Raw genomic sequence first — 288,358 nt, 5'->3', positions numbered from 1 at the left:
TATAGACCAATTTTTGTGTGATTGGGGATCGATTCATCTGAGGGCTATATATAACTACAGACCGATATGGACCTAGTTAAGCATGGTTGATAACGGCCATATACTAGCACAATGTACCAAATTTCAACTCGGATGAAATTTGCTCTTCCAAGAGGCTCCAAAACCAAATCTCGGGATCGGTTTATATGGGGGCTATATATGATTATGGACTGATATGGACCACTTTTGGCATGGTTGTTAAATATCATATACTACCACCACGTACCAAATTTCAACCAGATCGGATGAAGTTTGCTTCTCCAAAAGGCACAGGAGGTCAAATCTGGGGATCGGTTTATATGGGTGCTATATATAATTATATACTAACATCACGTACCAAATTTCAACCGTATCGGATGAACTTTGCTCTTCCAAGGGGCGCCGGAAGTCAAATCTGGGGATCGGTTTATATGGGGGCTATATATAATTATGGACCGATGTGGACCAATTTTTGCATGTTCATTAGAGACCATATACTAACACCATATACCAAATTTCAGACGGATCGGATGAAATTTGATTCTCTTAGAGGCTCCGGAAGCCAAATCGGGGGATCGGTTTATATGGGGGCTATATATAATTATGGACCGATGTGGACCAATTTTTGCATGTTTATTAGAGACCATATACTAGGTTAGGTTAGGTTAAAGTGGCAGCCCGATTAAGATTCAGGCTCACTTAGACTGTTCAGTCCATTGTGATACCACATTAACTAAAAGTACCTATTACATATGGGCACTTCTAGTTTTAACCGCTGAACCTTCTTGATTATTTTTCTTTGTTGAACCAACCAGATTGTTCCAAAAATATTAGCAGACTGCTTAAGTTAACGTTTTCCAGATCCGCCAGTAATCTGAAGCTATATGCTCCTAAAAGTTGCTTGCGCTTTACACAAAATGCAGGACACTCACACAAGAGGTGTTTAATTGATTCTTTTTCCTCCGCATCATGACAGCTCATACAATAGTCATTATACTTCGCGCCAATAGTTTTTGCAAAATCTCCTATCAGGCAGCGACCCGTTATAGCAGATATCAGGAGTGATACCTGACGTCTCGAGAACATTAGCATATCTAGTGTGCGGTTTAAGTTGAAATGGGGCCATATTTGCTTGGTGTCGTTACAACCCTTGCAATTCTCCCATCGAACATTTGCCATCATAACAGCCTTCTCACGCAGCATGAGCTTGCAGGTAGCTAGGGGCATACCAACAAATTCTAGTTCCCCTGGAATATGTAAGGTAGTCCCTAGCCTTGCCAACTCATCCGCTTCGCAGTTCCCCGGAATGTTCCTATGGCCAGGCACCCATTTTAGGTGAATATTGTACTGCTCAGCCATCTCATTGAGAGATTTGCGGCAATCGATGGCCGTTTTCGAGTTGAGGAACACAGAGTCCAAGGATTTTATTGCAGGTTGACTGTCTGAGTATATATTAATGCCCACATTTTTTGGAACATTACTTCTCAGCCAATTCGCCACCTCTCTTATTGCTAATATTTCAGCCTGAAAAACACTACAGTGATTAGGTAATCTTTTCGCTATTTGAAGTTCCAGATCATTAGAATATACTCCGAACCCCACTTGTCCATCCAATTTGGAGCCATCAGTGTAGAAATCTATATATTCTTTATTCCCCGGGGTCTGTGTGCACCACGCCTCACTGTTGGGGATTAGAGTCTCAAACTTTTTGTCGAAAAGTGGACTCGCCAAAGTATAATCCACTACGTTAGGCACATCTGGCATTATTTTGAGGACAGAACTGTGACCGTAACCTTTTTCCGACCACAGCGATAGCTCGCGCAACCGCACAGCTGTTGTTGCAGCTGACTGTTTGGCCAAAATGTCTAAAGGCAATAGATGCAGCATGACATTAAGGGAGTTTGTTCCTGTCTTGCTGAATGCACCTGAGATACACAAGCACGCCATACGCTGAACTTTGTCTAAACTTGTCGGCTGGTGAAGTGCCGGCCACCAGACTACAACACCATATAGCATTATAGGTCTAACCACTGTCGTGTATAGCCAACGCACAATTTTTGGTTTTAGTCCCCACTTTTTTCCTATTGCCTTTTTGCACGAGTACAAAGCTACAGTTGCCTTTCTCGCCCTTTCTTCAATATTAAGCTTAAAGTTCAGCTTCCTGTCCAAAATAACGCCAAGGTATTTTGCACAATCACCAAAGGGAATTTCAATACCCCCTATGGAAATAGGCCTAACCGTGGGAGTTTTGCGATCTTTGCAGTACATGACTAATTCTGTCTTTGCAGGATTTACCCCAAGACCATTGTCTTTCGCCCATTTCTCAGTCATCCGGAGGGCCCTCTGAATAATATCTCTGATTGTGGATGGGAATTTTCCCCTGACTGCCAGAGCCACATCATCTGCGTATGCCACCACTTTTATCCTTTCTTTTTCTAGAGTAACCAGAAGGCTATTTATAGCAACATTCCAAAGAAGAGGTGATAGAACTCCTCCTTGGGGAGTGCCTCTGTTCACATACCTTTGTATGTTTGCTTGTCCTAGTGTGGCTGAAATACGTCTCTTCATTAGCAGTTCGTCTAACAGCCTGAGTATACATGGATCAACATTCAGAGTTGTCAGTCCATTTAATATCGAGCTCGGATGGACATTATTGAACGCCCCTTCGATGTCTAGAAACGCCACGATTGTGTATTCTTTGACAGATAGTGAGCTTTCAGTAAAGCTGACTAGTTCATGTAGTGCGGTCTCAGTAGACCTGCCCTTCGAGTATGCATGCTGTCGTTTCGGGAACAAACTTGAATCGATGCTAGTTCTAAGATAGATATCTATCATCCTCTCCAGAGTCTTAAGTAGGAATGAGGATAAGCTGATTGGTCGGAAATCCTTCGCACTCGAGTGAGAGGCTTTTCCCGCTTTAGGTATGAAAACGACTTTTGTTTCCCTCCACTTTCCTGGGATATATGATAAGTTGATACATCCTTTATATATCACCGACGACCAGGGGATAATTTTGTCAGTTACAGCTTGTAACTCCGCCGGAGTAATTCCATCAGGTCCGGGGGATTTGAATGGTCCAAAGCTATTTAGCGCCCATCTTATTCTAGTTTCCGATACAATTTCCTCGACAGGAAACGAACGCTGAGCAACTGTGGCACCGCCAGTACATGGTTCAACCGTCTGATTTCCAGGAAAATGTGTGTCCAATAGTACCTCCAGCGTCTCCTCACTGGACGTTGTCCCATTGCCCTCCGATGTTTTAATGAAACCTGGAGCGGAGTTGGTGGATGCTAGAACCTTCCGTAGTCTGGAAGCCTCGGACGTATTCTCAATACTGCTGCAGTAATCATTCCAAGAGTTATGCTGAGCTTTTCTCAGTTCTCGCTTGTATCCTCTCAGATTCTTCTTGTAAGCGTCCCAGTCCTCAGGGGCTCTGGTGGACTTTGCCTTGTTAAAGAGCTTCCTGCAGGATTTCCTCATATTACTTAATTCCGTAGACCACCATGGTGGTCGATGTTTCCCCCTTGGCTTTCCTCTAGGGCATGCAGCTTTCAGTGAGATGTTGAAGGCCTTAGTAATCCGCTTACACCATATACCAAATTTCAGACGGATCGGATGAAATTTGCTTCTCTTAGAGGCTTCGGAAGCCAAATCGGGGGATCGGTTTATATGGGGGCTATATATAATTATGAACCGATGTGGACCAATTTTAGCATGGTTGTTAGAGACCATATGCTAACACCATGTACCAAATTTCAGCCGGATCGGATGAAATTTGCTTCTCTTAGAGGCTCTGCACGCCAAATCGGGGGATCGGTTTATATGGGGGCTATATGTAATTATGGACCGATGTGGACCAATTTTTGCATGGTTATTAGAGACCATATACTAACACCATGTACCAAATTTCAGCCGGATCGGATGAAATTTGCTTCTCTTAGAGCAATCGCAAGCCAAATTTGGGGGTCCGTTTATATGGGGGCTATACGTAAAAGTGGACCGATATGGCCCATTTGCAATACCATCTGACCTACATCAATAACAACTATTTGTGCCAAGTTTCAAGTCGATAGCTTGTTTCGTTCGGAAGTTAGCGTGATTTCAACAGACGGACGGACGGACATGCTCAGATCGACTCAGAATTTCACCACGACCCAGAATATATATACTTTATGGGGTCTTAGAACAATATTTCGATGTGTTACAAACGGAATGACAAAGTTAATATAAAAATGTTGTGTCCCAAACATAAAATGTTCTAACATCTACTTTATGGTAGTTTATCAAAATTATATGCTTGCACTTAAATATAATGTGTTAAAAATTTGAGTTCCAAACATATACGTAATGTTTACACCGAAATATATGAAAAACAGTCTTTCATATGGCTCATACAGATTTCGAAAAATTGTGTACTCCATATTAACTGTTCATCATCCCTCTACTTTATCTGAATATTTCAAGTAAATAAAATATGTTTACTTTTTTCACTATACTTCAATAAAGCTTCTGGCAATGTGGAGGTCTCCTCCCTGACTTAATATCGATAAAAATCGGTAGCGGGGTTTTGTTTAGAGACCACCCTCAATCTTCACCGAGTAGGAAATCAACCATCGTAATCATTCTCTATGTTATTTCTCTCGAAAATTCCCAGTGAATCAGTTCAGCCGTTTCCGAGCTTCTATAGAAATAAAATTTTGACAAAATTTTCTATAGAAATAAAATTTTGACAAAATTTTCTATAGAAATAAAATTTTGAGAAACTTTTCTATAGAAATAAAATTTTGACAAAATTTTCTATAGAAATAAAATTTTGACAAAATTTTCTATAGAATTAACATTTTGACAATGTTTTCTATAAAAATAAAATTTTTGTAGATTATTTTTGGCTCAAGTGGCTACCATGATTATGAACCGAGATGGACCAATTTTAGTGTGATTGGGGATCGGCTATATATAACTATAGACCGATATGAACCAATTATGGCATACACCCTCAAAAAAACCGCTTCTTTAACATATGTTCCAAACATATTTTGCAGGAAGCACATATATTATTGGATACTGCCGAAACATTAATATGTTTGTTTTATGTGAACATATTATATGTTTGGAAGGATTTTGAGCCCAAAAATGTTATATGCTTGGAAGAATTTTTCCCAAAGACGATTGTGCTCATTGCCTAACATACTCGTAATTTTCACTTTCACGAAATATTTTAGTTCTTGGGAAGAAATTATTCACTTTTATAAATTTTTTAAATTTTACCTTTCGCCTGCACGGAGAATCGAACCGAGGACCATACAGTTTGTAAGCCAACACACTATCCACTGGACTACGTAGCTGTTATAGTCACCAGTACATAATTATCGTTATAAGTTACATTTATATAGCATAGTTTGCAGCGCCCACGAGCCCATGCAAACATAACATTATTTAACAGAAACATATATTTGTTTGCCACGTGGAGCAGTGGTTAGCATGTCTGCCTTGCATGCAAAGGGTCGTGGGTTCAATCCCTGCTCCGATCGAACACTTTTTTTTAATTTACACATTTATATTTATACTATATTAAATTTTTATAATGAAACTTCGAAATGTGGGTTATTAAAGATTTATAGTCAGTAACAGTGCTTGATATAAACGAAATTGACTGATTTTTGAATAAAATATTATTTTTTCATTGCAAAAATAACAATTTTGTAACAAAAAACTGTTTTTGGTACAAAACTTTAAAATTTGGAAGGGATTCAAAAACTCTAACAAAAGAAGAACGTGGAGTCGAGTATAAACATACATAAAAAATTTTATAATAATAACATAAATTTATTTAGGCGTGAACAGTTTTTTACTAGCATTTAACACCATCGCTCTAAAATGACTTTTATTTTTCTTTAATAATTCATTTTAAAGAAAATAAACTTTTTAAATTGTTTTAGCTGCAAAACTCGAACTTAATGCCCGCTTTTATATTTGAAGGTGTCCGTCAACTCCTCGTGGACTACACGCACAGAAAATCCATGTTTGGACATGGTTGCCGCATCCATTTAATGCTTATCTAGAGCATGTAATTGCCGCGAAAACCATGTATTTTGTCTTTGTAAAAATAGTTTTCGAGCGGAGAAAAATATATGGTGGCAATAAGCATTTGAATGGTTATCAAATACCGCAAACATGTTCTATCATTTAAATGATAGAATTTGAGACCATTAAATGGTCGGGTGCGCGTCAGTCGTGTGTTGATTGTTTCTTGGAATGGACGGAGAATACGGATTTACTGGGTTTTGTGTTAATTTATTTATTCATAAGTGGCACGTGGGTTTATGTGAACACAAAAAAGGAAAGTGTAATTATACCCTGCTCCACACTGTGGAACAGGGTATTATAAGTTAGTGCATATGTTTGCAACACCCAGAAGGAGACGAGATAGACACATGGTGTCTTTGGCAAAAATGCTCAGGGTGGGCTCCTGAGTCGATATAGCGATGTCCGTTTGTCCGTGAACACATTTTTGTAGTCAAAGTCTAGGTCGCAGTTTTAGTCCAATCGACTTCAAATTCGGCACAAGTATGTGTTTTGGCTCAGAATAGATCCCTATTGATTTTGGAAGAAATCGGTTCAGATTTAGATATAGCTCCCATATATATATATTTCGCCCGATATGGACTTATATGGCCCCAGAAGCCAGAGTTTTACCCTAATTTGCTTAAAATTTTGCACAAGAAACAATTAGCACTATAGTCAAGTGTGCCAAATTTTATTGAAATCGGTTCAGATTTAGATATAGATCCCATATATATCTTTCGCCCGATATGGACTAATACGGTCCCAGAAGCCAGAGTTTTACCCCAATTTGGTTGAAATTTTGCACAGGGAGTAGAATTAGCATTGTGGCTATGCGTGCCAAATTTGGTTGAAATCGGTTCAGATTTAGATATAGCTCCCATATATAGCTTTCGCCCGATTTACACTCATATGACCACAGAGGCCAATTTTTTGCTCCGATTTAGTTGAAATTTTGCACAGGGAGTAGAATTAGCATTGTAGCTATTCGTGCCAAATTTGGTTGAAATCGGTTCAGATTTAGATATATAGCTTTCGGCCAATTTACACTCATATGACCACAGAGGCCAATTTTTTGCTCCGATTTAGTTGAAATTTTGCTATGCGTGCCAAATTTGGTTGAAATCGGTTCAGATTTAGATATAGCTCCCATATATAGCTTTCGCACGATTTACACTCATACAACCACAGAGGCAAATTTTTAACTCCGATTTAGTTGAAATTTTGCACAGGGAGTAGAATTAAAATTGCTTCAGATTTAAATGTTTCCCATATTTTTTTTACTAACATTGTGTTCCACCCTAGTGCATTAGCCGACTTAAATTTTGAGTCTAAAGATTTTGTAGAAGTCTATAAAATTCTTCCAGATCGAGTGATATTTAAATGTATGTATTTGGGACAAACTTTTATATATAGCCCCCAACACATTTGACGGATGTGATATGGTATCGAAAATTTAGATCTACAAAGTGGTGCAGGGTATAATATAGTCGGCCCCGCCCGACTTTAGACTTTCCTTACTTGTTTTTTACTAACATTGTGTTCCACCCTAGTGCATTAGCCGACTTAAATTTTGACTCTAAAGATTTTGTAGAAGTCTATAAAATTCTTCCAGATCGAGTGATATTTAAATGTATGTATTTGGGACAAACTTTTATATATAGCCCCCAACACATTTGACGGATGTGATATGGAATCGAAAATTTAGATCTACAAAGTGGTGCAGGGTATAATATAGTCGGCCCCGCCCGACTTTAGACTTTCCTTACTTGGTTTTTACTAACATTGTGTTCCACCCTAGTGCATTAGCCGACTTAAATTTTGAGTCTATAGATTTTGTAGAAGTCTATTAAATTCTGTCCAAATCGAGTGATATTTAAATGTATGTATTTGGGACAAACCTTTATATATAGCATCCAACACATTTGACGGATGTGATATGGTATCGAAAATTTAGATCTACTAAGTGGTGCAGGGTATAATATAGTCGGCCCCGCCCGACTTTAGACTTTCCTTACTTGTTTTTTGTTCTGCATTTTGCTATATGGATCATTTATTTTTATTTGCAGTTACATGATGTCTGCGTTTGTGCATTTGATGGGCACACGATGTAAATATGGAATGATTACTTATTGTTGAAATTGAAATAAAATAGTGTGTGTAAAAATATGTGATGTTTGCTTGCACGACATTATAAATACAAACAAACAATGAATTAGTTTATAAATAAATAAAAACAAATAAATAAAGTTAATTTTGTGTTTTCTTTTCTCAAGTGGCGTCCTTTTTTCAACGATGAAAAAAGTTTTTTCATAAAGATCAAAACATTTTAGGTTGTGACCATGTTCTTTTAACTAGAAGAAAAACATTTTGAATGAATACCATAACATTTTAAATCGTGACCATTGTCTTTTCATTCAAACAAAATTCTTTTTATCAATATAATAACATTTTAGATGAGGACAATTATATTTTTTTTAGAACCATGTTCACTGATCCAACATGGTTGCAGGTTAAAATGTTACATGGTCGCCGCAAATATAGCTCTTATCATATTATTTTGCTCTTCGAATATGATTGTGACAATCATGTTTTTTCTCTGCGTGTACTTATTAATAAAGAGGAACTAAACTTTGTTTTTATACATTTTACTGTGTAATTTTTCACTATTTCCTCTTTATTTCATTTTACTGTCCCAACTCTAAAAAGAGTATATTGCCCTTTCGTTATTTTTATGAAGACCCCTGATTTCTTTTAACGAACCAAGAAATAAATTGTGCCCATAATGCCAAAATGATAAACAAAACACATGTCCACACATACATAAAATGCTGCTCTCAAGGCGAAAACATATGCTGTTTGTTTTTCTTGGTCCCGAATGTCTATTCTCTTTATTCAAATTAAATAATATTTAGACTTAAGCATATCAAATTTATGGCCTTATCATAAAACAGTTTTCCGAAACAACATACAAGCGGTTTCATAGAAATTGTTCTCTTTTGATTCTTTCGCTGTGTTATGTTGATATCTTTCGTCAACTCTCCCGGTTTCCATCTCTATTTCTTTCTCTATACTCTCTCTGTCGTTTTGAATAAAATATCACACATATGTATGTTTAGTCGAAATTTGTAAATTTATATATGTTTGCATTCACACATATGATTTTTATGAAACATTCATGCCACAAACATAATATATTCTAACATATTACATAGATGTCCCAAACAGTTAGTGTTCGTTTAGGAACATTACATGTTTGCACTTAAATATATTGTGTTTTAAAATTATGCCCGAAACACATTTTGTTTATATCGGAACATATGAAAAACATATTTTTCTAACAGTGTAGTTATAAGCGGCCTTATACTAACACCACGTTGCAAATTTCAACCGGATCGGATGAATTTTGCTCCTCCAAGAGGATCCGGAGGAGAAATCTGGGGATCAATTTATATGAGGGCTATATATAATTATGGACCGATATGGACCAATTCTTGCATGGTTGTTAGAGACCATATACTTACACCACGTACCAAATTTCAACCGGATCGGATGAATTTTGCTCCTCTAAGAGGTCCCGGAGGTCAAATCTGGGGATCGGCTTATATGAGGGCCATATATAATTATGGACCGATATGGACCACTTTTGGCATGGTTGTTAGAGATAATATACTAACACCACGTACCAAATTTCAATCGGATCGGATGACTTTTGCTCCTCTAAGAGGCTCCGGAGGTCAAATCTGGGGATCGGTTTATATGGGGGCTATATATAATTATGGGCCGATGTGGGCAAATTTTTGCACGGTCATTAGAGATCATATACCAACACCATGTACCAAATTTCAGCCCGATCGGATGAAATTTGGTTCTCTTAGAGGCTCCGCAAGCCAAATCGGGGGATCGGTTTATATGGGGGCTATATGTAATTATGAACCGATATGGACCAATTTTTGCATGGTTGTTAAATACCATATACTTACACCATGTACCCAATTTCAGCCGGATCGGATGAAATTTGGTTCTCTTAGAGGCTTCGCAAGCCAAATTTGGGGGTCCGTTTATATGGGGGCTATACGTAAAAGTAGACCGATATGGACCATTTGCAATACCGTCCGACCTACATCAATAACAATTACTTGTGCCAAGTTTCAAGTCGATAGCTTGTTTCATTCGTAAGTTAGCGTGATTTCAACAGACGGACGGACGGACATGCTCAGATCGACTCAGAATTTCACCACGACCCAGAATATATATACTTTATGGGGTCTTGGAGCAATATTTCGATGTGTTACAAACGGAATGACAAAGTTAATATACCCCCATCCTATGGTGGAGGGTATAATTAAATGGTCACGAAAACAATGTACATTGTCTTTATGGCCATGTCATGGTTCTAGACATGTCTATACGTAATCTATAAAAATACGTTTTTCCCTGTCGAAAAATTTAAAGGTCAGGTAAATGATTCTCCCGACCATGTAATGGTCTCCAATTCTATCATTTAAATAAAAGAACATGTTTGCGGCATTTGAGAACCATTTAAATGCTTATTGCCAACACATATTTTTCTCCGCTCGAACATTATTTTTACAAAGACAAAATACATGGTTTCGCGACAATTACATACTATAGATAAGCATTAATTGGCAACCATGTCCAAGCAGGGGTTTTCTGTGCGTGCGTGTGTCTGTCTATCCGTCTGTTCATGTATTTTTGTGTGCAAAGTACAGCTCACAGTTTAAGTCCTATCAGTCTCAAATTTGGCATGAGGTCTTACTTTAGCTCAAAAACGATCCGTATTCAGATTTAGATATAACCGCCATATACATTTATAACCGATTTGGCCATAAATGACTTTTTTATAAGTCCCGCAAAATTTCATCTAAATCAGTTCAGATTTAAATGTAGCACCCATATATATCTTTCGCCACATATGCACTTATATGGACCCAAAGGCCAGAATTTCATATTTAGTTGCTTCAAATATTGCACAAGAAGTACATTTCATACCATCTGCAAGTGTGCCAAATTGAGTTGAAATCGATTCAGACTTGGATAAAACTCCTATATATCTTTCGCCAAATTTACACTCTTACGACCACAGAGGCCAAAGTTGTACTCAGATTTTCGTGACATTTTTCACAACTAGGAGATTTAACATTTTAAATATGCATGCCAAATTTGGCCAAAATCGGTTTGGATTTAGACATAGCACCCATGTATATCTTTCGCCCGATATGGATCTATATGTGCCCAGAGGCCAAAGTTTCACCTTGATTTGCTTCAAATTTTGTACAAAAACTACAACAGATAGTATCATCAAGTGTGCCAGGTAGGGTTGCCAGATGATGGTTGCCGAAATCCGGGACTTTGCGGCGTGCATTCCGGGATTTGTCGGGACAAACAAACAGTCACATTTGAGTTTCACTTGCATATAAAATTTTGTTTTACAGTTATACACTAGAAATTTGGATAGCCAAATTTTTTGTTTAGGTCCGACGTTGCTAAGATTTTACCACATTCATTTTACTAGTATTAGCCATCCACGCAACTATAACCGAAAAATAAGAAACCCGTAATATCAGATATATTTTCGAATTTATTAAAAAACTCATTAAGCACGAATTCATATAATGTGCAGGTAATGTGGTACAACATATATCGCAATTGCATATATTTTATACTTATTTACACAGAAAAAAAAGTGTATCGTAAATTTAAGAAGATTTTTACAATAATTTATTACAAGAATTTTTCAGAATTTTAGTTCATTTTTGGTATCTTCAACGAAAATTAACTACTCGAAAGGAAATTTTACAAATTCTAAGTAGCAATCGTTTAGTTCATGGCCTACAAAATACGATGGAAATTTCCTTAAAAAATTTCTTAACTGGTAGTTAAAAATTCGTTTGTCATGCTATAAAACTACTTGTGAAATGTAAAGTATTTTCTAAATAATAAGTGCAATTTACAATAAGATTTTTTTGTATGAGAAAATATTTTTTTACGAAAAATGAACTTGAAAGTGGATAGCAATTTCTTACTGACAATTCCTAAAGTTAATAATTGTTGGTAAAAAATTACCCAATGAAATATTTTTAGTTCACATGTAATTAAATTTATAGACATTTTCGTCAAAAATGGTAGATAACATTTCATGAAAATTTTGCAAATTTTAAGTTAAACGTTTCATCGTTCATAAACTGGTGTGCCTTTACGAATATTATTCTTGGAATAAATTGTCAGCAGATGCGATGAACTAATGCATAGTATAGAGATCTTTATCGGCATAGTGGAATGTGATTAATGTAAAGATGATGTTACTTGAGTTTTGTTGTGTATACATGAGCGTGGGATTGTTTTTATTTTTGTTCATTTAGTGGTTTGTGTGTGTGTGTGTTTGTTATTCGTGGATGGTTTATTTGGCTGGATGAGGTGTTGTTTTCAATAAAGGCACATGTGTTTTTGTTGTTGTAGGGATGTTTTGGCTTTGCTTGGTTTTGTATGGCATGCTTCAGTTGTATAGTTGGCGTTGGCGTGGGTTGTTGCATCTTTTAAGCAGGTATGCAACAAGGGAATATAAAGGCATGGAATATTTTGGATTTTTGAGACATATAGTGGTGTTTGTTTATTAAACCTTTTAAATGAAAGTTATTAATATTTTATCGGTAGTTTAGAAAAAAGTTATTAAGAATATTTAGTAAAATATGTTGAAATTGAAAGTGTATTGAAATTTTCATTTCATTAAAAAATTAATATTCAATACCAGATGAATTTGGAAAATTTTTTTTATATATCACCGTATAGTTTAGTCATAAATTGGTAAGTATTTTTATACCCTTCACCACTACTGTGGTACAGGGTATAATAAGTTTGTGCATTTGTATGTAACGCCAAGAAGGAGTAATCATAGACCAATCTTTTAGTATACGGATCGGCTTAGAAGTAAATTCTGAGTCGATTTAGCGATGTCCGTCTGTCTGTCTGTCCGTCTGTCTGTCCGTCTGTCTGTCTGTCTGTCTGTTGATGTATTTTTGTGTGCAAAGTACAGCTCGCAGTTTTAGTCCGATTGTCCTAAAATTTGGTATAGGGTCCTGTTTCGGCTCAAAGACGATCCCTATTGATTTTGGAAAAAATCGGTTCAGATTTAGATATAGCTGCCATATATATTTTTCACCGATCTGGTCATAATTGGCGTGTATATCAACCGATCTTCCTCAAATTCCGTACATCCGAATATTTTATGAGTCTCGAAAAACGTGCAAAATATCAGCAAAATCGGTTCAGATTTAGATATAGCTCCCATATATAGCTTTCGCCCGATTTACACTCATATGACCACAGAGGCCAATTTTTAACTCCGATTTAGTTGAAATTTTGCACAGGGAGTAGAATTAGCATTGTAGGCATGCGTGCCAAATTTGGTTGAAATCGGTTCAGATTTAGATATATCTCCCATATATACCTTTCGCCCGATTTACACTCATATGAACACAGAGGCCAATTTTTAACTCAGATTTAGTTGAAATTTTGCACAGGGAGTAGAATTAGCATTGTTACTATGCGTGCCAAATTTGGTTGAAATAGGTTCAGATTTGGATATATCTCCCATATATAGCTTTCGCCCGATTTACACTCATATGACCACAGAGGCCAATTTTTAACTCCGATTTAGTTGACATTTTGCACAGGGAGTAGAATTAGCATTGTAGCTATGCGTACCAAATTTGGTTGAAATCGGTTCAGATTTAGATATATCTCCCATATATAGCTCTCACCCGATTTACACTCATATGTCCACAGAGGCCAATTTTTAACTCCGATTTAGTTGAAATTTTGTACAGGGAGTAGAATTAGCATTGTTGCTATTCGTGCCAAATTTGGTTGAAATCGGTTCAGATTTAGATATATCTCCCTTATATAGCTTTCGCCCGATTTACACTCATATGTCCACAGAGGCCAATTTTTAACTCCGATTTATTTGAAATTTTGCACAGGGAGGAGAATAAGCATTGTTGCTATGCGTGCCAAATTTGGTTGAAATCGGTTCAGATTTAGATATAGCTCCCATATATATGTTTTTCTGATTTCGACAAAAATGGTCAAAATACCAACATTTTCCTTGTAAAATCGCCACTGCTTAGTCGAAAGGTTGTAAAAATGACTCTAATTTTCCTAAACTTCTAATACATATATATCGAGCGATAAATCATAAATAAACTTTTTTGAAGTTTCCTTAAAATTGCTTCAGATTTAAACGTTTCCCATATTTTTTTACTAACATTGTATTCCACCCTAATGCATTAGCTGACTTAAATTTTGAGTCTATAGATTTTGTAGAATTCTATCAAATTCTTCCAGATCGAGTGATATTTAAATTTATGTATTTGGGACAAACCTTTATATATAGCCCCCAACACATTTGACGGATGGGATATGGTATCGAAAATTTAGATCTACAAAGTGGTGCAGGGTATAATATAGTCGGCCCCGCCCGACTTTAGACTTTCCTTACTGGTTTTAATATGGCTTTCTTTTAAAAATAATATTTTTATGTATATTATTATTTGTTAATTAATTTTTTGAAAACCAGTTTAATGTTTTTCTTTGTTGTAAAAGCAATATTTAATTTCAGAGCAACTCCTGATGGATTCAAACAAATTTAAAAAATAGAGAAAAATAGAGTTTTCTTTTAAAAATTGGCTTCCTTTCAACTAGAATATTTACGTTTTTATCATCAAAATTACAGGTTTTTAATACTTTATTTTAGTATTTCTTTAATAAAATTTTTTAGAAACCAATGTAATATTTTTAATGTAAAAACAAATATTTAATTTCAGAATAACCCCTTAAAATTTTTTTACAAATTTTTAGTACTACTTTGCTGCAATTTAATAGTGAATTGGTAAGGATTCTTTAACTTTCTTTTAGCCCTGGACAGTCATCCTTATTTTTTGTACATTAACGTCATCCTTCGTCATTTTGACTACGGCTCATTTCAAGACGCTATAATTTTCATCGTGAGCGAAAAAGTGAACCAATCTTGAGTTTATTTTCTTATTCAATTTGGTTTTAAGTAGTATAAAACAAAAATTCATAAGACGGTCGAATTAGTATAACTTAAATTTACCATTTCCCAATAGACTAAAATGCATTTTAAATCGAAAATGAAATTACACGCAAAAAAATAATTCTTTCCTCCCAAACGAAATTTTAGACAAACAAAGTTCGTTTCTTATTTGCTTTTCGCTGTAAGGAAGTGTATTTGGAAGAAAAGTATATACTTTTTGTGATAAACATTTATTCTTTTCCAGGATGTAACAACAATTTCATAAAGACTAACTAAAAAAAAAATTTTCTTGCTAATTGCATTTTCCCTCACATCTTTCTCACATCCACAAGTTTTTTTAGTTCTTAACACCTTTTCCTGTAATACCAACAATGTAGAAGAAATTATACGAATTTATAAATTTTTAAAATTTTTTTACCTTTCGCCTGGACGGAGAATCGAACCGCGGACCATGCACTTTGTAAGCCAACACACTAACCACTGAGCTATGTACCTGTTATGGTCATCAATAGATAAATATCCATATAAGTTATATTTATGTAGCATAGCTTGCGGCGCCCACGAACCGAATAAACAAAGTTTATTTAACAGAAACAAACATTTAGTTTGGCACCGTGGAGCAGTGGTTGCTACGTCTGACTCTCATGCCAAGGGTCGTGGGTTCGATCCCTGCTTCGACCAATGTTTTTTTTTTGTTTTGTTTTTTTTTTTTTTTTACATACATTCTACATATGTTCGGAAGATTTCGAAAAAATGTTCAACATTACATTGTACTATATTAAATTTTGAACTGTAAAATGTGTTTTATTAAAGACCAAAAGTCAGAAAAGAACAGTGTTTGATATAAACGAAATGGGCTCTGTTGTTGTTTCAAAAATAACTTTTTTTTATTGAAAAAAATAAAAACTTTGTAACAAACGAATTTTTTTGGTGATAAAAGTTTAAAATTTTCGAAGTAATTCAAAAAACTCTAACAAAAGAAAAACGTTTTCGGTACACGTTTTCCAAACGTTTTTTTTCTTTGCGTGTACGTGTCGTCATTTTGACGAATGATGACTGTCTAGGGTTATCAAGAATATTTGATTTTTATGTATATTATTATTTTTTTCATTAGATTTTTTGAAAACCTATTTAATAATTTTAATTAATGTAAAAAATAAATATTTAATTTCAGAGTAACCCAAATAAATTTGGACAACTTTTTATATTTCCCCTCAGCGCACAATTTAATAGAAATTGTCTTTCTTTCAACAAGAATATTTATTTTATTATATCCTTCACATCGATAACAACACAGTTTTATGAGTTTATATAGAATACTTCATTATTTCTCTAATTGTTTCAGGTACAAATTTTATGAGATACGTTTTCCAAAGAAAAGTTGAATTCCTTACACCATTTGATAAAATGCCCCTAAATATGGTAAGTTACAAGATAAAATGAAGAATTAAAAAATTATATTTCATTACATGTTGTTAATTTTGAACAATTTTCATTATTGCTTCCATTTTTTTCCAGCAAGATATGTGAAAAAATTACCTACGATGAATAAAAAAAGGATAAGTCAAAATGTCCAAACAGCGAGTTCAAATGAACTACTCTCTGTTCCACGCGGCCATAATTTTTATTCGCAAAAAAAACAGTGTATTAAGAACTTTCATCATAAGTTTTTAGAATAAAGTACTTTTGCTTAAAGAAAGTTTAATTTTAATGTATGAACATTTTCATAATAGTAAAACTATTTGTTGTTCCTTTAATTACTTAATTTCTCTGTACTGTGGAAGGATGGATTTAAAAATAGTTTAGTTGTCGACATTTTAAAGAGACTGTTAGCCAATTTTTATTATCGGGTTTCCCACAAAATAAGCAAGTAAACCAAAATAATATTGACTTTTTAACTTGGTAGGGGTATATAAATCTTATGGTGTTGTAAAAATGAACTAAAATACAATGTTATAGATGAACTAAAATTTAAGAGAATTATAAACTAGACAAGTTGAAAAAAATCTTAAGGGCTAAATCATGGTCAATATTACTACAGTTTAGTTCATTTGGCAATGGAAAAGGGTTCATTGTTTTTTCAGTGTAGTACTCGTGATTTTTTCAACTGACTCAAAGAACATTCTCTGACAGGCACAATCTGTTCAGCTTGGTTTAGTTATTCGTATGTTTTTAGATAGGGAAAAAAGCTACTATACCACATTTCCAGCCTGTACCAAATTTGCTGAACTGACTCTAATAGAAAACAAGTACGTAAAGTAGAAAGTCGGGCGGGGCCGACTATATCATACCCTAAACCACCATTACAGAATTAGTAATCATAAGCATTTGTGGGGTAACATATAGGTCTGGGAGATAAACCGCAGTTGCATATTTAAGAAAATTAAGGGGTACATGTCTATTTTTTTTACCCTACAAGGACAAAAAAAGTTCCCTACTTTCCTATACATTCCCAAACAATTTTCCCTACTATATTTTTCGTTAAATTTAAAAAATTTTACAAAACAAAAATGGTTCTAAGTACTTTATGATCTTAAAACATGAATATGCAACGTATATAACTTAGAATATAAATTTGTATTACCACCACGTTTGCCACAGTTGATAGAATTCTACCAAAATTAGTAATCTTTTTTGTTAAATCTTTATAAAAATAAAATTTGGGCAAAAGTTTCTATAAACAAATTTTTGTGAGAAACTTTTCTATAGAAATAAAATTTTTACAATAAATTCTATAGAAATAAAGTTTTGAGAAAAAATTCCACAGAAATAAAATTTTGAGAAATTTTTTATAGAAATAATATTTTGAAAAAAATTTCTATAGAAATACAATTTTGACAAAATGTTCTATAGAAATAAAATGTTGACAAAATTTTCTACAGGAATAAGGTTTACCACACATTGTTAAAGATCAAGCCTTGCCGGCTTCTAATTTCCTCCTCTAGAGCCACCAAAATGTAAAATTTATTACAAATTGTGTTGAGTGAAAATGTCCTACATTGTGGCCCTACGTCCCTACAAGACGCTAAATATTAGAAAAATCCTACATATAGGTAATTTCCCCTACTTCTAGCAACACTGGCTGTGTTGATATTGCAACTACGGAGTTAGTATGCCTCTAATATTGAGCCCATTATTAAACAAGTAAGGAAAGTCTAAAGTCGGGCGGGGCCGACTATATGATACCCTGCACCACTTTGTAGATCCAAATTTTCGATACGATCCGTCAAATGTGTTGGGGGCTATATATAAAGGTTTGTCCCAAATACATACATTTAAATATCACTTGATCTGGACAGAATTATATTATATTATACCCTGCACCACTTTGGAGATCTAAATTTTCGATACCATATCACATCCGTCAAATGTGTTGGGGGCTATATATAAAGGTTTGTCCCAAATACATACATTTAAATATCACTCGATCTGGAAGAATTTTATAGACTTCTACAAAATCTTTAGACTCAAAATTTAAGTCGGCTAATGCACTGGGGTGGAACACAATGTTAGTAAAAAAAATATGGGAAACATTTAAATCTGAAGCAATTTTAATGAAACTTCGCAAAAGTTTATTTATGATTTATCGCTCGATATATATGTATTAGAAGTTTAGGAAAATTAGAGTCATTTTTACAACTTTTCGACTAAGCAGTGGCGATTTTACAAGGAAAATGTTGGTATTTTGACCATTTTTGTCGAAATCAGAAAATATATATATATATATATATATATATATGGGAGCTATATCTAAATCTGAAACGATTTCAACCAAATTTGGCACGCATAGCTATAATGCTAATTCTACTCCCTGTGCAAAATTTCAACTAAATCGGAGTTAAAGATTGGGATCTGTGGTCATATGAGTGTAAATCGGGCGAAAGCTTTATATGGGAGATATATCTAAATCTGAACCGATTTCTTCCAAAATCAATAGGGATCTATTCTGAGCCAAAACAAATACGTATGCCAAATTTGAAGTCGATTGGACTAAAACTGCGACCTAGACTTTGATTACAAAAATGTGTTCACGGACAGACGGACATCGCTATATCGACTCAAGAATCCACCCTGAGCATTTTTGCCAAAGACACCATGTGTCTAACTCGTCTCCTTCTGGGTGTTGCAAACATATGCACTAACTTATAATACCCTGTTCCACAGTGTGGAGCAGGGTATAAAAAAGAGAAAATGGTTAAATTAGTGTAGGTAATAAATACAAATTTGTAAAAATCGAGCAATATTCTTATGTAAGAGCTACAAGTACGTATAAGTGCGATCGACTTGTACATCAAAATTTGAAATTTGAGTAACATTGGTTAATAAATAAGAGTACTATGGCCAAATTTGGGAAAATCGAGAGATGCATATATATGGAAGCTATATCTAAATCTGAACCAATTTGCATAATATTTTGCGGGTTTGATTAATACCACAAAAGGTTACTTTGTGCAAGATTTGAATAAGATCAGTTAAGAAATGAGTCCTGTATGGTCAAACATAAGGTTATTAGGGGCAAAATTCTTAAAATCGGGTGATACATATATGGGAGCTATATCTACATCTGAACCGATTTCGATGAAATTTTGCACATATAGTTAGTACTATAGAGGACTGGATCTAGCCAACTTTTCGTAAGATCGGTTAATAAATAAGGGTTTTATGGCCAAATTTGGGAAAATCGGGCTATAAATATATATGGGAGCTATATCTAAATCTGAACCGATTTCGATGATTTTTGGCACATGTAGTTAGTGCTATAGAAGACTACATTTAGCCAAATTTGGGTAAGATCGGTTGATAAATAAGGGTTTTATGGCCAAATTTAGAAAAATCGGGCGGTACATATATATGGGAGCTATAGCTAAATCTGAACCGATTTCGATGATTTTTTGCACATATAGTTAGTGCTATAGATGATTATATTTAGCCAAGTTTGAGTATGATCGGTTGATAAATAAGGGTTTTACGGCCAAATTTGGGAAAATCGGGCGATACATATATATGAGAGCTATATCTAAATCTGAACCGATTTGGATGAAATTTTGCAGACTTGAATGGCGATGGAAAGATTACCTTTAGCCAAATTTGGTGACGATCCGTTTGAAAAAACGCGCAACGTGACCCCATTTGTCGAAATCGGACGATACATATATATGGGAGCTATATCTAAATTTGATCCGATTTCTTCCAAATTCAATAGCGTTCCTCCTTGTGCCCAAAAAACTCCCTGTACCAAATCTCATCAAAATCGGTTAATAATTGCGACCGGAATCCTGTGAACAACAAATACATGGACAGACGGACGGACGGACGGACACCAAGCGCTAGATCGACTCAGGAGGTGATTCTGAGTCGATAGGTATATATTTTATGGGGTCTAAAATCAATATTTCTGGTAGGCACATTTTTTGGCCGATCAAACTTATTATATCCTGACCACTATGTGGTTAAGGGTATAAAAATGGGTTCCACAATTGTAAACGGACGGTGACAAAATGAAACGGAAACATTCACAAAAAATCGAAACGGAATCTTCACGATTTCCTCCACGGGCGTTCAGGATTTCATGAACGGCATTCTTTTTTCTTTGGCTATGAGTCTTAAAATAATCGCTAGACGTTGTTATAAAAACTCCGTCGGTGGTGCAATGTGCTAAGGCGATTGTTAAATGGTATGGTGCAGACAACACAGATTCGGAAATCTTTTTTTTTTATTTTGTTTATAAATTGGTAACTATTACGTTTTCAGAACGCTGATTGTTGTTTTGACAACGCATGGTGTCATTTTTACGTTGTCAGATTGACCGCGTCCGTTCTCAGTTTGTCAACACATGTGTATTGATTCACTTTCATGAACGGATCGTTATGACTCATGATTTTTTCTATGGGTGTGAAGTCCGCCTTTGCCTACAGACTGGGAAATTCCCAAATATCTTGGAGCCTCTTTCTCCTATGATTCCAGCGATGAAGCGATGAAGCTCATATTCACTGACATTTAGATCCATTTCACTTGGCAATCCAGGCTATTGTACACTGAAAAAAATTTTGTCGTGTCCTTAAAATACCAATGCGAATTTGGCTTAGCATAGCCGACGTATTTCTCAGATGTAAAGTTTTTTTCTTTGTTAAAAATTCGATAAACTTTTCAATACCCACAAATGGGTATCTTAACACGAAAATTTTGTTTGACGAAGGTCAACGAGGCTTTAATAAAAATTCATCCAAATTAATGAAAACGTCTTTAAATTTGTGCTTTTGTGTTCTGATTACAAAGCAAAAACATAGAATAATTCTAAAAGTCGAGTCTGAATCAGGAAATTTAAGTTATCGTTAATGAACTTTGAAAAAAAGGAAAAAATAAATTAAAATATGTGTCCTAGGATCATGTACGCAAAATTCAAATTTAAAAGAGAATTGAGTCTTCTTTGGTTCGGAATCAATACCACAATTATTAGAGTAAACACTGAAAAAGCAGTAAACCCACCAGGAAGGAAAATTTTTGTTAATTTTAGAAAATTTATATCATTTTCCGAAAATTTTAACTAAACACTATTACAAAAGCTGACATCACGCAGGTATAACAAAAATAAGTAAATATTTTTCGACAAATTCAAGAAAATGTATTAGACATAATTAAATTTTTTTGTTTGGAAAAAAAAATGAGTTTAAAAGTGCAAGAATGTCTTCAGTGCCATACGAAGTTCAAGATGGGCGCATTTGTAGTAAAATTATAATTTAGTAAATCTTTTTTTTTTTTGTATAATCTTTTCCTGTTTTTCAATTCATTTAACTAACGTACCCCAAAAATTGTTAGAGTAAAGAAAACATTCTCCAAACACAATAATCCCATGAAGTATTTATGGCAACAAACATTGGTTCTGCGGTAGCACTTACCGTGAACTGATTATTGTAATTTCTAAAAATACACACAAAAATATTTTTTTGTCTTCAATCAATTAAATTTTAATTGAAATTTCTTCAATCACAGAGATGATAGTACCATTTAAAAAATTAATTGATACTGTTAATTTTTGTAATTGATTTTTTGTTTCAATTAAAACATTTTTAATTAAATATTTTTTAAAACCCAATTAAATTAAGACTTTAATTGGAAAAACTTTCGTGTAATGTTTTTCTGTGTACATTTCACAGAAAAACGTGAATTTCAAATCAAATTAGATATTTTGGTATATGTGCTTTTATGTTTACTGCTCAAGTGAGTGACGGTATATTGTTATGTTTCTTTTTGTGATGATGAACAAAATCTGATCAAATCATATCTTTTCTACAAAATCGGAAACTTGAAATATATGCGTTGTGTAATTGAAATTCCGGGATTTTTGACAAATTTTGTGAAAGATTCGGGACACTTCCTGGAGACCAAATTCCGGGACAATCCAGGCGAATCCCGGCCAACTGGCAAGCCTAGTGCCAAGTATGATTGAAATCGATTCAGATGTTGATATATCTCCCATATATCTTATGTCCGATTTCGATTCATATGTCCACCGCAGGCCCAAGTTTCATTCCGATTTACTTGGAATTTTGCACTGAGAGTAGATTTAATACTTTACTAAACGCAAAAAAAAATTATTCTTTCCTCCCAAAAGAAATTTTAATCAAACTAAGATTGTTTTTCGCTGTAAGGGAGTATATTTGGAAGAAAAGTATATACGTTTCGTGATAAGCTTTTCTTCTTTTCTAGGATGTAACAACAATTTCATAAAGACTAACTCAAAAAAAAACAATTGGCTAATTATATTCTCTCTGACATCTTTCTCACTTCCTCGAGGTTTTTCGCACCTTTTTCTGTAATGCAAAAATGTAAAGGGTGATACGGTCAAAATTTGGTCAATATAAACTTGACGTATTTCTTTCAATTTTGCATTTAAAAAACCTGAACACCCCTCATTTTGAAGATCTGTGTGTATGTAGAATGTTGCTCCTATTTTTATTTTGGAATTCACTCTTCAGTTGTCAAAATGCCATTCAGCAAGAAGAGCAGCGTATCAAAATTTTGCTCGCGCATCGCGAAAATCAGAGCTACTCGCACGCAAAGCTGGCAAAATCGCTAAAAGTTGCCAAATCAACCGTTACAAATGTAATTAAAGTGTTTGGGGAACGTTTGTCGACAACCAGGAAGTCTGGATCGGGGGGAAATCGAAAACCGGAAGCCGCTGAGACGACAAAGAGAGTTGCCGGTAGTTTCAAGCGAAACCCTAATCTCTCTCTCCGAGATGCCGCAAATAAACTGGGTGTATCGTCTACAACCGTGCATCGAGCCAAAAAAACGAACCGGACTATCGACTTACAAGAAGGTAGTGACTCCAAATCGCGATGATAAACAAAATACGACGGCCAAAGCGCGATCCCGGAGGCTGTACACGACGATGCTGACGAAGTTTGACTGCGGTAATGGACGACAAAACCTACGTCAAAGCCGACTACAAGCAGCTTCCGGGACAGGAGTTTTATACGGCAAAAGGAAGGGGAAACGTAGCAGATATTTTCAAGCACATAAAACTGTCAAAGTTCGCAAACAAATATCTGGTTTGGCAAGCCATCTGTACCTGTGGCTTGAGAAGCAGCATTTTCATAGCTTCCGGGACTGTCAACCAAGAAATTTACATGAAAGAGTGTTTGAATAAACGTCTGCTGCCTTTCCTGAAGAAACACGGTTGTCCCGTACTGTTTTGGCCGGATTTGGCATCTTGCCATTACGGCAAAAAGGCGATGGAGTGGTACGCCGCCAACAACGTGCAGGTGGTTCCCAAGGACAAGAACCCTCCCAACACGCCAGAGCTCCGCCCAATTGAGATATACTGGGCTATTGTCAAGCGGAACCTAAAGAAGACCAAACAACCTGCTAAGGACGAACAGCAGTTCAAGGCAAACTGGCTTTCTGCGGCGAAGAAGGTGGACAAGGTGGCTGTACAAAATCTGATATATGACAATCATAAATTAGGAAGAGCAACCTTCTTTTTAACAATTGGGAGCCCGTTAGAATCTGGTCTAGAACCTACGACTATGTATGTCCCACAATTCTACTACTACTACTACTTGGTATCATAGTCATTCACATTATACTTCCAAAAACCACTTTAACTAGATTTCAACTGTCATTACAGAAGCGATTTTTTAGGGTGTGTTCAGGGGGTGGATCTCTCCCATACCCATATTTTTTATAACTTTCTTAAATTCCCAAAGGATGTGGGAAAAAGTTATGAATTAATATTGAGTGCCCAGGAAGCCTTTTAGGAAATTTAACTTCTCGGATTTTCTTGCTTTTTCCCAGCTCTTTAGAGACTTAACCAAAACTGGACTTATGTTCTTCGATTTGCTTTAAATTCGTAAGGGATGGTAAACCCACGTTTTTCCTTCGTGTCTGATCTTGAGTGAAATTTCAATTACGCTCCCATCTCTCACTGAAACACTGGTCTATATGAGAGACATACTTCAATATAACTCGATGTGACTATCGTGTGCAAGATTGAAATCTAGGATTTTTTATAGTGTATATAAAAACGCGTGTGTATGTGTGTGTATTCACACACCCTGTGGAAACTGGTTGGATTGACTATCATCATTTCCAGCTGAATATGGCTGTGAAAAAAAGTATGAAACATTTTGAAGAGGTAATAAAAATATATCCGGGGGCTTGTGCATTGATGTGTGGGAACGTTTCGTTGAAATGTGTTAGTTTGAAGTGGCCGTGTGAGTCCTGTAATCTATCTAAACCCCACTACATCACACATACTCACGCATAAATGAATGCTGGGCTAGAGCATATTTCGAAGTGGTCGTCATAATATGGTCAAGTATTTTTCACAGATTTTATGGTCAATGGCTTCGAGGAGCACGTAAATAACATCATTCGTAGGGCGTTTGGAATATATGTACACGGGAAGCACTGTATGAGATGAGACGTGGCACTCAACACGAGTATTATTGTAATAACCACTGGCATCAGAAGGAGAATGCCCCATATCGACTTATTGAACCCTAAACACAAACCAGAAAAAAATGAGTTGGTTGGATAACGTGCTTCTTTCATCCAGTCGATTAATTCTATGCAAAGCCTTAATCACTAGGGATGCTAAAGTCGAAAGTCAACTGTTCGGAAAGTCGATGTCAAAGAGTTAAAAGTCGACCCAATTGGACCAACCATAGTTTCGTGGTGGTCTTTAAAGCCGTCTTATTAACTTTTGATATTCCTCAAAGTTGAATAATCGACCTTTCATGTTAGTTCACAATTAATCGACTTTTAACTCTTTAACCATATACACTAAAATATACACGAACAAAAGTCCGTTGTTAAATTGAGCCTAAAATTAAGTTATATTAAGTGCAAAAATATATATGTTGTTTAGTTTATTTATTTCAAGTACACTAATAGAAAAAATTACGTTCCATAGTCGTGAACGGACGGTGACAAAATGAAACGGAAGCGTTCACAAAAAATCAAAACGGAATGTTCACAATTTCGTCCACGGGCGTTCACGATTTCATGAACGGCATTCGTTTTTCTTTGGTTATGAAAAGTCTTAAAATAATCGTTAGACGTTATTATGACAACTCCCTCGGTGGTGCAATGTGCTAACATAAGGCGACTGTCAATACGTATGGCGCAGAAAACACAGGTTCGAGACACGCTAGCGGAAATCTTTTTATACCCTCCACCATAGGATGGGGGTATATTAACTTTGTAATTCCGTTTGTAACACATCGAAATATTGCTTTAAGACCGTGTTGAACGCATGGTTCAACCTGACGTGAATATACCTATTATTCTTTCTATTCATTTTTTTGACATTTCATTTTTTATATATGATTTCATTTACTTTATATATTTTTCCTACTTTCACAATTTCATAACTTGAATTCATATACAGACATCCTTGTCTCACTATTGTACTAGTATTAGTTTTGAATTAATAGCCGCTTGAAGCGGGAATTTTTATGTATTTTTTAGTTAGTTACTACGTAACCGCTAATAAAGCAGGATCTTTTGGCCTTGAATTCCACGAATTCGATTTGTTTGTTTTTCTTTCGAAAGGCCAACCGAGGAGCTTCACGAGCTTGAGATTCTCTTTTAAAACCCTACATTTCCATATTCCACTTTCACGAAGAGGAATATTCATTGGTCCTTCGAAAAAATCCTACGGATTAGGATAGGAAAGAACTAGAAAATAGTGAGAAACTTTTCTTCCTGAAAAACTGATTTAAAAATTGCATACGTTTTTTGTGAAAACGGTCATAGTCTGTGCATCAGAACATTTAAAACAAGTAAAGCAGTAATCTGCAACAACATCAACGACGGCATCGATCATCAAGTACATGAAATCGACGATTTCATCAGCATAACAGCAAAAAAGTCATCGACAGTCATCATACAGCATAGTCATTGTGGTATAAGTAAGAGAATAAAGCAAGGTAGGTACGGTGATACATTGCAATTTTTATGAAAAAGTGATCAAATCGGTTAAAAAGTGAAAAAAACATTAAAAACAACATAAAATAATTTTGTGAAAGTTTGTTAATCCGTGACCAAACATAACCTAAAACTATATTAAAAAACATATTAACATTGAAAATACATATTTACAACAGTATTACGTATGTACATGCAAAAATAATAACAACAAAAAAGCGTTTGAAAATATAAAGACAATTAGTACGATAAGTAGTACTACCTTGTATATCGATTAAAAGTGTACGGGTAGTGCTAATGAGTAATCGATATCATTGAGGAATGAAGTTGGCAACTCGATACTCATTACTGTTAATCGATAGATAACCACTATAAAGTATATTGATACACACACACATACCAAACAAACCAAAAGCTACAAGTGATCGGACAGTGCGGTTTAGTAATACGAATATTAAAATTACAAGAAATAAAAATTGTGGTTTCCTCAAGAAATACTAAAAATAATTGTTTAAAAAACAAAAAGTGGCCCTCCTGGCATTATAATAAACTGGAACAATAATAAAAATAAGTGCAACAAGAACATTTTTGGTCATCAAAATTTCAATTCAATTCAGTGGTGGTGAATTTATAATATCAACGGTGTAACAATAAAAGGCAAACCAAAGGGTGAGTGTTTATGGTTCTTTGTTGTCGTCTTTGTATAAATAAAAAAGAACGTTTGAAGATAAAAATTAAATTTATTTAACAAAAGTTAGCTTACAAAATTCGGATAACGGTATTCGCGCCAATTAGAACATTCCCGAGTGGGTGAAAAAGAAAACGAAAAATTACAACAACAACAGTGAACAATATTATTGGTGGTGTGAGTGACATTCAAAGTGTACGGTAAAAAATTCTTTTGATTATTTGCTATTTTTGTGACAACGTAAATCAAATAAAAAGCAGAAATAAAAAATGGATAATGGATATTCGTGAAATTAATTTATTTTTTAATGAAAATAGAAGCTAATTTATGCGAAACAAATTCTGAAGTACTGCGAAAATATTAAAAGATTTGTGATTTTTCTTTACAAAATTTAAAGAAAAGACACAGTTGTCCACCTGATAAAAGAAATAATATATCTACAAAAATTAAAAAGGCAAATTACAAATAAAAATCCATTATTGAAGAAACGCATCGACATTTGGCAGAACACTGGTAAGCGAAAAATACAAAATAAATTTCAAAAAATTGTTACGGTGCATTACAACAACAATTTTCAGTGAACGCTTTGTTTTTATTCTGGCACATACACCCCTTCAACAATACTTGTTTATAGAGTTGCCAGATCAACGAAAATATTTTTTCCCGGGCGGGATTCAATAAAATACCACGAATTTTTTATAGAATCAAACGGAATCGACTTTATTCAAGGTATTTTTCAAGTTTAATGTACACTTTGATATTTTAAACAAAAATACATTCACAAAAATATTTATATTTTGGATTTGGCGAGGAAAAAAATCAATTTCAATTTCGACGTCAATTTTTTACATCTTCCTGATACAGTGTAGAGTACACACACTCACGTAAAAATGTCTATACGTAGAAAGTTATTATTCGATGCTGAACAAGTTATATCATTCTGTAAGGATTTTAAGTTGGCAGATGAATGCAGAATTGCAGTAGCCAAAGTTGAAGAAACAGAATTAGACAGGAGGTGGGAGAAATTTGTTGAGAAGTATGAGGAAATTCAGACGAGTGATGAAACGGCGGAAGACATTGAACTTCAGAAGATATCGGTCAATAAATATAAAGAGGCGTATAAGAGGTACAAAGAGGTCAAGGCTAGGCTTATAGAATTTATATCGGAGAAACATGCATCGAAAGCAGATGAAAGTATTCGACATGATATGACCATTTCACAGCACAGTTCCTCAACGTTGAAGTTGCCACCGTGTGATACACCTCCATTTGAGGGTGGTTATTCAAAATGGCCTGCTTTTCGCGACATATTCTGGGCAGTTTTTGGCGCTCATCCAGATTTGTCACCAGCGCAAAAGCTCTTCCACCTGAGAGGAAAAACAAGAGGCGAAGCCTACCAAATTGTAAGCAAGTTTGATTTGGTTGATGAAAACTTTCAGTTGGCTTGGGATGCTCTCAAGCATCGTTATGAAAATACTCGTATATTAGTCCACCAACAAATGAAAACTCTTTTTGGAATTCAAGTTGCTCAATGTGAGACACCAAAATCCATTAGAGTAATTCAACGTGGAATAAATGATAGTTTATCAATTTTTCGATCATATAAAATTAATACTGAAAATTGGGACCCAATTTTGGTTCATCATTGTTCCACCAAGCTTCCAGAAGAGACTTTAAGAGCGTGGGAAGATTCACTTACAGACCACAAACGACTTCCTACCTGGAAACAAATGGACGAGTTTCTGTCTACAAGAATACAGATAATTGAAACTATTTCAGATCTGCGGAAACCAAATTCGAGAGAAAATCAGAGTCACAGCAACAAATCACAAACTTTTCAATCGCGCATAGATTCTACGAATCAAAATAGATGCAAGAAATGTAAAAAGAATCACCATTTACGGTTTTGCGAAGAATTTAGAGCACTATCAGTGAAGGATCGTATGAAATTTGTTTATGCAAATAAAATGTGTGCAAATTGTTTTTCAACATCGCATTTTAGAACCAGCTGCACCAGTAGCCAATCCTGTAGAGAATGTAATAAGAAGCACCATACCTTGTTGCACCTTCACACTAAGAAGAATAAGAACACTACTCGTGGTAATTCTCCACCAGATTTTGAAAACGCACATGCAAGTTCGAGTAATGAGTCTCAACCTGAGGACAATAATACAGCAGAAAGCTCTATAGAAGCTGTTCAAGCTCATTTTGCTCAAAATGAAGGAACCACAATTCTGCCGACGGCACTTATTGATATTGAAAATTGTGGTGAGCGTTTTACGATTCGGGCCTTGTTAGATGCAGGCTCCGAGAAGAGTTTCATATCGAAGAAAATTCAACAAACTTTATCTTTGCCAGTTATCAAACACCATTCTCAAATCTCCGGTTTAGGTGGTACAGTAGTTGGAAGTTCCAGTGGTCGTTGTTTCATAAACTTAAAATCAAGATCAAAACAGTTTTCGATCAAGATTAAAGCAATTGTTGTTCCAAAAATATCTCACTTTTTGCCATCTAGAAGAGTGAGTATTGGAAATCTTCCTGAGATTCAGGGATTAAAGATGGCTGATCCAAACTTTTATAAACCAGCTCCTATTGACATGATAATAGGTAGCGATTATTTGCCGTCGATTAATTTAAATGGAGTTACATGTTTTCCCAATGGACTAGAAGCCAGAGAGAGTCAATTTGGGTGGTATTTATCAGGTCCTTTATCAACAGATGAAGTTCAAACTTTTTCCACCACCGTGTACGACTCTGAAGACGTTATCCTAACAGATTTGGTTAAAAGATTTTGGGAGATTGAAGAATTACCAGATACAATATCTGCATCAGAGGATGATGACTATTGTGAGAAATTTTACAAAGCTACAACTAGCCGTCAACCTGATGGGCGATATGTAGTTCGTCTACCATTTCGAAGAGAGTTTCCAGAGACACTATATCTTGGACCTTCTCAAAAAATGGCTTTAGCTCAATATAGGAGATTAGAAGCTACTCTTTGCAAGGCTCCTGAGTTGAAAAGTGAATATGAAAGAGTCCTCAAAGAATATATCGAGTTAGACCACATGGAGTGTGTGAATCATTTTGAAAGTTCAACAGAGAGACATTTCTCCTTCTTTTTACCTCACCATGCAGTTGTAAAGCCAGAGAGCAAAAGTACTAAGGTGAGAGTTGTTTTTAATGGTTCAAAGAAAACCAATAGCGGTTCGTCTTTAAATGATGTACTATATCCTGGTCCTACATTACAGGCAGATATTATTCAAATAATGTTGAACTGGCGTTACTATCGTTTCGTTTTTACTGGAGATATACAGAAAATGTATCGCCAGATACTACTTCACCCTGAGGATCGTCCATTTCAGCGGATTGCTTTTCGAGAGAATCCAACAGATTCTATAAAGTCTTATGAATTAAAGACTGTAACCTTCGGGGTTAATTGTGCGCCCTTCCTGGCAATTAGAACCCTTCAGCAGCTAAGTTATGACTGTAATATAGACAGTCCTCTATCTTCAAAGATTTTGAGAGAAGAAGTTTATGTTGATGATATATTATCTGGAGGACATACTTTGCAAGAGGCAAAAAATAAGCAAATTGAGCTAATTTCAACGTTGAAATCAGCAGCTTTCCCCCTGAAAAAGATAGCAGCAAATGCGAAATTTCTTCTTGAAAATATAGCCCGGGAGGATCTTCTAGACGAAGAGTTTTTAAATTTTGATGATTCAAGCTCGGCTAAAACACTTGGGGTACGATGGAATGCTATGTCCGATAGCTTTTATTATGTTGTGAGTACACTTGAAGCTACACCAACAGCTACCAAACGGCAGATATTATCCGTAATAGCCAGACTTTATGATCCACTTGGTTGGCTAGGACCCATTGTCATCCTGGCAAAAGTATTAATGCAACAGTTGTGGGAAGAGAAGGCGAACTGGGACGAACCTGTTCCTGATCATCTGATGGTGAAATGGTCTTCTTTTCGAGATAAATTGGCAGATATACATGCTTTGCGTATACCTAGATGGATTGAGTTTTCACCAGAAGCTAACCTCCAATTTCACTGCTTTTCAGACGCTTCTGAAAAGGCCTATTGTGGAGTTGTATATGTTCGGATTGTCTCGTCAGATAAAATATGCAGTCATTTGCTAGTCGCCAAGACAAGGGTCGCTCCAATAAAACGATTAACAATACCTAAGCTGGAGTTGTGCGGAGCACTTTTGTTAGCAAAATTAGTAAAAATCGCTACTGAAAACTTGAATTTCCAACCTGAGATATATTTTTGGACTGATTCTTCAATCGTCCTTGGGTGGTTACAGAAGGACCCCCAAACTCTAAAAACATTTGTTGCGAATCGAGTTACAGAAATTACCGAGCTTTCGAAAAATGTTGCCATACACCATATTCGCACAGAAGAAAATCCTGCAGATTTAGGATCACGTGGTTGCACCCCACAAGAATTGATTCGTAAAAGGCTTTGGTGGCATGGCCCCACCTGGCTTCAGATACCCCAAAGAGACTGGCCGAAGCCATGTACGTTTGGTCCCACAAATTTAGAAGCAAAGAAGTCTGCGACTTTTCATTTGCTCATCACCGATGATATGATATCAAGATTTTCATCGTTAAATCGTGCCTTTAGAGTTATGTGTTGGGTATTTCGTTTTATAACTCGCTGTCAGAAAAAGAAAGTTGACTTTGCACCCGATATAACAGCAGATGAAATATCTGAGACAAAACGAAGACTTTTTATAGCCGCTCAAATTCAGTTCTACCCAGCAGAATATGCTAGTTTAACCCGCAAAGAACCAATAAGCGGAAAGAGTAATATTTTAACCCTAGCTCCTTTCAGAGGGAAGGATGGACTATTACGTGTTGGAGGTCGTCTTGAAAACACAGTTTTTAGTTATGACGAAAGACATCCTATAATCGTTCCTGATAAGTCACATTTAGCTGATTTGCTTGTGAGATACACTCATCAGATATTGCTTCATGCTGAATATAACCTTATGCTTCGTGCTCTGAGACAAAGTTTTTATATACCCAGATTGAAAAATTTAATTCGCAAATGTATCAGGTCTTGTAAGGCATGCACTCTTTATAAACGTAAATTTCAAAATCAATTTATGGCTGCTCTTCCTCCTGAACGAGTCACTTTTTCCCTGCCGTTTACCTACGCAGGAGTTGATTTTGCTGGCCCGTTTAATGTGAAAACCTCAACATTAAGAAATGCCAAATTGACAAAAGGTTATGCTGCAGTTTTTGTCTGTTTTCCTACGCGTGCTGTACATCTGGAAGTTTGCTCTGATTTAACCACAGATGGTTTTCTTGCTGCGTTTATGCGCTTTGTCGGACGCCGTGGCCTTCCGAAAACTATGTTCTCAGATAATGGACGTAACTTCGTTGGAGCAAGTGCCAAGCTTTTGCAGGAACATAATCGTTTTCTCCAAGCTGCCGAAAAGTGTATTGCTGATAAATATAGCCTTCATGGTTTCTCGTGGTCTTTTATACCGCCTTATGCCCCCCACATGGGAGGATTATGGGAATCAGCGGTTAAAAGTATGAAGTCCCATTTGAAAAAGATCGCAGGAAATTTGAATTTCACGTATGAAGAGTTTAGCACACTACTAATCAGAGTAGAGTCGGTTTTAAATTCTTGACCACTCTCTCCTATGTCACAAAATCCCTCCGAACTTTTGCCTCTAACGCCTGGACATTTTTTGCGAGGATCACCATTAACCGCTCCTCCTGAGTCTACTTCAAACATACAGAAAGAGAACTTGTCTTTTTTAAACCGTTGGAGACGACTAAAATCCATTCATCATATCTTCAGTCAGCGATGGAAATCAGAGTATGTAACAGAGCTTCAACGACGTTACAAATGGAAGACTACTTGTAACAATGTTAAGGAAAATGATTTTGTGGTCGTCAAAGATGACTCATTACCCCCAACTGAGTGGCGCCTCGGTCGTATTACGAAAGTTATAAGAGGAACTGATAATAATGTTCGTGTTGCCGAAGTGAACACGCAAAATGGTATTATCGTTCGACCAATCGTAAAATTGTGCGTATTGCCTACATCGTCAAATTAAAATTCGAAAATTAAACGCGAACACAAATCGAAGAATTCATAACTAACCATTTGATCATATCATAAGAAATGCTAATTTATTGTCGTACCTCTCTTTCTTTGTTTTTCTTCCTTTTCTTCAACAGAATAGACATGGTTAACCAATGCGTTGTTTGCGGCCGAAGCCATCCCCTGAAGTATTGCTTCAAGTTCCGTAGAATGTTTTTTAGAGAACGCTACGATGTTGTTTTATCCAGTGGACTCTGCCTGAATTGTTTTCATACTTCCCATAAGAGAGCTGATTGTCCATCTCCAAATAGATGTGAAGTTTGTGGGAACCGTCATCACTCAATGATTCATAATCGTGATGATATCTTTTTTGAGCCCGAAGAACCAACTAAGACCCTCCGGTTTGGTGAAGTGCGGGAAATCGCTGAGAAATGTGGTTTGCTAAGTCTTTGTGATATATCAAAATTCGATCCCGCGGACTTGGATGACTCTGATGACAATGACGCCCCCTTGGCCACAAAAGCAGATGATACGCCTGAACTGATTGAAAGCGCTCAAGATAGGGCCCCCCTGGCAGCTCAATCGATTTCTGAATTTTTGAAAATTGAAAGCGCTCGAACTAGCGCCCACCTGGCAGAACCTCAACAAAATCGACGTTCTCTAGCAGCAAAGGTAGAAATTGAAGACCCTATCGCACCCAAGCCGACGGCAGCTCCTTCTGTCTCCACCAGAGTGAAGACTCCAGAGCGACCACCGTATCCTGATTCATATGCTCGTTGGGCCGTCACTGACCCAAAAATAAGACATCCGGAGCATTTTGGAGCATGTTATGTAGCTCCTGTGGTATTATGTGACTTGTGCGTCGGAAAGATCAAGTCGGTTACCCTTTTGATCAATCCGAATGTTCCAAAATAGCACCTTCTTTACGATAAAGTCAGTTGTCTCCCATATGTGACAAAATTCCAAAAGAATACTGCCAACGGCCATTTCAAAGTTCGGACTCGTATTGGAGAAGTTTTGGATCATTGGTTTATAATTGTTGATAGACTACAGAAGTACCCACCGCCAGCTAGAGACGTTAATATCACTACTTGGATAAGCGATAAATCAACATTGGCCCATCCTACACCACATCTGTACAAGCCTATTGCTGGAGTAATTGGGAATGACTTGTGGGCTACCGTTCAACGAGGTCCACCGCGGTGCTTTTATAGATGTCCTTCCATGACAGCCCAAGAATCATCTTTTGGTATCACGCTTAAAGGCAACTTCTTTCGATACATTGGCCCTCTACCTGAACCTGTTTTTTTGTGAGCTATTCACCCATGCTGGCCCGGGAGGATGTTGAACGCATGGTTCAACCTGACGTGAATATACCTATTATTCTTTCTATTCATTTTTTTGACATTTCATTTTTTATATATGATTTCATTTACTTTATATATTTTTCCTACTTTCACAATTTCATAACTTGAATTCATATACAGACATCCTTGTCTCACTATTGTACTAGTATTAGTTTTGAATTAATAGCCGCTTGAAGCGGGAATTTTTATGTATTTTTTAGTTAGTTACTACGTAACCGCTAATAAAGCAGGATCTTTTGGCCTTGAATTCCACGAATTCGATTTGTTTGTTTTTCTTTCGAAAGGCCAACCGAGGAGCTTCACGAGCTTGAGATTCTCTTTTAAAACCCTACATTTCCATATTCCACTTTCACGAAGAGGAATATTCAGACCGCATAAAGTATATATATTCTGCGTCGTGGTGAAATTCTGGGTCGATCTGAGCATATCCGTCCGTCTGTTGAAATCACGCTAACTTCCGAACGAAACAAGCTATCGATTTGAAGCTTGGCACAAGTAGTTATTGATGTAGGTCGGATGGCATTGCAAATGGGCCATATCGGTCCACTTTTACGTATTGCCCCCAGATAAACGGACCCCCAAATTTGGCTTGCAGACCCTCTAAGAAAAGCAAATTTCATCTGATCCGGCTGAAATTTGGTACATGATGTTAGTATATGGTATCTAACAACCATACAAAAATTTGTCCACATCGGTCCATAATTATATATAGCCCCCATATAAACGGATCCACCGATTTGGCTTTCGGATTCTCTAAGAGAAGCAAATTTCATCCGATCCGGCTGAAATTTGGTACATTGTGTTAGTGTTATATAGTCTTTAACAACCATGCAAAAATTGGTCTACATAGGTCCATAATTATATATAGCCCCCATATAAACCGATCCCCAGATTTGGCTTGCGGAGCCTCTAAGAGAAGAAAATTTCATCCGATCCTGCTGAAATTTGGTACATGGTGTTAGTATATGGGCTCTAACAACTAGGCGAAAATTGGTCTACATAAGTCAATAATTATATATAGCCCCCATATAAACCGATCCCAAAATTTGGCTTGCGGAGCCTCTAAGAGAAGCAAATTTCATCCGATCCGGCTGAAATTTGGTACATGGTGTTAGTATATGGTCTCTATTGACCATGCAAAAATTGGTCCACATCGGTGCAAAATTATACATAGGTCCATAATTATATATAGCCCCCATATAAACCGATCCCCAGATTTGACCTTCGGAGCCTCTTGGAAGACCAAAATTCATATGATTCAGTTGATATTTGGTACGTGGTGTTAATATATGGCCTCAAACACCCATGCAAAAATTGGTCGAAATCGGACCATAATTATGTATAGCGCCCATATAGACCGATCCCCAGATTTGACCTCAGGAGCCCCTTGAAAGAGCAAAATTCATCGGATTCGGTTGAAATTTGGTACGTGATGTTAGTATATGGTATCCAACAACCATGCATGAATTTGTTCATATCAGTCCATAATTTTATATATAGCCCTCATATAAACCGATCCCCAGATTTGACCCCCGGTGCCTTGTGGAGAAGCAAAATTCATCCGGTCTGGTTGAAATTTGGTACGTGGTGGTAGTATATGATATTTAACAACCATGCCAAAAGTGGTCCATATTAGTCCATAATCATATATAGCCCCCATATAAGCCGATCCCGAGATTTGGTTTTGGAGCCTCTTGGAGGAGTAAATTTCCTCCGAGTCAGTTGAAATTTGGTACATTGTGCTAGTATACGGCCGTTAACAACCATGCCTAACTAGGTCCATATCGGTCAGATAAATCGATCCCCAACCACACAAAAATTGGTCCATATCAAGTTCATAATTGTATATAGCCCCCATATAAGCGACCCCCATATTTCAATTCTGGCTCCCTACGTACCGTGCAAAAGTCCATATCGATTCGTAATTATTTGTAGACTTACCTACGCAACCTTTTTTGTCTAATATATACCACGAATGGACTAACTCACAATTTAGAAAACGATTTAAGATACCACAACCCAAGTAATTCGATTGTGGATGACAGTCTTTCGTAGAAGTTTTTACGCAAACCATGGTGGAGGGTACATAAGATTCGGCCTGGCCGAACTTACGGCCGTTTATACTTGTTTTAATTTTGTTTATGTAGTCGTAACCATAACGTTTTCAGTTCATGAACGCTGGTTGTTGGTTTGACAACGCATGGTGTCATTTTATCGTTGTCAGATTGACACCGCCGGTTCACAGTTTGACACCACATGTGTGTTGATTCACTTTCATGAACGAATCGCTTTGAAATGAGCACGACGTGCATGGTTTTTTTCTATGAGTGTATGTCTCAAACATTTTATAAAATACAAGCCAGTAGAATTTCAATGACCATAAAAATAAGTTCAATGCTCACTGATGCAGTAGAAGTTGCAACGTTCGAAATTGAAATTAAATTGAAATGTTGATCGGGGAAGGGGAAGTTAATTTGTAAAAGAATAGAGCAAAATCCAAACTTCTCCGATTTACTTGAAATTTACAGGGGCGTGGGAAAATGTGATTTAATTAATACTGTGTACCTGATTTTTCGATATTTGCTCGGGGAAAATGAACTCGCCTTTGGAATAGTGAAAAATCTAACGTCTTCGATTCATAGGAAACGTGGGGAGTAGTGAAATGAATATATCATAATTCCATATCTGGCCGAGGAGGAGCACCTCTCCCTTTGTCGATTTTTTGAAAATAGTTTTCCGATCTTCTTGAAATTTTTAGTGAAGCCCCCTAAATGAGCACCAAATACATAATTGATAACAATGAGGTGAGACTCCTTTTGGTCAGACTTTTTAAGTAAAAAATTCAATAAACAGGCATCAGAGGCGGTGCTTTATTTTCCATGTTCGGCAAAGACGTTTTCTCTTTGCGCGACATTTTCCAAAAATGGGAGTACTCCCCTTTACCGGACCTTTTTCTAAGCACACTAAAAACAAAAATAACTTATAACGATAATTGTCTATTGATGACAATAACAGCTACGTACACAGAGAATACAGATTGGTTGGGACGATCGAATTTATTGCCAACCTCCTTTTGGCAGTTGCAGCCAAAGATTATAAACTTGAGGAAGATAGGAAATTGGCTTGCGTCATACCAAATGTTGCATTTACCATATTAGTTCAATACATGTTTGTAATCTTTTAGTTGTTTTTCGTTTTTATATTGAAATAAAAAATTTTATTTTCTTAATGAAGCAATGTTAAATTTTAGGCAACAACAAAAAAATTACATTTTCCCCTTTATGGAAATTTATTTCGTGCACTTAATTTCTTTTTATTTGCATTTTACTGCTATGTCAATACTTGTCGCATACGCGTTTGGTTCGAGTATTAAACTAATCTGGTAAATGGTTCGATCTCCTCAGTAGCTAATTTCATATCTTCCTACAATTTATAACCTTTGGTTGCATGTACTATCAGATAGCAGTTGTGTCGCCCAAAAAATTCGGTCATGCCAATCGAACGATGGTAAGGAGAACTTACATGACATGCAGAGTTGATTTTGTCAACCAATAAATTCTACAGTAAGTACCACCATTTGGTTGTGTCGATCAACTCTCGGAGTACATATAACCGAATTACGAAAAAAGTGGTCCCGCTATCTAAATAACGGTACCCACACCCAATTTGAAATTTACCAATATTTAAATGAAAGAAGTGCAGTTTGTATATCTACAAATAGTTTATTTTATTTTATTTTATTTTATTTTATTTTATTTTATTTTATTTTGATAAATAGTGTCATACATGTAATAAAAGCTAAATTATAACTTACACAGAAAAAAATGTGTCTGGTAAATTTAAGCAGATTTTTACAATAATTTATTACAAGAATTTTCCAGAATTTTAGTTCATTTTTCGTATCTTTAACGAAAATTAACTACTCGAAAGGAAATTTTACAAAATTTTAAGTAACAATCTTTTAGTTCATACCCTACAAAATACGACGGAAATTTCCTTAAAAATTGTCTTAACTGGTAGTTAAAAATTCTTTCGTCATACTATAAAACTACTTATGAAATACAAAATACTTTTTAAATAATAAGTGTAATTTACTATAAAGAGTTTTTGTATGAGAAAATATTTTTTTTACGAAAATTGAACTTGAAAGCGGATAGCAATTTCTTACTGGCAATTCCTATAGTTAATAATAGTTGGTACAACATTTCTCAATGAAATATTTTTAGTTCACATGTAATTACATTTATAGACATTTTCGTCAAAAATGGGTAGGTATCATTTCATGAGGTTTTTGCTAATTTTATGTTAAACGTTTCATCGTTCTTATACTGATATGCATATAAGAGTATTGTTTTTAGAGTAAATTGTGGGCAGATGCGATGAACCAGTGCTGCCGCTAGTGGAAAATTGAGTGAAGTAGATTTTAGAAAAAAGTGGAGTAGATTGAATAAAATTGAAGTAGCATACATTTCTGAAAACAAAACAATATAATTCATTTTATTATACCCTCCACCATAGGATGGGGGTATATTAACTTTGTCATTCCGTTTGTAACGCATCGAAATATTGCTCTAAGACCCCATAAAGTATATATATTCTGGGTCGTGGTGAAATTCTGAGTCGATCTGATGTCCGTCCGTCTTTTGAAATCACGCTAACTTCCGAACGAAGGAAGTTATCGACTTGAAACTTCGCACAAGTAGTTGTTAATGATGTAGGTCGGATGGTGTTACAAATAGGCCATATCGGTCCACTTTTACGTATAGCCCCCATATAAACGGACCCCCAAATTTGGCTTGCGGGGACTCTAAGAGAAGCAAATTTCATCTGATCCAGCTGAAATTTGGTACATGGTTTCAGCATATGATCTCTAACAACCATGCAAAAATTGGTCCACATCGGTCCATAATTATATATAGCCCCCATATAAACTGACCCCGCCCCCAATTTGGCTTGCGGAACCTCTAAGAGAACCAAATTTCATCCGATCCGGCTGAAATTTGGAGCAGAACAAAAAGTGAAGCAGATTTTTGGAAGAAGGAGTGACGAAGTAAATTTTGTGAAAATGAAGCAAAATACTTCGATTGAAGTAGTAGCGGCAGCACTGCGATGAACTAATGCATAGTACAGAGATCTTTCTCGTCAAAGTGGAATATGTTTAATGTAAAGATGATGTTACTTGAAATTTTTTTGAGAGTGAGAGCGTGCAATGCAATAATGAGAAATGGTAGCGAGTGATGGGGATGTTGTGTATATCTGAGCGTGGGGTTGTTTTTATTTTTGTTCTTCCAGTGGTTTGTGTGTGTGTGTGTTTATTATTCGCGAATGCTTTATTTGTCTGGATGAGGTGTTGTTTTCAATGAAGGCACATGTTTTATACCCTAAACCACATAGTGGTCAGTGTATAATAAGTTTGATCGGCCAAAAAATGTGCCTACCAGAAATATTGATTTTAGATCCCATAAAATATATACCGATCGACTCAGAATCACCTCCTGAGTCGATCTAGCGCTTGGTGTCCGTCCGTCTGTCTGTCCATGTATTTGTTGTTCACAGGATTCCGGTCGCAATTATTAACCGATTTTAATGAAATTTGGTACAGGAAGTTTTTGGGCACAAGGACGAACGCTATTGAATTTGGAAGAAAGCGGATCAAATTTAGATATAGCTCCCATATATATGTATCGCCCGATTTCGACAAATGGGGTCACGTTGCGCGTTTTTTCAAATTTGGCAAAAGGTAATATTTTCCATCGCCATTCAAGTCTGCAAAATTTCATCCAAATCGGTTCAGATTTAGATATAGCTCTCATATATATGTATCGCCCGATTTTCCCAAATTTGGCCACAAAACCTTTATTTATCAACCGATCTTACTCAAAGTTGGCTAAATATAATCTTCTATAGCACTAACTATATGTGCAAAAAATCATCGAAATCGGTTCAGAATTAGCTATAGCTCCCATATATATGTACCGCCCGATTTTTCTAAATTTGGCCATAAAACCCTTATTTATCAACCGATCTTACCCAAATTTGGCTAAATGTAGTCTTCTATAGCTCTAACTATATGTGCAAAAAATCATTGAAATCGGTTCAGATTTAGATACAGCTCCCATATATATGTATAGCCCGATTTTCCCAAATTTGGCCATAGAACCCCTATTTATTAACCGATCTTACTAAAAGTTGGCTAGATCCAGTCCTCTATAGTACTAACTATATGTGCAAAATTTCATCGAAATCGGTTCAGATGTAGATATAGCTCCCATATATGTACCACCCGATTTTGAAAAATTCACCCCTAATAACCCTATGTTTGACCATACAGGCCTCATTTCTTAACTGATCTTACTCAAATCTTGCACAAGGTAACCTTTTGTGGTATTAATCAAAATATTATGCAAATTGGTTCAGATTTAGATATAGCTTCCAAATATATGTATCGCTCGATTTTCCCAAATTTGGCTCTTATTTATTAACCAATGTTACTCAAATTTCAAATTTTGATGTACTAGCCGATCGTACTTATACGTACTTGTAGCTTTACACAAGAATATTGCTCGATTTTTACAAATTTGTATTTATTACACACACTAATTTAACGATTTTCTCTTTTTTAATAATGGGCTCAATATTAGTGGCATACTAACCCCGTAGGCGCAATATCAACACAGCCAGTGTTGCTAGAAGTAGGGGAAATTCCCTATATGTAAGGTTTTTCTAATATTTAGCATCTTGTAGGGACGTAGAGCCACAATGTAGGACATTTTCACTCAACACAATTTGTAATAATTTTTACATTTTGGTGGCTCTAGAGGAGGAAATTAGAAGCCGGCAAGGCTTGATCTTTAACGATGTATGGTAAACTTTATTCCTATAGAGAATTTTGTCAACATTTTATTTCTATAGAACATTTTGTCAAAATTGTATTTCTATAGAAATTTTTTTCAAAATATTATTTCTATAAAAAATTTTCTCAAAATTTTATTTCTGTGGAATTTTTTCTCAAAATGTTATTTCTATAGAATTTATTGTCAAAATTTTATTTCTATAGAAAAATTTCTCACAAAAATTTATTTATAGAAACTTTTTCCAAAATTTTATTTTTATAGAGATTTAACAAAAAAGATTACTAATTTGGGTAGAATTCTACCAACTGTGGCAACCGGGGTGGTAATACAAATTTATATTCTAAGTTATATACGTTGCATATTCATGTTTTAAGATAATAAAGTACTTAGAACCATTTTTGTTTTGTAAAATTTTTTAAATTTAACGAAAAATATGGTAGGGAAAATTGTTTGGGAATGTATAGGAAAGTAGGGAACTTTTTTTGTCCTTGTAGGGTAAACCGAACATTTTCCGTGGCAACATTGACTATGAGCTATGGTCAGATTGACACAAAGCACCCATAGACATGTACCCCTTAATTTTCTTAAATATGCAACTGCGGTTTATCTCCCAGACCTATATGTTACCCCACAAATGCTTATGATTACTAATTCTGTAATGGTGGTTTAGGGTATGATATAGTCGGCCCCGCCCGACTTTCTACTTTACTTACTTGTTTTTTATTTCAACTTGTCCGCGGTTTCAATTTTTACAAACATTAGATCATACAGGGCCCAAACTGAACCACAAACTTCAGGGAATTATTAATGGACTTATTTTTAGGTCTCTAAACATTTAAAGGGTGATACGGTCAAAATTTGGTCAAGGGAAAACGCGTGTAAATCGGCGAAATCGTTTATTTAAAAAATCAAATTAAATTTCTTTTTCAAGTTCAATTAGTATAAAATTCAGGAAAAATATTCAGTTAGGCTTTCGCTTTTCCAAATCCGAATTGCCGGGCCTCACGCTTGACACCTGCCATCAAATTTTGTACAGCCACCTTGTCCATCTTCTTCGCCGCAGAAAACCAGTTTGCCTTGAACTGCTGCTCGTCCTTAGCAGTTTTTTTGGTCTTCTTTAGGTTCCGCTTGACAATAGCCCAGTATTTCTCAATTGGGCGGAGCTCTGGCGTGTTGGGAGGGTTCTTGTCCTTGGGAACCACCCGCACGTTGTTGGCGGCGTACCACTCCATGGCCTTTTTACCGTATTGGCAAACACTCTTTCACGTAAATTTCTTGGTTGACAGTTCCGGAAGCTATGAAAATGCTGCTTTTAAAGCCACAGGTACAGATGGCTTGCCAAACCAGATATTTCTTTGCGAACTTTGACAGTTTTATGTGCTTGAAAATATCTGCTACCTTTCCCCTTCCTTTTGCCGTATAAAACTCCTGTCCCGGAAGCTGCTTGTAGTCGGCTTTGACGTAGGTTTCGTCGTCCATTACCACGCAGTCAAACTTCGTCAGCATCGTCGTGTACAGCCTCCGGGATCGCGCTTTGGCCGCCGTATTTTGTTTATCATCGCGATTTGGAGTCACTACCTTCTTGTAAGTCGATAGTCCGGCTCGTTTTTTGGCTCGATGCACGGTTGTAGACGATACACCCAGCTTATTTGCGGCATCTCGGAGAGAACGGTTAGGGTTTCGCTTGAAACTACCGGCAACTCTCTTTGTCGTCTCAGCGGCTTCCGGTTTTCAATTTCCCCCCGATCCAGACTTCCTGGCTGTCGACAAACCTTCCCAAACACTTTAATTACATTTGTAACGGTTCATTTGGCAACTTTTAGCGATTTTGCCAGCTTTGCGTGCGAGTAGCTCGGATTTTCGCGATGCGCGAGAAAAAATTTTGATACGCTGCTCTTCTTGCTTGGACGGCATTTTGACAACTGAAGAGTGAAATCCAAAATCAAAATAGGAGCAACATTCTACACACACACACCTTCAAAATGAGGGGTGTTCAGGTTTTTAAATGCAAAATTGAAAGAAATATGTCAAGTTTATATTGACCAAATTTTGACCGTATCACCCTTTATTCCCAATACAAACCTTTGTTTTGATTTTTTTGTCCTCTGGAAACATCTTCTTCTTTGATCCTTCATGCTGTGTGTCGATCCCGTCCATTGTAAAGAGCAGATACGATTCCATATTTTTGTCACACTTTCACATTTTGTTTGCTTTGTCATCTTTTGTTCTCAATACAATACATTTGTCTTCTACAATAAATTTTCATTTATAAAATGTCATTTAACAAATATTTGAAATGACATTCGGCTGTGAATACCATATGAAAATTGTGACTACTAAATGATAGCTTAGAAATCTCTTTACAGTTGGTCGTATCTACCAATTTGAACCAAAAATTTTCAAAGGAGGTAGATTTGGTTGTCACAACCATTTATCTTGTGGCACGACAGAAAACCTGTTGAAAATCTCACCAAATGGTTGCCAGTATGAATAAATATATGTAAAAACAGAAAATTGGTATAAACAACTTATATTCATTTCTAAAGGTTGAATTACACACCATGCGATAATCCGTGCGTTGATGGAAGGGTTGATTTTTTTCTGTTTGCGGCAGACTATTCGAGCTTTTGATTTCGAAGAGAAATTTCAACTCTTCAATCATCGGACGCATTGAACGCACGGTATGTAATTCTACCTTAAATGTAGAATGTTCATAAGTACAACCGAATTCCAACCAATCTCTTCTCTGTGTGTAGCCCAGTGGATAGTGTGTTGGCTTACAAATGAATGGTCCGCGGTTCGATTCTCCGTCCAGGCGAAGGGTTAAATTTAAAAAAAATTTATAAAATCGAATAATTTCTTCTATATTGTTTGTATTACGGAAAAAGGTGCTAAGAACTAAAAACCTCAGGGAAGTAAGAAATATGTAAAAGAAAATTCAATTGGACAGAACAAATGTTTTTAGAGTTAGTCTTTATGAAATTGTTTTTACATCGTGGAAAAGAACAAAGTTTATCGCAAAAAGTATATACTTTTCTTCCAAATAAACTTCCTTACAGCGAAAAGCAAATGAGAAACGATCTTTGTTTGTCTAAAATTTCGTTTGGGGGGGAAAGAATTATTTTTTTACGTGTACACATTAAGCCGAGTTATTCTTTTCAATGCAAGTGAAAAGACAATAAACTCTAGGAAGACAGGAAATTGGCTTGCGTCATACCAAATGTTGCATTTACCATGTTAGTTCCATACATGTTTGTAATTTTTATACCCTCCATCATAGGATGGCGGTATATTAACTTTGTCATTCCGTTTGTAACACATCGAAATATTGCTCTAAGACCCCATAAAGTATATATATTCTAGGTCGTGGTGAAATTCTGAGTCGATCTAAGCATGTCCGTCCGCCCGTCCGTCCGTCTGTTGAAATCACGCTAACTTCCGAACGAAACAAGCTATCGATTTGAAACTTGGTACAAGCAGTTGTTATCGATGTAGGTCTCATGGTATTGAAAATGGGTCATACCGGTCCACTTTTACGTATAGCCCTCATATCGGTTCGGTTTCCCCATGCATCAATTGGTCATGCAAAAATTGGTCCACATCGGTCCATAATTATATATAGCCCCCCATATAAACCGATCCCCAGATTTGGCTTGCGGAGCCTCAAAGAGAAGCAAATTTCATCCAATCCGGCTGAAATTTGGTACATGATGTTGGTATATGGTCTCTAACAACCATGCAAAAAATGGTCCACATCGGTTCACAATTATATATAGACCCCATATAAACCGATCTCCAGATTTGGCTTGCGAAGCCTCAAAGGAAAGCAAATTGCATCCGATCCGGCTGAAATTTGGTACATGGTATTGGTATATGGTCTCTAACAACCGTGCAAAAATTGGTCCACATCGGTCCATAATTATATATAGCGCCCATATAAACCGATCTCCAGATTTGGGTTGCGGAGCCTCAAAGAGAAGCAAATTTCATCCGATCCGCCTGAAATTTGGTACATGGTATTGGTATATGGTCTCTAACAACCGTGCAAAAATTGGTCCACATCGGTCCATAATTATATATAGCGCCCATATAAACCGATCTCCAGATTTGGCTTGCGTAGTCTCCAAGAGAAGCAAATTTCATCCAATCTGGTTGTAATTTGGAACATGGTGTTAGTATATGATCTTTAACAACCGTGCCAGAATTGGTCCATATCGGTTCATAATTATAAATAGCCCCCATATAAAAAGATTTGACCTCCGGAGCCTCTTGGAGGAGCAAAATTCATCCGATCCGGCTCAAATTAGGAACGTGGTGTTAGTATATGGTCGCTAAGAACCATACTAAAATTGGTCCAATCACACAAAAATTGGTCCATGTCGGTTCATAATCATGGTTGCCACTACCAAAAATAAGCTACCAAAATTTTATTTCTATAGAAAATTTTGTCAAAATTTTATTTCTATAGAAAATTTTGTCAAAATTTTATTTCTATAGAAAATTTTGTCAAAATTTTATTTCTAGGGAAATTTTTTTTAAAATTCATAATAAAAAAATTCATAATAAAATTTTCATCATTGTCAAAATATTATTTCTATAGAAAATTTTGTCAAAATTTTATTTCTATAGAAAATTTTGTTCAAATTTTATTCGGTTCATAATCATGGTTGCCACTCGAGCCAAAAAAAATCTACCAAAATTTTATTTCTATAGAAAATTTTGTCAAAAGTTTATTTCTATAGAAAATTTTGTTAAAATTTTATTTCTGTAGAAATTTTTGTCAAAATTTTCTTTCTATAGAAAATTTTGTCAAAATTTTTATTTCTATAGAAAATTTTGTAAAAATTTTATTTCTATAGAAAATGTTGTTAAAATTTAATTTCTGTAGAAAATTTTGTCAAAATTGTATGTCTACTTTGTCAAACTGAATTATATACGTATTGGATCGATCTTTTTTGATTTAATATATACCACGTATGGACTTACATACAATTTAGAAGATGGTGTTAGGAGGTTTTAAGATACCTTGCCATCGCCAAGCGTTACCGCAACTTAAGTAATTCGATTGTGGATGGCAGTGTTTAGAAGAAGTTTCTACGCAATACATGACGGAGGGTACACAAGCTTCGGCCTGGCCGAACTTACGGCCGTATATACTTGTTTTTATTTGTTATACCCTGCTCCACACTGTGGAACAGGGTATTATAAGTTAGTGCATATGTTTGCAACACCCAGAAGGAGACGAGTTAGACACATGGTGTCTTTGGCAAAAATGCTCAGGGTGGACTCCTGAGTCGATATAGCGATGTCCGTCTGTCCGTCTGTCCGTGAACACATTTTTGTAATCAAAGTCTAGGTCGCAGTTTTAGTCCAATCGACTTCAAATTTGGCATAAGTATGTGTTTTGGCTCAGAATGGATCCCTATTGATTTTGGAAGAAATCGGTACAGATTTAGATATAGCTCCCATATATAGCTTTCGCCCGATTTACACTCGTATGACCAAGAGACCAATTTTTTGCTCCGATTTAGTTGAAACTTTGCACAGGGAGTAGAATTAGCATTGTTGCTATGCGTGCCAAATTTGGTTGAAATCCGTTCAGATTTATATATATCTCCCATATATAGCTTTCGCCCGATTTACACTCATATGACCGTAGAGGCCAATTTTTAACTCCGATTTAGTTGAAATTTTACACAGGGAGTAGAATTAGCATTGTAGCTATGCGTGCCAAATTTGGTTGAAATCGGTTCAGATTTAGATATAGCTCCCATATATATGTTTTTCTGATTTCGACAAAAATGGTCAAAATACCAACATTTTCCTTGTAAAAATGACTCTAATTTTCCTAAACTTCTAATGCATATATATATCGAGCGATAAATCATAAATAAACTTTTGCGAAGTTTTCTTAAAATTGCTCCAGATTTAAATGTTTCCCATATTTTTTTACTAACATTGTGTTCCACCCTAGTGCATTAGCCGACTTAAATTTTGAGTCTATAGATTTTGTAGAAGTCTATCAAATTCTGTCCAGATCGAGTGATAGTTAAATGTATGTATTTGGGACAAACCTTTATATATAGCCCCAACACATTTGACGGATGTGATATGGTATCGAAAATTGGTGCAGGGTATAATATAGTCGGCCCCGCCCGACTTTAGACTTTCCTTACTTGTTTTTTACTAACATTGTGTTTCATCCCAGGGTGTTAGCCGATTTAATTTTTAATTCTAGCGATTTTGTAGAAGTACAAAAAATTTTCTCCAAATCGTTTCAGATATAAATATTTGTATATGGGAATATAAACCTTGATTATAACTCCCAACAAATTTGAAGCAGTTGAGATGGTAACGCAAATTTGGGCCTACATAATGGTGAAGGGTATAATATAGTCGGCCCCGCCCGACTTTACTTACTTGTTTGTAATGCAAATTGACTAATTTATAGGTTATTCTCGTTTTCCAAAAAGAAATTGAGTCACTTGACTGCGCAATTGAGTGGAATGACTGCTCATTGCAAATAACCCTGCCAACATTTTTTTTGAATTTTCTGAGAAAACCCACCACGTCGAAAACAATCGTATACGACATCTAAAACTCGTTGGAAAAGCGCTGTCACTATTGAGAAGTTGTACCACGCCAAGTTACTACAAAAAAGTATCGCATGAGTGCATATACTAGGTGCCTTTTTTTTATACCCTCCACCATAGGATGGGGGTATATTAACTTTGTCATTCCGTTTGTAACACATCGAAATATTGCTCTAAGACCCCATAAAGTATATATATTCTGGGTCGTGGTGAAATTCTGAATCGATCTAAGCATGTCCGTCCGTCTGTCCGTCTGTCCGGCTGTCCGTCCGTCTGTGGAAATCACGCTAACTTCTGAACGAAACTAGCTATCGACTTGAAACTTGGCACAAGTAGTTGTTATTGATGTAGGTCGGATGTTATTGAAAATGGGCCATATCGGCCCACGTTTACGTATAGCCCCCATATAAACCGATCCCCAAATTTGGCTTGCGGAGCCTTCCGGAGCAGCAAAATTCATCCGATCCGGTTGAAATGTGGTACGTGGTGTAAGTATATGGTCTCTAACAACCATGCAAAAATTGGTCCATATCGGTCCATAATTATATATAGCCCCCATATAAACCGATCCCCAGATTTGACCTCCGGAGCCTCTTGGAGGAGCAAACTTCATCCTACCCGATTGAAATTTGGTACGTGGTGTTAGTATATGGTCTCTAACAACCATGGAAAAACTGGTCCATATCGGTCCATAATTATATATAGCTCCCATATAAACCGATCCCCAGATTTGACCTCCGGAGCCTCTTGGAGGGGCAAAATTCATCCGATCCGTTTGAAATTGGGTACCTGATGTTAGTATACGGTCTCTAACAAGCATGCAAAAATCGGTCCATATCGGTCCATAATTATATATAGCTCCCACATAAACCGATCCCCAGATTTGAACTCTGGAGCCTCTTGGATGAGCAAAATTCATCCGATCCAATTGAAACTTAGTACGTGGTGTTAGTATATGGTCTCTAACAACCATGCAAAAATTGGTCCATATCGGTCCATAATTATATATAGCTCCCATATAAACCGGTCCCCAGATTTGACCTCCGGAGCCTCTTGGAGGAGCAAAAGTCTTCCGATGCGGTTGAAATTTGGTACATTTCAATAGTAAAGGGTGATTCTTTTGAGGTTAGGATTTTCATGCATTAGTATTTGACAGATCACGTGGGATTTCAGACATGGTGTCAAAGAGAAAGATGCTCAGTATGCTTTGACATTTCATCATGAATAGACTTATTAACGAGCAACGCTTGCAAATCATTGAATTTTATTACCAAAATCAGTGGCAGAAAATCCGCTTTTTTATCGACAAATTTTGTTCAGCGATGAGGCTCATTTCTGGTTGAATGGCTACGTAAATAGGCAAAATTGCCGCATTTGGAGTGAAGAGCAACCAGAAGCCGTTCAAGAACTGCCCATGCATCCCGAAAAATGCACTGTTTGGTGTGGTTTGTACGCTGGTGGAATCATTGGACCGTATTTTTTCAAAGATGCTGTTGGACGCAACGTTACGGTGAATGGCGATCGCTATCGTTCGATGCTAACAAACTTTTTGTTGCCAAAAATGGAAGAACTGAACTTGGTTGACATGTGGTTTCAACAAGATGGCGCTACATGCCACACAGCTCGCGATTCTATGGCCATTTTGAGGGAAAACTTCGGAGAACAATTCATCTCAAGAAATGGACCGGTAAGTTGGCCACCAAGATCATGCGATTTGACGCCTTTAGACTATTTTTTGTGGGGCTACGTCAAGTCTAAAGTCTACAGAAATAAGCCAGCAACTATTCCAGCTTTGGAAGACAACATTTCCGAAGAAATTCGGGCTATTCCGGCCGAAATGCTCGAAAAAGTTGCCCAAAATTGGACTTTCCGAATGGACCACCTAAGACGCAGCCGCGGTCAACATTTAAATGAAATTATCTTCAAAAAGTAAATGTCATGGACCAATCTAACGTTTCAAATAAAGAACCGATGAGATTTTGCAAATTTTATGCGTTTTTTTTTTTTAAAAGTTATCAAGCTCTTAACAAATCACCCTTTAGTACAATATTTTTTGCCAAACATTTTTGCAGCTCTAATTGAGTTTAAGAATAATACCTACACTTACATTACCTCTTCCTCACTTGTTTATATCCTCATTGTGCGGCATTGGATTATATCACATCAATCATACTTACCTCTCTTAACAAATATATATTAAATAATAATTTTTTTTTGTAATATTTCATTCTCGTACATTTTCTTATTTTTTTGTTGGTATTTCTGCACAACAGTCATTTACTTAATTACATACTTACACACGTACAAGTAAAATAATTTTATGTTCTCATAGAGTGGGGATGTGTATATGTACAATAAATATATGCCATAATCTTTGGATAATTAATAAATATTTATAGTTTAACAATTACATAATGAACATACATACACACATATGTATTAACAATAGGACTAAAGAAAAAATTGATATTTTAATTAAATATTTTGTTTTCATTGTCTTCTTTTTGCTTTCATGAGAATAAATGTGGAAAACATTAACTTAAATCGATAAACTTATAAAGGTTGAATGGGATAAAAACTTTAATATGAAGTTAATCTGACTGCACAATTTATATTGTACGTAATTAATTACAATTGAATTATGTTAAATTTTACACAACGACAAAATATTTTCACCCGGAACGAAAATTTAGACAAAAGAAATTCCCGTTTGTAATCAAGCATTTGCTTGATAAAAAAAAACATGAGAATTCATGACAAGTGATTCAACGATTCTTTCCATTCATGTTTATTTCCTTGTAAAAATAGTTTACGTCAAAAAACTTCGTTTGTCTAATATATCGTTCTTCAGAAAAGAAACCCTTTCTTCCAGTTTACCCTCCGCAAGCGACTAAACTCTAATAGAAAAATTGTTAACAGACGGTAACAAAATGGTAAAGAAGCTTTCACGAAAAATTCAAGCAGTACACTCAAAAAAGGATTTAGTTGAATTCTAAATTTTCGACCTTCTCTTAAGGATTTTGGTATCGATTCCGAGCGAAAGATGCTGCTTCTTTAAGGACACATTTTAGGGAGCTGTCTAGCTTTAAATTTGGGCTTTACCAAAAAAAATTCAAAATTAGTATAAGCCTATTTTTGAAGCTTTTTTTTCCTTTAATCCAAAGATTCATTATCTCAGTTAATATAAAGTTTATTTATTTAAAACAAAAATGGTTTTCTTTACTATAAGGAAAATAGGCTTTACTTCCAAAACATAAAATTTTAACGAGAATTACCTAAATTAAAAAAAAACAGTTCTTAAAGCAAAAATTAAGAACTTTCTTTTAATTCAAAAAAAACCTTCTTTCTTTAAAAAGAAATCAAATCAAACAAGTATATACGTCCGTAAGTTCGGCCAGGCCGAAGCTTATGTACCCTCCACCATGGATTCCGTAGAAACTTCTACTGAAGACTGTCATCCACAATCGAATTACTTGGGTTGCGGTAACACTTGCCGATGGCAAGGTATGTTCAAACTTCCTAACACCGTCTTCTAAATTACAAGGAAGTCCATACGTAGTATATATTAAACTAAAAAAGGCCGATTAAATACGTATATAATTAAGTTTAAAGTTTCTATAGAAATAAAATTTTGACAAAATAAAATTTTGACATTTTCTATAGACGTAAAATTTGGAAAAAATTTTCTATAGAAATAAAATTTGGAAAAAATTTTCTATAGAAATAAAATTTGGAAAAATTTTCTATAGAAATAAAATTTTGACAAAATTTTCTATAGAAATAAAATTTTGACAAAATTTTCTATAGAAATAAAATGTTGACAAAATTTTCTATAGAAATAAAATTTTGACAAAATTTTCTATAGAAATAAAATTTTCACAATGATGAAAATTATATTATGAACCGAATAAAATTTTAACAAAATTTTCTCTAGAAATAAAATTTTGACAAAATTTTCCATAAAAATAAAATTTTGGTAGATTATTTTTGGCTCGAGTGGCAACCATGAATATGAACCGATGTGGACCAATTTTTGTGTGATTGGGGATCGGGTATATATAACTATAGACCGATATAGACCAATCTTGGCATGGATATTAGCGGCCCTATACTAACACCACGTTGCAAATTTCAAGCGGATCGGATGAATTTTGCTCCTCCAAGAGGCTCCGGAGATCAAATTTGGGGAACGGTTTATATGGGAGCTATATATAATTATGGACCGATATGGAACAATTCTTGCGTGTTTGTTAGAGACAACATTCTAACACCAGGTTCCAAATTTCAACCGGATCGGATTGCTCCTCCAAGATGCTCCTGAGGACAAATCTGGGAATCGATTTATATGGGGGCTATATATAATTATGGACCGATATGGACCAATGCATGGTCATTAGAGAACATATACCAACACCATGTACCAAATTTCAGCCGGATCGGATGACATTTTCGTTTCTTAGTGGCTCCGCAAGCCAAATTTGGGGATCGGTTTATATGGGGGCTATATGTAATTATGGACCGATATGGACCAATTTTTGCACGGTTGTTAGAGACCATATACCAACACCATATACCAAATTTCAGCCGGATCGGATGAAATTTGCTTCTCTTAGAGCAATCGCAAGCCAAATTTGGGGGTCCGCTTATATGGGGGCTATACGTAAAAGTGGACCGATATGGCCCATTTGCAATACCATCCGACCTACATCAATAACAACTACTTGTGCCAAGTTTCAAGTCGATAGCTTGTTTCGTTCGGAAGTTAGCGTGACAGACGGACGGACAGACGGACATGCTCAGATCGACTCAGAATTTCACCACGACCCAGAATATATATACTTTATGGGGTCTTAGAGCAATATTTCGATGTGTTACAAACGGAATGACAAAGTTAGTATACCCCCATCCTATGGTGGAGGGTATAATAACAAATAATTTAGGTTGCATAATCATTCATATTAGATCAATATTTTTTTCATTGTTTGTTCACGGGATCGTCCACGGATGTGCATGAGTTTAACCCGTGTGGAGCAGGTTACCATACCCACTTACTGAAATAAAATTATCAGTATCTACTTGAAGTCAAATATGAATTTGGAAATTTAAGTTGCCTTTAATGCGTAAAGGATATGAATAAAGAAGCAGAAAAACTGAATAAATTCAAATTTGTTTCCTAGTATAAAGTACGCTAAACTCACATTAAAAAATGTATTCTAAAAGTATCAAGCTTTTTTCGGTATGGTGTAATTCGAACTCTCAAAATTAAATAGGTTTCTAAGGTTCCACGTCCTTTGGAATAAGTCTAGGTTGTATACATTTACCCATTCAATGACTAACCCATGTTAAAGTAAACGGTTCCAATTTTGATACGATTTGGAAATGGTCCATACATTCCAGGGACTAGTCCTCCACCGGTTCTGGATTTATCGTAGAGCACTTAGAGAAGTTGTGAAACACTCAGAAATGTCACTTTTTGGTGCTTGGTCAACCCTTAATCCTTTGTATGCAGGGAGGGAACGAGAACCATTGCACGGCGGTGGATCCCCAATGGCTTATAAAGTTTAGCATTTTCGTTTGTAGCGAATTAAAATATTGATTTGAGACTCTATAAATAACAAATATTCTTGAAGTTGATCAAATATCCGCTTAAAAACTTTCAGTGAGGTTTCCTATAGCAATGGGTTTATCAAAATATTCCTACAGAAATATTGGTCAGATTCACTTCCTCGATCGATCTAGCCTTACGTATTATTACCCACCTACAAAGAAATTGGATGGTGATCTCCAAACATTCTCTGTCCATGTTTTTCCACATCTCATGAAGTTGTTTTGGACAAGTCTTAGAAAATTTACATTTTGGCCGTGTTTTACATCCCATAAAATAGTATATAGGGGTCTAGCGATGTCCGTCCGTCCGGCTATTCCAGTCAAAATAAGCTATCGGTTTGAAACTTAGCACAAGTAGTTCCTATTGATGGAGATCGGATGGTATTGCAGATGGGTCATATCGGAGCACTTCTAGTTACAGTCTCCATATAAGCCGATCGGCAAATTTGATTTAAACCAAAACTAAACGTGCTGCCATTATATGTCTTCTAAAGTTGGTCCAAATCGTATATATAGCCTCCATGTAAACCGATCCACAGATTGGATTTCTTAAGACTTCTGGAGCAGCAAATTTCGTTCGATTCGCTTGGTATGCGATATCACCCAGCAAAAAAGTTTGGAAGTTCTTCCGCAGGCACAACTTTAATTTTAAATTACCACATTTTAATGGGTAATTTAAGATTGGTTTGTTTCAAATAGGTTAAAAAAGAGTAAGAATTCATATGTTAAAATAGTACAAATTATTTAAATTATGTCTAAAAAATGCTAAATCCAATCTGAAAAAATTTTCAATTTTTGACAAGCAATTTCAGACAAGCATTAGAATCCCTTAAAAATTATAAAAATTATTTATTCGACAAAATATAATAGAATTTTTTAATTTACATCCAAAACATTGAATTCGGATCACACCTAAAAAAGTGAAGCAAATTCAGTGCAACACTGTTGAAATTGAGGACTTCCGTCCTATGACAAGGTCATGTTAAATTCATCACTTCTGAGTCAATTTTGCGCCACTTCCAGGCAATTTGGATAAAAACTACGGTTTCTATAAGCCGAAGAAGTAAAATCGAGAGATCGGTCTATATGGGGGCTATACCAAAAAGTGGATCGATACTCATTATTTTTGGCACACCTCTTTATGGTCCTAAAATACCGCTAGATTTCAAATTTTAGGCAAATTGGGTTTTAATAAGCCCAAGACCCCAAATCTGGAGGTCGGTTTATATGAGGACTATATTAAAACCTGGACCGATATAGCCCATCTTCGAACTTGACCTGCCTACAGACAAAAGACGAGCTTGTGCAAAATTTCAGCTCGATTGCTTCATTATTGAAGACTGTAGCGTGATTACAACAGACTGATTACATACAGACAGCCAGACAAACAGACAGACGGACATGCTTATATCGTCTTAGAATTTCTCCCTGATCAAAAATATATATACTTTTTATAGTCGGAAATCGATATTTCGATGTGTTACAAACGGAATGACAAACTTATTATACCCCCGTCACCGTCACCATTCTATGGTGGTGGGTATAAAAATCAATATTTATGGTGGGAACATTTTCTTGCAGATGAAAACAAATACGCCCTAACCACACACTTCGTTAAGGTTGGTATTAAGTTCGAGTTTAGCCGCTAAAATCGCCATTTTTTAACGATTACTTTTCTCTAATAATCCGTTTTAAAGAATATAAAATTAGTGAATAGTTGCTTTGGGGTATTCCCCATTAATGTTGTTTTACTCAAAGAGGTGTAATTTTAAACTCTTTTTACTGATTTCTCTTCTTGTTTATATCAACATATTTCTCCCATTTCTGAATTTAAAATTATTCTTTTTTTTAATACCTAATAAATTATTATTAACAATAATTTTGAGAGTATTTTCAAGAGATGTTTCTTAGAACTAAATCCATTAAAAAAATACAACAACAATTCAAATTAATTATAACAATAATTTTACATATGTACAGAAGCTTATTTTACACCTTAAAAAAAAAGAAAACAAACAAAACAGGGAAGCAAAACATTTACAATTAATTTTAGAATTTACTTAAAAAGTTTGGAACCATTTATCTATATCTATGATATCATTTAAAGCTATTTAGTTAAATAATCTTATTCTAGTTTTGAGTGTATGGATGTGTGAGTGGATTGTTTTACAAATATATAGTTTATCTACATATGTATGTGTGTGTGTGTAAAGGATGCTGCTATGTATCTTCTGCTTCAGACTGACATTCAGACATAATGCTTGCAATGCACAGTGTGTAGATTTAGGCACTCGTAGTCATATCTATCTGCCAGATTATAAATCGTGCACAGTGGATCTCAGAAACCGGAAGTCATCTGGCCACCATTCTTGGATTCCATCCAATCACAACCTAGGGGCGAATTATTATTCGACATTATCACCGGAGAGGTGCGTTGCACCTCACGCGCCGGAAAATAGACAACGGGTCCTGGCGAAGGAGCACGACCCCTTTTGATTTTCACCACACCCGGTGAACTGGCACTTTTCATGAGGCGACCATTATTGAGGGTATTATTGGCTGAGGTCGTCACCAAATAGGTGGTCGTACTACGCTGGGTACCATGCCGCGAGAACCGTCCCGAAGATCGGTGGTTCAAAGTGCCATCACCATTGTTGGATATTGAACTCTCGTAGTGTATAAGATCGGGTTGGTCGCGGCTCAGGCGGCGCTTGAAAAAAATCAACAGGAATATTCGCTTGAATTTCTCGCCAAAAATCACATAGATGAGGAAATTGCAACTACTATTAATGGTCACCAGTAGATTGTTCGTCTTTGTCAGTGAGTTATCGATGAAATTGTAGAAGGCCTCCGATATGTTCACCACCAGGGCCAAAAAATTAAAGGCAAAGAACACCACCACCACACACAGCAGCATAGTGGCCAATCCGATTTCTCGTTTCTCCGAACGTGATAACCTTTGGCGTTCTCGATTCGCTCGCTTCACCTGTCGATATATAAGGCAATTCAGTATGGCCAGTGTCAGGAAGGGTATGATGTAGTTGACTATCAGATAACACCAATGGATGTACAGATTGATGTACATGAGATTTTGCCTCAGGGCCGAAGGCCTAACACAATGTAGAACATCTGGAAGATTGTCGACCTTAGTGCTTGCCGTGACTACTTCCCAGAATCGCGGCAAATTGTAGATTGTGGCAAAAAGCACACAGACTACAAAATAGAGTTTCGCCCTGCCATATGTACACAGGGCCCTGGCCTTTAGGGGATGACAAACGGCCACATAGCGTTCCAGAGTCACCGTGAACGTCATATAAATACTGGCCGTCTGCGATATCATACCTATGGGAAATACCACCGGCGATATATACGGGAAAATGTAATTGTAGTAGAGGAAAAGGTTGCCTGTATATGGATATATGGACGGTATGCCGAAGAGCAACATGGAGGTTATAATGAGGACAGTATCACAGCATGCTAAGCCAATGAGCAGGTAATTGATGCTAGAACGCATTTGAGGACGGGACAGTATAATCATGGACACTACATTGCCAATGATACCCAAAATGCCGACGACATTCAGGCATACACCGCACACCCAAAACTCCACCAGGGCTTCTTCATCGTCGGGGCTATAGACGGAAGTACAGGGTTGATATGAGTAATTTGACAGATGTGACAAGGTGACATTTGATTCGTATGCTGGCAAAAAAGTGCTTGGACTACCATTGAAGTTACTGTACACCATGGAGCTATCGGTGACAGTGATGTATGGAGTACTGGAGAATTGGTTGTTGGCTTCACTGACACTCTTGATGAATTCGCCCGAATCAATAGGCCCCGTATCGGCATCACCAATGTAATAGGTTTCTGGTGTCTGAGAGTATAGCTCCTGCTGATGCACACCATCATTGGTTGTTGTTATAAACGGATAGAAACTATCCGTAGCATTGGTAACCAACATTTGCTTTGGGGATCGTGGTCTTTCAAGAGGATGTGGAAAAATTCTCTGCGGCCAAATGCGGTGGGCGAAATTGGAACTCTTATGTCTTTTTGTTGTATCTTAAGTCTTATGGTGGGAAAGGATATTCTTCTTTTTCTTGCCTTCTTATAGCTATCTTAGAAACGACATTTGCTATGGCTTAATTCTTACATTTCTATATCACAAACATTGGCGCCAGCTATTATCCAGATTAATTTTTAGAGGCTATGTAATTCTTCTTGGCTTTGTCTTTTGGGTTTATTTACAAATGTCCTCCTTTTGCAGAATCCTTTGCAGGGTCATATTCATTGCCCTCGTCTCTTTGTTTTCTTGTTAAAATAAAATATTCAAGTTTTTTCTGCTTGTTGGATATCCCTTCGGCAGGCTTTGGAGGCAAATCAATAGACTATGTCTCTTTGGGAGATTTCATAGTCCTGTGGGATCTTTGGTTGATTTATTACACGTGTTATGTGTTTCAATTTCAAACTGACCTTTATGTGGAAGTTCAGTAAAGATTTTCTCACTCCAATCGGATGCTAAAGACTTTGAAGTAAGCGTCTTATTTGGGTTCTAGAGGCGGCACTGTTCAACTGTTGCTGGGCCCTATTTTGTAGTCTCTCATGTTAACTATTAAAATTTTCACCTATTAATCTGCTGTTTGCTAACCTTATACTGGTGACTGTGGGCGTTAATTCTCTTCCCTTGGGTGTCTTAGTTGCTTGCCAAATGACCACTTGGTTAATTTTATGTAGGCCCACAGTATAAAAGGACGATGTTGTGCAATCTTCCAATGTCCTTAATTTAGTCATATGCTCACCTCTGACTTTTGTTACCGTTATTGGTGTTCAGATGCAGGCATGAGATTTCCATGTCGTAGAGAGATACAACAGACAGACACCCACACCTATTGTTGACTAGGTGACCTGGTACAGACAGGACATAAACATTTAACAAACAGTTAGAAGGGGTGGGAGACCGAGTTCGAGTGTATTTGTCGTAGTTTACCAAGTACTTAGTCCTTTATATTGAGAGTCTTTAGGTTTGCTGGTATCGTAGGCATGCATCTAGCCGATGCAATTGCAAGTCCTTATTCTATGCCAATGGTTTTGCATTCCGATTTGTCACCTCGTAATCTGTAACACCTAAACATCTTTGGCAGACGTTATCCTTATTTAGTGTGGCATTTTCGCATTTCTCTGGCCAAATTGATGTATAGTCAGTGTTGTTTTAATGATTCAGCCCTTATGCAAGCATCTAAAAGAAGACAGTGGATGAAGAAGAAGAAGCATCATTGAAACAGCTGTCATTAGGACCTTGGCAATGTTGCTGGAGCTGTAATCCACAAATACCTACCCACTGTTTTACTGTTAGAGGTTTAGAGTTTGCTTTTCTATACCAAAGGAAATGTTAGACGTTTTCTCGCTTTCCCTTTACTGTAATTCAGTGCACTTGGTCATGTGCTCTGTGCTTTCAGCCACGGGTGTTCGTTTGGCAACCTGTAATGAAGCGGAAAGACAGAAATGTAGTTAAAGGAATATTTATGTGAAAATGCAAAGGTTTGCTCCAAAGCCAGGATGTGTTTAATGCTCGTTAGGTCAGTTGACATGGAATTTATAATGGCTTTATCTGGGTATGTGTGTGTGTGCGTGTATGAGTGTTTTTGGAAATATCGAAATGTAAAATCTGCATCTTAAATCATGATGTCTTTAGTGAGTTCCAATTGTCATATGCACAGACAAAAATATTGTCTTGCCCTCAAACTACACTAAAAAACGTGTTTACTTGGATTCAAAGATTTTGACCTTCCATTATGGGTTTTTGCAATATGTAGTCCTGAATTGGGAGCCACCGTGGTGCAATGGTTAGCATGCCCGCCTTGCATACACAAGGTCGTGGGTTCGATTCCTGGTACGACCGAACACCAAAAAGTTTTTCGGCGGTGGATTATCCCACCTCAGTAATGCTGGTGACATTTCTGAGGGTTTCAAAGCTTCTCTAAGTGGTTTCACTGGAATGTGGAACGCCGTTCGGACTCGGCTATAAAAAGGAGGTCCCTTGTCATTGAGCTTAACATGGAATCGGGCAGCACTGTGGTATCACAATGGACTGAATAGTCTAAGTGAGCCTGATACATCGGGCTGCCACATAACCTAACCTAACCTAGTCCTGAATTGATTATTAATCAATGAATTGAAATTCAGGTATATGTGTTTTTTTTAGATGCCCAACGTCTAAATGTCTCCTATGTCGTAAAATAGTTTAGCTGCCACGGACAGCGTTACCGTGAAGTATCTCTAAATACTGGTAGAAATAATTGTCATAAGCATTGACAAGTGGCACGAAAATTGAAAAATACGAATACGAAATGTATTTGTATCAATTTTGTATATATGTTAAATGTGAAATCTATTTTTATACCCTCCACCATAGGATGGGGGTATATTAGGTTAGGTTAAAGTGGCAGCCCGATTAAGATTCAGGCTCACTTAGACTATTCAGTCCATTGTGATACCACATTAACTAAAAGTACCTATTACATATGGGCACTTCTAGTTTTAACCGCTGAACCTTCTCGATCATCTGTTGAACCAACCAGATTATTCCAAAAACATTAGCAGACTGCTTAAGTTAACGTTTTCGAGGTCCGCCAGTAATCTTAAGCTATATGCCCCTAAACTTTGCTTACGCCTTACACAAAATGCAGGACACTCACACAAGAGGTGTTTTATTGATTCCTTTTCCTCCGCATCATGACAGCTCATACAATAGTCATTATAAAGGGTGATTTGTTAAGAGCTTGATAACTTTTTTTTTTAAAAAAACGCATAAAATTTGCAAAATCTCATCGGTTCTTTATTTGAAACGTTAGATTGGTCCATGACATTTACTTTTTGAAGATAATTTCATTTAAATGTTGACCGCGGCTGCGTCTTAGGTGGTCCATTCGGAAAGTCCAATTTTGGGCAACTTTTTCGAGCATTTCGGCCGGAATAGCCCGAATTTCTTCGGAAATGTTGTCTTCCAAAGCTGGAATAGTTGCTGGCTTATTTCTGTAGACTTTAGACTTGACGTAGCCCCACAAAAAATAGTCTAAAGGCGTCAAATCGCATGATCTTGGTGGCCAACTTACCGGTCCATTTCTTGAGATGAATTGTTCTCCGAAGTTTTCCCTCGAAATGGCCATAGAATCGCGAGCTGTGTGGCATGTAGCGCCATCTTGTTGAAACCACATGTCAACCAAGTTCAGTTCTTCCATTTTTGGCAACAAAAAGTTTGTTAGCATCGAACGATAGCGATCGCCATTCACCGTAACGTTGCGTCCAACAGCATCTTTGAAAAAATACGGTCCAATGATTCCACCAGCGTACAAACCACACCAAACAGTGCATTTTTCGGGATGCATGGGCAGTTCTTGAACGGCTTCTGGTTGCTCTTCACTCCAAATGCGGCAATTTTGCTTATTTACGTAGCCATTCAACCAGAAATGAGCCTCATCGCTGAACAAAATTTGTCGATAAAAAAGCGGATTTTCTGCCACTGATTTTGGTAATAAAATTCAATGATTTGCAAGCGTTGCTCGTTAGTAAGTCTATTCATGATGAAATGTCAAAGCATACTGAGCATCTTTCTCTTTGACACCATGTCTGAAATCCCACGTGATCTGTCAAATACTAATGCATGAAAATCCTAACCTCAAAAGAATCACCCTTTACTTCGCACCAATAGTTTTTGCAAAATCGCCTATCAGGCAGCGACCCGTTATAGCAGATATCGAATGGGGGTATATTAACTTTGTCATTCCGTTTGTAACACATCGAAATATTCCTCTAAGACCCCATAAAGAATATATATTCTGGGTCGTGGTGAAATTCTGAGTCGATCTGAGCATGTCCGTCCGTCCGTCTGTTGAAATCACGCTAACTTCCGAACGAAACAAGCTATGGACTTGAAACTTGGCACAGCTAGTTGTTATTGATGTAGGTCTGATGGTATTGCAAATGGGCCATATCGGTCCACTTTTAACATACGTATAGCCCCCATATAAACGGACCCCCACATTTGGCTTGAAGATCCTCTAAGCGAAGCAAATTTCATCCGATCCGGCCGAAATTTGGTACGTGGTGTTAGTATATGGTCTCTAACAACCATGCAAAAATTGGTCCGCATCGATTCATAATTATATATAGCCCCCATATAAACCGATTCCCCGATTTGGCTTTCGGAGCCTATAAGAGAAGCAAGTTTCATCCGATCCGGCTGAAATTTGGTACATGGTGTTAGTATATGGTCTTGGTCCACATCGGTCTATAATTATATATATCCCCCATATAAACCGATCACCAGATTTGGCTTGCGGAGCCTCTAAGAGAAGAAAATTTCATCTGATCCGTTTGAAATTTGGTACATGGTGTTGGTATATGGTCTCTAATGACCATGCAAAAAGTGGTCCACATCGGTGCATAATTATATATAGCCCTCATATAAACCGATCCCCAGATTTGACCTCCGGTGCCTTTTGGAGAAGCAAAATTCATCCGATCTGGTTGAAATTTGGTACGTGGTGGAAGTATATGATATTTAACAACCATGCCAAAAGTGGTCCATATTAGTCCATAATCATATATAGCCCCCATATAAACCGGTCCCGAGATTTGGTTTTGGAGCCTCTTGGAGGAGCAAATTTCATCCGAGTCAGTTGAAATTTGGTACATTGTGCTAGTATATGGCCGTTAACAACCATGCCTAACTAGGTCCATATCGGTCTATAGTTATATATAGCCCTCAGATAAATCGATCCCCAATCACACAAAAATTGGTCCATATCAAGTTCATAATTGTATATAGCCCCCATATAAGCGACCCCCATATATCAATTCTGGCTCCCTACGTACCGTGCAAAAGTCCATATAGATTCGTAATTATTTGTAGACTTACATACCTTTTCGTCTAATATATACCACGTGTGGACTAACTCATAATTTAGAAAACGATTTAAGATACCACAGCCCAAGTAATTCGATTGTGTATAACAGTCTTTCGTAGAAGTTTCTACGCAATCCATGGTGGAGGGTACATAAGATTCGGCCTGACCGAACTTACGGCCGTTTATACTTGTTGGTTTTAGTCCCCACGTTTTCCCTATTGCCTTTTTGCACGAGTACAAAGCTACCGTTGCTTTTCTCGCCCTTTCTTCACTATTAAGCTTAAAGTTCAGCTTCCTGTCCAAAATAACGCCAAGGTATTTTGCACACTCACCAAAGGGAATTTCAATCCCCCTAAGGAAATGGGCCTAACCGTGGGAGTTTTGCGATCTTTGCAGTAAATTACTAGTTCTGTCTTTGCAGGATTTACCCCCAGGCCATTGTCTTTCGCCCATTTCTTAGTCAACCGGAGGGCCCTCTGAATAATATCTCTGATTGTGGATGGGAATTTTCCCCTGACTGCTAGCGCCACATCATCTGCGTATGCCACCACTTTTATCCTTTCTTTTTCTAGGGTAACCAGAAGGTTATTTATAGCAACATTCCAAAGGAGAGGTGATAGAACTCCTCCTTGGGGAGTGCCTCTGTTTACATACCTTTGTATGTTTGCTTTTCCTAGTGTGTCTGAAATACGTCTCTTCATTAGAAGTTCGTCTAATAGCCTAAGTATACATGGATCAACATTCAGAGTCGTCAGTCCATTTAATATCGAGCTCGGATGGACATTATTGAACGCCCCTTCGATGTCTAGAAACGCCACGATTGTGTATTCTTTGACAGATAGTGAGCTTTCAATAAAGCTGACTAGTTCGATCTCAGTAGACCTGCCCTTCGAGTATGCATGCTATTGTTTCGAGAACAAACTTCAATCGACACTAGTTCTAAGATAAATATCTATCATCCTCTCCAGAGTCTTAAGTAGGAATGAGGATAAGCTGATTGGTCGGAAATCCTTCGCCCTCGAGTGAGAGGCTTTTCCCGCTTTTGGTATGAAAACGACTTTTGTTTCCCTCCACTTTCCTGGGATATATGATAAGTTGATACATCCTTTATATATCGCCGACAACCAGGGGATAATTTCGTCAGTCACTGCTTGTAACTCCGCCGGAGTAATTCCATCAGGTCCGGGGGATTTGAATGGTCCAAAGCTATTTAACGCCCATCTTATTCTAGATTCCGAAACAATTTCCTCGATAGGAAACGACCGCTGAGCCACTGTGGCACCGCCAGAACCTGGTTCAACCGTCTGATTTCCAGGAAAATGTGTGTCCAATAGTACCTCCAGCGTCACCTCACTGGACGTTGTCCAATTGCCCTCCGATGTTTTAATGAAACCTGGAGCGGAGTTGGTGGATGCTAGAACCTTCCGTAGTCTGGAAGCCTCGGACGTATTCTCAATACTGCTGCAGTAATCATTCCAAGAGTTATGCTGAGCATTTCTCAGCTCTCGCTTGTATCCTCACAGATTCTTCTTGTAAGCGTCCCAATCCTCAGGGGCTCTAGTGGACTTTGCCTTGTTAAAGAGCTTCCTGCAGGATTTCCTCATATTACTTAATTCCGTAGACCACCATGGTGGTCGATTTTCCCCTTGGCTTCCCTCTAGTTCATGCAGCTTTCAGTGAGATGGTGAAGGCCATAGTAATCCGCTCCACTGCGTGTTCGATATCTTGCACAATTCTCATATTTGTCTCTGTTATTTCCGGTATTATCATATACGTAGGAGCTATATTTAAATTTCACCCGATTTAGCTGATAATTCTCAGGTTCTACGAGACTCACAAACCATTCAGATATCCGAAATTTACAGGAGATCTGTTCATAAATACGTCAGTTATGACCAAATCGACTGCTATGTCTAAATCTGAACCGATCTATAGGGATTGTCTTTGAGCCGAAAAAAGACCCTTTGCCAAATTTGGGAACGATCGGACTTAAACTGCGAGCGTTAAGTCTGCTGACATACGTATCATCTTAAAAGAAAATTTAAAAAGAGACTAATTTAAATAAAAAGAATGTTTCGAAATTTTTGGCGGTGGCTTAATGCCCATGGATCGATTCAGTCCATCTTCTAGTCTAACCTTCTAGAAAACATAGTATAATTTCCATCAATGAAATTTGCAGTTATACCGTTTATCTATTGAATCTAATTTGCGTAAATATTTATTTAGTTATGAAAATAGGAAAAACAATGAAGTGTTTTTAAAATTATGGTTTAGTCGCAGTAGGAGTCGAGCTAAATTTTTACGACTCCGACTCCACAGCCCTGGAATGAACTACTGCATGGTTAAAATGGTGACATTTCTGAGTGTTTTAAAGCTTCTTGAAGTGGTTTCAACGCAATATGGAATGCCGTTGGGACTCGGCTATAAAAAGTAGCTCCCTCGTCATTGAGCTAAACATAGAATTGGGCAGCACTCAGTGATAAAAGAGAAGTTTTCTTATATTAACAACGCATTGCGCAAATTAGAGGTGTGCATGTGAGTAATATTTTACTCACGCACACTCACGACGGAAAAATCTTACTCGCGCACACTCATGTACGATATTGTTTGGTACGGCTCACGCACACTCACGAAAAGAAAATTTGTACTCACGCACGAAATGTCGTGACTCACGAAAAATACCGTGACTCAAGAAAAATGTCGTGACTCACGAAAAATTGTATGACTAATTTACCTTAGAGACGTGTTTGAAAACATGAGCATGATTAAAATTGAGAGCGTTATTAAACTCTTAACGTCCAAGGTGTCACTAAAATTGTAAGCGTTTTATGTCCGTGGGCGGTATTTTTTTCGTGAGATTATTTTTCCGAATTTCGTTACTCACGCACACTCACGAAGAAATTATTTTCGTGACTCACGCACGACTTTTGGTATGATAATCACGCTCACGCACACTCACGCCGTTGCCATCAGCATGACTCACGACACACGCGTTAGTCACGAAATTTTTCATGATTCACGACAATTTCGTGTCACGTGCACAGCTCTAGTGCAAATATCACAAAGAAGAGTACAAATTAGTTCAATTTTCGCACGAGGTAGTTCATTTTTCCCAAACAACAGTTTACTTTGTTTTCTGGGGACAATGAAAAAAATATTGTCGTGAGGTCAAGGATTTCATGTCTTTAAAATATGAATGCAAATTTTGCTTAGCATAGAAGAAGCATTTCTCTAATATAAAGTTTTTTCCTTGTCCAAAAGACGATAAACTTTTCAATAAAGTTGTATTGTCCTTATAATTAAGCGATTTAACTTAAAAATTGGTATAATAACTGAAAGAAAAAATGTTTGGGCTAAGGTCAACTTGACTTTAATAATTCAGAAAAATTCTTTAAATTTAATGAAATTGTCTTTAAGTTTGTTTTCTTTTTGCATCTTGGCTACAAAGCAAAAAATCGTTCAAATATAGGACATGTTTTTAACACTTTATTTTAAAGAGGTTTTTTACTTGAAACATAGCATAATTTCTACTGGAAGTCGAGTCTCAATTTAAAAAATAAAATTGTCGTTAACTCGTTTTTAAAGGACTTTGATCGCATATGAAGAAGAAAAGCTGAAAAACGAAAAATTAAAATTTGTTTCCTAGAAGCAAGTACACAAAACCAAAATTTAAAAGAGAATTGCGTCTTACAAGTATCCTTATTTGTATTCTCCGCTTCTTTGGCTCGGAATTAATACCAAAATGTTTAAAGTAAAGACAAAATCTTTGGAACCGGGCATGACTTTTTTTCAGTGTAGATAATATTCATATTCATTAATTTTCATTTTATTTAAGCTCTATTAAATTTACTACACATATAGCGTTTATTTCATTAAATTGGAAGTTCTTTTAATAAAAATTCCTAGCGTCACTTTTGTTTTTATTCGAACACTTTCTCTATAGTGCATATCTCTTTAATGGGGTTTCATCCTTAAATCCTATACCGTATATTATCCTCCAATTTACAGTTCAATTTCCTTTCGTATTGTTTGCGTATGACAACTATGAGTTTTTGAATCACGGCCATCAAAACAGAAAAGTCTACATGTCAACATGAATTTATGGTAGACTCAAAAAAATCCCTTTCACATTTCTTGAATCCACAACACAACACAAAAGCGAACATTGGGTTTTCTCCCCCTTAGATAATGACGCAAAAAGGGTGTACTACCGCCTCCTCAATCCATTCCAAAACATGTAAACCTCAATGTACACAATGCCACAGGCACAGTGCCGTCTGTCGGCCAGCCAAAAATGAGGTCGAGATTGTTACAAAACAATGAGATATGGTTGTAGCAGTTGTCGATATTCCATCACAGGTAAACAGGGTGAAGCATCATGAGAGAATGGCCATCAAAGTTATTCGCCATGAGCTAAGAGTCTTTACTACTGAGTTGAAATCTTAGACATTTAATGGTCCTGCAATCCATATTGAAATAAATTTCACTCTCAGCAAAAGAGCATTAAACACTGAAAAAAATATTGTCGTGAGGCCAAACATTTCTTGTCCTTAAAATACGAATGCACCGAAAAAAAAGTTTACTATTTTTTATGAAAAATGAACTAACCCGTAGTAAGAATGACCATGATTTAGCGCCAAAGATTTTTTTCATCGATATAAGTTCATGATTTTCTTATAAATTAGTTCATGTGTTGCATCGTATTTTAGTTCATTATTACTATGCTGTGGGAAGAATATTATTAAACTCATTCAAAATATTCCTGCTATCCCGAAAAATGAACAATTTTTTGGGAAACCTGTATTAAGAAATTGGTTTGAAATAAACTGTTTGTCGGTATGATTTTCAAAAAAGTAGAGAAATTGAGGAATCAAAGGTACAACAAGCCTGTATACAACTAAGAAATTTTTCGTACAAAACAAGTAAATTTTCTATACTCACCAGTATTATATTTCAAAAAATTATTATTATATTACACAAAATTATGGGTTATGATATACAATAAAGGAAATATTTTTATTAGTACGTTGGATGCAGTTACTTGTCGGTAGTTAGTAATTGCTTCTTCAAAAGAGTAATATTCTATGTTATTGGGACTAAACTAATTAATTTACATTTCCATGTTTTCTATTCATATGAAAGATATATGTGGCATAAGTTGCTATATTCAATTGAATTGTCCAATTTCATCGATTTTGGCTAACTTTTGTTGGGCGGATTTGTCTTATAAGCATCTGAAATTGCAAAGTTATACAAAATATAAGAAAAATATTATCAAATTCTATCGTTCATATTGATTTTTAACTTACGGTTTTCAAGAGTATTTCCTAGAGCCAATAAGGATATCAGCTTAATTAGCATTAAACAATAAGAATATTAAAAAAAAATTACCATTACAAGACCTGTCTACCTGCAAGTGAAAATAATTATTTTTAATAAATTGAAAGTTTGGTTTTATTAAAAACGGACAAAATACCGTTTATAGAAAAACTTACCATATTGAAAAATTCATCCAGAAGTTACATTATTGGAATCATATCCATGGACTAATGGGACGTTTTTGAAATTATTCTCTGAATATATTTGAAATAAAAAATATTATAAAATTAGACATAATTTCCACTTGTCAGTATAGCATTTAGTGTTTAAGGTGGATATTAAGTTCGAGTTTAGAGGCTAAAATCGCAATTTCTCTTTAATAATCCATTATAAAAAAATAATCTTTATAAAAAACTTGGTTTGGCCAATTCTCCGTCAAGTTATATTTAAATTTGTATCGAATACGTATAATTTTATACTTTTCTTAGTGATTTATTTTTAATTTTAGCGGCTAAACTCGAACTTAGTACTCACCTGTAGGAATTGCTGTAACATAAAAAATATAGATTAAAAAAAAATGGCTGCATCTCCAACTTGTGATCCAGATGTATAATAAATATAGATCATCCCATTACCACTCATGTTGTATATTTTTTATGTAAATCAATTAAAAATCCGCACTACTTTTAAACTATTAACAGAAATGTACAGTTCCTTAATCTGTTATTTGTTTTTTAATCAATAAAAAGCGTGTTTGATTACTCTAACATCACATCATTCACTTCTCAGTTTCTAAAATATATTTTCATTAATAAACACCAATACCGCACGTACAATTTTGCAAAATTAAATCTACGTGTGCACTTCATAAATGCATCAACAGAACTGAATGCAGCAATAAAACTCAAAGACACAAATAGTCATAAAGGATACATACCGTAAAGAAAAACAACTCCACACACACACACGATCCCTTTCTGATCTCGCTATTGCAAGAAAACAACTCTCACCACAATAGATACAAACAACACACAAGGAACATTCCATTGTCTCTAGAATCAAAACAACCAACAACAGCATAAATGACGCAATAACAAACACAAACAATCATACGAGATATAAACAAAATGTCTCTAAAATAACCCTCACATGATGCACTCACATTTTCTAGTAGCACGTTTATTGATTATTTGGAATTCTATCTATAAGTTAAGGTAAAATATATACCAAATCTATGAGGAATCTATAAAAAATTATATACACCCGTCAAGGATTATATAAACTACTTTTTATTCTACTTTATCTAAAATTTTCAATGTGAGTAAAAACACTCCAACATATAATAAAAAGGGTAATAATCTGTAGGTAGCCATCGTACGAATCGGTAATGTCGTTAAGTTAATTTTTACTACAAAAATTTTTTTCCATACAAAATTTTTTCTTAGTAAATTGTCCACATTTCGTAGTAAGATTTTTATATTGCCCATGTATTTTTATAATAGAATCAACGATGCATTAACTACTGTGTTGGAAATTTATTTAAGGAAAAATCCTTCTCATTTCGGAGTTAGTGAACTAAAAAACATTTACTGAATTTTTATAAGTTTTCCTTTAGCTAAGTTAATTTTCGTTGTGGTTACGAAAAATGAACAATATTACAGTAAATTTGTTGAACTATGTGAAAGTTAAAATGGTCCTTAAATTTACAAGACACTTTTTTTCTGTGTGCGTTTTTTGCTGAGCATAGAAGACACATTTCTCTGACATAAAGACGACAAAGTCGGTTGGTGCTTATAATTAAATAATTCGTCTTAAAAATGCGTATCTTAAAATGGGAGAAAATTTTGTTTGACTACTTGTCATTAATAAATGTGAAAAATTCTCCAAAAATTAATAAAATTTTCCTTGATTTTTTTTGTCTTTTTGCATCTTGACAACAAGGCAAAAAAGCATTCAAAAATATGAGATGTCTTTTAATAGCATAATTTCTACTTGAAGTCGTGTTTGAATTCGGAAAGTTAAGTAGCCGTTAACACAGTTTTAAAAGGACTTTGATAGCACATGAAGAAACAAGCTGAACAAACGAAAAAATTAAATTTTGCTCTCTAGTTCCAAATACACAAAACTCAAATTTAAAGGAAAATTGTATCTTAAAGGTGCACTCAAAAAAAAGTTTACTTGGATCCAAAGATTTTGACCTTCCCTTAAGGATTTTGGTATTGATTCCGAGCCAAAGATGAGGCTTCATTAAAATAAAGAATTTTTTAGCGACCTATCTGGCTTTAAATCTAGGACCAATAAAATTAAAATTAGGATACAGATCTCATTTATCAAATTTTCATTCTCTTTCCGCGTTTTATTAATAAAGGTACAAAATGCCAGTTTAAAAATCCAAATTATAACGGATACTTCAAATTAAACAAATTTATCTTAATTCCAAAAAAGCTTTAAACAAAATATGCTAAATTCTCAAAATAAGTCTTCGCCTATATTTGAAGCGTTTTTATCTTAAATCTAAAGTTTCAATATTTCAGTTAATTTAAGACAATTTCTTTAAATCAAAAATGCGTTTCTTTACTTTAAGGAAAATTAGCCTTAGTACAAAGACATGCGACTTTAACGGAGGGACGCAAATTTACAAAATTTGTGTCCTAAATTTAATGAAAAAAAGTTTTGAAACAAAGATTATAAACTTTATTTTAATTAAAATTTAATTATTAAAAACAATTTGTCCTTAATATTTTGTAAATTTCGCATCCTTAAATTTAGGTTGCATAATCTTTAATATCACGTAAATATTTTTTTGAGTGTGTCCTTACTTTAATTCTCTGCTTTTTTGGCTCGGAATCAATACCAAAATCATTAGCATAATGGCAAAATCGTTGGAGCCAGGCATGCTTGTTTTCAGTGTAGCATCATGATACATTGCTTGAGTTCACCATCATAAATAGTGATATAGTAGAGAATTTTGTATACATATCAAGCTTACTAATACATAAATGGTTTGATAAAAATTTTGCCAATGCATTTTGTGGTTCACGTGACGTTTTTAGGGCTTTTTCCAATTCCGCGTGAAATCCGCCATGTCTTTGGATTTTTGGATTAAAAATTTTCTGAATTATCGGTGGCGATTTTACAAGGAAATGGGCTAAACCTCGCCAAGATAGGTAGTCAATTGTAGGCTTTAAGCCCATATTTGGCTAAATCGGGCGACATTTACAGAAGTCAGAGCCTTCCTTATCAAAATTTTAACCGTTTTGTGGAAAGTCTGTCAATATAAAGGGTGATTTGATAAGAGCTTGATAACTTTTTTTTTTAAAAAAAACGCATAAAATTTGCAAAATCTCATCGGTTCTTTATTTGAAACGTTAGATTGGTCCATGACATTTACTTTTTGAAGATAATTTCATTTAAATGTTGACCGCGGCTGCGTCTTAGGTGGTCCATTCGGAAAGTCCAATTTTGGGCAACTTTTTCGAGCATTTCGGCCGGAATAGCCCGAATTTCTTCGGAAATGTTGTCTTCCAAAGCTCGAATAGTTGCTGGCTTATTTCTGTAGACTTTAGACTTGACGTAGCCCCACAAAAAATAGTCTAAAGGCGTCAAATCGCATGATCTTGGTGGCCAACTTACCGGTCCATTTCTTGAGATGAATTGTTCTCCGAAGTTTTCCCTCAAAATGGCCATAGAATCGCGAGCTGTGTGGCATGTAGCGCCATCTTGTTGAAACCACATGTCAACCAAGTTCAGTTCTTCCATTTTTGGCAACAAAAAGTTTGTTAGCATCGAACGATAGCGATCGCCATTCACCGTAACGTTGCGTCCAACAGCATCTTTGAAAAAATACGGTCCAATGATTCCACCAGCGTACAAACCACACCAAACAGTGCATTTTTCGGGATGCATGGGCAGTTCTTGAACGGCTTCTGGTTGCTCTTCACTCCAAATGCGGCAATTTTGCTTATTTACGTAGCCATTCAACCAGAAATGAGCCTCATCGCTGAACAAAATTTGTCGATAAAAAAGCGGATTTTCTGCCAACTTTTCTAGGGCCCATTCACTGAAAATTCGACGTTGTGGCTCGTTAGTAAGTCTATTCATGATGAAATGTCAAAGCATACTGAGCAACTTTCTCTTTGACACCATGTCTGAAATCCCAAGTGATCTGTCAAATACTAATGCATGAAAATCCTAACCTCAAAAGAATCACCCTTTATGACTACAATATGGGGAAAACATCGCATAATTTTGTGTCAAATCTGCACGCACAGAAAAAACATGTTTGGACATGGTTGTCGCATTCATTTAATGCTTATCAAGAGCATGTAATTGCCGCGACAACCATGTATTTTGTCTTTGTAAAAATAGTTTTCGAGCGGAGAAAAATGTATGGTGGCAATAATCATTTGAATGGTTCTCAAACACCACAAACATGTTCTATCATTTAAATGATAGAATTTGAGACCATTAAATTGTCGGCAAAATCATGTACCTGACCATTCAATTTTTTGACTTTTTTACAGGGAAAAAAGTATTTTTATAGGTTAAGTATAGACATATCTACACGCAGAGAAGGAATATGATCACCTCAAACATGTTTCAAGAGCAAAATGTTATTTTTGTATAGTGACCATGTAACATGTTTGTCACTAAAATGTTATTTTCTCGTCAAATATAACCTGCTTGCCGAAATCAGATACATGATACATGAGAAAATAACATTGTTGCGAAAACCATGTTACATGGACACCACCCAAAAATAACATTTTGCTCTTAAAACATATTTGAGGTGATCATATTCCTTCTCTGGGTGTAGAACCTTTACATGGCCATAAAGACAATGTACATTATTTTCGTGACCATTTAATTTTTTGCAGCAAAAATAATTTTATAAAAACATTGAGCAGGTACACACGATTTTCATTTTGCGCGTCAGTCGTGTGTTGATTGTTTCTTGGAATGGGCGGAGAATACGGAATTATTGTGTTTTGTGTTAATTTATTTATTCAGAAGTGGCACGTGGTTTTATGTGAACACAAAAAAGGAAAGTGTAAGTGAAAAAATGTACCCGTTTTTATACCCTGCGCCACACTGTGGAACAGGGTATTATAAGTTAGTGCATATATTTGTAACACCCAGAAGGAGACGAGATATACACATGGTGTCTTTGGCAATAATGCTCAGGGTGGGTCCCTGAGTCGATATAACCATGTCCGTCTGTCCGTCCGTCCGTCTGTCTGTGAACACATTTTTGTGATCGAAGTCTAGGTCGCAATTTAAGTCCAATCGCCTTCAAATTTGGCACATGTTCCTAATTTGGGTCAGAATATAACCCTATTGATTTTGGAAGAAATCGGTTTTTATTTATTTATAAACTAAGTCATTGTTTATTTGTATTTATAATGACGTTCAAGCAAACATCATATATTTTTACACACTCTATTTTATTTCAATTTCAACAATAAGCAATTATTCCATATTTACATCGTGCCCATCAAATGTACAAACGCAGACATCATGTAACTGCAAATAAAAATTAATGATTCATATAGCAAAATGCAGAACAAATAAGGAAAGTCTAAAGTCGGGCGGGGCTGACTATATTATACCCTGCACCACTTTGCAGATCTAAATTTTCGATACCATATCACATCCGTCAAATGTGTTGGGGGCTATATATAAAGTTTTGTCCCAAATACATACATTTAACGCTTCTGTGCGTGATGTGGTCCCGCTGGACTTTTTTGATTTTTATTCCTACATAACTTTATCTTTTGCATGATTTGCAGCGTGATGGTTTATGACTTCTTGTATAAAAGTGTTTTAAGTTGAAAACTGTAAATTTTTATGTGATTGAATCATTAAATCAGTTTTTATAGGTATTTTAAAAAGTTTTGTGCGATTCTGCGTGATGGGGTCCATTGGGACCTACCACTAACTGCATCAGTGGTTTTAGCGCAGTTTAAAAAGTTGCATAAAGATAATGCGATTTTTGTATTTGGAACAACTAATAACAATAACATCCTTTCAGAAAATTCCGTTATTTAGAAGAACTTGTCATTTTTGAAGTTTCCATTGGTTTCATTGCTTCATAGTACATAATTTTATGTGTTCCGAGGATATATCCACTATAGCGAAACTACAAGGGGAAAAAAAGTTATTTGAACTTCATAGAAATCATGGTCGATCTAAGTTTTTATATTTCTATACATATTCCAGACCCATAGGCTCCTGGAATTTGGCAAAATGTTCCTCAATTTTGACCAAGTTTGAAGCAACCACTGCACATAATACTGCGAACAAAACGAACGTCACTACAAAAAATCGTTTTGTTTTTCCTTCAAAAATCCAGTTTGTTCAGGACATTCAACTTCTAAAACAATATATTGTTGCTTGGTACGTATAAGGATACTTATAGGTACCACGCCTTTGACAAACATCAGGGCCTCTAGAATACTAATAAAAAATTTAAACATTATCTGTATTCTATTAAAAATTAAAAAAAAACTCTATATTTACTAACGAATATCTATATATGCAATTTGTGAGTCATAGAAGACTCCACCCATAGTAAAAATCGAAAAATATCGTAGGGATAACCTCTCTACCATTCGTTTTTTATTATAGGTCCCACGGGACCTTATCACGCTGGTATCGCATCCGGTGTTATCACATACACAAGGGTTAAATATCACTCGATTTGGACAGAATTTGATAGACTTTTACAAAATCTATAGGCTCAAAATTTAAGATGGCTAATGCACTAGGGTGGAACACAATTTTAGTAAAAAACAAGTAAGGAAAGACTAAAGTCGGGCGGGGCCGACTATATTATACCCTGCACCACATTGTAGATCTAAATTTTCGATACCATACCACATCCGTCAATTGTGTTGGGTGCTATATATAAAAGGTTTGTCCCAAATATATACATTTTAATATCTCTCGATCTGGACAGAATTTGATAGACTTCTACAAATTCTATAGACTCAAAATTTAAGTCGGCTAATGCACTAGGGTGAAACGCAATGTTAGTAAAAAACAAGTAAGTAAAGTCTAAAGTCGGGCGGGGCCGACTATATTATACCCTTCACCCGTATGTAGGCCAAAATTTGTTTTACCATCTCAACTACTTCACATTTGCTGGAAGCTATAAATAGGAGATAATTTTTTTACTTCTACAAAATCTCTAGAATTAAAATTTAAATCGGCTAACGCTATCCAGTTAATTGGAGGAAACTTCCATTGAAAGTGGGTCTAAAATGTGTAACAGTCTAACATATTTCCCCAACTCTGGTGTACATATATATGGGAGCTATATATAATCTGAACCGTTTTTGACTAAATTTGACATGTATAGTAAGAGTAATAATTCTGCTATCTATGCGAAATTTCACGTAAATGGGAGTATAACTTTGGCCCCCCTGGTCATATGAGTGCAAATCGGATGGAAAATATATATGGGAGCCATATCTAAATCTGAACCGATTTCAACCAAATTTGGCACAATTACCGATACTACTAAACGTACCCCTTGTGCGAAATTTGTGCGGCAAAACCCTGGATTTTGAGGCCATATAAGTTCAAATCGGACGAAAGATATATATAGAAGCTATATCTAAATCTGAATCGATTTTGACCATATTTGGCACATACAATAGTATCGATAAAAGTACCGCTTGTGCAAAATTTGAAGTAAGTCAGGGCAAAACTCTGGCTTTTGAGATCATAAAAGTCCAAATCGGGAGAAAGATATATATGTGAGCTATATCTAAATCTGTACCGATTTTAACAAAATTTGACACACTTAACGATACTATTAAACGTACCCCTTGTGCAAAATTTGAAGCAAAACACGGCAAAACTCTGGCTTTTGTGGCCATATAAGTTCAAATCGGACGAAAGATATATATGGGAGCTATATCTAAATTTGAACCGATTTCAATCAAATTTACCAAGCATTGGTAGAATGTCAATTCTACCCTCTGTGCAAAATTTCACGAAGGTCGGTAGTAAACTTTGGCCTCTGTGGTCATATGAGTCTAAATCGGACGAAAGATATATATGGGAGCTATATCTAAATCTGAACCGATTTGGTTGGTATTTAGCAAGATTTTCGAGATTCATAAAATATTTGGATGTACGGTATTTCAAGAAAATCGGTTGATAAATACGCTAACTATGACCAAATCGGGGATAAATATATATGGCAGCTATATCTAAATCTGAACCGATTTTTTCCAAAACCAATAGCGATTGTCTCTGTCCCAAGAAACGGCCCTATGCCAAATTTGAGGACGATCGGACTTAAATTGCGAGCTGTACTTTGTGCATAAAATTACATATACAGACAGACGGACGGACAGACAGACAGACCGACAGACGGACATCGCTAAATCGACTCAGAATTTAATTCTAAGCCGATCGGTATACTAAAAGATGGGTCTATGACCACTATTTCTTGCCGTTACATACAAATGCACAAACTTATTATACCCTGTACCACAGTATGGGTGAAGGGTATAAATATGGGAAAGATTTAAATCTGAATCAATTTTAAGGAAACTTCACAAAAGTTTATTTATGATTTATCGCACGATATATATATATATATATATATATATATATATATATATATATATATATATATATATATATATATATATATATATATATATATATATATATATATATATATATATATATATATATATATATATATATATATATATATAGATATATATATATATATATATATATATATATATATATATATATATATATATATATATATATATATATATATATATATATATATATATATATATATGTATTTGAAGTAAAGGAAAATTACAGTCAGTTTTACAACTTTTCGACTAAGCAGAGGCGATCTAACAAGGAAAATGTTGGTATTTTGACCATTTTTGTCGAAATCAGAAAAACATATATATGGGAGCTATATCTAAATCTGAACCGATTTCAATCAAATTTGGCACACACGACTATATTACTAATTGTACTCCTAGTGCAAAATTTCAACCAAATTGGGCCAAAACTCCGGCTTCTGGGGCCATATAAGTCCATATCGGACGAAAAATATATATGGAAGCTATATCTAAATCTGAACCGATTTCAACCAAATTTTGCACGCATAGCTACAATGCTAATTCTACTCTTTGTGCAAAATTTCAATTAAATCGGAGTAAACGATTGGCCACTGTGGTCATATGAGTGTAAATCGGGCGAACGATATATATGGGAGCTATATCTAAATCTGAACCGATTTCAATAAAATTTGGCACACTTGACTACACTACTAATTGTACTCCTAGTGCAAAATTTCAACCAAATTGGGGTAAAACTCTGGCTTCTGGGACCGTATTAGTCCATATCGGGCGAACGATATATATGGGAGCTATATCTAAATCTGAACCGATTTCAATAAAATTTGGCACACTTGACTATAGTACTAATTGTTCTTCTTGTGCAAAATTTTAAGCAAATTAAGGTAAAACTCTGGCTTTTGGGGCCATGTAAGTCCATATTGGGCGAAATATATATATGGGAGTTATATCTAAATCTGAACCGATTTCCAAAATCAATAGGGATCTATTCTGAGCCAAAACACATACTTGTGCCAAATTTGAAGTCGATTGGACTAAAACTGCGACCTAGACTTTGATTACAAAAAAGTGTTCACGGACAGACGGACATCGCTATATCGACTCAGGAGCCCACCCTGAGCATTTTTGCCAAAGACACCATGTGTCTATCTCGTCTCCTTCTGGGTGTTGCAAACATATGCACTAACTTATAATACCCTGTTCCACAGTGTGGCGCAGGGTATAATAACGGATAGGAAAATCTCTTTGTACGGCATTTACGTATTTTCAGTTTACTTTTACCATTTATTGAATCACGTTGGATTAATATTTGCTGTGATGCATAAAAAGCACACTTAACTAAAAATAGAGCACTTTTACGTGCTCTTTTGGCCTGTCTTGTTTTAAGAGCATGGGAGCGATATAGCTCCCATGTATATCTTTTGCCCGATATGGACTTATATGGCCCCAGAAGCCAGATTTTTGGCCGAATTTGGTTGAAATTTTGCACAAGAAGAACAATTAGTACTGTAGTCAAGTGTGCCAAATTTTATTGAAATCGGTTCAGATTTAAATATAGCTCCCATATATATATTTCGCCCGATATTGACTAATACGGTCCCAGAAGCCAGAGTTTTACCCCAATTTGGTTGAAATTTTACACAGGGAGTAGAATTATCATTGTAGCTATGCGTGCCAAATTTGGTTGAAATCGGTTAAGATTTAGATATAGCTCCCATATATAGCTTTCGCCCGATTTAAACTCATATGACCACAGAGGCTAATTTTTTGCTCCGATTTAGTTGAAATTTTGCACAGGAAGTAGAATTAGCATTGTAACTATGCGTGCAAAATTTGGTTGAAATCGGTTCAGATTTAGATATAGCTCCAATATATAGCTTTCGGCCGATTTACACTCATATGACCACAGAGTCCAAATTTTAACTCCGATTTAGTTGAAATTTTGCACAGGGAGTAGAATTAGCATTGTTGCTATGCGTGCCAAATTTGGTTGAAATCGGTTCAGATTTAGATATAGCCCCCATATATATATATTTCTGATTTCGACAAAAATGGTCAAAATACCAACATTTTCCTTGTAAAATCGCCACTGCTTAGTCGAAAAGTTGTAAAAATGACTCTAATTTTCCTAAACTTCTAATACATATATATCGAGCGATAAATCATAAATAAACTTTTGCGAAGTTTCCTTAAAATTGCTTCAGATTTAAATGTTTCCCATATTTTTTTTACTAACATTGTGTTCCACCCTAGTGCATTAGCCGACTTAAATTTTGAGTCTATAGATTTTGTAGAAGTCTATCAAATTCTGTCCATATCGAGTGATATTTAAATGTATGTATTTGGGACAAATACATATAGCCCCAACACATTTGACGGATGTGATATGGTATCGAATATTTAGATCTACAAAGTGATGCAGGGTATAATATAGTCGGCCCCGCCCAACTTTAGACTTTGCTTACTTGTTTTTGTTGAAAATTTGCCTGTTTGCATTGATATTTTTTGAACTACTTAACTTATATCAGATCCAATTATACACGATTATATGTCATCTCAATAACTTTCATATACAGTATCGGACAAAACATTTCAAAAATTTCAATATTTTGCCATAAGAAAAAAAGGTGTGTTAGAATATTCCGATTTTTCAATTTATTTGTATTTTGTACAATCTGCCTAATATATTAGAAAAAATTATTTAATTAATAATTAATTAATTTTATGAAGCTAAATAGGTACATAGTACCAAAGTGAATAAGACAAAACAATTGCAACTCATAACATCTTGTATTCTAAAGCTTAATATTTTTTTCCCAATCCTTTTTTTTAGTAACAGCTATGCATCGTTGGGACATGGACTTTATTAAATACTCAATAGCAACCTGTAATATGTTATTCCATGTACCCTTCAGCCGCACGAAAAAATGATCACTATTTCTTACATTATTCTGACAAATATTTTTATCCACAATTGGCCAAAAAATTTCGATCGGATTAAGATGCGGTGATTGGGGAGGCCACTACATAACATTAATATTGTAATGCGGAATCCACGTTTTTACAAGCTTTAAAGTGTGTTTTTCGTTGATTTGGGGTCGTTATTCTGTTGAAACGGCCAACGTGACGACCTTTCCCATTCCGTATATGGTTACATAACATCTTCGAGAATGTTTTTGTACACCCAACTATCCATTATACCATTAATTGGATCCAGTGGACCTAGCCAAAAATCATCCCAAGACCACGACGTGGGCCCCTCCATGCTTGACAGCCTTAGCACAAAACTGTAGCCTATTAAATTAATTTAATTTTTTTCTGATTGTACAAAATACAAATAAATTAAAAATTTGGAATATTTTTTGTCTGATACTGTGAGTACGAATAGATATAATCGGACATTTCTAACTCGAGTTATATTTTGTTTAGTGAAAAAGAGCGAAAAACTAAAAATAACGGGATATCTCAAAAACTGTTCATTAATTTTTTTTTACATTTTGTTTTCAGCAGATCAAAATACATAAGAAAAGTCACCTCTCATCAAATGTACATTTCAGTGTAAACTTGTGAAATTATTCCATATTTACGTCGTGCCCATCAAAAGTACAAACGCAGACACCACGTATCTGCAAAGAAAAAGTGACCAAAATTTGTGTTACCATCTCAACTCCTTCAAATTTGTTGGGAGTTATTATCAAGGTTTATATTCCCATATACAAATATTTATATCTGATTTGGAGAAAATTTTTTGTACTTCTACAAAATCGCTAGAATTAAATATTAAATCGGCTAACACCCTGGGATGAAACACAATGTTAGTAAAACAAAAATATGGGAAATATAAAGCTAGAGCAATTTTGATGCAATTGTACAAAAGAGCATTTATGATTTATCGGGCGATACATATGTATTCAAGATATAGGACAATTGGTTAAATCTCGCCAAGATATGTGTCAATTGTGGGCTATGATACATTATTTGTGCCAATTCGGGCAATATTTCCACAAATCGGAGCTTTATTTAAAATTCGAACATTCTGTGAAAAGTTTGGCATTACAGTGTGTAGAATATGACTACGATATGGGGAAATCATCACAGAATTTTGTGTAACATGTGGGTATTTTGGCCATATTAGATCAAGATGGCACACTTAAATAGCATATTAAATGTATTCTCTGTGGAAACCATCGAGTCAATTGAAGGAAACTCCCATTGAAAATGGGTCTAAAATATGAAACATTTTACCATATTTCCCCTACACTGGCGTACATATATATGGGAGCTGTTTATGCCAAACTGGACAACCCTACAATCTTCCCCTGAGAATCAGATCCCTAATATATTAATGAAAATATCCAGATACTCGCACTAAAAAAGCACGATATGTTTGACATTTATTCACAATGGACTGAATAGTCTAAGTGAGCCTGAATCTTAATCGGGCTGCCACTTTAACCTTGACATTTATTAACGAAAAATTTTTTAATTCTCCACTAAACCATACCACGTCAAACAGCAATTTCCGCTAATCTGTCTCATTCAATTTGTTAGGTTCTTACTGGTAAGAATCAATCCGAAAATAAATCTTGAATTCCAAAACCAAGTCTAACTCCCTTGTTTTTCCTTCTTATTTCTCGGTTCATATGTTCATTGGGAACATATTCTCCTCGAATTCTTTTGGAGGTGCAAAGCCAACCGTCATCTGTGACTTTCTGCTCTTTGCATCATCCACCACTTCCCCCGTGCATCAACAGGAGCTATATCTTAATATGAACCGATTTTGACCAAATTTGACATGCATAGTTAGAATAATAATACTGCTATCTCAGCAAAAAAACGTGAATGGGAGAATAATTTTGGCCTCCGTGGTCATATGGGTGTAAATCGGGCGAAAGATATACACGTATGAGAGCTATATCTAAATCTGATCCGATTTGAACCAAATTTGGCACGCTTAACGATACCATTAAAGGTACTCCTTGTGCAAAATTTGAAGCAAATCAGGACAAAACTCTGGCTTTTTTGCCCATATAAGTTCACATCGGACGAAAGATATATATGGGAACTATATCTAAATCTGAACCGATTTGGCTGATATTTTGCATATCTCACGAAAGCCTCAAAATATTTGGCTGCCCGAAATTTTGATAAAATACGTTGATAAATACGACAATTATGACCAGATCGGTGATAAATATATATGGCAGCTATATCTAAATCTGAACCGATTTTCAATAGCGATTGTCTTTGAGCCAATGTAAAACTCTGTGCCAAATTTGAGGACGATCGGACTTAAACTGCGAGCTGTACTTTGCACACAAAATTACATATACAGACAGACGGACGGACGGACAGACAGACGGACATCGCTAAATCGACTGAGGGTCGAAAGGGTTAAGGACCTCGAAATGTAAATGCTTTCAGGCTCATCATATTAACCCTTTTTAAGTCAGAATCGTACGTTTGGTTCAGCCATTTACTGGACACACACAAATGCTCCATGTTTCATAGTTCCAGAGTGACCACGCACCACATAGGCACCTCAACACGGATGAAATATGGAAACCACTTGCGATTGGCACAGTGTTACATTTGTCATACTTCTCCATCATTAATTCGCCCAAGCACGTAGACACACACACACAAAAATATCCTCACCATGGCTCAGTATGTCCTGTCATGGCAAGTGGAGTGGAAAGCATTACCAAATGGAACAATGGAGAAAAATGGGCTAGTAATTGCACAGTTTGAACTGAAATTTGTTCAGTCATTCATTTCTTCAATGGCCCTCTGTTTTTCTGTGTTTTTTTGTTGCTAATATTTGTTGCCCATCTCAATTTCCGACCATGGCAATGCAACGTTAGGACATTAATGGGCCGTTGTTTGTATAAATTTCAATATCAATATGAAGCACCAGTGATGCCCATACTCAGAAAACATTTTGGAAAAAGGCCAAAAATCGAGAAATCTATAAACAAGCTTGGAAGTCCTTAAAATCTAATATCAAACCAATAAAATCGCAAACTCTGTGAACATTATTTAAATATTCAAACACTAACATCGTGCAAAGCTTCTTTAAATTTTTACACTCTGCTTAAACCTTTATGCACATACATTTAGCCATCTTCCATTAATATAGACCAATATGTATGGCCAAAAGCTCAGCCATGAATTGCGTATAAAGTTATACAAAAGACTTTCATCCAATATACACAAAACAAGTTAGTAGAGTCTAAAATCGGGCGGGGCCATCTATATTATACCCTTCACCACTATGTAGACCACAACTTTTGATACCATCCCAATTCCCTCAAATTTTTTTGGGAGCTATATAAAAGTTTACATTCCCATATAAAAATATTTAAATCAGAACCGATATGGAGAAAATCTCTAGACTTTAAATTTAAATCGGCTAACGCCCTGAAACGTAACACAATTAAATAAACAATATGGGTAATATAATGCTAAAGTCATTTTATTTATTGCACAGAAGTCGATTTATAACTTATCCGGCGATACACATGTATTAGAGATATATGACAATTTGAGGAATTTTTATTTTTGATCCTTAGCAGTGGTGATTTCACAAGGATATTGACTAAATTTTACTGAGATAGGTGGTCACTTGTGGAGTTTGTGACAATATTTGGCCACATCGAGCGACATTTACACAGGCTGAACCCTTTCTAAATCTTATGTGGAATGTATCGGGGACATCTTCGCTGACGTTGTGCCAGCTTTGCTTAAATAGGAAGAATATATGGTGCTTTTTCTAAATATGAACCGATTTGGATAAAATTCGACACATTTAGATAAAATGTTAAATTTTTTACTGTGTAAAATAAAATCAATTGCATTAAAATTCCGTTAAAATGGGTATAAATTAAAAATTTTCTACCATATTTCCCTAAATCAGGCTTATATTTGGAGCTGTATCCAATTTGAATTACATTTGGTATACAATGCTAAAATCTTAATTCTACTCTCAGGGCAAGATTTCAAGTAAATCGAAATGAATATTTGATCTCCGGTAGTTATATGCATCTAAATCGGGCGAAAAATATACATGGGAGCTATATCTAAATCTGAACCGATTTCAACTAAATATGTCACAATTGACATTTGATTTCAATTGTACTCCTTGTACAAAATTGTAAGCAAATCAGGGTAAAACTCTGGCTTCTGGGACCATATAAGTGCATATCGGGCGAAAGATATATATGGGAGCTATATCTAAATCTGCACCGATTTGGCTGATATTTTGATTCATAAAGTATTCGGATGTACGGAATTTGAAAAAGATCGGTTGATAAATACGCCAATTATGACCAGATCGGTTGTAAATATATATGGCAGCTATATCTTAATCTGAACCGATTTTTTGTCAATATCAATAGCGATTGTCTTTGTGCCGAAAACAGATTCTATGCCAAATTTAAGGATGATCGGACTTAAACTGCGACCTGTACTTTGAACACAAAAATACATGAACAGACAGACAGACGGACAGACAGACAGAAGGACATCGCTAAATCGACTCAGAATTCAATTCTAAGACGATCTATATACTAAACGTTGGGTCTCTGACTTTTCCTTCTTGGCGTTACATACAAATGCACAAACTTATTTTACCCTGTACCACAGTAGTGGTGAAGGGTATAAAAGGTGAACCCACCATGAATGAAAATGTTTTTTATAAAATTTAGCTAAAATAGTTTTCTAATTGCAACATATTACACACAACTTAATACTTTTTATCAAATCCAAGCTATTTAAGAAAATTTCATAAGTTGAAGGAAAAGGATTTAAAAATTGTTAAAATGTCTGTAACGCTATACGAAGTTCAAAACAGGTACAATTTTAGTAAAATTTACTCATTTGAGAGACTTATGAACTCAGTTTAAGAAAACTTCTCCCATTTAAGGATAAAAGGAAGTGTTTTATTTTTTAGTAAAATTGTGTACTATATTTGTATAAATTTTTTCTCATTTTTTAGTTCAGTTCATTAAAGTAAGCAAAAAATTATTAAAATAAGGAACATTTGCTCACATTGCGTAAAATTTAACTAAAATCAACTAATTTCCAATTTAGTGCCCTTTAGGTCTAGGTGCTCCCCTTGCAAACGATAGTTTCGTTTATTTTTTCATGAAACTTGGCCATGAAAACACCCTTTACTAATTTTAGATTTCGGATTATAAGTCTCCAGTGCATTGCGCATATGGAGAGAAAAATTTTCTTTTCTGAAATTTTCGACAAACGACATTTTCAGAAAAGGTTCTTTAGAAGGTGTCACAACGTTTCTAATAAATTATTTTCTTCTTCTCTCAAATAAAGCGGAATTTCGACTAAATTTCGGTCTGTAGGAAAATATTTTTTCTTTGGGTGCAAGACAGACAATTTATTTCTTCAGTTTCTTTGATAAGAACATGAAATTGTCTCAAAGAGAATGCTGCAGGAAAAGATCATTATGTGATATTTCCCGGCAAACAATTTGGAAGTTGGTCGAAAGGCACAACTGTAAAGCACTTCTAAAAATGTCCTCCCAAAGAAGTTCTTTATTTTAACTACATAAGAAACTCTTTAAACTTAAAATTATAAAAAGAAAATATATAAAAATTATTTATTTGATAAAATATCTCAAATTTTTTTTATTCACATCCAAAATTTTTATTCACATGCAAATTCAGCGTAATGACCATTGAAATGGTGGGCATCCTTTTTTGGCGACGGTTTTTTAACTGAGTTCGTAAAAATGTGTTGTAAGTGATTAACCAAAATTCAAATTTTTAATTACTGGATTTTGTACGTCCTATATAGTTTATTATTTTAGATTTTTTTAAGATTAATTCTACATCGGGCTTTTAAGGTCTCTATATATGTAAATAAAAATACTTTATTTCATATTTTTATCCCACGTTTTTTTGGTAATTTCCAACTTCTTCTGGGATGAATTTTATTGAAATCTGTACTTTAATGAAATAGAGTATTTTTATTTGCATATATAGATACCCTAAAAACCCGATTAAGAATCAATCTAAAACAAGTATATACGGCCGTAATTTCGGCCAGGCCGAAGCTTATGTACCCTCCATCATGGATTGCGTAGAAACTTCTTCTAAGCACTGCCATCCACAATCGAATTACTTAAGTTGCGGTAACGCTTGCCGATGGCAAGGCATCTTATAACCTCCTAACACCATATTCTAAATTGTATGTAAGTCCATACGTGGTATATATTAAATCAAAAAAGATCGATATATAATTCAGTTTGACAAAGTAGACATAAAATTTTGACAAAATTTTCAACAGAAATAAAATTTTAACAAAATGTTCTATAGAAATAAAATTTTCACAAAATTTTCTATAGAAATAAAAATTTTGACAAAATTTTCTATAGAAATAAAATTTTGGTAGATTATTTTTGGCTCTAGTGGCAACCATGATTATGAACCGATATGGACCAATTTTTGTGTGATTGGACCAATTTTGGTATGGTTGTTAGCGACCATATACTAACACCACGTTCCTAATTTGAACCGGATCGGATGAATTTTGCTCCTCCAAGAGGCTCCGGAGGTCAAATCTGGAGAACGTTTTATATGGGGGCTATATATAATTATGGACCGATATGGACCAATTATGGCACGGTTGTTAAAGATCATATACTAACACCATGTTCCAAATTACAACCGGATTGGATGAAATTTGCTTCTCTTGGAGACTTCGCAAGCCAAAATTGGGGATCGGTTTATATGGGGGCTATATATAATTATTAACCGATGTGGACCAATTTTTGCATGATTGTTAGAGACCATATACCAACACCATGTACCAAATTTCAGCCGGATCGGATGAAATATGCTTCTCTTAGAGGCTCCACAAGCCAAATCTGGGGATCGGTTTATATGGGGGCTATATATAATTAAGGACTGATATGGACCAATTTTTGCATGGTTGTTAGAGACCATATACCAACATCATGCACCAAATTTCAGCCGGATCGGATGAAATTTTCTTCTCTTTGAGGCTCCGCAAGCCAAATCTGGGGATCGGTTTATATGGGGGCTATATATAATTATGGACCGATGTGGTCCAATTTTTGCATGATTGTTGGAGACCATATACCAACACCATGTACCAAATTTCAGCCGGATCGGATGAAGTATGCTTCTCTTAGAAGCTCCACAAGCCAAATCTGGGGATCGGTTTATATGGGTGCTATATATAATTATGGACCGATATGGACCAATTTTTGCATGGTTGTTATAGACCATATACCAACACCATGTACCAAATTTCAGCCGGATCGGATGAAATATGCTTCTGTTAGAGGCTCCACAAGCCAAATCTGAGGGTCCCTTTATATGGGGGCTATACGTAAAAGTGGACCGATATGGCCCATTTTCAAAACTATCCGACCTACATCAATAACAACTACTTGTGCCAAGTTTCAAGTCGATAGCTTGTTTCGTTCGGAAGTTAGCGTGATTTCAACAGACGGACGGACGGACGGACGGACGGACATGCGTAGATCGACTCAGAATTTCACCACGACCCAGAATATATATATATTTTATGGGGTCTTAGAGCAATATTTCGATGTATTACAAACGGAATGACAAAGTTAATATACCCCCATCCTATGATGGAGGGTATAAAAATCCAAAACAAAACGCCATTTTTCTATCCGGTTACGGTTTGTGTAATTGAATCCAATAAACCGATATCGGCTTGGACACCCTAATTGTTAAGAAGTTTTACGAGGGTTGCCTTTAATATTTTGGGATTGGGCCACTCTAGTGTGTCAATCTGCCAACTGACAGCTCTAGCGTAAAGCTTGTCATTTTAGAGGTTATACGTACTCAGAACATTTGGATGAGCTCTATTTGTGTTGTTTACAGCAACTGAAAAGGTTAATCTGGCTCAAAAAAAAATTGGAATAAAATTGTGAACATTTTCGTGCGATTATTTTTTACAACTTTCATTTAAAACGGATTGCTAATGTCAACTTAACTTTATTTTAGTTAACTTTATCTATCACAATGAAACCGAAGAATATTTATTTTATTATAACGAATATTTATTTTATTTAACCGGTTAAATCGACTTTTCAAAAAACCGGTTTTTGGACTTATTATTAATATTAATATTGTCTTCAAAATCATATTTTTTTCATAATCGGACTATGGTAGATTAAGCCGCTTTAGTTATTGATCGGTTTATACTCGCAGAGAAGAAACATGATTGTAGCGATCATATTCGAAGTTTTAATTTTTATTGCAACTTAATCATGAATAAACTAATATATAATAAGGTATATTCGGACAACGATGATGCTTCATGAACAAAATATAGAACTTGAAATTAGGAATTACATCATGTATTCTACACACAAAAGGAATTCTGATTGAATCACGAAATTAATTGATCCTATTAACTTTTTAATTGAAATATCTTCAATCACGAAAATATTAGTATAAATCACAGTTTTAATTGGCCATAAAATAATACTTGGTTTTATTAGCAAATTTCAGTTAATTTTTTAATTGATTCAATTAAAAATTTAATTGATGTTGATTGCAAAACTCAATTAATTTTTTACTTAAAAACGTAACTATTTTCAATTACTTTGTCAACTGACTTTAAGTAAATTTTCAATTAAAAATTAAAAAAAAATCGATCACTTGTTCTAACTTAGTCTTCCGAGTTTAATTAAAAAGTTAATGGTATCAATTAATTTTTGAATTAAAATGATCTTCAATCATTGGCTTAATTAACTTTATGTTTCTATCTTGATTAAAAAGCTAATTGTATATACTAATTTATTAATTAAAAATTTTCTCAACTTTAATTGGATATATTTTTGTGATATGTAAGGTACGACAGTATTAAATATATTTTGTTTACATGTTGAGTGTAGGGTAGTACATTAGACCTGTTTCACTTAAGCCTTTCTCATTTATTCAAATCCGATCTTTCTGCAAAGAGGCCTGAAATAAAATTGAATTACATCGTTGATAATTTAATCCATCGAAATAAATCGCTATGTTGACATCACTCACATACCAAATGGAAAATCGTTAGAAAAATGTTGTGTTTCATTTGTGGTAATATTTTAATTACAAGAACATTTCCAACAGACTGCCAACCAGCTCCGGAAACTACAATCATTTGTCAACAAACGATATTAGGACATCCCACGGAATTATACGGAACAAAGACACCGGGTGGCCAACAAACCATCCAAATATCAATTTTTAAACCATTTGATTCGAAGAACACCACCATCGATAATGTGCCATCATCATTACCGTAATTAGGAGCATACGCAACAGTACTACCATTACCAAACAAAAACGGAACAGAACACCGGAAGATTTCATTTGAGTTGATTAAATTCGAGAATTCATGTTCTATTCAATTATCGTAATTGAATGAGCACATGTCGGATGGATATGGAATGGAGTCATCCTTCCCCAACCACATAGTTGCCTTGGAAAATGTTTTCATTTGGCATCCGATCCATAAGGCCTTACTAACAAAGATTGTTGTGAAAACGCTGCAACCAGATATTCTTCGATGACACTGATCCACATTTAATCGGATTGTGCCCAATTATTAATCAATAGCATTATTGTTAATAAAAAGAGAAAGGGTGTGGGTATAACTCATTTTTATATTTTGGCTTATGTTGCTCTATTATCTCATTCACAAAGTGTGTCTACATGCACCAAAAAGGGTTGTTGGCTCTATATAGTGAACATAATAATTTGAATTGCTTGAAGCGTCCGAAAAAATGGTCTCTGTAACATAGACCCCCAAATATAATCAGCTTCAAGCATATATTTTCAGAATTTGTTCAAACAAAGGATTATTTGTACTGTGTTTCACCATAAGCATATCTTTTTAAGGCCCCAAATATTAACTGTTTCCAGTTGCTAAACATTTTTTGCTTGCATTAAAATGTCTAAATATAATTGTGTTGGAGTACAAATAAAACTACACTGAAAAAAATATTGTCGTGAGGTCAAAGATTTCATGTCTTTAAAATACGAATGCAAATTTTGCTTAGCATAGAAGACGCATTTCTCTAATATAAAGTTTTTTTCCTTGTCCAAAAGTCGGTAAACTTTTCAATGAAGTCGTATTGTTCTTATAATTAAGTGATTTGACTTTAAAATGTGTATCATAACATGAAAGAAAAAATGTTTGGACTAAGGTCAACTTGACTTTAATAATTTAGAAAAATTCTTTAAATTTAATGAAATTGTCTTTAAATTTGTTGTCTTTTTGCATCTTGACTACAAAGCAAAAAATCGTTCAGATATAGGACATGTTTTTCAACACATTATTTTAAAGACGTTTTTTACTTGAAACATACACTGAAAAAACAGTGAACCCGCCAGGAAAGATAACTTTCGATTAATTTTAGAAAATTTGGAACTTTTTTAGTAAATTTTAACTAAACGGTATTACAAGCGCTGCCATCACTCCGATATGGCAAAAATAAGTAAATATTTTTCGACAAATTCAAGAAAATTTATTAGACATAACTAAATTTTTTCACTAGTTAAAGAAAATTTTGTAGTTTTAAGAGAAATCTTGGAGTTGCAAGAATGTCTTTAGTGACATACGAAGTTCATGATGGACACATTTTTGGTAAAATTTACAAATTTAAAGAAATAATGAACAATTTTGTAAGAAATACGAAATTAGGAAATCTTTATGCTTTATTTGTGTATAACTTTTTCCCGTTTTTTAGTTCATTTAACTAACATACGCAAAAAATTATTTGACTAAAATAAACTTTTTCCAAACATAATGATTCTATGAACTAATATAAAGTTAATATGGCTTTAGTGAAATAGAGAGTTCACTTTTTTTTGAGTGTAGGATAATTTTTACTGGAATTCGAGTCTTAATTTGGAAAATAAAGTTGTTGTTAACTCGTTTTTAAAGGTCTTTGATAGCATATGAAGAAAAAAGGTGAAAAAGCGAAAAATTAAAATTTGCTTTCTAGAAGCGTCCTAAAAATATCCTTACTTGTATTCTCCGCTTCTTTGGCTCGGAATCAATACCAACATTTTTAAAGTAAAGACAAAATCTTTGGAACCGGGCATGCGTTTTTTTACACAGAAAAAAAAGTGTCTCGTAAATTTAAGAAGATTTTTACAATAATTTATTACAAGAATTTTCCAGAATTTTAGTTAATTTTTCGTATCTTTAACTAAAATTAACTACTCGAAAGGAAATTTTACAAATTTTAAGTAGCAATCGTTTAGTTCATAGCCTACAAAATATGATGGAAATTTCCTTACACATTTTCTTAACTGGTAGTTAAAAATTCTTTCGTCATACTATAAAACTACGTATGAAATGTAAAATACTTTCTAAATAATAAGTGTAATTTATTATAAGGAGTTTTTGTATGAGAAAATATTTTTTTACGAAAATTAAACTTGAAAGCGGATAGCAATTTCCTACTAGCAATTCCTATAGTTAATAATAGTTGGTACAATATTTCTCAATGAAATATTTTTAGTTCACATGTAATTAAATTTCCGAGCCAAAGAAGCGGAGAATACAAGTAAGGATACTTTAAAGACGCAATTCTCTTTTAAATTTGGGGGTTATGTACTTGCTTCTAGGAAGCAAATGTTAATTTTTAATTTTTTTAGATTTTTTTCGTCAGTTGTTATCAAAATCCTTTAAAAACGTTTTAACGATAATTTTATTTTCCATATTAAGACTCGACTTCCAGTAGAAATTATGCTATGTTTCAAGTAAAAAGCGTCTTTAATATAAAGAGTTGAAAAACTTGTCTTATTTTTTAACGATTTTTTGCTTTGTAGGCAAAATGCAAAAAGGAAACAAATTTAAATACAATTTTATTAATTTTAAAGAATTTTTCTTAATTATTAGAGTCACGTTGACCTTACCTCAAAAATTTTATCTTTCATGTTATGATACACATTTTAAAGTAAAATCACTTTATTATAAGGACAGGGACAAGGAAAAAAACTTTATTTTAGAGAAATGCGTCTTCCATGTTAAGCAAAATTTGTAGTCTTATTCTAAGGACATGAAATCTTTGACTTCACGACAATATTTTTTTTAGTGTAGAAAACTAAAAAATTAAATATAAATAAGATCGTTTAATTGCATTTATTTGGCGTTCATTACAAACATCTTTGTAGTAATACGGGATGAAATTGATCGAAAGTACTGTTGTTACTTTTACAACACATACTAGAGATATATTTTGACATTTGCCGTTTTTGAAAACAATTACTAAAAAACACTGTGTTTTCCCCAATGTACGTACGTACAAGAATACATATCGTACATTTTAAACGTTTACTCACACTACGCTAAGTACTAAGTAATTTCAAAGTTACACATTTCATTCAAGTAATATTTTATTCGGAGCGGTTTTTCATTTGGAAACCGCTCCGCTCCGGTTTTCAAAAATGCCGCTCCCGCTCCGGCAAAAAAAGGGCTTGCTCCGCTCCGCTCCACGCTCCGGATCCCTGGTTTGTACTGTGTTTCACCCTAAGCATATCTTTTTAAGGCCCCAAATATTAACTGTTTCCAGTTGCTAAACATTTTTTGCTTGCATTAAAATGTCTAAATATAATTGTGTTGGAGTACAAATAAAACTACACTGAAAAAAATATTGTCGTGAGGTCAAAGATTTCATGTCTTTAAAATACAAATGCAAATTTTGCTTAGCATAGAAGACGCATTTCTCTAATATAAAGTTTTTTTCCTTGTCCAAAAGTCGGTAAACTTTTCAATGAAGTCGTATTGTTCTTATAATTAAGTGATTTGACTTTAAAATGTGTATCATAACATGAAAGAAAAAATGTTTGGACTAAGGTCAACTTGACTTTAATAATTTAGAAAAATTCTTTAAATTTAATGAAATTGTCTTTAAATTTGTCGTCCTTTTGCATCTTGACTACAAAGCAAAAAATCGTTCAGATATAGGACATGTTTTTCAACACTTTATTTTAAAGACGTTTTTTACTTGAAACATACACTGAAAAAACAGTGAACCCGCCAGGAAAGATAACTTTCGATTAATTTTAGAAAATTTGGAACTTTTTTAGTAAATTTTAACTAAACGGTATTACAAGCGCTGCCATCACTCCGATATGGCAAAAATAAGTAAATATTTTTCGACAAATTCAAGAAAATTTATTAGACATAACTAAATTTTTTCACTAGTTAAAGAAAATTTTGTAGTTTTAAGAGAAATCTTGGAGTTGCAAGAAAGTCTTTAGTGACATACGAAGTTCATGATGGTAAAATTTACAAATTTAAAGAAATAATGAACAATTTTGTAAGAAATACGAAATTAGGAAATCTTTATGCTTTATTTGTGTATAACTTTTTCCCGTTTTTTAGTTCATTTAACTAACATACGCAAAAAATTATTTGACTAAAATAAACTTTTTCCAAACATAATGATTCTATGAACTAATATAAAGTTAATATGGCTTTAGTGAAATAGAGAGTTCACTTTTTTTTGAGTGTAGGATAATTTTTACTGGAAGTCGAGTCTTAATTTGGGAAATAAAGTTGTTGTTAACTCGTTTTTAAAGGTCTTTGATAGCATATGAAGAAAAAAGGTGAAAAAGCGAAAAATTAAAATTTGCTTTCTAGAAGCGTCCTAAAAATATCCTTACTTGTATTCTCCGCTTCTTTGGCTCGGAATCAATACCAACATTTTTAAAGTAAAGACAAAATCTTTGGAACCGGGCATGTGTTTTTTTACACAGAAAAAAAGTGTCTCGTAAATTTAAGAAGATTTTTACAATAATTTATTACAAGAATTTTCCAGAATTTTAGTTCATTTTTCGTATCTTTAACGAAAATTAACTACTCGAAAGGAAATTTTACAAAATTTTAAGTAGCAATCGTTTAGTTCATACCCTACAAAATACGATGGAAATTTCCTTAAAAATTGTCTTAACTGGTAGTTAAAAATTCTTTCGTCATACTATAAAACTACTTATGAAATACAAAATACTTTTTAAATAATAAGTGTAATTTACTATAAAGAGTTTTTGTATGAGAAAATATTTTTTTACGAAAATTGAACTTGAAAGCGGATAGCAATTTCTTACTGGCAATTCCTATAGTTAATAATAGTTGGTACAATATTTCTCAATGAAATATTTTTAGTTCACATGTAATTAAATTTATAGACATTTTCGTCAAAAATGGGTAGATATCATTTCATGAAGTTTTTGCTAATTTTAAGTTACAAGTTTCATTGTTCTTATACTGATATGCATTTAAGAGTATTGTTTTTAGAGTAAATTGTGGACAGATGCGATGAACTAATGCATAGTACAGAGATCTTTCTCGTCAAAGTTGAATATGTTTAATGTAAAGATGATGTTACTTGAAATTTTTTCGAGAGTGAGAGCATGCAATGCAATAATGAGAAATGGTAGCGAGTGATGGGGATGTTGTGTATATCTGAGCGTGGGGTTGTTTTTATTTTTGTTCTTTCAGTGGTTTGTGTGTGTGTTTTTATTATTCGCGAATGGTTTATTTGTGTGGATGAGGTGTTGTTTTCAATGAAGGCACATGTGTTTTTGTTGTTGTAGGAATGTTTTGGTTTTGCTTGGTTTTGTTTGGCATGCTTCAGTTGTATAGTTGGCGTTGGCGTGGGCTGTTGCACCTTTTTAGCAAGTATGTAACAAGGGAATACAAAGGTATGGAATATTTTGGTTTTTTTGTGAGACCTATATTGGTGTTTGTTTATTAAAACTTTTAAATGAAAGTTATTAATATTTTAGCGATGAGGTGTACAATGGTGATGATCGGTAGCTTAGAAAAATGTTATTAAGAATGTTCAATATTTAGGAAAAAATGCTGAAATGGAAAGTATATTGAAATTGTTTTATCTAATTTAATTTTTATTATTCAATGTAAAAAATACATATTCAATTTCAGAGTAACTCCAGATGAATTTGGAAAAATGTTTGTTACACCTCAGCGTATAGTTTAATCATAAATAGGTAAGTGTTCATTTTTCAATGTGGTTTTCTTTTAAGAAATAATATTCTTTATGTATATTATTATTTGATAATTATTATTATTATTTTTTTTTAACCAGTTTCATGTTTTTCTTTGTTGTAAAAAATATTTAATTTAAGAGAAACCCAGATGGATTCGGGCAAATTTTTATATTTCTCCTCAGCGTATAGTTTAATAAGAATAAGAAGTGGTAAGTTTTCTTTTAAAGATTTGCTTTCTTTTCACTAGAATATTTACGTTTTTATGACCTTTTTATTATCAAAATTACAGGTTTTTAATACCTTATTTTAGTATTACTTTAATCAAATACACCGAAAAAAAAGTTTACTATTTTTTATGAAAAATGAACTAACCCATAGTAAGAATGACCATGATTTGGCGCCAAAGATTTTTTTCATCTAGATAAGTTCATGATTTTCTTATAAATTAGTTCATGTATTACATCGTAATTTAGTTCATTATTACTATGCTGTGGGAAGAATATAGTTAACTCATTCAAGATATTCCTGCTATCCGGAAAAATTAACAATTTTTTGGGAAACCTGTATTAAGAAATTGGTTTGAAATAAACTGTTTGTCGGTATAATTTTCAAAAAAGTAGAGAAATTGAGGAATCAAAAGTACAAAAAGCCTGTATACAACTAAGAAATTTTTCGTACAAAACAAGTCAATTTTCTATAACCACCAGTACTTTATTTCAAAGAATTATTATTATATTACACAAAACTATGGCTTATGATATACAATAAAGGAAATATTTTTATTAGTACGTTGGACGCATTTACTTGTCGGTAGTTAGTAATTGCTTCTTCAAAAGAGTAATATTCTATGTTATTAGGAATAAACTAATTAATTAAAATTTCCATGTTTTCTATCCATACACTGAAAAAAATATTGTCGTGAGGTCAAAGATTTCATGTCTTTAAAATACGAATACAAATTTTGCTTAGCATAGAAGACGCATTTCTCTAAAAAAAAGTTATTTTCCTTGTCCAAAAGTCGATAAACTTTTCAATGAAGTCGTATTGTCCTTATAATTAAGTGATTTGACTTAAAAATGGGTATCTTAACATGAAAGAAAAAATTTATAGGCTAAGGTCAACTTGACTTTAATAATTCAGAAAAATTCTTTAAATTTAATGAAATTGTCTTTAAATTTGTTGTCTTTTTGCATCTTGACTACAAAGCAAAAAATCATTCAAATATAGGACATGTTTTTCAAAACTTTATTTTAAAGAAGTTTTTTACTTCAAACATAGCATAATTTCTGCTGGAAGTCGAGTCCTAATTTGGAAAATAAAGTTGCCGTTAACTCGTTTTTGAAGGACTTTGATAGCATATGAAGAAAAAAAGCTGAGAAAGCGAAAAATTAAAATTTGCTTCCTAGAAGCAAGTACACAAAACCTAAATTTAAAAGAGAATTGTGTCTTAAAAGTGTCCTTACTTGTATTCTCCGCTTCTTTGGCTCGGAATCAATACCAAATTTTTTAAAGGAAAGACAAAATCTTTGGAACCGAGTATGCTTTTTTTTCAGTGTATGAAAGACATATGTGGCATAAGTTGCTATATTCAATTGAATTGTCCAATTTCATCGATTTTGGATAACTTTTGTTGGGCGGATTTGGCTTATAAGCATCTGAAATTGCAAAGTTATACAAAATATAAGAAAAATATTATTAATTAATTAATTCTATCGTTCATATTGATCTCTAACTTACGGTTTTCAAGAGTATTTCCTAGAGTCAATAAGGATATCAGCTTAATTAGTATTAAACAGTAAGAATATTCAAAAAATTACCATTACGAGACCTGTCTACCTGCAAGTGAAAAAAATAATAAATTGAAATTTTGGCTTTATTAAAAACGGACAAAATACCGTTTATAGAAAAACTTACCACATTGAAAATCCATCCAGTAGGTACATTATTGGAATCATATCCATGGACAAATGGGACGTTATTGAAATTATTCTCAAAATATATTTGAAATAAAAAATATTATAAAATTAGACATAATTTCCACTTGTCAGTATAGCATTTAGTATTTAAGGTGGATATTAAGTTCGAGTTTAGCGGCTAAAATTGCAATTTCCATGATAAGTTTTCTTTAATAATCCATTATAAAAAATAATCTTTATAAAAAACTTGATTTGGGCTATTCTCCATCAAGTTATATTTAAATTTGTATCGAAGGCGTATAATTTTATACTTTGCTTAGTGATTTATTTTTAATTTTAGCGGCTAAACTCGAACTTAGTACTCACCTGTAGGAATTGCTGTAACATAAAAAATATAGATTCAAAAAAATGGTTGCTTCTCAACCTGTGATCCAGATGTAGAATAAATATAAATCATCCTATTACCACTCATGTTGTATATTTTTTATGTAAATCAATTTAAAATCCGCACTAATTTTAAACTAACATATTAACAGAAATATACAGTTCCTTAATCTGTTATTTGTTTTTTTATCAATAAAAAGCGTTTTTGATTCCTCTAACATCACATCATTCACTTCTCATATATACCAAATCTATGAGGAATCTATAAAAATTATATACACCTGTCAAGGATTATATTAAATAATTTTTATTCTATTTTAACTAAAATTTTCAATGTGAGTAAAAACACTCCAACATATAATAAAAAGGGAAATAATCTGTAGGTAGTCATCGTACGAATCGGTAATGTCGTTAAGTTAATTTTTACTACAAAATTTTTTTTCCATACAAAATTTTGTCTTAATAAATTGTCCACATTTCGTAGTAAGATTTTTATATTGCCCATGTATTTTTATAATAGAATCAACGATGCATTAACTACTGTGTTGGAAATTTATTTAAGAAAAAATCCTTCCCATTTCGTAGTTAGTGAACTAAAAAACATTTACTGAATTTTTATAAGTTTTGCTTTAGCTAAGTTAATTTTCGTTGTTGTTACGAAAAATGAACTATATTACAGTAAATTTGTTGAACTATGTGGAAGTCAAAATGGTCCTTAAATTTACAAGACACTTTTTTTCTGTGTATTTTTGGAAACCAATTTAATATTTTTACTATTTAATTCCAGAATAACAATTTGGAAACATTTTTATGAATTGGTAAGGTTTCTTTAACATTCTTTTAACCAGAATATTTACTTTTTTATGCATATTATTTCTTTAATTAGATTTTTTGGAAACCAATTTAATGTTTTTTTATTTAATGCAAAAAAATAAATATTTAATTTCAGAGTAACCCCAAATGAATTTCGATAACTTTTTAACCTCAGCGTACATTGTAATAGAGAATTGGAAAGTTTTATACTAAAACTTTGGCTTTCTTTTAACAAGAATATTTATTGTATTATGTCACATCGATGACAACACAATTTTATGAGTTAATATATTACTTAATTCATTATTTCTCTAATTGTTTCAGGTACAAACTTTATGAGGTACGTTTATCTAAGAAAAGTTGAATTCCCTACACCATTTAATAAAATGCCCCCAAATATGGTAAGTTACAAGCTAATTTAAAGAGCTATAAAATTATATTTTATTACATGTTAATTTTTAACAATTTTCATTATTCCTTCCATTTTTTTTCAGCAAGATATGTGAAAAATATAATTACGATTAATAAAAAACTAAGGAAAAATCAAAATGTCCAACAAGCGAGTTAAAATAAACTACTTTCTTGTTCCACGTGGTCATAATTTGTATTCACGAAAAGATTGTATTAAGAACTTTCATCATAAGTTTTTATAATAAAGTACTTTTGCTTAAAGAAAGTTTAATTTTATTGTATGAAAATTTTCATAATAGTAAAACGGTTTTTTGTTCCTTTAATTATATAATTTCTCTGTATTGTGGAATGATTGACTTAAAAATAGTTTAGTCGTCGACATTTTAAAGAGACTGTTAACCAATTTTTATTATCGGGTTTGCCAAAAAATAAGCAAGTAAACCAAAATAATACTGACTTTTTAACTTGGCAGGGGTATATGGTGTTGTAAAAATCAACTAAAATACAATGTTATGGATTAACTAAAATTTAAGAGAATTATGAACTAGACAAGTTGAAAAAAATCTTAAGGGTTAAATCATGGTCAATATTACTACAGTTTAGTTCATTTTGCAATGTAAAAGGGTTCACTGTTTTTTCAGTGTATGTATTTGTAATTCATTTGAATATTACACCGTCCTCCGCCATCTTAATATATTTTCTCTATTCTCCCTCGTTTTATCTGACGTTTCTAAACGTATATCGTTTTGAAATTTTAGAGTTTTTAGATTTTTTAGATAAAAAACTTTATAAATTGTGAAATAAACCTCTTTTCCAAAAACTGTAAATGTAGTTACCATAATTGTATCACTGAACAGTGGTCGATCCCTTTGGCCAAAAATAAAAAATCATAGTTAGAAATTTTTCAAAAAGTGTGGCATCACTGTTTCTTGTGCAAACAAGGTTTTCCAATGTGTATTTGTTTTTGTTTTATTCCATCTGTACTCTTTAAGAACGGCTTCAAAAGAGAGAGCAAGTAAGCAGTTGGTTTTTGAAGTGTGAAAAAGTATAAAATTAAGTGCACTTTTAAATAAATAAAACAAAAGAAAGAAATATTATATCGAAATAAATCGAAACGAATATTGAACTAAATGGTATTAACTATATTTTAAAATAAAAAAAATTTATAAAACTTGTTTTAAATTTGTTATAAAATCAATTTTTGTCAGTCTCTTTGTTTCGTGTTCGTTCGTTCTTATATGTAAATTTATGTAGAGTTTTAGTTGTGTTCCCCCCTGAAGTCTCCAATGGGATTTTTTATGGTTTATTAGTTAATATTTCAAAATTTCAAATTGATAAAAATCAGCTGCTTTCTTTTGCCCCCCTTTGTGTTATTGTGTAAGGTATTGAGATGTCGAACAAACGTGTATAATAAGATCTTTGATAAGTTAAGTGGTTCAAAATATATAGATGAAAATTGGGCGAATTTTCAAAGAAATCTTGTTTTACAACTTCATGCAAATCGGATAAAAACTACTGCCCTTGGAGTAAAATCGTGAGATTGGTCAATACGTGGATTATACCAACACATGGGCTGATTCACCTCATTTTCGCTACATCTATTTGTGATCTTAAAATAATTCTAGATTTTAAATTTAGGCAAATCGGATAGAAAGTACGTTTTCTAGAAGCCCAAAAAATAAAATGGGAAGATCGGTATATATAGGGGCTATACCAACACAAGAACCTATAACCATCATTTTCTTCAACCCTCTTTGTGGTCCTAAAATACATCTGTATTTCAAGTTTAAGGCAAATCGGATAGAAAATACGGTTTCTAGAAGCCCAAGAAGAAAAATTGGGATATCGGTCTATATGGGGGCTATATAAATACATGGACCGATAGACACAATTTTTGCCACTCCTATTTGCGGTCCTAAAATACCTCTAGATTTCCAATTTCAGGGAAATCGGATAGAAACTATGGTTCCTAGAAGCTCAAGAAATAAAATTGGGAGATCGGTCTATATGGGGGCTATACCAAAACATGGACCGATACACACCATTAGCGCACCTACTTTTGGTCCTAATATACCTTTAGATTTCAATTTTCAGCCAAATCGGATAGAAAATACAGTTTCTAGAAGCCCAAGAAGTAAAATCGGGAGATCGATCTATATGGGGGCCTATACCAAAACGTCATCAATCAATCCCATTTTATCATTAAATAGTCCTGACATAATTATAAAGCCGTGACCGAAGTTTCACGATGATACCTATACTGGAAGTATTTTTGGCCGCTAACTCCATATAACACCGACCACTGTGCACTGTTAACATCAATAATCTAAAAATACCAAAAAGAATATGTGTTTTCTTCGTTGTTGTTGTTTTATGACTTGCACTTTTTCTGATGTTAAAAACATTTTTTTTGCCTTAGCACTTTTTATTTAACATATTTCTCCACAAAAAAAAAACAGTACTCAGTTGAAGTTAAAAAAAATATGGTTACGATCTTCTTTATTGTTACAGATGTATATAAACTCAAGAAAAAGTTAACATGGATCCAAAGATTTTGAACTTCAGTTAAGGATTTTGGTATTGACATTTTTGTGAGTCCTCTCTGGCTTTAAATCTAGGATCAATAAAATTAAGAATGGATACAGATCTCATACATCTCATATCTTCATAGAGATATTCATGCATAAACAAAAGCCAATTTAAAAATCGAAAATATAACAGATACTTCAAGCTAACAACGGATTTCTTAATTCCTAAAAAAGTTTAAACTAAAGATCTATAAGCCTTAGCCTATATTTGGTGCATTTTTATCTTAAATATAAAGATTCCATACATCCGTTGATTTAAGGATCATTTCTTTACATTAAATATGTTTGTCTTTACTTAAAAAAAAATGCGTTAATTGATTATAAACTTAATTGATGTAAAACTTTTTGTACAGCAATTTGTCCTTAATATGGTGTGAGTTGCGTGTATTAACATGTAGGTTGCATAATCTTCCGTATTAGGTCAACATTTGTTTCAGTATATGTACCGCTTAATTATACCCTAAACCACATGGTGGTCAGGGTATAATAAGTTTGATCGGCCAAAAAATGTGCCTACCAGAAATATTGATTTTAGACCCCATAAAATATATACCGATCGACTCAGAATCACCTCTTGAGTCGATCTAGCGCGTGGTGTCCGTCCGTCTGTCCATGCATTTGTTGTTCACAGGATTCCGGTCGCAATTATTAACCGATTTTGATGAAATTTGGTACAGGGAGTTTTTTGGCACAAGGACGAACGATATTGAATTTGGAAGAAATCGGATCAAATTTAGATATAGCTCCCATATATGTATCGCCCGATTTCGACAAATGGGGTCACGTTGTGCTTTTTTTCAAACGGATCGTCACCAAATTTGGCAAAAGGTAATCTTTTTTACCGCCCTTCAAGTCTGCAAAATTTCATCCAAATCGGCTCAGATTTAGATATAGCTCCCACAAATATATATGTATCTCCCAATTTTCCCAAATTTGGCCATAAAAAACCTTATTTATTAAGAGATCTTTCTCAAACTTGACTTACTCTAATCTTTTATGGTACTGAAAATTTATGCTAGGAATAATCGAAATCGGTTCAGATTTAGATATAGCTCCCATATACATGTATCGCCCGATTTTGAGAAATTTGGCCGTGAAACCCTTATTTATCAACCGATCGTACTCAATGTTGTCTAAATGTAATCTTCTACAGCACTTATTCTATGTGCAAAATTTCATCGAAATCGGTTCAAATTTAGATATAGCTCCCATATATGTGTATCGCCCGATTTTGAAAAATTTGCCCCTAATAACCTCATATTTGACCATAGGGGCCTCATTTATTAACTGATCGTACTCAAATTTTACACAAGGTAACCTTCTGTGGTATCAATCATACCTGCAAAATATTATACAAATTGGTTTCAGATTTTGATATAGGTCCCATATATCGCTCATTTTGTCATATTTGGCCATAATACTCTTATTTATTAACCTATGTTATTCAAATTTAAAATTTTGATATACTAGCTGATCGTAGTTAGACTTACATGTAGCTCTTACATAATAATATTGCCCGATTTTTACAAATGTGGATTTATTACTCACAACTAATTGACCGATTTCCTCTTTTTATACCCTAAACCACATGGTGGTCAGGGTATAATAAGTTTGATCGGCCAAAAAATTTGCCTACCAGAAATATTGATTTTAGACACCATAAAATATATACCGATCGACTCAGAATCACCTCCTGAGTCGATCTAGCGCTTGGTGTCCGTCCGTCTGTCCATGTATTTGTTGTTCACATGATTCCGGTCGCAATTATTAACCGATTTTGATGAAATTTGGTACAGGGAGTTTTTTGGGCACAAGGTCGAACGCTATTGAATTTGGAAGAAATCGGATCAAATTTAGATATAGCTCCCATATATATGTATCGTCCGATTTCGACAAATGGGGTCACGTTGCGCGTTTTTTCAAACGGATCGTCACCAAGTTTGGCAAAAGGTAATATTTTCCATCACCATTCAAGTCTGCAAAATTTCATCCAAATCGGTTCAGATTTAGATATAGCTCTCATATATATGTATCGCCCGATTTTCCCAAATTTGGCCACAAAACCTTTATTTATCAACCGATCTTACTCAAAGTTGGCTATATATAATCTTCTATAGCACTAACTATATGTGCAAAAAATCATCGAAATCGGTTCAGATTTACCTATAGCTCCCATATACATGTACCGCCCGATTTTTCTAAATTTGGCCATAAAACCCTTATTTATCAACCGATCTTACCAAAATTTGGCTAAATGTAGTCTTCTATAGCACTAACTATTTGTGCAAAAAATCATCGAAATCGGTTCAGATTTAGATTTAGCTCCCATATATATGTATAGCCCGATTTTCCCAAATTTGGCCATAGAATCCCTATTTATTAACCGATCTTGGCTAGATCAAGTCCTCTATAGTACTAACTATATGTGCAAAATTTCATCGAAATCGGTTCAGATGTAGATATAGCTCCCATATATGAATCACCCGATTTTGAAAAATTCGCCCCTAATAATATGTTTGACCATACAGGCCTCATTTCTTAACTGATCTTACTCAAATCTTGCACAAGGTAACCTTTTGTGGTATTAATCAAACCCACAAAATATTATGCAAATTGGTTCAGATTTAGATATAGCTTCCATATATATGTATCGCTCGATTTTCCCAAATTTGGCCATAGTACTCTTATTTATTAACCAATGTTACTCAAATTTCAAATTTTGATGTACAGCCGATCGTACTTATACGTGCTTGTAGCTCTTACATAAGAATATTGCTCGATTTTTACAAATTTGTATTTATTACACACACTAATTTAACGATTTTCTCTTTTTTAATAATGGGCTCAATATTAGTGGCATACTAACTTCGTAGGCGCAATATCAACACAGCCAGTGTTGCTAGAAGTAGGGGAAATTCCCTATATGTAGGGATTTTCTAATATTTAGCATCTTGTAGGGACGTAGGGCCACAATGTAGGACATTTTCACTCAACACAATTTGTAATAATTATTACATTTTGGTGTCTCTAGAGGAGGAAATTAGAAGCCGGCAAGGCTTGATCTTTAACAATGTGTGGTAAACTTTATTCCTATAGAGAATTTTGTCAACATTTTATTTCATTTTGTCAAAATTGTATTTCTATAGAAATTTTTTTCAAAATATTATTTCTATAAAAATTTTTCTCAAAATTTTATTTCTGTGGAATTTTTTCTCAAAATTTTATTTCTATAGAATTTATTGTCAGAATTTTATTTCTATAGAAAAATTTCTCACAAAAATTTGTTAATAGAAACTTTTTCCAAAATTTTATTTTTATAGAGATTTAAGATTGCCACAGTTGGTAGAGAAGAATTCTACCAACTGTGGCAACCGGGGTGGTAATACAAATTTATATTCTAAGTTATATACACAGAAAAAAAGTGTCTCGTAAATTTTAGAAGATTTTTACAATAATTATTACAAGATTTTTCCAGAATTTTAGTTCATTTTTCGTATCTTCAACGAAAATTAACTACTCGAAAGGAAATTTTACAAATTCTAAATAGCAATCGTTTAGTTCATGGCCTACAAAATACGATGGAAATTTCCTTAAAAATTTTCTTAACTGGTAGTTAAAAATTCGTTTGTCATGCTATAAAACTACTTGTGATATGTAAAGTATTTTCTAAATAATAAGTGCAATTGACTATAAGATTTTTTTGTATGAGAAAATATTTTTTTACGAAAAATGAACTTGAAAGTGGATAGCAATTTCTTACTGACAATTCCTATAGTTAATAATTGTTGGTAAAAAATTACCCAATGAAATATTTTTAGTTCACATGTAATTAAATTTATAGACATTTTCGTCAAAAATGGTAGATAACATTTCATGAAAATTTTGCAAATTTTAAGTTAAACGTTTCATCGTTCATAAACTGTTGTGCCTTTACGAATATTATTATTAGAATAAATTGTCAGCAGATGCGATGAACTAATGCATAGCACAGAGATCTTTATTGGCATAGTGGAATGTGATTAATGTAAAGATGATGTTACTTGAGTTTTGTTGTGTATACATGAGCGTGGGGTTGTTTTTATTTTTGTTCATTTAGTGGTTTGTGTGTGTGTGTTTGTTATTCGCGGATGGTTTATTTGGCTGGATGAGGTGTTGTTTTCAATAAAGGCAGATGTGTTTTTGTTGTTGTAGGAATGTTTTGGCTTTGCTTGGTTTTGTTTGGCATGCTTCAGTTGTATAGTTGGCGTTGGCGTGGGCTGTTGCATCTTTTAAGTAGGTGTGCAACAAGGGAATATAAAGGCATGGAATATTTTGGATTTTTGAGACATATATTGGTGTTTGTTTATTAAACCTTTTAAATGAAAGTTATTAATATTTTATCGATAGTTTAGAAAAAAGTTATTAAGAACATTTAGGAAAATATGTTGAAATTGAAAGTGCATTGAAATATTTATTATTCTATTTAAAAAATTAATATTCAATTCCACACTCAAAAAAAAGTGAACTCACTATTTCACTAAAGCCAATTTAACTATATTTTAGTTCATGAACTTATTATATTTGGTGAAAGTTTCATTTACTCTAATAATTTTTTGCGTACGTTAGTTAAATGAACTAAAATACAGGAAAAAATTATACACAAGTTAAGGATAGAGATTTACTAAATTCGTATTTGCCATAAAATAGTTCATTATTTCTTCGAATTTGTAAATTTTACTACAAAAGCGTCCATGATGAACTTCGTATGTCACTAAAGACATTCTTGCAATTTTGAACTCCAATTTTTTCCTTCAAACTACAAAATTTTCTTTAAAAAGTGAAAAAAATTATATATGTCTAATAAATTTTCTTGAATTTGTCGAAAAATATTTACTTATTTTTGTGATATCGGCGCGATGCCAGCGCTTGTAATACTGTTTAGTTAAAAATTTCTCAAAATATTCAAAATTTTCTAAAATTAATCAAAAGTTTTCTTCCTGGTGGGTTCACTGTTTTTTCAGTGCAGATGAATTTGGAAAATTTTTGTTATATCTCAGCGTATAGTTTATTCATAAATTGGTAAGTATTTTATTTTTAATATGACTTTCTTTTAAAAAGAATATTTTTTATGTATATTATTATTTGTTAATTATTTTTTTTGGAAACCAGTTTAATGTTTTTCTTTGTTGTAAAAACAATATTTAATTTCAGAGCAACTCCAGATGGATTCGAACAAATTTAAAAAATAGAGAATTGGTAAGGTTTCTTTTAAAAATTGGCTTTATTTTAACTAGAATATTTACGTTTTTGTGACCTTTTTAACATCAAAATTACAGGTTTTTAATACCTTATTTTAGTATTTATTTAATCAAATTTTTTGGAAACCAATGTAATAGTTTTAATATAAAAACAAATATTTAATTTCAGAATAACCCCTCAAAAATTTGGACAAATTTTTAGTACTCCTTTGCCTGTAATTTAATAGTGAATTGGTAAGGATTCTTTAACTTTCTTTTAACCCTGGACAGTCATCCTTTTTTTTTTTGTACATTAACGTCATCCTTCGTCATTTTGACTACGGCTGATTTCAAGACGATATAATTTTCATCGTGAGCGATAAAGTGAACCAAACTCGAATTTATTTTCTTATTCAATTTGGTTTTAAGTAGTATAAAACAAAAATTCATAAAACGATCGAATTAGTATAACTTAAATTTACCATTTCCCAATAGACTAAAATGCATTTTAAATCGAAAATGAAATTACGTGTCGTCATTTTGACGAATGATGACTGTCTAGGGTTATCAAGAATATTTGGTTTTTTATGCATATTATTATTTTTTTCATTCGGTTTTTTGAAAACCTATTTAATAATTTTTTTAATGTAAAAAATAAATATTTAATTTCAGAGTAACCCAAATAAATTTGGACAACTTTTTATATTTCCCCTCAGCGTACAATTTAATAGAGAATTGGTAAGTTTTATATTAAAACTTTGGCTTTCTTTCAACTAGAATATTTATTTTGTTATATCCTTCACATCGATACCAACACAGTTTTATGAGTTTATTTAGAATACCTCATTATTTCTCTAATTGTTTCAGGTACAAATTTTATGAGATACGTTTTCCAAAGAAAAGTTGAATTCCTTACACCATTTGATAAAATGCCACCAAATATGGTAAGTTACAAGCTAAAATGAAGAATTAAAAATTATATTTCATTACATGGTGTTAATTTTTAACAATTTTCATTATTGCTTCCATTTTTTTCCAGCAAGATATGTGAAAAAATTACCTACGATGAATAAAAAAGGATAAGTCAAAATGTCCAAACAGCGGGTTCAAATGAACTACTCTCTGTTCCACGTGGTCATAATTTTTATTCACAAAAAACATTGTATTAAGAACTTTCATCATAAGTTTTTATAATAAAGTACTTTTGCTTAAAGAAAGTTTAATTTTAATGTATGAAAATTTTCATAATTTTAAAACGGTTTGTTGTTCCTTTAATTATTTAATTTATCTGTACTGTGGAATGATTGATTTAAAAATAGTTTATTTGTCGACATTTTAAAGAGACTGTTAACCAATTTTTATTATCGGGTTTCCCACAAAATAAGCAAGTAAATCAAAATAATACTGACTTTTTAACTTGGTAGGGGTATATAAATCTTATGGTGTTGTACAAATGAACTAAACTACAATGTTATAGATGAACTAAAATTTAAGAGAATTATAAACTAGACAAGTTGAAAAAAAAAATCTTAAGGGCTAAATCATGGTCAATATTACTACAGTTTAGTTCATTTTGCAATGGAAAAGGGTTCACTGTTTTTTCAGTGTACGTTGCATATTCATGTTTTAAGATAATAAAGTACTTAGAACCATTTTTGTTTTGTAAAATTTTTTAAATTTAACGAAAAATATAGTAGGGAAAATTGTTTGGGAATGTATGGGAAAGTAGGGAACTTTTTTTGTCCTTGTAGGGTAAACCGAACATTTTCCGTGGCAACATTGACTATGAGCTATGGTCAGATTGACACAAAGCACCCATAGACATGTAACCTTAAATTTTTTAAAATATGCAACTGCGGTTTATCTTCCAGACCTATATATTACCCCACAAATGCTTATGATTACTAATTCTGTAATGGTGGTTTAGGGTATGATATAATCGGCCCCGCCCGACTTTCTACTTTACTTACTTGTTTTCATTTGATAAAGATAATTTTGTAGTTTTAAAGAAAAAATTGGAGTTCAAAATTGCAAGAATGTATTTAGTGACATACGAAGTTCATGATGAACGCATTTGTAGTAAAATTTACACATTTAAAGAAATTATACGAATTTAGTAAATCTGTATATAATTTGTACCCGTTTTATAGTTAGTTTAACTAATAATAATTCCATAAACTAAAATAAAGTTAAATTGGCTTTAGTGAAATAGAGAGTTCACTTGTTTTTGAGTGTAGCACGCTCAAAGTTGATACCAATTATTTTCTATAACCTAACCTAACCTTGGGTTGTATACGGAAAAAACTTCTCAATATATGACTTTGAAAAGAACGCATTTAAATTATTCACAATTTAAAAGAAATTTCCGATTGAAACATGAAGAACTCTCTCAGTATCTACTGAATTAGTTATTATAATTTATCATGATTAAGAATAATCAACGTTTACCTCAAAGTATTAACAGCTAGAGCGAGATTTCAGTTCGACTTCATAATTCGAAACCATAATCCGGTGTCGTTGCTTCATGCTGTCTCCTATAAATACTTATAATTTATAAAATAGCCATTATCCATAATCTTTTGCATGTACAACAAAAACAAAAAAAAATAAAAACAATTAAAGCCTTCAAAAGTGCCAACAATCCAGCAGCATTGATTCACCCAACTTCCCATGAACGTGCCCACAATATTTCCACTCGGTCTCTTTAAATTCACTCGTTCATTCGTCCTGCATTTAAATGAGAGAAGGCAGTCGTTTTCCACTCTTATCGCGAAAGGATGTTTACATTTTCCTTGATGTTGTTGAGGTGGTGTGTTTGTCCTTAACTATTATTATCCTCTTCCTTTGTTCTGTAGAAGAGCACCATTAAGCAGATAATTCCGCCAAAGATTGCTGGCGGCAATTGTTAACCAAGGCATTTATTATGGCCATTACGCACAATGCAAACCATAGGGATTATCGTACATCAGCAGCGAACTGGGTGGCCTTTAGGAGGTGAATCAGTTGTTGTCATTGTGGCACCAGAGCCAAGCTCCAGCTGAGCTTAGAAAAATTAATTTTGCAGCAAATATATCAGCATGAAGGTGGGTAGGTGCATGTCGAGATTTCTTTATTAGCGGAGACCGAAACATGAGTCATGGGATATAAAAATATAGTCACTTTCGAAGCGTGAGAAAACCTTCAACCTAATTAAGAAAATCGGTTGTATTAATGCAAGTACTGGTGGTTAGTGACCGATACATCACCAAAAAAGCGATGAGATGAAGGTATTCTGAACTTTCTACAGAGAGGGAGCCACCGTGGTGCAATGGTTAGCATGCCCGCCTTACATACACAAAACTTTTTCAGCGGTGGATTATCCCACCTCAGTAATGCTTGTGACATTTCTGAGGGTTTCAAAGCTTCTCTAAATGGTTTCACTGTAATGTGGAACGCCTTCGGACTCGGCTATAAAAAGGAGGTCGCTTGTCATTGAGCTTGACATGGAATCGGGTAGCACTCAGTGATAAGAGAGAAGTTCACCAATGTGGTACCACAATGGACTGAATAGTCTAAGTAAACCTGATACATCGGGCTGCCACCTAACCTTCTACAGAGATGAGTAATTTGGCAAGAAACAAATGAGAATAGATGTACGTCAAATATGGACATCAATCAGCAAACAGAAAATGCGCAAAACAGGCGGGCTGAAAATGCAAAATTGGTCCACATCGGTCCATAATTATATATAGTCGCCATATGAACCGATCCCCAGATTTGACCTCCGGAACCTCTTGAAGGAGCAAAATTTATCCTATCCGGTTGAAATTTGGTATATTACGCTAGTAAATGGCCGATCACACCATATAGCCCCCAGATAAGCTGATCCCCAATCACAGAAAAATCACGATTGCCACTCGAACCAAAAATAATCTACCAATTTTTATACCCTCCACCATGGGATGGGGGTATATTAACTTTGTCATTCCGTTTGTAACAAATCGAAATATTGCTCTAAGACCCCATAAAGTATATATATTCTGGGTCGTGGTGAAATTCTGAGTCGATCTGAGCATGTCCGTCCGTCCGTCCGTCCGTCTGTTGAAATCACGCTAACTTCCGTACGAAACAAGCTATCGACTTCAAACTTGGCACAAGTAGTTGTTATTGATGTAGGTCGGATGGTATTGCAAATGGGCCATATCGGTCCACTTTTACGTATAGCCCCCATATAAACGGACTCCAAATTTGGCTTGCGATTGCTCTAAGAGAAGCAAATTTCATCCGATCCAGCTAAAATTTGGTACATGGTGTTAGTATGTGGTCTCTAACAACCACGCAAAAATTGGTCCATATCGGTCCATTTTTACGTATAGCCCCCATATAAACGAACCCCCAAATTTGGCTTGCGATTGCTCTTAGAGAAGCAAATTTCATCCGATCCGGCTGAAATTTGGTACATGGTGTTGGTATATGGTCTCTAATAACCATGCAAAAATTGGTCCATATCGATCCACTTTTACGTATAGCCCCCATATAAACGGACCCCCAAATTTGGCTTGCGATTGTTCTAAAAGAAGCAAATTTCATCCGATCAGGCTGAAATTTGGTACATGGTGTTAGTATATGATCTCTAACAACCATGCAAAAATTGGTCCATATCAATCCACTTTTACGTATAGCCCCCATATAAACGGACCCCCAAATTTGGCTTGCGATTGCTCTAAGAGAAGCAAATTTCATCCGATCCGGCTGAAATTTGGTACATGATGTTAGTATATGGTCTCTAACAACCATGCAAAAATTGGTCCACATCAGTCATAATTATATATAGCGCCCATATAAACCGATCCCCAGATTTGGCTTGCGGAGTCTCAAAGAGAAGCAAGTTTCATCCGATACGGCTGAAATTTGGTACATGGTATTAGTATATGGTCTCTAACAACCATAAAAAATTGGTCCATATCGGTCCATAATTATATATAGCCCCCATATAAACCGATCCCCAGATTTGAACTCCGGAGCCTCTTAGAGGAGCAAAATTCATCAGATCCTGTTGAAATTTGGTACGTGGTGTTAGTATATGGTCTCTAACAACCGTGCAAAAATTGGTCCATATCGGTCCATAATTATATATAGCCCCCATATAAACCGATTCCCTGACTTGGTTTGCGGATCCTCTAAGAGAAGCAAATTTCATCCGATCCGGCTGAAATTTGGTACATGGTATTAGTATATAGTCTCTAAGAACCATTCAAAAATTTGCCCATATCAGTCCATAATTATATATAGCCGCTATATAAACCGATCCCCAGATTTGAACTCCGGAGCCACTTGGACGAGCAAAATTCATCCGATCCGGTTGAAATTTGCAACGTGGTGTTAATATATGGCCGCTAATAACCATGCCAAAATTGGTCCATATCGGTCTATAGTTATACACAGCCGATCACCAATCACACAAAAATTGGTCCATATCGGTTCATAACCATGCTTGCCACTCGAGCAAAAATAATCTAGCAAAATTTTATTTCTATAGAAAATTTTGTCAAAATTTTATTTCTGTAGAAAATTTTGTCGAAATTTTATTCCTATAGAAAATTTTGTGAAATATTATTTCTATAGAAAATTTTGGCAAAATTTTATTTCTGTAGAAAATGTTGTCAAAATTTTAATTCTATAGAGAATGTTGTCAAAATTTTAAATCTTTTGAAAATTTTGTAAAAATTTTATTTCTGTAGAAAATTTTGTCAAAATGTTATTTCTATAGCAAATTTTGTTAAAATCGTATTTCTATAGAAAATTTTGTGCAAATTTTACTTCTATAGAAAATGTTGTCAAAATTTTATTTCTATAGAAAATTTGGCAAACTTAATTATATACGTATTTAATCGGCCATTTTACGTTTAATATATACCACGTATGGACTACGTGGTATATATTACGGTATTAGGAAGTTTTAAGATACCTTGTCATCGGCAAAGTTACCGCAACCCAAGCAATTCGATTGTGGATGGCAGTGTTCAGAACAAGTTTCTATGCAGTCCGTGGTGGAGGGTACATAAGCTTCGGCCTGGCCGAACTTACGGCCGTATATACTTGTTTTTTTTTTTTTTTGCTGCAAGTAGAAGATGCTGATGAGGAATGTGGTAATTCCGAAACATGCATCCATCCAACCCTCTTGCAGTCTAACAAATAGGGATTTTGTATCACAATGGACTGAATAGTCTAAGTGAGCCAGAATCTTAATCGGGCTGCCACTTTAACCTAAATAGGGATTTGCCCAAATAAATTAGACAAACATTATTTTCCTCTGTTAGTTAAGCTACACTTGTTGTTTAGTCAACACAATGGTTTTAAAGCTGAGATCAAAACAACAAATATGATTGAAGTACAAACCAACAATAAAAAACCAAACAAAATTTTATTTCTAAAATTTTGTCAAAATTTCATTTATATAGAAAATTTTGTCACCATTTTATTTCTATAGAAAATTTTGTCAAAATTTAATTTCTATAGAAAATTTTGTCACCACTTTATTTTTTTAGAATTTTATTTCTGTAGAAAATTTTGTCAAAATGTTATTTCTATAGCAAATGAAGTGCCTCTTAGTTGGAGAGGAATATTTTGCAAAATCTTCCAAAACATCAAGAATTCTACCAATCTACCAAACAGTAAAAAATCTGCTATTTTTGGTAGAGTCGTGTTCATAATTGTTTATAGCCCCCCATATAAAGCGACCCCCATATTTCAATTGTGGCTCTATACACTGAAAAAAAGCATACCCGGTTCCAAAGATGTTGTCTTTAAAAATTTTGGCATTGATTCCGAGCCAAAGAAGCGGAGAATACAAGTACGGATACTTTTAAGACACAATTCTCTTGTCAATTTGATTGTAGCAAGCAAATTTTTATTTTTCGTTTTTTTTCAGTTTTTTTTCTTCATATGCAATCAAAGTCCTTTAAACACGAGTTAATGACAACTTTATTTTCCAAATTCAGTGTCGACTTCTAGTAGAATGTATACTATGTTTCAAGTAAAAAACGCCTTTAAAATAAAGTGTTGAAACACATGTCCTATGTTTTTTTTGCTTTGTAGTCAAAATGCAAAACGACAACAAATTTAAAGACGATTTCATTAATTTTAAAGAATTTTTCTGAATTATTAAAGTCAAGTTGACCTTACCCCAAATTTTTTTCTTTCATGTTATGATACCCATTTTTCAGTCAAATCACTTAATTATAAGGACAATACGACTTCATTGAAAAGTTCATCGGCTTTTGGGCATGGAAAAAAAAAACTTTATTTTAGAGAAATGCGTCTTCTGTGCTAAGCAAAATTTGCATTCATATGTTAATGACATGAAATGTTTGGCCTCATGACAATATTCAAGCCACAGGTACAGGGCTTGAAAAGCAGCATTTTCATAGCTACCGGGACTGTCAACCAAGAAATTTGCGTGAAAGAGTGTTTGAATAAACGTCTGCTGCCTTTCCTGAAGAAACACGGTTGTTCCGTACTGTTTTGGCCGGATTTGGCATCTTGCCATTACGGTAAAAAGGCCATGGAGTGGTACGCCGCCAACAACGTGCAGGTGGTTCCCAAGGACAAGGACCCTCCCAACACGCCAGAGCTCCACTATTGTCAAGCGGAACCTAAAGAAGACCAAAAAAACTGCTAAGGACGAGCAGCAGTTCAAGGCAAACTGGCTTTCTGCGGCGAAGAAGGTGGACAAGGTGGCTGTACAAAATCTGATGGCAGGTGTCAAGCGTGAGGCCCGGCAATTCGGATTTGGAAAAGCGAAAGCCTAACTGAATATTTTTCCTGAATTTTATACCAATTGAACTTGAAAAAGAAATTTAATTTGATTTATTAAATAAACGATTTTACCGATTTACACGCGTTTTCCCTTGACCAAATTTTGACCGTATCACCCTTTAGTTTGTCATTTCGTTTGGGAGGAAGTCAATATTTTTTTGCGTTCGGAAGTTTTCATTCTATGCTTTCTTAAAGTAAAAAATTTGTTTCCTTCTTGGCGATCCATTTGTGCACAGAAATTATACCCCAACCATCGAATTCGAATTCAAATTCAAATTAAAATATGGGTCAAGATTTCATTAAAAATTATAAACGATTCATTTGATATGAAAAAAGTTTTAATTGGAATGAAAAAGGTTTCATTGAAAATGTAAAAGGTTTCTTTTGAAGGGAAAATACTATAGGTAACAAAAAAATCCTCATTAGATTGCGATTAGGCCATTCTAAAAGAGCATTTTCCATATATCAGGATACAGATTTTGAGTCGATCTTATCGTGATGTTATAAACCCAATATCAGCCAAAACTATTTGCTGGTATCACTGTAGTGACGAATTATTTTTTGACATCTGTCAAATATTTGCATAATGTGACCATCAGGGTTGGCCTGTCACAAACTGTGACTTTTGCGACATACATTTGCGACGGTATAATACGTATGTCGCAAAAGTCGTAAACCTACTGTAGAAAATCAAATTTTGAATAGAAGAAATTATGAAAATTTTTTAATTTAGTTTGATAGCATTCGCTGTGAGTTTCTGCAGAAATTTGTGAAAGGTTTTCCATGGTCAAGCCTATTTTCTTAGGTGGTATCGAAATTCCCGTTGGTGAGTGTGCAAAATACCTTAGGGTTATATTGGACAGGAGACTGAACTTAAAGCTAAGAAAGGACGAGAAAATCCACGGTTATCCTGTACTCGTGCAAGAGGCAATAGGGAAAATGTGGGGACTAAAACCGAAAATTGTGAACAGTCCTAAGAATTGAAACTTCTCCGCACATACCATCGTCTTGGATATCATCGAATTCGCTGCCTAGCTGACGCGACTAAAGTATTTTCAGTTTGCGACTTTTGATACTTTTTCTACATTTACGACGCGTATGTGACGTTTACAACTTTTACAATTTTGCGACAGTCGCAAACCTAAAAAAGTTTGATACAGACCATCTCTGGTGACCATACCGTAAGTTGACTTACGAACATATCATAAAAAATCAGCAGATTTATTAAAACTGTAAAAGCCCATTAAATGTGAATCATTTATTATCCTGCATCTACATCCATAATAATTCGAAATCGTTTACTACATCCATTCAGAAGTCGACTACTTCCAACTGAAATCTGAAATTACCAGCTACCATTCTTAGTTATACATAATATTTTAAAAATTCCCTTGCTCCCACACCCCAAATAGGAATATCATCACCATCTGGGGCAAAATGTTATTTTTGGACAGTGAACATGTAACATATTTGTCGCAACTATGTTATTTCCTCGGACATTATGTATCTGATTTCGACATTTTCAACACTTCTATCTGGATTTTGCAAATATATGCACTAACGTCAGGGTATAAATACACGAACATACCTAATATCGAATGCTATCTTTGAGCGGAAAGTAATAAATAATCACAAATTACTCATTATAATATGCGAAATAATTCCAGTACAAGGATTACAATGCATGGCTCTGTATTTGTAAACTTCGAAGATAACAATTTTAATATTCCTTCTCCAATGCTTCAAGCGGCGATCACAATGTGCTTTTGCAAAATAAGGAGGGGGAAATAAAATGAATTGAGGGTAACGCCTTCATTCCTATAGGGATAGTAAATATTTAATATTTATTTACGATTTTAATTGTGCAAAACAACCCCCATTATGATTTCTTCACCTTCACGAACCATGTACTTCAAAGAACACAAAATGATTCCAATGGAATATTTAAGTACGAAGAATTTCATAAAATACTCATAAATTTTCTTGGTATCTCTAAATGCTCACATAAAGGCCCAACGAAACGCTGATTCAACGTCAAATGTATAAAATACACATAGCTTTAATATTTATTTCAAGACTGGCATGTCTCAAAAGCAACCCTTTTCCGGGACTTAAAATAGAGACTTCACTTCTTGGCCAATTGAGAAGTTGTCATTAGAAACAATCACTTTATTCAAATATACATATCAGTTGATGAGTTATTCTGAAATATGGATTTTTTGGAAAATTTTTTATCTTGCAAACAAATCACCTTCTATCAAATTTTATTTCGCAACGTATCACTCTTGAAGTAAATGAACAATATATTGCGATTTGTTTTAAATCTCTTGTTGGGGAAATTTTCATTTGTGCAATTCAGTATCCATAGTTTCAGGTAGAACTAAAACAACCCAGCAAACATTCGCATTAACAATTAAGCTAGAGGGTAACATAGTTCAAAATTGGTAAGCTCGAAAACGGCTGAACCGATTTAATTGAAATTTTCAGAGAACGTAGAGGTGATCATGCGGCGAATAAAAGATACCTCATTTTTTGATATCTGGTCGGCGAGGGGGACCTCTAACTTTTTAAAGTACATTGAAAAAACGAAACTTCAACGATTTATTTGAAATTTACAGAGGACTTAGGAAGAGGCTAAGAAAATTAATACGGGGTACCAACTTTTTCAAAATTCGGACGGTGTAAGGGACCACTCCTATTTGAAAATTGAATAAAACTTTTCTGATTTGCTTGGATTTTTTGTATATCTTTTACTGTTGGAGTCAAGAAATTTGATCTTTTCATTGAAGGTTATCCAGCGCTAAAAAAAACTCAGTAACGCATTGTCGAAACCATTTTACTTCGAATTTCTGCATTCATACTAGAGGTGTGCACGTGAGTAATATTTTACTCACGCTCACGCACACTCACGACGGAAAAATCTTACTCACGCACACTCACGCACGATATTGTTTGGTAGGACTCACGCACACTCACGAAAAGAAAATTTGTACTCACGCACGAAAATGCCATGACTCACGAAAAATACCGTGACTCACGAAAAATATCGTGACTCACGAAAAATGTAGTGACTCACGAACAATTTTTTGAGTAATTTACCTTAGCGACGTGTCTGAAAACTTGAGCATTATTAAAATCGAGAGCGTTATTACACTCTTAACATCCCAGGTGTCACTAAAATTGTAAATTAATTTAACTCTTAAGCGTTTTATGTTGGTGAGCGGGATTATTTTCGTGAGCGTAAATCTTTACTCATGCACACTCACGAAGATAATATTTTCGTGACTCACGCTCACGCACGACATTTTGGTTTGTTAATCACGCTCACGCACACTCACGCCGTTGCCGTGAGCGTGACTCACGACTCACGCGTGAGTCACGAAAATTTTCGTGAGTCACGACAATTTCGTGTCACGTGCACACCTCTAATTCATACCCAGCAAAAAAAATTGGAAGTTGTTCCACAAACAATTCTTTTAAAGCGCTTCCCGAATCCCCCATCATGTTTTTCTACTTCCGATGCAGTCATTTTTGGACAAGTACACAAACATTTCTTTTAAAGCGCATCCCGGAATCCCCTATCGATTTTTTTCACTTCCGCTGCAATCATTTTGGACAAGTCTTAGAAAATACGGAATTAGGCCGTTTTAAGTGAAAAATTAAGTTTTGGACAATAAAATTTCGCAAAAAAGAATAGCAAATCAATAAAAAAAAGTAAAGCAAATTCATCCCCGCTGGGATTTGAACCTATGCCGTTTGACTTTTTCACTTCTATGGAAGGTTTTGCAAATTACGATAATTTTTAATTTTTTGTTGATTTTTTATGAGAAAAATATGTTTATACAAAAATATACGCCGAAAAAAAAAACAATATAAAAACGATGTATAACATTAAGAATATTTGATAAAAACACTATCGCTGGTGACATTTGCACCGCCGTTCTGTATTTCTTTTTTTCATAATAATAAAGAATATGTTATCTAAGGAAGTGGTTAGAATGTCATGCCGTGGGGTCATATTAGGTTCATATCACAAACATTTGAATAGACGTTTTGATGCATGGTGTTCAATGGCGTTTTATGGCTGAGTGTGCCAAAGCGTTCTGTTATGGTGCCAACATACCCAGGTTCAAAACCCGGTGGAAGTTTTTCAATTTGTAAAAAATAAGAAAATAAAAGTGTAACAAAAAATACTAATAAAAATAAAAAGTTTTTTAAATTTTTTTCATCCAAATGAACATCCAAGGCACAACTGCCTTGCTGAGTGTATCAAAGCTTCTATATGTTAAGTGGTTTCACTGCAATGTGGAACGCCGTTCGGACCCTGCTATAAAAAGGAGGTCCCTTGTCATTGAGCTTAACATGGAAACGGGCAGCACTCACTGATAAGAAAGAAGTTCACCAATGTGGTATCACAAGGGACTGAATAGTCTAAGTGAGCTTGATACATCGGGCTGCCACCTAACCTAAGTTTGCACTACTTCCGGATCACAAACTACTTTTTTGGGTGCTATGTTTTTGCTGGGTATTTTATCAAATTTTATTACAATTTTTATCAAATATCGGTGGGAGAAATTTCAATACACAGTACATGAAACTCTTCCATGAGTGAATCTTCACTTAAAAGTAAGTGCTGCCCGATTCTGCAAATCATGCCTTTAAACTGAGCATATGGTTAGAGTATAATTTTAGATTTGTGAAGAGCTTGAATTTTCCATGTATAAAAAAAACATAAACTAAAAGATACTCTAAATTGAGATTGAAAGAAGAACCATCTTTGGAACTGTAATATATCATTCCATTGAAGTGAGTACTCTCTTCGACTAAAACCGACTGTGAAAACTGCCTACATATATCGCCTAGGAGGAAGTACATCGATTCAAGCGTCTTTTTAATACCTTTCGTAATTGTCGATGATTCATGGTATCCTTGTGTATCCTTAATGCTCTCCAATATTATTGTGGGCATTAGACTCATTACAATGTTTGGGCGTATTCCATATACTCTTCCATTGCTTCATCGTCAGTTACATGTAAATAACGTAACGAAATCACATACCAAGTGTCCTGTGAGTGCACATTTAGTTCAAGCGGAACATATCCACTTTACCATGATTTCTATTAATAAAAATAAATCCTTGCTGGAATATCCAAAGAACATGGATTTTCTCAGCACAAGTGCTGTGAATGTAAGAATATCTTGGGGCAATGAAAATGGATATATGGAGGTACTTGTTTGCACACAAGGTAAAAGCGGGAAGCTACCAAAAGTTTCGAACAACGAGGGCATATTACAAATAGGAAGCCATTGCAACACGACAAGTGGGTACTTGGAGATAAACAGGACCAGAAGAAATGCCATAAATATCAAAGGAGGAGGAAATGTAAAAGCGCCATGGAGACCATGGACTTTGAGCTCCTTCACGCGCCCGGAATAAATTCACAAAACCTCATCTCTTCTTAAGTAACACCTTGGCTCTATTATTTATGTTATTTGTCGTTTCACAAATAATCGTTCACCAGGTGTGGCAAAGGACGTGTTTAAGCCACCAGCCAGCCTGCCAGCTACCAGCTAGGGGGTGTGCATTACAATGTGTGGTTTTGCAACACGAATAAAAGTCGTGAATTTAATTGCAACTGCTATTCGAGTTCTCTTTCAGAGTATTCAATTCAATAGACATTTCACTTAGTCGAAGTATATCTTACAGATTTATTATAATCAAAACTAAGAAATAGACAGAGCAAAAATTTAGATCTCGCTTGGAGGAAGGAGGATAGACTAGGTGACCCAGCAAACAAAGGAGCTTCCATAAAAGTAGATTGGATGCCCAAATTGTGATCCGGAAGTAGTACAAACTTGAATCATCTCCAATGAATTTAACATGGACTTGCCATAGGACGGAAATACTCCGCGTTTGGATCCTTTACATTACTTTAGATGTTGTGCCTTGGAAGTTCATTTGAATGAAGAGATTTACAAAAACTAAAAACCAATTTTTTACCAATTAGTTTTCATTGAAATTTTATTTTCATATTAACTAATTTTTACAATTTGAAAAACTTTTTCGCTCCGACAAGGAGCTAAAGGACACTAAATAACGCAAGTCTCACCACACTCACAAAAAAAATGAACCCCATATTTCACTAAAGCCAATTTAACTTTATTTTAGTCCATGGAATTATTACGTTTGGAGAAAGCTTCCTTTTCTCTAATAATTTTTTGCGTACGTTAGTTAAATAAATTAAAAAGCGGGAAAACATTATACACAAATGAAGCAAAAAGATTTACTAAATTCATACTTCCCACAAAATAGTTCATTATTTCTTTACATTTGTAAATTTTACTACAAATGCACCCATCATGAACTTCGTATGACACAAAAGACATTCTTGCAATTTTGAATTCCAATTTTTCCATCAAACTACAAAATTTTCTTTAACAAGTGAAAAAAATTAGTTATGTCTAAACATTTTCTTGAATTTGTCGAAATATATTTATTTATTTTTGTAACATCGGCGTTATGTCAGCATTTGTAATACTGTTTAGTTAAAATTTTCTAAAAATAATCTAAAGTTTCTAAAATTAACCAAAATTTTTCTTCCTAGTGGGTTCACTGAAAAAACAGTGCAGCGGTGAATTTTCTATCAAATATTGTAAAAAAAATATTTTTTATGTTATACATCGTGTTTTTTTGTTATTTTCGGCACATACACCCAAAACAAAGTGACCCGCCGTGGAAGAAAATGTAGGTTTATTTTAGAAAATTTTAACTAAAATAGTTTTCTAATTGCAACTTGTTACAAATAGGTTAATACTTTTTGTCAAATTAAAGAAAATTTTTTTAAAAATAATTAATTTTTTTTTCTGTTGTTTAAGAAGAAAAAATTGGATTTAAAAATTGTTAAAATGTCTTTAGCGCTGTACGAAGTTCGAGACAGGTAATTTTAGTAAAATTTACTCATTTGAGAGACTTATGAACTCAATTTAAGCAAACTTCTGCCATTTTAGGAAAATATGAACTATCTTATTTTTTAGTAAAATTGTGCACTATATTTGTATATTTTTTTCTTCTTATTTTTAGTTCACGTCATTAAAGTTAGCAAAAAATTATTCAAATAAGGAACATTTACTCAAAATTTAACTAAAATCAACTAATCTTCATGAACTAAAATAAAGTTCAGTTGGCATTGGAGCCCATTTTTTCTGGGTGTATTTTTGTATAAATATACCAAAAAAAGTTTTATAGGAAAATGCGAAAATTGACTAAATTGTACTCCACATTTTGAGATTTCCACAATGCGTTGTTTAAACCAAAAAATGAAACAAAAATAAAGAAGAAAATCATTGGCGCCATCATGACATTTTTAACCATACAGCAGTTCATTGTTACTATTTTTAGGAAAGTTTCTTTTCGTTTACTTCATATTGAACTTATGTGTACGGTCATTAAAGTTTATTCCCACGTTTAGTCTATAAAATGTTTGGCACATACTTAAAAAAAGTATGAAAAAAATATGAAAAGAATTGTAAAATTTAACTACAAACAAAATATTTTTTTGCAATAAAAATAAGTTAAATTTAGCGTTAGTTTAACTACGGGAACTTTTTGTTGTGTAGGTTTTTACCATTAAAAAATGTTGTTTTACATATTTATTCTTTTTGCGACATTTAATTGTCAAAAATGTAAACTGCCCAATTGCATGTTTCTAAATATCTGGCATATCTAATAATACATGCTTGGATAGGACCATATATAGCCCCGGCAAAAGAATTTGGAAGTTCTTCCAAAGGCACAACTTTAAAAGCACTTCCAGAAGATGCACTCCCAATGATGTTCTTTCTTTTAACTACCCAGGATGTTATTATACCCTCCACCATAAGATGGGGGGTATATTAACGTTGTCATTCCGTTTATAACACATCGAAATATTGCTCTAAGACCCCATAAAGTATATATATTCTGGGTCGTGGTGAAATTCTGAGTCGATCTGAGCATGTCCGTCCGTCCGTCTGTTGAAATCACGCTAACTTTCGAACGAAAGTTACCGATCCCCCGACTTTGCTTGCAAAGCCTCTAAGAGAACCAAATTTCATCCGATCCAGCTGAAATTTGGTACATGGTGTTGGTATATGTTCTCTAATGGCCATGCAAAAATTGGTCCACATCGGTCCATAATTATATATAGCCCCCATATAAACCGATCCCCAGATTGAGCCTCTTAGAGGAGCAAAAGTCATCCGATCCGATTGAAATTTGGTCCGTGGTGTTAGAATGTGGTCTCCAACAAACACGCAAGAATTGGTCCATATCGGTCCATAATTATATATTGCCCTCATATAAACCGTTCCCCAGATTTGATCTCCGGAGCCTCTTGGTGGAGCAAAATTCATCCGATCCGGTTGAAATTTGCAACGTGGTGTTAGTATAAGGCCGCTAATAAGCATGCCAAAATTGGTCCATATCGGTCTATAGTTATATATAGGCGATCCCCAATCACACAAAAATTGGTCCTTATCGGTTCACAATCATGGTTGCCACTCGAGGCAAAAATAATCTACCAAAATTTTATTATTATAGAAAACATTGTCAAAATGTTATTTCTATAGAAAATTTTGTCAAAATTTTATTTCTATAGAAAATTTTGTCAAAATTTTATTTCTATAGAACATTTTGTCAAAATGTTATTTCTATAGAAAATTTTGTCAAAATTTTATTTCTATAGAAAATTTTATCCAAATTTTATGTCTATAGAAATTTTTTTCCAAATTTTACTTCTATAGAAAATGTTGTCAAAATGTTATTTCTATAGAAACTTTAAACTTAATTATATACGTATTTAATCGGCCTTTTGTAGTTTAATATATACCACGTATGGACTATGTGGTATATATTACGGTGTTAGGAAGTTTTAAGATACCTTGCCATCGGCAAGTGTTACCGCAACCCAAGTAATTCGATTGTGGATGACAGTCTTCTGTAGAAGTTTCTATGCAATCCATGGTGGAGGGTACATAAGCTTCGGCCTGGCCGAACTTACGGCCGTATATACTTGTTTTAATTCAATTTTTTATAACATGGTTTTTTCATACTGTCAATGGGTAATTTTAACTTTTTTGTTTCAAATAGTTTAAAAACAGAGTAAAAATTCATAAAATGGTACAAATTATTTAAATTTTGTCGAAAAAAATGCTAAATACAATCTGCAAAATTGTGAATTTTTGAAAATATTTAAGGTCAAACGTTTCCGAGAAGCGTTAGAATCCATTAAAAATTATAAAAATTATTTATTTGACAAAATATCACAGAATTTTTTAATTTACATACAAAACATTGAATTCGGATCACACCTAAAGAAGTGGTGCAAATTCAGTGCAACGGCTGTTGAAATGGAGGACTTCCGTCCTATGACAAGCCCATGTTAAATTCATCGCTTCTGCGTCAATTTTGCACCACTTCCGGATCCAAAAAGAACATTTTCATTACTTTTTTGGCGACGCTTTTTTTGCTGGGGCACTATATCTAATAAAATATGGTAGATATAACATAATATCGGACTATACACACAAAGAAAATTTCATTAAAATTGAGCCAACGAAAATTTTTCATTGATATAACGAAACATTTTCATTAAGGCAATGAAAATGTTCTATAATAGTACGAAACGTTTCGTTGACTAACAGAAAATTCGTTACAATAACGAAAAATGTCGTTATGTCAATGACGACATTTTTAATGACACATTTCATTAATATAACGAAACTTTTTCTACCAGTGTATATGGGGTTAAATACGGTCTAAAATATAATAAAAAAAAAATCATGAACAAGTTAAAAAGATTTTTCAAATACACGTCTAAAAAAATATTCGAGATATATACACAAAGTTACAGATGGAAAAATAACTTTTGTTTATTTAACGAATTTACACAATACATTTTAAAGTATTTGGCAGTTCACAAACATGTTTTTCGAGTTTCAGAACTTGGTTGAGCTCCTTCACGTCAGATAGTTTTAACAATCTAAAGCAGTAATGTATATAATATGATCAGCGCCAGGTTTTAAATGTTTTATCGCATACTGCTGGTTGACGTCAAAAAGAGTAATAACAAGTATATACGGCCGTAAGTTCGGCCAGGCCGAATCTTATGTACCCTCCACCATGGATTGCGTAGAAACTTCTACGAAAGACTGTCATCCACAATCGAATTACTTGGGTTGTGGTATCTTAAAACTTCTTAACATCGTTTTCTAAATTGTGAGTTAGTCCATACGTGGTATATATTAGACAAAAAAGTTATGTATAGTTAAGTCTACAAATAATTACGAATCGATATGGACTTTTTGCGCGGTACGTAGGGAGCCAGAATTGAAACATGTGGGTCGCTTATATGGGGGCTATATACAATTATGAACTTGATATGGACCAATTTTTGTGTGATTGGAAATCGATTTATACGAGGGATATATATAACTATAGACCGATATGTTACGCATGGTTGTTAACGACCATATACTAGCACAATGTACCAAATTACAACTCACTCGGATGAAATTTGCTCCTCCAAGAGGCTCCAAAACCAAATCTCGGGATCGGTTTATATGGGGCTATATATGATTATGGACTGATATGGAACTCTTTTGGCATGGTTGTTAAATATCATATACGATCACCACGTACCAAATTTCAAGCAGATCGGATGAATTTTGCTTCTCCAAAAGGCACCGGAGGTCAAATATGGGGATCGGTTTATATGGGAGCTATATATAATTATGGGCTGATAGGAACCAATTCCTGCATGGTTGTTGGATACTATATACTAACATCACGTACCAAATTTCAACCGAATGGGAAGAATTTTGATCCTTCAAGGGGTTCTGGAGGTCAAATCTGGGGATCGGTTTATATGGGCCTATATATAATTATGGACCGATACCGACCAATTTTGCATGGGAGTTTGAGGCCATATATTAACACCACGTACCAAATTTCAACTGAATCAGATGAATTTTGGTCTTCCAAGAGGCTCCGGAGGTTAAATCTGGTGATCGGTTTATATGGGAGCTATATATAATTATGGACCGATGTGGACCAATTTTTGCATGGTTGTTAGAGACCATATACTAACACCATGTACCAAATTTCATCCGGATCGGATGAAATTTGCTTCTCTTAGAGGCCTCGCAAGCCAAATCGGGGATCGGTTTATATGGGGGCTATATATAATTATGGACCGATGTGGACCAATTTTTGCATGGTTGTTAGAGACCATATACTAACACCATGTACCAAATTTCAGCCGGATCGGATGAAATTTGCTTCTCTTAGAGGCCTCGCATGCCAAATTTGGGGGTCCGTTTATATGGGGGCTATACGTAAAAGTGGACCGATATGGCCCATTTGCAATACCATCCCACCTTCATCAATAACAACTACTTGTGCCAAGTTTCAAGTCGATAGCTTGTTTCCTTCGGAAGTTAGCGTGATTTCAACAGACGGACGGACAAGCTCAGATCAACTCAGAATTTCACCACGACCCAGAATATATATACTTTATGGGGTCTTAGATCAATATTTCGATGTGTTACAAACGGAATGACAAAGTTAATATACCCCCCATCCTATGGTGGAGGGTATAACAAGTAAGGAAAGTCTAAAGTCGGGCGTGGCCGACTATATTATACTCTGCACCACTTTGTAGATCTAAATTTTCGATACCATATCACGTCCGTCAAATGTGTTGGGGGCTATATATAAAAGTTTGTCCCAAATACATACATTTAAATATCACTCGATCTGGACAGAATTTGATAGACTTCTAAAAAAAATATGGGAAACGTTTAAATCTGAAGAAATTTTAAGGAAACTTCCCAAAAGTTTATTTTTGATTTATCGCTCGATATATATGTATTAGAAAATTAGAGTCATTTTTACAACTTTTCCACTAAGCGATTTTACAAGGAAAATTTTGGTATTTTGACCATTTTTGTCGAAATCAGAAAAACATATGTATGGGAGCTATATCTAAATCTGAACCAATTTCAACCAAATTTGGCAGGCATAGCTACAATGCTAATTCTACTCCCTGTGCAAAATTTCAACTAAATCGGAGCAAAAAATTGGCCTCTGTGCTCATATGAGTTTAAATCGGGCGAAAGCTATATATGGAAGCTATATCTAAATCTGGACCGATTTCATTAAAATTTGACACACTTGACTATAGTACTAATTGTTCTTCTTGTGCAAAATTTTAAGCAAATTAGGATAAAACTCTGGCTTCTGGGGCCATATCAGTCCATATCGGGCGAAATATATATATGGGAGCTATATCTAAATCTGAAAAGATTTCTTCAAAAATCAATAGGGTTCTATTCTGAGCCAAAACACATACTTGTGCCAAATTTGAAGTCGATTGGAATAAAATGCGACCTAGACTGTGATTACAAAAATGTGTTCACGGACAGACGGACATGGCTACATCGACTCAGGAGCCCATCCTGAGCATTTTTGCCAAAGATACCATGTGTCTATCTCGCCCCCTGTTCCACAGTGTGTCGCAGGGTATAATAAATAAAACAGTATGCATTTCAAAAAAATATTTATAATACAAATAACATTAATATTATAATTAATAGTAAAAACATTAATAATAATATTAAAATTACAATATATATATGTATAACGGCATCATCATACCAGCCACCAATGCAATGTTTGTTACTTGCATCGATCAATGCATTAGGCGGTGTGTATGCACAACAACAACACATACTATGATACCCATTATTAGGCATAGGCATAGGCAAGCCCATAGCTTACATACGGGCAAATGAAATTCAACGCATGCAGACAATTCACCAGCATGCAATTGTTACTTTTAGGCACTCATATTTTGTATGAGTATTTTGAATCTACGCATACAATTCTTATTGTGGCGAATGTTTCATCGAGTTTTAAACTTGTGGTTTTTGGGATTGAGGACAGGCTTTCCCGCCATAGTGAGTCTCCGGATTCATATAAGGAAAGTCCTCCCACTGTTCTTCTCAGAACAAGTTTGGTTCAAACTGTCCTCACAGTTAAGTTGAGGGTAAAATCTTCCTCACAAGTTGAAGGTACAACCTTCCTCACAAGTTGAGGGTAACTCTTACTCACAAGTTGAGGGTACAACTTTCATCACAAGTTGAGGGTACAACTTTCCTCACAAGTAGAGGGTAACATCTTCCTCACAGGAGGAGGGTACTCTTCCTCACTTATTAAGGGTACATTATTTTCCATTATATTTCACAGGTAATGGGCACGTTATAATGCACCCAGCCCAGCGCAGTGACCGTATTACCGGCGAATCTGTATACATAAACCGCACTACCGATGTGTACACGAACCGCACTACCGATTAAGCTGAATCACCGAACCGTATTACCGATTGCCAATGACCAGATTTACCGACCGATCTAACCACTTCCAAGTTACCTATCAACTGTACCAGCGATAGCAACTTGATTACCGACACAGACTGTGCAACCGGCCGTTATCAAAGTTCACGATTATCTACAAATCGCCACAACGAAAAGTTCACGATTAACTCGAAATCGTTCAACCCAACAACGAGAACCAGTACCCGAATCACCACCTGACCGCCTTTGCCTTTGTCTTACGCCTTCCTTCAACACAAGAACAAATTGTAGTAAACTTTTTACCACCAATACTGTTTAATCATTTACCCTAGTCAGGGAAACCAACTTGTGTTCTTATTTAAGGTTTGTTGGTCCTTAGATCGACCTTGGAAACGACTGAACGTACCTCAGCCCTCCAGACTAAAAAACCACGTTATAAGCTTGTTTCGTTCGGAAGTTAGCATCAATTTCACAGTCGAACGTCAGTGGAATTCACTAAGAGATTTAGTTACAAAACAGATTTCAGATTTCATCCCTATTGTGAACGTAGTAAAATAAACAAATGATTGTGCCGTGAGTAGTTTCTTGAAAAACAAAATTTAATTACAACTGCCGCCAAATGTTAACGATTTGGTGATAAAGTGACTCTTTGTCTTATTGTTGCTATGATTGCAATGAAAATAAATGATCCCATGTCATTCGAAAATGATTGTTTAGTCACCTTGTTTATCTGTTCGTCCAACCATCCATCCTCCAATATTAAATTTTTATTTGCATAATTTGTCAATGACATGAGAGTCATTCATTTAACTTGCGTCCTATCAATAACACCTTACCCCAATGTTTTCTTAACGAATATTGACTGAGTTGGCTTCATTTCATTGTCTGCAAATGACAAATTTTGATGTGCGAATGACACAACCCCCCAGGAACCTTGCTTGGGTGTGGACAGCCGTGATAACGAGAGTATAAATTCTAAAGGATATCACAAAAATAACATCAGTCGTGTAATCTGTCTTCAATAGTCGATACCCTTTGTGCTCGAATTAGAATTAATCAAAACAAGGACATGGCCAATATTACCCAAATAACTGTCGTCCTTGTAGTGGTATCCTTATGTGTATGGAATACTGCCATTGCTTCGCCTTCAGCTGAAGATAATTCCTATTTCGATAGACAGGTAATCGCTGAGTAGCAGCATCAAAAGCAAGGTGTAGATTAACAAAAATATTTTCATTTATTCCTTCAGATGAATCGGGACATGCTCACTAAGTGGATTTCATCGGTTCGCAACGGACAAGTAGTAACTAATCCCTGCCGTTATTATACCGAGAGCTCTTGGCCATTACCATCTATGCCAAAGAGAAATTCGGAGTTAATTAATTCCTTGCTGAGCTTACCCAAGAGCATGAATGATGCTGGAAAGTGAAGTGTAGTATAATCACACATATGAGCTTTGATTTAATTAAGAATTACGCCGAATCCATTGGGCTTTGCCCCTAACGATGATAAGTGATGTGATTGCCATTAACCCAAAAGAACGAAAAATTCGACTAATGAAAAAAAAAACAAAATGAAGAAATTCTCAACATTTTTTAATAGATCTGTTAAATTAAATTTTGTAAAATTGTTGTTCGTCTTGCAAACATTATTAGTCAATAAATATAGAAACACTACACTGTGAAAATAATCGCTCTGTGGGAATCTTTGGTAACTAACGGAGTAAGTACACAAAAATATTTCTGCCGGAACAATTTATACCACAAACAGAACTTATGACAATGTGAAAATCCAAATCTGCAGTATTCTGGACGCTTTACCTTAAATTTTAATGTTTCCATAACACCAAATATACACTATATTTGAATGGTTCATAAAAAAACTTTATTATTGCTTGAAGGAAGATACGACACTGAAAACAAAGCATATCCCGTTCCAAAGATTTTTGGAATTGATTCCGAACCAAAGAAGCGTAGAATTGCAATATGGACACATTTAAGGCACAATTGTCCTTTAAATTTGAATTTTGCGTACTTGATTCTAGGAAACAAATTTATTCGTGTTTTCCGCTTGTTCCTTCATATGTTATCATAGTCCATTAAAAAAAGTATTAACGAAAACTTAAAAATGTTAATGGCAATTCGACTTCAAATACAAATTATGCTATTTTTATACCCACCACCATAGAATGGTGACGGGGTATAATAAGTTTGTCATTCCGTTTGTAACGCATCGAAATATCGATTTCCGACTATATAAAGTATATATATTCTTGATCAGGGAGAAATTCTAAGACGATATAACGATGTCCGTCTGTCCGTCTGTCTGTCTGTCTGTCTGTCTGTTGTAATCACGCTACAGTCTTCAATAATGAAGCAATCGCGCTGAAATTTTGCACAAACTCTTCTTTTGTCTGCAGGCAGGTCAAGTTCGAAGATGGGCTATATCGGTCCAGGTTTTGATATAGTCCCCATATAAACCGACCTCCCGATTTGGGGTCTTGGGCTTATAGAAATCGTAGTTTTTATCCAATTTACCTGAAATTAGAAATGTAGAGGTATTTTATGACCATAAAGGGGTGTGCCAAAAATGGTGAGTATCGGCCCATGTTTTGGTATAGCCCCCATATAGACCGATCTCTCGATTTTACTTCTTGGGCTTATAGAAACCGCAGTTTTTATTCAATTTACCTGAAATTGGAAATCTAGAGGTATTGTAAGACCACAAATACGTGTGCCAAAAATTGTGAGTATCGGACAATATTTTGGTATAGCCCCCATATAGACCGATCTCCCGATTTTACTTCTTGGGCTTATAGAAACCGCAGTTTTTATTCAATTTACCTGAAATTGGAAATCTAGAAGTATTGTAGGACCACAAATACGTGTTCCTAAAATTGTGAGTATCGGTCCATGTTTTGGTATGGTCCCCATATAAAAGGACCTCCCGATTTGGGGTCTTGGGCTTATAGAAACCGTAGTTTTTATCCAATTTGTCTGAAATTGGAAATATAGTGGTATTTTAGGATCATAAAGAGGTGTGCCGAAAATGGTAAGTATCGGTCCATATTTGGTATAGCCCCCATATAGACCGATTTCCCGATTTTAATTCTTGGGCTTCTAGAATCCGAAGTTTTTATCCTATTTGCCTGAAATTGGAAATCTAGTGGTATTTTAGGACCATAAAGAGGTGTGCCGAAAATGGTGAGTATCGGTCCATATTTTGGTATAGCCCCCATTTAGACCGATCTCCCGATTTTACTTCTTGGGCTTATAGAAACCGCAGTTTTTATTCAATTTACCTGAAATTGGAAATATAGAGGTATTGTAGGACCACCAATACATGTGCCAAAAATTGTGAGTATCGGTCCATGTTTTGGTATGGTCCCCATATAAAACGACCTCCCGATTTGGGGTCTTCGGCTTATAGAATCCGTAGTTTAAATACAATTTGTCTGAAATTGGAAATTTATAGGTATTGGAGGACTATAAAGAGGTGTGCCACAAATGGTGAGTATCGGTCCATGTTTTGGTATAGCCCCCATATAGACCGATATCCCGATTTTACTTCTTGGGTTTCTAGAATCCCTAGTTTTTATGCGATTTGCCTGAAATTGTAAATATTATTTTAGGCTCCCAAAAACGTGTATCGGATTAAGTTTTTATCGGTCCTTTTGGTAATGCCTCCATATAGACCGACTTCACTTCTTGAGGGTATAGAAGGCGCACTGATCATGAAAATTGCTTGAAACTCAATGTAAAATTTTCAGATTTCAGATACTTCTCGGGTGAAAATCTACAGATTTAAGATTTCAAAGCAAGACGTTATTTTACAATTTTCTTGCACACTTACAAGAGATGTTAATGATTCCTCTAAAACTCGAACAAAAATGGTTCTTATTAATCCAGAATCTGATATAGTCCTCATAGGTGAAATCTTTAAATTTATCTTCGGGAAGTGTCCTCAAGTCCTCAATCCCTCCTGAAATTTCAAAGGAAACCCTAATATTTGGTTCATGGTGGTGGGTATTTAAGATTCGGCCCGGCCGAACTTTGTGCTGTATATACTTGTTTTAAGTAAAAAACGTCTTTAAAATAAGGTATTGAAAACCAACTCCTATTTTTGAATGCTCTTTTGCTTTGTAGTCGTGATACAAAAAGTCAACAAATCTAAAGACGATTTCAATAATTTTGAAGAAATTTTCAGAATTATTAAAGCCAAGTTGACCTTAGTCAAAAAATACAAACGTTTATGTAAATATACCAAAAACTCACATTCATATTTTAAGGGTATTAAATCTTCACGACTCACGACAATATTTTTTTTTCGGTGTACGTTCTATATAATTTAATAATTGAAGATTTTTTTCATGCAAATGTTAACAGGTCCATCCGCTTGATCTGATATTGGCATACTCTTTCTAATATTTCGGCCGTTATCTCACGAACAAATGCTTCAATGTTGTCTTCCAATACGCCAATTGAAGGGGGTCTGTAGTAGGTTTACCAGATGATTGCTACCGAAATACGGGACTTTGCGCCGTATATTCCGGGATTTGTCGGGTCAAGCAAAAGCAGTCACATTTTTCGAAAATAGTTGCCCAGTGATAAAATTATCACTTTGTATTTATTTTGGTAAATTCGCATAAACGCCACGTAAAACACAGAAATCGTTATTGTTTAGATACGGGAAAATTCCTAAATATGTTGGAGTCTCTGAAATTTTATCCCATGATGACAGCGATGATTCTCTATCAAATCACTTTTTGGGAATATTTCGGAAAATAATTATGGTGTAACTTAAGAGTCTATGGTAGCAATGGAGATAATATCAAACTTAGAAATTTAGGCTGGCAATGCAGACACTAATGGACACTAATCGTGAACTTATTATTATAATTTGTCAAAATACATTTCACAAAAAATGTGAATTTGATATCAAATTAGCTATTGAGGTTTATTTTTTTACATTTCAGGTGATGGCTGCTGATTCGAAAAACAGTGATGTTTTTTTTTTTTGTTAGTGATGAGATAGAATGTTTAAAATGTATGAAAATCGAGAACCAAAAATATTTTTCAAAGGGAGTTAATTTCAAATTCCGGGATTATTTGCAAAATCTGTGAAAGATTCGGGACACTTTCTGGAGAGGAAATTCCGGAACAATCCCGGCCATCTGGCAAGCCTAGTCTGTACAGGTATGAACTTTAAAGGTTAGGTTAAGTCCCGAACGTTGAATAAAATATTCACCGCACTCGACTCTCAATAACTACATAGTCATGCAAGTCAAGCTCTTGGCTTTTTCTGGATGCCTTCGTATTTAGTAGAATGTCCAAACAACCAGGGTTTTGAAATCCCATTTTTTAAACCAGGGTTTCGTTATTTTCCTAAAACCGGTTAATCGGTTACAACCGAAACAAGTATATACGGCCATAAGTTCGGCCAGGCCGAAGCTTATGTACCCTCCATCATGGATTGCGTAGAAACTTCTTCTAAACACTGCCATCCACAATCGAATTACTTAAGTTGCGGTAACGCTTGCCGATGGCACGGTATCTTAAAACCTCCTAACACCATCTTCTAAATTGTATGTAAGTCCATACGTGCTATATATTAAATCAAAAAAGATCGATAGAATACGTTCATTCATTCAGTTTGACAAAGTATACATAAAATTTTGACAAAATTTTCTACAAAAATAAAATTTTAACAAAATTTTCTATAGAAATAAAATTTTCACAAAATTTTATATAGAAATAAAAATTTTGACAAAATTTTCTATAGAAAGAAAATTTTGACAAAAATTTCTACAGAAATAAAATTTTAACAAAATTTTTTATAGAATAAACTTTTGACAAAATTTTCTACAGAAATAAAATCTTGGTAGATTACTTTTGGCTCGAGTGGCCACCATGATTATGAACCCAATAAACTTTGAACAAAATTTTCTATAGAAATAAAATTTTGACAAAATTTTCTATAGAAATAAAATTTTGACAATGATGAATATTTTATTATGAACCGAATAAAATTTTAACAAAATTTTCTCTAGAAATAAAATTTTAACAAAATTTTCTATAGAAATAAAATTTTTACAAAATTTTCTATAGAAATAAAATTTTTACAAAATTTTCTATAGAAATAAAATTTTTACAAAATTTTCTATAGAAATAAAATTTTGGTAGATTATTTTTGGCTCTAGTGGCAACCATGATTATGAACCGATATGGACCAATTTTTGTGTGATTGGACCAATTTTGGTATGGTTGTTAGCGACCATATACTAACACCACGTTCCTAATTTGAACCGGATCGGATGAATTTTGCTCCTCCAAGAGGCTCCGGAGGTCAAATCTGGAGAACGTTTTATATGGGGGCTATATATAATTATGGACCGATATGGACCAATTCTGGCACGGTTGTTAAAGATCATATACTAACACCATGTTCCAAATTACAACCGGATTGGATGAAATTTGCTTCTCTTGGAGACTTCGCAAGCCAAATTTGGAGATCGGTTTATATGGGGGCTATATATAATTATGGACCGATGTGAACCAGTTTTTGCACGGTTGTTAGAGACCATATACCAATATCATGTACCAAATTTCAGGCGGATCGGATGAAATTTGCTTCTCTTTGAGGCTCCGCAACCCAAATCTGGGGATCGGTTTATATGGGGTCTATATATAATTATGGGCCGATGTGGACCAATTTTTGCATGGTTGTTAGAGACCATATACCAACACCATGTACCAAATTTCAGCCGGATCGGATGAAATATGAATCTGTTAGAGGCTCCACAAGTCAAATCTGAGGGTCCCTTTATATGGGGGCTATACGTAAAAGTGGACCGATATGGCCCATTTTCAATACCGTCCGACCTACATCGATAACAACTACTTGTGCCAAGTTTTAAGCCGATAGCTTGTTTCGTTCGGAAGTTAGCGTGATTTCAACAGACGGACGGACATGCTTAGATCGACTCAGAATTTCACCACGACCCAGAATATATATACTTTATGGGGTCTTAGAACAATATTTCGATGTGTTACAAACGGAATGACAAAGTTAATATACCCCCATCCTATGATGGAGGGTATAAAAATATTCAATTAAAAATTTAATTGAATCAACAATTTTTTTTTAATTGAAACAAAAATCAATCACAAAAATTAATAGTATCAATTAATTTTTTAATTGGTCCAATTAATTTTTTAATTGACCTTCATTTAATTTTTTAATTGATACTATCATTTCTGTGATTGAAGACATTTCAATTAAAAAATTAATTGGATCAATTAATTTCGTGATTGAATCAGAAAAAAAAAATTTTGTGTGTAGATAATATCTCGCTGAAGATGATCACCGATGGTGTATCGAAATATCCGAGAACAGCAACATCTCAACAACACAGCAGTTTTCATTAGTCCATGACCTCAAGCCAAACGAATAATCCCAAAATTGTAAAATTCCAAAGGTCAACTAACAAAACTAAACGTAAAAAACCTCTTTAAAATAAAGTGTTGAAAAACATGTCATATATTTGAACAATTTTTTGCTTTGTAATCAAGATGCAAAAAGACAACAAATTTAAAGACAATTTCATTAATTTTAAAGAATTTTTCTGAATTATTAAAGTCAAGTTGACCTTAGCCCAAAATTTTTTGCTTTCATGTTATGATACCCATTTTGAAGTCAAGTCACTTAATTATAAGGACAATACGACTTTATTGGAAAGTTTTTCGACTTTTGGACAAGGAAAAAAAACTTTATATTAGAGACATGCGTCTTCTAAGCTAAGCAAAATTTCCATTCGTATTTTAAAGACGTAAAATCTTTGACCTCACGACAATATTTTTTTCGGTGTATGTAACGCCCAGAAGGAGTAGTCATAAACCCATCTGTTAGTATACCGATCGGTTAACATGAGTCGATTTAGAGATGTCTGTCTGTTGATGTATTTTTGTGTGCAATGTCCAGCTTGCAGTCCGATCGTCCTCAAATTCGGCATTTCTTTCGGTCTTTCTTCGGCTCAAAGATCCCTATAGGTTTTGGAAAAAATTGGTTCAGATTTAGATAAAGCTGCCATATATTTTTAGAACATTATAAATATTCATACCGAATTTGGTTGAAATCGGTTCAGAATTAGCTATAGCTCCCATACACTGAAAAAAATATTGTCGTGAGGTCAAAGATTTCATATCTTTAAAATACGAATGCAAATTTTGCTTAGCATAGAAGACGCATTTCTCTAATATAAAGTTTTTTTCCTTGCCCAAAAGTCGATAAACTTTTCAATGAAGTCGTATTGTCCTTATAATTAAACGATTTCACTTAAAAATGGGTATCATAACATGAAAGAAAAAATGTTTGGGCTAAGGTCAACTTGACTTTAATAATTCAGAAAAATTCTTTAAATTTAATGAAATTGTCTTTAAATTTGTTGTCTTTTTGCAAAGACAAAATCTTTGGAACCGGGTATGCATTTTTTCAGTGTATATAGCTTTCTCGACCGATTTACACTCCTATGACCCCAAAGGCCAAAGTTTTAGCCCGAGTTACGTAAAATTTTGGTTGAAATCGGTTCATATATATCTTTCGCCCGATTCAGATTCATATGACCACGGAGGCCAAAGTTTCATTTCGAAAATTTTGAAGTTTTGTACTGAGAGTTCAACTAAAATTTTAGCAATGCGTGCCAAATTTTATTAAAATCTACCTATACTCCAATTCGTATGTATCGACCGATAAATCGTAAATGCTGATTTGCGAAATTTTAAGCAATTTAAATATTTCCAATATTTTTTACTAACATTGCGGTCCGTCCCGGTCATTAACCAATTTAAATTTTGAATCCAGATATTTTGTGAAAGTTTAAAAAAATTTGTCCAAATGGGACAAATGGGAATATAAACCTTTATCTAGCTCCCAACAAATTTGAAGGCGTTAAGATGGTATCAAAAATTATGGAATAAATTATGGTGAAGGATATAATATCGGCCCGCCCGACGTTAGACTTTCCTTACTTGTTTTTTATTTTAATTAAATATTAGTTTCATTTGATTTAATTATAACATAAATGTTACATTAAATTACGAAATTAAAATAGTTTAATTTAAAAACAAACAACTATAAATTTGTATGAATAAAAATAAGCAAACATGAATTAACGATCCCATAATCTTTGAAAGAACGTTTAAATGTAAAGTGCAAATTGTTTGCAAAGTTGTTGACTCGGTCTGTTGTTATTTTGCAAAAAGAGCAGCACATGTTTCCTCCATTGTCACATTCAATGATGCTTCTCATTCGTTTTTTTTTTTTTCTTTCTTCTCATGTTAAGAGTACTGCTCAAATATCTTTTTATTAAACTTAAACTTTGTTTCTTTTTTGCCAAGCCAAAAGTTCACATTCGTTGGTCGGTTTCATGACCAAAACTGCATTGATGCAGGAGCAGATTTAATTTTGTTTCTAAAGTTTTTATTCTGGGCTTCTTTGTTGACATAAGAACTTTTCACTCGACAAAAAAAATTTGCTATGTTTTGATTTAAGTATCAGCAGCTACAATATCATTACCATTAAAAAATAAAAACATCTCGATATGATTAGTCAGAAGGTCAAACTACTCAATTAGTGTTGGCAAATTTTTGAAAATTGGACAATATAAACGTACAAACTATATTTAAATGTGAGTTAGATCGACTAATAAATTTGAATCTGAAATAAAGGATTATGATAAAGGATATTATGAACAAATTTCGGAAAATCGAGCTATACATATATATGGGAGCTATGTAAAAATCGAAGATTTATATGATGTTTTACAAATATGAAGAATGTCAAAACTAATTTCTTTGCGTCAAATTTGAAGAGATCGGTTAATAAATAAAAGCGAAATGACCTCATCTGCCGAAATCGAACGATACATACGTATGGGGGCTGTATCTATATTTGATCCGAAAGTCGGTTAATACCTGCGAACATCAAATACATACACGGACGAAAAATATTGTTTTTCATATGTTTCGGTGTAAAAATTATATCTTTGGAATTCAAATTTTTATAACGAACACCAAGTCGATTTAGAGTAGCTCGATAAACATTTTATGGGTTCTAAAACCAATGTTTCTGGTCGGCACATTTTTTGCAGAAAGCTACCCAGAAAAAAACTACTATTACCAGGTATGAGTACAAGTATACCTACGTCAAATAGGTAACAACTTCTTCGTACATATATCAGCAGTAATACTTGTACATGCACCCTCAAAAAAAATCGCTTCTGTAACATATACTCCCAAACATATTTTGCTTGAAGCATATACGTTTTTGGGTATGGCCCAAACATTTATATATTTGATTTCTTCATATATACACGCAAAGAAAAAAAAACGTTTGGAAAACGTGTACCGAAAACGTTTTTCTTTTGTTAGAGTTTTTTGAATTGCTTCGAAAAGTATACACTTTTATCACCAAAAAAATTCGTTTGTTACAAAATATTAATTTTTTTTAATAAAAAAAGTTATTTTTGAACCAACGATGTACTCCATTTCTTTTATATCAAACACTGTTCTTTTCTGACTTTAGGTTTTTAATAAGACACATTTTACAGTTCATAGTACAAATTTAATGTAGTAGAATGTAATGTTGAACATTTTTTCGGAATCTTCCGACCATATCTGAATATATGTAAAAAAAAAAAACTTTGGTCGAAGCAGGGATCGAACCCACGACCCTTGGCATGCAAGTCAGACGTAGCAACCACTGTTCCATGGTGCCCAACTAAATGTATTTTTCTGTGAAATAAACTTTGTTTAATCGGCTCGTGGGCGCCGCAAGCTATGCTATATAAATATAACTTATAAGGGTAATTGTCTATTGATGACAATAACGGCTACATAGCTCAGTGGATAGTGTGTTGGCTTACAAATTGCATGGTCCGCGGTTCGATTCTCCGTCCAGGCGAAAGGTAAACAAAATTTATAAAATCGTATAATTTCTTCTACATTGTTTGTATTACAGAAAAAGGTGCTAAGAACTAAAAAAACTTCGTGGAAGTGAGGAAGATGTGAAGGAAAATGCAATTAGCCAGAAAATTTTTTTTTTGAGTTAGTCTTTATGAAATTGTTTTTACATCCTGGAAAAGAATAAACGTTTATCACAAAAAGTATATACTTTTCTTCCAAATACACTTCCTTTCAACGAAAAGCAAATGAGAAACGAACTTTGTTTGTCTAAAATTTCGCTTGGGAGGAAAGAATTATTTTTTTGCGTGTATGTTTGAAAGCATATTGGTCTAAACAATATAATATGTTTGGGTAGTCTAAGTTCCAAACATTATGTATTTTTCCATTCAAATTCAATAATGTTGTCTTCCAAAAAACTATATGTTAATATGTGAACATATAATATGTTTGGAAACATTTTGAACCCAAAAATATTATATGCTTAGAAGAATTTTCTCCCAAAGAAGATTTGTAATTTTGTAATTTATTTTATTTATCACATTAGAACAATAAGAAGGTATTTCTTTTTTAGTTCAATGTATACATCATAAAGAAAGTCATTAATTGTAATTTAATTCTAAGAATTAGTATGTCAATATTATCAAATCCTAAGCTAAATAACAATAAAGGTTTATATTTATTAAATAATACAACAAAATTTAAAATTGAAAATTTAAAAAATTGGTCTAGGTTATATGTAGTTTTAGAAATATCAAGCAAGTAAGAGAAAAAAAGGAACTCAGTAATTTAAAAGATATTGAAATACTTCAAACTTAAAACTGTTTTTTCTTGTTACATTTTTTAAACGTTGCGGTAATGAATTCCACAATTTGATCGAGTTAACGAAAAAAAATCTGCTGGTGTTGGTAAACCTGAATCTTGGTATTATAATAGTCCGACATCTCGTTGAGTAACCAAAAACTATTTTCTCATATAGTTAACCAGGTTTCTGTGAGTAAAATAGGTTATACAAGAAAACCAAATTCCTATACGACAAATAATCCTCTAGGTCAATACCAAGAATCATTTTGCGCCATGTCGAGATACTAGTAAAGCGACTCAGACCATATGCATATCTAGTCGCGTTATTATACGATACCAGTAACTTATGCATTGAACCAGCGTCAAGCTTACTATATACTTCGGCAGAATAAGTTATTAATGGCAGAATCAGCTGAATGACAAGTTTACGTCTGAGCTCTGTCGGTGTATGACTAGATGAAACACGCAAGTTACGAAGTGAACAGTATACCTTACATATGACACTATTTATATGGTCCTTACACGTCAAAGACGAATTAATGTAAAACTCCAAGTACCTCGCCTTCCTAACATATTGCAGATTCGAACAACCAAGCCTGAGCATTGGGAAATTATCCGTATCAATATGGTATCTACTTATAGGTAAAACCGAACATTTGTTTGGATTGAGCGACAAACCATTTGAATTCGCCCAATCCCACACTAACTGCAGATCCTCATTCAACATCTCAACGGTATCGTCTATAGCCAATGACTCCCCAGTTATGTACAATAGTATATCATACCGAGAATACGTCATTAATAAAGATACTAAACAGAAGTGGGCCCAGCACTGAACCTTGCGGAACTCCCATAGAGACTGCCCTAAGACGGGATTCCAGACCACTTACTACAACCTTTTGAGCCCGACCAGAGAGGTATCTCCTCATAAGACTAAGAGATGACTCACCGAAACCAAAATAGTACTTGAGTTTTTCACATAGTATTCTGTGATTCACTATGTCAAAAGCCTTCGTAAAGTCCAGGAAACACATCAACGAAGTATTGCCTTGATCATATTCGGATCTTAGATCCTCCATGACCTTTAGTACCGCTGTAGTGCAACTGTGTGCCTCTCGGAATCCAGATTGAAATGGAGACAAAAGTCTATTCTCATTCAGATATCTAGTAATCTGTGAAGATAGAATGGATTCGAATATCTTTGACAATACTGAAAGAATACTTATCGGTCTAAAATCATTGGGGCCAATAGGTGATGTCATCTTTGCCACCGGTATAATTCTGCCAACTTTCCATATACTAGGAAAGTGGGACGTCGTTATGCAGTGATTGAAAATATGTGTCATAACACCAACGACGTGCTGTAGAATGAGTCTCAAGAATCTAACTGATACACCATCCTCACCAATAGCATCTGATTTAACCCTTAACGTAGATCCATACACATCGGACTCAGATATTTGAGTAAATTCAAATCTGGAGGTACAGTAGAGAGAAGGATGAAGTTCAGTTTCCCCTAGATGGACACTTTCACCCCCAGTGAAATGGTCACTAAGAACCTCAGGGTCAATACCACATTTAGCTGAACTACGTCCATGGATTCCTAATCTATCTAGGTTCTTCCAAAGTTGGCGCGCCGGCAAGTCCAGACTTAACTTACGTGCGAAGTATCTTACCTTAGCCTGTCTGACGATAAGATTAGTCCTATTTCTAAGTCTCGTATATTGGAGACGATTCCCAAATGTCGGAAGACGTTTCCAAATGTCATATGCCCGATTGCGTCGCCGAATTTGATCCCTGATTCGGGTTTTGCCGCTAAAATGAGAAATAATTTTAGTGCAAAACTCGAACTCAATGTCCGAAATTTTCGAGAGTATCCGTCAACTCCTCTTGGACTACTTATTAATAAAGAGGAACTTAACTTTGTTTTTATAGATCTTATGTTTAATTTTTCACTGTTTCCCAATGTTTTCATTTTACTGTCACATCTCTAAAAAGAGTACACTGAAAAAAATATTGTCGTGAGACCAAAGATTTCATGTCCTTAAAATAAGAATAAAAATTTTAATTATCTTAGACAACGCATTTCTCTAATATAAAGTTTTTTCCATGTTCAAAAGTCGATCAACTTTTCAATGAAGTCGTGTTGTCCTTATAATTAAGTGATTTGACTTGAAAATGGGTATCATAACATGAAAGAAAATATTTTTGAACTAAGGTCAACTTGACTTTAATAATTCAGAAAAATTCTTTAAAATTAATGAAATTGTCATTAAATTTGTTGCATTTTGGCATCTTGACTACAAAGCAAAAAAACATGTTTTTCAACACTTTATTTTAAAGATGTTTTTACTTGAAACATAGCATAATTTCATAATTTCTAGGGAGCCACCGTGGTGCAATGGTTAGCATGCCCGCCTTGCATACACAAGGTCGTGGGTTCGATTCCTGCTACGGCCGAACACCAAAAAGTTTTTCAGCGGTGGGTTATCCCACCTCAGTAATGCTGGTGACATTTCTGAGGGTTTCAAAGCTTCTCTAAGTGGTTTCACTGGAATGTGGAACGCCGTTCGGACTCGGCTATAAAAAGGAGGTCCCTTGTCATTGAGCTTAACATGGAATCGGGCAGCACTAAGTGATAAGAGAGAAGTTCACCACTGTGGTATCACAATGGACTGAATAGTCTAAGTGAGCCTGATACATCGGGCTGCCACATAACCTAACCTAACCTAGCATAATTTCTACTGGAAGTCTTGTTTTTAACGGACTTTTTATAGCATATGAAAAATGCTGAAAAAGCGAAAAATTAAAATTTGCTTCATGGTTAGGTTAGGTTAGGTATGTGGCAGCCCGATGTATCAGGCTCACTTAGACTATTCAGTCCATTGTGATACCACAGTGGTGAACTTCTCTCTTATCACTGAGTGCTGCCCGATTTCATGTCAATGACAAGGGACCTCCTTTTTATAGCCGAGTCCGAACGGCGTTCCACATTCCAGTGAAACCACTTAGAGAAGCTTTGAAACCCTCAGAAATGTCACCACCATTACTGAGGTGGGATAATCCACCGCTGAAAAACTTTTTGTTGTTCGGTCGTAGCAGGAATCGAACCCACGACCTTGTGTATGCAAGGCGGGCATGCTAACCATTGCACCACGGTGGTGCAATAGAATCAAATACACAAAACCCACATTTAAAAGAGAATTGTGTCTTAAAAGTATCCTTACTTGAAGTCTCCGCTTCATTGGCTCGGAATCAATACCAAAATTGTTAAAGTAGAGACACAATCTTTGGAACCGTATAGTGCCCTTTCGTTAGTTTTTATGAAGATCCCCTTAATTACCTTTGTTTGAATATTTTGACTTTCTTGTCCTACGTTCCGATTTGTTTTGACGAAACAAAACAAATTGTGCCCGTAATGCGAAAATGATAAACAAAATTCATGCTCTTTTTTCAAATGTCTTTTCTCTTGGTTCCGAATGAATTTTCTCTCCGAATACTCATTTTAATATTTTTACTTAAGCATATACAATTTTTGCGAAGTCTTATATCAAAACATAATTATGTTTACTCCAAATTTGTAAATGTATACTTGTTTATATTCACACATGGTATTTTCCCAATCTTTAATGAAATTTTCTTTGTGTATATATATTTTTAAGGCGCCAATTGGTTACTTTCATTATTTTACTTCCAGCATACACTTTATGTCTCTCTTTCTAAACACATATATGTTTATAGTCTATTTCTAAATTAATATATGTTTGCATCCAAGCATATTATATTTACAAACATTTTATGTCCCAAACATAATATGTTCTAACATATTAACATATATGTCCCAAACATGTTATGCTAGTTTATGAACATGTTATGCTAGTTTATGAACGCTTGCACTTAAAAATATTGTATTTAAAAATTTGAGTTCCAAACATATAATTTTTACACCCAAACATATGAAAAACAATCTTTTTCGTCCGTGTGGGCATGTTAGCATACCATCTCTGCAAAAATAATAGGTTTACAATAAATAGAATCAAAAAGAGCGAGTGAGTTGCTGTTCTCATATCAATTTATAGATTTTATTCTCTCTTATAAGTTAGTTTCGAATTCTCGGTCTTTTACTATCCTTTTCTCAATTATGTAATTTTACAATAAATGTACAACTTAAGAAAACAAGGGTATATTTTATTGGCATTATAAATAAATAAGTTGCAATTTTTTCTGAAATGTAATTTTCGCTACGGCGCCCACAATCTTTGTAGACGTAATTTTATTTAAAAATGTCAAGAAAAAAGCAAATTTTTCAAGATATGATTTTAATTACTGGCATTAATGAAAGGAATCACTTTTGGTATTCACAGGTAAATTGTTATTTTTAAATCCCAGATAATACCACAAGTAGTAAGTTTTTGATTACCGGTATTACTGGAAGAATCACTAGTGCTTACCCAGTTTTTGCTGACCACCTGACCACTTTGTTCTTTATTGTGTAAAAATCAAGCAGCCAAATTAAAAACCTGCTCCTGCATCAATGTAGTCCATGGGAATGTCTACTTCTGGACCATAAAAAGAATTCATGTTTTGCATAAAAAATCGATTTGGACAATATGCAGAAAATGAACAAGAAAAAAACAAAATAGAAGCTGCGTTGAATGTGACAAAAAAGGAGCCATATGTTTTACGCATTCACAGGACGAAAAACTGCTTTGTTCCTTTGTAAACAATGGGACTATCTGTAGCACGAAGCATTCAAAATACGGAATATCTCCTACTTGCAATGTGACAGTACACATTGTATATACGAACTGTGCATATCTATTTAAATTGATATCCATTGGAGCAAGGTTCTGACAGAAAAATCAAAATATTTCACAAAAACTACAACCAGATTGTTGGAGATTGTTCAATCCAGCTCAAAATATAAATTAGGGAACTCCATGTGTATTGGGGCTGTACGAAAGCAAACACCACAATGGATTGGATTGCTTCATAATTATATATTAGATTGACATTTGATATGTTGTGTTAGTTTATGACCACTAGGTTAGGTTAGGTTATCAGGCTCACTTAGACTATTCAGTCCATTGTGATACCACAGCGGTGAACTGGTCTCTTATCACTGAGTGCTGCCTGATTCCATATTAAGCTCAATGACAAGGGACCTTCTTTTTATAGCCGAGTCCGAACGGCGTTCCACATTGCAGTGAAACCACTTAGAGAAGCTTTGAAACGTTCAGAAATGTCACCAGCATTGAGTGGGATTATCCCACCTCAATAATGCTGGTGACCGCTGAAAAATGTTTTTTTGTTCGGTCGAAGCAAGAATCGAACCCACGACCTTGTGTATGCAAGGCGGGCATGCTAACCATTGCACCACGGTAGCTCCCTTATGACCACTAACAATCAGGGCTGTGGAGTCGGAGTCTGAAGATTTTGCTGGAGTCGGAGCCGGAGTCGTAGAAATTTTACACTTCATATCATTGTAATAAAGGAAATACTTTGACCGAATTTTTGGCAAGCATGCCGAGTTCGAAGATGGATCATACCGGAAAATTTTGTGATATAGCACCTACATATAAACCCAACTTCCGAATTGTTTTAAGAAATTTTTTCCTGTTTAAAATTTTCATAAGATTTGTCAGAAATGTTGAATTTAGAGATATTTGAGATCCATAAATAAATGCGAAAATTTCCCGTCGGCCAGATTTTGAGATAGCCCTACATAATTACTTGAGAAATCTCCATAGACACCCGATGTCCTCGGAAGCTGTCACAACCTGTGCCAACGTGCCATCTGAGCCGGTATTTTGGGAGAAAGTTTGTTTCATCAAAGCCACTCGAAGTTCTTTACATTTAATTAATGGCCTCTAATGTACATAACTGGTAGACCATTTATATATCGATGTTTCACTTCTGGAAGCCTAATTTTGATGTGGTCTCTATATAGTCTGGTGTCGTATTTAAAGGGTGATACGGTCAAAATTTGGTCAAGGGAAACGCGTGTAAATCGGTGAAATCGTTACCTAAAAAATCAAATTAATTCTTTTTTTTTCAAGTTCAATTAGTATAAAATTCAGGAAAAATATTCAGTTAGGCTTTCACTTTTCCAAATCCGAATTGCCGGGCCTCACGCTTGAGACCTGCCATCAGATTTTGTACAGCCACCTTGTCCACCATCTTCGTCGCAGAAAGCCAGTTTGCCTTGAACTGCTGCTCGTCCTTAGCAGTTGGTCTTTTTTAGGTTCCGCTTGACAATAGCCCAGTATTTCTCAATTGGGCGGAGCTCTGGCGTGTTGGGAGGGTTCTTGTCCTTGGGAACCACCTGCACGTTGTTGGCGGCGTACCACTCCATGGCCTTTTTACCGTAATGGCAAGATGCCAAATCCGGCCAAAACAGTACGGAACAACCGTGTTTCTTCAGGAAAGGCAGCAGACGTTTATTCAAACACTCTTTCACGTAAATTTCTTGGTTGACAGTTCCGAAAGCTATGAAAATGCTGCTTTTCAAGCCACAGGTACAGATGGCTTGCCAAACCAGATATTTCTTTGCGAACTTTGGCAGTTTTATGTGCTTGAAAATATCTGCTACCTTTCCCCTTCCTTTTGCCGTATAAAACTCCTGTCCGGAAGCTGCTTGTAGTCGGCTTTGACGTAGGTTTCGTCGTCCATTACCACGCAGTCAAACTTCGTCAGCATCGTCGTGTACAGCCTCCGGGATCGCGCTTTGGCCGTCGTATTTTGTTATCATCATCAGCATCGTCGTGTACAGCCTCCGGGATCGCGCTTTGGCCGTCGTATTTTGTTTATCATCGCGATTTGGAGTCACTACCTTCTTGTAAGTCGATAGTCCGGCTCTTTTTTTGGCTCGATGCACGGTTGTAGACGATACACCCAGCTTATTTGCGGCATCTCGGAGAGAGAGGTTAGGGTTTCGCTTGAAATTTCCCCCCGATCCAGACTTCCTGGCTGTCGACAAACGTTCCCCAAACACTTTAATTACATTTGTAACGGTTGATTTGGCAACTTTTAGCGATTTTGCCAGCTTTGTGTGTGAGTAGCTCGGATTTTCGCGATGCGCGAGCAAAATTTTGATACGCTGATCTTCTTGCTTGGACGGCATTTTGACAACTGAAGAGTGAATTCCAAAATCAAAATAGGAGCAACATTCTACACACACACACACACCTTCAAAATGAGGGGTGTTCAGGTTTTTTAAATGCAAAATTGAAAGAAATACGTCAAGTTTATATTGACCAAATTTTGACCGTATCACCCTTTACAATGTAGAGCTTTTACATCCCTAAAATGCTGAGGTTCGTCGTCGAGTCGTATCAAAAATCGGTCCGTAATATATAGACCCCATAAAACCGATACTCAGATTTGACCTCAGGAGCCTCTTGGAGCAACCATGCGAAAATTGAGCCCACTGGATAAGCAAATTGCATCTTCTCCTGCTAACCCCCACCCACCGACCCCCATATTTCACCTCTGGTTCTCTAATTACCGCGCAAAAACTGGTTCACATCGAATCGTAATTATTTGTAGACGCCACAATATATCCCAATTTTGTGGGTATTTAATATGCATTTTTTAGTCTAACACGCGCAAAGACAAAAAAGGTTTGGAATACGTGGACCGAAAATGATTTTCGTGTGTTAGAGTTTTTTGAATTTCTTCGAACATTTTAAATTTTTATCACCAAAAACAATGCTTTGTTACAAACTTTTTATTTTTCCAATAAAAAAATAATTTTTGATCCACAAACACAGTCCGTTTCGTTTATATCAAAGTCTGTTCTTTTCTGACTTTAATAAGACATATTTTGAAGTTTCAGAGTAAAAATTTAATATAGTGTATTTAATGTAGAACATCTTTTCGGAATCTTCCGAACATATTTGGAATAGATGTAAAAAAAAAAACAAAAAACTGTTAGGTGTTTGGTCGAAGCAGGGATTGAAACCACGACTCTTGATATCCAAGGCTAGCGTGCTAACCATTGCATCACGGTGGCCAACTAAATGTATGCTTTTGTTAAATAAAGTTTTTTTTTTTAATCGGCTCGTGGGCGCCAAAAACTATGCTATATAAATATAACTGTTTGACTGTTTGCGTTGCTTGTGCATTGATGGCTATAGCTACAATTGTCTGTTATGACAATAACAGCTACGCTGCCTAGTGGATAGTGTGTTGGCTTACAAACTGTATTTTCCGCGGGTTGATTCTCCGTCCAAGCGAAAGGTAAAATTTAACAATTGATAAAAATCTAATAATTTCTTCTACATAAAAAGGTGCTACGAACTAAAAAATTTCGTGGAAGTGAGAATGATGTGAGGGAAAATGCAATTAGCCAGAAAAGGTTGTTTTTTTGAGTTAGTCTTTATGAAATTGCTTTTATATTCTGTAAAAGAATAAACGTTTATCACAAAAATTTATTCTTTTCTTTTCAAATAAACTTTGTTACAACGGAAAGCAAATGGGAACCTATATTTGTGTGTCTTAAATTTCGTTTGGGAGGAAAGAATTATTTTTTTGCGTACCTATACCCCATACGGACAAACTTCCAATTTAGACGACTATGTCAAGAATTTTTAAGATACCTTACCATTGCACAGTGGGCCAAATGACAGGTTTTTGATGCATTAAATCAACGGAAGCACCTAGAGCTCTGAAATTTTGGTACATTTACCACTGAGGATGGGAATAAAGTATAATCAAAATTTTGGACCGATCCGCCCACCGACACACCCACTTTCAAATGAAGGGCGTATTTCAACCCGATGAAAGCGCCTAGAGCTCTGAAATTTTGTACAAGTACCACTGGGGATGAGAATGAAGTATGATCAACATTTCGGACCGATCCGCCTACTGCCACGCCCACTTTCTAATGGAGGATGTATCTCAACCCACTTTTATCATACACCAAATTAAATATGTAGTAACATTGGAAACGGAAAATCTAGATTAGAACTGATGCACACTGTTACTCCATCTTGATTACTACGTTAGAGTGTATACGATTTCAGTAATTTTAGTTCAATTCAATCTCTTACACTCTCATTTTAGCTAAAAGTTTTGAATACCATTATTTTTGCAACACTATGTAGAAATGGGAACATATTCGTTAAAAAAATTCAAGATTTTGCCAACCATGTATGTGTTTGTAAAAAAAATATTTTTGCGTTCCCAGTACAAAAATAACTTTTTTTTTCTTGAGGCATGTTTGAAGTGATCGTATTGCTTCTGTACGTGTCACTACCTTGACACTCTGCTATATGTAAGTCAACATTTAAATATTAGCTTTATAATTTAGCAAATTTTGTAACGGAACCTGTGTCGACGAATCACAATTATTTACTTTTTTGCACACGACGAATTACAATTATTTACTTTTTGCACAATTATTTTACTTTTTCTTAAAGTTGTCATGGTAGACTTCTCTCATTTTAATGTTTTTGCATTATTATTACAGCTCTTGAAGTTGTATTCTATCCAATATTTATAAATTCTGTGTTTCGTTTGTAACACCATAATTATAATGGGGTACCTTCATTAGCACTTATAAGCAGACAAATTTACACTGAAAAAAATATTGTCGTGAGGCCAAAGATTTCAAAATACGAATGCACATTTTGCTTAGCGTAGAAGACGCATTTCTCTAATATAAAGTTTTTTTTCCTTGTCCAAAAGTCGATAAACTTTCCAATGAAGTCGTGTTGTCCTTATAATTAAGTGATTGGACTCAAAAATGGGTATCATAATATGAAAGAAAATTTTTTTGGGCTAAGGTCAACTTGAATTTAATAATTCAGAAAAATTCTTTAAAATTAATGAAATTGTATTTAAATTTGTTGCCTTTTTGCATCTTGACTACAAAGCAAAAAATCGTTCAAAAATAGCACATGTTCTTCAACGCTTTATTTTAAAGACGTTTTTTACTTGAAACATATCATAATTTATACTGGAAGTCGTGTCTAAATTTGGAAAATAAAGTTGTCGTTAACTTCTTTTTTAAAGGATAGCATATGAAGAAAAAAAGCTGAAAAATCGAAGAATTAAAATTTGCTTCCTAGAGTCAAGTACATTAAACCTAAATTTAAAAGAGAATTGTGTCTTAAAAGTATCCTTATTTGAATTGTCCACTTCTTTGGTTCGGACATTGTTAAAGTAGAGACAAAATCTTTGGAACCGGCCATGCTTTTTTTTCAGTGTATGTTTGCAGGAAAGACAACATCTCAACCTTTCTAACGCAGTATAGAACTCTACCAATCCGTTCCAAGTTAGTAAGATCTACTCCAGACAAAATGGGACATACATTAAATTAAGCAAAGAAAAAATATCAAACAATATTTACAATCGTTGTTAATTTTTACTAAAAGTACATACCTTGACTTAAATTTTACATTTCAAATTAAGTATATAACTTTAAAAACTTTTTTTTTACCAGCAAAATCTCTAAAGCACCTTGCTACACTGAAAAAACAGTGAACCCACCAGGAAGAAAACTTTCGGTTAATTTTAGAAAATTTTGAATATTTGTAGAAAATATTAACTAAAGAGTATTACAAACGTTGGCATCACGCCGATGTCATAAAAATAAGTAAATATTTTTCGACAAATTCAAGAAAATTTATTAGACATAACTAAGTTTTTTCAATAGTTAAAGAAAATTTTGTAGTTTGAAGAAAAAACTTGGAGTTCAAAATTGCAAGAATGTCTTTAGTGACATACGAAGTTCATGATGAACGCATTTTTGGTAAAATTTACGAATTTAAAGAAATTCTGAACTATTTTGTGGAAGATACGAATTTAGTTAATCTTTATGCTTCATTTGAGTATATTTTTTTCCTCGGGTTTAGTTAATTTAACTAACGTATATAAAAAATATTAGAGTAAAGAAAACTTTCTCCAAACATAATAATTCTATGAACTAAAATAAAGTTAAATTGGCTTTAGTGAAATAGAGAGTTCACTTTTTTTTGAGTGTAAACTATGAATTCAAGAAAAAATCAATAACAAAGAGCTGCCACTTCGTCAGCCTGAAACGGCAAAACGGGTTGCCATATTGTTTTACCATTTTGGATTATTTTTTGGTAATGTGTTGTCAACTTTTTCATAGCACCAAATGTTTAATTTTAACAAGTTCAAAAATTGATTTTATGCGTGAGATTTCGGTAATTTGGCCCAATGTGCATTGACAAGACACAACCCAAGTAATTCCATTGCGGATTACAGCCTTTAGTAGCAGTTTCTACGCAACCCATGGTGGAGGGTACATAAGATTCGGCCTGGTCGAACATACTGCCGTATTTACTGGTTTTGTTTTGTTTTTATTGGAAAAACCAGTGCATTCTACCAAACGATTATTCATCGACCTAAATAATAGTACAGCTAATTGATTTACCAACTACACGCAGAGAAGGAATATGATCACCTCAAACATGTTTCAAGAGCAAAATGTTATTTTTGTATGGTGACCATGTAACATGTTTGTCACTAAAATGTTATTTTCTCGTCAAATATAACCTGCTTGCCGAAATCAGATACAAGATTTCCGAGAAAATAACATGGTTGCGAAAACCATGTTACATGGTCACCACCCAAAAATAACATTTTGCTCTTAAAACATGTTTGAGGTGATCATATTCCTTCTCTGGGTGTAGAAGCATTTCAGGTGCTTCTCCTTGTTAAAAGTAAAAAAATGAATGAATGAATAATGCAAAAATATAATGTTCCTAAATTAGCATAAAATGTTTGGGACACTTATGTTAATATGTTACAATATATTATGTTTGGAACATCAAGAGATAGCACGCAATTATCAGCTGTCATAAACAAATCACATTTTCCATCATTTGATCCTATCGATTTGAGAAATATTTACGAAATTTTTGGTTGTATTTTTTATTTTATTTTAATACTACATTCAAAATTTTATCTCCCTAACTTTTTGTTGCATATAAAATAATTTAAATATCCTTTTTAGCTTGAGAAAAACATAATAACTATAGAATATTATATTAGGTCAGCATTAAAGAGTAAATAAATTATAACAATAAAGTGTTAGTGATTATTATACCCTGCGCCACACTGTGGAACAGGGTATTATAAGTTAGTGCATATGTTTGCAACACCCGGAAGGAGACGACATAGAAATTTCTTCCAAAATCAATAGAGTTCTATTCTGCGCCAAAACACACTTGTGCCACATTGGAAGTCGATTGGAGTAAAACTGCGACCTAGACTTTGATTACAAAAATGTGTTCGCCCGATATGGACTTATATGTCCCCAGAAGTCAGAGTTTTACCCTAATTTGCTTAAAATTTTGCACAAGAAGAACAATTAGTACTATAGTCAAGTGTGCCAAATTTTATTGAAATCGGTTCAGATTTAGATATAGCTCCCATATATATCTTTCGCCCGATATGGCCTAATACGGTCCCAGAAGCCATAGTTTTACCCCAATTTGGTTGAAATTATGCACTAGGAGTACAATTAGTAGTGTAGTCAAGTGTGCCAAATTTTATTGAAATCGGTTCAGATTTAGATATAGCTCCCATATATATCTTTCGCCCGATATGGCCTAATACGGTCCCAGAAGCCATAGTTTTACCCCAATTTGGTTGAAATTTTGCACTAGGAGTACAATTAGTAGTGTAGTCAAGTGTGCCAAATTTTATTGAAATCGGTTCAGATTTAGATATAGCTCCCATATATATCGTTCGCCCGATTTACACTCATATGACCACAGTGGCCAATCTTTTACTCCGATTTAATTGAACATTTGCACAGGGAGTAGAATTAGCATTGTAGCTATGCGTGCCAAATTTGGTTGAAATCGGTTCAGATTTAAATATAGCTCCCATATATAGCTTTCGCCCGATTTACACTCATATGACCATAGAGGCCAATTTTTAACTCCGATTTAGTTGAAATTTTGCACAAGGAGTAGAATTAGCATTGTAGCTACACGGATGTAAAAGACTGTTTTTCATATGTCTGACTATAAACATTATATGTTTGGAACACAAATTTTTAAACACAATATTTTTGAGTGCAAGCATATAATGTTCATAAACTAGCATAACATGTTTGGGGCATATATGTTAATATGTTAGAACATATTATGTTTGGGACATAAAATGTTTGTAAATATAATATGCTTGGATGCAAACATATATTAATTTAGAAATAGCCTATAAACATATATGTGTTTAGTAGCTTGGAGCGCTATTTAACAGGGAGCGATATTGAATTAAGTTGGTGGTTGTTGCTTGTTATTACAAAATTAACATTTTATTTTTCCTTGGGCAATTGATCAGCTACTTCTTTGATCCTTACAAACTGTGTGGTCCGCTGTTCGAATCCCCGTCCGGCAAAACGTAAAATTAAAATAAAAAAAATCATACAATTGAATAATTTCTTCTACAATGTTTGTATTACAGAAAAAGGTGCTAAGAACTAAAAAATCTCGTGGAAGTGAGAAAGATGTGGGGGAATATACAATTGGGCAGAAACAAAATTTTGAGCATTCAGGTCGAAAACCTATGTGTTAGCACCTATATTACCTGTTTATTTTCATAATTCATTATGATTGTAAATATATAAATAAATAAATAAAATTTTGAGCACAATATTATTTGGGAGAATTTTTTTTAAGCATATAATATTTTTGGGTGCAAAATGCTTCCAAACATATTATATGTTCACATAATAACATATTGTTTTTTGGAAGACAACATTATTGAATTGAGCGTGTATGCTATTTGGTTGAAAACGGTTCAGATTTAGATTTAGCTCCCATATATATCTTTCGACCGATTTGGACTTATATGGCCCCAAAAGCCAGAGTTTTGCCCTGATTTGCGTCAAATTTTGCACAACAAGTACGTTTAATAGTATCGTTAACTGTGCTTAATTTGGTTAAAATCGGTTCCGATTTAGATATAGCTCCCATATATATCTTTCGTCCGATTTGGATTTATATGGCCTCAAAAGCCAGAGTTTTGCCCTGAGTTGCTTGAAATTTTGCACAAGGAGTACGTTTTATAGTATCATTAATTGTGCAAAATTTAGTTGAAGTCGGTTCAGATTTAGATATAGCTCCCATATATATCATTTGGACTAATATGCCCACAGAGGCAAAAGTGCTACTTTTATTTACGTGAAATTTTGCAGAGGGAGTAGAATTGAACTCGAAACTTTGCACAGGCAGTAGAATTAAGGTTCTGCATATGCGTGTTATTTTGGTTGAAATCGGTTCAGATTTTGGTATAGCTTCCATGTATATCTTTCGCCCGATTTTCCGTCATATGACCTCTGTGGATTTGATATGGTATCGAAAATGTGGACTTACAAAGTGGTGAAGGGTATAATATAGTCGGCCCCGCCCGACTTTAGACTTTCCTTACTTGTTTTTTACTAACATTGTGTTCCACCCTAGTGCATTAGCCGACTTAAATTTTGAGTCTATAGATTTTGTAGAAGTCTATCAAATTCTGTCCAAATCGAGTGATATTTAAATGTATGTATTTGGGACAAACTTTTATATAGAGCCCCCAACACATTTGACGGATGTGATATGGTATTGAAATTTTAGATCTACAAAGTGGTGCAGGGTATAATATAGTCGGCCCGCCCGACTTTAGACTTTCCTTACTTACTCTGACAGCAAGAGTGAAATAAAAACACAGTTTTCTCCATATTTTAATAAAAACAAATCCGCAATAAAGAAGGATAAAAACTAGAGGTGTGCATGTGACACGAAATTGTTGCAACTCACGAAAATTTTGTGCGTGAGCGTGAGTTCTGCCAAAAATTATCGTGCGTAAATGTTCGTGAGTAAGATTTTTCCGTCGTGAATGTGCGTGAACGTAAGTAAAATATTACTCAAATGCACACTTCTACTAACACCCCTTAAAAGGATAATGAAACATGCCAGAAAAAAGCTACATGAATTTTTCCCCTTCTAAACGACTAAAACCCTGATCAAGGGGGGAAAGGCCAAATTGACAACTCCGCTGTATGGTCAAGATATCATCGAATTTACGGAAAATTGATTGAAAATTTCAGTTCAGGAATTTCTTTTGTGTACTTTTGTGATACCCCTTTCAGATTTTTTGAAACTGAGAGGCTATTTGTTAAAAAATATCACTATTTTGCGTCTATAATAATAATAATAAGATATTGCTTTTGAAGTAACATTCCCAAGGATTTGAAGTTATTTTCGAAATTCACATGAATACAGATTTCAATTTATTGGTGGGATTGATAGCGTCTTTTTTATTTGAGATTAAGGTAGACGATAAAGCACCCGTAAAGTACAATGGATCCGGGCATTTTTCTTTCAGGTGTGATTTATCTCTATTCAAGTGGTGTCAGTCATAGCATTATTACCCAGTAAAAAAGCGTCGCCAAAAGAGTAGTGAAAATGTTCTTTTTGGATCCGGAAGTGGTGACAAATTGACGCAGAAACGATGAATGGGGTTGTCATAGGACGAGTGTCCACTGCACTGAATTTGCATTATTTCTTATGGTGTGAGGCGAATTCAGTGTTTTGGATGTGAATTAAGAAATTTTGTGATATTTTGACAAATAAATAATTTTTAAAATTTCATATGATTTTTAATGCATTAAAACGCTTGTCTGGAAGTTTTGTGATCAAATATTTTCAAAAATTCGAAATTTCGGATTTATCATTTTTTCGGCTAAATTTAAATAAATTGTACCATTTTATTAATTCTTAATACTCTGTTTTTAACCTATTTGAAATACACAAAAAATAGATTTCCCATTAAAAATATGAAAAAAACGAGTTATAAAGAAATTGACTCAAACGAATTTCCTGTGCAGTTAAAATAAAGAACATCTTTGGGAGAGCATTTTTGGAAGTTCTTTTAAAGTTGTACCTTGAGAAGAACTTTCAAATTTTTTGCTGGGTAGCAGAATCACTTACTTTTAAGAGAAATTCCACTCATGGAAGAGTTTCATGTATTGTTTAATTAAATTCATTAGCGTAGCTAGACAATTTTCCTAGGGGGGGCTATAGCCCCCCTAGCTAAAACTTTATAGACTGAACTTATAGGTTCAACTAATGTTTTTTTCATAAAATTGAATAAAAAATAGACATCAAAATAACTCGAGGATCAATTTATAATAAAGCAACTAAAAGTTCCCTACGGGAAATTGGTGCAAATTGCCACTGACGGACCTATCACAGAACTGGTACTTGTGCTCCAGTTAGTTGCAATTTTCACATTTAGTGAAATAAAATTATCGATTAGGAGCCCAAATTGAAATAGATTTCTAAGAGTTTGTCCGAGACTGATTCCTGTGAACCTGTTTATGGGTTGCTCCTGCTAAATTGTCCCAGGACGTGTCCTTTGGGGTGAGTCCAAGACGCGTCCTAAAATGTAAGTTTACTCCGTCAATGACAAACCCATGTTAAGGTTTAAAAAAAGGGTAAGAATAAATAAAATTTTGCCTCAAAAATGCTAAATCCATTATAGAAAAATCGATAATATTTGACGTTTCAAACAAGCGTTAGAATGTATTAAAAATCATAAAAAAGTATAAAAATTATTTATTTAGAAAAATATCACAAAATTTTTAATTCACATTCAAAACACTGAATTCAGATCACACCTTAAGAAGTGATGCAAATTCATTGCATCGGTTGTTGAAACGGTGGACATTCGTTCTATGACAAGTTCATATTACATTCATCGCTTCTCCGCCAATTTTGTACCAATTCCAAACCCAAAAAGAACATTTTCACTTCTTTTTTGGCGACGCTTTTTGCAGCATTATTAATTTATGAAAGAATAGTTTTAATATCAATTACTATTTTTTATTCAACTAAATCATAAGTTCAACCACAGCTTTATTTCATAAATATCAGACTTCTACCACAACCCAAGTAATTCGTTTGTGCATGAAAGTCTTTAGTGGAACTTTGTGCGTTGTACGAGTATATACTTGTTTAATTTTTATAAAAATGTAAAATCGTAAATAGGTTTTCAAATTCTGGGGGGGGGGCTAAAATTTTTCTGGGGGGGTCTAAACCCCCCCCCCAGAGGCCTTCCTACGCTTATGATTAAATTTCTTAAAATTTGATACAAATTGCAATATAATGTGATAAAATATGAATTCTAAAATTCGAAGTAAAATGATTTGGACAACTCACTCAGTTTTTACCCATGGATAATTTTCAATGAAAATTTTAAATTTCTTGACTCTAACAATAAAATAATGCAGAATTATTAACATGGATTAGAAACTTGGACATTGTAAATTCACACAAGACAACGTCTTGGACAACTGTAGGGGAAATTCTAGAGAATTGTGCAGGAATCCCTCTACAGATATGAACCACTTGGTATTAGGCTGTCCCAAAATGAACGAACTCGAAGAGAGATTCTTGGAAGGAAATAATTTATTCGAACATTTAAAAGAACTCGATAGATCATAGAGAACAATGGGAAAAATTTATTTGGGCAAAGCCGACTATCGAAAACCTATTTTCAGGAGGTTCGAATGTAATTTACTTTGGGTTTAATGAATTAACCGAATTTATTCTGATAATTTCCCAGCAAAAAATTTGGAAGTTCTAAAAATATCCTCCCAAAGATGTTCTTTATTTTAACTACATAGGAAGTTATTTTAATTCAATTAGTTATACCCACACTGAAAAAACTATTGTCGTGAGGTCAAAGATTTCATGTCTTTTAAATACGAATGCAAATTTTGCTTAGCATACAAGACGCATTTCTCTAATATAAGTTATTTTTCCTTGTCCAAAAGTCGATAAACTTTTCAATGAAGTCGTATTGTCCTTATAATTAAGCGATTTCACTTAAAAATGGGTATCATAACATGAAAGAAAAATGTTTGGGCTAAGGTCAACTTGACTTTAATAATTTAGAAAAATTCTTTAAATTTAATGAAATTGTCTTTAAATTTGTTGTCTTTTTGCATCTTGACTACAAAGCAAAAAATCGTTCAAATATAGGACATGTTTTTCAACACTTTATTTTAAAGATGTTTTTACTTGAAACATAGCATAATTTCACTGGAAGTCGAGTGCTAATTTGGAAAATAAAGTTGTCGTTAACTCGTTTTTAAACAACTTTGATAGCATATGAAGAAAAAAAGCTGAAAAAGCAAAAATTAAAATTTGCTTCCTAGAAGCAAGTACACAAAACCCAAATTTACAAGAGAATTGTGTCTTAAAATTATCCTTAGTTGTATTCTCCGCTTCTTTGGCTCGGAATCAATACCAAATTTTTTAAAGTAAAGACAAAATCTTTGGAACCGGGCATGCTTTTTTCAGTGCACCACCATAGAATGGTGACGGGGGTATAATAAGTTTGTCATTCCGTTTGTAACACATCGAAATATCGATATTCTTGATCAGGGAGAAATTCTAAGACGATATGACCATGTCCTTCTGTCCGTCTGTCTGTTGTAATCACGCTACAGTCTTCACTAATGAAGCAATCGTGCTGAGATTTTGCACAAACTCGTCTTTTGTCTGCAAGCAGGTCAAGTTCGAAGATGGGCTATATCGGTCAAGGTTTTGATATAGTCCCCATATAAACCGACCTCCCGATTTGGGGTCTTGGGCTTATAGAAATCGTAGTTTTTAACCAATTTGCCTGAAATTTTAAATCTAGAGGTATTTTAGGACCATAAAGAGGTGTGCCAAAAATGGTGAGTATCGGTCCATGTTTTGGTATAGCCCCCATATAGACCGATTTCCCGATTTTACTTCTTGGGCTTATAGAAACCGTAGTTTTTATCCAATTTGCCTGAAATTGGAAATCTAGAGGTATTTTAGGATCACAAAGAGGTGTGCCAAAAATGGTGAGTACCGGTCCATGTTTTGGTATAGCCCCCACACACACCGATTTCCCGATTTTACTTTTTGGGCTTATAGAAACCGTAGTTTTTATCCAATTTGCCTGAAATTGGAAATCTAGAGGTATTTTCGGGCCATAAAGAGGTGTGCCGAAAACGGTGAGTATCGGTCCGTATTTTAGTATAGCCCCCATAGGAACGATTTCCCGATTTAACTCCTTAGGTTTCTAGAAACCGTAGTTTTTATCCGATTTGTCTGAAATTGTAAATATTATGGTATTTAAGGCTCACAAAAACGTGTATCGGATTAAGTTTTTATCGGTCCATTTTGGTAATGCCTCCATTCACTTCTTGAGAGTATAGAAGGCGCACTAATCATGAAAACTGCTTGAAACTCAATGTAAAATTTCCAGATTTTATTTATATTTCTATTTAAGATTTCAAATCAAGGCGTTATTTTATAATTTTCTTGCGCACTTGCAAGAGATGTTAATGATTCCTCTAAAACTCAAACAAAAATGGTTCTTATAAATCCAGAATCTGATATAGTTTTCATAGGTAAAATCTTTAAATTTATCTTCGTGAAGTATACTGGTTGAACTGATCTGCTTGATCTGTCCTCCAACCCTCTGAAATTTCAAAGGAAACCCTAATATTTAATTCATGGTGGTGGGTTTAAGATTCAGCCCATCCGAACTTACTGCTGTATATACTTGTTTTTAGGTTGAAATCGTGTTATGGTATACGGAAAATAATACTAACTAGTCGTTACTGTTTGGAAAAATGCAAATAAAAATATCAAATATTTGTTGCTTTAAATTAGTGAGTACATTTTTATACCCTCCATCATAGGATGGGGGTATATTAACTTTGTCATTCCGTTTGTAACACATCGAAATATTGCTCTAAGACCCCATAAAGTATATATATTCTGGGTCGTGGTGAAATTCTGAGTCGATCTAAGCATGTCCGTCCGTCCGTCCGTCCGTCCGTCCGTCTGTTGAAATCACGCTAACTTCCGAACGAAACAAGCTATCGGCTTGAAACTTGGCACAAGTAGTTGTTATTGATGTAGGTCGGATGGTATTGAAAATGGGCCATATCGGTCCACTTTTACGTATAGCCCCCATATAAAGGGACCCTCAGATTTGGCTTGTGGAGCCTCTAACAGAAGCATATTTCATCCGATCCGGCTGAAATTTGGTACATGGTGTTGGTATATGGTATCTAACAACCATGCAAATATTGGTTCACATCGGTCCATAATTATATATAGCCCCCATATAAACCGATCCCCAGATTTGGCTTGCGGAGCCTCAAAGAGAAGAAAATTTCATCCGATCCGGCTGAAATTTTGTACATGATGTTGGTATATGGTCTCTAACAACCATGGACAAATTGGTCCATATCGGTCCTTAATTATATATAGCCCCCATATAAACCGATCCCCAGATTTGGCTTGTGGAGCCTCTAAGAGAAGCATATTTCATCCGATCCGGCTGAAATTTGGTACATGATGTTGGTATATGGTCTCTAACAACCATGGACAAATTGGTCCATATCGGTCCTTAATTATATATAGCCCCCATATAAACCGATCCCCAGATTTGGCTTGTGGAGCCTCTAAGAGAATATTTATATATAGACCCCATATAAACCGATCTCCAGATTTGGCTTGCGAAGCCTCAAAGAGGAGCAAATTGCATCCGATCCGGCTGAAATTTGGTACATGGTATTGGTATATGGTCTCTAACAACCGTGCAAAAATTGGTCCACATCGGTCCATAATTATATTTGGCGCCCATATAAACCGATCCCCAGATTTGGGTTGCGGAGCCTCAAAGAGAAGCAAATTTCATATGATCCGCCTGAAATTTGGTACATGATATTGGTATATGGTCTCTAACAACCATGCAAAAATTGGTCCACATCCGTTCATAATTATATATAGCGCCCATATAAACCGATCCCCAGATTTGGCTTGTGAAGTCTCCAAGAGAAGCAAATTTCATCCAATCCGGTTGTAATTTGGAACATGGTGTTAGTATATGATCTTTAACATTCGTGCCAGAATTGGTCCATATCGGTCCATAATTATATATTGCCCCCATATAAAACACTAGAGCCAAAAATAATCTACCAAAATTTTATTTCTATAGAAAATTTTGTCAAAATTTTATTTCTAGAGAAAATTTTGTTAAAATTTTATTCGGTTCATAATAAAATTTTCATAATTGTCAAAATTTTATTTCTATAGAAAATTTTATCAAAATTTTATTTCTATAGAAAATTTTGTTCAAATTTTATTCGGTTCATAATCATGGTTGCCACTCGAGCCAAAAATAACCTACCAAGATTTTATTTCTATAGAAAATTTTGTCAAAAGTTTGTTTCTATAGAAAACTTTGTGAAAATTTTATTTCTATAGAAAATTTCGTTAAAATTTTATTTCTGTAGAAAATGTTGTCAAAATTTTATGTCTACTTTGTCAAACTGAGTTATATACGTATTGGATCGATCTTTTTTGATTTAATATATACCACGTATGGACTTACATACAATTTAGAAGATGGTGTTAGGAGGTTTTAAGATACCTTGCCATCGGCAAGCGTTACCGAAACTTAGGTAATTCGATTGTGGATGGCAGTGTTTAGATGAAGTTTCTACGCAATCCATGATGGAGGGTACATAAGCTTCGGCCTGGCCGAACTTACGGTCGTATATACTTGTTCGGTTTTTATTTGTTTATTGAAAATCAATAATAACAAAACAATATAAGTTTATGAACGTGCGGGATGGTGAATAATGGTGATTGGAATTTTCATTCAGTGACGCTAAACTTTTATGGAAAAAACTGGTTTATGATTTTCTTATATTTGCAGGGATTGAAATTGCCAAAAAGGAGGATAGAATTGCTGGACAGCAACTTATTAAAAAGTCAAGCTCAACAGTGTCTTCTTTCCCCACTAATTATTCCAAGGTTGAAGTTCCAAAATTTACTTTTTACAGTTGAGAAGAGGTAGGTTAGGTTAGGTTAGGTTAGGTTAGGTTAGGTTAGGTTAGGTTAGGTGACAGCCCGATGTATCAGGCTCACTTAGACTATTCAGTCCATTGTGATACCACATTGGTGAACTTCTCTCTTATCACTGAGTGCTGCCCGATTCCATATTAAGCTCAATGACAAGGGACCTCCTTTTTATAGCCGAGTCCGAACGGCGTTCCACATTGCAGTGAACCCACTTAGAGAAGATTTTAAACCCTCAGAAATGTCACCAGTATTACTGAGGTGGGATAATCCACCGCTGAAAAACTTTTTGGTGTTTGGTCGAAGCAAGAATCGAACCCACGACCTTGTGTATGCAAGGCGGGCATGCTAACCATTGCACCACGGTGGCTCCCTAGAAGAGGTAACGTTATATGGAAATTGGAAATAATAGAATAATAAACTAATATTTCAAGGCCAGGCGATGGTGTTGATTCTTAATAAATGTATTTAATATATTAATAAAACGTGTATTTTATTGAAGATCAAATATAAATATATAAAACTGTATTTAAAACGAAGTAAGCAGTTCTAATTTTGAAGTAAAAGGTTTAGAATGCATGTATGTAAGATTTTTCCACATTAATGAAAAAATTTCAACAAAATCATTCCATGTATGAATTCAATGCGGTGGTGGCATATAAATGTTGGAAAATGTTATCTAATATATAGAATACATTATTCCTAATTTCTACGAAACTCAGATCGTTCAAACAAATAAAAATGTCTTTGACGCTATATGAAGTTCAACTTTCTTCAAAATTAGTTCATTTTAATTTAATGGAAGGGCTCACTTTTTTCTAGGTGTATAAATAAAAGGCATGTAATTATTGTTTAAAAAGTAATAAATTTTAATATGGGCTTGTTATAAATAACTTGTCCAACATATGAATTTAAACTAATATTTTTTTATTTTTTTTATTTTATTTGCACGTAACTCACGTTACATAAATCCTGGCAGACTTGTTTGTATTTACTCAACTCCAGACAAAAGGCAAACGCAGAAAACGCCCGCAAATGTCCTGTAGATGGATTATGTAAATAACTCGGATAGCAGTCGATGAGGTCGGTGCCAAATGTTGACACAAATTTTAATGTTTGCCAATGACAAATTTAATGTTTGCAAGTGACACCATCACAGGTAACCAAACGGCGTTATGGCATGGAGAAAAGCTGCAGATGGATTAGTATAAATACCTCTAATATTCAGAAAGGCAGCATCAGTCTCCCCATAAACTTTGACGAGTTAATAGCAAATCAGTTTTTTTGTGTTGAGTCAAGTACTAACGTACACTAAAGGAATATGGGTAATATTGTCTATCTTTCCGTAATCCTGATGTGGCTAGGTATTGTGCTCTGCAATGCGGTCACAGCTTTACCCATATCTGAAGATGAGCGGTATTTTGAAAAACAGGTAAGGTCGTAGGTTTATGATTCAGTCCTGCTTAGACTCACTCCCTATTTCCTGTAGTTGAATCCAGAATTGATCAATAATTGGCTGTCGTCAGTACGCAATTCTCAGAACTTGAACAAAAGCCCTTGTCGTTATTATGCGGAGAATTCTTGGACAGGTCCCATGCCGAAACGAAACTCAGAACTGATTAATTCCCTGTTGAGTTTACCAAAAAACATGAACGATGCCGGGAAGTGAACAACACAAATGATGATTGGAGAATTTGATTGATTTCCGAATTGGAGAATAGCCTAGACAAAAATCACACTAAACGAAGAATTGCTGTAATATTAATAAATGTGTTATATAAATAAAGATCAAATATTGTTAAACTTCTTTCGTCCTGTTTGTAATTCAATAAATAAATATAAGCAAATTAAAATATAAAGAAATTATGAAATCCTACTAGACGAATCCGGCTCGATTCGCTACGTCTTCTTGATTCATTATAATTGAGAGACTTTTACAAATATCTAATATTTGCATCACAGAATATTTCGATAAGATAACAACATAATCGTACTGAAAAATTCCAAAGACTTAAAGTTTTTTTTAAATTCACATTAATATCGATTACAATTTATTAGTCGAAGTGCTCAGGCCTTCTTACGAGTATTTGAGGTTAAAGAAGAAATTTTAACGCTTGTGTATGTGATAACACCGGAAGCGATACTAGCGTGATGAGGTCCCGTGGGACCTACAATAAAAAAGGATAGTAGAGAGGTTATCCCTATATATATATTTGTTTGTAAATGTAGAGTTTTCTTTAATTATTAATAGAATACAGATAATGTTTAAATTTTTGTTAAGTATTCTAGAGGCCCTGATGTTTGTCACTGGCGTGGTACCTATAAGTATCCTTATACGTACCAAGCAACTATATATTGTTTTGGTAGTTTAATGTTCTGAACAAACTGGATTTTTGAAGGAAAAACAATACAATTTTTTAGTGGCGTTGCCAAATTCCAGGAGCCGATGGGTCTGGAATATGTATAGAAATATAAGAACATAGATCAACCAGGATTTCTAATAACTTTTCAAATATCTTTTTTGCACTTGTAGTTTCACTATAGTTTCACTTTTTGCACTTGTTGTTTCACTTGTAGTTTCACGGAAGACATGCAATTATGTACTACCAACCAGGGCTGTGGAGTCGAGTCAATTTTGCTCGACTCCGGCTCCGACTGCAGCATTTCTTATTAGCCTCGACTCCGACTCCGGACTCCGACTCCAGGTGGTGTACCTATATCTCATTTTAACAGTATTTCAATTGTAATTTTAAGGTGAAGTGTTCCAAAAATAGACCGATATAAGTATCCTATTTTGCATATATATGTTTATATGTCCAAAAGAATTCTAATTTTAATTTTTGATACGACTCGACGACAAATCTCAGCATTTTAGGAATGTAAAGAAGTCTACATTTTAATTTCAGGCCAATAAATTAAAATACGACACAAGACTATATAGAGACCACATCAAAATATGGGTAGATAACAACAATCTCCAGAACATGAATTTATAAAAACACAAAATTAATCTTAAATACCCACCACCATGAACCAAATATTAGGGTTTCCTTTGAAATTTCAGGAGGGCTTGAGGACTTGAAGACACTTCCCGAAGATAAATTTAAAGATTTCACCTATGAGGACTATATCAGATTCTGGATTTATAAGAACCATTTTTGTTAGAGTTTTAGAGGAATCATTAACATCTCTTGTAAGTGTGCAAGAAAATTATAAAATAACGTCTTGATTTGAAATCTTAAATCTGTAGATTTTCACCCGAGAAGTAAAATCTGGAAATTTTACATTGAATTTCAAGCAATTTTCATGATCAGTGCGCCTTCTACACCCTCAAGAAATGAAGTCGGTCTATATGGAGGCATTACCAAATGGACCGATAAAAACTTAATCCGATACACGTTTTTGTGAGCCTAAAATACCAGAATATTTACAATTTCAGGCAAATCAGACAAAAACTAGTTTCTAGAAACCCAAGGAGTTAAATCTGGAGATCGTTCTTATGGGGGCTATACTAAAATATGGACCGATACTCACCGTTTTCGGCACACCTCTTTATGACCCGAAAATACCTCTAGATTTCCAATTTCAGGCAAATATGATAAAAACTTCGGATTCTAGAAGCCCAAGAATTAAAATCGGGAAATCGGTCTATATGGGGGCTATACCAAAATATGGACCGATACTCACCGCTTTCGGCACACCTCTTTATGGTCCTAAAATACCTCTAGGTTTCCAATTTCAGACAAATTGGATAAAAACTACGGTTTCTATAAGCCCAAGACCCCAAATCGGGAGGTCGTTTTATATGGGGACCATACCAAAACATGAACCGATACTCACAATTTTTGGCACACGTATTTGTGGTCCTACAATACCTCTAGATTTCCAATTTCAGCTAAATTGATTAAAAACTGCGGTTTCTATAAGCCCAAGAAGTAAAATCGGGAGATCGGTCTATATGGGGGCTATACCAAAATATGGACCGATACTCACAATTTTTGGCGCACGTATTAGTGGTCCTACAATACCTCTAGATTTCCAATTTCAGGTAAATTGAATAAAAACTGCGGTTTCTATAAGCCCAAAAAGTAAAATCGGGAGATCGGTCTATATGGGGGCTATACCAAACCATGGACCGATACTCACCATTTTTGGCACACCTTTTTATGGTCATAAAATACCTCTAGATTTCAAATTTCAGGCAAATTGGATAAAAAATACGATTTCTATAAGCCCAAGACCCCAAATCGGGAGGTCGGTTTATATGGGGACTATATCAAAACCTTGACCGATATAGCCCATCTTCGAACTTGACCTGCCTGCAGACAAAAGACGAGTTTGTTCAAAATTTCAGCACGATTGCTTCATTATTGAAGACTGTAGCGTGATTACAACAGACAGACAGACAGACAGACAGACAGACAGACAGACGGACAGACGGAAATCGTTATATCTTCTTAGAATTTCTCCCTGATCAAGAATATATATACTTTATATAGTCGGAAATCGATATTACGATGTGTTACAAACGGAATTACAAACTTATTATACCCCCGTCACCATTCTATGGTGGTGGGTATAAAAACAAGTATATACGGCCGTAAGTTCGGCCAGGCCGAATCTTATGTACCCTCCACCATGGATTCTACGAAAGACTGTCACACACAATCGAATTACTTGGGTTGTGGTATCTTAAAACTTTTTAACATCGTCTTCTGAATTGTGAGTTAGTCCATACGTGGTATATATTAGACAAAAAGTTATGTATAGTTAAGTCTACAAATAATTACGAATCGATATGGACTTTTTGCACGATACGTAGAGAGCCAGAATTGAAATATGGGGGTCGCTTATATGGGGGCTATATACAATTATGAACTTTATATGGACCAATGTTTGTGTGATTGGAAATCGATTTATCTGACGGATATATATATATAACTATAGACCTACATGGACCTAGTTACGCATGGTTGTTAACGACCATATACTAGCACAATGTACCAAATTTCAACTTACTCGGATGAAATTTGCTCCTCCAAGAGGCTCCAAAACCAAATCTCGGGATCGGTTTATATGGGGCTATATATGATTATGGACTGATATGGACTACTTTTGGCATGGTTGTTAAATATCATATACGATCACCACGTACCAAATTTCAAGCAGATCGGATGAATTTTGCTTCTCCAAAAGGCACCGGAGGTCAAATCTGGGGATCGGTTTATATGGAAGCTATATATAATTATGGGCTGATAGGAACCAATTCCTGCATGGTTGTTGGATACCATATACTAACATCACGTACCAAATTTCAACCGAATGGAAAGAATTTTGCTCTTCCAAGGGGCTCTGGAGGTCAAATCTGGGGATCGGTTTATATGGGAATTATATATAATTATGGACCGATACCGACCAATGTTTGCATGGGAGTTTGAGGCCATATATTAACACCACGTACCAAATTTCAACTGAATCAGATGAATTTTGGTCTTCCAAGAGGCTCCGGAGGTCAAATCTGGTGATCGACCATGTACCAAATTTCAGCCGGATCGCATGAAATTTGCTTCTCTTAGAGGCCTCGCAAGCCAAATCGGGGGATCGGCTTATATGGGGGCTATATATAATTATGGACCGATGTGGACCAATTTTTGCATGGTTGTTAGAGACCATATACTAACACCATGTACCAAATTTCAGCCGGATCGGATGAAATATATATATATATATATATATATATATATATATATATAGAGGTTAGGTTATGTGGCAGCCCGATGTATCAGGCTCACTTAGACTATTCAGTCCATTGTGACACCACAGTGGTGAACTTCTCTCTTATAACTGAGTGCTGCCCGATTCCATGTTAAGCTCAATGACAAGGGACCTCCTTTTTACAGCCGAGTCCGAACGGCGTTCCACATTCCAGTGAAATCACTTAGAGAAGCTTTGAAACCCTCAGAAATGTCACCAGCATTACTGAGGTGGGATAATCCACCGCTGAAAAACTTTTTGGTGTTCGGTCATGGCAGGAATCGAACCCACGACATTGTGTATGCAAGGCGGGCATGCTAACCATTGCACCACGGTGGCTATATATATATATATATATATATATATATATATATATATATATATATTCTCTTAGAGGCCTCGCAAGCCAAATCGGGGGATCGGTTTATATGGGGGCTAGATATAATTATGGACCGATGTGGACCAATTTTTGCATGGTTGTTAGAGACCATATATTAACACCATGTACCAAATTTTAGCATATATATATATATATATATATATATATATATATATATATATATATATATATATATATATATATATATATATATATATATATATATATATATATATATATATATATATATATATATATATATATATATATATATATATATATACTATATGGGGTCTTAGAGCAATATTTCGATGTGTTCCAAACGGAATGACAAAGTTCATATACCCCCCCATCCTATGGTGGAGGGTATAAAAACAACCCACGCGCAAACATATCGATTACATCGATGACAGGTATCAATTATAGGTATAGGAAAATGTCCAATATTCTAACAAGTGAATAGGAAAATTTCCTATATTCTACCAAGTATGTTTCCTTAAGTTTTTAAAGGATTGAATACTTCTTAGTTCGAATGAACTAAAATATTTTTCTATGCCAAGTGTTATTCGTATGTTATGTATGATAAGCTTTCTATAATAAAGGAAGTCAGAATTATCATTTTATAAGAAATTTTACTAAATTTGAGGAAACTTGGTTTTAAATTGGTTTTTGTTTATTTTTACGAATGTTTTGTTATGAGTGAATAAAATTTTCTTTTTCAGTAGTAAATTATTATACCCAGCGAAGGAAACATTATTAGTAAAATTCCATGCCTTATTCTAGTTAATGAACTATTCCTAACTGCTTTCAGTTTAGGATTTTTTTACTGAAACAGGTAAATTTTATTATTTCACACAAAAATTTACCTTAATGGAAATAATATGGCTAAACTAAATTGACGAACATTTTTTCCTTTAGTTTCGAAGGCACTTTTTTCTGGGTGAAGACAAAAAATATTTTTTTTTTTGTGTATATGTATGCAAGGCGGGTATGCTACCCATTACATCATGGTGGTTCCATCCCCCTCTAAAAACTATGCAAAAATTGGTCCATATCACTCTATAATTCTATATAGAGCCCCCATATAAACCAATTCGGCTTGTAGAGCCTTTGTCTCCGAATCCGAAGTGTAATAAATCTTTTTTTACGAAGTCTGCAACATTCATATCCAAACATAGTTTATTTCTCCACGCATGTGGTGATGAACACCAGACATACGAGACCAAAATGAATTACCGTATTTCATGATTAAATTATTCAATCTGCAATTTCATCGTGAAAATAAACCATTAAAATGTTAAATAAAGACCATTGTATATAAGTGTAAATAAGAAGTTCACTTCTTACAAATTCTTTATTATATTTTAAAATTTAATAATGGATATGAAATTATGTACTATGTTAAGTGTAAACAGAAGCAGTGCAACATCAGCTGGTATAAGGATTCAAATGTCAATAAAATTATGTGGCAAATATATTTACTTTGTAAATTTTCAGCAAAATGTGTTTATCTGAAAAGAAACAGAGAAAATGGAAATTACATTTTAGGTAGAGAAATAAATAAAAATCGGATATTTTATCTTTGATGTCTTTGCAAAACTAACCAAGAACATTATTTATATTCATAATTAAACAAAAGCATAAGCATTAATAAATTTAAGTGCCTTTTATCCATCCAACACACCGTCCATTATCCGAAAATTAAAATAATTTAATTGCATATTAAGTCAAATGACAAGTGGTTTCATGCTCGTAAACAAACAACTCCTGCATATCCTACAGCGATTCTAGGCTAAGCTAAATACTAAGCGAATATGAAAGAGTATATAACCTAAATATATGGAACAAGGAATTTCCACAATATTTTTTTTTTTATTCATCTATGGAGTAATCCTTACAGACTAATAAAGCTATACTACAATATTTACAAATGGTATGTTATGCCTAAGTATTTAATAATATATTTCTTTTTATATTATATTTATCTTCTGAAAGATCAAAATATTTATTGTATTTATTAAACTCTTCACATAATCGGCGAACAGGATCGTGATTATCAAAGTTTGTGCGAAGCAGTTCAAAATTACGAGTAGGTCTGGACGCTATATTGAATGATATACTGTTAAGAAGGAACAGAGATACTGTTAAGAAGGAACTCACATTTAAATCATTAATAACATCAACCATAAAACAGATATTCAGCATAGTACGTCTACTTTTCAGTGTAGGCAATTTGACAAGTAAAAGTCTTGCCTTGTAAGATGGCATGGTTTGAGGAGTCTAGTTGTTCCGACGTAAACAAAACAGCAGAAATTGCTTTTGTACAGATTCAAAACGGTTGCAGTGTATTTGATACTGTGGGTCCCATATTACAAATCCGTATTCAAGGATTGGACGCACAAGTGAAGTGTACAAATTCCTTGTTACAAATGGGTCAGCAAACTCCTTACTCCAGCGTTTGACGGTCATAGATATGTGAGATCTAAAATCTAGTATCCGATCCAACAGTATTCCGAGATCCTCAAAGTATTCAACAGTTTCAAGCATGTCGTTATTAATATAGTAATTTGTATCAACGTGGTTCAATCTATAAAAAAAGATGTACTTGCATTTTCTTATGTTCAATTCCATCATATTTAGAGAACACCAGTTGTACATGCTATTTAGATCAGATTGAAGTAATGCTTGGTCATCACTATTCCGGATAATTTTCATAATTTTAACATCGCCAGCATACATAAGTGTATTACCAAATCGTATTGCTGATGGAAGGTCATTTATAAATAAACAGAACAATAAAGGTCCAAGATGACTGCCTTGAGGAACACCAGAAGGCACATGTATCGTTTCCGAAATAATATTATCAAATACTACACATTGAGTGCGATTTGTCAGATAACTTTCAAACCAGGATACCATTAAGTCACTGAAACCCATGCGATGTAATTTGTACAGTAGAAGTGAGTGATTTACTTTGTAAAACGCTTTACTAAAATCAATATAAATGACATAAGTCTGTAAACGATCTATAAAGCCTTCATTAATCATTGTAGTCAGTTCCAAGACATTTGTTATGGTTGAACAAGATTTACGGAAACCATGTTGTTTTGGTGATAGAAAAGAGGAGACTTGATGAAACAAAATATCAGATATAATAGTATTCTCCATTAGTTTTGGAATAGCACTCGGTTTAGCAATGCCTCTGTAGTTAGTAATATCAGACTTGTTTCCACGTTTAAATAGTGGAATGATACATGAATCCTTCCACAGAGTGGGAAAAAGACCAGTACGCAAAGATTCGTTAAATAGAATAGAAAGTACAGTCGATAGAGAATGAGCACAATACTTTAGTATGTTACTGGGGATCCCATCAGGCCCCGGACGAAAAGAATATTTCATCTTTTCCATATAACTCAGCACAATATTAGGAGATATAAAAGGAGTCTGATATGGGTACACATCAGATTGCTTGAACTTCTTATGGAAGTATGTTGTTGCAAAAAACTTTAAATAGATATTACATATAGATACATTATCATCCGCCTGAACAGTACCATAGTGAAGATTTCTTGGATAAACATTCGATTGACGCTTGGAGTTAACAAATTTATAAAATGATTTTAGATTAAATTTCAATTCGTTTTTGATTTTTGATAGAAAATTGTTGTATGATTGTCTATTCCACAAGCTGTATTCCGAACGAGCGACTAAGTAATTTGCGTAATCAGTAGCAGAGCCAGATTTTTTGTACTTTTTGTAAAGTTTATTCCTCCTGTTCTTTAAGTTACTTAATTTATTGTTGTTCCAGGGCGGACCAGTGTAATTAGTAACGCGAATTAATGGGACAGATTGGTCTATGAATGAATTCAAAGTTAAGTAAAATATATTTATTGATTCCTCAAGATTGTAAGAACAAATTTCTTTAAACTAAAGAAATTTTAATAAAAATAAAGTTCCTGATCCATTAACCATTAGATGGCGTTGGGGTTATAATAAGTGTGTCATTCCCAGGGCGGTGGAGTCGAGCCAATCTACAATAAACCACTAAATTCTTTTTGTGACTCAAAATAAACCTACCAAGTTGCATGAATGTAGGAGATTTTATGTGCTCATGAATCGGCCTTCTCACGCAGTATTGTAATGACCCTTCTCTTATCAAATACTATACCTTATGTGCGGGTGCTTCCTATTATGCCGGCCTTGCTCAGGGCAATGGGGGGTGTTCTTGCCCATATGGTATAGATTTCGGCCAGTTACCATAAATTAATAAATTTTAGGTAACTCTTGTCAAAGGATTGCCATGTTAAAACAAAAAAATGAAACAAAATTCACAGGGTAACAGAAATGCCTACATTTTGGAAGAACTAATGGTGTAGTTTGTCCTACCTCTTATACCCTCCCATCCTTGGTCGGTGCGTTAAGACATCGGCCCACTGTGCGACTCAACCACGCATGGCTTCATTTTTGTGAAACGGTATAAAACGGGGTTAGTGTTTCATGTTTAAATTGAATTTATTAAAAGTAAACATATGTGGTGGTTGTAGGAGCAACCCCACTCTAACATTTTCACTTCGATTAAAATTAACTTTGTTTGCTAAAAAAAAAAATAAATTTTAAAATCAAGTTACCTCAGATTTTTTTTCACTTTGCTTAAAAATAATTTTACTTGTTAAAAAATATTTTTTTCAAATTGAGTTACCATTGACTTTTTATTCTGAGATATAGAAAATAAAAAATGTTAATGAGCATTCGAAAAATTTTATTTGAAGAAACGGTTGTGAAATAAAATATTTAATAATTTCCTTTTTTTATTCCTGTGTTTTATTTCTCTCACAACAAACCATACTTCAATTGGTGACCCCGAACGCTCATCCATTGCTAAAGGACGAAAAGATTATGTTCCATAGCCCACAAAAAACTTCCATTACCATGCCAAATCAAGGTAATCGAGAAACACATCAAGACGTCCTTATACCGGGAGTGAATCCTCCATCTCCAGAACAAGGTAATAGGTCCATAAACCCTATCGATGATCCCTTGAACGCTGGACACCAAGAAATTGCAAGAGTGTCAGTCAAGATTCCTCCATTTTGGCGTAGCAATCCTGCTCTTTGGTTTAAGCAGGTCGAAAGCCAGTTTATCACATCCGGTATAGTAGCAGACCCCACTAAGTTTCACACCGTCGTTGGATCAATAGATGCTGGCATTCTGTCAGAAGTAAGTGACATAATAATAAATCCCCCAGAATCCAATATGTATGAAACTTTGAAGAGGAGCATACAAGAACGATTTATGGATTCGGAGGAAAAGCGATTAAAAAGGTTGATCCGAGAAATTGAAATAGGCGACAAGAAACCATCAACTTTACTTCGTGAAATGTCATCTTTAGCTGCAAATAAAGTTTCTGAAGAAGTACTCAAATCTCTATGGATGCAACGTTTACCTAAACAAACCCAAGTTATATTATCCGTAAGTAGTGAATCTTTGATTAAATTGGCACAAATGGCAGATAAAATTGCGGATACAGCCGAGCCATGGGACATCAACGCTATTGCATCAAGCTCATCGGAAGGTTCTTCATCATCCAAAATTCGAAATTTGGAAATGAAAATCGATGAATTGACTAAGAAAATCGAAGCTATGACCACGGGTTCCAGAAGCCGTTCTAAATCGAGAAGTCGGTCAAGCAACAATTCTAAAGGTAAGCCGTTGTGTTGGTTCCACTATAAGTTCCGAGAACAAGCAAGGAAATGTGTTAAGCCGTGTTCATTTCCGACAAATCTTTCATCGGAAAACTAGAAGGCACCCCGTTTATGGTGACGGACGGGGTTAGCCGAGAAATTGGTCGCCTATTTATACGTGATAATAAGCTCGATTATGAGTTTCTCATCGATACTGGCGCAGACGTCTCGGTATTCCCCGCAAGTTCGGCGGAAAAACAACTTAATGCATCAGCGCTTGAGTTGTTTGCTGCTAATCAATCTGCTATTAAGACCTATGGCACAGTACAATTATCCTTAAATTTGGGATTAAAAAGAAACTTTTCCTGGACTTTTATCCTGGCCGATGTCAACAGACCCATAATTGGTGCAGATTTTTTAAGTAATTATGGATTACTAGTCGACGTAAAAAATAATTGTCTTATTGACTGTTCCACAAAATCTGGAAGTAAAGGCACTTCATATTATGGGGAATTCCACTCTGTAAAATCGATTTCGGAAAGTTCTAAATTTTACACTCTACTGCAACAATTTCCCAATCTTACGCAAAATGATGGAAAAATTTCTAGTATCAAGCACTCTGTCAAACACCACATTGAGACCACGGGACCTCCTCTACATTCAAAGGCGAGAAGGCTCTCACCGGAAAAAACTAAATATCGTGAAACGTGAATTTGATTTGATGCTCAAACAAGGAATTTGCCGACCATCCAAAAGTCCATGGGCAAGCCCTTTACATTTAGTCCAAAAGTCGAACGGAGAATGGCGGCCTTGTGGCGACTACAGGCGATTAAATGGTGTAACAACTCCCGATCGCTACCCGGTTCCTCATATACACGATTTTGGACACATGTTAAGCGGCAAGAAAATCTTTAGCAAGGTAGATCTCGTCAAGGCATACCATCAAATTCCCGTTGATGAAGCCGATATTGAGAAAACAGCCATAATTACCCCAATCGGCCTATTTGAGTTCCCAAGAATGACATTCGGGTTATGTAATGCGGCGCAATCCTTTCAGCGCTTTATCAACGAAGTTATCCAAGGCCTTGATTTTTGCTATGCTTACATTGACGACATTCTCATCGCGTCAGATAATGAAGAAGAACATATGGAGCATTTAAAAAAATTATTTCTGCGCTTTGCAAAGTTTGGTGTAACCATTAACAAGAACAAATCTGTCTTTGGTGTAACTGAAATTGAATTTTTGGGATACTTGGTTACAACAGAAGGAATAAAGCCTCTTCCAGCACGAGTGGAAGTCATAAAAAACCACAAATTGCCCGAAACTGAGAGGGATTTGCGTCGATTTTTAGGCATGCTGAACTTCTATCGTCGATTTATTCCCAATGCAGCTCAACAACAAGCTAGACTGAACTCAATTTTCTCCGGTAAGAAGAAGTCCAAACACTTGAAAATTCAATGGACAAACGATTTGATGGACGATTTTGAGCAATGTAAACAGCAATTGGCTGATGCAACACTTTTGGCACATCCGAGATACAATGCACCAACTTCACTTTGGATAGATGCATCAGATACTGGTATGGGTGGAGTGCTACAACAAATGGTGAATGGTGAGTGGAAACCAATTGCATTTTATTCAAAAAAATTAAACTCGGCTCAAACGAAGTACAGTACATATGATAAAGAACTCCTTGCAGCATATTCAGCTCTAAAACATTTTCAATATTTTTTGGAAGGTAGAGATTTTTTCATATGCACTGATCATAAGCCGTTGATTTATGCCTTCAAACAGAAACCAGAGAAATCTTCTCCACGCCAACTTAGGCATCTTGATTATATAAGTCAACATACGGTCGATATTCGACATGTTTCCGGTAAGGAAAATGTTGTAGCCGATGCACTATCCAGAATGGATGCTATTTCTATGCCTTCGCCTTTCGACTACAAAGCGTTAGCCTCGTCTCAAGAAACCGATTATGAACTTCAGCAGTTATTAGAGGGCAACACATCACTGGTTTTGAAGAAAATATTGATTCCAGATGCTCAGGTTGAAATATATTGCGACGTTTCAACTAAGAGTGTACGTCCGTATATAACACACGAGTTTCGAAAACCACTATTCAGATCAATACATGGAATTGCCCATCTTGGAATTCGGTCTACAATCAATACTATAAAGTCTCGTTTTATTTGGCCATCAATTAGTAAGGATATTCGTCAGTGGACAAAATGTTGTTTGACCTGTCAAGAATCCAAAGTTACTCGTCATGTCAAAAGCCCACTTGGAGATTTTCAACCACCCGCTCAACGATTTAGACATGTCAGCATCGACATTGTCGGTCCATTTCCTCTGTGCCAAAACTACAGATACATCTTAACTTGCATTGACCGCTTCACTAGATGGACAGAAGCTATACCACTGGTGGATATTACAGCTGCATCAGTTGCATCCGCATTTTTATCAGGTTGGATTTCCCGTTTTGGCGCTCCTTCTTATTTAACCACCGATCAAGGTAGACAGTTCGAATCTGCTCTGTTTCGTGAGTTTTCAAGACTATTGGGCGTGCAAGTAACTCATACGACACCCTACCATCCACAAAGTAATGGCCAAATTGAAAGATGGCACAGAAACTTGAAAGCAGCATTAAAGTCCTACAAATCGGAAAACTGGGTTGAAGCGCTTCCAATTGTTATGATTGCTTTGCATTCGGCGGTAATACAAGATATTGGGTATTCTCCTGCTGAAATGGTATACGGAGCAAATATTCGTCTACCTGGTGAGATGTTTGAGAATTCCAATCCCAAATACTCCGATGATTGGATGGAATCATTTCGATCTTCTATGAACAAACTGAAACCAATTCCTGCTTTACGACATGGGCGTCATAACACGTTTGCCACTTCAACGCCCGTATGAAGGACCTTTTAAAGTCGTTTCAAGGACGAACAAAATTTTCAAAATCATTCAAAATGGCAAGGAGAAAGTTATTTCAATTGATCGGTTGAAACCAGCCTTCATACTCAATGAATCTAATTTATCTCAAGATCCGGTGGACAATTCACAGAGTCAAGATGAAAACACCCAACCATTGACGTTAAGATCGGGTAAAAGAGTTACCTTTACCAAAGGAGTGTAAATTTCGTTAACACTAGGGGGAGGGTACTGTGGTGGTTGTAGGAGCAACCCCACTCTAACATTTTCACTTCGATTAAAATTAACTTTGTTTGCTAAAAAAAAAATTAAATTTTAAAATCAAGTTACCTCAGATTTTTTTTTCACTTTGCTTAAAAATAATTTTACTTGTTAAAAAATAATTTTTTCAAATTGAGTTACCATTGACTTTTTATTCTGAGATATAGAAAATAAAAAATGTTAATGAGCATTCGAAAAATTTTATTTGAAGAAACGGTTGTGAAATAAAATATTAAATAATTTCCTTTTTTATTCCTGTGTTTTATTTCTCTCACAACAAACCATACTTCACATACTTAAAATAAGTTGTGGGAAAATGTAAACGAAAAGGGGCATACCAACAGATTCTAGTTCCCCTGGAATATGTAAGGTAGTCCCTAGCCTTACCAACTCATCCGCTTCGCAGCTCCATGGTAGGTTCCTATGGCCAGGCACCCATATTAGGTGAATATTGTGCTGCTCAGCTATCTCATCGAGATGGCCGTTTCGAGTTAAGGAACACAGAGTCCAAGGATTTTATTGCAGGTTGACTGTCTGAGTATATATTAATGCCAACATTTCGTGGAACATTACTTCTCAGTCAATTCGCCACCTCTCTTATTGCTAATATTTCTGCCTGAAAAATACTACAGTGATTAGGTAATATTTTCGCTATTCGAAGTTCCAGATCTTTAGAATATACTCCGAACCCCACTTGTCCATTCAATTTGGAGCCATCAGTATAGAAATCTATATATCTTTTATTCCCCGGGGTCTGTGTACACCACGCCTCACTGTTGAGAATTAGAGTTTCAAACTTTTTGTCGAAAAGTGGTTTTGCCAGGGTATAATCCACATTTTTTCCGACCACAGCGATAGCTCGCGCAACCGCACAGCCGTTGTTGCAGCTGACTGTTAGCCAAAATGTCTAAAGGCAATAGATTTAGCATGACATTAAGGGATACACAAGCACGCCATACGCTGAACTTTGTCTAAACTTGTCGGCTGGTGAAGTGCCGACCACCAGACTACAACACCATATAGCATTATAGGTCTAACCACTGCCGTGTATAGTCAATGCACAATTTTTGGTTTTAGTCCCCACTTTTTTCCTATTGCCTTTTTGCACGAGTACAAAGCTACCGTTGCTTTCCTCGTCCTTTTTCCAATATTAAGCTTAAAGTTCAGCTTCCTGTCCAAAATAACGCCAAGGTATTCTGCACACTCGCCAAAGGGAATATCAATACCCCCTAAGGAAATGGACCTAAACCGTGAGAGTTTTGCGATCTTTGCAGTACATGACTAGTTCTGTATTTGCAGGATTTACCCCAAGACCATTATCTTTCGCCCATTTCTCAGTCATCCGGAGGGCTCTCTGTATAATATCTCTGATTGTGGATGGGAATTTTCCCCTGACTGCTAGCGCCACACCATCTGCGTATGCCACCACTTTTATCCTTTCTTTTTCTAGGGAAACCAGAAGGTTGTTATAGCAACATTCCAAAGAAGAGGTGATAGAACTCCTCCTTGGGGAATGCCTCTGTTCACATACCTTTGTATGATTGCTTGTCCTAGTGTGGCTGAAATACGTCTCTTCGTTAGAAGTTCGTCTAACAGCCTAGGTATACCTGGATCAACATTCAGAGCTGTCAGTCCATTTAATATCGAGCTCGGATGGATGTTATTGAACGCCCCTTCGATGTCTAGAAACGCCACGATTGTGTATTCTTTGACATATAGTGAGCTTTCAATAAACCTGACTAGTTCATGCAATGCGGTCTCAATAGACCTGCCCTGATTGGTCGGATATCCTTCGCACTCGAGTGAGAGGCTTTTTCCCACTTTAGGTATGAAAACGACTTTGGTTTCCCTCCACTTTCCTGGAATAGACGCCAAGTTGATACATACTATATATATCGCCGACAACCAGGGGATGATTCTGTCAGTCACTGCTTGTAACTTCGCCGGAGTAATTCCATCAGGTCCGGGGGATTTGAATGGTCCAAAGCTATTTAACGCCCATTTTATTCTAGATTCCGATACAATTTCCTGGATAGGAAACGACCGCTGAGTCCCTGTGGCACCGCCAGAACATGGTTCAACCGTCTGATTTCCAGGAAAATGTGTGTCCAATAGTACCTCCAGCGTCTCCCATGGATCGACTCAGCCCATCTTCTAGAAAAAATAGAATAATCTCACTCAATGGAAGTTGCATTCATACCGTTTACTGATCGATTTAAGAACTCAATGGAATCAAACTTGCGTAAATATTTGTTTAGTTACATTTTTGTTCATTAAATTATGGTTTAGCAGAAGTCGTGTAAGACTCCAGCAAAATCTTCAGACTCCGACTTTGGCTCCACAGCCCCGGTCATCGAAATATCGATTTCCGACTACATGGAGTACACACAAAAAAAAACAAATTGTTTGGTAATCAGTTGTACTAACGAAAATTGTACACTCAGAATTAAATATCAGTTGTGCTGATCTATTTCCTTCAATCGCAAGCGTTTGTCTGTCTTTAATATCATTTGATTATAATTTCAATAGATTTTCGTTTGTAATTGCAAACAAATGGTTGTAGCAACTAATTGTCTCTCTTTTGAAAAAAAATTATTTGAATTCGATAGATTAAATAAATTTCGTAACTGTCATTTAGTAGTTCTAACTGATATTTGGTATTCTCAGCCGAATTCCGGTTGATGAATTCTCAAATTTCATTTTTATTTTAACAAATTATTTACTATCAAAGGAAGGCATATTTTTGTAGGCTTCCAATTGGTTTAAAAAAAGAAACGCATATATATTGTATATAGAATAAGAATGACAATATTAGCTGTGGTTTTTAACTTTTCACTGAATCGGCCGTTTTGTGTCTGGTAATAGATGTGGACCATTACATATACACCAATCTTCGAAGATATGATATATTTGTGGGTAAGTTCTGGAATTAGTTTCATAAACTCTAGCAGTGATACCTATACCCCCAAACTTTCAAATTTTATTTGCAGCACTATGTACTCTGGACGCCACCTTGGGCAGAGAAATCAACTCTGGTTAACTAGCGATATAGTCCTGGAGTTTAAGAAGTTACGTTTCGGATACGAAAGCAGTTGGATGTGGAAAATCTTACTAAATCTGCACGATTTTATCAATTTTCTCACACCACGAATATTCAATTATTGACTTCCATAAAAAGGACAATATATTTTTGATGCTATCGAAGTCAGGTACATAATGTCCGAGAAAATAACAGGGTTGCGACAACTATGCTACATGTTTTGATGCAATAAATAGAGATTCTAGACAAAAACTTTTATCCACTAATTACATACATTTAGCGTATTTAGATTTATTTGTACCACTGTACCTATATGTAAATAAAATTAAATATAATATTTAACTGTGAAGTAATTGGTTTTAAATATATTTTTAATTAGGTCATGTGTATTATTTAGGTTGGGCAACACAACCGAATGATGAAGGTAGTCACAACCAACATTGTCGGCAGACGCAGCCAACACCATATTTGGTATTAGTTGTGTCAACAGGCAGGTCAAGTTCGAAGATTTTGAAATACTAGAAGAAAATCTAGAAGAACTTTGGGTGCATAAATAAGTGTGACGAATATGATGTTATTTAATCCACATTTTGATAGAGCCCATAAATAAATGTGGTGTATATCGGTCCATGGTTTGGTATAGCCCCATATAGACCGATCTCCCGATTTGGCTTCTTGAGCATCTAGACATCCGAATTTGTATGCGATTTGCCTGAAATTGAAAATCTTTGGGTTCAAAAACAAGTGTGGGGAAAATGCTGTGTATCGGTTCATGTTTCGGTATAGCACCCATAAAGCCCGATCTCCCGATTTGACTTCTTGGGCTTCTAGAAACGGCAATTTTTATCAAATTTGCCTGAAATTGAATTTTAAATCCACACAAGAAGATGGTGTGTGGCGGTCCCTGTTTTCGTATTGTCCTCATATAAACCGATCTCCCGATTTGACCTATTGAACTTCTATCTACAATCCGATTTTCCTTAAATTCTAAATCAAGAGAGGTTTCGGGTCCACACATAAGATCCACATTTTAATATACCCCCACATAGACCGATCTCCCGATTTGAATTCTTTGGTTTCTAGACACCGCAATTTTTATTGAGGTATTTTAGGTCTGTAAATAGATATAGCCAATATGGTGTGGATCACTCAGTGTTTCGGTATAGCTCTATGTGTTAAGTCTCACGATTTGCATGTTGGTATATATGTTTACTTGGCAGAGATTCTGCCATCAAATCCACCTTCCTTAAATTCATATGACTTTAAAGTAGGATAAATTTTCCTCAAAATAAAGAAAAACAATTAATTAAATCAACTTTAAATTAACGAAAATATTGAATCTTTGGAATAAAGACAAAAATACTTCAAAAATAGGCTAAGACTTATTTTAAGCATTTTCCGTCTTGACTTTAACCCGACACGTTTCGTTGCGGCTCTCTATTTTTTTTTTTACTTTTAGACCCTTTGTTATAAATTATCGCATTAAATTTGAAATATATTTTAAGCTAATAAGTCAACCAAAGCTAATAATATAATCCGCCTGAAAAAATCCTAAGGATTTGCTTCAGTTTTCACATGAATACATGAAATTTCAATTTATTAATGGTATTGGTCACGGTAGTTTGGGTAGTTGATTTGATTTCAATGACATGGGAACTCTATTCCCTTACGTTTCTGCAAATGTATAAATAACGCAAAAGATGTGAAAATTTGATTTGATTTTGTAATCCCTTTTTGAAAATTGTTGATTGAAACTATATGTGGCAATACTGTTTTCGGCCCGGATAAATTCATTACCCTTCTTACCTGTTGATGCTTGGAATATTCCTTGCAGTGATGCAAGGATGTGTTTGTCAGGGACTGTATCCTTCAATAAAGGGACCAAATGTTCAATAATATAAATACAAACTTTGCAACACCATTGCACATTTTTAATTCTACCAGCATTTTTGGCCACGTGTTTCTTCAGGTCCGATTTCCACAATTTACGAACTTTCCACAAGCAATGCATTGGCATGTAAAATCTTCATTTTCGACTGTCTCTAGCCAACTCTTTAATTCAAAAGTGAGCCTATTTGCACAAAAAGGCTGTTTTCTAAATTTTGCTGGAATAGTTTTATTTTATTCGCTAGACATTTTCCTTAAACACTAAAAACTCTTACACGCAAAGAAAAAAACCTTTGGAAAACGTGTACAGAAAATGTTTTTTCTTTTGTTAGAGTTTTTTGAATTGCTTCGAAAATTGTAAACTTTTATCACCAAAAAAAATCGTTTGTTACAAAATTTTTATTTTTTCAATAAAAAAAAGTTATTTTTGAACCAACAACACAGTCCATTTCGTTTATATCAAACACTGTTCCTTTCTGACTTTCGATTTTTAATAAGACACATTTTACAGTCCATAGTAAAAATTTAATATAATAGAATGTAATGTTGAACTTGTTTTTGGAATCTTCCGACCATATCTGGAATATATGTAAAAAAAAAAAATTTTTTTTTGGTCGAAGCAGGGATCGAACCCACGACCCTTGGCATGCAAGTCGGACGTAGCAACCACTGCTCCATGGTGCCCAACAAACTTTTTTTTTCTGTTAAATAAACTTTGTTTAATCGGCTCGTGGGCGCCGCAAGCTATGCTATATAAATATAACTTATATGGGTAATTGTCTATTGATGACAATAACGGCTCAGTGGATAGTGTGTTGGGTTACAAATTGCATGGTCCGCGGTTCGATTCTCCGTCCAGGCGAAGGTAAAAAAATTTTAAAATTTATAATATCGTATAATTTCTTCTACATTGTTTGTATTACAGAAAAAGGTGCTTAAGAACTAAAAAAATTTCGCGGAAGTGAGAAAGACGTGAGGGAAAATGCAATTAGCCAGAAAAAAATTTTTTTTTTGAGTTAGTCCTTATGAAAAGAATAATCGTTTATCACAAAAAGTATATACTTTTCTTCCAAATACACTTCCTTTCAACGAAAAGCAAATGAGAAACGAACTTTGTTTGTCTAAAATTTCGTTTGGGAGAAAAGAATTATTTTTTTGCGTGTATGAATGTAATTTGCCCATAGAAAATATATTCTGAATAAAACTCCTACATTTATATAAACGCATCCGCGAATGCACTGTAAGTGATTTTTGTATTAGAAAATATTGGGAATCAACAAGAGGAAAGCGTTCATTCTTGCAAATGAAATATAATTTACTCATTCAGGTAATTAAATGCCAATGCAAAAATATCTTTTAATACCGATACCGCTTAACTTTTCTACATAAAATAATTACAATAACAACTACCGTTTGGATCTTCAAATATTAAGCAAAAGTACTCTTCTGTTGCAAAATGTAGTAATCTCTGGAAGTTGGAAAAAATCTCTAGATTTGTAGAAAAAATTTGTCCTTTTTTCCCTACAGTTGTAATTTTAGGAAAAAAATCATGGTATAACTGATTCGTTAGGTGTCATCATAGTATGTTACAGTGTAAGTCATGTGGAGAAATGAAGATGAAGAGAAATGAAGAAGACAGATATCCACCTTCGCAAGCATTTTATTTTTACCACAGAACATCCTTGCATATGAATTCACAGGTCAACAAAAGGCAATCGACGTTAAAGGAAATTAAATCCAGAATACTACTTAAAAAGTACATTTATTTGATGTAAGCGAATATGTATAAATATTTGCTTTTGTTTGGTAAAAGTTGAATATTTCACTGTTTGTATACTCTTGGCCATGAGAATGTGCCTGGAAAAGACGTCACCACATGAACATATGAATCAAGGAGATATAGCTCATTGCGGTTGTTGTTGTTGTTGTTGTTTTTTATCCAGGGAGACAACTTCCTACCTCTGAAGTTAAATACAGAAAACACATTTCATGTATATGACATGGAGAACTTGTAACGAACGTTTGATGGTTACCAAAATAAACTTTTTTCGTTGCTACTAAAAAACTAAATACTGGACGTTTTACATTTTCCATATTAAAAAGTAATAACTATGCATGAATTACTCAAAAAAGAAAGACGTAACTCTACCATTACAGAAGAGTCCTGTAATGTAGTTTAATTTGAATGAAACTTAAGTAGCATTATTGATGAAATGGACCATATCGGTGAAAGTTTAGGTATAGCCCCCAGATTTAACTTCCAGAGCCTCTTGAGAGAGCATATTTCATACGATCCGGTTGAGATTTTGTGCGTGATGTTAACATATGTCCTTTACCAATGATGCAAAGACTGGATCATATCGTTTTATAATTACAGCCGCAATATAAACCGATCCCCAGATTTGATTTCCGAAACTTCGTGGAGGAGCAAATTTCATCCGATCCGGATTTTGTACGAAATCTATCAATATATATTTATATAAACTTGAAATTTTCAGAGACAGTAGAGGGTACCGACTTCTTGAAAATTGGACCAAAGTTATCCTATTTACTTGAAGGTTGGGGTGACCTCTAGAAAACGTTATTTATTTTCGATATTTGGTCGGGGAGGGTCCCCTTTTTATACCCTCCACCATAGGATGGGGGTATATTAACTTTGTCATTCCGTTTGTAACACATCGAAATATTGCTCTAAGACCCCATAAAGTATATATTTTGGGTCGTGGTGAAATTCTGAGTCGATCTGAGCATGTCCGTCCGTCCGTCCGTCTGTTGAAATCACACTAACTTCCGAACGAAACAAGCTATCGACTTGAAACTTGGCACAAGTATTTGCTATTGATGTAGGTCGGATGGTATTGCAAATGGGCCATATCGGTCCACTTTTACGTATAGCCCCTATATAAACGGACCCCCAAATTTGGCTTGTGATTGCTCTAAGAGAAGCAAATTTCATCCGATCCGGCTGAAATTTGGTACATGGTGTTAGTATATGGTCTCTAACAACCATGCAAAAATTGGTCCATATCGGTACATAATTACATATAGCCCCCATATAAACCGATCCCCCGATTTGGCTTGCGTAGTCTCTAAGAGAACCAAATTTCCTCCGATCCGGCTGAAATTTGGTACATGGTGTTAGTATATGGTTCCTAACAACCATAAAAAAATTGGTCCACATCGGTCCATAATTATATATAGTCCCCATATAAACCGATCCCCCGATTTGGCTTGCGGAACCTCTAAGAGAAGCAAATTTCATCCGATCCGGCTGAAATTTGGTACATGGTGTTGGTATATGTTCTCTAATGACCATGCACAAATAGGTCGAAATCGGTCCATAATTATATATAGCCCCCATATAAACCGATCCCCCGATTTGACCTCCGGAGCCTCTTAGAGGAGCAAAAGTCATCCGATCCGATTGAAATTTGGTCCGTGGTGTTAGTATATTGTCTCTAACAACCATGCCAAAATTGGTCCATATCGGTCCATAATTATATATAGCCCCCATATAAACCGATCCCCAGATTTGTCCTCCGGAGCCTCTTGGAGGAGCAAAATTCATCCGATCCGGTTGAAATTTGGAACGTGGTGTTAGAATGTGGTCTCCAACAAACACGCAAGAATTGGTCCATATCGGTCCATAATTATATATAGCCCCCATATAAACCGTTCCCCAGATTTGATCTCCGGAGCCTCTTAGAGGAGCAAAATTCATCCGATCCGGTTGAAATTTGCAACGTGGTGTTAGTATAAGGCCGCTAATAACCATGCCAAAATTGGTCCATATCGGTCCATAGTTATATATAGGCGATCCCCAATCACACAAAAATTGGTCCTTATCGGTTCATAATCATGGTTGCCACCCGAGCCAAAAATAATCTACCAAAATTTTATTTTTATGGAAAACATTATCAAAATGTTATTTCTATAGAAAATTTTGTCAAAATTTTATTTCTATAGAACATTTTGTCAAAATTTTATTTCTTTAGAAAAATTTGTCAAAATTTTATTTCTATAGAAAATTTTGTCAGAATTTTATTTCTATAGAAAATTTTATCCAAATTTTATTTCTATAGAAAATTTTTCCAAATTTTACTTCTATAGAAAATGTTGTCAAAATTTTATTTAGTCAAAATGTTATTTCTATAGAAACTTTAAACTTAATTATATACGTAGCTAATCGGCCTTGTTTAGTTTAATATATACCACGTATGGAGTATGTGGTATATATTACGGTGTTAGGAAGTTTTAAGATACCTTGCCATCGGCAAGTGTTACCGCAACCCAAGTAATTCGATTATGGATGACAGTCTTCAGTAGAAGTTTCTACGCAATCCATGGTGGAGGGTACATAAACTTCGGCCTGGCCGAACTTACGGCCGTATATACTTGTTATTATATAATACCTTTACATTTGATAATTCAAGTGCTTGTTTTATTTTATTTGTTAAGTCTATAGAAAAATCCTTACAGACTAATATGTCCAAACAAAAATAAATATACTCGTAACTACACCCTCAAAAAAAAATCGCTTCTGTGACATATACTCTCAAACACATTTTGCTTCAAGCATATAAATTTTTGGGTATTGCCCAAACATTTATATGTTAGATTTCTTCCAATATATAATATGTTTGCAAGCATATTGGTCTAAACAATATAATATATTTGGGTAGTCTAAGTTCCAAACATTTTGTATTTTTCCATCCAAATTCAATAATGTTGTCTTCCAAAAAACTATATGTTATTATGTGAACATATAATATGTTTGGAGGCATTTTGGACCCAAAAATATTATATGCTGAATTTTCTCCCAAAGAATATTGTGCTCAAAATTTTTTTCTGCCTAATTGTATATTGCCTCAAATTTTTTTCACTTCCATGAGTTTTTTTAGTTCTTTGCACCTTTTTCTGTAATACAAACATTGTAGAAGAAATTATTAAATTTTATAATTTTTTTTTCAATTTTACCTTTTGCCGGACGGGGATTCGAACAGCGGACCACACAGTTTGTAAGCCAGCACACTAACCACTGGGCTACGTAGCTGTTATGGTCATCAAGAGATAATTACCGTTATAAGTTATATTTATATAGCACAGCTTGCGGCGCCCACGAGCCGATGCAAACATAACATTGTTTAAAAACATAATATTGTTAAACATACATTTGTTGGCAGCGTGGAGCAGTGGTTGGTCGTCCGCCTTGCGTGACAGGGGTCCTGGGTTCGATCCCTGCTTCGACCAACACCATTTTTTTTTTAAATATATTTTCTAACATATATTCCAGATTCATTCGGAAGGTGTTCAGCATTACATACTATTATATTAAATTTTTACTACGAAATTGTAAAGTGTGTTTTATACAAGACTTAAAGTCAGAAAAGAAAAGTGCTTGATATAAACGAAATGGACTGAGTTCAAATCAAATATTATTTTTTGTATTGCAACAATAAAAATTGTGTAACAAATAAAGGTTTTTGTATACACGGATGAAAAAGACTGTTTTTCATATGTTTGGCTATAAACATTATACGTTTGGAGCACACATTTTTAAACACAATATTATTGAGTGCAAGCATATAATGTTGATAAACTAGCATAACATGTTTGGGACATATATGTTAATATGTTAGAACATATTATGTTTGGGACATAAAATGTTTGTAAATATAATATGCTTGGATGCAAACATATATTAATTTAGAAATAGCCTATAAACATATATGTGTTTAGTAGCTTGGAGCGCTATTTAACAGGGAGCGATATTGAATTAAGTTGGTGGTTGTTGCTTGTTATTACAAAATTAACATTTTATTTTTCCTTGGGCAATTGATCAGCTACTTCTTTGATCCTTACAAACTGTGTGGTCCGCTGTTCGAATCCCCGTCCGGCAAAAGGTAAAATTAAAATAAAAAAATCATACAATTGAATAATTTCTTCTACAATGTTTGTATTACAGAAAAAGGTGCTAAGAACTAAAAAATCTCGTGGAAGTGAGAAAGATGTGGGGGAATATACAATTGGGCAGAAACAAAATTTTGAGCATTCAGGTCGAAAACCTATGTTGTTAGCACCTATATTACCTGTTTATTTTCATAATTCATTATGATTGTAAATATATAAATAAATAAATAAATTTTTGAGCACAATATTGTTTGGGAGAATTTTTTTTAAGCATATAATATTTTTGGGTGCAAAATGCTTCCAAACATATTATATGTTCAAATAATAACATATTGTTTTTTGGAAGACAACATTATTGAATTTGGATGCAAAAATACAAAATGTTTGGAACTTAGACTCCCCAAACATATATTGTTTAGACCAATATGCTTTCAAACATATTATATATTGGAAGAGATCAAACATATAAATGTTTGGGCAATACCCAAAAATGTATATGCTTGAAGCAAAATATGTTTGGGAGTATATGTTACAGAAGCGATTTTTTGTGAGCGTGTACAAGTTTAAAATTTTCGAAGAAATTCAAAAACTCTTACAAAAGAAGAACGTGAAGTCGAGTATATAAAAATATTTTTCCATCGAATCCTAAGGTTAACGATAACCATTCAAAAGCACATTATATTTAAATTCTAAGCAGTAATTTTAAAACAGCACATACATTTATTTTGGTGTGAACAATTGTTTGCTAGTATGTAACACCATTAATTTAGAAATTCAAATAAATATGAATTTTTATTAACGAATAATTTTGTACTTAATTTAATTCTTAAGGCCGGTATAAATTGGCATTATCACGTTAAAATGGCCATGTTTACCCTTTTACTTTTCTTTAATAATTTCTTTTAAAGAAAATAAACTTATTCAATTGTTGCTTTGGATCTTTCCCCACCATGTTATAATATAATTTACCGGAAAAAGTTGTAATGTTATTCTGGTTTTGCCCCTAAAATGAGAAATAATTTTAGCGGCAAAATTTTTCACTGTTTCGCCCTGTTTTCATTTTACTTTCACAACTCTAAAAAGAGTGCACTGAAAAAATATTGTCGTGAGGCCAAAGATTTCATGTCCTTAAAATAAGAATACAACTTTTGCTTAGCTTAGAAGACGCATTTCTCTAATATAAAGTTTTTTCCATGTTCAAAGGTCGATACTTTCAATGAAGTCGTGTTCTCGTTATAATTAAGGCATTTGACTTAAAAATGGGTATCATAACATGAAAGAACAAATTTTTGGACTAAGGTCAACTTGACTTGAATAATTCAGAAAAATTCTTTAAAATTAATGAAACTGTCTTTAAATTTGTTGCATTTTTGCATCTTGATTACAAGGCAAAAATCATTAAAAAATAGGATATGTTTTTCAATACTTTATTTTCAAGACATTTTTTACTTGAAACATAGCATAATTTCTACTGGAAGTCTTGTTTTTAACGGACATTTTATAGCATATGAAAAATAGCTGAAAAAGCGAAAAATTGAAATGTGCTTCGTAGAGTCAAGTACACAAAACCCCATTTAAAACAGAATTGTGTCTTAAAAGCATCCTTACTTGTATTCTCCGCTTCTTTAGTTCGGAATCAATATCAAAATTGTTAAAGTGGAGACACAATCTTTGGAACCGGGCATGCTTTTTGTTCAGTGTATAGTGCCCTTTCGTTAGTTTTTATGAAGATCCCTTTAATTACCTTTGTTTGAATATTTTGACTTACTCGTCCTACGTTCCGATTTGTTTTGACGAAACCAAAAAATTGTGCCCGTAATGCGAAAATGATAAACAAAACTCATGCTCTTTTTTTCAAATATATTTTATCTTGGTTCCGAATGAATTTTCTCTCCGAATACTCATTTTAATATTTTACTTAAGCATATACAATTTTTGGCGAAGTCTTATATCACAACATATATATTTTTTTTACTCATAATATGTAAATTTATACTTGTTTATATTCACACATAGTATTTTTCCTATATTTAATGAAATTTTCTTTGTGTATATATATTTGTAAGTCGCCATTTGGTTACTTTCATTATTTTACTTCCAGCATACACATTGTCTCTCTTTGTAAACACATATATGTTTATGGGCTATTTCTAAATTAATATATGTTTGCATCCAAGCATATTATATTTACAAACATTTTATGTCCCAAACATAATATGTTCTAACATATTAACATATATGTCCCAAGGTTAGGTTAGGTTAAAGTGGCAGCCCGATTAAGATTCAGGCTCACTTAGACTATTCAGTCCAAATATATTATGCTAGTTTATGAACATTATATGTTGTGTTTAAAAATTTGAGTTCCAAACATATAATGTTTATACCCAAACATATGAAAAACAGTCTTTTTCGTCCGTGTAGTTAACCCAAAATATACATTAAAAACAAGTAAGGAAAGTCTAAAGTCGGGCGGGGCCGACTATATTATACCCTGCACCACTTTGTAGATCTAAATTTTCGATACCATAACACATCCGTCAAATGTGTTGGGTGCTATATATAAAGGTTTGTCCCAAATACATACATTTAAATATCACTCGATTTGGACAGAATTTGATAGACTTTTACAAAATCTATAGACTAAAAATATAAGTTGGCTAATGCACTAGGGTGGAACACAATTTTAGTAAAAAAATATGGGAAACATTTAAATCTGAAGCAATTTTAAGGAAACTTCGCAAAAGTTTATTTATGAGTTATCGCTCGATATATATGTATTAGAAGTTTAGGAAAATTAGAGTCATTTTTACAACTTTTCGGCTAAACAGTGGCGATTTAACAAGGAAAATGTTGGTCTTTTGACCATTTTTGTCGAAATCAGAAAAACATATATATGGGAGCTATATCTAAATCTGAACCGATTTCAATCAAATTTGGCAAACATGACTATATTACTAATTGTACTCCTAGTGCAAAATTTCAACCAAATTGGGCCAAAACTCTGGCTTCTGGGGCCATATTAGACCATATCGGGGGAAAAATATATATGGAAGCTATATCTAAATCTGAACCGATTTCAATCAAATTTGGCACACATGACTATACTACCAATTGTATTTCTTGTGCAAAATTTCAAGCTAATCGGGATAAAACTCTGGCTTCTGGGTCCATATAAGTGCATATCGGGCGAAAGATATATATGGGAGCTATATCTAAATCTGAATCGATTTCAACCAAATTTGGCACGCATAGCTACAATGCTAAATCTACTCACTCAACCAAATTGGGCCAAAACTCTGGCTTTTAGGACCATATTAGTCCATATCGGGCGAAAGATATATATGGGAGCTATATCTAAATCTGAACCGATTTCAATCAAATTTTGCACACTTGACTATACTACTAATTGTACTCCTAATGCAAAATTTCAACCAAATTCGGCCAAGAATCTGGCTTCTGGGTCCATATCGGGCGAAAGATATATATGGGAGCTATATCTAAATCTGAACCGATTTCAATCAAATTTTGCACACTTGACTGGCTGCTGGGTCCATATTAGGGCATATCGGGCGAAAGATATATATGGGAGCTATATCTAAACCTGAACCGATTTCTTCCAAAATCAATAGGGTTCTATTCTGACCCAAATTAGGAACATGTGCCAAATTTGAAGGCGATTGGACTTAAATTGCGACCTAGACTTTGATCACAAAAATGTGTTCACAGACAGACGGACGGACGGACAGACGGACATGGTTACATCGACTCAGGGACCCACCCTGAGGATTATTGCCAAAGACACCATGAGTCTATCTCGTCTCCTTCTGGGTGTTACAAACATATGTACTAACTTATAATACCCTGTGGCGCAGGGTATAATGAGATATTTATAAGCAAAAGTCTCTCCGTTGAAAAAAAATAAGTGATTCGACTTAAAATGGGGTATCCTAAAATGAAAGAAAATTTCACTTTACATCCCAGCAAAAAAGCGTCGGCAAAAAAGTAATGAAAATGTTTTTTTTTTTTTTGGATCCGGAAGTGGTGACGCAGAAGCGATGAATTTAACACGGGCTTGTCATAGGACGGAAGTCCTCCATTTCAACAGCCGTTGCACTGAATTTTTAATGGATTCTAACGCTTGTCGGAAACGTTTGACCTCATATATTTTCAAAAATTCACAATTTTTTTAGATTGGATTTAGCATTTTTTCGACAAAATTTAAATGATTTGTAACATTTTATGAATTCTTACTCTGTTTTTAACCTATTTGAATCAAAAAAAGTTAAAATTACCCATTAAAAGCATGAAAAACCCAAGTTATAACAAGTTATACGGCCGTAAGTTCGGCCAGGCCGAATCTTATGTACCCTCCACCATGGATTGCGTAGAAACTTCTACGAAAGACTGTCATCCACAATCGAATTAATTGGGTTGTGGTATCTTAACATAAAACTTCTTAAAATCGTTTTCTAAATTGTGAGTTGGTCCATATGTGGTATATATTAGACAAAAAAGGTATGTATAGGTAAGTCTACAAATAATTACGAATTACGTAGAGCCATAATTGAAATATGGGGGTCGCTTATATGTGGGCTATATAACAGGTTGGCTGATAAGTCCCCGGTCTGACACATAGATGGCGTCGCTAGTATTAAATGCATATTATTTCTATATAGTACCAACCTTCAAATGATTCGTGTCAAAATTTGACGTCTGTAAGTCAATTAGTTTGTGAGATAGAGCGTGTTTTGTGAAGCAACTTTTGTTATTGTGAAAAAATGGAAAAAAAGGAATTTCGTGTTTTGATAAAATACTGTTTTCTGAAGGGAAAAAATACGGTGGAAGCAAAAACTTGGCTTGATAATGAGTTTCCGGACTCTGCCCCAGGGAAATCAACAATAATTGATTGGTATGCAAAATTCAAGCGTGGTGAAATGAGCACGGAGGACGGTGAACGCAGTGGACGCCCGAAAGAGGTGGTTACCGACGAAAACATCAAAAAAATCCACAAAATGATTTTGAATGGCCGTAAAATGAAGTTGATTGAGATAGCAGAGGCGTTAAAGATATCAAAGGAACGTGTTCGTCATATCATTCATCAATATTTGGATATGCGGAAGCTCTGTGCAAAATGGGTGCCGCGAGAGCTCACATTTGACCAAAAACAACAACGTGTTGATGATTCTGTCGTCGTAGAGTTTTTCCGTCGATATGTGACAATGGATGAAACATGGCTCCATCAATACACTCCTGAGTCCAATCGACAGTCGGCTGAGTGGACAGCGACCGGTGAACCGTCTCCGAAGCGTGGAAAGGCTCAAAAGTCCGCTGGCAAAATAATGGCCTCTGTTTTTTGGGATGCGCATGGAATAATTTTTATCGATTATCTTGAGAAGGGCGTTATTGGAGCGTTTGAAGGTCGAAATTGCGGCAAAACGGCCCCATATGAAGAAGAAAAAAGTATTGTTCCACCAAGACAACGCACCGTGCCACAAGTCATTGAGAACGATGGCAAAAGTTCATGAATTGGGCTTCGAATTGCTTCCCCACCCACCGTATTCTCCAGATCTGGCCCCCAGCGACTTTTTCTTGTTCTCAGACCTCAAAAGGATGCTCGCGGGGAAAAAATTTGGCTGCAATGAAGAGGTGATCGCCGAAACTGAGGCCTATTTTGAGGCAAAACCGAAGGAGTACTACCAAAATGGTATGAACAAATTGGAAGGTCGTTATAATCGTTGTATCGCTCTTGAAGGGAACCATGTTGAATAATAAAAACGAATTTTGACAAAAAATGTTAGACCGGGGACTTATCAGCCAACCGTTTACAATTATGAACTTGATATAGACCAATTTTTGTGTGATTGGGGATCTGTTTATCTGAGGGCTATATATAACTATAGACCGATATGGACCTAGTTAGGCATGGTTGTTTATATGAGGTTTATATTAGAGGTGTGCATGTGACACGAAATTGTCGTGACTCACGAAAATTTTCGTGATTCGTGCGTGAGTCGTGAGTCACGCTCATGGCAACGGCATGAGTGTGCGTGAGCGTGATTAACATACCAAAATGTCGTACGTGAGCGTGAGTCACGAAAATATTATCTTCGTGAGTGTGCGTGAGTAAAGATTTACGCTCACGAAAATAATCCCGCTCACCAACATAAAACGCTTAAGACTTAAATTAATTTACAATTTTAGTGACACCTGGGATGTTAAGAGTGTAATAACGCTCTCGATTTTAATAATGCTCATGTTTTCAGACACGTCGCTAAGGTAAATTACTCAAAAAATTGTTCGTGAGTCACGACATTTTTCGTGAGTCACGATATTTTGCGTGAGTCACGGTATTTTACGTGAGTCACGACATTTTCGTGCGTGAGTGTGCGTGAGTACACATTTTCTTTTCGTGAGTGTGCGTGAGCGTGAGTCCCACCAAACAATATCGTGCGTGAGTAAGATTTTTCCGTCGTGAGTGTGCGTGAGTAAAATACTACTCACGTGCACACCTCTAGTTTATATGGGGGCTATATATGATTATGGACTGATATGGACCACTTTTGGCATGGTTGTTAAATATCATGTACTAACATCACGTACCAAATTTCAACTGAATCGGATGAATTTTGCTCTTCCAAGGGGCTTCGGAGGTCAAATCTGGGGTCGGTTTATATGGGGGCTATATGTAATTGTGGACCGATTTCGACCAATTTTTGCATGGGTGTTTGAGGCCATATATTAACACCACATACCAAATTTCTTCACATATATTAACACCACATACCAAATTTCTTCCACAAGGCTCCGGAGGTCAAATCTGGGGATCGGTTTATATGGGGGCTATATATAATTATGGGCCGATGTGAACCAATTTTTGCATGGTTGTTAGAGCCCATATATTAACACCATGTACCAAATTTCAGCCGAATCGGATGAAATTTGCTTCTCATAGAGGCTCCGCAAGCCAAATCTGGGGATCGGTTTATATGGGGGCTATATATAATTATGAACCGATGTGAACAAATTTTTGCATGGTTTTTAGAGACCACACGGATGAAAAAGACTGTTTTTCATATGTTTGGCTATAAACATTATATGTTTGGAACACAAATTTTTAAACACAATATTTTTGAGTGCAAGCATATAATGTTCATAAACTAGCATAACATGTTTGGGACATATATGTTAATATGTTAGAACATATTATGTTTGGGACATAAAATGTTTGTAAATATAATATGCTTGGATGCAAACATATATTAATTTAGAAATAGCCTATAAACATATATGTGTTTAGTAGCTTGGAGCGCTATTTAAAAGGGAGCGATATTGAATTAAGTTGGTGGTTGTTGCTTGTTATTACAAAATTAACATTTTATTTTTCCTTGGGCAATTGATCAGCTACTTCTTTGATCCTTACAAACTGTGTGGTCAGCTGTTCGAATCCCCGTCCGGCAAAAGGTAAAATTAAAATATAAACAAGTATATACAGCAGTAAGTTCGGCCGGGCCGAATCTTAAATACCCACCACCATGAACCAAATATTAGAGTTTCCTTTGAAATTTCAGGAGGGCTTGAGGGCTTGAGGACACTTCCCGAAGATAAATTTAAAAATTTCACCTATGAGGACTATATCAGATTCTGGATTTATAAGAACCATTTTTGTTTGAGTTTTAGAGGAATCATTAACATCTCTTGTAAGTGTGCAAGAAAATTATAAAATAACGTCTTGATTTGAAATCTTAAATCTGTAGATTTTCACCCGAGAAGTAAAATCTGGAAATTTTACATTGAGTTGAGCAATTTTCATGATCAGGGCGCCTTCTATACCCTCAAGAAGTGAAGTCGGTCTATATGGAGGCATTACCAAAAGTACCGATAAAAACTTAATCCGATACACGTTTTGGTAAGCCTAAAATACCATAATATTTACAATTTCAAGCAAATCGGATAAAAACTACGGTTTCTAGAAACCCAAGGAGTTAAATCGGGAGATCGTTCTTATGGGGGCTATACTAAAATATGGACCGATATTCACCGTTTTCGGCACACCTCTTTATGGCCCGAAAATACACCTAGATTTCCAATTTCAGGCAAATTGGATAAAAACTACGGATTCTATAAGCCCAAGAAGTAAAGTCGGGAGATCGGTCTATATGGGGGCTATACCAAAACATGCACTGACACTCACCATTTTTGGCACACCTCTTCAAGGTTCCAAAATACCTCTAGATTTTCAATTTCGCGCAAATTGGATGAAAACTACGGTTTCTATAAGCGAAAGACCCCAAATCGGGAGGTCGGTTTATATGGGGGCTATACCAAAACATGGACCGACACTCACCATTTTTGGCACACCTCTTCAAGGTCCCAAAATATCTCTAGATTTTCAATTTCGCGCAAATTGGATGAAAACTACGGTTTCTATAAGCGAAAGACCCCAAATCGGGAGGTCGGTTTATATGGGGGCTATACCAAACCATGGACCGACACTCACCATTTTCGGCACACCTCTTCAAGGTCCCAAAATACCTCTAGATTTTCAATTTCGCGCAAATTGGATGAAAACTACGGTTTCTATAAGCGAAAGACCCCAAATCGGGAGGTCGGTTTATATGGGGGCTATACCAAAACATGGCCCGATATAGCCCATCTTCGAACTTGACCTGCGCGCAGACAAAAGACGATTCTGTGCCAAATTTCAGGACGATAGCTCCATTATTGAATGCTGTAGCGTGATTACAACAGACAGCCAGACAGACAGACAGACAGACAGACAGACGGACAGACGGACATGCTTATATCGTCTTAGAATTTCTCCCTGATCAAGAATATATATACTTTATATAGTCGGAAATCGATATTTCGATGCGTTACAAACGGAATGACAAACTTATTATACCCCGTCACCTATGGTGGTGGGTATAAAAAATCATACAATTGAATAATTTCTTCTACAATGTTTGTATCACAGAAAAAGGAGCTAAGAACTAAAAAATCTCGTGGAAGTGAGAAAGATGTGGGGGAATATACAATTGGACAGAAACAAAATTTTGAGCATTCAGGTCGAAAACCTATGTTGTTAGCACCTATATTACCTGTTTATTTTCATAATTCATTATGATTGTAAATATATAAATAAATAAATAAAATTTTGAGCACAATATTGTTTGGGAGAATTTTTTTTAAGCATATAATATTTTTGGGTGCAAAATGCTTCCAAACATATTATATGTTCACATAATAACATATTGTTTTTTGGAAGACAACATTATTGAATTTGGATGCAAAAATACAAAATGTTTGGAACTTAGACTACCCAAACATATATTGTTTAGACCAATATGCTTTCAAACATATAATATGTAATATTATATGGAAGAGATCAAACATATAAATGTTTGGGCAATACCCAAAAATATATATGCGTGAAGCAAAATATGTTTGGGAGTATATGTTACAGAAGCGATTTTTTGTGAGCGTGCATATACCAACACCATGTACCAAATTTCAGCCGGATCGGATGGAATTTGAAAATGACAGATACCCATCTTACAAGACTGACTATACATATGTTTCAGTGTCGGCCAATCCATAGTCTCTAGTAAGATCTGAAAATTTCGTTTTAATACGGTCACCTTGGATTTAATACCTCTGAAAAAATCTTCGAAAATTAATGAAGTCGTCGTTAAATTTTTGGACTTTTTGCATCTGGGCTGCAAAGCTAAAAAAACGTTTAAAGATAGGTGATGTTTTTTAATACTTGTAGATGAGTCTGAATTTGTAATTTTTAGTTGTCGTTAACACATTTTTAATGGACTTTGATTGCAGATGGAGAAAAGAGCAGACAAATGAATAAATTAAAATTTGTTTCCTAGAATCAAGTATGAAAACCTCAAATTTTAAAGAGATGTGTGTCTTAAATGTGTCCTTACTTCAATTATCCACTTCTTTGGCTCGCAATAAATACCAAAATCATTAAGGTTGAATTACACACCATGCGTCAATCCGTGCGTTGATGGAAGGGTTAATTTTTTCTGTTTGCGGCAGACTATTCGAGCTTTTGATTTCAAAGAGAAATTTCAACCCTTCAATCATCGGACGCATTTAACGCATGGTATGTAATTCTACCTTTAGAGTAAAGATTACATCTTTGGAACCGGACATGCTTTTCTTCAGTGTAACCCGTTCTTTTAATTATACGCTTATGTTATTCCTGAAGCACCGCGTTCCTGTTTCCCAGTTGGACAGATATCGAATCACTTTTTACCCCATACGGTGAGCTAGCGGTCGATTTACAAACTAGAATGTTTACGCATGACAACGTACACTGAAAAAAATTTGTCGTGAGATTAAAGATTTCATGTATCTAAAATACGAATGCAAATTTTGCTTAACATAGAAGACGCATTCCTCTAACAGTTTTTTTTTCCTTGTCCAAAAGTCGATAAACTTTTCAATGAAGTCATATTGTCCTTACACACAAAGAAAATTTCATTAAAAGTCAGCCAACGAAAAATTTTCATTGATATAACGAAACGTTTTCATTAATGCAATGACAGTATTCGTTAATAGTACGAAACGTTACGTTGATTTGCTGAAAATTCGTTATAATAACGAAAAAATTCGTTGTATTAACGAATTTGTTTCATTGGCTGACTTTTAACGACACATTTCGTTAATATAATGAAACTTTTTCTATTAGTGTATAATTAAGTGATTAGACTTAAAAATGGGTATCATAACATGAAAGAAAAAATGTTTGGGCTAAGTTCAACTTGACTTTAATAATTCAGAAAAGCTGAAAAAGCGTAAAATTAAAATTTGCTTCCTAGAAGCAAGTACACAAAACCCACATTTAAAAGAGAATTGTGTCTTATAAGTATACTTACTTGTATCCTCCGTTTTTTTGGCTCGGAATCAAAACCAAAATTGTTAAAGTAAAGACAAAATCTTTGGAACCGGACATGCATTTTTTTCAGTGTACGACATTTGTTTTCATCACGCTCAATTAGACCATTGACTTCCGGCGCCTCAACGATGGAAGTATTAACACTTCTTTCGAAAAACAATCCACAAACAAATCAAAGAGGGCCATGTGGGGGTATATTTGTCAAGTTTCGATAGCCATTTTTTTTTTGTTTTTGTTTTTTCTATATACAAATGAACAGCATACAAATTCGAGTGTCATGATTTTACACATTGTCACTTTTTATTACGTTGAAGGCGAACATAATCTCATATTGTCAATTTTGTTGTGAGGCAATGGAAAGGAGTAGCTATTTGGCATTTACACGCAAAGAAAAAAAACGTTTGGAAAACGTGTACCGAAAACGTTTTTCTTTTGTTAGAGTTTTTTGAATTGCTTCGAAAATTTTAAACTTTTATCACCAAAAAAATTCGTTTGTTACAAAATTTTTATTTTTTCAATAAAAAAAGTTATTTTTGAAATAACAACATAGTCCATTTCGTTTATATCAAACACTGTTCTTTTCTGACTTTAGGTCTTTAATAAGACACATTTTACAGTTCAAAATTTAATATAGTACAATGTAATGTTGAACATTTTTTCGGAATCTTCCGAATATATCTGGAATATATGTAAAAAAAAAAACAAAAGCAAAAAAAAAACTTTGGCCGAAGCAGGGATCGAACCCACGACCCTTGGCATGAGAGTCGGACGTAGCTACCACTGCTCCACGGTGCCAAACTAAATGTTTTTTCCGGTAAATAAACTTTGTTTATTCGGTTCGTGGGCGCCGCAAGCTATGCTATATAAATATAACTTATATGGATATTTATCTATTGATGACCATAACAGGTACATAGCTCAGTGGTTAGTGTGTTGGCTTACAATGTGCATGGTCCGCGGTTCGATTCTCCGTCCAGGCGAAAGGTAAAAAAAATTTTAAAAATTTATAAAATCGTATAATTTCTTCTACATTGTTGGTATTACAGGAAAAGGTGTTAAGAACTAAAAATCCTCGTGGATGTGAGAAAGATGTGAGGGACAATGCAATTAGCAAGAAAATAATGTTTTTTTTCTGAGCTAGTCTTTATGAAATTGTTTTTACATCCTGGAAAAGAATAAACGTTTATCACAAAAAGTATATACTTTTCTTCCAAATACACTTCCTTACAGCGAAAAGCAAATGAGAAACGAACTTTGTTTGTCTAAAATTTCGTTTGGGAGGAAAGAATTATTTTTTTGCGTGTAGTAATCGCATATTTGCCTGACAAAATTAAATTTCGATGACGCCAAATGCCATCAGAGAAGGAAAAGTCACGTCAATAGTGTTCATATGGGTGCTTGAGCGTGTATGCTACAATAACAGGAAAACATTTTCTATTCAAAAATGTTGAGAATATTGAGCAGTCATATTGGAATTTTCACGAGAATCACCCGTTATCAAAAAAAAATTCTTTCATGAAATGCGTTGAGGTCGTTTAGAACGAAGATAATAAAAATTCAAAACTTTTTCTTCAATTACATACACATGTATGTATATACTTTGCACAAAAGGAAGCTGGCACGAGTTCCAAGATTGTGCCTGTATGTCAATTATGTTGATGCCAAAAAGTCCATTGTAACATTGTCTCTTAACATGCCCGCTTGTATGCTCATACAGAAAAAAAGTATTTTGACCCTCAATCTCGACATTAATTGATCAAATTATTAATTACATTTAATTGAAATTTTTCCAATTACACATATGATGGTGTCAATCGCCAATGTCAATAAAAAAATTAAAAATTGATACAATTAATTTTTGTGTTTGATTATAAATTTTATTACGATTTTCTTAAATCAATTGAGTTTTAAATTAGAAATAAACTTAATTGGAATATGTAAATACGACCGAATCTCATGTACCCTCCACCACGGATTGCGTAAAAAGTTCTACTAAAGGCTGTCACCCACAATCGATTTACTTGAGATGTAGTAACAGTTACCGCTTGCAGGGTATATTAAATCTTTCCAATATTGTCTTCTAAATTGTATGTTAGTCCATATGAAGTCTATGTTAGACAAAAAAGCCGAATAAATACCTACATAAGCCTATTTAGTTCTTGATTGTTTATAGAATTAGGAATAGGTCCCATATGCTAATACGTTATATTAAATACTACTGTGAGCATAAAGTAACCCAATAAACACAAACCTTTGAAAAATGCTAAATTTCAACAATTTTTCAAACATCTTTTCAAAGGATTAGGGTAATATTCAAGTTGAGAAATTGTTGAGAAAATCGCGTTCTCAACAAAAAACAGACATTACCCTCAACAGTGAAATTCAACACATTAGCAATAATATCTCAAGTGTTATCCTCAAATTGAAATGCATCGCTACACACAAAAAAATTTCACGAAAATTTTTCCAATTAAAATTTTAATTGAGTTTTAAAAATTATTCAATTAAAAATTTAATTGATTCAACAAATTTTTTAATTGAAACAAAAATCAATCACAAAAATAATAGTATCAATTAATTTTTTAATTGGATCAATTAACTATTTAATTGACCTTCAATTAATTTTTTAATTGAAACTATCATTTCTGTGATTGAAGACATTTCAATTAAAAATTAATTGGATCAATTACTTTCGTGATTGAATCAGAAAAAAAATTTTTTGTGTGTACTCAATAATTTATCAAACAATTTTCGATGCGAGTCAAATTCAAAATTAAGATCGTTGCAAATACTTTTCAACCTAAATTTGTATGAATGATATCCCCACTTCAAATTGAAAGTCAAAGCCAAAATTCTATGAATTTTGTATAATTTATTCATTTTCATCAAAATAAAATATATAATAATACACTACAATACCAATTGATAAATAATAATCTTATTAAACATATCAACAAATAAGAACAAAACAAAAACACAACAAAACTTTAAATATCTTAAACATTATTAGTAAACACTTTTGCATTGATAATTCGTTTTCCTTCCTTTTGGTGTCATAAAACAGCATTAAAATTTATTAACATGCGGGCAATTTGAAATTAGGAACGTACTGGACCGCGTGTTAGAATTGATTTCCAGCAGAAGGAATTCACAAAATATCCATTTTAAACTGTTAATAGCATATGAATTAAACTGACGATGTGATGCACATTTTCATCCAGAAGTTGTTGATTTCAACAATTTGTTGTTTTTAACAATTTTAATTGGTTGCACTTGTAATGTTTCTGGATACTTTTTCTTGACGATAAGCCACTCATTTTTCATTGGTCAGCTTCTTAATGTTTGCAAGAATGTAGCATCCAAAGATTTTAGTTTTCTGCAAAGAGATTTAAATTTAGTGACTTCTCTAAAGTGTTGATTTAATTTTTCATATTGACGTACCAATTATTATAAACTATTTGAAGCAGTTCCAGTTAATTGTCCACCATTTTGTCATCGGTCAGCTTTTTAATGTTTTCAAGAACGTAGAATCCATAATTTTAGTTTTCTGCAATTAATTTTATATATAATTATACATTTAGTGACTTCCTTAAAGTTTTATTTCATTTTTTATTTTCACTTACCTATTTTTATAAACTATTTGGTTATTTGTCTAAAATTTTCCATTTTTTTAATTTCTTGACCACGAACTTCGTTGCACAAATAAGTATTGAAAACCACATGGTTTTTTCGTTGCATTTTAGGGTAGTGTTTTGTCAAAGTTTTCTCATATTATCTTCAACACCTTTTCAAAGATTTCGTCAACATTTTGGCAAATTGGAAGTAATTCGCAAACAGTTTGAAGATGTATTGAAGATGAGCTATTTCAAGTCAAGTTGAATTTATGTTGAAAATTATATTTACACTCAAACTGAAAGGTTGTTGCATTTGAAAAACGCTCATCCTGTGTTTATTGGGAAGGCCTATAAATTAGCTGGAAAATGTGATATGGTAACACTGCTTTTCACATATCATAGCCATTTTCACAAATTTCTTCAATCAGAGATTGTTTTTCCGAAATGATGAAAAAATGTTATTGTCACCAACAAAAATTCCCGGTTTTATTTTTGACAGATTAGAAATAAAAATTTCTTGATTTGACCTCGATATAGGCAAATCCGCAAAGACAAACATATACACCTTGTTGTCTTCAATCGCGTAATTAATCAAACTATCTTTAATCACGGAAATTATAGTATCAATAACCAACGTCAAATAAAAAAAATAATTGATTTGTTTCAAAAACTAATAGCCACAATTAATTAGTGTGACTGCATTTGTCGTGTCTAAAAAATTAGTTGCATCAATCTAAATTTTAATTGCATTTTATTATCAAATTCAATTAAAATTTTGATTAAAAAAAATTCACGATAATTTTCCTGTACATGGATATTTTAACAACGGTGTATTTATTTGGAATCATATTTTGATTTATCACCTGAGAACGTCGATCTCACAAGCGAAAAACATGCGAAGTCTAAATATACATATTTTTTGGGTGTAGTTATCCTAAAAATCAATACGTTTAGGGAGCTGAATTGGTACCTCTGCACCTGTGCTATCTATCATCTCTGCTACCGATAGATCTACACACACCAGGGATGGAAAATACAATTTTTAAGAAAGTACAAAAAAGGTATTTTTTTGAGCGAAAAGGTACTTTTTACTAAATTTCAACAAAAACTTCACTGGAAGATTATTGTCAAGAGCTCCTTTAGACTGAATTTTAAAGAAAATAAAATTTTGAAAAAATTGTCTATAGACATAAAATTTTAACAAAATTTTCTGTAGAAATAAAACTTAGAAAAAAATTTCTATAAAAATAAAATTTTGACAAAATATTCTATAGAAATAAAATTTTGCAAAAAATGTTTATAGAAATAAAATTTTGCAAAAATTTTCTATAGAAATAAATTTTTGCAAACATTTTCTACAGAAATAAAATTTTGCAAAAATTGTCTATAGAAATAAAATTTTGCAAAAATTTTATATGGAAATAAAATTTTGACAAAATTTTCTACCGAAATAAAATATCGATAATATAGAATCGCATGCTTTTTTCGACTAAAACATTCTTGAAATTCAATAAAATCGTGTTTTTGACTATGGCTTTTACAAAATCAAGATTTTCTTCCCGCATGAACTTGTCTGTTTTGCCATATTTGTAGAAGACTATTAGCAAATAAGGTTGATAAAGATTTTCTCAAAATATTAAAATAGTTTGTCAAAGCTATTGTACCATAAATCTGATATCGGCTCAAAAATGTATACGCAAAAAGTACTAAATCATTCGCGGGGGTACTACGATACTGACAGGGGTGAAAAAGTATTGAAAAAAGTACTATAGTACTGCATTTTCCATCCCTGACACACACACACCATATAGGAGGTGTGTTGCCGCAGAAACCTGTTTCCGCGTGCAGCAGACATCTACGATGGCAGAGAGAAAGTAGATTTTATTAAATTCCTGAGATTTTTCATAGGCAAAACGTATAACCAATGAAAACGATTGAAAACAAGAACAGAACTTTTTACGACTTCGTCTTATTTTCCACTGTTATGTCCTACACAATGTGACAAAATGTTGACCTTGTATTTCATATGCTAATTAAAACGAACACAATAAAAAGCCATCTTAACAACACCTATAGTCAACATATTTAATAGGGCGTATCGAACTATTTTTTTTTCTTTTTAATGTTTGAAATTAAATTGGTCTGAGTTTAGTTGTCTTTGTGTCATTGTGACACCCTCGGAAATGTTTGTTGGAGACCCAGCCGTAATCTGCGTTTATATATTTTGACTATGACAGTCTGAGCCAATTTCATTAAAAACTGTACGCCAAGGTACGTAGATCCCAACCGAGTAAAACGGAAAACGGCTATTGTAATGCTCCAGTGGGAGTTAAAGCGATAAAAAATATTGTGGTAAAGGTGAGTACTATGTTCGGTTTTTTCACCAAAACACTAAATTAAAAGTACAAACATATTTATGAGGATGATTATATTTTGGTCAAGTCTTGCCAAATAGTGGATGGAAAAGATCCAAGAAATTGATTGCAAATAATTTTATATTTCTAAAATTTTATTTTACCATACGGCTAACTTTCGAACGATACAAACTATCGACTTGAAACTTGGGTTTTAGATCGGATGGTATTGCAAATGAGTCATATCGGGCCACTTTTAGGTATAGTCTCCATATGCAGAGCAAATTTCATCCTATCCGGTTGAAATTTGTTACGTGCACGCACAGAAAAAACATGTTTGGACATGGTTGCCGCATCCCTTTAATGCTTATCTAAAGTATGTAATTGTCGCGAAAACCATATATTTTGTTTTTTGTAAAAATAAATTTCGAGCGGAGAAAAATGTATGCTGGCAATCAGCATTTAAATGGTTCTCAAATGCCGCAAACATGTTCTTTGAGACCATTACATGGTGGGGAAGGTCATGTACCTGGCTATTCAATTTTTTGACTTTTTTGCAGGGAGAAAAGTATTTTTATGGGTTACGTATATACATGTCTAGAACCATTACATGGCCATAAAAACCATGTACATTGTTTCGTAACCATTTAATTTTTTTGCAGCGAAAAGAATTTTATAAAAACATTGAGCAGGTACGCACGATTTTCATTTTGCGCGTCAGTCGTGTGTTGATTGTTTCTTGGAATGGACGGAGAATACGGAATTACTGTGTTTTGTGTTAATTTATTTATTCAGAAGTGGCACGTGGTTTTATGTGATTACCAAAAAGGAAAGTGTAATTGAAAAAATGTACCTGTTTTTTCTGCATTTTGATATATGGAATAAATGTTTTTATTTGCAGTTACATGATGTCTGCGTTGGTACATTTGATGGGCACGAAGTAAATATGGAATAATTGCTTATTGTTGAAATTGAAATAAAATAGAGTGTGTAAAAATATATGATGTTTGCTTGCACGACATTATAAATACAAATAAACAATGAATTACACTGGTAGAAAAATGTTTCGTATTATTAACGAACGGGCTTCGTTGATTATTTTTCGTTAATATTACAAAATTTTTCGTTATAAGAACGAAAGTGATCGTTAATACAACGAAATCAATCGTTAAAAGACAATTTTGTGTTTTGGTTTTTCGTTATATTAATGAAACACGTTTCGTTAATATTACGAATATTAACTTTGTAATTTTTTCAAGAATTAGAATAAAAAAATTTTCCAAGATGAAATTATTATAATCATTTGCACATAGAGAGTAACTTTTGGAAACTTTTAAACTAAACAGTCGTTTTATATACTCTGAAACTGGAATTGAAAATTTCATTTATAAAACGAAATCGATCGTTAATATAATGATATGGCTCGTTAAAAAATAAATTTTAAATTGTTATATTTCGTCATATTAATGAAATATGTTCATTAATAATACGAATGGGAGTTTGAGTATTTCTGCCTCTCCTTACTCTCTCTCTCTCTAAAAATCTCTTCATACTCTCTCTAGCGTGTATGTAATTGGTACATACACATCTTAGTATGGCAATAAGCACATGTGTGCGTGTGCGTCTTGAAAAACAAACGGTAAAAAGTTCAACAGAAAACTTGTCTGATGGGCAAACATTAACAACATTTACGTTCTTTTCGCTGAAGAGTGCACACGCTCATTACAGTTTCGTTGTGAATAATAAACATAGATGGGTGAGGTGAGTTAAATTGGTGTTTTTTGTATATTCGCAAGAAATTTAGTGTACATTTTTAATCTTTAGTGAAAATACCCCGGGGAAGTGAACTTTCAGATGAAGAAGGCGGAACAATTACGGTGATGAACCTTGGTTGCACAAAAATTGGATAAATGGACACGGTGATACGATTATCATTTTTTGATCTTAGAAATAAAAGGCTTTTTTTTCTTAAGTGAAAGTCACAATATACATATGTTTATTATATTACTTAATTTATCATTATATATTATTTCTTACTGTATATAAATCATATTTCAAAGATCTTAACAAAAAATAATACACTACCAATTACTACACTCAAATGCGCTAATTGGTTGGGTTTCATTAATATAACGTTTGTGTTCATTTATACAACGTTCGCCTTTCATTCATACAATGAATAATTTTCATTCATACAACGTATAAGCTGCACCGATACAACGAATAAATTTCATTCATACAACGAATAATATTCGTTAATACAACGAAAAGGCTACGTAATAGCAACGTAATTATTCGTTAATACTACGAAATGTATTCCATAAAGTGTTTCGTAAATATAACGTAAAATTACGTTGTTATAACGAAATGCTACGTTGGCTGACTTTTAATGAAGAATTTCGTTAATACAACGTAGAAATTCATCGTATTAACGAAACTTTTTCTACCAGTGTAGTTTATAAATAAATAAAAACAAATAAATAAAGTTAATTTTGTGTTTTCTTTTCTCAAGTGGCGTTTTTTCGCCGACGAAAAAAGTTTATTCATAAAGATCAAAACATTTTAGGTTGTGACCATGTTCTTTTAACTGGAAGGAAAACATTTTTGACGAATACCATAACATTTTAGATCGTGACCATTGTCTTTTAATGAAAACAAAATTCTTTTTACCAATATAATAACATTTTAGATGAGAACAATTTTATTTTTCTTAGAACCATGCTCACTGAGCCAACATGGTTGCAGGTGAAAATGTTACATGGTCGCCGCAAAAATAGCTCCTATCATATTATTTTGCTTTTCGAATATGATTGTGACAATCATGTTTCTTCTCTGCGTGTGGTGTAATTATATGCCCTGTAATAACAATGCAAAAAACCGATCCCTAGATTTGATTTCCGAAGCCTCTTGAAAGTGAAAATTTCATCTGATCCGGTTTAAATTTGGTACGCGATGTTAGCATATACTTTCTAACAACCGTGCATTTGGTTCATATCGGTCCAAAATGATATATACACTGATAGAAAAAGTTTCGTTATATTAACGAAATGTGTCATTAAAAGTGAGCCAACGAAACAAATTCGTTAATACAATGAAATGTTTTGTTATTATGACGAATTTTCTGTTACGCAACGTAACGTCTCGTACTATTAACGAATATTTTCATTGTATTAATGAAAATGTTTCGTTATATCAATGAAAATTTTTCATTGGCTCAATTTTAATGAAATTTTCTTTGTGTGTAGCCCCCATATAACCCGACTCATAGATTTGACATCTGGGGCCTCTCGAAGGAGTAAATTTAATCATATTCGGTTAAAATTTGATACGCGATGTTAGTATATGCCCTCTAACAACCATGCAAAAATTGTTCGATGTCGGTTCTGAAAGAAAAATTTGCGTTCGTCGAGTGAACATTGCATGTTACGAGGGTGTATATGATGTTACGTCCCACCAATAAACCGAAATCCGTGTTCATATGAATTTCGAAAATAACTACAAATCCTTCGGAATTTTTGCAAAGGATATTTTATTTTCTTATCCTTTGAAGTATTCTATAGAGGGTGTGGTGGACTTAGCGAAAATGTTCGTTAAAAATTTATTTCGAAGTAAATTTGATACTTTTATACTTGAAAATTGCGTACTTTATATTTGCAGACGAATATGAATTTGGATATATAAACACCAATAAATGAGCTCGAAATCAATACTCAAATATTTTAAGGAAAGACAAAATCTTTGGAACTTAGAACAAATGCAATTTTTGCATACACAGAAAAAAATTTCACCAAAATTTTTGCAATTAAAATTTTAATTTAATTTAAAAAAAATATATTCAATTAAAATTTAATTGGTTCAATATTTTTGTAAGTGAAACAACAATTAATTGCATCAATTACTTTTTTAATTCCAACAAGTAATTTTTTAATTGACTTTGGTGATTGATACTATCATTTCTGTGATTGAGGACATTTCAATTAAAAATTATTTCAATCTATTAATTTCGTGATAGAAGACAAAAGATAGTTCTTTATATATAGCATAGAAATGCAACATTTCTCCAAAAGTTGGCTAACTTCTCATTGAAGTGGTTCGGCATTAAAATGGGTATCTTTACATGAAAGAAAATATTGTTTGGCTTTAAGAATACTGAAAGATTGGTCAAAATTTATGAAATCGTATTTAAATGCGTGACGTTTTGAATCTTGATTACAAAGCTAAAACGCGTTCAAAAATAGGAGACTTAAATATTTCAAGAAATTGTTTTAAAGTACGATTTTACTTGAAAAAATGGCATACTTCATACTTGCAGATGAGTTTGAATTTCGAATTGTATATTCCTGTTAAACCCCTAATGTCTAAACCCGCCTGTAGGCGTAAAGATTTTAGTAAAACACACCAATATAAAACAAAAACGGGTAAAATACAAATAAAACTTAGTCAAGACTCTAAAAGAGACTTTGCAGAATATATTGGATTTTACCGTATAGATTTTTCATGTTTCATTTTCTTGCTTTTGTATCACAAACCTTACAAATGGGGCATTAGAGGGTTAATAACATAAAAAGTAAGATTTGTTCGCAAAATCTAAATTTAAAAGTGAATTGCACTATTTAACAAAAGACAATATCTTTAGAACTGCGTAAGCATTTTTCTCAGTGTATGAAACGTATGCAAAACATCCAAGTATTTTCTCTTCGTGTGGTGGCACTCATTCAAAGCACCAAGTACTTGTTGTGCCTTCTACTATTCTTTGGCCAGGTCCTATCATTGCAGGTGTATAGTTGGATAGATGGGTATAATAACATTCCTTTGCAACGGCTCGGTGTTTTTATGAGAAATTCCATAGGACCTTCTAGACTGACCTTTGTTGTGAATTCGAATGTATTTATGGGCACTTAAAATTATTCCTTATCTACGGCCTCTATAGCTCATCCCCAAAGTGGACATTATATGCCACAGAAAAGTACTCATATACAATGGACTCTTGGAATGTTTTTGGGGACAATCAACCTTCGCTCACGTTCCGTTTATATCATTCCCTCTTGATTTGTAGGCGTTTGAGTTTTATCTTTTTGTTGATTTCCCACTCATCGGCTGGTTGGAGGGCTGTCTGGTGGTGCTGCTTTTTCATTATTACGTATACGTTGGGGTTGGTAGTCATAATTAACTTGGCATGATGTTCGATACTTTGTTGGAAATTCGTTTGTTTCTGTATGTGCGTATGAGTGCTATTCAATTCGCATGGAAAATATGTAGCATAGGGTGTATCGGTGAAAAGGTATAAGCCTTGTTTGCTGAGTATTAATTTTTTGGCATGTAAAAACGAAAAAGTTCTATTGTTTCGTTCTCCATGAAATTTTATAATTATTTTCATTTGTGATGACCAATACATTTTTACCATCCATCATAGTGTGAGGATTAAGTTAGGTTCGATCTTATTTCAGGCTCACTTTGGAAATGGAAGTTCTTTCTAGGTCATTAGTTTTAATGTAAATCCAAAACTGATCTCCGAGAGATGGACTTAATTTTTACTTCACAAGAAGTTCTTTTGAGACTACACTGTTAGAAAAATATGTTTTTCATATGTTCCAATATAAACAAAATGTGTTTCGGGCACAGTTTTTAAACACAAAATATTTAAGTGCAAACATGTAATGATCCTAAACTAACACTAAATGTTTGGGACACATATATTAATATGTTAGAATATATTATGTTTGGGGCATGAATGTTACATAAAAATAATATGTGTGAATGTAAACATATATAAATTTACAAATTTCGAGTAAACATATATATGTTGTGATATTTTATCAGAGAGTATAGAGAAAGAAATAGAGATGGAAACCGGGATTATTGACGAAAGATATTAACATAACACAGCGAGAGTATCAAAAGAGAGCACTTTCTGTGAAACCGCTTGTATGTGTTTTCGGAAAACTGTTTTATGATAAGGCCAAAAATTTGATATGCTTAAGTCTAAATATTATTTAATTTGAATATTAGAATGAGTATTCGGAGTAAAGAGAATAGACATTCGGAACCATGAGAATACACGCAAAAAAATAATTCTTTCCTCCCAAACGAAATTTTAGACAAACAAAGTTCGTTTCTCATTTGCTTTTCGCTGTAAGGAAGTGTATTTGGAAGAAAAGTATATACTTTTTGTGATAAACGTTTATTCTTTTCCAGGATGTAAGAACAATTTCATAAAGACTAGCTCAAAAAAAAACATTATTTTCTTGCTAATTGCATTGTCCCTCACATCTTTCTCACATCCACGAGGATTTTTAGTTCTTAACACCTTTTCCTGTAATACCAACAATGTGGAAGAAATTATACGATTTTATAAATTTTTAAATTTTTTTTACCTTTCGCCTGGACGGAGAATCGAACCGCGGACCATGCATATTGTAAGCCAACACACTAACCACTGAGCTATGTACCTGTTATGGTCATCAATAGATAAATATCCATATAAGTTATATTTATATAGCATAGCTTGCGGCGCCCACGAACCGAATAAACAAAAGTTTATTTAACAGAAACAAACATTTAGTTTGGCACCGTGGAGCAGTGGTAGCTACGTCCGACTCTCATGCCAAGGGTCGTGGGTTCGATCCCTGCTTCGGCCAAAGTTTTTTTTCTTTTGTTTTTTTTTACATATATTCCAGATATATTCGGAATATTCCGAAAAAATGTTCAACATTACATTGTACTATATTAAATGTTGAACTGTAAAATGTGTCTTATTAAAGACCTAAAGTCAGAAAAGAACAGTGTTTGATATAAACGAAATGGACTGTGTTGTTTTTTCAAAAATAACTTTTTTTATTGAAAAAATAAAAATTTTGTAACAAACGAATTTTTTTGGTGATAAAAGTTTAAAATTTTCGAAGCAATTCAAAAAACTCTAACAAAAGAAAAACGTTTTCGGTACACGTTTTCCAAACGTTTTTTTTTTTGCGTGTAGATATTAAAAAAAAAAACAAAAAACAGCATGTTTTTTGACATTATGAGCATAATTTTTTCTTGGTTCGTTAAAAGAAATCGGAACGTACGAAGAGTAAGTCAAAATATTCAGGCAAAGGAAATTAAAAAAAAAGCAACGGTGGAAAATATACAAAAATTACAAAAGGATCTTCATAAAAATATCATAAGGGCATTATACTCCTTTTTAGAGTTGGGACAGTAAAATGAAAAAAGGAGGAAATAGTGAAAAATTAAACAGTAAAATTTATAAAAACAAAGTTTAGTTCCTCTTTATTAATAAGTAGTCCAAGATGAGTTGACGGACACCTTCAAATATAAAAGCGGGCATTAAGTTCGAGTTTTGCAGCTAAAACAATTTAAAAAGTTTATTTTCTTTAAACTGAATTATTAAAGAAAATTAAGTGGCAAAACAGTGCCATTTTAGAGCTATAATGTCAACTTAATACCGGCCTTAAAGGTAAAAATGAAATTAAGTACAAAACATGATAAGTTTTAAATTCATTTAAAATGGTGTTAAATGCTAATAAAAAAACTTTTCACGCATAAATAAATTTTTGTGTATATTATAAAATTATTTATGTATGTTTATACTCGACTCCACGTTCTTCTTTTGTTAGAGTTTTTGAATTCTTTCCAAAATTACAAACATTTATACCAAAAACAGTTTTTTGTTACGAAATTGTTATTTTTGCAATAAAAAAATAATATTTTATCCAAAAGCTCAGTTCATTTCGTTTTCCCACATTTCGAAGTTTCATTATAAAAATTTAATATAGTATAAATATAAATATGTAAATTAAAAAAAAAAATGGTGTTCGGTCGGAGCAGGGATTGAACCCACGACCCTTTGCATGCAAGGTAGATATGCTAACCACTGCTCCACGTGGCCAATAAATGTATGTTTCTGTTAAATAATGTTATGTTTGCATGGGCTCGTGGGCGCTGCAAACTATGCTATATAAATGTAAATTATAACGATAATTGCCTACTGGTGACTGTAACAGCTACGTAGCCCAGTGGTAGTGTGTTGGCTTATAAATTGCATGGTTCCCGGTTCGATTCTCCATCCAGGCGAAAGGTAAAATTTATAAAATTAAATAATTTCTTCAACATTATTTGTATTACAGAAAAAGGTACCAAGAACTAAAAAATTTCGTGGAAGTGAAAATTATGTGGGGGAATGAGCACAATCTTCTTTGGGAAAAATTGTTCCAAGCATATAATATTTTTGGGTTCAAAATGCTTCCAAACATATAATATGTTCACATAAAACAAACATATTAATGTTTCGGAAGTATCCTATAATATATGTGCTTCCTGCAAAATATGTTTGGAACATATGTTAGAGAAGCGATTTAAGTTAAGTTTGGTGGGGTTTTTTAGGGGTAAAAAATATTTAACATCTAATAAAGTGAAACAATTCTCAACGAAATTGCATGAATTTGGAGAAAAACATACGTGGGTGATCAACACAAATCCCTAGATACACGCAAAAAAATAATTCTTTCCTCCCAAACGAAATTTTAGACAAACAAAGTTCGTTTCTCATTTGCTTTTCGCTGTAAGGAAGTGTATTTGGAAGAAAAGTATATACTTTTTGTGATAAACGTTTATTCTTTTCCAGGATGTAAGAACAATTTCATAAAGACTAGCTCAAAAAAAAACATTATTTTCTGACTAATTGCATTTTCCCTCACATCTTTCTCACACCCACGAGGATTTTTAGTTCTTAACACCTTTTCCTGTAATACCAACAATGTAGAAGAAATTATACGATTTTATAAATTTTTAAAATTTTTTTTACCTTTCGCCTGGACGGAGAATCGAACCGCGGACCATGCACATTGTAAGCCAACACACTAACCACTGAGCTAGGTACCTGTTATGGTTATCAATAGATAAATATCCATATAAGTTATATTTATATAGCATAGCTTGCGGCGCCCACGAACCGAATACACAAAGTTTATTTAACAGAAACAAACATTTAGTTTGGCACCGTGGAGCTGTGGTAGCTACGTCCGACTCTCATGCCAAGGGTCGTGGGTTCGATCCCTGCTTCGGCCAAAGTTTTTTTTTTGGTTTTGTTTTTTTACATATATTCCAGATATATTCGGAAGATTCCGAAAAAATGTTCAACATTACATTGTACTATATTAAATTTTGAACTGTAAAATGTGTCTTATTAAAGACCTAAAGTCAGAAAAGAACAGTGTTTGATATAAACGAAATGGACTGTGTTGTTATTTCAAAAATAACTTTTTTTATTGAAAAAATAAAAATTTTGTAACAAACGAATTTTTTTGGTGATAAAAGTTTAAAATTTTCGAAGCAATGCAAAAAACTCTAACAAAAGAAAAACGTTTTCGGTACACGTTTTCCAAACGTTTTTTTTTTTCTTTGCGTGTATAAGCATTCCCTTTGGTGAGTGTGCCAAATACCTTGGCGTTATTTTGGACAGGAAGCTGAATTTTAAGCTTAATATTAAAGAAAGGGCCAGGAAGGCAACGGTAGCTTTGTACTCGTGCAAAAAGGCAATAGGAAAAAAGTGGGGACTAAAACCAAAAATTGTGCATTGGCTATACACGGCAGTGGTTAGATCTATAATGCTATATGGTGTTGTAGTTTAGACAAAGTTCAGCGCATGGCGTGCTTGTGTATTTCAGGCGCATTCAGCAAGACAGGAACAAATTCCCTTAATGTCATGCTGCATCTATTGCCTTTAGACATTTTGGCCAAACAGTCAGCTGCAACAACGGCTGTGCGGTTGCACGAGCTATCGCTGTGGTCAGAAAAAAGTTACGGTCACTGTTTGGTCCTCAAAATAATGCCAGATGTGCCTAACGTAGTGGATTACACCTTGGCGACACCACTTTTCGCCTAAAAGTTTGAAACTCTAATTCCCAACAGTCAGGCGTGGGCACACAGGCCCCGGGGAATAAAGGATATATAGATTTCTACACTAATGGCTCGAAATTGGGTGGACAAGTGGGTTTCGGAGTATATTCTAAAGATCTGGAACTTCGAATATCGAAAAGATTACCTAATCACTGTAGTGTTTTTCAGGCAGAAATATTAGCAATAAGAGAGGTGGCGAATTGGCTGAGAAGTAATGTTTCAAAAAATGTTGGCATTAATATATACTCAGACAGTCAACCTGCAATAAAATCCTTGGACTCTGTGTTCCTTAACTCGAAAACGGTCATCGACTGCCGCAAATCTCTCAATGAGATGGTTGAGCAGCACAATATTCACCTAATATGGGTACCTGGCCATAGGAACATACCGGGGAACTGCGAAGCGGATGAGTTGGCAAGGCTAGGGACTACCTTACATATTCCAGGGGAACTAGAATTTGTTGGTATGCCCCTAGGTACCTGCAAGCTCATGCTGCGTGAGAAGGCTGTTATGATGGCCACAGTTCGATGGGAGAATTGCAAGGGTTATAACGACACCAAGCAAATATGGCCCCATATAAACTTAACAGCACACTAGATATGCTAGTATCTCGAGACGTCCGATATCACTCCTGATATCTGCTATAACGGGTCGCTGCCTGATAGGCGATTTTGGAAAAACTATTGGCGCGAGGTATAATGACTACTGTATAAGCTGTCATGATGCGGAGGAAAAGAAGGAAATAATCGGGAAGGTTCAGCGGTTAAAACTAGAAGTGTCCATATGTAATAGGTACTTATAGTTAATGTGGTATCACAATGGACTGAATAGTCTAAGTGAGCATGAATCTTAATCGGACCGCCACTTTAACCTAACGTACATATAAGCAAGTATGCATTTATTTATTTACACAGCATAATTTGCAGCTGGTTACCGTAAAATAAAAAGTATGATGCATGTTTACAATACATTAAAAATAAAACAAAATAAAATATATCTACATAACCTATTTTAGAATTTGTAGGGACAATAGAAGATTTATAGGCAGGACTGGAACTAAGAATTGGATACAAACAAATCAACAGTAAGATAAGGCAGGAACAATAAGATAACGAGAATCGGGATAATAGGATAATACTGGAGGAAATTCATTGCGAAAAAACTAGGATACCAGGAACAGAATGGGTGTTGCATTAGACGGGGCAGGAAAGTTTGAATAGCAGGAATAAGATATGTATGGTTAAAGGGCAGGAATATAACGGGTATGATGAAAGAGATGAATATAGAGAATTATGAGTTAGGAACTACATTAACATTGCTTTCGCTACCCTTTTCAAATGCTTCCTTTAAAAGGGCATTTCAAATATTCGACATTCGATGAAAACAAATTAAGAAATCGTATGTTAACTTTAACAGCTAAAAGCTTTTTAAGAGTTAACTATTCCTTACATTATTCCTTAAATTTCTTACATTTACAAATGAAACGATTAAATTATTTACATACTTTCAACAAATCAAATGGAGAACATTTAAACTTTTTGTATATACGGAATTTTACTTTTGTTGATTTTTGTGGTTTATAAACCGGTTTAAAATTAATGTGAATTAAAACATTTATTCATTGAATTTTTTTGTCCTATCTGCTTTTTAAATTGATATACATATTGTATTATTATTTTTTTTTTTTTTGTAAAATTAATTTTTTGATGTGAATTACTATAGTATTATTTTTTACAAATTTGGGAAGCCCACTTTTTACCTATTTGCATTACTAGAAATTTTTTGGGGGTTTAAAAAAAAAACTATAACAATTAAGGGGTTAGTTTCTTAAAATGTGGGGGAAGATTCCAAAATCACCTGGCAACACTGCCGTCCGTGCACGATTGTGGAACGCAATTTTTTCTATTAGAGCAAGACTTGGTCGTTATCCAATTTGCACCCATGAGTTTAAAGTCCAGTTCATGATAACGAATTTCTTTCCATAGTTGTTTTTATACCCTCCACCATCGAAATATTGCTCTAAGACCCCATAAAGTATATATATTCTGGGTCGTAGTGAAATTCTGAGTCGATCTAAGCATGTCTGTCCACCCGTCCGTCTGTTGAAATAACGCTAACTTTCGAACGAAACAAGCTATCGACTTGAAACTTGGCACAAGTAGTTCTGATTGAGGTAGGTTGGATGGTATTGAAAATGGGTCATATCGGACCGCTTTTACGTATAGCCCCTATATAAACCGACACTCAGATTTGGCTTGCGTAGCCTCTTGGATGAGCAAAATTCATCCGATCCGATTGAAATTTGGTACACGGTGTTAGTATATGGTCTCTCACAACCGTTCAAAAATTGGTCCAAATCTGTCCGTAATTATATATAGCCCCCATATAAACCGATCCACAGATTTGGCTTGCGGAGCCTCTAAGAGAACCAAATTTTATACGATCAGGCTGAAATTTGGTACATGGTGCTACTATATGGTCTTTAACAAGCATGCAAAACTTGGTCTACATCGGTTCATAATTATATATAGCCCCCATATGAACCGATCTCCCGATTTGGCTTGCGGAGCCTCTAAGAGAAGGAAATTTCATCCGATCCGGCTGAAATTGGGTACATGGTGGTCTCCAACAACCATGCAAAAATTGGTTCACATCGGTCCATAATTATATATAGCCCCCATATAAACCGATCCCAAGATTTGACCCCCGGAGCCCCTTGGAAAAGCAAAACCCACCCGATCCGGTTGAAATTTGGTACGTGGTGTTAGTATATGGTCTCTAAAAACCATGAAAAAATTGGTCCACACCGGTCTTAATTATATATAACACCCATTTAAACCGATACTCAGATTTGACCCCCGGAGCTATTGGAGGAGCAAAATTCGTCCGATCCGGTTGAAATTTGGTACGTGGTGAAATTTGATATATTGCGCTAGTATATGGCCGCTAACACCCATGGTCCATATCGGTCTATAGTTATATATAGCCGATCCCCAAAAATAATACCAAATACCAAAACCTTATTTCATTCGTTTTATTTTGTTATTGTTGGTTTTTTTTATTTTTCTTTAACCATTGTTGTTGTTTTTGATTTCAGCTTAAGGTTTTAAGCTGAAATCAAAAACAACAACAAAATCTTATTTCTATAGAAAATTTTGTCAAACTGAATTATTTACGTATTAAATCGGCTTTTTTTTTTTGTTTAATATATACCCCGTATGGACTAACTTACAATTGAGAAGACGGTGTTAAGAAGTTTTAAGATACCTTGCCATCGGCAAGTGTTACCGCAATCCAAGTAATTCGATTGTGGATGACAGTCTTTAGTACAAGTTTCTATGCAATGCATGGTGGAGGGTACATAAGATTCGGCCTGGCCGAACTTACGGCCGTATATACTTGCTTCTATTTCATCGTTTTTTTTTTTCCTATTTCAAAATAACTTCAAAAATTATACTAAATTATAAGAGTCCTCCTTATTGCAGCCGAATCCAAATGGCGTACAACGAAATTTTGAAATCACATAGAGTTGTGTTCAGCTGAAATTCGGGATAAAACCCACAAATATTTATATGCAAGGGAGACATACGAACCACGGGAACTCTATAACAACCCATGGTGGTCGCTTTGTAATCGGTTCCACTTAACTTAAATTGTGTCTAAGTTATTATATCACTTGTCGATTTTCTGTTGGTTTATGGCTTCGCTACTACGAATCTAGAGAAAATAGATAAATATAATGTAAAAGGGAATTGCTTCTTTAAAATGCTTCTCTTGAAAAACGCTTATTTGCCTGCAAAAGGATCTTAAACCCTAGGTTAAAAATCTTTGCATCCAAAAGAGCATTATTACTTTTCTTACTTTTCGCATACATAAAGTAGAAATTCAGACATAATACCTACAAACAATGTGGAATGTTAGGAGATTGTATGACATGAGGCCAATGCTCGTCCAACTTTTGTTCTTTATTAGTTCAACATTCTCTAAACATAATTTTCTTGATTTTGTTTTGTCCTAGTTGTTGCTATTATCGATGCCGACATTCTGCTTCAGCTGCTTGGATTCTCACAGTTGTTTATTTATTTATTTTTCTTCTTGATGATTGTGGCACAGTTGATGCTCTTGTTGTTTGTATCTACCAGCAACAAGAGGATCGAGTTTACAATGCAACGAAATTAAATTGTATTCAATTTTAATGTGATGGTGCGACGCACAGTGGTTCCAAATAGAGGTCTGCACAATTCCATTTGTAAATGAAGAGTGCACGTGCACTTGCTACATGAGTACATCTATTTGAGAGAGTCGCAAAACAATTGGTACACATTTTAATGAACACCAAAAGCCACGAGTAACATCTTGTTGGTACTCTGATGTCTTCACTACCAACAAACACATATTCCTCTTTCTCTCTTATTGAAGTGTACTCAGAGTGATCACGTCGAGTAGGTTGCGAGAGCAAAACTTCATAGAGTACTCCATGTACCACGTGCAGTTTCAGAAATACAAAAAATAGTTACTCTCCATAATATATGTTTTCGGTTTGTTATAAAGAACGGCAAACGTTAAGGAAAGTGTGTGACATACATAAATATATATGAAATATGTGACATAGATACATATCTATGATTAATAATAATGGAAAGTTTTGTGGTACCACGTGAAGTGAAGAGAATCCATGTTGTACTTTTTCTCAAGTACTTACATTTTTATTGTTCCTGTTTTTCGGAACACATATTGTTTCGGAAAAGTATTTGGTGGTATTTGACGAGCAAGTGTTCTCTTCACTTCACTACTTGCGCTCTGAGAGAAAGACAGTGTATGTACTATATTCGACAGCGAATTGCATACATGTAGTGAAAAGTTATTCGATGCAGACCTCTAGTTCCAAACATATATTCTACGAGAAAGCTTCGGTAACATTTTTGGTAATAAGGACACACGATTTTGGGGGCATACGATTTTGGGTCCTTCTCCCAAAATCGTATGCCCCTCTGGTATGACTTTTTACCCTTCACCTCTACTGTGGTACAGGGTATAATAAGTTTGTGCATTTGTATGTAACGCCAAAAAGGACCAGTCAGAGACCCATCGTTTAGTATACCGATCGTCTTATAATAATATTCGATTTAGCGAGGTGCATCTGTCTGCCGATTTGTTTTAGTGTGCAAAGAACAGCCGATCTACCTCAAATTTGGCATAGGGTCTTACGTAAGGTATATTTATAACAGGTATACGAGGGCAGTTCGGAAACTTCTTAGCCTAGCACAAAAAGCGCGGTATAAACAGAAAAAAGTTAAGTGTTTTGGAAACTTCCATCTCTGTTATGAACACATGATAAATTTTGATTCGATCTGGCAACTCCTTCATATAAAAAACGGGTGTTCAAAAAAGACGCATCCGCAATTTTTTTACAAAGGAAAAATTAGAAATGCGTGCTGTCATTAAATATTTACATAAAAAAGGTTTATCGGGACAAGAAATTCATAATGATATGGTAATGTAATAGGTGAAAGTGCTCCTTCATATGCAACAGTAAAAAATTGGGTTGCTGAATTTAAACGTGGTAGTACAAGCATTGAAGATGAACCACGTAGTGGACGTCCAAAAACAGCAACAACATCAGAAATTGTAGCCAAAGTGCATGATATGGTATTAAATGATCGACGAATAAAAGTGTGTGAAATTGCTAATATTTAATTTTGCATGAAGAACCATTTAATTTTGCATGAAGAACTACAGATGAAAAAGCTTTCTGCAAGATGGGTGCCGCATTTGTTAACAGTCGATCGAAAACGCATAAGAATGAACATTTCTCAAGCTTGTTTGGTTCGTTTTAAGCGAAATAAAATGGATTTTAAGCGTCGTTTTATAACTGTTGATGAGACATGGAAGGATTGTTCTTTTGTCCAGAGACAAAAGAACAATCCAAACAATGGCCTGAAGCTGGAGGTAGCGCCCCAAAGGAGGCAAAAACAATTCAATCGGCTGGATAAGGTTATGGCAACGGTTTTTTGGGACTTCAAAGGTATTTTATTGATTGACTATCTGCAAAAGGATAAAACAATAAATTCAGAGTACTATTTGAACCTTTTGGATCATTTAAATGTATAAATTGGCTTACAACACAAAAAAATACTTTTTCATCAAGACAACGCACCAGCGCACAAGAGTGTTTTAACAATGGCTAAAATTAACGAATTACAGTACGAGTTGCTTGACCACCCACCTTATTCTCCTGATTTAGCTCCCAGTGACTTTTACTTGTTCCCAAATCTAAAAAAATTCCTTGCTGGCAAGCGTTTTACCTCAAATGAAGATGCAATCAGTGTTAAAAGTGAAGTGCTTAAATTTTAAGCAATTTTTATAAGTGGGAATTCATCGCCGTGCGCTTTACGCGAAGCCACCGCAATGGCCCGCCTTGTATACAAGGGGTCATGGATTCAAACCCAGTTTCGACCAAAGAGCAACATGTGTCTACGGTGGATGCTGAATGTTTCAAAGCTTCTCCACCAAAATGTGAGACGCCAGAACTCGGCTATAAAAAAGAGTTCACTTTTCAATGACAAGTTGTCATTGAGCTAAACATAGAAGCACTTATAACTAAGAGAGAAGTAAATCACGTATAGTATCACAATGGACATCTATCCTACGATACCTACCCTACACGGTGTTCTGGTTTGTTAAGTCGTTGTTTTGTTGCATATCATTTCAACCACTAGCTCCGTTCGAATACCCACTAATTTTTGATAATTATCAACAAATTTTACTGGAGTCTTTCGTTTACTCCAAAAAGCCAGCAAAAGAGAGGCACAGTGAGACCAAATTTGAAATTTGAGGAATAGATAAGTTGCAAGTTTTTGCTAGGAATTTTTTCCCCAGTAAAATCTTGCAAGAGTTAGCCATAAACAAATAATAGGAGCAATATATTTCACAGAGTCAATTAGGAGGGTAGTATAAAAAATAAATATTTTTGTTTTTTTTTTAATTGATTTAAATGCTTTTAATTGGCTGATAGTAAATTGACACTTGATGGCGTTCTCGTACATTTCTGCTAATTTTAGGAAGGAGAAAAAATCAACTTTTTATTTATTGGAAGTTTATGTTTTACTGGATTTTATGATACAATAAGTTGCTAAAATATCTCTTTATGTTAAAGGGAGTGTTCCTTTATTGTTTTTAGGTTGAATTATAGAAGATTTTTTGTAATAAAAATACTTCACAAATGTATGCGACTTTTTTATCATTATGCTACTTTTTTGTGCGACCTTTTTTGAGTATGCGACTTTTTCAAAATTTCCAACGGTAACACTGGATGCAATTACAGTAGTAAACCACTATTTTGAAGACCTTGATGAAAAATATTTTAATCAAGGTGTTGAAGCCACTTCAACAACAGATTGATTTTGTTTTATTGTTTACTATTGTTAAAAATGAATTTTTCCCTTGAATTGATTACTTGAATTATTATTGAATTAAAGTCTATTTTAGATATAAGATAAATAGTAGTAGTAAAAAGCGGCAACCCTAGATTTACGAAGAGAAAGCTTTCACTCAAATTACATCCTAGAGATATTTGTGTCCCTTTCTATTTATTAAATGAATTGCTGAAATTCTAACTGAATTTCTGACTGTTGTCCGCTGTATTTTGTAACCTTACTTGTGCTGTGACATCGAGCTTGGTAAGCTGCAACCCTCCCAATAAACTCGTCTCACAAACTGTTTAAATCTTGCGTTTTTGTTCTTGTTTTTCTCTTTACTGACTTACATTTCCTGGAGCCTTTTAACTGAAATACAACTACAGTCCATTGCAGAAAAGCCTGCTAGGAAATTGTACACAAGGGATAGAATTGCTAGAAAAGCGTTGGACTAAGTGTATTGAAGCTTCAGGAGATTATATTGAAAAATAAAAATATTTTTGAAAAACTAACTATTCTCTTTCATTGATAGGAAGAGAAGTTTCCGAACCGCCCTCGTATTTAGATCTGTTCAGATGTAAATATACCTGTTATAATTATCGATCTAGCCATAATTTGTGTTTATCAACCGCTCTCCTTTAAGTTTCCAAAATCGGAATGTTCATGAGTCTCGTAAAACTTTCAAAATACTAGCCAAATTGGCTCAGAATTCCATATATATCTTTCGCCCTATATGCAATAATATGACTCAAGGGTTTCATATTGATTTGCTTCAATTTTTGCACATGGAGTACATTTGATGCTGCCGTCACGTGTACCGAATATGGTTGAAATTGGTTCACCTTTATATATCTTTTACCCATATATATCTTTCACCCGATTTACACTCTTATCACCACAGAGTCCAAAAGTTTACCCCGATGAAACTCTAGAATTAACATTAAATTCAGTTAAGATTCAGATGTTTGCAGATCCAATATTTTGGGGAAATATGTTAGAATAATTCATATTTTACTCCTATTTTCAACGGGATTCTACTCCAATTGACTTGATATTTTGTACAGAGAATAGATTTAACATTCTATTGAAGTGTGTCAAATTTCATCCAAATCGGTGTAGTTTTATATAAGGCCTCCATAGATTACCTAATCACTGTAGTGTTCTTTTAGGCTGAAATATTAACAATAAGAGTGATGGCGAAATGGCTTAGAAGTAATGTTCCAACAAATGTTGGCATTAATACACTGTTAGAAAAATATGTTTTTCATATGTTCCGATATAAACGAAATGTGTTTCGGACACAATTTTAAAACACAATATATTTAAGTGCAAACATGTAATGTTCCTAAACTAACTCTAAATGTTTGGGACATCTATGTTAATATGTTAGAATATATTATGTTTGGGGCATGAATGTTTCATAAAAATCATATATGTGAACGCAAACATATATAAATTTACAAATTTCAACTTAACATACATATGTTGTGATATTTTAGTCAAAGCGACAGAGAGAGTATAGAGATGGAGTCCGGGAGAGTTGACGAAAGATATCAACATAACACAGCAAAAGAATCAAAAGAGAACAATTTCTGTGAAACCGCTTGTATGTTGTTTCGGAAAACTGTTTTATGATAAGGCCAAAAATTTGATATGCTTAAGTCTAAATATTATTTAATTTGAATAAAGAGAATAGACATTCGGAATTAAGAGAATAGACATTTGAAAAACAAACATCATATGTTTTCGCCTTGAGAGCAGCATTTTATGTATTTGTGGACATGTGTTTTGTTTATCATTTTGGCATTATGGGCACAATTTTTTTTCTTGGTTCGTTAAAAGAAATCAAGGGTCTTCATAAAAATAACGAAAGGGCACTATGCTCTTTTAAGAGTTGGGACAGTAAAATGAAATAAGGAGGAAATAGTGAAAAATTACACTGTAAAATGTATAAAAACAAAGTTTAGTTCCTCTTTATTAATAAGTAGTCCACGAGGAGTTGACGGACACCTTCAAGTACAAAAGCGGGCATTAAGTTTGAGTTTTGCAGATAAAACAAACAAAAGGTTATTTTTTTTAAAATGAATTATTAAAGAAAAATAAAAGGCATTTTAGAGCGATGGTGTTAAATGCTAGTAAAAAAACTGTTCACGCCTAAATAAATTTATGTTTATATTATAAAATTATTTATGTATGTTTATACTCGACTCCACGTTCTTCTTTTTTTAGAGTTTTTGAATTCCTTCCAAATTTTAAAGTTTTGTACCAAAAATAGTTTTTTGTTACAATATTGTTATTTTTGCAATAAAAAAATAATATTTTATCCAAAAATCATTCAATTTCGTTTATATCAAGCACTGTTACTGACTATAAATCTTTAATAACCCACATTTCGAAGTTTTATTATAAAAAATTAATATAGTATAAATATAAATGTGTAAATTAAAAAAAAAAAAAGTTTTCGGTCGGAGCAGGGATTGAACCCACGACCCTTTGCATGCAAGGCAGACATGCTAACCACTGCTCCACGTGGCAAACAAATGTATGTTTCTGTTAAATAATGTTATGTTTGCATGGGCTCGTGGGCGCTGCAAACTATGCTATATAAATGTAACTTATAACGATAATTATCTACTGTTGACTATAACAGCTACGTAGCAGAGAACGGCTGTGATCTACCGCAACCGACCAGTGTATTTAGTAAACACCAACATTTGCAATCTTAAAACATCAATTGGTAAAAAAATGTTCAACCACCAATATCCAATGCAACCGACGACTGTCGGTGTTTGTTAGTATGAGTGTTGATCTCTCGAAAACACCGTAGTAAAGCAATCACACAAATTGGTTACCCATATCTCAGCAGTTTGGTATTCTCTTATTTGGCACTCTCTCAATTCTCTTGAGCTAATGCCAAGCAGGGATGGAAAATGCAGTACTAGTACTTTTTTCAATACTTTTTCACCCCGGTCAGTACCGTAGTACCCCCACCAATGATTTAGTACCTTTTGTGTAGACATTTTTGAGTCGATATCAGATTTATGGTACAATAGCTTTGACAAAATATTTGAATATTTTGAGAAAGTCTTTATCAACTTTATTTGTGTTGGCTTACAAACTGTATGATCCTCGGTTCGATTCTCCGTGCAGGCGAAAGGTAAAATTTAAAAAAATTATAAAAGTGAATAATTTCTTCAACATTATTTGTATTACAGAAAAGGGTGCCAAGAACTAAAAAATTTCGTGGAAGTGAAAATTACGAGTATGTTAGGGAATGAGCACAATCGTCTTTGGGAAAAATTCTTCAAAATGCTTCCAAACATATAATATGTTTACATAAAACAAATATATTAATGTTTCGGCAGTATCCAATAATATATGTGCTTCCTGCAAAATATGTTTGGAACATATGTTAAAGAAGCGATTTTTTTTTGAGGGTGTATATACTCAGACAGTCAACCTGCAATAAAATCCTTGGATTCTTTGTTCATTAACTCGAAAACGGCAATCGACTACCGCAAATCTCTCAACTAAATGGCTGAGCAGTACAATATTCATCGAATATGGGTGCCTGGCCATAGGAACATACCGGGGAACTGCGAAGTGGATGAGTTGACAAGGCTAGTAAATATCTTACATATTCCAGGGGAACTATAATATGTTGGTATGCATCTGGCTACATGCAAGCTCATACTGCGTGAGAAGGCTGTTATGATGGCGAATGTCCGATGGGAGGATTGTAAGGGTTGCAACGTCTCTAAGCAAATATGGCCCTATCTAAACTTAAATCGCACACTACACAGAAAAAAATATCACCAACATATTTCCAATTAAAAAGTTAATTGAAGTTGAATATTTTTTCAATTAATAAATTAATTGATACAATTAACTTTTTAATCAAGATACAACATAAAGTTAATTAAGTCAATGATTGAAAATTTTAAAATTTTTAATTAAAAAATTAATTGATACAATTAACTTTTTAATCAAATTCGGAAGTCTAAGTCAGTTAAAAAAAGTGATGAACATTTCTTAATCCAAATAAAAACTCTAAGCCAATTCAGAAAGTAATTGAAAATAGTTACCTTTTTAAATAAAAAATTAATTGGGGTTTGCATTCAAAATCAATTAAATTTTTAATTGAATCAATTAAAAAATTAATTGAAAATTGCTAATGACATCAATTAATATTTTAATCAAGAATTTTTCTATGCCCAATTAAAACTGTGATTGATACTATCATTTTCGTGATTGAAGACATTTCAATTAAAAAATTAATTGGATCAATTAATTTCGTGATTGAATCAGAAAAAATTTTTTTTGTGTGTAGATATCCCAACAAAAAAGCATCGCCAAAAAGGCTGTGAAAATGTTGTTTTTGGATCCGGAAGTGGTGCAAAATTGGCGCAGAAGCTATGAATTTAACATGAGCTTGTCATAGGACGGATGTCCACCATTTCAACAGCCGTTGTACTGAATTTGCATCGCTTCTTAAGGTGTGATCCGAACTCAGTGTTTTGAATGTGAATTAAAAAAAATTTGTCATATTTTGCTAAATAAATATTTTTTATTTATTTATTTACTCATTCTCTGAAACGTTTGTCTTCAAACATTTTAAAAAATTCGCAATTTTTCTAGAATTGACATTGCATTTTTGTATAATTTGTACCATTTTATTAATTCCAACACTGTTTTTAACCTATTTGAATAAAACCAAGTTAAAATTACCCATTAAAAATACGAAAAAAGCGTGTTATAAAAAATTGATATAAAAGAACTTCCTCTGTAGTTAAAATATAGAACATCTTTGGGAGGACATTTTTGGAAGTGCTTTTAAAGTTGGGCCTTTAGAAGAACTTTCAAACATTTTTGCTGGGATGTTAGTATTTTCAACACGTCAGATATCACTTCTGATATCTGCTATAACGGGTAGCTGCCTGATAGGTGAGATTGCAAAAACTATTGACTACGGCATGCGTTGTCATGATGCGGAAGAAAAGGAACACCTCTTGTGTGAATGTCCTGCATTTTGTGTAAGGCGTAAGCGAATAGTAGAAGCATACAGCTTCAGGCTGTAGCCAATCACACTCACACACATTCACGAAATGAAAAACTGTACTCACGGACGCTCACACACGAACTACTTTTAAAGACTCACACTCACGCACGATTCACGACAATTCACGTGATTCACGAAAAATTCACGAGACTCACGACATTTTCCAACCGGGAGTGAGCAAAGGTAACGAAATTCAAAAATAGAATATTGTTCGACAGCTAAATTAATTTCAGTTAACATACGAGTAAGAATTAAATCTTAATTTTTTTCGTGAGCGTGATTTTGCAGAAACTTCATTCACGCATATTCACGAACCGATTTTCTTTTCGACATATTTCTTTTAGTCCCATTCACGCACATTCACGTGAGTTACTTTGGATTTTGCTGACAACTCACGTGATTAAAACGTGAATCACGCGTGCCATGAAAATTTCGAGTCACGCGCACACCTCTAATTTAAATACTTCCCACATTTTAACTTAGGTTGTGTTTCATCAGATTTAAATATATCTATATGGGAATATATATATATATATATATATATATATATATATATATATATATATATATCCGACTTTAGATTTTTCTTACATGTTAAAGTACTACAATTTTTCAAGACACGTAGAGTATTGTCCTGTGATCATATTTGCTTGAAATAATAGACTTGAAATTTGTAAAAATTTGCACTTTTTCTGGGATAGAGAGGAAGTTTTTGAGGTGAAAAGGCTAAGCACGGAAAACGTATTTAGCATGATACTGCCTGGTATTGGACGAGTGGCCTTTCCAATCGTATTTGTAAATTCGTCTTATACTCAGAAAATTTAGTTACAGTCCTTTCTGGAGGTTAACGCGAACGCCCGCTATATTGAACATGATTTTTTTTAACAGGTAGTACTCTAAACAATGAACAATCATAAATCTTTAAATAATGAACATAATGTTCATAGCAACGAGAAACACAAACCACACAAAAGATCAAACAAAATCAGGTATTCACCTTAAATTCTTCTTTTTGCGTAAATTTGTTGTTTTTTTTTCGAGTGCGTGCTCGCTATTCGATGTGTTTTGAAATTGTTTAAATGCTAACATGGCTAAATCACCAAAATGACGTATAAAGGTCGTTATGGACCTCTTGCGAAAACTTCCCTTCTCATAAGAAACGCATTTCTATTTATGCTAATGAAATTTGCGGTAGCAAGCTTATTTGTACCTATAATAAAATTGTTTGCCCATAAGAGGGTTGTCAAAAGCATATAATGGAGAGATTTTGACAATTCATGGTAGCAACTATTTTAGAATAAAATAGAAACGAACTAAGTACTAAGCATTCAACAAAAAATGGCGCAATATTATATAGCATTTATCCGATCACTGGCAGATCCCGGCCCGCTTCGCTGCTCCTTCCTGATTTTTAAAACTGAGAGACTGTTTGTGAAAAAAATCGCACTACTTCCTAGTCAATTTTTATAACCACCACCATAGAATGGTGATGGGGGTATAATGACTTTTTCATTCCGTTTGTAACACATCGAAATATCGATTTCCGACTATATAAAGTATATATTCGTGATCAGGGAGAAATTGTAAGACGACATAAGCATGTCCGTCTATCCGTCAGGCCGTCTGTTGTAATCAATAATGGCGTTATCGTCCTGGAATTTGGCACAGATTCGTCTTTTGTCTCCACGCAGGCCAAATACGAAGATGGACTATATCGGTCCAGGTTTTGATATAGCTCTCATATAAACCAAATCCCCCGATTTGAACCGTATTTTCAATCCGATTTGCCTGAAATTTTAAACCTAGAGGTATTTTAGGATCACAAATAGGTGTGGCGAAAATGATGAGTATCGGTCCATGGTTTGGTGTAGCTCCCATATAGACCGATCTCCCGATTTTACTTCTAGGGCTTCTAGAAACCATAGTTTCTATCCGATTTCCCTGGAATTGGAAATCTAGAGGTATTTTATGACTTCAAATAGGTGTGTCGAAAATGGGGTATATCGGTCCATGTTTGGGTACAGCCCCCATATAGACCGATCTCCCGATTTTACTTCTTGGCCTTCTAGAACCGTATTTTCAATCCGATTTCCCTGAAATTGGAAATCTATAGATATTTTATGACCTCAAATAGGTGTGTCGAAAATGGGGCGTATTGGTCCAAGGAAGCCCGATTTGTTTGAAATTTGAAATCTAGAGGTAGAAATTTGATATATATCGTTCCATATTTTGCTATAGCACCGATGCAATTTTGCAAAAGGAATGTATCAACGGTGAGCATACCTTTCAGTACGCTGTGCTAATATTTAATGAATCATACATTATGATGTATCATACGCTGAACCAAATTTTCGGTTTACGATGTCTCAAGCCATAGATGATTTAAAGGATAATATAATAGGATCGTTCGAACTTTTTATTCTTGGTGATTTCAACATCTGCAGAAAAGGAGCCAGTAGCCTGGAGGAAAGACAACTACTAATGAAGGGATTTAACTCACTCCTAGATCAAAATTCTAGCACAACAAAACATGGAACCAATATTGTAGTACCAACAAGCAAAATGTGAGATGAAATGTAATCATAATTACTATGACGGCATATTTATAGGATTATAAAAATGATAGTGTTCAAATAATTTTCACTATTAATATAAATAAAATAATAAAATACAGTATTTTGCAAACTATATGAGTATACATAAACAAAAATCGAGGAATTTTTCAATAATAAAAATCTCAATGTTAATAGAATTTCTCTGCCTATCCATGGTGGTGGGTAGTTAAGCTTCGGCCGGGCCGAACTTAACTCTGCTTTTACTTATTAGGAAACATTTTGCGTTACAGCCCAATCGCATAAGGCTCGAAATATACTAAAAGTGCAGTTCAAATCTCTTTTTTTTATAAAACAAAGCCCTCGTAACATAATATGGTTCCGCGCGAACACAACATTTTCGTTTCAACTCTGATTTATTTCCCTTCAAGTGGTGTTATCCATAGCGTTATTAGTCGTTAATACTAATCGCACGCACAGAAAAATCATGTTTTTACATGGTTGCCGCATCCATTTAATGCTTATCTAGAGTATGTAATTGTAGCGAAAACCATGTATTTTGTCTTTGTAAAAATAATTTTTGATCGGAGAAAAATATATGTATAAGTGGCACGTGGTTTTATGTGAACACAAAAAAGGAAAGTGTAATTGAAAAAATGTACCTGTTTTTTGCTCTGCATTTTGATATATGGTATAATTTATTTTTATTTGCAGTTACATGATGTCTGCGTTGGTACATTTGATGGGCACGAAGTAAATGTGGAATGATTACTTATTGTTGAAATTGATCCAAAATAGAGTGTGTAAAAATATGTGATGTTTGCTTGCACGATATTATAAATACAAATAAACAATGAATTAGTTTATAAATAAACAAAAACAAATAAATACAGTTAAAAAGTTTTTTTTTCGTAAAGATCAAAACATTTTAGGTTGTGACCATGTTCTTTTAACTGGAAGAAAAACATGTTTGACGAATACCATAATATTCTAGATCGTGACCACTGTATTTTGATTCAAAGAAAATTCTTTTTATCAATATAATACCATTTTAGATGAGGACAATTTTATTTTTCTTAGAACCATGTTCACTGAGCCAACATGGTTGCAGGTGAAAATGTTTGAATGAAAAGACAATGTTCACGATTTAAAATGTTATGGTATTCATTACAAATGTTTTTCTCCTAGTTAAAAGAACATGTTCACAACCTAAAATGTTGAGAAAAGAAAACACAAAATTAACTTTATTTGTTTGTTTTTAATTATTTATAAACCAATTCATTGTTTATTTGTATTTATAATGCCGTTCAAGCAAACATCATATATTTTTACACACTCTATTTTATTTCAATTTCAACAATAAGTAATTATTCCATATTTACATCGTGCCCATCAAATGTACAAACGCAGACATCATGTAACTGCAAATAAAAATAAATGATACCATATATCAAAATGCAGGACAAAAAACAGGTACAATTTTTCAATTACACTTTCCTTTTTTGTGTTCACATAAAACCACGTGCCACTTCTGAATAAATAAATTAACACAAAACACAGTAAATCCGTATTCTCCGTCCATTCCAAGAAACAATCAACACACGACTGACGCGCAAAATGAAAATCGTGTGTACCTGCTCAATGTTTTTATAAAATTCTTTTCGCTGCAAACATGTAAAAAAATTAAATGGTCACGAAAAAATGTAAATGGTCTTTATGGCCATGTAATGGTTCTAGACATGTCTATACTTAACCTATAAAAATACTTTTTTCCCTGTAAAAAAGTAAAAAAAAAATGAATGGTCAGGTACATGATTTTCCCGACTATTTAAAGGTCTCAAATTCTATCATTTAAATGATAGAACATGTTTGCGGTATTTGAGAACCATTCAAATGCTTATTGCCACCATACATTTTTCTCCGCTCGAAAACTATTTTTACAAAGACAAAATACATGGTTTTCGCGGCAATTACATGCTCTAGATAAGCATTAAATGGTTGCGGCAACCATGTCCAAACATGGTTTTTCTGTGAGTGCAGCACTTTTTTTAAAGGAAAGTTTACTCATGCAAGAGTTTACTCATGTACACAATTTGGAAATTGAAAGTAAGTTTGTTCCGTCAACGCATTACCCCATTTTATCGCTGTATCACCTTTAATTAAATTTTCTTTATTCTAGAAATAAGAGATATGCGAAGTTATCAACATGTACCGCTCATGAAGTTGTCAAAAAAAATAAACTGGAGAAATCTTTTAAAGAGTGCGGTCAGGGAAGACCCCTTACTGGAACAAATGCGTTATTTATATTTCAAACAAATCAGATAGCTTGCTTTGTCGTTTTTTAAGTTACGCATCCATTTAGATATAAAGTGAATACGTAGGTTAACACCTGGGCCGTTTGAACTACAGCAAAAAAATTTGAAAATTTTAAAAACAACAAGTGTGGGAGATGGTGGTCTTATCCCATAAAATTGTTTGAAAATTATATACTGTGGTTTGTGAAAAGAAAAAGGCAAGTTCCATCTACCCGACCGGGTATTGAAAAAGCACATACCCTTTATTCATTTAACAACTTCTCCCACATTTCCTGTAAATTCCAAACAAATCGAAGGAATTTAGATTTCTCTCTATTCCAAGAGTCCCCCTTCCCCGATCAGATATCGAAAAATAATGCATTTCAACACGCAGAGAAGGAATATGATCACCTCAAACATGTTTCAAGAGCAAAATGTTATTTTTGTATGGTGACCATGTAACATTTTTGTCAATAAAATGTTATGTTCTCGTCAAATATAACCTGCTTGCCGAAATCAGATACATGATTTCCGAGGAAATAACATGGTTGCGAAAACCATGTTACATGGTCACCACCCAAAAATAACATTTTGCTCTTAAAACATTTTTGAGGTGATCATATTCCTTCTCTGGGTGAAGTAACCGGTTTAGTTTAGGTTGTTCTCTATTCTTTTAAAAAAGTGACGTCTCTTCCCACTTAAATATCAAAAAATAAAGTAGCGGATTTTTGTCTAGGCGCCATCCTCAACCTTAACCTTAAAAAATTGACACACTTTTTCTAAAGAAAACTCAACAATAAAACGCTTTTATATCAGTGTACTATATAACGTAGTGAAATAACTTCCTAATTTAGATCTTAAGAAGTCTGACATTAATTTTAATTTGATCTCCATTAACTTGAAAATCTTTGATATATATTACTGAGAAGATTACCCCGGTGAATCTACTATAGAAAAGTTTCCATTCATACTTTTAGTTGGTATTCATTGATAGTATTATGTTAAAAAAAAATTCTCACAAATATAATATTCGACTTGTGAACTCGATTATTTGTTAAGAACCCAGTCATATTTGTAATCTTAACGCTACTTGCGATTGATTGTGTAAAATATATTACAGTATAAATAAATGTAATTAAAAAGTAGTATACTATGACAAAAAAGTGGTGCAAAAAAGTAAGAAACAAGACTTGCGTGTTACCGAAGTATTACCTATTGGAAAAGCTGTAAATTTGCCACTTCCGTGACAATTTCAAGCAAATTGGGAGAACCTAATCCCACTTTTCGAAAAGTCGGACAAGAAGCATGTCCCCCGTCCATATATAAAAAACACTTCCTCTGCAAATTTCAAGTAAATCGGGAATGTTAAGTTTTTCAAATGGGACAAATGGGAGATCTCCCTTTCGACTAAATATATATATTATTATATTTTTTTTTCTTGGTTTCTTAAAAATAAATGAATCCCATTGAAGTGTCATTATACTTACAGGTTGACTCATTTAATGAATACGCTAATAATGTTGCTCATTACTATTCATATCTCTCTCTTGAAGCAGACTTCTAGGACTCATTTCGTTTGGAATAGGTCCATAGAACTTTCTTGTATTTGTGTCTTTTCTAGACAAAGGAACTATGTTTTACACACTAATGTCGCTCTTGTCATAACCATAAAAACATAAGTATTTTTTATTTATTATAATTTTTTGTTTTGTTATTATGCTTTATTAATTTTTTAAAGAGCTAAAGACAACAACAATGACACACCATAAATGTGAGAATCGTCGTTTTTGTTATTGTTTTCGTTTGATTTGCTTAATTTTTGTTTATTTCTTCACAATATTTTCTTTTTTTGTAATATAAAAATAGAATTTAGCATTTTTTCGAATGTTGTTTTCTTTTGAATTTTTATTTTCAATTTCTTTTTCTCTTCGCATGCATACGTTTTGTATGTTTTCTATGCGATGACATGTATGTACATATGTGTGATTTTATATTTTTTGTTGTTGTTGTTTTTTTTTTTAATAGAAAGAACCGTTTAATTATTTTGATGGGTAAAGATTTACGTTTAGATTTTCATAATCAAAAAATAAATATTAATTATCTCACACACACGAGAACGCGCGAGTTAAAAATACTTTTATTCTCTCAAACGTACACATGAACTCATTTTTATTGTGTTTCAATATTTGACAATTGCCTTGCCCTTTCACTTTCACGAATCCATGACGAAACTCACTTAGACTTGCACTTTATATTCCTTCGATATGTATTTGGCAATGTGCATTCGTCAATTAGACCGATCACAAGTGTGAGACGGAAACGGATATCAAAACAAATGTGTTACTGCCTGCATTAATCGTAATCCATGGCGTTGACGTAGTAGTAGAAGCACTCGAACAAGTGATGGCTAACCATATTGAATGGACCATTGAGCATTATTTTGTCTGCGTTTGGTTTGTTTGTTTGTGCACTTTTTAATTGACTACACTTGACCACCAACAGCACATAAATACTCATTTGACCGTATGCTTATGCGGCTGAGAAACCCATACCCGTCCTAAACGAACACATGCGGACGCACACACCGATATACTTGACTGGCCCACCAACGGTTCGTCAATCATTCGCACCACTGAACAATTGTGTGGCTGTTGAGGGAACAAATATTTACCAACAAGCAAGAGCGATGAATGAATGCAGAGAACACTACTCAACTAACTATAAAAATTCGCGCGCGCTTGTCTTAAATGCTACCACACAATTAACCGATAGACTTTTTTTCTCGGGGTCAGAGGGAATGAAATGCTGCCTAGTTACATTTTATTTTGTCTTTGTTGAGATTTTTTTTTTTGCTTTCAGCTTTAGCATAGATGGATATTGTAATCACCCTACACACAAATTGGCCGTAATAAGGCGGCACCAAGCTATTAACAGTATCCAGTTCCAAACACTTTCATCTTTAGTATTTACTACACTTTTTGGATGCACGTCACTTAAAAATCAGCTGGAGTATTCTACGAGTGAATGCACAGCGCGAATGTTTTGTAGGGGGGGGTGGGAGGCAAGACACGCTAGCGTACTTTGTTCGCGCGATGTTGAGAGGCTCCTGTTACACAGAAACACACGAGAAGAGCGTTGGCAATCGACTGACTAAGTGAAAGTCTTTCGCATCTTGTGCAGAGTATATTTGGTCTACACATTGCGATGAAAGGAGGAATGGCATGTTGACAACATCATCATGAAAAATAACCAATGGCACTTTATATGTTTGATACAATGTTTATAAATTTCCCGGAAACATGTTGGAAAGACATATGTTGCTTAATCATAGTGGCACTGCATTTCCGGAAAATCACAAATGTTGCTCAACCTTGTTGCACCGAATCCTTCCAAGGGTAAAATACAAGTATATACGGTCGGGTCGAATTTTATGGTGATATCGTTTGGGAAAAAGTGGTGCATACAAATGGTACAACATTTTATGGTGTTACCACAATGTTTCTGAAACCCCCTGTAAAGACCACACCGTTTGAGTTTGAGAACGAACAAAAATGTGCAACACTGATACCAAAAAAAAGTGGTTAGTAAACAAAAGAAAATTCGCGGAAATATTTCGATTGTCTTAAAAAACTCCTATTTAGGAAACTCATTTGCTTTTGCTTATTTTAAAAATATTTATTATCGAATTTGTTGTCGCGGCACTAAACTATTGAAATGCTACTTCTTGGTAAACTAATCAGGCGTGGTGAAGAAATTGAAAAGCAACCACAACACACGCGTCATACACTTTCTTTTGTATTTCCAACAACGCTATTTTTTAGGTCGAAGTATAAAAACGTCTTTAACAGCAGTTTGAAAGTATAACCATTTGAACCCTAGACTTGCAACAGTGCAAGATGGGTTACACTTTTGGCCTAGCGATGGGTAATACCCCGTCAATCGAACGTGCACATTTTGGATAGGCTTCACTGGATTTTACAATCGAACAAAATATTTTGATTTGATAGGCATTTTGGCAACACTGGTTTAACATCCGACGTGTGTATCGTGTTTTGTTTCACTGTCAAACATCGTTAACAGACATCGTCTTACAAACGAATAACGCTTGCAAATAATTGAATTTTACAGTTTGGTTCATCCCACAGTTTTATGCGATTCATTGGCTGGTGGCATCATTGGACCGTACTTCTTTAAAGATGATGTGAATCGTAACGCAACTGTAAATGGTAAGAGCTACGGTGAGATGAAATGCAAGAGCTTGACTTATGCACCGTCCAAACTATAAGTTTTTCCGAACGGAATGTCTGTGAAACATACCGTGGAACTGCGAAGCGGATGAGTTAGCAAGGCTCTAGGAACTACACGCAAAAAAAATAATTCTTTCCTCCCAAACGAAATTTTAGACAAACAAAGTTCGTTTCTCATTTGCTTTTCGTTGAAAGGAAGTGTATTTGGAAGAAAAGTATATACTTTTTGTGATAAACGATTATTCTTTTCCAGGATGTAAAAACAATTTCATAAAGACTAACTCAAAAATTTTTTTTCTGGCTAATTGCATTTTCCCTCACATCTTTCTCACTTCCACGAAGTTTTTTAGTTCTTAGCACCTTTTTCTGTAATACAAACAATGTAGAAGAAATTATACAATTTTATAAATTGTTGTCGTTTTTTTATTTCAGCTTAAAACCATACATTGACTAAACTACAAGAGTAGCTTAACCAACAGAGGAAAAGAATGTTTGTCAAATTTATTTGGGCAAAGCCCTATAGACTGCAAGATGGTTGGATGGACGCACGTTTCGGAATTACCACATTCCTCATCAGCATCCTCTACTTGCAGCAAAACTATCAACCAATTATCAGAATAAATTCAGGCAGTTTATTAAACCCAACAAAAACCACACTTGAACCCTCCGAAAAAAGGTTTTACATTGATAGCCGGCTTATGCCAAATGAATTCGAAACAAACATATCTCTTTTCCTATGCCACTGTCAAATCATCGATTTGAATTCACATGGCTGGGTTTATTTTGAGCGTGCCTCCTCTTCTTTTTCCATTTGTTTTGTTTTGTTATTGTTGGTTTTGTTCTTTAAGCATTGTTGTCGTTTTTTTATTTCAGCTTAAAACCATACATTGACTAAACTACAAGAGTAGCTTAACCAACAGAGGAAAAGAATGTTTGTCAAATTTATTTGGGCAAAGCCCTATAGACTGCAAGATGGTTGGATGGACGCACGTTTCGGAATTACCACATTCCTCATCAGCATCCTCTACTTGCAGCAAAACTATCAACCAATTATCAGAATAAATTCAGGCAGTTTATTAAACCCAACAAAAACCACACTTGAACCCTCCGAAAAAAGGTTTTACATTGATAGCCGGCTTATGCCAAATGAATTCGAAACAAACATATCTCTTTTCCTATGCCACTGTCAAATCATCGATTTGAATTCACATGGCTGGGTTTATTTTGAGCGTGCCTCCTCTTCTTTTTCCATTTGTTTTGTTTTGTTATTGTTGGTTTTGTTCTTTAAGCATTGTTGTCGTTTTTTTATTTCAGCTTAAAACCATACATTGACTAAACTACAAGAGTAGCTTAACCAACAGAGGAAAAGAATGTTTGTCAAATTTATTTGGGCAAAGCCCTATAGACTGCAAGATGGTTGGATGGACGCACGTTTCGGAATTACCACATTCCTCATCAGCATCCTCTACTTGCAGCAAAACTATCAACCAATTATCAGAATAAATTCAGGCAGTTTATTAAACCCAACAAAAACCACACTTGAACCCTCCGAAAAAAGGTTTTACATTGATAGCCGGCTTATGCCAAATGAATTCGAAACAAACATATCTCTTTTCCTATGCCACTGTCAAATCATCGATTTGAATTCACATGGCTGGGTTTATTTTGAGCGTGCCTCCTCTTCTTTTTCCATTTGTTTTGTTTTGTTATTGTTGGTTTTGTTCTTTAAGCATTGTTGTCGTTTTTTTATTTCAGCTTAAAACCATACATTGACTAAACTACAAGAGTAGCTTAACCAACAGAGGAAAAGAATGTTTGTCAAATTTATTTGGGCAAAGCCCTATAGACTGCAAGATGGTTGGATGGACGCACGTTTCGACAACGTGACAACGACAACAATGCTTAAAGAACAAAACCAACAATAACAAAACAAAACAAATGGAAAAAGAAGAGGAGGCACGCTCAAAATAAACCCAGCCATGTGAATTCAAATCGATGATTTGACAGTGGCATAGGAAAAGAGATATGTTTGTTTCGAATTCATTTGGCATAAGCCGGCTATCAATGTAAAACCTTTTTTCGGAGGGTTCAAGTGTGGTTTTTGTTGGGTTTAATAAACTGCCTGAATTTATTCTGATAATTGGTTGATAGTTTTGCTGCAAGTAGAGGATGCTGATGAGGAATGTGTGTGATGGACGATTGAGCTATATTCATTTTCATAATTATTCGAATAAATTGCTAATAGAAAGTTGAAATAATCTTCAAATGAAATGGTTTGAAACTTTAGTGGCGTTGACCGAGGCCTCAGTGTACCTAGTAAATATAATGCTTTTGTTTCTCAAGAATTGTTATTTGCGTTGTAAAAAAAATAAAGTTGTTTTTGTTCGAATGCATTCTCAATTCTCTTTTTCTTTTCTCGACAGTCAGTGATTATTACTTTTATAAAAATATTGGTCACATTCTCCTTCTTTGATTTTTGTGCTTCCCAGCAATCACTGTAAAATGAAAATAATAATAACAAGTGTTATATTTTTTCTTTAAACGTTTGTTTTATATTTGGTTTCTGGCTGAAATTTTCTGTGCGCCTATTTTACCCACAAAGTTCAGAGTATTTCACACCCTACAAATAACTTTTAATAAGCAATTATAAATATTGGCATTATTTCTCAAAGATTTCATACGAGAAAAAAAGTTCTCGAGGTTTTGTTGATTTTATTCTGGCAACTTTCCTTTTAAGGCAAGAGATAGTATTGGGTGTTCACACTACGTGGGCAGTGGCAACACTATATTTTTTTTTTTTTTGGGAATTTTTTTTGACGTTTTGATCTCAAGTGAAAGAAGCGGCCTCGTTGGCCCTTGTCAAACTTCAACCAATTTTAACACTTCCTTCCTATTCTAAACGCCGAAGAAATCAGTTTAAGAAAGTTGGCAAAATAAAAAAATTAGAATTATAAGTGTAATCGATCAAACACTTTATTTTTTTCCTTAGAATATTGTGCCCATTTTTAAACGCACATAATTATTCGGAAATATTTTTACAGTCACAGGTAAAATTGATTTTTTTGTGGAAAAAGAAACTTTGTATTAAAGTGCTTTTTTTTAGAAGTCACGTTGTGGCGAAAATCTTGTTAAACAAAGCCTGCTTACGCTATATTCAATTGGTTAATCCACACACACAGCAAGACGAATCTATCACGAGGTTTCCTAATCCCAAAAATTGTTACCAGTGGCTGGTACTCCTCGTGCCCCAGAGATTGGGACAGGAGAACCTTGGTGGCTATACCTTCCAGATATTTGTGAACATTTTCATCGCACCTATTTTATCTCGGTGCTCTGATTCCACAAAAAAAAAAACAAAAAAATATCATAACAAGTGGCACGCCAAAAGCAATATTTAATGGTCAAGAGCAACTGGAGAATCCATTAATCTATTGTGTGAAATTAAATTTTTCCCCAGACATCCAAATTGTTCCGCAGCTTTTGGTACCAGGCGGTCATCAACGCAAGCAAATTGCTTTGGTAGCCAAATAAACGAAATTTCATGGAATAGTCTCTGCACTATTCACAGCACATAAAGACTTCGTCCCAAGGAGGATGGAAAAATTCCATTCTGCACCATATGAAAAAAATAGATAAGTTATGTTGTCTTAATGATAGTTTTTATAAAATAATTTCAAATTTACTCTCTAAATTCATAGGAAATTAACTTTATTAATATGTGGTAAAGAATCTCAACAACAGCAGTCTCAAATCTGGTATTAAAAACATAATTCTAAGCAAAAATATAAAGAAACAAATCCAAGGCAAGAACAAATTTAAATTATTATTAAATCATATAGCAGCTGCATCGCATCGTGGGAAGGCCTTCAACATGATCCCGATCCGCTGGTGAGTTTTTATATACAATTCTATATATTTTATTGGAAAATATTTTTAAAAAAAGTTTCTTGCCCTGTACAATTTTGTTTGAGTGTATACGATAGTGTTTTTGTTCAATGGAATTTGCTGAAAGTGATATAACACATAAATTGTTTTTGTTTTATTTTACTACGCTACACTTTTTCTGAAGTGCAACAATACAAAACAACAACAAAAAATGTTTCGTTCATGTGTATAACAAAATTCATTGATTATTATTCATTCATATCGAAATGTGTTATACCACTCTCAACTAATCTCCATTTGGCCACTCTCGTAAATACTCTCTCGATTGATCAATATTTGTAAAAGCAAGTGAAAAAAAAAAACATATGTAGTAAAAAAAAAAAAAAAAAAAACACAGATGAGATGAGATGCTTTGTTTTGTTGTTGTAATAATTGATATTTTTGAGATATTTCAATTTTCTAAGGTGACCATATATTTTAAAGTTTCCTTGCTCTAAAATCCACATATAGTTAATTTCGTTTGTATGATTGAAAAAATGCTAAGATATGAAAAAGGATAATTTCCTATAATCTTTACAACCCAAATTGTGTTTATTACAAAAAAAAATCACATAGAAAAATCGTATTATACCAAAAAGATTGGAATTATATTTTTATGTAAGGATAGTATATAAAATAATGAATTGTTTGTTATTTGAAAAATTTAGATATTAAAATACGTTTAAGCCATGGGGCTGTAAAATAATTTTGATGTTTTCTTCCAGAGATGTAAGGGGGTAAAATGGAATAATTGGGTTTAAATTGGGGGCTCCAAGAAATATGTTTTGTCGATGGAGCATAGGTAGGCGAGGGTTAGGAGACCGTTCTCTCAATAACACCAGAGATGAACAAACTTAAAATTCGGCACCATAAATACCAAATTAAGGTTAGGTTTTTTTTTTTCTCAATTTGTGAATGGCCCATTTTTAGTTACAATAGAAATGAAAAAAAGGAGTCTATAATAATTAATTGTGTAATGGGAAATTAGTTTTGTAGAGGAGGACAAGAACCCCCCACCCGACTGTAGCTAGACTAAAAAGGCTCCCGCAGTCCTACCTGCTACAATACTTAAACGATGCTTTTATAAGAATTGAGACTTGGCATCAACAACCCAAAATTGGTTGTGGACATTACAGAATTTGGCGCCCAACGTGGGGCCCGAGGGACGCTGTCCTTTTGGCTCTAGTTTAGGTTTTTGTTAAGAATTTGTAGAGCTCATTAAATTTGCGAATTTTAGATATATTTTCTTTCAAGAGTTCATGTTAAGGAATAGTTTTCAGTAAATTTCTGGAATTTTTAGTATTTTGAAAAATTTAGTTCGAAATTACTAACCGACATTTAACTGTTTACATTTTCTTTAGCTTGAGTGAATGAGGCAAATATGTCTATTATTTTGCTTGTGCCTTGAGTTATTTTTTTATTTTGATTATATAAAACTTAGTTACCGGTGCCTATAGTATATTTAGGACATCATCGATTTTGCAATATGCGATTCAATGACCAAGATTCTATAGATGTGAGATTTATCAAGGGCAATATCTCTTCCCTGGTTTGTTTTTGTTTTTGAAATTTGAAATATTTAAAGGTACTCCATATCCTAGTATTGTTTGACTGTATTTATGATGATTTTACCGAAAATTTATTCCATTTCCCTCTCACCTTCTGTTGGAAAACAATTTTTATGATATTTCATACAAATTAAACAAAATTTATTCTTTGATAAATTATATTTTTCGATATAATTTTGCTTAGTAGTCACTTAGTGATTTTAATATCAATTGTGGCTACAAAAAAAAAAAAAAAATATATTATTATTATTCATCTATTGAATTTTGATATACCATTTTTTTATTTCGGAAATATTTGTGTTTGTAATTTTGAAATGGATCGGACGCCTCCACCTGCAGCACAAGCTGCTATGGCACCTAGTTTGACGACAGTCGCTGTGGACTCTTCAGCTTGTCCTGTATGTGATATTAATATGGAAATAGGACAAGATTGTCTGACAATTAGTGAATGTTCTCACAATTTTCACAGAGAATGTATTGAGAACCATTTGTCAAGCAATTCCGAGTGTCCTGTGTGCAAAAGACCCTGCCAGCTCAGTGAGCTTAGATCTTTGATAGTGGCTGCCAAACCTCTTCCAAATCATAAGGGTAGTCATAGAGGGAAAGGCAGAGGCGCTATGTCGAAACACTACCATACCCGTAGTACAAGTCGTGTACTTTTTCAGGAATCTCAGAACCAGAATGTTAGCCAAATTTCTAATTCTCAGAATACCCCAGACCGTACGGGTCTACAATTGAGTCAGGGTCAGAATATTTCTCCGCGGGCTGCACCGTCGAATGCAGCCTCTTTAGCGATTGACTACAGTGAAATAAATCGAATGATTGAGTCCAATCTAAGTCGATTAATTCATAATTTGAATTTGGTTCCACCACATCCAGCGAATGTCAATCATAATATTCCACAGGAACGATATTCGAATTCCCCGCGACCTCCAGTAGGAAGTGCTAACAATGCTTCGAATCTCAATTTTCCCAATGTGAATAATAATCCGCTGATACCAAATACATCAAATGTTTCTAATATGATAAATTTTTCTCCAAGTCACTTTTCTAGTTCTAGTGGATTACCATCTGATAAAATCACCTCTATTATACAGAGTTGGAACATCAAGTTCGATGGGTCCCCCTCAGGTCTCAGTATAGGGGAATTTTTATATAGAATTACGTCATTGACGAACGACAATTTTAACGGTGATTTTTCAGTTATTATTCGAAATTTGAATACCCTATTGACAGGCAAAGCTAAGGAGTGGTATTGGAGGTATCACAAGCAGTCGCCTGCGATCAATTGGAATGACTTTTGTGTGGCGATAAAAGGCCAATATAGGGAATTCAAAACTTCTTTTGACATAAAAGAAGAAGTCAGAAACCGCAAGCAAAAGCCGAACGAAACATTCGATTCGTTTTTTGACGCTATGCTGTCAATAATGGACAGACTTCCTTCTCCAATTCCAGAGGACGAATTAATCGAAATTATTCGTAGAAATCTTCGTCCGGAAGTACGACAGGATCTTCTATATGTAAGAATTAATTCGATTTCACATCTTCGAGAGTTAGTTCAAACTCGTGAAAATTTTTTGAACGACGAATACGTCAGAAAGAATCTATTGATTCGTCAATCGAATTTGAGTGGAATTCCTCGGAGACACGTCGCTGACATTGACTTAGATGTAGACGTAGAGGATTCTGACGAATTACCTTGTAGCATAGATGTCTTGAATAGGAATCCTTCCAGTTCCAGATGCTGGAATTGTGATGATGTAGGCCACCACTGGCAAGACTGTCTTCAAGACAGAATGATTTTCTGCTATGGATGTGGGGCCAAGGATATTTATAAGCCCAACTGTGTGGACTGCAAATCTAAAAAGAGTAATCTGCCAAAAAACTCGAAGTCGATGGGTCCTCAAAACTAACGGTGTCATATGAGGATCAATCTAATAAAATTTTACCAAAATTTCACTCAGATATGACCACAACCGATACTTGTAAAGAATCACTCAGACTTGACGATAAAATTATGCCTCCGAGAGAAATTACAATTTTGAAGAGGCCAGAGAATGACAACCATGAACTTTCAATTGACACATCCCGTATTATTTTTCCAAAGGTACCCTACCATAAGCGCTTTGAATTGTATATGAAAAAGAGAGACGAAATTTTTAACGTTTCAACTCTCGTGACCCAGAAACGACCTAAACGGTCTACGAAACGTTTAAGGATGTATTTTAAGCGGCGAAAGATGTGTAGGAAATTTCTTGTGTCCACGATTATATCAAATCCGAAGGACATGCGATTTTATGCAAAAGTCTCGTTTCTAAGATTTAATGAATATGGACTACTGGACACTGGGGCAAATATAAGCTGCATTGGGGCAGATTTAGCTACCAATGATTTTTCAAATTATGCAGGATTTATGAAATGCAGGTCCCAAGTTAAAACCGCGGACGGAACTCCACTTAGAGTTCTGGGTTGGATAGATGTCCTTATTTCGTTTAAGCAACAGAATAAAAAAGTAAAGTTATTTATTATACCTTCAATCTCGCAAAGATTAATCCTCGGAATTGATTTTTGGCGCAGTTTTGGTCTTTTTCCCGATATTGTGGGTTCGGTTGATTTACTTTGTTCTGATCGAATTCCTGATAATATTTCAGATTTATCTGATATGAGTAAAGAGTGTGAGACATCATCAGATGTTAGACAATCGGAAAAATTTCCATTGTCAGATCAACAAAGTAGGCAATTGAAATCCGTAGTGGAACTTTTCCCGAATTTTGAAACCCAGGGGTTAGGCAGGACGAGTTGGATCAAACATGTTATTGATGTTGGTGATGCCTCGCCTGTTAAACAAAGATTTTATCCCGTGTCCCCTGCGGTGGAAAAATTAATGTTTGCAGAAGTAGACCGTATGTTGGAACTTGGGGTAATTGAACATTCCACCTCCTCATGGAGTTCGCCAATGAGGTTGGTGATAAAACCCAATAAAGTTAGGCTTTGTCTTGATGCACGCAGGCTAAATTCCGTCACGAAAAAAGATGCGTATCCATTGCCTAACATAGAGGGGATCTTCGCGCGATTGCCGAAGGCAAATTTAATCTCTAAATTAGATCTTAAAGATGCCTTCTGGCAGATCGGCCTGGACGATAAGTCGAAACACTTGACGGCGTTTACAGTGCCAGGAAGGCCATTATACCAGTTTGTGGTAATGCCTTTCGGGCTCTGTAATGCGCCACAGACTATGTGCAGGCTGATGGACGAGATCATCCCTCCCGATTTGCGTCATTGTGTGTTTGGCTATTTAGATGATCTCATCATCGTGTCAGAGGATTTCCCCTCACATATGGAGGTAATGGTACGCATAGCATCTCAATTTCGCAAGGCTAACTTAACCTTGAATATTTCAAAAAGTAAGTTCTGTGTTACTACGGTCAATTACCTTGGGTATGTAATAGGGAATGGTGGCATCACGACGGATCCGGAAAAGATTAGTGCAATTACTAATTGGCCAGTACCTCGCAATTTAAAACAAGTTCGAGGGTTTTTGGGTCTCACCGGTTGGTACCGACGTTTCGTACCGAATTTCGCATCGGAAACATTTGCCATTACTGAGGTCCTAAAAACCAAAAGAAAATTCCAATGGAGTCAAGAAGCCCAAATAGCATTTGATAGGTTGAAAAAGTTGCTCACCTCTGCTCCCGTTTTGTCGAACCCCGATTTTTCGAAGAAATTCTTTCTTCAATGCGATGCAAGCGACTATGGAATAGGGGCAGTACTTGTGCAATTAGACGACGAGGGGCACGAAAAACCGATTGCTTTCATGAGCAAAAAGCTGACAACGGCACAACGCAACTACAGCGTTACCGAACGCGAGTGTCTAGCTGCTGTGGAAGCAATCAAACGGTTTAGATGCTATTTGGAGCTTCAAGAGTTTGAGGTTATAACCGACCATTCCAGTCTTTTATGGCTGATGCGCCAGCCAGACCTGAGCGGAAGATTAGCCCGTTGGGTCTTTAAGCTCCAACCATATAACTTTAGCATCAGCCATAGGAAGGGTAAAGACAATGTGGTTCCGGACGCTCTATCCCGAGTGACCTCAGATGATATTTCAAGCATTGAAATAGTACAGCCGATTGTTGATTTGCAATCTGAGAGTTTTGATGATGAGGATTATGTGGAATTGAAAGGGAAGATAAAGGAAAACCAGTCTAAATTTCCTGATATTAAAGTGATTGACCGGTATGTTTACTATCGTACAGAGCATTATTCTGGCGATGAGGAACCGGATCAATTTTCTTGGAAATTATGGATACCCCAAAAATTACGAATTGAGACAATTAGACGGTCTCACGATACTGTGGTTTCGGCCCATGGAGGAATGGGTAAAACTTTGGAGCTGTTAAGGAGGAACTTCTACTGGCCCGGAATGGTTCGTGATGTGAGAGATTATGTAAGGGACTGCGAGGTTTGCAAAACGACGAAGGCATCTAATGTTATAATGAAGCCGCCTATGGGTAAACAAGCAATCTCCATTCGACCATTCCAGCGCCTTTACGTGGATATAATCGGACCTTATCCAAGAAGTAAAACCGGTTTCATAGGGATCCTAATTGTCCTCGATCACCTAAGCAAATATCACTGGTTGTGTCCCCTTAAGAAATTTACATCGACAGCTATTAAAGATTTCCTCGAAAAGCAAATTTTCCATGCATACGGGGTACCAGAGACAATTGTATCAGATAATGGTAGTCAATTCCGTGCAAATGATTTTAACGCGTTTTTGACAAGTTATGGGGTCGAACATGTTTATACGGCATTTTATTCACCGCAGGCGAATGCCTCGGAACGAGTAAACCGTTCACTTATTGCGGCAATACGGGCATTTTTGAAAAACGATCACCGTGACTGGGATAGAAATCTAAGTGCAATCAGTTGCGCTCTTCGAAATTCCAATCATTTATCTATAAATTGTTCTCCATACCATGCCCTTTATGGGTTTGACATGGTAACCCACGCATCATCATACGATTTACTAAAGAAATTAAATCTTTTAAATGAAGCCACAAATGGATTGTGTAGGGATGACCAACTCCAATTATTAAGGACGAAATTAGGCAAGCATATAAGGGATGCATATGAAAGAAACAAAAGCCAGTACAACTTGCGAACAAGGCCGCAACAATTCAATGTAGGACAGACAGTGTATCGTCGAAACTTTGCTCAAAGTAATTTTGAGAAGGGCTTCAATGCCAAACTAGCACCTGTCTTCATTAAGGCGAAAGTGCGCGAAAAAGTTGGGAATCACTATTATGTGCTAGAAGATGAAACTGGTAAAATAGTAGGGACATATCATGGCAAAGATATAAAAATTTGACCGTCCTTTTTCCATCTTATTTGCCGGCGAAAACCGCGCAAATAATCCGGTTTTGTGATGGACGATTGAGCTATATTCATTTTCATAATTATTCGAATAAATTGCTAATAGAAAGTTGAAATAATCTTCAAATGAAATGGTTTGAAACTTTAGTGGCGTTGACCGAGGCCTCAGTGTACCTAGTAAATATAATGCTTTTGTTTCTCAAGAATTGTTATTTGCGTTGTAAAAAAAATAAAGTTGTTTTTGTTCGAATGCATTCTCAATTCTCTTTTTCTTTTCTCGACAGTCAGTGATTATTACTTTTATAAAAATATTGGTCACATTCTCCTTCTTTGATTTTTGTGCTTCCCAGCAATCACTGTAAAATGAAAATAATAATAACAAGTGTTATATTTTTTCTTTAAACGTTTGTTTTATATTTGGTTTCTGGCTGAAATTTTCTGTGCGCCTATTTTACCCACAAAGTTCAGAGTATTTCACACCCTACAAATAACTTTTAATAAGCAATTATAAATATTGGCATTATTTCTCAAAGATTTCATACGAGAAAAAAAGTTCTCGAGGTTTTGTTGATTTTATTCTGGCAACTTTCCTTTTAAGGCAAGAGATAGTATTGGGTGTTCACACTACGTGGGCAGTGGCAACACTATATTTTTTTTTTTTTTGGGAATTTTTTTTGACGTTTTGATCTCAAGTGAAAGAAGCGGCCTCGTTGGCCCTTGTCAAACTTCAACCAATTTTAACACTTCCTTCCTATTCTAAACGCCGAAGAAATCAGTTTAAGAAAGTTGGCAAAATAAAAAAATTAGAATTATAAGTGTAATCGATCAAACACTTTATTTTTTTCCTTAGAATATTGTGCCCATTTTTAAACGCACATAATTATTCGGAAATATTTTTACAGTCACAGGTAAAATTGATTTTTTTGTGGAAAAAGAAACTTTGTATTAAAGTGCTTTTTTTTAGAAGTCACGTTGTGGCGAAAATCTTGTTAAACAAAGCCTGCTTACGCTATATTCAATTGGTTAATCCACACACACAGCAAGACGAATCTATCACGAGGTTTCCTAATCCCAAAAATTGTTACCAGTGGCTGGTACTCCTCGTGCCCCAGAGATTGGGACAGGAGAACCTTGGTGGCTATACCTTCCAGATATTTGTGAAAATTTTCATCGCACCTATTTTATCTCGGTGCTCTGATTCCACAAAAAAAAAAACAAAAAAATATCATAACAAGTGGCACGCCAAAAGCAATATTTAATGGTCAAGAGCAACTGGAGAATCCATTAATCTATTGTGTGAAATTAAATTTTTCCCCAGACATCCAAATTGTTCCGCAGCTTTTGGTACCAGGCGGTCATCAACGCAAGCAAATTGCTTTGGTAGCCAAATAAACGAAATTTCATGGAATAGTCTCTGCACTATTCACAGCACATAAAGACTTCGTCCCAAGGAGGATGGAAAAATTCCATTCTGCACCATATGAAAAAAATAGATAAGTTATGTTGTCTTAATGATAGTTTTTATAAAATAATTTCAAATTTACTCTCTAAATTCATAGGAAATTAACTTTATTAATATGTGGTAAAGAATCTCAACAACAGCAGTCTCAAATCTGGTATTAAAAACATAATTCTAAGCAAAAATATAAAGAAACAAATCCAAGGCAAGAACAAATTTAAATTATTATTAAATCATATAGCAGCTGCATCGCATCGTGGGAAGGCCTTCAACATGATCCCGATCCGCTGGTGAGTTTTTATATACAATTCTATATATTTTATTGGAAAATATTTTTAAAAAAAGTTTCTTGCCCTGTACAATTTTGTTTGAGTGTATACGATAGTGTTTTTGTTCAATGGAATTTGCTGAAAGTGATATAACACATAAATTGTTTTTGTTTTATTTTACTACGCTACACTTTTTCTGAAGTGCAACAATACAAAACAACAACAAAAAATGTTTCGTTCATGTGTATAACAAAATTCATTGATTATTATTCATTCATATCGAAATGTGTTATACCACTCTCAACTAATCTCCATTTGGCCACTCTCGTAAATACTCTCTCGATTGATCAATATTTGTAAAAGCAAGTGAAAAAAAAAAACATATGTAGTAAAAAAAAAAAAAAAAAAAACACAGATGAGATGAGATGCTTTGTTTTGTTGTTGTAATAATTGATATTTTTGAGATATTTCAATTTTCTAAGGTGACCATATATTTTAAAGTTTCCTTGCTCTAAAATCCACATATAGTTAATTTCGTTTGTATGATTGAAAAAATGCTAAGATATGAAAAAGGATAATTTCCTATAATCTTTACAACCCAAATTGTGTTTATTACAAAAAAAAATCACATAGAAAAATCGTATTATACCAAAAAGATTGGAATTATATTTTTATGTAAGGATAGTATATAAAATAATGAATTGTTTGTTATTTGAAAAATTTAGATATTAAAATACGTTTAAGCCATGGGGCTGTAAAATAATTTTGATGTTTTCTTCCAGAGATGTAAGGGGGTAAAATGGAATAATTGGGTTTAAATTGGGGGCTCCAAGAAATATGTTTTGTCGATGGAGCATAGGTAGGCGAGGGTTAGGAGACCGTTCTCTCAATAACACCAGAGATGAACAAACTTAAAATTCGGCACCATAAATACCAAATTAAGGTTAGGTTTTTTTTTTTCTCAATTTGTGAATGGCCCATTTTTAGTTACAATAGAAATGAAAAAAAGGAGTCTATAATAATTAATTGTGTAATGGGAAATTAGTTTTGTAGAGGAGGACAAGAACCCCCCACCCGACTGTAGCTAGACTAAAAAGGCTCCCGCAGTCCTACCTGCTACAATACTTAAACGATGCTTTTATAAGAATTGAGACTTGGCATCAACAACCCAAAATTGGTTGTGGACATTACATGTGGTAATTCCGAAACGTGCGTCCATCCAACCATCTTGCAGTCTATAGGGCTTTGCCCAAATAAATTTGACAAACATTCTTTTCCTCTGTTGGTTAAGCTACTCTTGTAGTTTAGTCAATGTATGGTTTTAAGCTGAAATAAAAAAACGACAACAATGCTTAAAGAACAAAACCAACAATAACAAAACAAAACAAATGGAAAAAGAAGAGGAGGCACGCTCAAAATAAACCCAGCCATGTGAATTCAAATCGATGATTTGACAGTGGCATAGGAAAAGAGATATGTTTGTTTCGAATTCATTTGGCATAAGCCGGCTATCAATGTAAAACCTTTTTTCGGAGGGTTCAAGTGTGGTTTTTGTTGGGTTTAATAAACTGCCTGAATTTATTCTGATAATTGGTTGATAGTTTTGCTGCAAGTAGAGGATGCTGATGAGGAATGTGGTAATTCCGAAACGTGCGTCCATCCAACCATCTTGCAGTCTATAGGGCTTTGCCCAAATAAATTTGACAAACATTCTTTTCCTCTGTTGGTTAAGCTACTCTTGTAGTTTAGTCAATGTATGGTTTTAAGCTGAAATAAAAAAACGACAACAATGCTTAAAGAACAAAACCAACAATAACAAAACAAAACAAATGGAAAAAGAAGAGGAGGCACGCTCAAAATAAACCCAGCCATGTGAATTCAAATCGATGATTTGACAGTGGCATAGGAAAAGAGATATGTTTGTTTCGAATTCATTTGGCATAAGCCGGCTATCAATGTAAAACCTTTTTTCGGAGGGTTCAAGTGTGGTTTTTGTTGGGTTTAATAAACTGCCTGAATTTATTCTGATAATTGGTTGATAGTTTTGCTGCAAGTAGAGGATGCTGATGAGGAATGTGGTAATTCCGAAACGTGCGTCCATCCAACCATCTTGCAGTCTATAGGGCTTTGCCCAAATAAATTTGACAAACATTCTTTTCCTCTGTTGGTTAAGCTACTCTTGTAGTTTAGTCAATGTATGGTTTTAAGCTGAAATAAAAAAACGACAACAATGCTTAAAGAACAAAACCAACAATAACAAAACAAAACAAATGGAAAAAGAAGAGGAGGCACGCTCAAAATAAACCCAGCCATGTGAATTCAAATCGATGATTTGACAGTGGCATAGGAAAAGAGATATGTTTGTTTCGAATTCATTTGGCATAAGCCGGCTATCAATGTAAAACCTTTTTTCGGAGGGTTCAAGTGTGGTTTTTGTTGGGTTTAATAAACTGCCTGAATTTATTCTGATAATTGGTTGATAGTTTTGCTGCAAGTAGAGGATGCTGATGAGGAATGTGGTAATTCCGAAACGTGCGTCCATCCAACCATCTTGCAGTCTATAGGGCTTTGCCCAAATAAATTTGACAAACATTCTTTTCCTCTGTTGGTTAAGCTACTCTTGTAGTTTAGTCAATGTATGGTTTTAAGCTGAAATAAAAAAACGACAACAATGCTTAAAGAACAAAACCAACAATAACAAAACAAAACAAATGGAAAAAGAAGAGGAGGCACGCTCAAAATAAACCCAGCCATGTGAATTCAAATCGATGATTTGACAGTGGCATAGGAAAAGAGATATGTTTGTTTCGAATTCATTTGGCATAAGCCGGCTATCAATGTAAAACCTTTTTTCGGAGGGTTCAAGTGTGGTTTTTGTTGGGTTTAATAAACTGCCTGAATTTATTCTGATAATTGGTTGATAGTTTTGCTGCAAGTAGAGGATGCTGATGAGGAATGTGGTAATTCCGAAACGTGCGTCCATCCAACCATCTTGCAGTCTATAGGGCTTTGCCCAAATAAATTTGACAAACATTCTTTTCCTCTGTTGGTTAAGCTACTCTTGTAGTTTAGTCAATGTATGGTTTTAAGCTGAAATAAAAAAACGACAACAATGCTTAAAGAACAAAACCAACAATAACAAAACAAAACAAATGGAAATTTTATAAATTTTTAAATTTTTTTTTACCTTTCGCCTGGACGGAGAATCGAACCGCGGACCATGCAATTTGTAACCCAACACACTAGCCGTTTTTGTCATCAATAGACAATTACCCATATAAGTTATATTTAAATAGCATAGCTTGCGGCGCCCACGAGCCGATTAAACAAAGTTTATTTCACAGAAAAATACATTTAGTTGGGCACCATGGAGCAGTGGTTGCTACGTCTGACTTGCATGCCAAGGGTCGTGGGTTCGATCCCTGCATCGACCAAAGTTTTTTTTTTGTTTTTGTTTTTTTTTACATATATTCCAGATATGTTAGGAAGATTCCGAAAAAATGTTCAACATTACATTGTAGTATATTAAATTTTGAACTGTAAAATGTGTCTTATTAAAGACCTAAAGTCAGAAAAGAACAGTGTTTGATATAAACGAAATGGACTGTGTTGTTGGTTCAAAAATAACTTTTTTTATACCCTCCACCATAGGATGGGGGTATATTAACTTTGTCATTCCGTTTGTAACACATCGAAATATTGCTCTAAGACCCCATAAAGTATATCTATTCTGGGTCGTGGTGAAATTCTGAGTCGATCTGAGCATGTCCGTCCGTCCGTCCGTCTGTTGAAATCACGCTAACTCCGAACGAAACAAGCTATCGACTTGATCAGGATGAAATTTGGTACATGGTGTTAGTATATGGTCTCTAACAACCATGCAAAAATTGGTCCATATCGGTCCACTTTAACGTATAGCCCCCATATAAACGGACCCCCAAATTTGGATTGCGATTGCTCTAAGAGAAGCAAATTGCATCAGATCCGGCTGAAATTTGGTACATGGTGTTAGTATGTGGTCTCTAACAACCATGCAAAAATTGGTCCACATCGGTCCATAATTATATATACCCCCCATATAAACCGATCCTCCGATTTGGCTTGCGGAGCTTCTAAGAGAAGCAAATTTCATCCGATCCGGCTGAAATTTGGTACGTGGTGTTAGTATATGGTCTCTAACAACCATGCAAGAATTGGTCCATATGGGTCCATAATTATATATAGCCCCCATATAAATCGATCCCCAGATTTGTCCTCCGGAGCCTCTGGAGGAGCAAAATTCATCCGATCCGGCTGAAATTTGGAACATGGTGTTAGAATGTGGTCTCTAACAAACACGCAAGAATTGGTCGATATCGGTCCATAATTATATATAGCCCCCATATAAACCGTTCCCCAGATTTGATCTCCGGAGCCTCTTGGAGGAGCAAAATACATCCGATCCGTTTGAAACTTGCAACGTGGTGTTAGTATAAGGCCGCTAATAACTATGCCAAAATTGGTCCATATCGGTCTATAGTTATATATAGCCGATCCCCAATCACACAAAAATTGGTCCATATCGGTTTATAATCATGGTTGCCACTCGAGTCAAAAATAATCTACCAAAATTTTATTTTTATAGAAAACATTGTCAAAATGTTATTTCTATAGAAAATTTTGTCAAAATTTTATTTCTATAGAAAATTTTGTCAAAATTTTATTTCTATAGATAATTTTTTCCAAATTTTATTTCTTGTCAAAATTTTACTTCTATAGAAAATGTTGTCACAATTTTATTTGTATACAAAATTTTGCCAACATTTTATTTCTAGAGAAAATTTTATCAAAATTTTATTTCTATAGAAAATTTATTTCTATAGACTTTTTTTAAAATTTTACTTCTATAGAAAATGTTGTCAAAATTTTATTTTGTCAAAATTTTATTTCTATAGAAACTTTAAACTTAATTATATACGTATTTAATCGGCCTTTTCTAGTTTAATATATACCACGTATGGACTATGTGGTATATATTACGGTATTAGGTTTTAAGATACCTTGCCATCGGCTTCAGTAGAAGTTCCTACGCAATCCATGGTGGAGGGTACATAAGCTTCGGCCTGGCCGAACTTACGGCCGTATATACTTGTTATAAAATTAACATTTTGTAACAAACGATTTTTTTTGGTGATAAAAGTGTATGCTTTTCGAAGCAATTCAAAAAACTCTAACAAAAGAAAAACGTATTCGGTACACGTTTTCAAACGTTTTTTTTTTCTTTGCGTGTACCTTATATATTCCAGCGGAACTAGAATCTGTTGGTATGCCTCTGGCCACCTGCAAGCTCTTACTGCGTGAAAAGACTGTTATGATGGTGAATGTCCGATGGGAGGATTGTAAGGGTTGCAACGACACTAAGCAAATTTGGCCCCATTTAAACTTAAACCGCACACTAGATATGCTAGTGTTCTCAAGACGTCAGATATCACTCCTGATATCTGCTATAACGTGTCGCTGCCAGATAGACGATTTTGTAAAATCTATTGGCGCGAAAAGGAATCAATTAAACACCTCTTGTGTGAGTGTCCTGCATTTTGTGTTAGGCGTAAGCGAATTTTAGGGGCATATAGCTTTAGATTACTGGCGGACCTGGAAAACGTTAACTTAAGCAGTCTGCTAATGTTTTTGGAACAATCTGGTTAGTTCAACAGAAGAAAATAATCGAGAAGATTCAGCGGTTAAAACTAGTAGAGCCCATATGTAATAGGTACTTTTGGTTAATGTGGTATCACAATGGACTGAATAGTCTAAGTGAGTCTGAAACTTAATCGGGCTGTCACTTTAACCTAACCTAACCTGTGTTTGTAAAAAATCTTACAGTGTGGCCGATCGCTATGAATTGTCGGACGTCAGTAAACAAGCAGCAATATCGATTATGTCTTCGAGCATAACTTATATTGTAGCCAATATTTGGGATATGTGCGACACGAACACTGTCGTCCAGATAAACTTATAGTCTAGACGGAGCATTATATGGCATGTCTTTTCAACAAAACGATGCCACATGGCACACGGCATGCGTAACTATGAAGTTATTGAGATGTGAGTTCGGTAAACATTTTATTTCACGTTCCGGACTGCTCAATTGACCACCTGGATTCGTACGATTTAACACCTTTAGGCAATTTTTGTGAGGCTATGTAAAAGCTCATGTCTATACAGACATGCCCCTTTCAATTGACTCCTTGGGATACAACATTGAAGCATTTATTCGTGAAATACCGGCCGAAACGTTGCAAAGAGTATGCAAAAATTGTACAAAGCGTATGGATCATTCTTATTTCTAACATCTAGTACACGCAGAGAAGAAACATGATTGTCACAATCATATTCGAAGAGCAAAATAATATGATAGGAGCTATTTTTGTGGCGACATTTTCACCTCCAAACATGTTGGGTCAGTGAACATAGTTCTAAGAAAAATAAAATTGTCATCATCTAAAATGTTATTATATTGATAAAAAGAATTTTATTTCCATTAAAAGACAATGGTCACGATCTAAAATGTTATGGTATTCGTCAAAAATGTTTTTCTTCCAGTTAAAAGAACATGGTCACAACCTAAAATGTTTTGATCTTTATGCAAAAAAAAAATTTTCGTCGTCGAAAAAAGGACGCAACTTGAGAAAAGAAAACACAAAATTAACTTTATATATTTTTTTTTTATTTATTTATAAACTAATTCATTGTTTATTTTTATTTATATATAATTTTACACAATCTATTTTGGATCAATTTCAACAATAAGTAATCATTCCATATTTACTTCGTGCCCATCAAATGTACCAACGCAGACATCATGTAACTTCAAATAAAAATAAATTATACCATAATCAAAATGCAGAACAAACAAGTAAGGAAAGTCTAAAGTCGGGCGGGGCCGACTATATTATACCCTGCACCACTCTGTAGATCTAAATTTTCGATACCATATCACATCCGTCAAATGTATTGGGTGGAGATATATAAAGGTTTGTCCCAAATACATACATTTAAATATCACGAGATCTGGACAGAATTTGATAGACTTCTACAAAATCTATAGACTCAAAATTTAAGTTGGCTAATGCACTAGGGTGGAACACAATTTTAGTAAAAATATATGGGAAACATTTAAATCTGAAGCAATTTTAAGGAAACTTCGAAAAAGTTTATTTATGATTTATGGCTCGATATATATGTATTAGAAGTTTAGGAAAATTAGAGTCATTTTTACAACTTTTCGACTAAGCAGTGGCGATTTTACAAGGGAAATGTTGGTATTTTGACCATTTTTGTCGAAATCAGAAAAACATATATGGGAGCTATATCTAAATCTGAACCGATTTCAACCTAATTTGGCACGCATAGCAACAATGCTAATTCTACTGCCTGTGTAAAATTTCAACTAAATCGGACCAAAAAATTGGCCTCTGTGGTCATATGAGTGTAAATCGGGCGAAAGCTATATATGGGAGATATATCTAAATCTGAACCGATTTCAACCAAATTTGGCACGCATAGCTACAATGCTAATTCTACTCCCTGTGCAAAATTTCAACTAAATCGGAGTTAAAAATTGGCCTCTGTGGTCATATGAGTGTAAATCGAGCGAAAGCTATATATGGGAGCTATATCTAAATCTGAACCGATTTCAACCAAATGTGGCACGCATAGCTACAATGCTAATTCTACTCCCTGTTCAAAATTTCAACTAAATCGGAGCAAAAAAATGGCCTTTGTGGTCATATGAGTGTAAATTGGGTGAACGATATATATGGGAGCTATATCTAAATCTGAACCGATTTCAATAAAATTTTGCACACTAGACTACACTACTAATTGAACTCCTAGTGCAAAATTTCAACCAAATTGGGGTAATACTCAGGCTTCTAGGGCCGTATAAGTGCATATCGGGCGAAAGATATATATGGGAGCTAAATCTAAATCTGAACCGATTTCTTCCAAAATCAATAGGGTTCTATTTTGACACAAAACACATACTTGTGCCAAATTCGAAGTCGATTGGGCTTAATTTACTACCTAATCCCTTGGTTACAAAAATGTGTTCACGGACAGACGGACAGACGGACATGGCTATATCGACTCAGGAGCCCACCCTAAGCATTTTTGTCAAAGACACCATGTGTCTATCTCGTCTCCTTCTGGGTGTTGCAAACATATGCACTAATTTATAATACCCTGTTCCACAGTGTGGCGCAGGGTATAAAAACAGGTACAGTTTTTTAATTACACTTTCCTTTTTTGTGTTCACATAAAACCACGTGCCACTTCTGAATTCTCCGTCCATTCCAAGAAACAATCAACACACGACTGACGCACAAAATGAAAATCATGTGTACCTGTTCAATGTTTTTATAAAATTCTTTTCGCTGCAAAAAAATTAAAATGGTCACGAGAACAATGTACATGGTCTTTATGGCCATGTAATGGTTCTAGATATGTCTATACGTAACATATAAAATACTTTTTTTCTCTGAAAAAAAGTACAAAAAAGGAATGGTCAGGTACAGGATTTTCCCGACCATGTAATGGTCTCAAATTCTATCATTTAAATAATAGAACATGTTTGCGGCATTTGAGAACCATTTAAATGCTTATTGCCAACATATATTTTTCTCCGCTCGAAAATTATTTTTACAAAGAAAAAATACAGGATTTTCGCGACAATTACATGCTCTATATAGGCATTAAATGATGCTGCAACCATGTTCAAACATGTTTTTTCTGTGAATGTACCTAAGGTTCATCATTATACATACACGCAAAAAAACGTGTATCGCAAACGTTGTTCTTTTTTTACTGTTTTTTGAATTCTTTCAAAAAGTTCAACCCTTTATAACCAAACAAAAAAACTAGTTTTTATTCCAACATCACAGTCCATTTCGTTCATATCAAGCACTGTTCTTTTCTACGAGGGGTTTTAGACGATGCAATTGGTTACGTGCAATTTTTTGTATTCTCTTTTAAAGTTGCTTCTTAAAAACATCAGCATTTATACGGTGCAATTTTGCATGCAATACGCTTGAAATTGTTTGACGTTTATTCGTTCAATCTTCTTTAATTGGTAATTCGTAACAATAAAATACATAGTGAAAAAAAATATTTAAGCAATTGCAAAATTAAAAATGGAAGACAATAACGAAAAAATCATTGAATCACCACAACACGTATGTTTTCATATTTTTAAAACACCTAAACACGTTGAAAGCAGAATACAAATAAAGCAAATGAACAAGAGTACAAACGACAGTGAAGAGAAATGTCAAAAAATTGCAAGAGGAACGGAAAACAAGAGAGAGGGATAAATACTGCACTGGTAGAAAAAAGGCGGTACGTGGCCATTACCGTTTGGTATTAATAGATTGGTTCACGTTACCTGTTAATTTTGATACCACTTTATATAAAGTCATTTACATCCGATATTATTTTGGTATTAACCAGGGGTGTGGAGTCGAGCCAATTTTGCTTGACTCCGACTCCAGCATTTTTCATCAGCTCGACTCCGACTCCGGAGTCGACTCCGGGTAATATAACTACATCTCATTTTAATACCACTAATTTGTAGTTCTATTGTGGGTGTACCGTAAGTGGACCGATATAAAGTATCGTATTTATTTATGTGTGCAAACAAAAAGGTCTTAATTTCACATTAGATGCCAATTGAACTCTATATTTCAAATTTATGGCAATGTTTAAAAAATAAAATAATGATATAAATACCCATCATAATATGAGAATATACCAACAGTATATGTATTTGTGGACCAAAATTATTGAACTATTTCAAATCCTTTAAATTTGTTGCGAGCTAAAGGTTTATATTCCCATATGCATGAATTTGAATCTGAATCGATTAAGACAAAATTGTATATACTTCTACAAAATCTATGCACTTAAAATTTAAATCTAACGTTATGGGACGTAACACAATTTAAAAATTTTAACGAAAAATAAAAATACAAAGGAAAGTCTAAAGTCGGGCGGGCCAATTATAATATACTCTGCACAACTTTGTATTTAGATCTACATTTTGATAAAATCTCAAATCAGACTTCTACAAAACTCGGGCAATATTTGGGAAATATTTATAATTGTTTAGACAATTTCGCAAAAATGCATTTATGATTCATTCATTGAAAAATTTGAAAATTTGAGTCATTTCTACAAGTTTTCGACTCAGCAGTGAGTATCAGTGAGCATACAATTTTAGAAAAATTTTTGTCTAGTAAATAAAATTTTGCAAAATTTTATATAGAAATAAAATTTTGCAAAATTTTCTACAGAAACAAAATTTTGACTAAATTTTCTATAGAAATAAAATTTTGGCAAAATTTTCTATAGAAATCAAATTTTTACCAAATATATAGAAATAAAATTTTTATAGAAATAAAATTTGGCAAAAATTTTTGTAGAAATAAAAGTTTGACAAAAATATCAATATCAACTTAAAAAAAAATATTCATATAATCTCATGTGTAGAAAATTTTATTATGCAAAGGTATGTATACAATATTTTTATAATATTAAATTGAGACGACGGGCTTTTTGGGCAGCAAATAAATCAATGACTACTTCAGTCGGCACATTTAATCGGCGATGAACCGACATTAATGCCAATCCTTTGAGTCTACTCTCGCCAGTCGAATTTCTAAGATACGTCTTTACTCTCTTCATTTTTGAAAATGAACGTTCGTATGAGCACGTAGTAACTGCAGGGATGGAAAATGCAGTACTAAAGTACTTTTTTCAATACTTTGTCACCCCGGTCAGTACCGTAGTACCCCTGCGAATGATTTAGTACCTTTTGTGTAGACATTTTTGAGTCGATATCAGATTTATGGTACAATAGCTTTGACAAAATATTTTAATATTTTGAGAAAGTCTTTATCAACCTTATTTGCTAAAGTCTTTTACAAATATGGCAAAACAGACATGTTCATGTGGGAAGAAAATCTCGAGTTTGTAAAAGATATAGTCAAAAACAGGATTTTATTGAGCTCAAGAATGTTTTAGTCGAAAAAAGAATGCGATTCTATATTATCAATTTTTTATTTCGGTAGAAAATGTTGTCTAAATTTTATTTCTATATAGAATTTTTGCAAAATTTTATTTTTATAGATAATTTTGTCAAAATTTTATTTCAATTGAAAATTTTGTAAAAATGTTATTTCTATAGGAAATTTTTGCAAAACTTTATTTCTATAGAAAAAATTTTGCAAAATTTTTTTCTATAGAATTTTTTTGCAAAATTTTATTTCCCTTCGTTTTGTTTTGTTATTGTTGGTTTTGTTCTTTAAGCATTGTTGTTGTTTTTTTATTGCAGCTTAAAACCATACATTGACTAAACTACAAGTGTAGCTTAACCAACAGAGGAAAAGAATGTTTGTCAAATTTATTTGGGCAAAGCCCTATAGACTGCAAGATGGTTGGATGGACGCACGTTTCGGAATTACCACATTCCTCATCAGCATCCCCTACTTGCAGCAAAACTATCAACCAATTATAAGAATAAATTCAGGCAGTTCATTAAACCCAACAATAAACAACACTTGAACCTTCCGAAAAAAAAGGTTTTTGTATGATAGCCGGCTATAGAAAATTTTTGCAAAATTTTATTTATATAGAAAATTTTTTCAAAATTTTATTTTCTTTAAAATTCAGTCTCTTGACAATAATCTTCCAGTGAAATTTTTGTTGAAATTTAGTAAAAACTACCTTTCCGCTCAAAAAATACCTTTTTTGTACTTTCTTAAAAATTGTATTTTCCATCCCTGAGTTACTGGCAAAGTGACAAAAATTTTTAAAAGAATATGCACGTTTGGAAATATCTCTTTATTGCACTCTCCAAGTGCTTCCATCGCTGAATTAGGCAGGTTCTTTTCGCAGGTTTTGCGCCATGTGTTTGGCTGTTTCGTTGTTGTTGTTATGGCCAAACAAAGCGAGTCATGTTCACAAAAAGAACAACAAACACACATAAAAAGCAGAAATACATTTTCCAAAAATGAAATTTGTGGTGCGAGAACAAAACAATTTGTTTTTTTCGACCGTCGTTTGACGGGCTTTTCAACTAGTATTCTAGGATTTGTGCAAGTTTTATAGGTAAGCGTTTTCAAAATAAAACCTTCAGCTTTCCTTCAACATCTTCGATAAGATTTTTCTATGCAGCTAAAAATATATATTTATTTATATAAAAATATTCATTCATTTCGTGGAAGGGGGGGGGGGGGGGTTGATCCCCCTCATCACCCCCCTGAATACGGGGGGTGATGATATAGACTGCAAGATGGTTGGATGGACGCACGTTTCGGAATTACCACATTCCTCATCAGCATCCCCTACTTGCAGCAAAACTATCAACCAATTATAAGAATAAATTCAGGCAGTTCATTAAACCCAACAATAAACAACACTTGAACCTTCCGAAAAAAAAGGTTTTTGTATGATAGCCGGCTATAGAAAATTTTTGCAAAATTTTATTTATATAGACAATTTTTTCAAAAATTTATTTTCTTTAAAATTCAGTCTCTTGACAATAATATTCCAGTGAAATTTTTGTTGAAATTTAGTAAAAACTACCTTTCCGCTCAAAAAATACCTTTTTTGTACTTTCTTAAAAATTGTATTTTCCATCCCTGAGTTACTGGCAAAGTGACAAAAATTTTTAAAAGAATATGCACGTTTGGAAATATCTCTTTATTGCACTCTCCAAGTGCTTCCATCGCTGAATTAGGCAGGTTCTTTTCGCAGGTTTTGCGCCATGTGTTTGGCTGTTTCGTTGTTGTTGTTATGGCCAAACAAAGCGAGTCATGTTCACAAAAAGAACAACAAACACACATAAAAAGCAGAAATACATTTTCCAAAAATGAAATTTGTGGTGCGAGAACAAAACAATTTGTTTTTTTCGACCGTCGTTTGACGGGCTTTTCAACTAGTATTCTAGGATTTGTGCAAGTTTTATAGGTAAGCGTTTTCAAAATAAAACCTTCAGCTTTCCTTCAACATCTTCGATAAGATTTTTCTATGCAGCTAAAAATATATATTTATTTATATAAAAATATTCATTCATTTCGTGGAAGGGGGGGGTTGATCCCCCTCATCACCCCTCTGAATACGGCCTTGATCAGTGAGCATCAGTAAGTAAGAAAATTTTGAGAAATTTTGCTATAGAAATAAAATTTGACAATTTTTTCTTATAGAAATAAAAGTTTGAAAAAATTATCAATAAAAATACAATTTTAGAAAAAATTTTTGTGTAGTAAATAAAATTCTGCAAAATATTCTACAGAAACAAAATTTTGACTAAATTTTCTATAGAAATAAAATTTTGAAAAAATTTTCTATAGAAATAAAATTTTGACAAAATTTTCTATAGAAATAAAATTTTGACAAAATTTTCTATAGAAATAAAATTTTGACCAAATTTTCTAATAAAAAAATCGATTACTATAAAATTTTGGCAAAATTTTCTATAGAAATAAAATTTTGACTTAAATTTTTATATTCGTTTTGTTTGTTATTGTTGGCTTCTCTTCAATCGTTATTGTTGTTTTTGATCTCAGCTTAAAGCCAATAAAATAAAATTATCCCCCTCATCACCCCCTTGAATACGGCCTTGATCAGTGAGCATCAGTAAGTAAGAAAATTTTGAGAAATTTTGCTATAGAAATAAAATTTGACAATTTTTTCTTATAGAAATAAAAGTTTGAAAAAATTATCAATAAAAATACAATTTTAGAAAAAATTTTTGTGTAGTAAATAAAATTCTTCAAAATATTCTACAGAAACAAAATTTTGACTAAATTTTCTATAGAAATAAAATTTTGAAAAAAATTTCTATAGAAATAAAATTTTGACAAAATTTTCTATAGAAATAAAATTTTGACCAAATTTTCTAATAAAAAAATCGATTACTATAAAATTTTGGCAAAATTTTCTATAGAAATAAAATTTTGACTTAAATTTTTATATTCGTTTTTTTTTTTTTGTTATTGTTGGCTTCTCTTCAATCGTTATTGTTGTTTTTGATCTCAGCTTAAAGCCAATAAAATAAAATTATCAATAGAAATAAAATTTAAAAAAAAAAATTTTGTGTAACAAACAAAATTTTGCAAAATTTTCTATAGAAATAAAATTTTGCAAAATATTCTGTAGAAACAAAATGTTGACTCACTTTTCTATAGAAATAAAATGTTGACAAAATTTTCTATAGAAAAAAATATTTCTATAGTAATAAAATTTTGAATTAATTTTTTATAGAAATAATTTTTTTTTTTTTGCTATAGAAATAAAATTTTGACAAAACTTTTTATAGAAATAATATTTTGACAAAATTTTCTATAAAAAACAACTTTGAAAAAATTTTTTGTCAATATTCCACATATGTATTCGGCCTTAAAATAAAATTAAAATAAAAATAATATCGATTGTTCGAAATATTTCAAATAAATTGATATGGGCATTAAAATGGATCGATCCAGCCCATCTGCCAGTCTAACATTCTAGGAAATATAAAAAGATAGCCCTAATTGGAAGTTGATTTTCATTTACAATCATGCTGTACATTGATCGAATGAATAACGCAATGGAAACTAATTTGCGTAAAAACTTGCTTAGTTACAAAAATGTGAAGTGTTTTAAAAAATTTGGTTTAGCCGGAGTCGGAGTCGAGCAAAATTTTTACGACTCCGACTCCAGCAAAATCTTCAGACTCCGACTCCGGCTCCACAGCCCAGGTATTAACTATAAAACGTAAACGATATGTAGCCGTTGCTGAAAACTAGTTGACCGCCTTGGTAGATAATTTTTTTCACTTAGTGCAAACGACAATGTTTGTAGGAAACACAAGTAAAGAAAGTCTAAAGTCGGGCGGGGCCGACTATATTGTACCCTGCACCACTTTGTAGATCTAAATTTTCGATACCATATCACATCCATCAAATGTGTTGGGTGCTATATAAAGGGTGATTTGTTAAGAGCTTGATAACTTTTTTTTAAAAAAAACGCATAAAATTTGCAAAATCTCATCGGTTCTTTATTTGAAACGTTAGATTGGTCCATGACATTTACTTTTTGAAGATAATTTCATTTAAATGTTGACCGCGGCTGCGTCTTAGGTGGTCCATTCGGAAAGTCCAATTTTGGGCAACTTTTTCGAGCATTTCGGCCGGAATAGCCCGAATTTCTTCGGAAATGTTGTCTTCCAAAGCTGGAATAGTTGCTGGCTTATTTCTGTAGACTTTAGACTTGACGTAGCCCCACAAAAAATAGTCTAAAGGCGTCAAATCGCATGATCTTGGTGGCCAACTTACCGGTCCATTTCTTGAGATGAATTGTTCTCCGAAGTTTTCCCTCAAAATGGCCATAGAATCGCGAGCTGTGTGGCATGTAGCGCCATCTTGTTGAAACCACATGTCAACCAAGTTCAGTTCTTCCATTTTTGGCAACAAAAAGTTTGTTAGCATCGAACGATAGCGATCGCCATTCACCGTAACGTTGCGTCCAACAGCATCTTTGAAAAAATACGGTCCAATGATTCCACCAGCGTACAAACCACACCAAACAGTGCATTTTTCGGGATGCATGGGCAGTTCTTGAACGGCTTCTGGTTGCTCTTCACTCCAAATGCGGCAATTTTGCTTATTTACGTAGCCATTCAACCAGAAATGAGCCTCATCGCTGAACAAAATTTGTCGATAAAAAAGCGGATTTTCTGCCACTGATTTTGGTAATAAAATTCAATGATTTGCAAGCGTTGCTCGTTAGTAAGTCTATTCATGATGAAATGTCAAAGCATACTGAGCATCTTTCTCTTTGACACCATGTCTGAAATCCCACGTGATCTGTCAAATACTAATGCATGAAAATCCTAACCTCAAAAGAATCACCCTTTATAAAGGTTTGTCCCAAATACATACATTTAAATATCACTCGATTTGGACAGAATTTGATAGACTTTTACAAAATCTATAGACTCAAAATGTAAGTTGGCTAATGCACTAGGGTGAAACACAATTTTAGTAAAAAACTAGTAAGGAAAGTCTAAAGTCGGGCGGGGCCGACTATATTATACCCTGCACCACTTTGTAGACCTAAATTTTCGATACCATATCACATGCGTCAAATGTGTTGGGGGCTATATATAAAGGTTTGTCCCATATACATACATTTAAATATCACTCGATCTGGACAGAATTTGATAGACTTCTACAAAATCTATAGACTCAAAATTTAAGTCGGCTAATGCACTAGGGTGGAACACAATGTTAGTAAAAAATATGGGAAACATTTAAATCTGAAGCAATTTTAAGGAAACTTCGAAAAAGTTTATTTATGATTTATCTCTCGATATATATGTATTAGAAGTTTAGGAAAATTAGAGTCATCTTTACAACTTTTTGACTAAGCAGTGGCGATTTTACAAGGAAAATGTTGGTATTTTGACCATTTGTGTCGAAATCAGAAAAACATATATGGGAGCTATATCTTAATCTGAACCGATTTCAACCTAATTTGGCACGCATAGCAACAATGCTACTTCTACTGCCTGTGTAAAATTTCAACTAAATCGGACCAAAAAATTGGCCTCTGTGGTCATATGAGTGTAAATCGGGCGAAAGCTATATATGGGAGATATATCTAAATCTGAACCGATTTCAACCAAATTTGGCACGCATAGCTACAATGCTAATTCTACTCCCTGTGCAAAATTTCAACTAAATCGGAGTTAAAAATTGGCCTCTGTGGTCATATGAGTGTAAATCGGGCGAAAGCTATATATTGGAGCTATATCTAAATCTGAACCGATTTCAACCAAATTTTGCACGCATAGCTACAATGCTAATTCTACTCCCTGTGCAAAATTTCAACCAAATTGGGGTAAGGTTAGGTTAGGTTAGGTTAAAGTGGCAGCCCGATTAAGATTCAGGCTCACTTAGACTATTCAGTCCATTGTGATACCACATTAACTAAAAGTACCTATTACATATGGGCACTTCTAGTTTTAACCGCTGAACCTTCTTGATTATTTTTCTTTGTTGAACCAACCAGATTGTTCCAAAAACAGTAGCAGACTGCTTAAGTTAACGTTTTCCAGATCCGCCAGTAATCTGAAGCTATATGCTCCTAAAAGTTGCTTGCGCTTTACACAAAATGCAGGACACTCACACAAGAGGTGTTTAGTTGATTCTTTTTCCTCCGCATCATGACAGCTCATACAATAGTCGTTATACTTCGCGCCAATAGTTTTTGCAAAATCGCCTATCAGGCAGCGACCCGTTATAGCAGATATCAGGAGTGATATCTGACGTCTCGAGAACATTAGCATATCTAGTGTGCGGTTTAAGTTGAAATGGGGCCATATTTGCTTGGTGTCGTTACAACCCCTGCAATTCTCCCATCGAACATTTGCCATCATAACAGCCTTCTCACGTAGCATGAGCTTGCAGGTAGCTAGGGGCATACCAACAAATTCTAGTTCCCCTGGAATATGTAAGGTAGTCCCTAGCCTTGCCAACTCATCCGCTTCGCAGTTCCCCGGTATGTTCCTATGGCCAGGCACCCATATTAGGTGAATATTGTACTGCTCAGCCATCTCATTGAGAGATTTGCGGCAGTCGATGGCCGTTTTCGAGTTGAGGAACACAGAGTCCAAGGATTTTATTGCAGGTTGACTGTCTGAGTATATATTAATGCCCACATATTTTGGAACATTACTTCTCAGCCAATTCGCCACCTCTCTTATTGCTAATATTTCAGCCTGAAAAACACTACAGTGATCGTAATCTTTTCGCTATTCGAAGTTCCAGATCATTAGAATATACTCCGAACCCCACTTGTCCATCCAATTTGGAGCCATCAGTGTAGAAATCTATATATTCTTTATTCCCCGGGGTCTGTGTGCACCACGCCTCACTGTTGGGGATTAGAGTCTCAAACTTCTTGTCGAAAAGTGGACTCGCCAAAGTGTAATCCACTACGTTAGGCACATCTGGCATTATTTTGAGGACAGAACTGTGACCGTAACCTTTTTCCGACCACAGCGATAGTTCGCGCAACCGCACAGCCGTTGTTGCAGCTGACCGTTTGGCCAAAATGTCTAAAGGCAATAGATGCAGCACGACATTAAGGGAATTTGTTCCTGTCTTGCTGAATGCGCCTGAAATACACAAACACGCCATACGCTGAACTTTATCTAAACAAGTCGGTTTCTGAAGTGCCGGCCACCAGACTACAACACCATATAGCATTATAGGTCTAACCACTGCCGTGCAGTGTTGCCAACTCCCCAAGGCCAAAAAGCACCAAAAATATATTATAAATTCTAACATACCACCTTCCACCACAAAATCGAAAATTAAATGCTCTACTAAAAAAAAAAAAAAAAAAAAAAAAAAAAAAAAAAAAAAACGTCCGAAGTTGTACCTCTTATAGAACTTTTGTGAATTGAATTTTAAGAAGTTAAGGTGGGTATTAAGATCGAGTTTAGCTGCTAAAATAGTCATTTGTTGACAATTACAATTTCTTTAATAATTCATTTTAGGGAATACAAACTTTGTGAAAATTTGCTTTTGGCTATTCCCCATCAAGTTATAATAAAATTTGCAGCAAATAAAATAAAATTTGCGGCAAAACTCGAACTTAGTACTCATCATTATGAACCGCTATTCAAGTATACACTTTGATCAGTTTTAATGCTTTCGTCCAATTCATTTTGATCAGTGATGTTTTTCAACTTTCAAAATATTAATATGTGGAAGGAGTCTATATTAATATATGGAAGGAGTCTTATTTCAGTTGTGCGTGCTTTTGTGAATTTAATACAAACGTTTTTAATGACATCTTTACCAAATTCGAAAATAAATTTGAGTTTCTTCGGCTCTTGAAAGTCTAATCAAAATTTTTGTATCAATTAAACTTAATACTGTTCAAAATAAAAAAAGCACCAAAAGCACTAAATGAAAATGCCAGAAAGCACCAAGTTGGTGCTTTTTTTGAAAAGGCACCAAAAAGGCAATTTGGTGCTTTTTAGAAATCAAAAAGCACTAAATTTGGTGCTAAAAGCACCAAATTGGCAACACTGCTGCCGTGTATAGCCAATGCACAATTTTTGGTTTCAGTCCCCACTTTTTTCCTATTGCCTTTTTGCACGAGTACAAAGCTACAGTTGCCTTTCTCGCCCTTTCTTCAATATTAAGCTTAAAGTTCAGCTTCCTGTCCAAAATAACGCCAAGGTATTTTGCACATTCACCAAAGGGAATTTCAATACCCCCTAAGGAAATAGGCCTAACCGTGGGAGTTTTGCGATCGTTGCAGTACATGACTAATTCTGTCTTTGCAGGATTTACCCCAAGACCATTGTCTTTCGCCCATTTCTCAGTCATCCGGAGGGCCCTCTGAATAATATCTCTGATTGTGGATGGGAATTTTCCCCTGACTGCCAGAGCCACATCATCTGCGTATGCCACCACTTTTATCCTTTCTTTTTCTAGAGTAACCAGAAGGCTATTTATAGCAACATTCCAAAGAAGAGGTGATAGAACTCCTCCTTGGGGAGTGCCTCTGTTCACATACCTTTGTATGTTTGCTTGTCCTAGTGTGGCTGAAATACGTCTCTTCATTAGCAGTTCGTCTAACAGCCTGAGTATACATGGATCAACATTCAGAGTTGTCAGTCCATTTAATATCGAGCTCGGATGGACATTATTGAACGCCCCTTCGATGTCTAGAAACGCCACGATTGTATATTCTTTGACAGATAGTGAGCTTTCAATAAAGCTGACTAGTTCATGTAGTGCGGTCTCAGTAGACCTGCCCTTCGAGTATGCATGCTGTCCTTTCGAGAACAACCTTGAATCGATGCTAGTTCTAAGATAAAAATCTATCATCCTCTCCAGAGTCTTAAGTAGGAATGAGGATAAGCTGATTGGTCGGAAATCCTTCGCCCTCGAGTGAGAGGCTTTTCCCGCTTTAGGTATGAAAACGACTTTTGTTTCCCTCCACTTTCCTGGGATGTATGATAAGTTGATACATCCTTTATATATCACTGACAACCAAGGGATAATTTTGTCAGTTACAGCTTGTAACTCCGCCGGAGTAATTCCATCAGGTCCGGGGGATTTGAATGGTCCAAAGCTATTTAGCGCCCATCTTATTCTAGTTTCCGATACAATTTCCTCGACAGGAAACGACCGCTGAGCAACTGTGGCACCGCCAGTACATGGTTCAACCATCTGATTTCCAGGAAAATGTGTGTCCAATAGTACCTCCAGCGTCTCCTCACTGGACGTTGTCCAATTTCCCTCCGATGTTTTAATGAAACCTGGAGCGGAGTTGGTGGATGCTAGAACCTTCCTTAGTCTGGAAGCCTCGGACGTATTCTCAATACTGCTGCAGTAGTCATTCCAAGAGTTATGCTGAGCCTTTCTCAGTTCTCGCTTGTATCCTCTCAGATTCCTCTTGTAAGCGTCCCAGTCCTCAGGGGCTCTGGTGGACTTTGCCTTGTTAAAGAGCTTCCTGCAGGATTTCCTCATATTACTTAATTCAGTAGACCACCATGGTGGTCGATGTTTCCCCCTTGGCTTTCCTCTAGGGCATGCAGCTTTCAGTGAGATGTTGAAGGCCTTAGTAATCCGCTCCACTGCGTGTTCGATATCTTGCACATTTCTCATATTTGTCTCTGTTATTTCCGGTATCATCATATTGAACGATTCCCTATACCTATTCCAGTCAGCTTTCCTAACATTTGGCGAAAATGTGGTCTTGGTGATATGAACATCAAATTTGAAACTGATGTAGCGATGATCTGAGAAGCTGTGTTCACTTAAAACATGCCACTCAGATATCATTTCATTCAGTTCTTGCGAGGCCAAGGTGATGTCCAAAACCTCTTGCCTGTTTTTAGTGACAAAGGTTGGGGCATCTCCCTTGTTGCAAACTACCAGATTAGTACGCAAAATAAACTCTATTAGCGACTCTCCCCTTGCATTAGTATCACTACTTCCCCAAATACTATGATGCGCATTCGCATCGCATCCCATAATGAGTTTCGTCTTTGTTTTCAGTGACTCCTCAACTAAGGTCTTAACGGCACATGGAGGCATCTCCCTGTCATGTCCCATATAGATCGAAGATACCCAATATTTGCATTTGGCTATTTCTAAATTGGCAACGACAGTGTCTGCATTGCACATTGAAGGAAGCAGAAACAGGTTAAGCTCGTTTTTAGCAATTATACAGGCTCGAATTACATCATTACCAGTATACTGCAATAGTTTGAACCCCGGAGTACTTAATTCACATATTTTGTTTCTATAAACATATGGTTCTTGAATAAGAACTATGTCTATGTCCCCTTTCATCAGGAGAACTTTTAAGGCAGCACATGCAGCCTTACAATGATGAAGATTTATCTGGAGGATCCGTAGGACCATCGAGATTTTCAACAACCGTCACATCAGCCGCTTCAATCGAGTCATCAAGAATGTCCTCTTCAGAGATATCGGTGACTCTCGCAATAAACATAGGTTCGACTTTGGTGAGTTCTGAGGCAATAGAAGCCTCCTCACGCATACGGTATCTATCCATGTCTTCAACTTTGGTATCTCCCTCGACTTCGCAAGAGGATCGGCTTACTTCTGATTCAGACAGAGGCTTGTCCATTTCTGAATCCTTTAGCTGATCGTTTTTATACACCTTCATTTGGATATAATGAAAGCTATAACATACACGGCCCTGGGACTTTGCCAGATGTGGCAAAGACTGAGTGTTTAATATAAACACTGCATGCCGTCTTGGTCCATCCACTTCATCCAAACGGCCAACCTTCCAATCAGCTGTTGGAAGATCTGGATTGCATCGTTTCAGTCTATTTAAAATAGATTCAGGGTCAGAAGGGTTTGCAGGTATCCAGGCATGTGCTCTAGGTCTAGCCGGTATGTCTTTCTTCTCGACTAACTCTAGAGCAGCTCCTTCCCAAACTTCACCAATTAGTATCAGAGCAGCTTTAAAACATTCTATAGACCTCTGGTCCTCAAATGCGACTAGCTTAAATCGTCCTTGATACCAACCAGCCTCTTGGTGTCGAGGATCTGGGCCGGGAAACTTTTCCAGCACCTGTGAGTAGACGACAGACAGAGCATTCTCAATTTCCCCCCATTTTTGCTTTGGAACCATACCGTCCAATGCTCCTTTATTAATGATAGCCATCACAAGGCTATCTTTAGCAACTGAGGCAAACGATCTTTGATCCCTTTTGGAGGATGGCAGCTCATCCGGCGATCGTTCCCTTTTTCCAGTCTCAAGAATTCCATGAGCCCATTTTAAGGAATCGCTTTGTTTAGCCGACAGCGTGCTTGGGTCGACTGATCCTAACTTCTTTAGGATAAACAAAGCATTTCTGCGTTCCTTGAACCTCTTTCGTGAGGGATTACCTCCTTTTGATGTCGTTACCTTAGAAAAAGTTCGACTTGTCAGAGTGTCGCCACCTGTCGACCCGTCTACAGGTCGACTAATTGGGCCTAACTCTTGGTCATTGCCCAGATTTATAACTCCAGTCGATACCCGTCCACTGGGCCCTGAAGTTAGCAACCCAGTGGATGACTTGGAATTTCGCTGCATGGTGGCTTAATATCCCACCACACTTGAAATTCGTAGTAGGTACCTATTACGATGAGTTTATCCGCTATTGAAAAACACGTCCGTTCCGTTCGACGGTTGAATAGAGAAATTGGGGTAAAACTCTGGCTTCTGGGACCGTATTAGTCCATATCGGGCGAAAGATATATATGGGAGCTATATCTAAATCTGAACCGATTTCTTCCAAAATCAATAGGGATCTATTCTGAGCCAAAACATATACTTGTGCCAAATTTGAAGTCGATTAGACTAAAACTGCGACCTAGACTTTGATTACAAAAATGTGTTCACGGACAGACGGACATCGCTATATCGACTCAAGAGCCCACCCTGAGCATTTTTGCCAAAGACACCATGTGTCTATCTCGTCTCCTTCTGGGTGTTGCAAACATATGCACTAACTTATAATACCATGTTCCACAGTGTAGAGCAGGGTATAAATATGGGAAACATTTAAATCTGAAGCAATTTTAAGGAAACTTCGCAAAAGTTTATTTATGATTTATCGCTCGATATATATGTGTTAGAAGTTTAGGAAAATTAGAGTCATTTTTACAACTTTTCGGCTAAGCAGTGGCGAGTTAACAAGGAAAATGTTGGTCTTTTGACCATTTTTGTCGAAATCAGAAAAACATATATATGGGAGCTATATCTAAATCTGAACCGATTTCAATCAAATTTGGCACACATGACTATATTACTAATTGTACTCCTAGTGCAAAATTTCAACCAAATTGGGCCAAAACTCTGGCTTCTGGGGCCTATATAAGACCATATCGGGCGAAAAATATATATGGAAGCTATATCTAAATCTGAACCGATTTCAATCAAATTTTGCACACATGACTATATTACTAATTGTACTCCTAGTACAAATTTTCAACCAAATTGGGCCAAAACTCTGGCTTCTGGGGCCATATAAGTCCATATCGGGCGAAAAATATATATGAAAGCTATATCTAAATCTGAACCGATTTCAATCAAATTTGGCACACATGACTATACTACCAATTGTACTCCTTGTGCAAAATTTCGAGCTAATCGGGATAAAACTCTGGCTTCAGGGTCCATATAAGTGCATATCGGGCGAAAGATATATATGGGAGCTATACCTAAATCTGAATCGATTTCAACCAAATTTGGCACGCATAGCTACAATGCTAAATCTACTCCCTGTGCAAAATTTCAACCAAATTGGGCCAAAACTCTGGCTTTTAAGACCATATTAGTCCATATCGGGCGAAAGATATATATGGGAGCTATATCTAAATCTGAACCGATTTCAATCAAATTTTGCAAACTTTACTATTCTACAAATTGTACTCCTAGTGCAAAATTTCAACCAAATTCGGCCTAAAACCTGGCTTCTGGGGCCATATAAGTCCATATCGGGCGAAAGATATATATGGGAGCTATATCTAAATCTGAACCAATTTCAACCAAATTTTGCACACTTATCTATATGACTAAGTGTTATGTTTGTATAAAATTGCAAGCAAATCGGTATAAAACTCTGGCTGCTGGGTCCATATTAGTGCATATCGGGCGAAAGATATATATGGGAGCTATATCTAAATCTGAACCGATTTCTTCCAAAATCAATAGCGTTCTATTCTGACCCAAATTAGGAACATGTGCCAAATTTGAAGGCGATTGGACTTAAATTGCGACCTAGACTTTGATCACAAAAATGTGTTCACAGACAGACGGACGGACGGACAGACGGACATGGTTATATCGACTCGTGGACCCACCCTGAGCATTATTGCCAAAGACACCATGGGTCTATCTCGTCGCCTTCTGGGTGTTACAAACATATGCACTAACTTATAATACCCTGTTCCACAGTGTGGCGCAGGCAGGGCTGTGGAGTCGAGTCAATTTTGCTCGACTCCGGCTCCGACTCCAGCATTTCTTATTAGCCTCGACTCCGACTCCGGAGTCGACTCCAGGTGGTGTACCTAAATTCCATTTTAACAGTATTCCAATTGTAATTTTAAGGCGTAATGTTCCAAACATAGACCGATATAAGTATTCTATTTTGCCATATGTGTTTATATGTCCTAAAGAACCCTACAAAATGTAATGTGTCGGATACAGAAAACAAACATAAACTGGCAGAAATTAGGACGGGCGAAATTTTAAATAACCACCACCATACAACAGATAACAGGAATAGCTGGGCAGTTACGAATATTGTTTCTGTATGAAACATCGATTTACAAATGGTCTATCAGTTATGGACATTACACGCTCACAAAAAATCGCTTCTGTAACATATACTCCCAAACATATTTTGCTTCAAGCATATATATTTTTGGGTATTGCCCAAACATTTATATGTTTGATCTCTTCCAATATATAATATGTTTGAAAGCATATTGGTCTAAACAATATATGTTTGGGTAGTCTAAGTTCCAAACATTTTGTATTTTTGCATCCAAATTCAATAATGTTGTCTTCCAAAAAACAATATGTTATTATGTGACCATATAATATGTTTGGAAGCATTTTGCACCCAAAAATATTATATGCTTAAAAAAATTCTCCCAAACAATATTGTGCTCAAAATTTTATTTATTTATTTATATATTTACAATCATAATGAATTATGAAAATAAACAGGTAATATAGGTGCTAACAACATAGGTTTTCGACCTGAATGCTCAAAATTTTGTTTCTGCCCAATTGTATATTCCCCCACATCTTTCTCACTTCCACGAGATTTTTTAGTTCTTAGCACCTTTTTCTGTAATACAAACATTGTAGAAGAAATTATTCAATTGTATGATTTTTTTTATTTTAATTTTACCTTTTGCCGGACGGGGATTCGAACAGCGGACCACACAGTTTGTAAGGATCAAAGAAGTAGCTGATCAATTGCCCAAGGAAAAATAAAATGTTAATTTTGTAATAACAAGCAACAACCACCAACTTAATTCAATATCGCTCCCTGTTAAATAGCGCTCCAAGCTACTAAACACATATATGTTTATAGGCTATTTCTAAATTAATATATGTTTGCATCCAAGCATATTATATTTACAAACATTTTATGTCCCAAACATAATATGTTCTAACATATTAACATATATGTCCCAAACATGTTATGCTAGTTTATGAACATTATATGCTTGCACTCAAAATATTTGTGTTCCAAACATTTAATGTTTATAGCCAAACATATGAAAAACAGTCTTTTTCATCCGTGTAGAGGCCATTAATTTAATGTAAAGAATTTCGAGTGGCTTTGATGAAACAAACATTCTCCCAAAAGACTGGCTCCGATAGCACGTTGGCAGAGGTTTAATTTAAAATTACAGCTTCCAAGGACATCGGGTATATATGGAGATTTCTCAAGTAATTATCTCTATATACAAAATCTGGGCCGACGGGATATTTCCTTATTTATTTATGGATTGCAAATAACTCAAAATTTCTGACAAATCTTATGAAAATTTTAGACTGGGAAAAACTTGTTAAAACAAATCGGGAGATGGGTTTATATGTAGGTGCTATATCTCAAAATTGTCCGGTATGACCCATCTTCGAACTCGACATGCCTGCCAAAAAAAAGTAGAACATTAGGTTCTACTGCTATATTGCCTTAAAATTGTAACTCTATCAAGAGTACATACACGCTCACAAAAAATCGCTTCTGTAACATATACTCCCAAACATATTTTGCTTCAATCATATACATTTTTGGGTATTGCCCAAACATTTATATGTTTGATCTCTTCCAATATATAATATGTTTGAAAGCATATTGGTCTAAACAATATATGTTTGGGTAGTCTAAGTTCCAAACATTTTGTATTTTTGCATCAAAATTCAATAATGTTGTCTTCCAAAAAACAATATGTTATTATGTGAACATATAATATGTTTGGAAGCATTTTGCACCCAAAAATATTATATGCTTAAAAAAATTCTCCCAAACAATATTGTGCTCAAAATTTTATTTATTTATTTATTTATATATTTACAATCATAATGAATTATGAAAAAAACAGGTAATATAGGTGCTAACAACATAGGTTTTCGACCCGAATGCTCAAAATTTTGTTTCTGCCCAATTGTATATTCCCCCACATCTTTCTCACTTCCACGAGATTTTTTAGTTCTTAGCACCTTTTTCTGTAATACAAACATTGTAGAAGAAATTATCCAATTGTATGATTTTTTTTATTTTAATTTTACCTTTTGCCGGACGGGGATTCGAACAGCGGACCACACAGTTTGTAAGGATCAAAGAAGTAGCTGATCAATTGCCCAAGGAAAAATAAAATTTTAATTGTGTAATAACAAGCAACAACCACCAACTTAATTCAATATCGCTCCCTGTTAAATAGCGCTCCAAGCTACTAAACACATATATGTTTATAGGCTATTTTTAAATTATTATATGTTTGCATCCAAGCATATTATATTTACAAACATTTTATGTCCCAAACATAATATGTTCTAACATATTAACATATATGTCCCAAACATGTTATGCTAGTTTATGAACATTATATGCTTGCACTCAAAAATATTGTGTTTAAAAAATTGTGTTCCAAACATATAATGTTTATAGCCAAACATATGAAAAACAGTCTTTTTCATCCGTGTATATAGTCAAAAATAGATATTTTAATATGTTAAAAATGGACAATACAATTGATCAATTCAGCCCATATTCTAGTAAAAACTACTTTTTATATCACCGTGAAATTTAACTCATATAAATACACTTTGAATGGCCTGAAATTCATTACTTCGTTTTCCGTCGCTAGATTAAAAACCCTAATGGAATCTAATTTGTCGAAATTTTTCTTTAGTTATAAAGATAGGAAGATTTTTTCGAAGTTTGTTTCGCCGGAGTCGGAGTCGAGCAAAATTTCTACGACTCCGGCTCCGACTCCGACTCCAGCAAAATCTTCAGACTCCGACTCCAAGACTCCGACTCCGGCTCCGGCTCCGACTCCGACTCCACAGCCCTGGGCGCAGGGTATAAAAATTACGACCAAAGAAAATAATTCTGTGAATATAGCGAAGTATAGGTAAATTAGTATTTTTTATCATTATTAATACTAATGCGAACATTATTTCATTAGATATATCAGTGGCATATACAATCCTTCCACAACAGACAAATACAGTAATACTACGTTCGCACTATACTCGTAATCCTCGTAAACGAGGAATTTGAGCGAAATCCTCATACATCTCAGTAGATTTGCAATACGCAAATATCAGCTGGCTCCTAGAGGATTTCAACAAAATCTCTTTCAAAATCCCCTATACTGCCTTGTACAACTGTGGTTTTAGTACTAAAAATGCGCTTTTTGCAACCCTGCCCCAATTTTCCTTATAGATGAATGTGTGTGTGCCCATACGGGTTTGTGTTTGTATTGATATATTTACAAACAGCTGCTAAATCCTCAAATCAACGAAATCTCGTTATTTTGCCAGTCCGAATACTTGAGATTTGTAAAGAGATTTGAGTTCTAAATAGCGATATTTCGTGCCTAGTGCGAACGTAGTATAAGGGACAAAATTATTCACGAACTTATAAACATTAATGTCAAAAATATACATCAAAGATAGAGACTTGGCAACTCTAATACTTTGTCTATGGTTAAGGGACTAGTTAGTGATAATATGGCATCTTTCGTTTCGAAATTTACTTTTCTTCTAGTTTTAAAGGGTGATTTGTTAAGAGCTTGATAACTTTTTTTTTAAAAAAAACGCATAAAATTTGCAAAATCTCATCGGTTCTTTATTTGAAACGTTAGATTGGTCCATGACATTTACTTTTTGAAGATAATTTCATTTAAATGTTGACCGCGGCTGCGTCTTAGGTGGTCCATTCGGAAAGTCCAATTTTGGGCAACTTTTTCGAGCATTTCGGCCGGAATAGCCCGAATTTCTTCGGAAATGTTGTCTTCCAAAGCTGGAATAGTTGCTGGCTTATTTCTGTAGACTTTAGACTTGACGTAGCCCCACAAAAAATAGTCTAAAGGCGTCAAATCGCATGATCTTGGTGGCCAACTTACCGGTCCATTTCTTGAGATGAATTGTTCTCCGAAGTTTTCCCTCAAAATGGCCATAGAATCGCGAGCTGTGTGGCATGTAGCGCCATCTTGTTGAAACCACATGTCAACCAAGTTCAGTTCTTCCATTTTTGGCAACAAAAAGTTTGTTAGCATCGAACGATAGCGATCGCCATTCACCGTAACGTTGCGTCCAACAGCATCTTTGAAAAAATACGGTCCAATGATTCCACCAGCGTACAAACCACACCAAACAGTGCATTTTTCGGGATGCATGGGCAGTTCTTGAACGGCTTCTGGTTGCTCTTCACTCCAAATGCGGCAATTTTGCTTATTTACGTAGCCATTCAACCAGAAATGAGCCTCATCGCTGAACAAAATTTGTCGATAAAAAAGCGGATTTTCTGCCACTGATTTTGGTAATAAAATTCAATGATTTGCAAGCGTTGCTCGTTAGTAAGTCTATTCATGATGAAATGTCAAAGCATACTGAGCATCTTTCTCTTTGACACCATGTCTGAAATCCCACGTGATCTGTCAAATACTAATGCATGAAAATCCTAACCTCAAAAGAATCACCCTTTATATTCATGTAGCGGTAAATCCACATATGTGAACAATATTGACCCTGTGTTAATATTCTCTAACAATTCAATGAACTTAAATTGTCGTTTCTGGATTTGATTAAGAAAGTAAGTAAAATAATTGTTAGACGATACCGTCTTACAGATTTTTCAATAATATTTTGGATTTCTTATCTATTTATTTTATTTTTGCGATGGGAAAAGCCAAGGCTACTCTTTTGAAACAGAATGTCGTAAAAAATTTAAAAGAAGGAGCCCCGTATCGAGAGATCGCTAAAAAATATAACATATCAGTTGGATTTATAAATAAAATAGAAAATCAGAATAATTTGGAAATTATTGGTAATCCAGCAGGTCACCCAAAAAAACTTTCGCCGGCTGATAGACGCGAAGATAAGCGATTGATCTTCACCGGTGCAGTAAATACACCTGTTGAGGACAAGCAAATATTAAATGAGGAACATAACTTAAACGTGAGTACCAAAACTGTTCGTAGAAGCTTGAAAGCCAGTGGATTAGTAGCCGGAACAAAGCCAAAAAACCGCTTTTGACCGACAAAACCCGAAAAACGCCTAGACTTTGCAAAAAATACGAAAACAATTAGACGATTGGACGCGGGTAAATTGGTCAAATGCATTGGCGTAGCTAGAGGGGTGCTGGGGGGCTACATCTCCCCCATATTAGTTCTATCCCCCAGAATATTCATAGCTACAATTGTTTTCAAAGGCCAAATATTTTAATTCAAGCTTTGCGATACGTATAGTTTTGCAAAATCCGATAAAGAATGTGGCAGAAAGAGTAAGCATAATTTTTATAGTATTGATATTTATATTACAACTTATGCAAAAACACCATAAAAGTCCTTAAAAAGAAACACTTGAGCCGCACATTTTCAAAAAAAGTCAACTTATAACTACGTTGATTAAAATCGTCACATGCCTAATTTACCATCAAAAATCGTCAAAATCACGAAAAATCCACAGAGTTGACACCGCTGCTTCACTGAAAAAACAGTGAACCCTTTTCCATTGCAAAATGAACTAAACTGTAGTAATATTGACCATGATCTAGCCCTTAAGATTTTTTTCTACTTGTCTAGTTTATAATTCTCTTAAATTTTAGTTCATCTATGACATTGTGTTTTAGTTCAATTTTACAACACCATTAGATTTATATACACCTACAAAGTTAAAAAGTCAGTATTATTTTGTTATCTAGATTATTTTTGGGAAACCCGATAATAAAATTTGGGTAACAGTCTTTTTAAAAAGTCGTCGACTAAACTATTTTTAAATCAATCATTCCACAGTACAGAGAAATTAAATAATTAAATGAACAGCAAACCGTCATACTATTACGAACATTTTCATACATTAAAAGTAAACATTCTTTAAGCAAAAGTATTTTATTTTAAAAATGGATGATGAATTTCTTAATACAATGGTTTTTGTGAATAACAATTACGGCCACATGGAACAAGAAAGTAGTTTATTTAAACTCGTTGTTTGGACATTTTGACTTATCCTTAGTTTTTTATTCATCGTAAGTATATTTTTCATATATCTTGCTGAAAAAAATGGAAGGAATAATGAAAATGGTTAAAAATTAAAATGTAATAAAGTATATTTTTTTAGCTCTTTATATTAGCTTGTAACTTACCACATTTGTGGGCATTTTATCAAATGGTCTAAGGAATTCAACTTTTCTTAGATAAACGTACCTCATAAAGTTTGTACCTGAAACAATTAGAGAAATAATGAATTAAGTAATATATTAACTCATAAAACTGTGTTGTTATCGATGTGAAAGACATAATAAAATAAATATTCTTGTTAAAAGAAAGCCAAAGTTTTAATATATAAAAAGTTATCCAAATTCATTTGGGGTTACTCTGAAATTAAATATTTATGTTTTACATTAAATAAAAACATTAAATTGTTTTCCAAAAAATCTAATTAAAGAAATAATAATATGCATAAAAAAATTAAATATTCTGGTTAAAAGAATGTTAGGTTAGGTTAAAGTGACAGCCCGATTAAGTTTCAGGCTCACTTAGACTTTTCAGTCCGTTGTGATACCACATTAACCAAAAGTACCTATTACATATGGGCTCTACTAGTTTTAACCGCCGAATCTTCTCGATTATTTTCTTCTGTTGAACTAACCAGATTGTTCCAAAAACATTAGCAGACTGCTTAAGTTAACGTTTTCCAGGTCCGTCAGTAATCTAAAGCAATATGCCCCTAAAATTCGTTTACGCCTTAAGCTGAGTACTATGCTCAGTTTTCAAGCTGAAAACCAGCTTGTTTTCATGGTTAATTTTTCACATTAATTATTTTAGAAATATAAAATTATTTGCAATTAATTCCTTGGATCTTTTCCACCCATTATTTGGCAAGACTTGGTCAAAGTATAATCGTCTCCATAAATATATTTGTACTTTTAATTTAGTGTTTTGGTGAAAAAACCTAACATAGTACTCACCTTTAAGGTGAGTATTAAGTTCGAGTTTAGCCGCTAAAATCGCTAAAGTGAAAACTAAATCAGTAAGAACAAGTATATACGGCCGTAAGTTCGGCCAGGCCGAAGCTTATGTACCCTCCATCATGGATTGCTTAGAAACTTCTTCTAAACACTGCCATCCACAATCGAATTACTTAAGTTGCGGTAACGCTTGCCGATGACAAGGTATCTTAAAACCTCCTAACACCATCTTCTAAATTGTATGTAAGTCCATACGTGGTATATATTAAATCAAAAAAGATCGATCAAATACGTATATAATTCAGTTTGACAAAGTAGACATAAAATTTGGACAAAATTTTCTACAGAAATAAAATTTTAACAAAAATTTTTATAGAAATAAAATTTTCACAAAATTTTATATAGAAAGAAAATTTTGACAAAAATTTCAACAGAAATACAATTTTAACAAAATTTTCTATAGAAATAAACTTTTGACAAAATTTTCTATAGAAATAAAATCTTGGTAGATTATTTTTGGCTCGAGTGGCAACCATGATTATGAACCGAATGAAATTTGAACAAAATTTTCTATAGAAATAAAATTTTGACAAAATTTTCTATAGAAATAAAATTTTGGTAGATTATTTTTGGCTCTAGTGGCAACCATGATTATGAACAGATATGGACCAATTTTTGTGTGATTGGACCAATTTTGGTATGGTTGTTAGCAACCATATACTAACACCACGTTCCTAATTTGAACCGGATCGAATGAATTTTGCTACTCCAAGAGGCTCCGGAGTTCAAATCTGGAGAACATTTTATATGAGGGCTATATATAATAATGGACCGATATGGACCAATTCTGGCACGGTTGTTAAAGATCATATACTAACACCATGTTCCAAATTACAACCGGATTGGATGAAATTTGCTTCTCTTGGAGACTTCGCAAGCTAAATCTGGGGATCGGTTTATATGGGGGCTATATATAAATATGAACCGATGTGGACCAATTTTTGCATGGTTGTTAGAGACCATATACCAACACCATGTACCAAATTTCAGCCGGATCGGATGAAATTTGCTTCTCTTTGAGGCTCCGCAAGCCAAATCTGGGGATCGGCTTATATGGGGGCTATATATAATTACAAACCGATATGGATCAATTTTTGCATGGTTGTTAGAGACCATATACCAACACCATGTACCAAATTTCAGCAAGATCGGATGAAATTTGCTTCTCTTTGAGGCTTCGCAAGCTAAATCTGGGGATTGGTTTATATGGGGGCTATATATAATTATGGACCGATGTGGACCAATTTTTGCATGATTGTTAGAGGCCATATACCAACACTATGTACCAAATTTCAGCCGGATCGGATGAAATATGCTTCTCTTAGAGGCTCCACAAGCCAAATCTGGAGATCGGTTTATATGGGGGCTATATATAATTAAGGACCGATATGGACCAATTTTTGCATGGTTGTTAGAACCATATACCAACATCATGTACCAAATTTCAGCCGAATCGGATGAAAGTTTCTTCCCTTTGAGGCTCCGCAAGCCAAATCTGGGGATCGGTTTATATGGGGGCTATATATAATTATGGACCGATGTGGACCAATTTGTGCATGTTTGTTAGAGACCATATACCAACACCACGTACCAAATTTCGGATGAAATTTGCTTCTCTTTTAGGCTCCGCAAGCCAAATCTGGGGATCGGTTTATATGGGGGCTATATATAATTATGGACCGATGTGGACCAATTTTTGCATGGTTGTTAGAGACCATATACCAACACCATGTACCAAATTTCAGCCGGATCGGATGAAATTTGCTTCTCTTTGAGGCTCCGCAAGCCAAATCTGGGGATCGGCTTATATGGGGGCTATATATAATTACAAACCGATATGGATCAATTTTTGCATGGTTGTTAGAGACCATATACCAACACCATGTACCAAATTTCAGCAAGATCGGATGAAATTTGCTTCTCTTTGAGGCTTCGCAAGCTAAATCTGGGGATTGGTTTATATGGGGGCTATATATAATTATGGACCGATGTGGACCAATTTTTGCATGATTGTTAGAGGCCATATACCAACACTATGTACCAAATTTCAGCCGGATCGGATGAAATATGCTTCTCTTAGAGGCTCCACAAGCCAAATCTGGAGATCGGTTTATATGGGGGCTATATATAATTAAGGACCGATATGGACCAATTTTTGCATGGTTGTTAGAACCATATACCAACATCATGTACCAAATTTCAGCCGAATCGGATGAAAGTTTCTTCCCTTTGAGGCTCCGCAAGCCAAATCTGGGGATCGGTTTATATGGGGGCTATATATAATTATGGACCGATGTGGACCAATTTGTGCATGTTTGTTAGAGACCATATACCAACACCACGTACCAAATTTCGGATGAAATTTGCTTCTCTTTTAGGCTCCGCAAGCCAAATCTGGGGATCGGTTTATATGGGGGCTATATATAATTATGGACCGATGTGGACCAATTTTTGCATGGTTGTTAGAGACCATATACCAACACCATATACCAAATTTCAGCCGGATCGGATGAAATATTCTTCTGTTAGAGGCTCCACAAGCCAAATCTGAGGGTCCCTTTATATGGGGGCTATACGTAAAAGTGGACCGATATGGCCCATTTTCAATACCATCCGACCTACATCGATAACAACTACTTGTGCCAAGTTTCAAGTCGATAGCTTGTTTCGTTCGGAAGTTAGCGTGATTTCAACCGACGGACGGACGGATATGCTTAGATCGACTCAGAATTTCACTACGACCCAGAATATATATACTTTATTTTTTTATTTTAGAACAATATTTCGATGTGTTACAAACGAAATGACAAAGTTAATATACCCCCATCCTATGATGGAGGGTATAAAAATGCATGAAATTATACGTTTTTGTTGCAAATTTTATTATAACTTGATGGAGAAAAGCCCAAAGCAAATTTTCACAAAGTTTGTATTCCTTAAAATGGATTATTAAAGAAAAGTAATCGTGAAAAAATTACGTTTTTAGCTTCTAAACTCGAACTTAATACCCACCTTTACACAAAATGCAGAACACTCACCCTCCGCATAATTACAGCTCATACAGTAGACATTATACTTCGCACCAATAGTGTTTGCAAATTCGCCTCAGGCAAATCAGGCAGCGACCCGTTATAGCAGATATCAGAAGTGACATCTGACGTCTTGAGAACACTAGCATATCTAGTGTGCAGTTCAAGTTTAAATGGGGCCATATTTGCTTGGTGTCGTTACAACCCTTGCAATTCTTCCATCGAACATTTGCCATCATGACAACCTTCAGTAAGAGCTTGCAGGTAACCAAAGACATACCAACAGATTCTAGTTCCCCTGGAATATGTAAGGTAGTTCCTAGCCTTGCTATCTCACCTGCTTCGCAGATCCCCGGTATGTTCCTAGGGCCAGGCACCCATATTAGATGAATATTGTATTGCTCAGCCATCTCGTTGAGAGATTTGCGGCAGTCGATGGTCTTTTTCGAGATAAGGAACACAGACTCCAAGGATTTTATTGCAGGTTGTCTGAGTATATATTAATGCCAACATTTCGTGGAACATTACTTCTAAGCCAATTCGACACTTCTCTTATTGCTAATATTTCAGCCTGAAAAAACACTACAGTGATTAGGTAATCTTTTCGCTGTTCGAAGTTCCAATCTTTAGAATATACTACGAAACCCACTTGTCCATTCAATTTGGAGCCATCAGTTTAGAAATCTATATATCTTTTATTCCCCGGGGTCTGTGTACACCACGCATCACTACTGTGGTACAGGGTATAATAAGTTTGTGCATTTATATGTAACGCCAAGAAGGAGTAATCATAGACCAACCATTTAGTATACGGATCGGCTTAGAATTAAATTCTGAGTTGATTTAGCGATGTCCGTCTGTCTGTCTGTCTGTCTGTCTGTCTGTTAGTGTATTTTTGCGTGCAAAGTACAGCTCGCAGTTTTAGTCCGATTGTCCTAAAATTTGGTATAGGGTCCTGTTTCGGCTCGAAGACGATCCCTATTGATTTGCAGTTCGGTTCAGATTTAGATATAGCTGCCATATATATTTTTCACCGATCTGGTCATAATTGGCGTGTATATCAACCGATCTTCTTCAAATTCCGTACATCCGAATATTTTATGAGTCTCGAAAAACTTGCAAAATATCAGCCAAATCGGTTCAGATTTAGATATAGCTCCCATATATAGCTTTCGCCCGATTTACACTCATTTTCCCACAGAGGCCAATTTTTTGCTCCGCTTTAGTTGAAATTTTGCATAAGGAGTGGAATTAGCATTGTAACTATGCGTGTAAAATTTGGTTGCAATCGGTTCAGATTTGGATATATCTCCCATATATAGCTATCGCCCGATTTACACTCATATGACCACAGAGGCCAATTTTTAACTCCGATTTAGTTGAAATTTTGCACAGGGAGTAGAATTAGCATTTTAGCTATGCGTGCCAAATTTGGTTAACATCGGTTCAGATTTAGATATAGCTCCCATATATATGTTTTTCTGATTTCGACAAAAATGGTCAAAATACCAAAATTTTCCTTGTATAATCGCCACTGCTTAGTCGAAAAGTATTAAAAATGACTCTAATTTTCCTAAACTTCTAATACATATATATCGAGCGATAAATCATAAATAAACCTTTGCGAAATTTCCTTAAAATTGCTTCAGATTTAAATGTTTGCAAAATTTATACCCTTCACCACTACTGTGGTACAGGGTATAATAAGTTTGTAGATTTGTATGTAACGCCAAGAAGGAGTAATCATAGACCAACCGTTTAGTATACGGATCGGCTTAGAATTAAATTCTGAGTCGATTTAGCGATGTCCATCTGTCTGTCTGTCTGTCTGTTGATGTATTTTTGTGTGCAAAGTACAGCTCGCAGTTTTAGTCCGATTGTCCTAAAATTTGGTATAGGGTCCTATTTCGGCTCAAAGACGATCCCTATTGATTTTGCAAAAAATCGGTTCAGAGTTAGATATAGCTGCCATATATATTTTTCACTGATCTGGTTATAATTGGCGTGTATATCAACCGATCTTCCTCAAATTCCGTACATCTGAATATTTTATGAGTCTCGAAAAACTTGCAAAATATCAGCCAAATCGGTTCAGATTTAGGTATAGCTCCCATATATAGCTTTCGCCCGATTTACACTCATTTTCCCACAGAGGCCAATTTTTTGCTCCGATTTAGTTGAAATTTTGCATAGGGAGTAGAATTAGCATTGTAGCTATGCGTGCCGGTACTTTTAACGATATACTATGTATGTGCCAAATATGGTCAAAATCGATTCAGATTTCGATATAGCTCCCATATATATCTTTCGTCCGATTTCAACTTATATGGCCTCAAAATCCAGGGGTTTGTCGTGATTTGCTTCAAATTTCACAAGGAGTACGTTTAGTAAAGGGTGATACGGTCAAAATTTGGTCAAGGGAAAACGCGTGTAAATCGGTGAAATCGTTTATTTAAAAAATCAAATTAAATTTCTTTTTCAAGTTCAATTAGTATAAAATTCATAAGCGTAGGAAGGCCTCTGGGGAGGGGGCTTAGACCCCCCAGAAAAATTTTAGCCCCCCCCCCCCAGAATTTGAAAACCTATTTACGATTTGTTATTGCTTTTATATAATATTAAACAAGTAAATAAAACCACACAAAGTTCCAATAAAGAATTTCATATCTTTAGCACAAAGTTCCGCTAAAGAATTTTCATTTCAATTGCCGATGGCAATATATAGCTTTATTTTTATATAAGTGAATTATTTATTATAAGTGAATGTTTGAAGTCTGATATTTATGAAATAAAACTTTGGTTGAACTTATGATTTAAGTTCTTAAATTTATGTTTAGTTTAATAACTAAAGCACCTTTATTAATTTGTTTAGTCAGAGTTTTAGTCGATTTAATAACAAAAATTGTAATTGATATTAAAACTATTCTTTTATAAATGAATATCTTAATAACGGTGCAAAAAACAGAATCGCCAAAAAAGTTATGAACCTGTTCTTTTTGTGTCCGGAAGTGATGCAAAATTGGCGCAGAAGCGATGAATTTAAAATGGACATGTCATAGGACGGATGCCCACCATTTCAACAACCGTTGCACTGAATTTGCATTACTTCTTAAGGTGTGATCCGAATTCAGTGTTTTGAATGTGAATTAAAAAATACAAATTGATATTTTCCCAAATAAATAATGGGAAATGGGAACGTTTGACCTAAAATATTTTCAAAACTTCGCAATTTTTCCAGAATGGAATTAGATTTTTTTCGACATCATTTAAATAATTTTTGTCATTTTATTAATTCTACTTTTTTTATCCTATTTGAAACCAAAAATACCCATTAAGAATATAAAAAACGAGTTATAAAAATTGGGTTAAAATAATGAACTTCCTTGTGAGGAAGTGCTTTTAAAGTTATGCCTTTATAACAACTCCCAATTTTTTTGCTGGGAAAAAGTGTGGAACTATTTTTAGTTTCTTTATTATAATTTAGTTGTCTAGTTATGATCAAGTCTGATTTTTATTTAGTTTTATAAAATAAAACAGTAATTGAACCTATAACCATTAATTTATAGCTAGGGGGGCTATAGCCCCCCCTAGGAAAATTGTCTAGCTACGCTAATGATAAAATTCAGGAAAAATATTCAGTTAGGCTTTCGCTTTTCCAAATCCGAATTGCCGGGCCTCACGCTTGACACCTGCCATCAGATTTTGTACAGCCACCTTGTCCACCTTCTTCGCCGCAGAAAGCCAGTCTGCCTTGAACTGCTGCTCGTCCTTAGCAGTTTTTTTGGTCTTCTTTAGGTTCCGCTTGACAATAGCCCAATATTTCTCAATTGGGCGGAGCTCTGGCGTGTTAGGAGGGTTCTTGTCCTTGGGAACCACCTGCACGTTGTTGGCGGCGTACCACTCCATGGCCTTTTTACCGTAATGACAAGATGCCAAATCCAGCCAAAACAGTACGGAACAACAGTGTTTCTTCAAGAGAAGCAGCAGACGTTTATTCAAAAACTCTTTCACGTAAATTTCTTGGTTGACAGTCCCGGAAGCTATGAAAATGCTGCTTTTCAAACCACAGGTACAGATGGCTTGCCAAACAAGATATTTCTTTGCGAACTTTGACAGTTTTATGTGCTTGAAAATATCTGCTACCTTTCCCCTTCCTTTTGCCGTATAAAACTCCTGTCCCGGAAGCTGCTTGTAGTCGGCTTTGACGTAGGTTTCGTCGTCCATTACCACGCAGTCAAACTTCGTCAGCATCGTCGGGGATCGCGCTTTGGCCGTCGTATTTTGTTTATCATCGCGATTTGGAGTCACTACCTTCTTGTAAGTCGATAGTCCGGCTCGTTTTTTGGCACGATGCACGGTTGTAGACGATACACCCAGCTTATTTGCGGCATCTCGAAGAGAGAGGTTAGGGTTTCGCTTGAAACTACCGGCAACTCTCTTTGTCGTCTCAGCGGCTTCCGGTTTTCGATTTCCCCCCGATCCAGACTTCCTGGCTGTCGACAAACATTCCCCAAACACTTTAATTACATTTGTAACGGTTGATTTGGCAACTTTTAGCGATTTTGCCAGCTTTGCGTGCGAGTAGCTCGGATTTTCGCGATGCGCGAGCAAAATTTTGATACGCTGCTCTTCTTGCTTGGACGGCACTTTGACAACTGAAGAGTGAATTCCAAAATCAAAATACACAGAAAAAAATTGTCTCGTAAATTTAAGAAGATTTTTACAATAATTTATTACAAGAATTTTCCAGAATTTTAGTTCATTTTTCGTATCTTCAACGAAAATTAACTACTCGAAAGGAAATTTTACAACTTAATACCCACCTTTACACAAAATGCAGAACACTCACCCTCCGCATAATTACAGCTCATACAGTAGACATTATACTTCGCACCAATAGTGTTTGCAAATTCGCCTCAGGCAAATCAGGCAGCGACCCGTTATAGCAGATATCAGAAGTGACAGCTGACGTCTTGAGAACACTAGCATATCTAGTGTGCAGTTCAAGTTTAAATGGGGCCATATTTGCTTGGTGTCGTTACAACCCTTGCAATTCTCCCATCGAACATTTGCCATCATGACAACCTTCAGTAAGAGCTTGCAGGTAACCAAAGACATACCAACAGATTCTAGTTCCCCTGGAATATGTAAGGTAGTTCCTAGCCTTGCTATCTCATCTGCTTCGCAGTTCCCCGGTATGTTCCTATGGCCAGGCACCCATATTAGATGAATATTGTACTGCTCAGCCATCTCGTTGAGAGATTTGCGGCAGTCGATGGCCTTTTTCGAGATAAGGAACACAGAATCCAAGGATTTTATTGCAGGTTGTCTGAGTATATATTAATGCCAACATTTCGTGGAACATTACTTCTAAGCCAATTCGACACTTCTCTTATTGCTAATATTTCAGCCTGAAAAACACTACAGTGATCAGGTAATCTTTTCGCTATTCGAAGCTCCATATCTTTAGAATATACTACGAAACCCACTTGTCCATTCAATTTGGAGCCATCAGTGTAGAAATCTATATATCTTTTATTACCCGGGGTCTGTGTACACCACGCATCACTACTGTGGTACAGGGCAGGGATCCGGAGCGGAGCGGAGCAAGCCCTTTTTTTGCCGGAGCGGGAGCGGCATTTCTAAAATCCGGAGCGGTTTCCAAATGAAAAACCGCTCCGGTTTTTCATTTGGAAGTTGAAATGTGCAACTTTGAAATTACACTGTGTAGGTGATTTAAAATATAGCTAGCACTTAGCGTAGTGTGAGTAAACGTTTAAAATGTACGATATGTATTTTTGTACGTACGTACATTGGGGAAAACAGAACGTGTTTTTTCAGTAATTGTTTTCAAAAATGGCAAATGTCAAAACATATCTCTAGTATGTGTTG

General features: G+C 34.6%; 6 protein-coding genes and 2 long non-coding RNA genes across 8 annotated transcripts; 7 read left to right on the top strand and 1 right to left on the bottom strand.

The window, feature by feature from the left end:
- The first annotated feature begins 28,483 nt into the window (after nucleotides 1-28,483).
- Nucleotides 28,484-32,926, top strand: LOC142235633 (uncharacterized). The gene has a single exon (XM_075306896.1). The coding sequence runs from the start codon at nucleotides 28,484-28,486 to the stop codon at nucleotides 32,924-32,926; it is 4,443 nt and encodes a 1,480-aa protein (XP_075163011.1).
- Nucleotides 32,927-54,578: 21,652 nt separating this feature from the next.
- On the bottom strand, nucleotides 54,579-233,876 carry FMRFaR (FMRFamide Receptor). Its single transcript, XM_075305891.1, has 4 exons — nucleotides 232,242-233,876; nucleotides 168,429-168,457; nucleotides 59,102-59,244; nucleotides 54,579-59,002 (listed from the first exon to the last, which is right to left on the bottom strand). Exon 4 carries the CDS (start codon nucleotides 57,728-57,730, stop codon nucleotides 56,105-56,107), a length of 1,626 nt encoding a protein of 541 aa, XP_075162006.1. The 5' UTR covers nucleotides 57,731-59,002; nucleotides 59,102-59,244; nucleotides 168,429-168,457; nucleotides 232,242-233,876; the 3' UTR covers nucleotides 54,579-56,104.
- On the top strand, nucleotides 106,168-106,913 carry LOC142234655 (uncharacterized). The gene is made up of 3 exons (XR_012721672.1): nucleotides 106,168-106,233; nucleotides 106,651-106,716; nucleotides 106,846-106,913. It is a non-coding gene; the product is annotated as an uncharacterized LOC142234655 (long non-coding RNA).
- On the top strand, nucleotides 128,155-128,857 carry LOC142234486 (protein PDF-like). Its single transcript, XM_075305642.1, has 2 exons — nucleotides 128,155-128,347; nucleotides 128,417-128,857. The coding sequence occupies exons 1-2, from the start codon at nucleotides 128,237-128,239 to the stop codon at nucleotides 128,594-128,596; spliced, it is 291 nt and encodes a 96-aa protein (XP_075161757.1). The 5' UTR covers nucleotides 128,155-128,236; the 3' UTR covers nucleotides 128,597-128,857.
- On the top strand, nucleotides 162,069-162,620 carry LOC142234328 (protein PDF-like). The gene is made up of 2 exons (XM_075305431.1): nucleotides 162,069-162,245; nucleotides 162,303-162,620. The coding sequence occupies exons 1-2, from the start codon at nucleotides 162,135-162,137 to the stop codon at nucleotides 162,480-162,482; spliced, it is 291 nt and encodes a 96-aa protein (XP_075161546.1). The 5' UTR covers nucleotides 162,069-162,134; the 3' UTR covers nucleotides 162,483-162,620.
- Nucleotides 171,876-172,745, top strand: LOC142235632 (uncharacterized). Its single transcript, XM_075306895.1, has one exon. The coding sequence runs from the start codon at nucleotides 171,876-171,878 to the stop codon at nucleotides 172,743-172,745; it is 870 nt and encodes a 289-aa protein (XP_075163010.1).
- LOC142235631 (uncharacterized) lies at nucleotides 172,760-173,338 on the top strand. The gene has a single exon (XM_075306894.1). It carries the CDS (start codon nucleotides 172,760-172,762, stop codon nucleotides 173,336-173,338), a length of 579 nt encoding a protein of 192 aa, XP_075163009.1.
- A 12,664-nt stretch (nucleotides 233,877-246,540) lies between the features above and the next one.
- On the top strand, nucleotides 246,541-247,635 carry LOC142236653 (uncharacterized). Its single transcript, XR_012722140.1, has 3 exons — nucleotides 246,541-246,774; nucleotides 246,831-247,363; nucleotides 247,426-247,635. It is a non-coding gene; the product is annotated as an uncharacterized LOC142236653 (long non-coding RNA).
- The last annotated feature ends 40,723 nt before the right edge of the window (nucleotides 247,636-288,358 follow it).

This window comes from Haematobia irritans, chromosome 4 (assembly GCF_050003625.1).
Source record: "Haematobia irritans isolate KBUSLIRL chromosome 4, ASM5000362v1, whole genome shotgun sequence".
NCBI lineage: Eukaryota > Metazoa > Arthropoda > Insecta > Diptera > Muscidae > Haematobia > Haematobia irritans.
Note: the sequence above shows the minus strand (reverse complement) of the source record. Positions and strands in the feature narration are given on the sequence as shown.

Excerpts from the sequence above, each read along its gene's own strand:
- FMRFaR (XM_075305891.1), bottom strand. The coding sequence starts at position 57,730 with ATGTTGGTTACCAATGCTACGGATAGTTTCTATCCGTTTATAACAACA.
- LOC142235631 (XM_075306894.1), top strand. The coding sequence starts at position 172,760 with ATGGTGACGGACGGGGTTAGCCGAGAAATTGGTCGCCTATTTATACGT.
- LOC142234486 (XM_075305642.1), top strand. The coding sequence starts at position 128,237 with ATGGCCAATATTACCCAAATAACTGTCGTCCTTGTAGTGGTATCCTTA. Across the intron at positions 128,348-128,416 it reads ATTCCTATTTCGATAGACAG|ATGAATCGGGACATGCTCAC; the intron begins GTAATCGCTGAG and ends TTATTCCTTCAG.
- LOC142234328 (XM_075305431.1), top strand. The coding sequence starts at position 162,135 with ATGGGTAATATTGTCTATCTTTCCGTAATCCTGATGTGGCTAGGTATT. Across the intron at positions 162,246-162,302 it reads AGCGGTATTTTGAAAAACAG|TTGAATCCAGAATTGATCAA; the intron begins GTAAGGTCGTAG and ends TATTTCCTGTAG.
- LOC142235632 (XM_075306895.1), top strand. The coding sequence starts at position 171,876 with ATGCCAAATCAAGGTAATCGAGAAACACATCAAGACGTCCTTATACCG.
- LOC142235633 (XM_075306896.1), top strand. The coding sequence starts at position 28,484 with ATGACCATTTCACAGCACAGTTCCTCAACGTTGAAGTTGCCACCGTGT.